The sequence below is a fragment of the Elgaria multicarinata genome, chromosome 3, assembly GCF_023053635.1.
Source record: "Elgaria multicarinata webbii isolate HBS135686 ecotype San Diego chromosome 3, rElgMul1.1.pri, whole genome shotgun sequence".
Lineage (NCBI taxonomy): Eukaryota > Metazoa > Chordata > Lepidosauria > Squamata > Anguidae > Elgaria > Elgaria multicarinata.
Window position 1 is genome coordinate 37857955 of NC_086173.1, and position 237720 is coordinate 38095674.

Consider the following 237720-nt stretch of genomic DNA (forward strand, 5'->3'; position numbering starts at 1 on the left):
ATGAACTACTTTTTTTTCCTAGTAGTTTTTAATAAAAGCTCTGAATTTGGTGCCTCTTGTTTTTGTTTCCACCTGTGTCTTGTTGCCTTATTTCTCTGCTACATGTTTTTCTGCAGACCCTCCTCCATCCTGCTCCCTTCCCCCCTGATATCTCACTTTTCTTGTTTTCATTCAGACAGCACAGCCACAGTTAAGAAGGCAACCATACATTGGGGAACTTGGAATGTAGGAAACTGCTTTACCAACTCATTCCATTGGTCCATCTAGCTCAGTCTTGTTTACAGCCGTCTGCCCCCAACCTGGGGTTCTTTGGATGTTTTGGATTACAATTCCCACCCATCCCACCAAGTATGGTCATTGGTAAAGGTCTTAAGGAGTTGTAGTACAAAACATATGGAGGGCAGCAGGTTGGGGAAGGCTGGCCTACAGCAGGGGTGGGCAGAAAGTAGCTCTCCAGATGTTTTGACTTCAGCTCCCAGCATTTTTTATCATTGGTTATGCTGGCAGGGCTTTCTGGGAGCTGAAGTCCAACATACCTGATAATCTACCATCTGATCACCCCTGATGTACAGTGACTTGGCAGTTGCTCTCTAAGGCTTTTCAGCCTTGCCTAGAGATACCGGGGATTGAGCCTTGGACCTTGAGCATGCAAAACACAGGCTCTAGCATTGATCCCCATCCTTTCCCCAAGGATGGGATCCATAGAACTTTCTTATTTAATGACAGCTATGAAGGTATTGGAGAATAAACTTTATTTCTGCAGCAGAAATGGTCTTTTGTGTTTTGTTTTGTTTTAAAACCATTATTTTTCATCTTTAAAAAACAAAATTCTTTTAATTTGAAAGACTTAATTTGAAGGACTTAATCATTCCAGGTCATCTTGCTTTCACTCTGCAATGTGTATTGATAATCACAGCTATAATTACATAATTAACATTAGCGTACTTAGAAATGGCTTGCATATTGTGTCTGTCAGTTTGCAGATTGCAGTTAACCATTATTTCATTTACAATTGCTCTTAACAATTTGTCAACCTATTTGAATGGGATCCCTTTTTCATAAGCCTCCCATCCAGCTTCTCTTTGGGCATATTAAAAATCCTAAACCATGAAAACATAAGAAGAGCTCTTCAGGATTTAGTCCAGCCACCTCTTTTCCACAGTGATCAACCAGATACCTCTACAAAGGAGAACAGGAAATCCCTTTCCTATTGTGGTCCCCTAGCAACTGCTATTGAGTGGTGTAGTAGTGATTGAAACCTGCAGATTACTTGAAATGGTTCTTTTAAATAACTTATTGGAACAGAAACTGTACAGTTTGTGGAGATGCAGCTAACTCAGGATTTGGTGGGGACATTTCAGCGTTTTACCTGGCATACACCTCATGCAGGGGCGGCATTAGGGATGGATGCACAGCTGAGGATGTGTGTGCCAAAGGCACTTCTTGCCCAAGGCGCAATTTATCTTAGGGCTGGCCCTGAGCGCAGGCTAAACTATAGAAATTGTTAATCTGATTTAGAATTGTCACTGCCCTAAATCAGGTTCTGCCAGGTTAGCAGAATTTAGCATAAGAACCATGCTGGATCAGATCAAGGTCCATCTAGCCCATCATTATGTTCATACAGTGGCCAAACAGCTGCCCATGGGAAACACACAAGTTGGACATGTGTGCAATACCACCCTCCTGGTTGTATTTCCCAGCAACCTATATATATATATTGACATACTGCCTCAGATACTGGAAGTACCATATAGCTGTTAGGACTAGCAGTCATTGAAAGCCTTCTCCTCCCAAGCAGGTGTGTTAGGCTAGCAGCACAAATCACTTTGAACCTAATATTAGCTTAATAAAGTTTCCTAGTGGGCTATTGAAGTAGATAATGGATGAGATTGCTTCCGTCCTTAATGTCTTTTGGGATGAACAAATGTTGCAGGTTAGCACCAATATATTAATCATAAAGAAAATAATAATGATTGCCTAAGTAAACGAGGGGGTGGTATGGCACAATTTGAGGACAATAGTGATTTTGTTCCCTGGCCAGCATTATTAGATGGTGTGTAGTGTTTGATGTGCATTTTGCATCTAGATCAAAGAGAATCTCGGAGCCAAAGGTAATTTGGATCATGTCAGCATTGACTCTTTGTCCTATTTACATGTGGGATAAAGGGCTTTAATTAGCTAATTCATCAGCTGTAAGCTCCGAAGAGGGCCACATTAGCACACGCAGGGTGAAAACAACCACATTTAATGTGTTCCTTAGACAATGCTGCTAGCTTCAAAGAGAATTTTAAATCAAAATAGACTGGACAGGAAATGAAAATTTAAATTCATTATTAATCCTAGCTCGATCTATCAAGTACTTTGTGCTAGTTACCTTGCCCATCTTCCCAACCACCCTGTGAATCAGTTCACTATTTATTTATTTTTACCAATGCAAGAGTCTGCCGCCTTTGTGGCTGTTTTATAAAGATTCTGTAACCAGTAGCAGATTGTGCTGGAAGATACAGCTGACCGTAAGGCTATTTGAAGTGGCAATAGATGATGATGAAACTTGCTAGTTGCTTAAGTCTCCGTGGCTTCAACGGGGTGGGATGTTGGCGAACGGAATCCACTGACTGACTATATTACAATGTCAGCCAGAAATACAGCGGGTGTTAGAAAATGCCCGACTTGCAGCCCTTCATCCAAGCTACACCAACCGATGTGGAGCAAAAGAAAGGACAGGGCCAGCTTGTATCCTCATTGCCACTGGCTGCTTGAGGTCTACTCCCTACACTGAGCTTAAGTTTTTACTTACTGAGTCTATACTCTTACGCTCACTTATTTGGAATTAAGCCCCCATTGAATCCCGTGGATTTTCCTTTCTAGTAAACATTACTAAGCTCGGTTTATAAAAAGGGTCAAATCTTTAATCGTGCTTACTAGATTGGAGGGACAATTTCCAGAGGGTTAGCCGTCTTAGTCACGGTAAAAACAACAAAGAGCTTTGTGGTACCTTAAAAACTAACAAGCAAATGTATGGCATACCCTTTCGTGGGCTAGGATACATTTCATCAGATGCGTGGAATCCCTCCTTGCGTCTTGACGAAGTGGACTCTAGCCCACGAAAGCCGTAATACAGTTGTTCGTCTTTAAGGTGGCACAAGACTCTTCAATCTTTTTACTTCGAAGTCGCACCGATGTCAATGGAATTTACGTCTGAATTAAACTGTAAGGACGAGGAGAGTGAATACAACTTACGCCGTGCAGAAACAGACTAGAACACATTGCTTGAGAAAAAAAAGACTTTTGAAGCTGCACTTCGTTGCAAACGTAACTAAAATCGGCACGAAGATCAATTCGCATTGAAGATCAGTTCGCTATTAATGCCGATTAATATGTAGCATCCTTTCGGTCCCTCTGTTGTTGTTTTTTAAAGCACAACGTATTGATGTTATATGCCATTATGCAACCGTCGTATAGAAAACACTTTTCACTTGATCAATTTGCAGATTGTTAGAATTTGGGAGTCCAGAAAATGTAGATCAAAGGGGTGTCGTTGACATATGTAATACGTGATGCATATTTCGTGGTGCGTTATTGTTTGCCAATGATAAATTGGCAGATGACTATATAATATAGTTTATGAAGGACTGGGGCGGGGTGGATGGTGGCGGGGTTTGGGGAGACCCTTCGCCATCAGTTCTCAGTCGAATATTCGGCTCCCAGACACGCCCCGTCCGCTTCCCTTTTCTGGTGGGCTGTGTCGATGCTCTCGACACTCAGCTGCACTGCCTGCTCCCTCTCCTCCTAATTCAACACGCCGATGCTGCTTAGGATAATCGATCCACTAGGCGTTCGGATCCTTCCCCCAGTTCAGGAGCCGCTGTTCTCGTGCTGCTTTCTCCCACCTCCTCCGGCCACGATTCTTTCTCCACGCGTCTCTATCGACTCGCTCGGCTCTCTCCCTGCTTCCCTCCCGGCCGTGAAGCGAGCCTCTTCGAGCGCGTTCGATGCGCTCCGTACTCGCCCTCTCCCACCCCTGACGAAACGATGCCCTGGGCGCTTTCTCTGACCACTCGAGCCTCTCGACGCTCTTCTCCCCGTGCCTGTCTCCTAGCAGAGGGACCGGAAGTGGCTCGGGGAGGGGAGGGGGGCTCGGTCCCTCCTCAGGTGAAGGCGCTGCTGATGGAGCCGCCGTTGCGGAGCAATTGAGCCCCCCTCCAGCGCCCCCCACCCCCCTCCCAGAGGCTGGGCCGGGGGGGCCCTCCCCACAGCGAGACAGCTGGGTTTGGAGCCCCCCAACTCAGGTGAGGAGGAAGAGGAACGGGTGTACGGGGGCCGGGAGGGGACAGCGAGCAAAGGGGGAGTCGGAGAGTGGGGGTCGAGGCAGCAGAGGATGGAATAGTTGGCATGGGGGCACTGGGGTCTCAGAGCGGCTTGGAGGGGAGCGGTTAGATCGGAACTGGGGTGGGGGGGTGCGAGGATGTGGATAAAGCCGAAGTGTGGTGCTCTATTGTAAGAGGTGGTAACTAAGGAACAGCTGGCTGCAGGGAGAAAGGCGCAGAGGAAACTTAGGCTCTGTCTTGGGGAAGCTATTGAGGATTTCTACAGGAGCTGTTGGCTGCCGTGCAGGGAAGCAGAGAGAGGTTGCATGTTAGGGGCCGTTCGGTTAGGGGCGGTGGTGACTGGAGAAGTTTCCCAATTATTTAGAGATGGTGTTGTCCAGGCGGATTGGTGAAATGATGGGAAACAAGGCAGCAGGGTGCTGTCACTTCAATGTACTGTTTCTTGGACATGTTAAAAACAACAAATGCTTGAAGTCCTGTAATGGCAGTCACATCAGGTTATGCCTTGTGTTAGGGCGATACACCTCCTTTAGTCTGCATACAAATTTCTGGCTATGCATTCTTTTTATTGCATTTTGCGGGGCTATCCTTTAGCTTCAGAGCAGGCTTTGCATTAAGGGAAGGAACTTCGGAAAGGTGTCTCTATGGCATAGTGTTCAGTGTACTTAGTGCTTCTTCAAAATACCTCATATTATGCACCAGTAATTAAAGGTGAAGAAAAGGTTTATAGATTTGGGAACATGCTTAGATCGTCATGTTCAGCAGCTTACATTGTTTTGTAAAGATGGTACTAAAGGTTCTAACTAAGACTTACTTATGCAGCCTGATTATCTGTGGTTACTTTTGTAAGGTGAGAAACTTCCTTCTTGGCAATAAACTTTTCTAACAGCCCAGTTACTCCAACTATTTCCGGATTCTTGCTCTTTCTACATTGAATCACCTATTGAAAAACAAGGTACTGCATCTGTACAATGAGACTAGTTAGTATGTCCCCCCCACCGTGCTTGTGTTAGAAAGAAAAGCAACCTAAGTGTCAGCATCTACAAAAATGCAGTTTAAAACTAAAACTAACACCACTCTGTAGTTCTGAAAAACGTGGAGACTTTATGGAAAAGTTCATGTTTGCTATTTTACTCCCCTATAGTTGAGTTTCTTGCATGCTAATTTGTATTTTGGAGGGGGAGTTCTTTATTCAAACTATGTAGGTGTCATAGTGGGCATTTTGCTCTAGAGCCAAAGGTTAAATATATTTGAGTTGAAATTAAGCTTATAACATCCAGGCTCAAATTCCAAATTGCCTAGCTCCCAAGTTTGGCTGCTTTGGCATCTCTTATGAATAGAGGAAGTATTTAGTTTGAAACAATGGAAAGATACTTAACAGACCTATGTCACTGTATGACACAATGGTGCAGGATTTTATGACAGGATTTCTGTGTGGTCCTAGCAAACTTATGCTTGAGAAGTGTTGCCATGATTTTCCCGGCAGGCATTTGAATGATCAGCCTTAGCTTTGTACTGTGAGCTATGAGGTATTTCTTGGGTAGCAAATTCTAACCAAATGACCAACTTGGGTTGGGAAATGCATAAATATTCAACTGGATTGTAACTTAGTGGAGTTTCAGATCCAAGCTGACTCTCAGTGTCATGAATGCAACAATATCTGCTTACAAAAAGCAGCATTCATGGGGGTAAAATGTTCTCTCCAAGTCAGTTGAGGCTCATCAGATAAAGGCAGGACTTCATTCATTGTCTAGCATATGTTTAATGCTACTAAACATATATCAGACTAGTGAATCTTAAGAAGGTTTCATGTTTCTTAGTTTAAGTCACATGAGCTGGCACTGGCTTTGTGGATAGGCTTTTTATCCCCAAACTGGCTGTTAGGTTTCAAGATGAACTTCTCTGCTGCCTTATTCAAATAATATAAAGTGCAAGAATAGCCAAGGATCTGTGCATTAGAAGCCCTGTTACTTTCTAATCCATAATAGTTCCTTTGTCTGAAGGGGAGCAGCATTCCTACTGCCAGTTTCAAGTCAGTGTTTAATAATAATTCTTAATTATCATAGTGTATTGAGTAAATTCATCTCACTGAGTTTCTTTGATTGTGAAATGAGGATAGTTCTAGTTACTGGCACAAAAATGGCACAGCTTTATCATAAACCTTGTTGGGATCCTTTCTGTCAGGTCTTATAGCTCTTGTCTTATATATGTTTAAATTGGAAGTAAATCCCACTGTGTTCAGTGAGAATTACTTCCAAGGTAAGAGCTTGTAATCATATGCTAAAAGGATGCTGCTGCTGCTTAGTGGGTATGCGCATACAGTGTGTGTGTGTGTGTGTGTGTGTGTAATATAGTGCTTAAAAGTGTTCTGAGTTATTCACAATCATTATTTTGTTATGTTTACAACAACTCTATAAAGTAGGACAGTATTATTATTTATTACTATTATATTGCAGATCCTAGGGTTGACTGAGAGAGAAAGGCTTGCCTCAGGCAACCTACAGTTCATGGCAGAGGGGAGATTTGAACCAGGAACCTTTTGATTTATAGCTCAGACACAAAGCTGCTATGCTACACCAGCTCTCCAAGGAGTACTTTGTTGCTAACAACCATGTGAAACCATAACACTACAGCTGCTATTGTATTCCAGGTCTCTCTAAGGTGAATGATACTGATTATGCTTTGACAAGTAAAAAAAAACCTGTAATCCCGATAAATGGATGTTTTGTCTTTGCTACTTAATGCTTGCCTTAAAGGTGTGGTGGCAGAGTTAGGAGAAACACGCTATCTCTTGTGTTACACCTTTCTGTTTGAAATAAGTCCTGCTCTATGTGCTTCAGCAATCATCACCTACTTGATTTCCCTTTATGATCTTGAGATCAGTCAAGAGCCCTACTGATATGGCAAGAACCTATAGACAGCTATTCTTAGTAGCTGCTTGGAACCTGTAGGGTTATGATCTCAAGATTCACGTAAACCATAAGCATTATGCAGCAACCTTTCTACTTAGTCTAGCTTTCAGTGGTCTGTGTTCCATCTGTATCAGGCCACCTTTGCCCATGACATTCAATATTTCAGTGAGATCTTATCCTTTTCAAATTTTTAAGCAATGTTACTGTATTACTTTGGATATTAGGATAGGATGGGCTTAAAAACTGGAATGACCAGCAGCTATCAAGGTTCCAACCCCCCATCTCCTCTGCAACTAAAGTTAGCTGCAGTTTCCTGAGTTTTTTTAACTAGAGGGTAGAACAGCCTAGTGATTCATTTTTCTGTTTGAATCAAACCCCTGACTGACCCATGTCCTGGAAGTTATACCTATTAGGATGGGAAGGAAGCAGCATGTATTGTGTTCTCAAAACATCTTCTATGCTGAAGCTTCCCATCGGTTTGTCTGCATCTACAACAAGGATGGGAAAACACCCCCTTCAACCTGCCAGCTTCTTCCCCAGGCCTCACCCACTTTGCTGGCAGGGAAAAGCTCTTTTCTCCAATCAGCAGCTGATCAGCGATAAGAACTTTCCCCTGATGCTCACAGAGAAAGATTAGAGAATTTGTGCCTTAGGCCCTAATGATCTGTGGCTCCTGTTGTGGAACTAAAGCACTTAGCCACAGATCTTGATATACGTCACCATACATAGCTGAAGGCAGCAGTGCCTAGCAGTTAACTATTTTTCCCAAGAGAGCTGCTAATGTCTTTGAGATTGATTTAGCCAGGGGAAGCCTCTAATGGAATTAAAGGGCCACAGGTATTTGGCCTCCCACCCTGTGAGATGGAGGTTATGTGAGGTCAAATGCAGGGAAGAAGGCATAAAATGTCAGAGTGAGCTAAATGGCAGGTGAGAGAGAAAGAAGCTGGGTTATTTCTCTGTTTTCTGTGGACCATTTCAATTTGAAATGCTTGTATGCCTGTCATTAGTAATGTCAGTCAAGTTGTGTTTCTGTACCACCTCTCAAAATATTTGTGTTGAGAAGTGGCACACACCTTTTACTTGCAAAGGTCAGCTTTGCTTTTTCTTGGGAGGTGGGTGAAAGTGGAGCTGACTTCTGTGAATCTGTCTAGGAAAATGCTGAGCAGGTAAAGTCTTTTTTGTTTTGTTTTCTTGTCTTATTGCATGGAAGAACGATGAGAGAACTGGGGTTTTAATCTTATCTCAGCAGAGTTGCTAGTTGATTGATTGTAGGACAGTGAAACCTTAAACCCCTGCACTAGGAAGCAGCCTTTCCTCTTCAGACTGAAGCATTCATTCACCCACTTGGAAGGTTCCGTAAATATGAGTCCTGCTAAATGCAATGTCATGGGTCTAGGGAGGCCTGCTGTTCTTTCCTGACACTGCAGGTAACAAGCAGCCCATGCCCCAAAGAATGCACACTGCTGAAAGAAATAGAGAAAGGTGTGAGAGTAACTTTAAAAACTACACTAGTAAAAAGTTGCCCTAACATCTTACTACAGGACATCACTGGTGGTATTTCGCTTGTTTTGTTTGTGTCCCACCTGTCGGTTCAGCTCTCTGACCTAGAAAGCATGATTCTTATATGAAGATGTCCTGCCACCATATTGATGATCCAAACACAAGCTGAAGTTGGGCATGTCACCCTGTTAATCATGGACTTTTGTCTATTTAACTTGCCTATGAGTAAAAGTGATAATTCTGGAATGAAAGGTATACTTTGTTTTTAGTCAATGTGTACCATAACAGGCATTGTTGTGTGAGGGGGAAAGGGGAATGCCTCCTTTAACGTGGTGGTTGCCATTTGCATTTTTTTTATAAGTAGTTGTATTTAAAATAATTTTGTATTTTTTAAAGTGTCTGGTTAATTGGTGCACTTGTCATCTCATTAAGGCTCCAATCCTATACCCATTTACCTGGGAGTAAACTCCTTAAACTCAGTGGGACTTGCTTTTGAATATATATATATATATATATATATATATATATATATATAGGCTTGTATGTGAAAAGTTTTTTTTAACTGTTTATCTTGCTGATTAAACATTTTAGTTCTTGTTTACCATTTGGTAATCATTGAGGAGGGTGAAAGATGAGGCCAATTTTGAGAATTCCAGTTGCTGCAGCTTTTTCTTTAAAAGCAAGCTCTTGCACTTAAGGTTATAGAGAAAACATGATGATGATGATGATGATGGATTGATTCTTGCTATAAACATAACAAACAGAGGATAGGGATTCCAGTGGCCAGATAGTTCTAATAATCAGCTTCACACTTGTCCATATTTCCTGCTCTTAGAGCAATCTTACAGATACTAGATCATTATTCCACATATAATCTATATCACTCATTTGTATGACCTTGGGGTAAAGAGGCTTAGTTGTCTTCCAATTTACAAAACACTTCCTGCCTGATCAAAGGAGTTAATTCATAGTCTCCCCAGGTGTACGTGTCCTGCCTTGGAGAGCTTGGTCCTCTGCCTCCTTGCTTCCTCACACATAGATCTGAGTACAATTTCAAATTCTGAAACATTTGTTTGAAAATACTGCAAATTGTCAGAATCAAATTAAGCAAAACTGCCTAGTTATCATAATTTACTCCAGTTGTAGATTTTCAAGCTGCTTTATCTAAGCTATCGCGCTGTTTTTCTTTACTATATCTTACACAGCCATACTTTCTCAGTGGTCTATAATAAACATACATTAATAGATGGACGTTAAAGGGCATTAGAAGTTTTTTGATCCAGTGTTTAGACTACTGAAGTGAAAATTTAGAATGACATGGTTTCCATCTTTGCCATTAAACTACTATGTGAAGTTAGACAGTCACCTCAACTCTGTCTTGTTTATTTTTGGTATAATTAATATTACATTTATATACCACTTTTTTCCTCCAAGGAACGTAAGATGGTTTACATGATCCTCCTCCTCCATTTTATCCTTGCAACTCTGTGTGGTAGGTTTGGGTGAGAGTCTGTGGGCCTCTTCAGACAACGCGCTAAGTCATGGTTAGGCTGCTAACCCTTTTTCAGCAAATAGTGAATTTGTTTAAACCGTGGTTATGTAGCTACCATGGCTAGGAATGGTTTATATGACATGCAAAGCAATAAAATTTAACTGAAAATGGTTAACCACCGTGGCTTAGCATGTCATCTGAGAAGGGTCAGTGACAGGCCCAAAGCCTCCCAGTGAACTTCATGACAGAATGGGAACTAGAACCCAGATCTCCAATTTACAATCCAACACTTTAACAACTCTACCACACTGTCTTTCTGTTTACTCTCAAAAACATTAAAGCAGTCAATTAAATCTCAAAAACATTTAAAGCACTCAATACAGGTGTACAATGCTGATCCTAGCTGTGGTAAGCTTTTCTAATCATGGAACCCAACCCAGAGATGTTGCTGAGCTGGTCTCCCCTATATCATTGGTGTAAATCACACACCAGTTCTGTGTTTCCCATGGCTGCAATTGTATCTTGATGAAAAGGCAATAGTTGCCCATCAGATAGTTAGGTCCATTGTCACACAACATTTTGCCTGCTAGATGATTGTTCCCATGGAGAGATTACCATGTAAATTTGTTGAGCAAATGGGGCAAATAGGAGAACTCCTTGCCCACATTCTTGGAAATGGAAATTATCTGAAGTGAAAGTTTCTTTCCCAGGATTGTTGGTATGTACTTCTCGTATCCATCTGGACATTTTTGCATGGGAAAATAATCCACTCTAATAATCATAAAAATAATCTACTAGTCGGTAAAATGTGGTATTTTGTAGACCTTTTGATTCCAAAGTGTAAAAAAAAAGTTTATTGTAAGTAAGTGATAATTTATTAATGCTTAGGCCATTCGCATACAGAATATATACATTATGGAGAAACAACAATATAAAAATACTACATATAATCACAAACAGATCATACACACTAAAAGAGTAAAATTCAGTACAATTAAAAACATAATTTGAATATAAAATTAAAAAAAGTTTATTGACTTTTCAATGAATTCCCATCATTACATTTACTGGGGCAAAGAACCCTTGTGTGAGAACCTTTGTTCTTAATTTGGTCTTCTGTGACACAGGATTTGGCTGACGATGGTTTCCTTGGAAGGTGAAAGTAGCATGGGAAACTGGGAAGGTGGGCCATCTCCCCTCTTTCTTTTTCTATCTTTTTGGGAATTGCTCTGTAGAGTTTCCATAAAAAGTATGAGAGCCATACTGGATCAGATCAAGGGTCCATTTAGTCCAGCACTCTGTTCACACAGTGGCCAACCAGTTGTCAACCAGGAACCCGCAAAGAGGACACGGATGCAACAGCACCCTCCCACCCATGTTCCCCAGCAACTAGTACTGATACTTCAGCCAAGTTGAAGGGGAAGTGGCGAGAAGTGGGGAAGTGCAGGGCATTGCTGCATGAATGGTCAAAGTAACGCTGGCACCTGCATCTTGGCAGTGGTCCACGAGCCAATTTAATTCTTATTGGCATCATCATCATCCATAGTCTTTAACTTCTTACAGAAGGACCAGAATCTGTTGTCATATGTGCTTAGTTCTTTAAAAAAAAAGGAAGATCCCCAGTGGTAGCTGTTTGAGAGAATTTGTATGTGAATTTCTTCCAAAGAACAAAATTAAAGTGCATTAGCTTGCAAAGATAGGCCTAAGGGAAACATGCAGAGCTCTATTGGAATGAGCATGTAAGAAGGGCTAAATGGAAATGTTAAGTACTTTCAATATTAAATGCTGGAGTATGAAAGATGTGTATTTGTAAAACAATCTGATGTTGTGCTGATGAAAGAACAAGTAGTCAGCATGGGATACAGCAGAAACAGTGGCCTGGTTCACATGTCCCAGCTGCCCAGAGTTTTAACAAACCTTGAGTAACTACGAATGAGTGGCAGTGCACTGGTTCCCAGCTGCCTGGCCACTCCCACTATGATATTTGGGTTGTTTTATTGTGGCATCTGAATCCAGAACTCCATGGTTAAACCATGGATTCAAACTATGTGTGGTTTGCCCCCAACAATGCAGAGTTCTGAGTTCTGACATCCAGATGAACAACCCTGGGCTGGTAAACAGCACACTCCCTTGCCTATGTTGCAATTTCAACAAACCACAGTTAACAACCCATGGGTCATTTATGACATAAATGTCATATGACATGCAAACCAAGCTGTAGTGAGCTAGAAGGCTATAGTTAATGTGCATGTAAAGTTTACAGTAATTAAGATGAGAAAGTTATGTATGTGCTTCACAGTGCTTAACTTTGGCTAGGATATACCCATTAGTTTGCATTAATATGGCCATAATCAGCTCATTTCTAGTAGACAAGTGTTGCCTTACCAGTTCAGTCTTCCACTCAGGTGAGTAGCCAAAATGTTCAAAAAAAATGATTCAGCTTTTTAAAATAATGAACTGGATTAAGGAAACCATTCCACAGTTTTGCCACTGTGTTTTCAAACATGAGGCCTAGAAATACCTTTTATGAAAGCTGGAGTTAAATATTCTTGGACTTCCAACCATTAACTGTGGGAACCTAAACCTTAGATGTGGGGGGATGGACCTATTTCATATTTCTAGTAGCCTATGTGTTAATCTAAGATAGATGTAGGCAACTTGGTTCCTGTGAGCAACAGTGCTGTTCTGGACGCCTTTCTTTGCACTCACCAAGGTGCCCTCCTCCTCCAACTTTTTAAAATTAACACATGTTCTTACCAGCAGCTGGGATTGCTATGAAAAGGATTTCTTTTAATAGCTGAAAGCTGTGGATTCAAAAGAGTTGCCTCTGCTTTGTACTCAGTCTTTTGGGTAGCTTACCTGTCTTTTTTGCCACACCTGCCATGGCAGCCATTTTGTGGTGGTGTCTAGGACAGTTACTCAAATTGCTAAATATGCTCACGGGCCAAAACAGCTGTCTATCCCAGTCTAAGATCTTTATAAATCAAGTCTCTTCTGTCTTAAGCACTGCTGTGATAGCAGATGCTGCACAAGGTGGGCTAAGGTGCAAGAAAGCATTTACATTAACACAAACGGAACAGTGATACAGCGCCATCCAGGCTTTCCTTTTCTGATCGCTTTCTCTCTGGTGTCTTCATTTGCGCAGACTTCTGATTTTCATAAAGTTTTTCTGTGCCACAGCCAGAAGCCATTTAGTGTCAGCACAAACTAAGCACTGGGAAAACATTTTCCTTGGTGCCTAATGGGCTGCCAGTTTGATAGCTACATTAGCTGTTTGTTTACAAATACAAATGGTTTTCTTCCAGGCTTGCTTTTGAAATGTTTCTAGCAATCCAGACTCTCCTCCCCCACCCCACTGCTCCAAATGGTGGTTCATCTGACTAACTACTCTTCGCAGCAGAAGTGGAAAACAAGAGGAAAAATAAACTGCTGTTAATGGAAACAATGGGTTGGGGGAAACAGCAGAGTTTTTCTATATCTTACTAAGTCTTCCCTTAACTCAGTAAGCTTTAAGGTGTTAATTATTGGCTGCCAGCAACTTTTAGCACAAGGCTTGCCAGCTATCCACACCCTCCTCCTCAGTGAAATCCCTGGTTGGAAACACATGCTGGCCCACTGGCTTTTAATGGGAATTGGGTACTTAAGTGCTGCTTTTGCCTCACTTGCTGCTCATTGCCTCGGCTTTGTGTCTGGCTGGCTGGCAGCCTATGATCGAAGTTGCAAAAGGGCTGCTTGTCCCTCAGTCATGTTGTGAGGAGGTGCAGCAATAGGGTAGCTTAAATAAAAGGTTTCTGTAGTGTTAAGGGGGTTCACCACGTTTCATTAGCAACAGGGAGGTGGCACAACTGTAATCTCTATGGAGCATTCATGCTTATGGGAGCTACTTATGGCCGGTGTGCACATGCACATCTCTCTATTGTGGAGGCAGAACTGTACATCGAGAATTAATTTTTTATCAGTTCTGCATTTTAATGAAAACAATATCTGAGAGCTGATTCATACACATTATTATTATTTATTCATTTGTATACCGCCCCATAGCCGAAGCTCTCTGGGCGGTTCACATAAGATAAAGACATTGGGCCTGTTTAGATGACATGCTAATAGTTTTGCAGCAAATGGTGAGTGAGCATGTTTAAACTGTGGTTATGTAGGCACTATGGTTAGGAATGGTTCACATGACACACTAAGCCATAATGTTTAGTTAAAATTGTTTAAACACAACAGGGTCTATATTTTGGGTCTAACCAACACAAATAATTGCTCTCATGAGCAGTGTAACATTGGACATGCTGATTATGAACAATTGCAGCATCTGCTAAAGTTTTGTCTATGTGGAATCATTTGTGGAATGTACTCTGATCACAATGGAAATCTTTTTCCGTGGATCTTTGTATATGCATATAAACAAATATTAGATGCTTTAATAAAAGTTGGGGAGCTCTCTGAGGTGGGGCAGGACTATGGGTGGACAAGATCTTCTTGGTATGAGAAACAACTTGCATTCAATTCTATATATTTTCTGACAGTGCAATCATAAACTTTTTTTATTCAGAAGTAAGCCACATTGGGCTGAATGGGACTTACTCCCAGGCAAGTGAATATAGGATTTCAGTATGAATGTCTGAAAGCCATGAATCTGTAATCAAGTGGGTGAAGAAGACACTGTGACTTTCCTTAGAATAGCATCATCTGCCTTCACGCTAAACCAGGGGTGCACAGCCTGTGGCCCCCATCACTGCTGAATCCCCCATGCCAATTTCTCACAAATTTCCGTCAGATTGCTCTTTCCTCGCTGCTGCTAGCAGCGAGGAAAGAGTGATCTGAATCAAGATTGCTGCAGGAGGGGGCAGAGAGAAGGAAAGAGGATTTTTGAGATGTGCCTGTATGTATATGCCCATCACATGCAGCCCTTGGTACTGAAAAGGTTGTGCACCCCTAGACTAAATAGAAGAAAACAAAAAGATCTAGTAAGCCATCTAGAAGAAATACAGTGCATAGTATACTGCATTCATAGAATACTCTATGCATAGCATACAGTGCATAGTATTTTGTTAAACCTACTCAAAAAACTGAAATTGCTGTGTAGGACAAAAAACATTTGGTCAGCCTGTGTTCAGTGTTTATAATCCATTTTCCAGTTTTGTATTTTTAAAACTTATTTTAATTGCTAATATTATTAGATATTTTAGCAATTATTTTAATTGCTAATATGACCATCTCAGGGAGTTCATAATTTTGACCATGATAAACTCCCTGGTTATTCTACACATTGTGACCTGCAATTTGGGCTGGTCTAACAACCATGATGGTGATCTGCAAGAATGCAGTACAGGGAAAGAACAAAAATTGAAAACCAATAATAAGCATTTAAAAGAGTACATATCAGCCTGTAAGATACTCTTAAAGTCTTCTAAAACTGCATAGTCAGCATTTTGAAGTCAAGCTAGGAATGTGATATTCCTTTGGCCACAAATTGCCCTTTGGGTCTTTGCTTAAATAGTTGTCAAAAGAGCGGTTTTTGCTCTGCCAATTATACAGTTGAGTTGGATTTGCACTTTAGGGCTCATGGTGGTTTGGTTTGCAAGAGGGCTTGCCCATTTTACATGAGAAGGAATCAGATTTTCATATACCAGTAAGTCCTTTTGCTTTTTACTAAGCCTTAAAAGCGTTTGACTTGCGCATAGAATTGCTGCAAACGTGGTTTGCTAGTGGCTGTTCAGTTAACAGTTGGAACTACTGACTTCCAGTCCACTTGTACAAGATAGATCAGTGGCCTTCAGTCATTTCAGATCTGGGACCCATGTTTAACTTGAACCTGAAACATTGGAACCTCTTTTTTTAAAAAAACCATTATGTGTCTGCTGTTTTCCCCCTTGATTTGCTTACTTCTCTTAACTGGAAAAAACACCCCAAACCCTACATGAGAGAGATGATGGCAGCATTGCTATTGGTGCGTTATACAGGACACAACCATCCTATGTGTCATTTCAAGACAAAGCAATAGACCACCATGGTGCAGAAAAATATTCAGCATTTTGATTTTCTTGGTCTCAGAGGAAATCTTGAAAACGTGACTGCTGTGTATATCCTAATGATGTCAGTTTTGTCCCATCTCCATTTTATTATCAGTATTTTGGGATCTTATCAGATGACATTACTTATACTGCTAGGCCTGTTGCTGTTCCTGGGTGGCTGAGATGAATTTGTCTTTGGTTCAAACTAGTTTGATGTTGTCCATGTTTTATATCTACATATATTAGAAAGTGCTGGTCACCATTTTTAAATGGTGGGCTGGGATGCCTAGGAACCTGGGATGGGGGTGGGGCAGCTTAGTGATGTGACCCCCAAATCCGAGACCTGCAGTTGCAGTTTTAATATTCATTGAAGCCTTTCTTTTGCTCAGAAACTGCCATTCCCCCCCATATATTGTGTTTGTTAGGAAAAAAGAATAGATTGTATCAAACTACCTTTGTGTAGAGCTGGTGAATCAGACCAGTATGCCGATCCTAAATATTTATGCTAGCATGTTTGCTTGGAGTGCCAATATAATACCATGTTTGGCATTTTGTTGGCATGACCCGCACTAGGCACTCTTGTATTGACATGGCAGTGCTGGATTCTACAAGTAACGGAGTAAGGAAGAGATTCTGTGAAATGCAGAAGTTCTGGCCACTGGAGACACCCTCTGAGTCACTAACATACACTGATTAAACATGTTGGAGTTTTCTCCATAAAGGCTGAGAACTTGTTCTTTAAATAAGAAAGGAAGCCAAAGTTCTTAGAATTCTGCTGTGTACATAATGTAAGGAGGAGGAGATCTCACCTAGGTTTTAAAGAGGAGCTTCAGATATGTCACCATTCTGTTTGTAATATGCACTGTTTATTGGACATTATCCTGATACCTTAGCTGAGGAATCTGAAAGGCACAGCCTGAATAGCTGCCAGGAACACAAAGGCTATGGAATGCTGCATACTTGTAGGAGGAGCCATAGAGTGCATGCAATTCCCCCCCCTTTTTTTCTTGTGAGTGTTAACAAAACAACAAAAAATAAACCATGAAACAGAAAAACTGAAACATTGCATACATAGGAATGACATCATTTTTTCATCAGATATACCATTCATTTAGAAAAGGAGAGAGTTATGCATAGGTTTCAAGAAAAGCAGACAAAATATCCATGTATTTATCCACTCGCAAGTGACATCTATGTAACACCCGTTCAAATGTTGATAACGTTAAGTCCTCAGTCCATTGCATTATGGAAGGTGAGTATTTATCCTTCCAATGTGATGGTATAAATATTTTAGTTGCATGCAACTTTGCAGGGAAACACTCCCTTTGATTTAATTAATCAGGGGGACACATGCAAATGTGTGCCTAATTGCCGTGCCACCACCTAGCTGGCTATCCCAGGGAGGGTACCTTTGAATTGGCCAATGAAGTGCCCTTATGGGAAACACAAGCCAGTTTTGAAACATCCTCACCTATGTACCAGTTCAGCAAAGTCAAGACACTAACCCAAGTAACCCTTGATATTCATCTTTTGTTCAGAATATTGGGCTAAAGTACTATGAACAGCCAACTGGAAGTAAAAGTAATAAAGAGGTGAATACAGTGGTCAATTCCCTTGTTTTGAGCCATCCTGAGTCAACCTCTGAGCAATCAAATGCTTACTAGTCTGTGTGCAAACCCTATATCTGCATGGAAATCCCAGATCCGCATTCCCAGAACCTGAGAGGTCACTCGGTGAACCCCAATGTGAGTTGCCAGCTCTAAGTTCTAGAGAGGTAGTCAAGAAGTGAATCTAAGGTATTTAGAAATCATTACTAAAAAGTTCAAGTGAACACAATCTTTTGAATTCTGTTGGAACCCCTATATCTCTTTTTCAACCAAAATTGTAGTGGCTTCAGGGTCCTTAATAATAGCTTAGCGTTCAATCACTCAGTCCTTGCTCACCAGATGCTCTGTTTTTAGAAGTCTGTGGACAATATGGTGAGCCAGTTGTCAACAAGATGGTTTAGTTCTGCTTGATACTGGCAATGTAATGCAGATAATGCCTCATTGAGGCATACGATGTGGGCATGCCTTGTGGTGGCTGCTTTCTGGTTGCATGTCATTTGTTCTTGCCAAAACTGTGATAGTTGCAGATGTCCATGCACTTTTAAATTATATTCCTATGATGTGTAAATTAAGAGGTCTCAAAGTCTACTTTTGCCTGGCCATCTGTTGCAAAAAGATTCAAGTTTGGAAGGATAAACACCCAGCACTTATCATTTCATGGTCTAAAATCTTACTGCTCTTGCTGCATTTGAATATATCTTCTACAGTCATCAATTTCATTTGGATGCTTATTTAGATATATGGACTGCTTATATTAATATGTTTATATGAAAAAAGTTTTGAGTCTTTTTTCTTTGTGTTGATATTGTTGTGAACAAACTTGTAAATGAATATGTTTTATCCTCATGTTCTTTCTTTCTCCTCCCCCCGCCCCCCCCCACGGTGTTGGCCCCCCTGCCCACCCATTCTCCTTTTTGTTTTTGCTATAATTGCAAATAAAAACGAATAATAATTTTAAAATAGTGAAATGGCTTGAGGCTTTTGCCCTATTTTTGTAATTTGGAAGTGAGCGGAAAACCCAAGCATAGTCTGCACGCACAGAACTTTATAATTTTTTGCAACCAATCCAGAAGTGAAGCCCTTCAGATTCCCCTTTCTCTGAGACAGGAAAATCAAACCACCCCTTCCTCTTCCTCCCAGTTCTATCTATTTCTGCCCCATGATCCAACTTTTTGCCAGCATCCAAACCTCTCTGGTTTTCTAGTCACCTAATCCCCTTCTTTGCCTTTTCTCTAGTGCACAAGTGCAGGACCTGAAGCCTAGGGGCCAAATTCAGCCCTCTAGAGATCCAGATCCAGCCCTCTGGGGTTCTTTAGAGGGCTGCACCTCCTCCTTCTTTCTCCCAACCACTGATTGTTTGGGGTACCCTGGCTTTTGTACAATTTCCCCCTATTCTAAAAGGTTGAAATGCCTCACCTAAGGCTTAGTTACTGGCAGCAAGAGTGTTAAACTAAAATACATTGATATTTTGGCTCCACCCTGTTTCTCTTTGGCCTTGCCCACCACTAGCACGTGGGCACCGCAAAACCTTCTCCTAAATGGAATTTGGCCCTCAGGGTGAAAGAAGTTCTGCAGCCCTGCTCTACCACTAGCATTATCTACTTATTTGGCAAATACTGATTTCGCCAAGTGTTGTGCTTTCTATCAGTTAGGTCTGTTACAACCAATTTGCCATCCCATATGGGTATGCTAACCAAGGTTTTTTTTTTCTCCCCTGGAATGAATGTGCATCCATGTGTTTTTTGAGTACAAAAATCTTGGAAAATAAAGTTTATGTGTTTGGTCTTTTTAAAGCTTTCCCCCCAACTTGGAAGTAACTGTTCATCATTCGGTTAAGAGCATAGCACGTAAACCTGTTCTGTGCGCACCACACCACTGGTTAGAGGCCCTCATAGACCTATGTCGCTTACTGTACATGTACACATGCTAGTTGCATGTGCATGTGAACAAAGATGGGCAGCCATATAGTTAAGATCTATGTACATGATTTTCTTTTAATGTTGATTGACTAGCCACTCTGGGAACCTGTCAATTTTTAGATTTTTTTTTATTTGGTTCCCCAAAATGGAATGAGAAAGAAAGCATTAGTTCATAGTATAGCAGTTTGAACTTTAGTTGAAAACAGGAATCTTTCTTCCTGGAATGTTGTAAGTAATGTTTTCCATGGTGCTGCCTCTGTAGGTGTTTTTCTATTCAGCATTAACTAGGCATCCCATGAACTCTAATTTACATGGTATTTTAATATTTATATATATATGGGGATAACTATGTGTTTATATCTATCTGCATAACTTAGTTTTCTGGAGCAATATGCAATGCTGCCACTCCACTTATGACATTAACATAGTGCCAGCCTAAGCTACCTGTAGTGCAACTCCAATAACATATGCGGGAGCAAAGCATTTCCCTTGAAAATCTGCTCCCACATACAGTATTGGTATTGCGCTAGGGGTCACTTACAATAGCGCTATGTCAATTCTGTAAGCAGAGTTGCAGCGATGGATACTTCCCCTGGATTCCAATTAAATATTGTTTAGTCCAATGTTTCTTTTTCCTGACTTCAGGACAGGACAACACCACTGTTACACTGGAGACCTCTGTGAAGTGCATATAAAACAACAGATATTAACCTTAATGACTATCAAATACCAATTTATTCTAAAGCCAGACTGATACCTTGGAGCCTATAGGTGTGGTTTCTGATGGCATTGACCCTGGAATACAGCCATAGGTGTGGTTTCTGATGGCATTGACCCTGGAATACAGCCATAGGTGTGGTTTCTGATGGCATTGACCCTGTTCAGACGACACTCTAAGCCACAGTGGCTAAGCATTTTGAGCTAAACACTATGGCTTAGTGTGTCGTATGAACCATTCTGAATCATGGTGGCTACATAACCATGGATTACACACACTCATTAACCATTTGCTGCAAAAGGGTTAGCGGCCTAACCATAGCTTAACGTGTTGTCTGAACAGGCCCATTTTAATTTAGTTTTTAAAAGCATAATGGATTCTAGTAACAGGGAGTTGCTGTTGTAGATAAATCTACAGTCAAAATGGCTCAATCATTAAACAGATGGAAATTCTCCGCCAAAGTAGCCTACCTAGAATTACTCTGGAGTAGGATTACTCAGGACACATGGTGCGCTTTAATCAGAAACATCAGAGCTGGAAATAGGTAACATTTTCTGAGATTATTACAACATGTTCCAGTGTCATCCAATGGACAGGGCTCCTTATGTTCATTTTTGGTTCTTGAGTCTCTGCAAAGCAATTTCTTTTGTAGTAATAGCCTTGATTTAATCTGGTACTATATTTTGCCATATGTTGATAGTATTTTTAAGTATTTAAAACTTTTATTTCTACCTTACTTTATAAATGTTCAAGGAAGCTCACAAACTTTAATATTTATTTGTTACATGTATATCCCTCCTTTTTTCCAAGAGCCCAAGGTGGCTTCCAGAGCACCTTCTAGTCTTATTTTGTTGGGTGACTTTCAGTTATTGATGATGTACGCAAGATGCTTGGCCATATCAACTACCTGTTTTCTTAGCTGCTTATATGTAATAGAAAATTTCTGGCTGGCCCCAGGAGGTGGTAAATGCCTCAAATATTGGCTGGTGGTCTCATCTGCCTTAAAGATGAGACACGAAGAAACCTGGCATGGGCCCAGAAGATGTGAACAAATAGTTACCAGTGGCTAATGTTTCTTTCCTGGGCAAGTTGCTGGAGAAGTTGGTTGCTGGTCCTTTCCAAGAATTCCTGGATAAAACTGTTGTTCTAGGTCTGTTTTGATCAGGTTGCAAACATGGTTTTCGCCACGAAATTGCCTTGATTGTTTTGTGGGATTATATTTGCTGGGAGAGAGATGGGGCACGGACCTCTCAGTGGCTTTCAATACCATCTACCATTATATAATTCTTGATCGCCTATCTGAGTTAGGGATTGGAGGGTTGCAACCTGTTGCATTTTGCCAAAAGGATCAGATATTTAAGATTGGGTGTGCTCCTTGATCTGTCTTTCTCACCAGACGTATCAGTTGCCAACATGGCATGGAGATAATCTCTTACCTGCTTAGCTGTTATCTTATCTGGACCAGGAGAGCTTGGCTTCAGTTATCTAAGCCCTAGAAAATGTGTGTTTGGGCTACTACAGTGTGTAGGGCTGCCTTTGAAAACAGTACAGAAATGTCAGGTAGTTCAGAAGAACCCAGCTCCAAGATTGCTAACTAGGATCAGATGGTATGAGCATATTCCACTGGTGCTTTGCAAATTTCACTGGTTCTCAGTCCATTTCTGGGGCTGAATTTAGAATGTTGGTTTTGACCTTTAAGGTCATTCACAGTTTGTGACAGGGATACCTGAAGGATCACCTGTCTCCATATACATGTATCTTAAGATCTTGAAAGGCTCTTCTCCCAGTGCCTCTACCAGCTGAGGTTCAGTGAGTGGCTACCAAGCACCTGGCTTGATATCATTTCGGCACCAGGCAAAGACTATTGTTCCCAGGCATTTTAATCTGTTACTCCTTTAAATTTATTTTATCTAGGAATTAGCCTTTATGGTGTTCTTACACTTTTTCAGGTCTTGTTTTTAATCTTTAAGTTACCCTGATAACATGGTTTTTAATAAACAAGGATCATCCAGAATGTAAGCCTATGCGGCAGGGTCTTGCTATTTACTGTTTTACTCTGTACAGCACCATGTACATTGATGGTGCTATATAAATAAATAAATAATAATAATAATAATAATCCAGTATTACAATTTTCATCATGCAGATTTATTTGCATCCAGTAAGTTAAAATTGTAATACCAGATGTAGTCCATCACCCACTGTCCAACATCAGTTGCTCACCAACAGACGTATTAGAGGTGAGTAATCTATCTTCCAGGTAATGCTGAGTAATTTGTTAGGAATGTCAGGTGGTTGTGCGCTCCAGTGATGATGATATCGAGAAATTGGAAAATGTATCTCTACTGACCTTGTCTAACTTTAGATGCAGAATGCCATCTTGAAGAGAATAAGTTTAGGCTGGCCAAACAGAGGTTGAGAGAGGCTGGTGGACTTGTAGAACTCCATCTACTTAAGAAGTGGAATGTAAGCTGCATGTTTGACATTGCCAATGAATGAGGGCTTGCAAGAACTGCCTCTGTGCCTGTTGGTGAGGGATGGTTGATATCCTGCTTGACATTCACACAACAAAGAGTATGAGAGATTGCGGGTCAGGGCAGTTTTTCAGTTAAATGTGGTGGGTTTGGGTCACACTGCAGTGCCTGTGCAGGAGGAGCATGGACCCTGTTGACGTGAATAGGATTGTCCAAAGTGTTGCCATGCAACCCTTCTGCCCAGATAGCATGTTGACTTTCTACTACTATGTGTTTCTATTTAAAACTTTAAAAAAATGTACAGTTCAGGATTGTCTTGAATTGCTGCACTGGTACAACAGTCTGAGTGCTTTGAAGTACTGATGCCTTGACTCATGACACTGCATTCCATCCCATTCTTTCTTTCTCAATACAACATAAATCTGGGCTATAAGGGGTAGATTGGAAATTTTATTGTAGGGAGCAACTGTACTCTGACTAAGCAGGAGGTCTGCATTCACTTGATAAGGCTTTCTCTCTTCTGGAATTTGACCACAGTCCAGAATAACATGGAGATATGCAAAGGTCCAGCTTGATTTCTTTTCAATGTGGCTTTTCATTTTTTGCTTTCTTCAAAAAAAAAGAAAATGCTGATCTTTCTTAAAAGATGCACATAAACAGCATCATGCCGAGGTTATGGTGTGTGTGTGCGTGCATGTGCGTTGTGTGTTAAAATAATTGGACTACTTCTAAAGGTTTTACTCCCTAATTTTGTCACTTGGGGAGGGGGGAAGCCCTTATTTCAAAAGTGAAAAGAACTTCAAGGGCTTCTGAAGCCACTGTGCTCTACTTTTAGTGTGCTAATGTTCTTAATTCTCATAGCCTGGAGGGGATTCTAGACACTGTCCCTGTTTCTCTCTTGCAGCATGTGAAATATTGGAAACATACCTATATTAGCCTTGAAACCCAAAGAAGTATGGGTTTCACTCTTTTATGCAGTGTGGAGGTAAAATATTGCCATAGTGTTTTTTTTTTCCTAGGGAGTTTCTAGTACAAAACATGCGAACACACACGGACTACAAAAAAGGGTTGATTTGATCTGGCTCCCATCTTTGTTCTCTATCGACGCTGATGATCCCCTCTCAGCCAAAAGTACCATAGCGTTGTCTACTGAAGAGGTTTGCTGCCTTACTGAGATTCAAGCAGCAATGTTGATTTTCCAACTGGGCCTTTCCACGAAAATATTTGTTTTCATTAATTTTGTTACCTTCATACTAAATTATAGGATTTGTTTGGGTTTGCAGAGGAAGCTGCAATAATGTAAAGATATTACATGCTTTTTGTTCTTCATCAAAGTCTAACAAGTAAATGTGCAAAAAAAAAAAGAGATGCTTTTTCTAATAGGATTACTTGTGTCATGGTAGCTAAGGTATTCTTTCCCTCCAAACTAAGCTCATTTCTAACCTAGACCCATTGAGAGTGGAGCTGGGAGAAGGAGCAGAATAGATGAGAGGGCTTCAGTGAGACTCAGCAGCAGTTAGAAACACTGCTATTGCTGATATAACTAACATACTTTAAGTGTTGTCAGGCATCCAGTTACTGGGCTGGTTCACATGTTACAATAATCCATCCTAAGAACAAACCACCATGGGCCGGTTATTTGATCGCTGGTTTCCTCATACTTTTTTTTCTTTTTTAGCACTATTTTGCTATAAAATAAATAAATGCAAGAGACAGTTCAAGAGGTTTTAAGAGGCTACTCCCCAGTGATCCCCCAGATGCAGTCAACAGGAAGCAGTCGATGAAAATATTTAAAGTAATAGAAGGACAGGACCTACAAACAGGAAAGTTTAATTAACATAGGGAAGGACCTTTACTGAATGGGACTTACCTCTGAGCAAATATAGAAAGATCTTGGCCATGAAGAAGGGCACAAATGCTTAATGCAGTGCTATATTCCATACAGTGCTGTATGGAACCTCCATTTTAATTCAGTTCCCAGCTAATTATGGAAACCTAAAGATTTACCATTACTAAAAGGCTAGAATCATAGAATAGTCGAGTTGGAAGGGGCCTATAAGGCCATCAAGTCCAGCCTCCTGCCCAATGCAGGAATCCACCCTAAAGCATACTGACAGATGGCTGTCCAGCTGCCTCTTGAAGGCCTCTAGGGTGGGAGAGCCCACAACATTCACTATCACCTGGGACAACTCCTTAGGAGGAGAAAAGTATTGGAGACTGGACCCTTTGTGCTCACAGGCAAGAAGGAATTTAAGCAGTAGTGGCTACTGGACTGGGACTTGGGTGATCTGGATTGTCATCCGCACTCAGCCATGATGCTTACCTAGTGACTTTGGACCAGTCATTGACTCTTAGCATAACCCACCTCACAGGGTTGGTGTAAAGATAAAACAGAGAGGAGGAGGACCATGTAAGCCACCTTGGGTTCTTTGCAAGAGGAAAAATGGTGGGGTATAAATGTAATAATAACAAGTAAAAAGCAATCTGGAAAAATATGGGGTTGTGTGTCTCACAGCACCATCCATCAGTTCAATACTGAAGAGGCACAGAGCTATATAAGTTCCATTCAACGGTGGAACATTTAAGTTAGTTGCTAATTTTCTTTCCTTACCCACACCTCCTTCAAACAAATACTGATCTTGTGAAGAATGTCGTACTATTGTTGGTAACTGCTTGTGCCTTCTTAAAGCATGCATTAACTAAACCCTCTCTTATCAACAATGGAATTGCTATCCTTGTGGCAGGACCAGTTGCATCGCTGTCCATGGTTCTCAAAACATGAGATCGGCATGGCTAGTGCATGGAGGGGTATGAGTACTTTCTTGGCTCCTCTCTTTGGTTTTTGGGTGGAGTTGCATGACCACTTTCCTTATGTGGTTAGTTTAAAACTTTCTGCATAGCATTATGATGAGCCATCTGTTGCCTGACCACATGACCAAGGGATCCTGACAACCAGAAGTGTGGGAGTGATAATGCTTGGCTTATCACCTGCCCATTGGCTCTCCTTACAGCTGGAACGTTTTTAAAGCAGTCACCTTATAGTAAGTGGTAGTTTGATTCTATTCTTAGTTTGTGTAATGTTTGAGGTGGAGATTGAATGGCCCCTGTGTTTCTCCACTTCCTAATAATGTTTGGGCTTTTTGCTTTCAAATGTACTGCCATTCATTTTACAGTATGCTGTTAATCCATGTGGATTTGCACCTTTTATTCTTGTGCTTTTAAAAAATATGCCTCTCTTCAAACCTGAGACCTTGGGTTACCACAAACACCTTCCCCCTCCCTTGAATTAGGGAGATTGGCTTCAACCAGTGATTCTCTGACTGTCCATTTGCTGTTGACAGGGAATTTATAATCTCCCTTTGTGACCTGTTACTGCCTATATACTCTTGTTCTTAGAAATTACTTCTCATTATTTAAACCTATTGTAGTTGAAAACTGTACTTCTTTGTCCAGCCTTCAATTGCCATGGAGAACAGATTGCATTGTCTTCCATATTTGGAAGCTGTTCTAACATTCATCAGTGCTCTCACCTTTCTTTAGACATGAGTACATCCTTTGACTTTTCTCCCAGAGATCTTGCATTCTACCGTCTGCTTTTTAATAATTTACATGCAAACTATTATGTTAGTCCATAGGTGTGCCATACTGTAAAGGGTTAAAAAGAAGGGGTAAATGTTAATTCTATGTTTCCCTTGTGTTCTGCAAACTTCACCTATATTTTGGCCTAAGAATCTAATATATCTCAGGAAATCATTGCTCTTAATTGTTTTTCCCAGTGAGTTCTCATTTCTCAGCTTACTGGCAGGCAATTAAAACATGAATTCAAAACGGTAAAACTTGTGGTTGTTTGCAGTCACTTTTTTAAACCTCCAGTGTAATTGGGGTGGAGGGAAGGCATTGGAATGTATAAAATGTTCATTAACTCCATGGGACGCTAAGTAGCAAGATATATACAGCATGCTCCACTGTTTTTCTGGCATGATCTTTGAAAATGGCTGTTCCTAGGCTGCTCATTGATGTGGTGTGTTAGTTTTCAGTCATTATCAAAACAACTATTCTTTTTCATTGATAAAATGAAGCTGAACTCTTGCATACGGAGCTCAGTATTACCTGCTTGTTGTACCTTCCTATACACCAGCCTCAATTTTTAGTTCAGACTCGTCGGCTCAAAGAGTGGATGACAGCAGAGAGTCAGTTTTGTTGAAAATGAATTGCATTGGACAGTTGTTACTGTACCTTGCCACTGAAGGATTCAAAATTAGCTGTGGCCTGTGGCCACATGTGTTCTAGACCAATGAAGATTGAATCCGGTCTTGCCTCATCAGATGTAAGACTGACAGCTGCTCCTTCCTTGCAACCTTTTGAAGCAGTGTTTAGCTTCTGTTTTGTGAACTAACACCATTTGACAGCCTCCCTCCTTATATAAGGGGGAGAGAAACACAGACACAATGGCTGAAAAATCAGCTGAAATTTTGCTGCATTGGTGACACTACATGAAAGTTACTTGCCAATGTGTATGTCTGGCCTTTTTATTTCCAGTAGAACAGTGTAAAGTCACTTTATTTTTTTCATGATGCCAAACTACAGCTTAGTACACTTACACTCACGGATTGCCATCTGGCATCTATTCCTTATGTGGCTCTATACTCCAGCTGGAGATATTTCTTTTCCTTCTGTTTTGTAAAACATAAAGATAAATTATTTCCCCCAGTGTTATTAAAAAATAGTTCTATGGCAGTGTCCACAACTGAATTGTGGCTCCAAAAATGTGTGTTAATACAAATGAAGTGGTTTAGTTAATTCTGATATTTTAGGATGCTGCTGTGCCCATGTGCAATGTGGGGTGGGTGGGTAGGTGAACCTTGCAAAAAAGGCTTTTGCTTTCATTTATGTCTGCTATTTTGACACACCTCCATATCTTTTTTTCTTCAGCAGAGTGTCTTAAAGATGGATATAGAGGACTGCAATGGACGCTCTTATATATCTGGTATGTTCTTATTTGCTTTTCTCAGGTCTCCAACTTATATTTTAATATATTTTGTCTTGAGTTGTAATGATTACATTTTATAAAAGAGGGTGCAGGGCTGTCCTTTGGTCACAATGAACTTCCAGTTGAGGCACCTGCACACTGGAACATTGAGCTTGGCTAAGGGCTTGAGGAGTCACATGACTTCCTCCCAAAAGCTGCCTGATGTTGTCTCTCATTTCAGAGAGCTAGTTTCTGCATCTGTTATTTGCTCCAATATCTTTGGAGTGGAAATGTAGGAGAACATCTTTCTCCCCACCTTTCTGCCTCTGGTCAGTATTGGTTTCTCCAAGGATTTACTGCTCCTGGAACTATCACCTGAAGGATTGCAACAACCAATCACTGTTCTGGTCAACTGAGCAGTGACCTGATGATTCATGGCCTCTTCCCTTCCTGCAACCTGAGGCAGGAGGCCATGTCGCACCTAGTAATTCTGCATAAGTCGTGGGACACAGTTATCTTCTCCCTAGCTCCAGTTGGCTTGAAGCAGCACTCCAAACTGAGCACAGCTAGGAATGGATGACATGCTCTATTCAGCTGCTAGTCCATGAATGGGTGACATAGCATGCTGGGAGGAGAAGGTGAGCAAAAGTATTGGAGCTTGGTATTTTCTACATTTGGTATATATTTTTGCTATTAAATATAATGACGACTTGCAACATAAGGCTGTAATTCATAGCAATTTCATTAGTTTCTGTTTGCCCTCTGAAAACTATAAATCAGAGGTACAGAATGTTGTTCTGGTAAGTGGTCGGGTCACCAGTAAGCATGGTGGGCAACTGCTCTTCCTGCTCTCCGGATCCCCACTGTTATCTCCAATCTGAGGTTGGAGAGAACAGCAGGGATTCCTCTAGGGGGCGGGGCTTGAAGGTAGGACAAGCCCCACCTCCTGAAGGAACCCTTGAAGCTCCACGGGCCAAATTGGGCAGCCTAGGGTTCTGAACCCCTACTATAAATACTTCTATGTGCTTATCTATTCTAGGATATTCCATTCTCTAAGAATTTAGAGCAGTCTTTGTGCAACAGACTAAAGAAAAAGCTACTCTTCCATTGCTTGACTGGTTCAAGTAATTTTTACTGAGCACAAGCTTTTTTCCAGGTCCCCCTGGTATCAGCATACCTTGATTCTGTGCTTCTGTGTTTGTTGCATTAGTTTGACCATAGGCTGGGAGAATATGTTGAATATGAACCCAGAAAGAATGTGGCTACTGTTACAGTCAAAATATTCTACTTTAAATGATGGATACTGTACGGTTAGGGAAGTTAAATGGAATAGTGTCTTCCATTGATGATTCTACCAATGTAGTTGGATGATTCTATCTCATTTTAAATACCTGCCTGGCTGAATTTTATCCTATCTTTGAATGCAGTATTGAAATGTATTAGCAATGTTAGTAATGCTAACTCAAACTGTAGTAACTTCAAGGCATTTTTCAAAGAAAAGTTGGTTCATGAGCAGTTAAGAACATGTTCAAGAAGATCCGTGCATATTTGTTTTTAAATAAATCCAATTTCCAGTGAATATGCATAGGATAGGAACCATAAGATAAGAAGGAATGTAGAGAAGGTAAAGTTATATTTGTTGGACCAATTGGTGGATAAGCAAAAACAGGGTGCTTTTCTGTTTGTTTGGCTCTCCTACAGGATTTAAGTAGTGAGGGTAAAAAAATGATAATCAAACCCTTAAGGCATGGATTGTGCCAGATACTAATCCCCACTAGTTTTGAAGAAAAATATGGTAACGTGCATAACTAGAAATTAAGCTATATAATCTTATGTTGTTGGCAGTTGAGCATATTGTCCTTATTGGACAGAGTAATTAAAGTAATTATGAATCAAAGAAAGATGATAAAAGCTACTTGCACATAAAAATGCATTGATGTAAATGAAAAACTATATTGACTGAGTGGGATTTGGAAGGTGCCACTAGAAAAATGAGCTGGCCCCACTAAGTTGGTGGCAGGGCTGGTCATGCATGAAGCTCAGTGACCTTGTCTCAGGTGGCAGATTGGGAGGGGCAGTGAAATGAGCACACTCCTCCTCACCACTGCCTGTCTGAGCAATTCTGCTGCCTTCTCCGGCTGCAGTATGCTCCTCCTATATGCAATGCTTGCTTTAATGATGCCATCCTGAGCATTGCATTCCAGGGATTTTAAATGGTGTCCGACTGCTGCCAAGTCCAGTGCTCTTCCTTCTCTGGAGCCAAGTGGGATCTCGAGTCCTGCTTCATGATGTTGCCACCACTGCCACTGCCAGGATTGGGTAAACTGTGGCTGTTGTGCAGGGGGAGGGTGCAAGTAACTGGTGTTGGCAGCAGAAAGCTCAGGCTCTTCAGGTGACACTGGTGTCATTACCACCAGCAGTCACTCACATGGTCCCATCCCCCAATCCCCAATGAATACAGTTTACCTGGTTCTGGCAGTGGCACCAAGAACAAGGAGCATTGCTTCTGCTTAGCTTTGGAGTAGCATAACTACAGACAAGCTGCCATTTTAAATGCCCCCAAATGCTGTGTGCAGTGTGACAATGTCATAATGGGTATCGGATTTTGGGTTTTTAGAATGATGGCTGTCTGGTGTTCCTATGGAGTCAAGCAGGAGCTTGGCTTCTATTTCTAGATACCACGGCACAACCATCAAACTCATTGAACAAGAATAGGGGGCACGTTGCTGGCAGTGGGCAAGGGCAATGTGGGGGGTGGTCCAGTTGGGGACGGGAGCCTTTCCTTACCCATCCCACGTGGTAGCAAGACTTGGACCAGCCCTAATTGAGGGAAAGGATTTTGGTTACTAGGGATGCACACCCACCCAATAAAATTCACTCCATTGTGGTGCCCACCAGACGTTTAGAACTGTGACTCCCATCATCCCCAGTCATCATGGCCTACACATCTGGAGGATACTGCATTAGGAAGGCTGCTCACAGCCAGGGCCACTGCTCTATTGACAAAACATCTCAGACTGCAAAACACCTTTTGTCCTGGGCAAGGTGTATTGATGAAGTTGTAGGGATACCAATAATTCTCAAAGATACAAAGAACATGCTGAAGTGGTGGTAGCCAGGATTATGAAATGTTGACCAGTATTTGCAAAAAATGAAAGAACAGTGAACACAAAACACACTAAGCAGCTACTTGGAATGTACACTGGTAGGGTCAAATAATTTTGGGGAGACTATGCAGTAATGTCTTGGCATATATCTGAAAAACCAGTCACTATCGAGTGAAGTGCATGTTTTAAGGCCAAAGTAAATACCTTTGTTTAGATATCTAAAGGTTATTGAGTTATGAATGTGGGATGTAGGGCCCAAATCACAGTAATCAGTAGGCTGTGGCTAACTATGGGCTGAATCAAATGCATAATTGTATGTGGCTGTTTTGCAAAATGCTGATTAACTTTTCATTCCTTAATGCTGGTAAATCATCTGGACCAGTGAAGGCCAAATTTATAATACTCCCCAGGAGGACAGATTTTGATAAACAGACCTGCTGGGGATCAGATTATGGGAACAAGTTGTAAAGTACTAATTGTTTTAGACAAATCAAGGTTTAGTCATTGATTGTTTCAAACCTAGTGGCCTGTGGGAACATCCAGACTTGTTAATAAGAAGTAAAGGAAACTCCACTGGCTTACGTGTGGTAGGTGTTTTCTTGTTGCATGGGAATTTATAAAAAGATATTGTGTATGCTTATTGAATCCTAAGGTTTGCCGTTCTATCAATGATTGGAACCCTGTGCATTCAAAGATGTTGATGAAGGATCAGTAAAGAAACAACCATTACTTGTCTGGTTCCTGGTTGGGTGGGTTAATTCAGTTTCATGTATGGAATGTTGTCCCCCTGTGGGATATATGTTTTCCACTATGTGCAGTCCAGTATGTTGCAGATGATCTGTGCCTTCTTTTTCAACTGAGCTCTATCTGTACTACATTTCTGACATTAGTGTATCATGTGATCAAGAAGAGCTTACAGGCAATTTGAGCAAAGCTATGCAAGAAATACAGCAGAGATATTTCCTGGTTTGTCTGTTGATGGGGAGATGTTCAAGAAATCCAAGTGATCACTCCTGTTCAGGGAGATTTAAGTGGTCACTCCCGGTCAGATGCTTAGCTGCCTTTAGAACCCACCCACCCCCAAAGTGAACACGTTCTTAACTTTTACCGCAAAGGCAGTCAAGTTTAGGGCTTTTCTTCAACTAAAGCCTTTCAAACAGATTTCGAAAAGTCCAGAAAAGTATTTCCCCAGCTAGGGGTCCAGAAATGTGCTTGTCAGATTTCCAGTGGCACAAGTACTCTTTTTTTTTTAATGGACTCTAAAGGAGCAAAATGCTTCATTGGTGGTGTTCAGCATGACATAAAAAATGTGATTTTGTCCTTGTCCTTTGGTGGGGTAGAGGTAAGGTTGATGGCAACCATAAAGTTTGGCTGCTACGGCCAACCAAACGTTGTGAATCCCTATTACCACTTCTTTTTAGATTGGCTTATAAAGCTAGGACTGTTCTCAGGTTTACTCAAATCATGAAATCTGCTCCTCCATCTTCTTTGACTAGTTCTCTCATCCTATCCCTAAATGTTGTTGGACTTTTCTGGGGCAGCAAAGCTGCATATGGATTTTAGTTTCTATTATCCTCTCTTCCAACCATTTGAAAACTTTTTTTAAAAAAACTGAAATTGTGTCTTTCTCCTGTTTGTGTGTATACTCATCATGGAAAATATTGTGCCATTATAAGCCCACCAAGGAAAAGAAGAAGAACATTGGGCAAGAATTGCAATTATGCCTGCTCTTTATTTTATGTAAAGAACTGCCCAGAAATGCAATTGAATGTTAGCAATAGCTTCTCCTTCACAACTAGTCTAGACAAGGTTAACACCCTGAAATTTGGCTCACAGGATTTCCATTCCAGCACATTCTTGTACCACGAATTGTTGGATGCAGGTCCATTTGCCCTCATTGGCAGTAAAGTGGTTAGACCAGAGGAAGGCACCCTGGTGCCCTCCAGATGTTTTGGACTACCAACTCCCATAATTGGCCATGTTGTTGCTGCTGTTTAAATTTCTTAAATGCCTTTCTTCAAAAAAGAAAGACAGACTCAAGGCAACTTACAACAAAAAGTAAGACATACAACGATTTAAAACAGGTTAAAAAAAAAACAATAAAATACCACAACCAGCTAAAACAACTAAATTAAGAAATGTATTTCCAGGACATTATTAAATTCTTAGGGGAAAAGACAGAAGGGGACATTATTTTGAGTTGGAACTTCAGTGTAATAATGGGATTGACTCATGATGGGTCCAGTAAAATCAGGGCAACTTTCCAGATATTTTAAAGCTTGAATAAGAAATAATTTACTGTACCTCAGAACGTATTACTACCCAAAAGAACAGAAAGATACGTTTTACTTGCTTCCACACTCCACATATTCAGTATATATCCTTTGGGGTGGGGGTGGGGACACCTCAGTTTGCAGAAGTAAATAATGTTCAGATTAAGCCATTTATTTGTGCCCATCATATACGTATAATTTTAACCTGTCTACTGCTTGTCTAGGAAAATTAGTTAAGACAAAGGCAGATGGATACTTTATTATTACAGGATGAATGAATTGTGTCAAGTGTGAAGCGATCCCGAATATTTTTCCTCCCCTATCAAACGCTGATGGGAGTTTTTCATCGTACTTAGGCAGTTTCTGTTGTCAGTTTCTGGAGTGTTAAAAGCTCTTTGATGGGAGCTCTTACCTTTCCAGAGCAACACATTCTTCCCTGTACACAGCATCCATTTCTGTTGCCAAAGGGTAGACAACAGCTGTGGCATTTTTATGTGGACGTTCTTGCCCCCCATCTAGCTAGGTCAATGTTTTCTAAAACTCACAAAAGGGATGCTACACCGTCACTGAGGGCTCTATTTTAGGAGACAGACAAGGCATAAAGCATTAGGGGAGAAGCCTGAATCTCAGCGAAAGGGGACACTGCAGCCGTATGGATTCCTGCTGTAATCGCGCTGCTTGACTGTAAAATGACGGCCGTTTCTCTCACTTCCAGGAATCTCTTCTTCCTGGAAGGTGAGTGGCTGAGTTCACCCTACTGCCGAGATGCAGCCACATACACTCACAGTCTGTATTCCAGTGCTGTTTCCAAGGAGTTGGCTGTGATAACACTCCAGGGTATCTTCAGCAAGGTAGAATAATGTAAGTTAAATGGGAATGGGTGGCTGTCTGAAATAACTCCATGCTGTTTCTGTTTTTATTTATACTTGGCGCCATTTGGGGGGTGGGTGGGGTGTTTCTGATGCCATGCAGAGCAGTGGAAGGAGACACCCAATTTAGATGCAGATAAATTGATCCCTAGGATCCCTTATCTGTGCCAGGGGGATAGTGGCTGTTCAAAATACGACTGCAAGCTGTTGGATATGGATGAACAACAAAAAGGGCAAGCTAAGAGCAGTATGTGTTTATCCAGGGAGCTGCCAAAGAACTCCCCTTTTCTCCTCTCCCCCCCCACCGCCTCTGCTGACTATTCAGTAAAAGCCTAGGGAGAGGGAGGGACCATAATTCACTCTGTGTGCTGGGGAGGATCAGAACAAATCCTAGATTCAAGTCATTGATGCTTAATTTGCTCTGGTGAGAGCTGTTTCTTGCTGCTGGCTATTTCGCTATTTTTAACCACATTATTTCTAACTTTTGATTCAAATTTAATATCCACATTGAGAGGAGCATGGTTACTTCTGGTACTCACATAGGTTTAGTGTGCCTCAGATTACCCTCCTTAGTGTTTGAGGAACAGAGGGGTTAAGGGAAAGGGCCTCAACTTCTGAACCTTTAGGGAGAGGAGGATAAAACATTTCTTTCGAAAAATATATAAATATTCAGAAGGTACCCACATTAGATGCCATGCTTGCATTAAACTTCAGCTCACCTGGTTGGAACAGTGTGTTTCCTTTCTCTTGGTAGATGCTGGAATGTGTTAAGCTATGTGAGAATGAGAACAACAGCTCATTCAAACAAAAACCACCTGTCTATACCAAACCTAACCAATGAGGCTTTCTCCAGAAATGCTTCCTGTCTTTTAGAGTTTGCATTCCAAGTAGATAAGAGTGCTTCCAGACAATGGGTGCACTTAGCAGGAACTCAAATGGTGGGGTGGGAGTACCTCATAGAAAAGATGTGCAGATGTGCACTATTCTTGCACTGCAATGGCTATGCTACCTGCACTGATCATGCTGCTCCAAAAGCATTATCAGTTATTAGCAGTAATTATGCTCTGTGAATAAATATGTATCATTGCTCCTAAAAGGCAGTGGCTGTGTTTGGACAACACAGTAGTTAACGGTGGGGTAATAATCAACTCAACAACTTGTTTATCTAGAGGGTATTCCCCACATGACATGATAATAATCAACCGTGGTATGAATTAGGATCAGTGTTGAATAGACTATTAGTCAATGCTGAGTTGACTCACTCATCCCCCACCCTCTCTCCCCACCTCAGTCTTCCCACTAGTATCCCATCAGCCATTGCTGCCAAAAATCTATCCTGTGAGCTGGACTAGAGTGGCAGCTGCCGCTTTGACTGCTCTTGCCTAGCAACTCTGTGGCTGATGAAATAACCAGCGGTGCCCTCCACATGACACAATAACCAATGGTAGTTCAAATAGCTAACTCTGTGCAGCGTTGGTTATTTGTGTTGGATATTTCCGCCAAATGACCAATTGTTGGTTAAAAAACTCCTGCCACACAACACAATAACCGACGGTGGGTTAAATAACCAACCGTTGACTATCTAAACCACTGTTAGTTATTGTGTTGTCCGAACCCAGGCTCTGTTTGGAAGCACTCTAAGTTGGAGACAGGCCCAGTGGAAGGTTTCTTATTCCCTGAGGCGAGAGCGGAAGAGCTGCCACTACCCCCCATTCCCCCATCCTGCACCCCGCTTACCTTTACCATTGCTGTGTTGGAAGTAACCGCTGCAGGGCTCTCGCAAGACCATGTGGGGCTCTTGAGAGCTCCGCAGGTGCTTCTTCCGGACACAGGTGACAAGGGAAAGAGAGGGCTGGTGGCTGTTTTAGAGAGCTCTGTTGGCTTTGTCGGTGCGCCACCCTGGTGGGAGAGTGGCAGTGCATTTCGCCTCTCCTCCTGCTTCTGATGGGGTTGCCTCACCCTGCATCCCAGCCAACGTGTCAGTTCACACAATTCATTAAAGGAAAATTTAGTTAAGGTCAGTAGAGCAGCTTCACCCTACAAAGTGCTCAGGAAGCTCCAGGTTGCCCACTTTAAATGAACACTACCCAACTTAGTATTGGTGTTAAAAGTTTATTAAGATTATAAGGGTTTGTCCATAAAACCCTTACACAGTGAATTGGGTGATGTAAGGATGGCTAACCTTTTAAATTAGGATATTTTGGCAGGTGTAGTTTTTCATGCCACAGTGCTGCAAGAACTTGATAAGCTAGCAAAATTCCATGAACTGCATAACAAAGATACTAGAGTGCTAATGCTGAAAGGTTGGCCTTTGATATGCTGTGTGTGTGTGAGAGAGAGAGAGAGGGGTGGTGGTGGCAGTGTGTAGAGCATTGTATATTTAACTTCTTTTGATCTGAATCCACTAAAATCGTTGTTAACCTGTCACTCTTGAAGGATTGATGGCCTAAGAAAACAGAACTATAACAACATCTGGAATTTACAAGGGTAGATAATAGTTCATATGTTTGGGCATGTTAAGGATCATTCCTAAACTGAAGTTTCACTGAAAGGTTTGAAAGCTGTAACAACTGAGGTATCTGCTCAGTTTGGGGAACCTTTCAGCTGAAAGACATAAGAGGAGCTCTGTGGGGTGGAGCAGACTTAAGAGAATGACAGACAAACTCCAGGAAGTCTAATAACTTGCAAGCGTTTATCAATACAAGCTGAGACTGATATTGTCAAGTAATTTAAAAAAACTTAAATAGTAAACCCCATTTAACACAGAATTTACTCCTGAATAAACTTGCATTGGATTACACTGTTAAAAGAATTAGATGCACATCCCCCTAAATGGAAGAGAATCTGATACATGGAGTTTTTGAGCCCTGACCCTCTGGTTTCACAATTGCTGGAGCCACAATATTTATTTAAGCCACAGTAAGTTATAGTGTGTTCCAGTGGCCATTGTGAATATTCAGGCTGTCAATTACTGTGACTTATCATGACATGTGAACCCGGCACAGAGTGGGTTGTTGCTGTGGTTAACAAATCACATATATCCCCAAAACAGCCCATGAGTTGTGGGTGATTTATTAACCACAGCAACAATCCACACTCACCAGGTTTGCAAATCATGATAAGCTGGGATGACTGCCCACCACAGCTTCAGTATTCACAATGGCCACAGGCACACTCTGCAGTGCACCATGGCTTATTTTTTAAAAGCGATGGTGGGCTGTTGTGCTCATGTGAATGTGGCCACATTTGCCCAACCATCCTATACACCACAGGAAGAGGAGTTGGGCTTCTGTGACCATGAGTGGGCAATTAGCCCAATTTAAGCTTTTTTGCACCAGGAAATAATAATTTATGATGGGCTATTTTGCATCAGCTCAAAGTGGGATTACATGGGCATTGAATTGCAGGCAGATAGGCTAGGGCAATTATTAAGATGTAACCTTTCAAGAACAAACACTTTTTAGTGATACAGCAATGTCAGTTTGGTGTGTGCCTGTGGCGAGATTGAGGTGTCACTAGGTTGCACTTTCTATTGAGAGCTTTTTCAGGATTAATATAATGTACAATTAATTTTTAAAAACCCAGATTAAGAAATGTAGTCAAGCCAATAGTATGTTGTAATGAACAATTCAGGCGAAGTAATACATTAAATAAGGGAGCAGTCCATGCACGTTTAGGCAGAAAAATGTCGTGCAACTCCCAGCATTCCCCAGTCAGCCATGACTGACTGGGGAATGCAGGGGTTTGTAGGACTTTTTTCTGTCTAAACATTCGTAGGATTGCACCCCAAGAACGTCCTTCCAAAATGATGAATGAACTAAGGGTGAGCCTGGGAAGGTGGGTTCTTAACATAAAAAACGGATACCACATGCTAAAAAATGAGGTCTGACTTAACTGTGTGCCTCTAGACAATCTAATCTAGCACGAGGGCTTAGTTTCTCTAAAAGGGCAAAGATGCCAGACCCTGCAAAACTAGTTTTGTAAATGCCAAGATTCTGGAAATCACTCTGTGTCGTGTGATTTCCATGTATGCCTCAACTAACAATCAGTTAAGATATTTATATGCAGCTGCTTCATGTACATCCCTGTAAATAGTTAAGAGAACCCAATGCTTTTGGTATATGCTCTCTTCCTCTTGGAGGCAACAGCAGTTCAATGGTGGGGTCTTTACGAAGAATATATTTGAAATGAATTCTCTGACAGTCACCATTTTTTCCTGAAACGCCATCATATTGGTCCTCCTTGACAGCATATACTGATTAAATGCTCTTCAGTATGGCAAGTTTTTGTAGGTTGCTTCATTCATGTTGCACATTATTTTCAATTGCAAAGCATCCAACAGCAAAGCCATGTCTACACTGGGTCTTATTTATACATTTATGGTGATTCAGATGGTACATGAAAATCTCTTTATCCGGTAATTGGCATGTAATGAAATATTTGTGCTTCGTTGAGGAATCCTAAATGCTGCTGCAAATAGTGCTTACAAGCATTCAGGTAGCTTAGAGCAGCCTTACCCAACCTGGTGCACTCCAGATGTTTTAGATGATAACTCCCAGCATTCCTCACTAATGGCCATGGTGGCTGGGTGGACGGCAGTTGATCAGTGCTCATTAAATGTTGAACCGTAATTCTAAAAAGTTTATGACTTCAGTCTCTTAAATGTGATTAGGCTGCTTGCTATATGTATATAATAGAATGCAACACCTCTTTTCTGAATGCTGGTCAGCTGCCAGCTCTGTTAACAATGAGATATGGATCTAGATGATCCTCTGATTATCTCAAAATATTCGGTGCAGATCTCTTTACTATTTGGATACGTGTGGATTCTGCTTCTTGTATTGTCATTGCCACCTACGCTAGTCTGTATATAGGCGGGATATAAATTGCATAAATAATTCTCTAGGCATACTGGTGGATTAATTTTTCCTTTAAAGTATGCAAACTGTGAGGGCTAAATCCTACACAATATATCAAGAGAACCTCCTCTTGACTCTTCTAGACTTCTGTCCTGGTCACAGGAAAAAATACATTCATTTCTTGAGATGGATTCTTGCAGCAAGACAGCCCAAGCTTACCTTTGCTCCCTGCTTTCTCCCCCTCCCCACTAAAGGTAATGGAGATTCCTCTTTGGAAAAGGAGTTCACCTCCACGATTGTGGGGCCCACGGTGAGCACACCAAACAGCCAACACTCCTCCCCGAGCCGCTCCCTTAGTGGTGAGTACACGATCTTCTGCTTTCAGTACTTTGCTCCCAAAATGTTGTGATCAGGGCAGAGAGCACCTTCCGTATGTATAAAGCAGAGGCAGGCAACCTTTTTCCCCATTCGAGGGCTGCATTCCCTCACAGGTAATCTATTGGTGGGGTGTGGGTGTGACACGTTGATGATGGGTGAGATTGAAACCAGCAATGGGCAGCACCAGAGCTCAAAGTAAGTGAGTCACCCCTTTTCTCTTTTGGCCAACCTCTTTTCCCTGTCTGCCACTCCTTTTTTCTCTTTTCCTCTCTGTTCCCACCCAGCAGGCTGCCAGTGAAGGGAAAGATCACTCTTGCCAGAGAAGACTGAACTGATTGTGTGCAAAGGGCTTTTGAAAGTAGGCTGAGGCCTAGGGTTGGAGGTTGCCCTCTTCTGGGATTCTAAAAGAATAGTTGTCCCTTGCAGTTTGACCTCATCCAAGAAGGTCTAAATAAGGGTCATCAGGTCTGTTAAGAATCTGCCTGGATTCTTTCTGGATGTAGCCCTGAGAAAGAGGCAGCTTTTGGTATAGCAAATTTCAATTATTTGGACTTCCTACATAGTCATTTAACATTTTCTCTGCCCAGTATTTTCTCCTGTTCCGTAGTTGGGCTTAGAATCATAGAATAGTAGAGTTGGAAGGGTCCTATAAGGCCTTCGAGTCCAACCCCTGCTCAATACAGGAATCCACCTTAAAGCATCCCTGACAGATAGCTGTCCAGCTGCCTCTTGAAGGCCTCTAGGATGGGAGAGCCCACAACCTCTCTAGGTAACTGGTTCCATTGTCGTACTGCTCTAACAGTCAGGAAGTTTTTCCTGATGTCCAGCTGGAATCTGTCTTCCTGTAACTTGAGCTCATTATTCCGTGTCCTGCTCTCTGGGAGGATCGAGAAGAGATCCTGGCCCTCCTCTGTGTGACAACCTTTTAAGTATTTGAAGAGTGCTATCATGTCTCCCCTCAATCTTCTCTTCTCCAGGCTTAAATCGGTGTAGCACCCTACTCGTATCTGTACATGCATATTTCTTTTATTCTGAAAGGTTGTGGCACTGTGCAATTCTTGTTACGTTAGCAGGGCAGAAGGCTGTGCAAGAGCACTTCCCCGAAGAGTGGAAGGCTGGAAACTGGGATTATTCGGGACAGCGCTAGTTATGCTATATCAAGTAGGGAAGGGGGGAGTTGGAGATGGGGGGGCTTTAGATTTGGAGGAAAAGACTTGAATGCCTTGATAGATTCTAGTTTGTGATATTCTGCAACCACAGGCGATTCCTTCAAAAATTAAAACAGGTGATTTCTGTGAAAGCTACCAAATTCTAGAGAAGTGTATGAAATCACCAAATTGAAGAATAAATATGTGTAAATGCATAAGTGTTCCCACACTTGTTTCTGACAAATGTTTTATCACCTGATGATTCTTCTTTATGTTCGGCGGGTATAATCTTCTCAAAACTTAATCCGAAGCTGGAGTGTTTATATTCCAATCCAAAACTGGGTTGTAAATATCGCAATGGAATCCCATTTTAGTCATTTGGAAAGGAACATCCTGAAGTTCATATAATGCTCCCAGTGCTTTAAGGTCTAGTTGGTCCAACAGACGGCATAATCTCATGCGTTCGATGTAGCATGAAAGGAATCCTGCATACGGATTGAACAAGCAGGAAATGAATATCTTCCCCTTTAACAGGGAGATGCTGGCTGATGGTGTTGCTTCTGATCAGTCTTGATTTCACAGCTGGTTCAGCCAGCAAGCTCATGCCCCAGTGGAGCAGGAATATTACATAACCTGTTTTGCCAGCCCGACCAGACACTGCTTTCCTTCTGTAAGGAAGGTTGCAGAACAATAGCCAGCCCTCCCTTCTCTGGCCAGGAAAAAAACAAACCCACTCATCCCGAGGGGATGGGAAAACATCAAAGTTCAGCCAGCATCAATGTATCTGAGCAGCTCCTGCCCCAGTGAGCAGCCTTTCACTTCATATTTGTGCACAGAGGTGTCAGCTTGTGCTGGATCTCCCAGATGCTGCTCATGGGAAATAGGGTTTTTTTGTTTGCTTGTTTAATACTCGAAATTCCAGTCGTCGTCCCACCCTAAGAATGACTTTTGGCCGCAAGTACTGTTCCCATCCTACACTTTGGCTTGTGGTATGGCAGGCTTGCTTAGATAGCTTTCAAAGTCAAAGACCACCACTCCACCCCCTGCCCCACCTAGGGTTTCTGTTAATGAGAAAAGGACATTAAGAGCTGAGGCTCTTGGATGCTGTGGTGCCTTGCCCTGCCTTGGCTCATAGCTCTAAACTAAGGCTAAATCTTGACTTCCTTTTAAGCTGAAATGCATTAATCATGCTATTTGCTCCTTCTTCTTCTTTGACAAAAAGCTGTCCTGAAAGAAGGAGCTTGAGCTGGGTAGTTGTTAAGGGAGGAGTGAATTCTTCTCTATCCCTCCTGGATTTTTTATGCGTGCCCTTGTAGCTGATGCTGATGGGATATGGACCTACCCAATCCTCTCTTGTGGATCTGACCATATCTCACTCAGCGTAGAACAGGCAATTCTGTTCCTCCTTGTTGTGTTGGTTGGCTGTTCTTCTGGGCCAATGGAATTGCTCCCTATATTTCTGAAGGGGTTTCTTATATACTTTTCTTGTTGAACAAGCTATTATATCAGGGGTGGGCAACTTGTGGTGCTCCAGTTGTTTTGGACTACTGCTTCCATCATCTCTCACCATTGGCTATGCTGGCTAGGGCAGAAGGGCCGCAAGTTGCCCACCCCTGAAGTATGTAAATAAATGGGAACAAGTGACTGAGGTGCAGGAAGCCTGCCAAATTCTCTTTGGCTATTCACACGAAGGCTGAAGTGGTTTTAGCCCTTTGCCTGTCTCAGGCCTTAAATGGAGGAGAAGCGGAGATGTATAAGGAAGGGTTCTTTGGGATTAGGAGCCAGATGCAAAGCCATTGGTGGCCATATCCAACTCAGTTTTATTCTTGGAGCTGGACAGCTCTCTGTGGCACTACCGATATTCATGGAGGCACAGTACACTCTGTATTGTATGTGCTTACCCTGGATAGCTCTTTATAGCTCTTTGCTCTAAATAGCCCCAGCCTGAGTTACTGTTTTCTTCCATCCACCATGCCAAATAGAAGGAATTTGCAGTAGGGTTTTTCTTTTCGAAATGTATGCTCAACATTTTGTTTGGTTTTAGAGTAAAAACTGTGCAGAACCCATGTTAAGACACAGAGGTTTGTGAAGAGTGTGTTATTAGTCTACACAGCCTGGCTCTTACTAACGCCATGCCAAGATATTCTGGGGGCACAGGTACATTCTTTACACTGGCCTCCTTGCCATGGCTGCAGGCAGTGGATGTGTGTGCCCATCACAAGGCCTCACAGTTCCCCCTTTTTCTTCAGTTCTGTAGCATGATAGGCTGCAACTGGATGGGGGGGGGGGGGGAGATGCCGGCAATGACCTACATTCTTAACTATTCTAATACTCTGTGGAATGCCACAAATCAAACAGTCTTTAGGAATGTACATGGCAATTAGATGGTAACTGGCACCTTAATTCTATGTACCATCTCATAGAGACTCTATGGGCTACATTCCCCTATCGTGTAACACCTGCGTGTAACAAAACGTGCCATGCTGTGGGCCATGCTGGATGGAGCAGCAATGTTTGCTCATGTTTCTACCTCATGCATATCTAGAGCAGGAGGTGGTGGACTTTTGTTTCAATATAAAAAGGGGTGCATGAGTGAAAGGGACGGAACCCTCTCCCTCCTTACCTTGCTCCAGACATTTTTTCTGATTCCAGAAGGGAGTTGGGCTGGAAGAAATGTACTTGGAGCAACAGAGCATGACAGGAGCAGAGTAGGGTCCAGTTCCCCTTTTCATTTTAAGAACCTCTGCTTTCTTCTTTATAAGTAAGTAGGCTAGACACATGAAGAACAAACATAGGCCATAGCTCAGTGACAGGTCCCAGGTTCAATCCACAACATCTCCAGGTAGGCTAGAGAATTGCTGCCAGTCAATGTAGACCAGGGTCCTCCAGATGATGATGGCTAGTTCTGATGGCAGTTGCAGTCTAGGAACATCTAGAGGACCACAAGTTCTCCATCACTGATGTAGACATCATTGAACTTCATGGACCTTTGGTCTAATGCAGTATAAAGCAGCTTCCTGTGTTCCTGAGCAAGGCTTCTCCGTCCCACCTCGTCTGGTCCTTACTCCAGCTGTTCTTCCATTGCAGCAGAATGCTGCTTAGAAGAGAATGCAGAGGGATTGATAGATTAGGAGGAGGTTTGAACGTGAGAGTCTTTCTTTCTAAATACACTCTGACTTAGGTAGAATGATTAAATCTGGCTATGGACCAAAGCGACAGGAGTGTTTATTCTGTAAGGCCTTTTAACAGCATTCCTTCTGCAGTGAAGGCTACTTCATGTATCAGAGGGTAGAGTCGGGAAGTCCTAATTTCTCAAGGTTACATTCCATTAGCTGCTTCCGGGGGCAGCCCTGCGCTAGATGTTCTCTCTTTCCAAGTTGTGAGTTTCCACTGGCTTGGAAAATGCTTATCTCTATTGGATATGTGAAAAGGTTTTTCCATCCCACAATCATCTACCTATCAGCCATTTGCGTACAGTCTAAACAGGGTGACCCAGGGATATTATTTAAATCCTGAGAGTCTATCCATTACTGTTGCCATTTCATTGCCCTTGTTTTCTTTAGTGAAGAGAAATGCTCTGTGGGTAACAAGTGTGAAATGCCCCACATGCATGCGGCAGCTTGGCGGTCTGATGTGAAACGGGAACTCCAAGCTCCTTTCTAGAGATGTGGTACCACCTTACTCAGTTTTCCTACTTTTAAAAATTTGAGCACATGCTTTACACTTTGAAGTGGTACAAGCATCTCCTGCAAACCATTTAATGAGACTGGATTTACTCTCCTACTGTATGTTCTCCCGGCCAGAACTCATGTTACACCACAGTAGCCCAGTTCCTTGTGCACTCCTATGCGAATCAAAAGACCAGATCCCAGGTTTAGACCTAAGATGCAGATTGTGTATGTCAAAGGTCCATATGTGAAAACAGTCACAAATTCCTCATAAAATAGTCTTATAGGGGGATGGTGGAAAGATTCATAGGTCATGTCACAGGAGGTTGCTCTTCAGATGGTTCCTCATTTTCAGAGTAAAACATCCATCAGTCCTCTCTAGCTGGCTGGGCCTCCAGTAGAGGAGCAGGCCTGCTCCCCTCATCTACCAACCCCTAAATTAATGCTGGGATAGTGTTGGACCATTTCATCTTTTGATACTCACCATATAAGAAGCGTTGGGTTGGATCATACCAAAGGTCCATCTAGCCTTAGCAGCCAGTTGCTTCCAGAAAAGCCCAGATGCAGGGCATGTAGGTAAGAGCCCTCCCCTGCTGTTGCCCTTCAGCAGTGGGTACTCATAGATACAGTGCCTCTGAATGTTGAGCAGCTTTCCCTAGTCTGGTGCCCTCCAGAGGAGATGGAAGGGAATTAATTATGAGAGCTGTAGACAAACCCATCATGTCCTCCCATGAATTTGTCTAATCCCCCTTTGTAAAGCCATCTAAACTTGTAGCCATAAGTGCATCTTGTGGCAGTGAATTCCATCAGTTCATAATGCCTTGTGAAGAAGTACTTTCTTGCTCTGTCCTAAATTTACTCCCAGTTGGTTTCATTAAAAGACTTGAATCCCAGGTTGCTTCTAGGCGGAGGGTTCCTGGCGGTACCAACAAGAAGGCATTGCAACACTGTTCAGTCTTTTTCTTTCTTAATAGGTTTTCTGTGGTAAGAAGAAAAACCCAGAAGAAACAGTGGGAAAACACAGGAAGGTTAAAAATGGATGGGGTCATCTGGACTCCCTGAAAATTCCATGAATGAAGCAGGGTGATGGCATGATATCATCTGGAAGCACCCCTAGTATTATGAGGGAGAAGGAGAAAAGGTTATTTCTCCACATTAGAAACTTCTATCATGCCCTCCCCAGCCTTAGTTATTAATAGGGAAAGGTCCTTTATTCATTCTTAATTACTCATTTTGCTTATTCTCAAACTAAAAATCTTTCATTTTTCATCTTCCTTTAAAAAAAAAAAAAGCTTAACCACTTACAAATAATATTAAGCTCTTAATATATTTTTTTCATATTTTTCCCACATAGCAAATTCTATCAAGGTGGAAATGTACAGCGATGAAGAATCAAGCCGTCTGCTATCGCATGATGTCCGGCTCATTGAAAAAGAGGAGAGTGTGATTGTGGAGGATTCCCTCTCTGAGCCCCTCGGCTACTGTGACGGGACAGGGCAGGAGCCACATTCCCCTGGCGGCATCCGGCTACCCAATGGCAAGCTGAAATGTGACATCTGTGGGATGGTGTGCATTGGCCCGAACGTACTGATGGTGCACAAACGCAGCCACACCGGTGAGCAGGGGCGTTGCTAGGCTCTTAAAAGATTCGGGGCCCAGGCCCACCTGACACAGGTCTGCATAAAATTTGTATATGCTAATTTCTATCTATGCAAATTTAGAAATGATTACTAGGAATTATTTAGATTTCACGGAAGGCAAAGCCAGCCAACTTATCATTTAAATCATCTCAAAATAAACCCTGCCCAGATCATCCCAAATCAGTAGTTCCTCTTCAATTATAATTTGCAGTGGTGGGAAAAGATGCAAAAAAAAAAAAAGAGTAGCTGGTAGGATTTTTTTTATGAGCAACACACAGACACACACACGGCAACATTTCCCACAAAATGGAGCTTCAAAGATTTTGCAGTGCTAATCCAAATGCACTCTGGGTTGAGGGTGTTGCAACATGTTGGAGGGGAGGCTAACCCTCTCCCCCCACAGCTGCAATCCCTCTTGAAAGTCACACCCTCTCATGACAATTAAGTTAGGAAGAAGAAGAAAAAACCTTTCCATTGGCACTAATGGGCACTCCGGGCTCTGGAGAATAAATCTGGGCCCCTGGAGAATTGAATCAGGGCCCGTGCCCCATGGGCCCAGGCCTAGCAACTCCCCTGCCGGTGAGCAGCCAAGGCTGCTGGTAAACAATTGCGGTAAGGGATGATACATATGCTTGGCATTTGTATAGTTCCTTAAGCTCTTAATTACCTGAGAGTCTGCTTGTCGCGCGCTAGCAAAGCCTAGTATGTGCTCCCTAAGGTCCCTGGATCTGAAGTTGCCAGGGACTGAACCTGGGACATTATGCACGCCAATCATGCACACAACAGCAGCTGGTGGCTGGTGTGACTGGTGAGACAGAGCCAACGGGTCAACAGAGGCGGAACCAACTCCATTTTGTTTGCTACACAACCTCCTCCCTTGTAACACCTACACTTAATAAATAAACTGAAGGTCATGCAGTACTGTGTTACCTGGTGCGACACAGCAGGGGCACTGCCACAAGTCTTACACTGGGGTAGTTCAAACAAATAAAAGTTGGCCACACCACGCATCTTGTTCAGGAGCTTTTTAAAGGCCTGAAAGTTTGCCAGCCAAAGCCACTGAGGCACATGCTTCCTTAAAACATTTTCCAAGCCACAGCCAATAAAATGCGATGGCCCACAGTAAGCAGAAATGGCTTAAAAACAAAGCAGACAGCCACCAAGCAGCACTAATGGCTTAGAAACAAATAAAATAGCCACCAAGGAGCACCAATGGCTTTGGGGGAGGGAAATTAAAGGCCACCAACAAGCATAAAAATTGCTGGAACGATTAACTGAAGAGCACTGCACGTAATTCTGTGATATATTAATTCATCCGAAATTGGTGCCATTGCCATATTCATCAGTGCAGCCAGAGGTGGAATCCAATCTATTCTACCCCCTACCCGCCTGGTAGACTTAGATTGCAGCCGAAGCCAGTTCATTAGTTCTCTATCAGTTCAATTCCTTTAATAAATCCCCCCCCCCACTCTCAGCTGCAGCAATTGCGAAAAAGAAAATTAAGTAAGCAGTAGCAGCCAACAAGAAGAGAGAAAAGCGCTTTAAATTTATCTTTAAAATCATGAGAAAAATAACATGCCACCTATGGAAAAGGAGGAAACTCCAATGACTACTGATCCCCCATTGAAGCAAGTTTACATACCGGGTGGGTTGTGCTTTGTGGTTTGCCTCCTCAAACGGAGAAATAGCAAGCAAACAAACTCTCAGATTCACTCTCTTGCTCCCTCCTTCTTTTCTATTTCAAATTCAAGAGGGTATATTCCAACGCGTGTCATGTTCTCAACAAAAGAGACAGACTGCTTGCCTCCCACAACCACCTACTGCAAGCGACAAGCTGAGTTGGGAGGAGGAGGACAAAGCAGGCAACCGCTCAGCCTCTGTTTATTTTTCTTTCCTTTTTACTGATTTTGGTCCAGTTGGACCGCACGGCTGCAGCGCCACCCCATTACCAGCAGAATGTGGTCTCCCCTTCTCACTCTGCAAAGCCAGAGGGAGCCAAAACTGGGTAATTTGGAGGTTTAGGGGGATCATTCCTCACCCGCAGGTGCTCAACAGGTAGTTCCCCAGTCCTAGGGGGAATGGTTTACGCCTGCATACTTGGTATACCTATGCAGTGCCTTCAGTGGATACATTGCCGGGCTGCTGCTGCTGCTGGAGGAAAGGACAAGCCACCAGCCACAGCATGGTAGCATTCAGTGGTACCGCAGCCATAGGTAAATTTAAAATCAATGTTTGATGCAGGGGGGGAATGAATGGGTGGGTGTTCGGTGCCCAGCTGCCCTAAAGGTCCAGCTGTGCCTGCAGGGCCACTGAGCTATGTTCCTTCAACTTGTCTAGTCTAAGGCCATCTAGTGAGTTCGTGGCTGAAGCGAAATTTGAATCAGGGATCTTCCTGGCTCATTCTCCTAGCAACTGAACTATACAAGTTCCCAGGAATTTTAGCCAAAGTAAAAGGAACAAAACAGGTCTTATGATTGGAAGCCTTATGGTTAGCATCCAAGAGCTGGGTGACACATTTTGGGCAAAGTACATCTCAAAATAGAGCTTGAAGATGGTAACAGGCAGAGTCTGAGGCTCAAAAGAGATCATAGAACTCGTGCAAAGAGCAAGCAACTGGCCTGTGACCTTGGACTTCTAGCTCTGCCTAGCTTACCTTGTCTCCGATTCTCTGTGTATGCAAAAGTGAAAGCAACACTTAAATGATATTGTGCTGTTAGTGTTATACCCCCAAAATGATTATTTAGAGTGTGAATGTTGATCCCATTTAGGATCCTGTCTAAATGTTTGTAACCTGGATTAAGGGATTCTGGATTAGGAAAAAATTAATTTGGCCACGGAATAAACTCCCCGCCCCCCTATGAAAAGGGAGGCATCGCAAAGGGGATAAAAGCTGGGGCAGTGCTCCGTGAAAGCAGGGCTCAAGGCGAACCTCTCTGGATACTCACTAACAAGGCTCTTCTTTCTAGGCGAGAGGCCATTCCATTGCAATCAGTGTGGTGCGTCCTTCACCCAAAAAGGCAACCTCCTGCGCCACATCAAGCTGCACTCGGGCGAGAAGCCTTTCAAATGTCCCTTCTGCAACTATGCCTGCCGGAGGAGAGATGCGCTCACGGGCCACCTCCGCACACACTCAGGTGGGTGACAGGCAGTTCTCCCACCTTGCTGTTGCAGGAGAAGGGCTTGGTGGGTTGGTAGTCTGATTTCTTGCTCTGTGGGCTTGGCCTAAACCACTGTCGCCTAATGTTAGATGCAGAGCAGGTCTCACCTGCTGTCTCCCAATCGCCCCCTTCGTTTGGTTCTGTTGCCTCTAGCCCCTCCCTCCTAATTTGGCTCCACACACTCATGGCTCCTTTGTTTCTAGCTTATGTTACTTCCTTGCTACACCTGTATCCCCCCCCTTCAAAAAGCCGACAGTAGCAGAGGTAGGGCTCTCAGGAAAGTTTCCCATCCAAACAGAGGCCATACGCAGACCTGCTTAGCGAAGAAAGCGCCACCTTCGCTTCATTCTCTACCATTTAAAAAACATTCCTATGATTAAGGCACCTCTCCCAATTTTAATTGGCCCTGGAAGTCTTTATGCCAATAACACCACATTAGACAAATGGCAGCTCTCTCCAGATTTACTTGCTGGTCCTGATACTCCCTTAAGGTGAGACTACTTTGTTGTTCCTTGCCCTCTGAATTAATCTGATGTACTCATGCTAGCCCTGAACAAACCTCATTTGTATTCACTAAATTTCCCTTTAAAGCCATGACTGATATAAAAGTAAAAACAACTAATATCTAAAGGAAGTGTCTCCTAAAAAGTGATGAACTACTTCATCTTACTCTTCTAGAATCCCTCCCCTCTCCGCTTGGTTTTTGTAAGCTACTAGGGGTGCTTCATCCTCTGGAGACAAGCGTTTGTGTAGGATGCTGATGTGGAAATGTGTGGGTGAGTTTGGCAATGGACTTTTTAACCGCAGCATTTGTGTTGTGGTCTTTCATTTAATCTAAAGTCCTGTACTGTAACAATTGGCTTGTTGTAGGTGGGGAGAGTGGAATCTACCCACTTGCTGAGCTTTTTGTTTTCTGTTGGCTCCTGATTCTGCATTGTTTGGGGCCTTTTTCAGTTCACACAGGTGTCTATGGACATCTATAGACACTTCACATTTTACACTTCTCCCACTTCACATTTTACACTTCTCCCACTTCACATTTTACACTTCTCCCACTTCACATTTTACACTTGGCCTTAAAGCTCACTGGGTGACTTTCGGCCAGTCACTGACTCTCAGCTTATCCTGCCTCACAGGTTTGTTGTGGGGATAATATGGAGAGGAGGAAGAACAAGTAAACCACTTTGCGTTCCTTGCAAGAGGAAAGAAGGGAGGATAAAAATGTAATAATAAATAAACACCTAATAGGCAGACAGTCTACAAGTGATTTGTATATTCTCATTATGATTATGGTCTCCCAAAAAGGATGTGATCCCAAACATTTCTAGTGATTTCCTAATGAGACAAATTTTGTGTTTGGTAGGATAGTGAGCTTTTGTGTTGCACAGAGCTGTTCTTTGTGCAAGAACAACAAGTTTCTCTTGTTTGAAGAACTGTGCATTTCTAGCAAAACCCTTGGTCCAATAGAATAGATCATCTAAACTATTTGCATTTCTGTCCTTTTCAAATTTTTGAGCTTTTTTCTGTCAGATTAAAGTTTAACATGGGGAAACTTCATAACCTTTGTAATCTGCTTTGTGTTTAATGGATGGCATCAAACTGTTGTCCCTTATCGTAATTTTTTAGGAGAGTTAACTGCTTCCCCTTTGCCTACTTCCTGGAACTTTTATTGGTCTATATGTGCTCACATTTGTGAATGACCTCTTGATTTTAGTGAAACTTGGAGGAATTTGAACTTTCTATGGATGGCTAGCATTAGCCAGAATTAAATATAGTTGCATTTTTTTTAGTTTTGGTAGAGACACAAAACCATTTGTCTTATGGCTAAAGGGAATTTATAGCTATTTAATTTTTAAAAGGACAGAAATGGTCATAGAGTGCAATATCTGTTATCTCCTGCCATGGTCTTCCATCTTCCTTTGAAAATTTAGGAGGACACTTAAGAATGTTTGAGAAATTTGTTTTGGTTTGGTTTCGATCAGGATTTATCTAATTTGTACCTTCTGGACCGAACATGGACTTCAACGCAATCTATGGCCGAAGTCCGTACATTTCCAAGCTTGCAACGTGATTTATGGTCCTCAAACATGAGTTCGACAGCGCATGAAAAAATGCACATAAATACTCTTTAATCAATAGGAGCGGAATATGTATATTTCAAAGATGTGCTCAATTGCTGTGTACATTTGGGAAATTGTGCACAGAAATACATGCGGATTTTCATGTGAAAAGAAAAACAACAACCCAAGTTTGCAATCTGTTATGGACTCGAGTCAGAAACAACTTCCAGATGGAATTTGGAGAACTTTGGTGAGCTCGAGTTTTGCTGATTCATACATCCTGAAGGACACTGGGTCAAGTTGAACCCCAGACAAATGTCATCATATTGAGCACAATCAAGTCATTAAAAAATTCCACCCTAAAACAGAGAAGCATCGGTTAGAAAGGCCTGATTAGCTTCCATGTGAGCAAAGGGGATCAGCATGTTTTTTTTTGCAAGCTTGCGTGGAGTTTGAGGGACGCCGTGGAACCACGACAGCTCTCTTCACAGATCACTGTGCATTGCGAGGATGCTACTGCTCTGTGCCCTGAGGCCTTTGGTCTTCCTGAAGAGTCCTTCAGTCTAGAGCAATCAAAATCAGCTGTCACTTCCCCCAACCAGCTTCCACTTGGGTTGTTCATGGCGACAGTTAGCCATGGCGACAGCTCATCCAATTCTGACCCTCCAGGGAGCGAGACCGTAGGTACCTACAGTGCTTCGTATGGACTCAGTACAAGTTTGCATGTAACATTTTGAGACCGATAAAGAACTTGCAGTTTTGGGATTTGTTCTGTAGCAAAACAGCAAGGTGTTGGCATTTGCCACCAAGTGAGACAGCTGCCTCTGCAAAGAGCATTTTCAGGGTCATTGTACTCAGGAGCATCAGAAAAGGCCCTTATGGCTAGCCAATTGCATTGTGGGAAATGACATATAGCTTTAGTTAAGTCAGTGTTCTATCTTCAAAAGAAGAAAACTGTCTCACCTGAACAATAAAGTTCAGTTTAGGTCCTAGTTAGAGCTAGAGAAACTTAAGGGTAAAGCAATAGTGGGCAAAGAGCAAAACATTTAGCAAGGGAGTTGGAATTGAACTGCAACAACCCATGCTGTTCAAAGCATATATGCCATTTAGTTATTGTGGCTGTTCTCTAAGGATTCCTAGGAACTATACTCCACTGGCTAAAACTCAGAGACAGATTGGGATCTCCATTAAACTATTGTTCTCAGGGTTGCTTGGATATGTATAGTACAATATGTATCTGCTAGGTCTTTCTGTGGTTTTGTGTGCATGTGAGAAATGGAAGCCCCAGAATATAGTTCAATTTAGGGCCCTCATGTCATTTAACCCAGCGCTAGCTAAGATGTATAACTCCATCCATTCTTTCACCAAACCAGAGATTATTAGGGCCGGTTCACATGACACAGTCAGTTATTTACTACTAATTGAGGGTTGTGCAAGGGTCCTTTAAGCCTTGAATAACCCACGATGGCCGGGTTCATGTGACATGCCGCACCCCCAGTCGTGCCAGTCAGAGGTTGAGTTTTCAAAATGGCAGCCACATACTTATTCTACACACACCCTGTGGATTAAATAATCCACAATGAGCTTGCTGTGTCATGCAAACCAGATCATTTTGTTTATAGTCCTATAGATGAAGACTTGTGCAACAAAGCCCTATCCTGAGCATTCTTATGATATGCTTTGTATAGGAGAGGCTTGTAGCTATCTACTCTTTTAATTATTGGTTAGGGTTTTTGTGTGTATTGGGGTGGGGGGATTCTCTTCCCATTTCTGAAAAGTGCATTGCTTTCTCTTGATGTTCTTGTTATCCTTATCACTGGTTCATCCTTTCCAACTCCTGCTAAGGTTTTGGTACCCCGAGGCAGTGAAATTTGCAGGAACAATTTTGCATTATGCAGTAGAGACAAGGTATAGAGACATGTACTAGTGTGTGTTGGTTTGAATTTCTACTCCCCAGCACCCTGATGGTTCAGGGCACTTAGTTATAATTAAAAACCAACACCCAAAGCATTAAAATCAAAATGAAATCTTAAACTATTAAATCCTGACTTTCCAACTTAGCTGCTCTTACTAAAAACCTGCTCAGATAAAGAGATCTTGCAGTGCTTTCAAAAGATACCTGGACTTAAGTGAGTCCCCAGGGGAAGAGAATATTATAGGTGAGAGGCAGCCTATGCTGAGAATGCTGTGTCCTTGTAAAATGAAATTGTTGCCCAGATGGTATACTAAAGTGTGTGCTCTCAGTTTTTCTTAAGAGACTGTAATGGGGTAGTGATAAGGATGTGGTCTCTTTGGTACATTGGGCTGAAGCCATTAAACCCTCACAAAGGCAATAGCTTTGTAATTACATGCACGGCTTTTGTACTGGAATCTAGAAAGGGCTCTATAATCCAGGGTGGTGTATAATCCATTTCCACAAAATCCAGAGGCTGTGCCCCCAAACCCCAGATTACGTGTACAGCATAAAAAAAAATAATGTGTCCAGACTATGGCAGCAGAAAATAATATGAACTGAATCAGGGGGCACAGAAAATACCCACCTGCCCTCCCCAAAGCCTACTCCTAGAGCCTTTTGGCTTTCAGGCATTTGAGATAGTAAATACTGTTCCCTGTTTTGTTTAGCAAAAAGAAAAGGCAGGACTTAGACCACATTGCAAATTACCTCCTCCATCTATTCCACTCTGATGATGATGATGATAATTATCATCATCATCATCATCATCATTATTTTATTTTTCATGCCACCTTTAAGGGTAAAGACATTCTCAAGGGACCAGCCAGATCCCTGTGCAAGCATAGACCTTGGCTTCCTCAGAATCTCAATGCTCATCTTTTCAAAGTTACTTTCTAACCTCCTGGCTGTGAAAATAAGCTTGGATGTGGGTAGGCAATGCCTGGTGACACCTCAAAAGCTGAGAACAAGGTGACGGAGGAAAACTTCCGTGGCCTGCATCGCTTCTTGTTTCTTGTATGACTGGCAGAAATAGAACAAATGATGTAAAATAAGCAGAGATATGTCAAGATGCTTAATTTGCATGCTTCATACAAGGCACAGAATTACTTTTTCTTGTCTTGGCATTTAAGTGACCTTGGTTCGGAATACTCTCTTAAGGACGTGCAGTATACATAGCCTTGGGCATAGCTCAAAACGTTTGTGCCCGGAACTAGCATGAGTATGTGCTGTGTATACAAACCATCTCAGCTGATGATCAGCAAGTAGGCACGTGCATTTTCCCAACAGCCTAAAGGGTAAGTGTGCCAGTACACTATGGGTTACACCAACCTATGCTTTCTGCAGTGTCAGAGGAGGAGTTCTAGCTCTCATTTTTTTTGTTTCTGGGGTTATACCAGAGTCAGACCTATTTGGCCCTAGCACTGTACTGTGAGTCCTAAAGCTTCCTCCTGTTGAAAACAGCTGTGCTTTGGACATGCTGGAGTGACCCCTTAAAATGACACTGACAAAATGCTTATTTTATTCTTAACTTGCAAATCTCTCTTAAAGCACTTCTATGCTTGGATAATGGGGGTTGAGGAACGGTTGCTTAGTTATCAGTAATATGTACCACATTTTGGAAACGGTGTTTAACAATGAAAACATAAGAGGTGTGCTGGATCAGACCAAGGGACCATCTAGTCCAGCATTCTGTTCCCACAGTGGCCTACTAGATGCCTGTGGGAAACCCACAAGCAGGACATGAGTCCAGTAGCACCCTCTTGTCCATGCTCCCCAGCAATTGGCATTCGGAGGCATGCTGCTTCTGATACTGGAAGTAATATATAGCCATCATTATTAGTAGCAGCCACTGATAGCATTATCCTCCACGAATATGTCTAATCTTTTAAAGTTGGTGGCCGTCACTATGTGTTGTGGTAGCGAATTCCATAGTTTAACTCCTCACTATGTAACAAAGGGCTTCCTTTTATCTGTCCTGAATCTCCCACCAACCAGCTTTATAAGATGACCCCAGGTTTTAGTATTAAAAGAAAGGGAGAAAATCTTCTCCCTATCCACTTCCCCAACACCATGCATAATTTTGTACACCTCTATCACGGCCCTTCTTGCTTGCCTTTTCTTTTCTTTTTTTGTAAACTAGAATGACACAAACGTCACAATCTTTCCTCATAGAGCTCCACTCCCTTCATTGTTTTGGCTTCCCTCTTTTTTGGACCTTTGTCCACCTCTACAATATTTTTTTTTAAGTGTGGTCACAGCATAGATTTGTATAAAAGAAGTTTTATCGCCCTTGCTTCCAGTCTGTGGAAATCTTTTTGGAGCTCTTTGTGACCCCTTTTTGTGTAAGCATCCAAAGTAGTTTTATCCCTAACTCCAGATTATTTATGAACAAGTTAAAAGTCACTGCTCAAAACATGATGAAGATACTGAGTTCCCCTAAACCCCTTGGCAACCTCTGGGTTTAAGTCGTTTGGCCGTGGCCCTTAAATATAACTTTCGATGAGCCATTAGTTAGCCCCTGGTTGAGCATCTCTGCTTTGATAGCAGAGCCTCCATTAGGGCATTTGTAGCGCTGCTTTGCAAAAGTTGTTGAAGAGGTGGGAGCTGTTATATCGACATAGGATCCTACATTAGACTAAGTGAGATCATCTAGTTTGGTATTGTCTACATTAGCCTTCCATACATACTCCAGATGTTTTGGACTTCAACTCTCATAGGCCCCTGTCTACATGGCCAATGGTCAGGAATGCTGTGAGTTGTACTCCAGAATATCTGAAGGGCACCAGGTTGGGGAAAGCTGATCTACATGTTCCTGCAGCAGCTCTCCAGGGTTTCAGATGGAAGTCTTTCCCAGGCTGACTTGGAGATGCTGTGGATCAAACCTGGGACCTTCTGGATGCAAAGCAGGTGCTCTGTTACTGAGCTTTTGTCCTCACCACATCTGGGCATGCACTGCAACCTCTGCCCAACAGCCCCCCATGTTGGTCAAAATACTGAGGAATGTTCTGCTCTGTTGTCTGCTCTCAGAACAGGAAACAGCATATAGCGCCTGTAACAAATATATTGGCAGAGATTTGGCAACAGTGAACCATAGTTCCTTGACCAAATGGTCAGTTTAGATGATCTTGAAGCCAAGACTTCAACCTCATCTGGAGAAGCATGCTTTCTCTTTTTTCCAAGGCCTGACCTACAGTTTGATTGGTGCATTTTCTATGCCACCAACTCTTCATGTGTCAGGGCAGAAAATGAGAAGCAGCCGATGACAGGTATATAAAATATCCCCTATTCTAACATTTGTTTATAATATCAAAGAAAATTAAGTCTGCATAACAGCAGATTATTAATATGGGGTGGAAGGGGGGAGAAATGACACTACCCTCATCAATGTTTGGATATTAGAGCTGTAAAAATAGTTTATCCCACCTGGGGAGGGTGAGCAAGGAATGTCTTTCTCCCCCTCCAGCCCCTTAACCTGACATGCATGTTTCATGCTGTTCCCCTGGGTAATGCAGTTGCTTTCATCTCTGAAGATCTGCCTCCAAAAAAAGTAAAGATTTATAACCCAGATCAAACACATCACATCAGTTAGAAATAGATCAGAAGCTGCATCTACACATGGGATCACTAGGATGACTCTCCTCCCATGTGACTACCTCTCTTCAATACGCATACCCTCTTTCTCTCCCTGTAACCCAGTAAATAAATGAATTAGGAATTTGCATTCAGCAGATTTTGCTACAGACCCACTTCTACATAAACCTCATATTTTCTCTTCCCTTCCTCACTACATTTTTTTGGGAGCAGGCTCTTCCCTATTTAGATATTACTTGAACTGGGGTTTGAAGGGTCTTCTTACCCATAGGGTAAATGGGGTTGTGAACAGCACCATTTGATGCAAACTACATTATTACTTTTATTATTACCTTATTTCTCAATTCTAAGATGCCATTGATTGTAAGATGTACACTAATTTCAGTACCACCAACAGAAAAAAAGCGTTGATTCTAAGAAATAATAAACGCACCCGCGATTCTAAGCCGCACCCCGTTTTTAGAGATGTTTATATGGGGAAAAAGTACGTCTTAGAATTGAATAAATATGGTAGGTGTGGCATTCATGCTTTCTTAAAAACAAGGTATACTGAATGCTGTGGGTAGCTCAGAAAGAGGGAGGTTAGAGACATTAAGAGCTTGGAAAGTGCAGAAAAAGGAACTAAGATAGGAAACAAGCCATGAAGGAGGAGTAGATTTGAGGGAGTTGCAAAGAGTTGGGAACACTAGTAAATTGGGGCCCTGCTGTGTAGCATAATTTCCTGAGAGCTTTTGTGTGACGAAAGATGGCCTATTCCCTCTTTGTGAGGTGCTTTAAAAATTCCCCGCAGCTTGGCTAATCTTCCTTATCACCTGATAAGCGGTGAACAGATTCCTAGTTGTGGAGAAATTTTCAAATAATGGTACACCCTACTTCTCTACATTTAAAACACGCTGACCAAATATGCTCTACGCCAGTGACGGGCAGCAAGGTTCCGGCCCAGTTCACACATAATGAGAAGCTTCCATGGGTGAATTTCTCTGCTGAGCATCTTGTTGTGGTGGCAGCCACCATTTTGAATAATCAGGGTGCAGCAACAGTGCACTGTAGCTTCTCATTATGTGTGAACCCAGCAAGGATGGCTTGTTGGGGTGGTTGACAACCCACCCAGGACTCATGGGCTGTTTTGGGGATTGCGGGTGGCGTGTCAAGCACTCCAACAACCCACCTTCTCTGGTTTAGCAAATAGCGAGAAACTGCAACGTGCCCCCACCACACCCTGAACATTCAAAATGGTGGCTGCCGCTACAACAAGAAGCCCCTCAAGGAAATTCACCAATGTTTGTTTTCCTTACGTGCAAACCACGTTTCTCCGTCTTGGTTTGGTCAAAATGCAGGCTGTTATCCCTCCCCGCAATTGCTTTTCCCTCTCAGTACAGTGTGGAGGTTTATTGCTTATCAGAGCTGCATTTGGCAGTGCACAGGTTCAGCGAGGTAGACCTTTTTTGGAGAACTTTTGCCCCTTTGGCTATTTCTCAGCCTTAAAGGGTGCTGCTGGCATTTTTTTTTAGCCATGATCACTGCTCTTCTGCCTTTTCTGCCTATGACCTGCTTGCCTTTAGGCCTGGACTGAAAGTGTGCATCCCCAGCCCATGTGTTGTAAAAAATCCTGAGCTGCTCTCTTTCCTTTTGGCTTAGGCAAGCTAAAGATGAAAAGGGCTCCTCCTTTCTGTTGTTTAAAGTCGTCTGTACCAAAAGCTCAGAGGCATAAAAGACCAAGAGAAGCAGCAATGGTGAAATTTTGTATCCTTTTTCCAAGGCAAATTCTTTCTCAAAGAGGGTGATACTAGTCAGGTATTTCCTCTTGGTGCAACTACAAATTGGCCCAAAGAGAAGAGCAAAATTAGAGCCCCAACCTACTTTCAAGAAGTTTCCTAACAACAAGAATAAATAGTTTTTAAAAAAAGAAAGCAGTGTAGAAGGAATTCAAGGAACAGTTTTACAGGTGAATCAACTATCCAGTTGAGAATAATAGTGGAGTCCCATAGTCAAGTTGCTAGTATCTAAATTGCTGGTGATTTGAGAAATTCTGATTTCTAGCATGGAGATCTGTCTCCGCTTACAGACTGCCTTATCAGAGCTTCCCCCGGGGATGGATTAAGTACTCCTACACACACACACACACCAGTTGCTGCAGTATTGATATAGTGCTATTTACAGGAGGCCTTTTTTATCTGTCACCAGCTCCTGAGACAGAAGATTTTTGATAGTGATGCGGGGAGTGCTTTGATGCTTAGAAAATACTGTTCATCCCAGCAACCAGGACATGAGGGTTTATTTGAACACCAAAGCCAAGAATAGGGATGGACAGAATGGTCTTAATCTGGTTTCTGTCCATTTTGCATGGGTTGCCCAGTGACTCTGTTCCATCCCATTTTCATGGAGATTTTTAAGGCGAAAAAATCCTTTAAAATATATTTAAAACAATATTAGAGTTTAAAATGCATTAAAATACTGCAAGGTTACCTGAAGGCTGTCTCTCTTATTTTTCTTCTTAATTTATATAGGCACTATCCCTTAAAGTAGCTAGAACACATGGTTGCTGTATGCTTTGAAATATTACTGCAGTTTCCCTAGAAGTGACAGGACCTGAAAATATGACATCTGGGAGGTTGTATGGAAAAAAACCCATGGATGCCCCTTTGGACCCATGCCATGGGGTTGCATCACTCACAGAGGGAACTGGAGCCATATTTTCACAGCTGTAGACTCACATTCTTAGCTGCTCCAGGTGGCAGTTGCCTGTACAATAATTTTTAAAACAGGCACTCCTCAAACCACCTTATCGTAGAATCCAAAGTGGGCCCATGACCAATCCCAGCCTCAGTCGAGGAGGTGTGGGTTAGGTGTGTCCACTTTGGAATTGTGTTCACTGAATTCTTCCCCATCCCTAGCCTGGAATGGAGATTGTGTCAGTGGCATGGTTTTCCACCGAGCATTTTAGTTTTTCACTTACATACATCCACTATGCTATGTTGAATTATCTGTGCCATTCCTTAAGGATGCCAAGAACCAAAGATGTCTGTCCTCATAAAAACTGCCGAAGTCAGTCAACTCTCAGATGCTTCTTGCCCAGTAATGCTGTTCACTCAATACGCTAATCCACACTCAGTGGTTGAACATGGATTGTTGTTGAACCATGGATTGTTTGTTGAACTGTGGGTTAGTGTGTTGTCTGAATCCAGACAAGATGGCTTGTTAACCATCCTGAACAACCCAACAACAAATCCTGGGTTCTCAAGCATCTGAGAAAAATAAGCCACACTGCGTGGTTAACAAGCCACCCTGTGGAAAATGTCCTGATTTCAGACAACACGCTAACCCATAACTCAACAAACAACCCATGGTTCAACAACAACCCAGACTCAACTACTGAATGTGGGTGTGTTGTGCGAACAGCACCTCTCTAGGGCTTCTTATGTTTCTTCCCATGCCCACTTCTTGTTAGCCCACTTGGTCCCATAAAAGACTTGATAAGTAAGACAAGGCTTTCCTGGACCAGGAATCTGAAAACTCAGTTTGACGCTGTGCTGGGCTTTCAGCTCCTCCCTCAGCCTCCCCGCAAGATTTTAAACTTAGGTAGGCCCCGTGCTCTCAGTCCGTTATAATCTTTGACCTCACAAGAACCCTGCAAGAGAAGTCACTATTATTCCTATTTTACAAATGGGGAACCGAGGATGGTCTCCTGAAGTAATTTGTGAGGCAAATGTGCAACATGTGAGCGTTTAGTGCCCAAGAAAGTGCCGTGTGTCACTTTGGTGAGATGATTGAATTGAAGAGTAAATTTCAGCAGGTGGCTATTGCCTGTGGCCCTAGCGTTTCTTCATCTATAAACAATTGCTGAAGGTTAAACTACAGCTCCATTCTGCCACATCGTATTGCAACTGTGCAAAATGTACCCAGCTGGTGGTTTCATGTGCCACAGCTGTTAGAGCTGTGTTGGACATGCAGCGTCAATAGTTGGTAGTTGCTATTCCTTTTGTTCTGTATCTGCACTTCCCAGAAATGGCTCATGGTTATCTGGCTAGAGCCGGGAGTATATATGAAAAGGTAACATACTTGCAAATGTGTCTGCTGATGGACTGTTTTCCATTGGCAGCAAGAAGAGAGCCCATTCTCACCCACTGTTTGCTTTGGAGATGTCTTCTAGAAAAGCAATATATAAATATTTTAAATAGGATGATGATGATGATGATGATGATTTCTTACCCATCTCACCATCCTGATCGAGGCAGAGAACAACAATAAGTATAAAATACATTAAATAAATGATTAAAAACATAGTATACATTGTTAGAAGTTCCTAAAAAACATACTAAAACATACTAAAAGCATCCTAAAATTCCACTGGATAGGCCTGCCGGAAGAGATCAGTCTTTATAGCTTTCTTAAATGCTAAAAGACTGTTAAGTTGACAAATCTCCAGCAGGCCATTCCACAGTCTGGGAGCAGCAGAAGAGAAGGTCCCCTGGGTAATACCTGTCAGCCTAAACCACAGTCCATGCCTAAAATCAACAGTTCTGTCTTGGACATTAATATGTTACAATATTCCTGAAGATATAGCACTGGAGCTTGTTCAAAGACAGGAATCAACATGTGACAAAGCTCTTCACATCTTGAATCCTGTCCTTGAAAATAAAGTTCAGCTGTCTTGAATACACTTGTTGTGGAAAGGTGGGATATACACGGCTCTAATAAAATAGATAATTGGAAGTGCCATTGGAGTATGTGCCTTTTCCCACTTCACTTCTGAGTAACTACAACCATTAGGATTAGAGGTGACCTCCAGGGCAACAGGTGTGAAAGTCTCTCATTTTTAGAAATCAAGCTGTGGTCTGACTGTAGGTTCAAACTGTACCCAGAAATAAGTACTGCTATTTAACCAGTACTTATTGCAGCAGTGCCTAGAAAACTTGGTGGCCAAACATTCTCAGCACACCATCTAGGTGCAATACGATACACGTTAGGACTTCTCATGCTCAGCAAAATCCCTCTTATTCTCCAAGAGATCATCCTCATTTTGAAGAAAGCCCTTCTTCCTTTAATGTCAAGGCAGGCACAGTTAATATGAACATTTATAGAGTGTGGCTGTGCCCTGTCTCATTAGCAGATCATGTATGAACAACTCTTCTTTTTTTTCAAATGTGTATCATTACTAGGCTCCACCCAAAACAGAACAAATTCTTTAGTGCTTGAACAACCATAATCCATCTTCAACTTTTTCATTAGTTCAACTTGAGCTATGGGGGCTCTCTTTGATACAAAGGTTGAACAGATGGTATTTACAAGAATTGAAAGTAAGCCACACTGTGACTCTGACTTTAAGTGTGTGTGTGTGTGTGGTGTGGTGGGGAGACTATAGAATAAATAGAGAGAGGCTGTGGCATAAATTATGGCAGCTTGGGTTGAATAGATGCCTTTTGATTTTGATTAAGAATCTATATTCTGATACAGCAATCCAAGTAAGTGTCGATAAAGGGGGACAACTATCAAAGGAGATTAAAACAACCAAAGGTGTAAGGCAGGGATGTCTGCTGGCTCCATTTTTGTTTAATATTTATGTAAATGTTATAATTGCACAGCTATCAAGTGACTCTAATTTCCCTGTGTCTGTTGGGGCTAGGAAATTGAATATATTGTTATTTGCTGATGACATGGTTCTCTTATCTCAGAACTTAATAGGCATGAGAAGATTGCTAAAAGCTTTTGGGGATGTTTGTAACAAGGAACAATACATAAACTATTCACAGACTAAAGTCATGGGTTTTGGTACCCGTTCCCCCAAACATAAATGGATACTGAATGAGCATCAGTTGGAACAAACTAATCAATTTAACTATTTGGGAGTCTGTTTCACTCAGAATGGATCTTGGTCTGGCCGCTTGTCAGCTACTAAGTTGAAAGCCTCAAAATCTATCCAAACAGTATTAAAATTTGCTAAAGTGAAGGGAGGTAAATTAGTTGATTCTGCTATTAGAGTCTTTGTTGCAAAGGTCATTCCACAGATTACATATGGAGCCGAGATGGGTTTTTTCAGAAACATATACGCTAGAGCCTTTACAGAATAATTTTTTAAGAATGTTATTGGGTCTCCCACCAGGTACACCTGCCAGCTATATATGGGCAGAAGTTGGAATAATGCTAATAATATACTCTATCTGGTGTGCAGTGTTCTTTTATTTTGTCAAAATGAAATGTTCAGCTAATGAATTAATAACTCATTGTGTAGCTGAGCAGAGAAACCCCTCCTTTAGAAAATAATTGGCTGATACGATGTGAAGCAAGTCTAAAGAAATTTGGGTTCGACCCAATAGTTGTACCTGCTAGTGATATACAGCATAGCTGCAAATCTATTAAAGAACAGTTGCAGGAACACTATGCTATGTTGGACGTTGAAGCAATTAAGATATCCAGATTCTCCTCTAGTTTCCCTTCCCTAAAAACACTCCAAGGGAAAGAGAAATATCTGTCTGAGATTACACTCCCCCTTCCTTTGCAAGGCCTTTAAAGCCTTGCACTTTCAGACAATGAAAACTAACTTTAGAGAAGGGAGATGATGATGATTTAGTTAATTTATATCCCATCTTTTCCCCAGTACTGGGACTCCAGGCGGTTTACAAGATTAAAACATGTACAATTAAAACATATAAATATAAACTAAAAAAGTTAAAATAGAATTAAACCTACAGTAAAATTAAAAACATGTTAATTTTTTTTTTTAAAAAAAAACAGTAACAGATGAAAAGGGGGAGGGGGATATAAGAACATTCCTAGAGAACAATGTCTATGTATTGGTGGTAGTCACGTGGTTGAGAATACTATACACTACGTGTTACATTGTAAGTTATATAAAATCCCAAGAGACAAATACTTAATGAGATGTCTAGCACTGGTAACTAACTTTAATGATATGGATAAAATTATATATTTGCTGTCAAGTACATCCAAGTTCATTATGTTAAACACAGCTAGATTTGCAGTAAAAGCAGCCCAACTCAGAATAGCCCTAGAGAACAATTGTTTTGTCTAAGAAATGTGGTCCCTGCAATTATATATTCTTGTAAGGCACTGTGTATTTGTATATAATCTATTGAATTTTAACTTTGTGATAGAATTTTTTTACTGTTAATATACTGTATTGTACTGAATGTTATTTGTTGTTGGTTGCTTTGGCTATAACCTGGACTTGGTTGCCTAATAAAGAAGAAGAAGAGGCAGAAGAAGAAGAAGAAGAAGAAGAAGACTGCTGTTTATGAGCTACATGTACCACAGCTGGTGCAGTTGAGTTGGACATGCGACGTAAATAGGTGCTCTGACCAGTGGTTGCTATTGGCCCTGTTCAGACAACACGCTAAACCATGCTAAACCATGCTGCTTAACCACAAAATGGTTAATGGAATGCCGTTAACCATTTTGTGGTTAAGCAGCATGGTTTTAGCGTGTTGTCTGAAGGGGGCCATTCCCTTTTGTTCTGTTTCTGCACTTCTCTGAAGTGCATACAGGGATAGGGCTTTGAATAATAAAATCAACGCCAGGTGATAATTTGCTGTCAGGGACTTTGCTGCCATCCTGACTTCCTTCCATCTCTCCCTGGAGAAGCAGGGTGTGGGGACGGCGCAGGGTTCTTTTCCTCACTTTCTGATAGAGAAAAATGAAAGGAGAAAAGGGACTGAGCTGTTTACAAAGGTAGGAGTGTGTGTGTGTGTGTGTGTGTGTGTGTGTGTGTGTGTGTGTGTGTGTGTGTGTGTGTTTTAATGGCTGTTCTTAGGAAAGCAGCCATTTGTCCTTGTCTCTTTCCATTCCTATGGCTGCAGGCCATGTCAACCCTTCCCAGTTTTTGCTGCAGTGGTTCAAGAACTGTATGAGTCTTCTTACGGGACTCTTTTTTTGGTTTTGTTTCTACTCTAGTCTCCTCCCCCACAGTTGGCAAGCCCTACAAATGTAACTATTGTGGCCGCAGCTACAAGCAGCAAAGCACGTTGGAAGAGCACAAGGAACGCTGTCACAACTACCTGCAGAGTCTTAACACTGAACCACAGTCGCTGGCTGGCCAGCAAGGTAAGTCTGCTGCCATGCTGGGTCAGGCAAGGCTGATGAGAGTGTCATCGTATGGGATGCTTACAGATGAGAAGTTTTGCAAATATCCAAACAGACTAAGCAGGAGCAGTGTGGGTGTCACAGTCCAAATTGGCTACTGCAACACGAAAGCCATGTCCTAGTTGGTAGGTACCTTTTCTTTGTGGTGCTTTTCCCCTGCCTTCCGATTTAATAGCAGTCACTGCAGTGAGTTTTTGTTTGTTTCAGAAGCAGTCAATAACTACCAAGTGGGGACTGGAATCCCATTTCTAGGACAGGTGAAAATTGGGGTTTAGTGACTAAAACATGTAGGAGCTGGTAGTCAGATATGAACCAGAAAAATAAAATCGAAACGGGATGATCATGGTCCCAAGGAACAGGATCTAAACGGATTGGATTACATTTAGCATTAGGAGCCAGTTATGTCCCTGCCAAATTTGGTACGGTGACTCTTTCTCCCCCAGCAAGCCATTTATGTCTTGCGGATTTCATAACATGGTCTAGGCTTTTAAAAGGGATGGGACAGAATTACTCTAGGCAGCCAAAAATAAACTCCATTTTTGTTTCCTTACCAGGTGACGAGATGCGAGACTTGGAGATGGTGCCGGACTCCATGCTTCACTCCTCAGCCGACCGGCCAACCTTCATTGACCGACTGGCAAACAGCATCACCAAACGAAAACGCTCCACACCTCAGAAATTTGTGGGTAAGGAGTTTTCCCTCCATTCCTAGAAGGGAGGGCTAAAGATAGTGACAGGATGGTAGGGCTCTTGATGCTAATAGCTGCTGTATTATAGCAGGCATGGGCAACTTATGTCCCACACACACACACACACACACACACACACACGTTTTGGCCTCCCATGATACCTCACCATTGGCTATGTTGGCTAAGGTTGATGAGAGTTGTAGTCCAAAACCCCTATGTCATAGGCTTTCTTGGATGTTCTTCTGTGTTCAGTCAGGCCCTGGGTTCTCAATCCCACCAGCTTTTAGCACACCTCTCCCTGCCAGATCCCAGAAATATGATTACTTAGGGAATCCCTCTCCTAGCAGCAAGATGGTAACTACCTCTAGAGTGGAATTTGACACCTATTTGATGTTTATGGAGTAGTTCCCATTAGAGGGATTTGTCTTCATGTCATGCCCAGAACTATGCTAGAACGTGACATCAACAAGAAAATACTGATAGGTGCAAACTGGAATCGCAACTCAAGAAGTGTGAAATTCGAGTGTAGAGTCTCAAGCATGGAATTGAGTATGAAACAACTCTCTATTACATTATTTGTGTGTTGAATGTGCTTTGTGGGGGCGGGGGGTTAAAGCTTTTCAGGAAGGAGGCTTTTTACATCCAGTCCAGGGCAGACTCAGAGTTGAGTCCTATTCGCTGATTGCATCCGGGTGTTTCTTTGCAGGGCTCTTGTCCAAGTGCTCTGCTGCCACCTATTCTGCTTGTCTTGCCATCTTGATATGCTCATTATGTGACTGTAGAAGGACTGTGTATATTGATACTGTTTATCCATTGCCTTAGGAGAGAAGCAGATGCGGTTTGGCCTCTCCGACATGGCATTTGATGTCAACTCCAGCTTTGAGAAGGATGTGGAGATGGTGGCTGCCCACCATCCCATGGACACTAGCTTTGGCAGTTCACTGTCATTCGTGGGGGCAGAACACTTGCGGCCCCTCAGACTCCCGCCCACGAACTGCATCTCTGAGATCACCCCTGTTATCAGTTCTGTCTACACTCAAATCCAGCCCCTCCCAGGGAGGCTGGAAATAGCAGGAAACCGGGAAGCTGCTGAAGTCCACGAGGAACTCCCTGATGGGACGCAGATTGTGTACCGGGCATCGCGGGAGCCGAGTATGGTATCGCCTAGCAATGGTTGCCAGGATTCCACAGACACTGAGAGCATCCACGAGGAGAGGGGCTCACAGCAGCCGCTGCTGCCCAGCATTGGGAACTGCATCAGCAGCCGGCAGAGTCCGGCCTACGCCAAAGAGGACCCAAAACTGCAAGAGGGCATCATCCCCACCACTACTCGGTCAACTCCCAGCTCAGCCAAAGAAGCCCTGCGAGTGGTGAATGATGACGGGGAACAGGTAAAAGCCTTCAAATGCGAGCACTGCCGGATCTTATTCTTGGACCACGTCATGTTCACCATCCATATGGGCTGCCACGGCTTCAGAGACCCTTTTGAATGCAACATCTGCGGCTATCATAGCCAAGATCGGTACGAGTTCTCCTCCCACATAGTGCGAGGGGAGCATAAAGTAGGCTAACCCTAAACCCTGCCTCCCCTCTAGTCTCTCCCTCCCCGTCTCTAGCACTCTCCATCCTTGTTAGGCATGGAACTGTCCATTTCTTTTGTACTCCTTTGCACTGACTTTGGCTAAAAAAGAGAAATATTTAAAAAAAAACACAAAAAAACCCTAACTTTAAAAAAAAATATATCCAACAAACTTGAGACGGGGAGGAGCTCATAACATTTTGCCTTTTCTATGCTGTGTTATTTAAATACTGTTAATTGATTTAAAAATTATTTTGCGCTTTTCTCTCCCACATAGTTATTTATTAACCTTTTTCTCTCTCTTTATTTTATTGATAAGTCCTTTCTTTCAGTCATTTCACAGGGACTGTCTCCATCAAGGGATATGTAAGCCGCTGGTGTATATCAGCAATGTAATTGTGTCTTTAAGGTTTAAGTCTCTTCCTCCTCCTCCTCCTCCATTTAAAGTTTCTTTGGGCTTCTTCTTGTTTCAGTTCAGGTATCTCTGTGAAGCCACCATGTTAGACATAAAGAACCTCAGATCAGGTGCTAAAATATTGTAGAACTTCCCCCGTTCAAGGGGCTAGGAAAGCCACGACTTGAGTTACACTGAGTTGGTAGATGACAGAAAGAACTGCATATGCCCTTTTTTATGGGCATCTGTGAAATGGAGCATAGAAAGGTATCCTAGTAGGAACTCTGTGGTCCCAAGAACTCAATACCTCTGTGCTTCTGCTTACAACTGCTTTCAATGGAAATGTGCTGCCTCCTCTATTGAGGCCCAGGCGGGGCGGCAAATTTTGCATCTGGTGAAGATGAAGGGGCTGCAGTGCCACCTGTTTGAAGGAAGGTGGTGAGCACTTCGTAGATGCAGTTTGCCAGTGTGCTGCCTTTCAGATTCAACTGAGGATCAACATTAGGAAAGCAAATGCTGTGTCCAAGATGCAGTGAATGAACCGTAGCATTCTATGGTTAAGGCTGTGTTCTGCTTCTTAGCTGTTAAGAATCTGGGGTGTCTCCTTCTGCAAGGACTTGTTTGATGTCCCTGTCAGTCAGCCTGGCCTTCTCTCCAGAAAGGCTGTCTGAGCTGACATCCTCTGAGCTTTCTTTTCTTAGCTCTTACAGAGCCATTCCTGCTGGAGGCTTTGAAGATGTAAGCCTCAACCCTTAGGTGAGTGTATGTCCATGACTCCTCTCTCCAAAAGCGTGTTCCTTCATCCTAGAGGAAGTTGCAAATAGAACATTGTTGGCCAGAAAGCAATTCCCTAGGAGACATTATCAAGGGACTTTCAATAGGAGGCAAGAAAGATGCTAGTGACAACCTCTATGTAGTTGGCTTAACAACCTTTCTTGTAGCTACTAGGGATAGGAAGGGTGCAAGTGAGATCCTTATGTGGAGTCAGCATAGCAACCTTTTGCAACTACTAGAGTCAAGAGGTTCTAGCCCTGTCACTTCCTCTTGTTGTTCCAGTGCCTAATGCCCAGAATTGGTTACCACTGAGCAACTTAGGATATGGCTGCTTAGATTCCCAGTGGATATGGCTGTGTTTTGTTGACACAGATCAGTCATGAGCCTTAGAGATCTGTGCTCAGAAAGCATGCACTCTTTGGACCCATTAGCAAGATCTGACAGCAGCAGTCATGTGGTAGAAGGCCTGTGTCTTATTTATCTATGGAAAAGCACACACTGCTCATCCAAAACCAAGGGGATGCATGTTTTGCAGTGTTTCTCTTTAAGAGGAATCTCTGACCAGGGCAGAGAAGGAAATAATTTATAGGCTGATTTGCAGTAATAGCATAGGAAAAAAGGTGTAGAGCAGCCTTCCCCAACATGGTGCCCTTCAGAGTGTTGGACTGGAACTCCCATCATTCCCAGCCATCATGGCAGCATGCTGGGAATAATGGGCATTGCATTCCAACACATCTGGAGGGCACAAGATTGGGAAAGCTGGTATAGAGCAACTGCTAGCAAAATCCATCTGCTAGTAGGTCAACTGAGTGACATTAGTCCCCAGTTTTACCAAGGTCGGGGTGCCAGAGAGGGCCATTGGTTTTCTCTAAGGTGGATCTTGCAAGAACACCTTGCTTTGTGTACTTTAGTGTCTTAAAGCCTTTACTACCGCGAAGGGCTGAAACCTCCATTCTGTCACGTGGCTGAAGATTGCTGCTGGTAGTGGACCATAAGCAAAGGTGGTAACTCCACTTGTTAAGATTATGCAGTCATTCCTACCAAACAAAGTAGAAAACTTGTTAATACTTGTTCTTAAGAGCATAATCACCAAATGAGAAGGCTCATATGCTGAGGTTGCCGTTCTCCAAGTCCCTCATCTCAGCATCTCAGCCTTGCTAGAAAAAAAAAACTCCTGACAGAAAGGGATGGTTCAAACTGTCTTTCTAGTCTAAGATTGGCAATGGATGTAGCAAGGAGGAGAGCGCTCATGGTTTTAAGTGAATGCCCGTAATGCATAAAATAACTTGCTCAACAGCAGCCAGCAAACTGCTTCCTTGTGGGATAAACCAAAGGCTGTTCTTTTTCTACTTTAAAACAAAAAAAAACCTCAAGTTGCATCATTGTGTTTGTTTCCGCCTCTTTATTCCTTTCTGAGATGTGAAATACATTTTTTCTTTAAGGCCAGACAGACTTGCTTATCTGGAAAGGCCTTGCTGAATGGGATATTTCGGGAAATTATTTAAGGTGGTGGGCAGTGGGGGGACGACACACACACCTCCCTTTAAATAGTCGTATCCCTCTGCCCTGCCCCACTTCTTAAAAGCTCTTAGTTTTTCTGGTACAAAGTCACTTTGCCCCTTCTTCTCTCTCACTTGGGTTCAGCATACGAATGGTATCTTCTAGGCTCAGAAGGCATTTTGAGCTGGCCCCAGTAATGTATATTATAGCTTCAGCAGATGAGAGGTGAATGGGCTATTAAAATCCTTGTCATTCTGATTACCATTGTGCAATACAAATGAAACATGTTGGGAGATTTTGCCAAATTGTTGAGGGGACTCAAGAGTCCAGTTCTTGTGTTTTTTTTAATGAGGATTGTACTTCCTGAAATTTCATACGCCGTATGGTAAAAGATTTTGATTTTTTTTAAAAGCACTCATATCTCCTATTGATGTACATTTAAAGTATTCAGCACATTTTGTGATTGTTGCTCCGAAGGGTCCATTCACCTGACATAGTTTTCCCCACAATAATTTCCAAAACGTGGATACTTCTTAAAGTTTGTTGTGTGAATGAAACTGCTCACTGGTGGCTCTACAGGTGGCAGCTCTGTCCTGGTAGTTGTCATGGAGAGGGGACATCTCCTGTGATTGGGAAAGGTCATGTGAACCAGACCTCAGACATTGTACCTTTGAATGTTTTAACTTCATACTGCTCTAAAGGTTAGGATTTTTTCTACCACAGATCTTACAAACATGAAGGTTTAGGTCAGGTTAACAACAGTAGCTTGGTAAGATGATAACCACGTTGAATGAATGAACTCAAGGTGTTAACACAAGTGTTTTGTTTGCGCCCCCAGAAATCTGAGAGAGCATATCTGGAAGCTCCTTCTCAGTTACTTTTAAAACACACAGGTAGGCACTCGGGAAAGCTTGTCTGTAAATCTGTGAAAGCAGGATGTTGGACATCGAATGTACACTTACTGCATGTAATAAAGTAACTGAAAGTTGATTTCCAAAGTAAAAAAAATGCTGCTCACTCAGTGACTGTTTCAGCCCATTGTGCAAGTGAGTATAAGTTGTTTTAAGAGAAAGCTACTTCAAAACTAATTATCAATATATTTTTCCAGGGACAGCCTAATGGGCCAGTATTTCTGATTTTTCTTCTATCCTACTTATATGATTCTCCCTAGAAAAGTTAAATGATTAGTTCTGGTAATGTAGCCTGCTCATATGAGTGCATTTGGAGAAAGTCTTCAAACATTTGTCACCTGAGCATCCAGTGTTACAGTGGTATTACATCTCTGAGAGAAGATGTTTACACATCTTCATATACAGACAGGGTTGTGTTTATAAAGAGGATAGCAATTCCTAAACTCAACTGTGTGCATGTTTCTTTTCAGTGTGGATCTAGGCCTAGATATGCAGTAGTCACTTCCCAGTTTTATTGGTAGAATTTATCCCTGTAGGATCTGACAAACAGCACCTGCCCTGTAGGTACATGAAACTTCCTTGACCTCTTTCTAGACCTTTTAAGACCTCTACTCCAGTGTATTTTGGGTAAAACCCATGTATCTTAATTGGAAAGCATTATTTTGTCCATAATACCAAAGCATAACAAAAATGGGTAGTTATGAAGCTCTTCAGCCAAGCCCCCAATTTTGCATGGAAAGTGTGCAATTTCCCCCCAGACTTTGGCTACATAAGCACTGATTTAATTATTTTGCCTGTCTTTTAAGCAGAACTGGAAATAATACATAGAACAACATTTACATCTACTTTCTTTCCACTTAGTAAATTAGCTGCATAGGGACTTTTAAAAAACTGAGCTTGTGAGAAAGACACCATGACTTGCTTCACACATAATGCTAGCCCATTGTTTATTTAACCTATAGTTAACCCATGGTCTCTTGTCCTACCCAGGGTTTATCTGGCAGGTGAGTGAACAAACCGTGGTGGGTTTTTTTTAATCCCTGGGTTACTGTTTCCCTCCTCCACCCACTCCCTCCCTGTATCCCAGATGCTTTTGTTGTACCCTAATACTGGCATGCAGACCTACTGGGTTTTTCAACTGCTCTTTTACCACCTCTGTAGCCTGGCAAAACAACCCATGGTTCTGTGTTCTCATGTAATGGCAACCCATAGCTTAAACAACCAAGAATATGAAGTCGAGCTCAACAACAAACCATGGGTTCTCTTTCTGGGTTGTTCATGGTTAACAACCATGGCTTGTTAGCATGTCTGGGTTTGACATCACGACAACCCAGAATTCACAACCCATACCATGGTTTAAGCATTATGTGGGAACCCAGCCCAAGAGTATGGAGTTGAGTTTTGCTAAGAATCTATCCTTTTGAATCCTGAATTCTAGAAGGGATTCTTAATGTCCTTTTTTTTCCATGTGAGATGAGAATTCTTTCCAGGTCCAACAGACAAAATTCTGGGGAAATGCATCATTTTTTTCCCATTGCAGAGACTTAGATTGCTCTCAAACTAGTGTAAATGTAACGTGAATGGCTGACTGGATAAACTTTCATCTTGATTCATTTTTCAAGAAATGGAGGCATTCCTGGCATACAACATTGGGAAGAAAATACACTTGTGAATCTTTCCTTGTTGCATTTTTACACATTTTTTTCTGATACACGTATGAATCTTTGACACACACACAACATTAATAGGAGAATCAGCTTTCATTGTTGGATACTGACACCTTGAAAGCCAAAGATGGCCCTTGAGTGTTTGGCTTCAGTTGACAGAAACACTGATAAATTAAAGCACCTAAAGTGTCATTTTTACTGTTGGTTGTTCTTTTTTAAAAAAACTATCCCTTTGTGCCTCCATATGAGCCCACGTTCAGATTTTTTATTTTTTATTTTGCTTCTTGGGGGAATAGATCTGTTCTCTGCAGAAACGTTTTTTTAAATTGGACATATTAGGGAGTTTTAGCGCTAAATTAAGATGTCTAGAACATCACTATTGAACTATATTTACTGCACTGTGGAATGGTACTAAACTCTCTTAACCTTGCTTCTATGATGAATCAGGGAGCAAGAATCCTGTTTTGGACTTCACGTCTTACCTCCTGCTCTCCCCTTTTGTGAAAATGAAAACAGGTTAGTTTTTAGAGAAGCAAAGCTCTGAAATTTCTAAGAAACCAGTGTTCCTTTTTATTTTTGCTTTCACCTGAATGAAGAGCCTAAAAAACAAATGTAGGAATTTTGTAAAACTCCAGGTCTCTTTAACTTGTGTAAATATATATATTTTTTAACCAGATGTATGAAGAACAAAACGATGTGCAATATCCCCAACCTGCTACAATATCCTTCTCTTCTTTCTAACAAGCTTTCATTTGTATATTGTTACTGGGTTTGCTGGTGTCGCGCTCTTTTCCCCCTCTTCTTTTTTTGGGGTGGGTGGGGTTAAACTTGCTTTTAAATAAAAGAAAAACCTCTTACTGCAAAAGCTTTTTTGTATCTGTAATATATTGTAAGTACATATTTGTGTAATGGAGATTATACTACTGTTAAGTTTTGTACTGTACTGGCTGAAGGTCTGTTATAAATAAACATGAGTAATTTAACAGTCTGGGCTCTGGCTGTCCTTAACTATATTATTGTCTGTCTTTATGCTGACTTGGATTCTTAGATCAACACCCCGATACTGCCATGCTGATGCCCTCACACAGGTACAGGCTACCTCATTCACATACCAGAGTGAGTAGATGGGCACACATGTGAAGGGAACATGCATGCTGTTCTGCTGCCTCCAAAGAAATAAACAGTGCAACCCCAAAGAGAGACGTCTTATCCTAAACATACCAAACTACCAAGTGCCTAAAGCTGTAACACTTCAGGCAAGGACTCGATGCCTGCCTGGGTGTGTCTGATTAACAATTTGAACTGTAAGGGTAGGCAGAAACGTATTTGGCTGAATGGCGGGATAAAAATGCTTAAATAAATAAATATATGTGTATTATTAGAAAATGGCCAATTTGGTATCTCAAGAAAATAAACAAGTTCTCCGGATGCAAGAAATGCATTCTTGAATTCTGAGAACTTGCTTCTCTTCTTGGTGTGCCTACTTTGGATACTCACCTCCCTCAGCATTTTTCCATCTTGGTATCTCCACATCCTAAGTCTTATTACCTAACCAATTTTACCAGGTGGAAAGTACTATCACCTGTATAAGAGAAGGCCACATCTTAGGAAGTAATGTGTGAGTTCTTTCCTGTGACATCCTTATATAGTTGAGTAATTTCTCTAGGACAACCCACCCTCTTGTGGGCACGTACTTGGTAGGGCCACAGCACAAACACCAAACTTCTCTGAATCAAGCAAACTACATTTTACCAACCAACCAAAGGAACAAACTAGTTAAACTATAATACTAAAAGTCAGATTTAGTTGAAACCAATAGTAACCCCCCAAAAAGTGTCCATGCTTCCAGTAGCTATGCTCTCCCTTCTGTTCTAATACTACACTGACCCCACCCAATCATCTGTTATTACTTGATCAAGAATCAACATAGGGGTTTCTGCTTCGTTAAATAATTGTTAACTTTTAAAAAATTGTATGTGGCAGGAGCTTCCAAACTCTCTCACCAACAGGAGGATATCAGACACAGAATTATGGCCTTTTAAGGATTCAATAGTGCTGGTATTTCCACAACTTTCTGGCAAGACCCTTTGCTATAGGTTTCCTCTTGCCACAAAAGAAGCTAGAAACCCCAAACCCTAGCCCTCCCTAACCTGGTGCCTTTCAGATGTTTTGGGATACAACTCCCATCATTCCTGGTCATTGGCTATATTGGCTGGGGCTGATGGGATTTGGAATCCAAACCATCTGGAGAGCATTGTGTTAGGGAAGGCTTCCCGATAACTTTTAGTGTGTGCTTTCCAGCCAACTAGAGCAGCCTACCCCAACCTGGTGCCCTCTAGATGTTTTAGACTTCAACTCCCATCAGCCGCAGCCAGGATGGCCAATAGTTAGGAGTTGTCATCCAAAACATCCAGAGGCAACCAGTTGGAGAAGGCTGAACTAGAGTCACTTCCATTCCCCTGCTTCATGTATATTTGGCCCATAGAAGTATTTTCTGCAATCGTTATGGTATTGAAATAAGATTGGAGATCAGGGCTGTGCATACTTTGAGGCTGAGTAAAATATGCAAATGAAACAAATATGTATATGCTGTACTTTACACAGCTCCTCCTCTTAGGCCTTAGCTAGACCTAAAGTTTATCCTGGGGTTGTCCCCGCCTGCTCCCGGGATATCCTGTGTGTCATTTACATGAACAGGGATGCAGGGCCAGTGCCAGACTATTTTGCGCTCTAGGCAAGTGGGCGGCTTCTAGCCGGGCGCGCCATTCCGAAGCCGCCCCCCACCCCAGCGTCCTGGCTTCAAAGCCAGCACCCGGCCGGAAGCCGCTCCTGGCTTCAAAGCCAGGATGCTGGGGTTGGGGGGCAGGGCGGCAGCTTCGGAACAGCGTGCCCAGAAGACGCTCTAGGAGAGTGTCTTCCGTGCGCACCGTTCAGCGCCCTCCTTTGCTTGGCACTTTAGGCCGCCACCTGAGCTGCCTCCATGGAAGCGCTGGCCCTGCAGGGATGACCCCGGGACGATCCCGGGATAAACCTTAGGTCTAGCTAAGGCCTTAGTCACTGGTATGGCCAAGATTCCATACAGAACACTGGAGTCCCCCATCCCTGCAGCTTCTGAGATTTCAGCAGACCATGCACATGTTTTCAAGCTTCCCTCCACATCCATTAAAACTTGGTACTTAAACTTTTAAAATGAAAGCTAAGATTTTCAGGATGCTCAATTTACCTCTATATACCAAATTTGTAGACATTCTGATTATACACATATATGGTAGCACCCACTCCTTGGGTTTTCTGGGCTGATTGTATTTTAGTGGAGAATTATTTTAGCTATTTTAAGTGTTGCATGTTTTGATTCTGTTGTTAGTCACCTCGAGTCTTTTTTTTTTTTAGAAAGGCATCTAAGAAATCATCATCATCATCATCATGCTGGTTTCTTCTTGCCCTTCCTACCCCATGGTCAAGTTGCTCTGTCTGGGACAGTTTGCACTGGTCAGCCCCATCTTTAACCACACCTGTCCTTGTCGTCTGTATCCTCCCCAAGACAATAGCCTGGCATCCCACCCAATAGCTGCAGCGATCACCACCTATGAATTACTATGCTATACTGCTGAGGCAGAAGACCCCCGGAAATAAGGAGTGTCTAGACCGCTAACACTGAACCCTTTTTGGTGAAAAGAACTTAAAAGTTGGCGTGGCACTGGCTAATACTTAATGAAAAAAGAAGCTATAAAAACACACTGGATGGTTGAAACAGTTGCATGTGTTTTTTAAATGAAACTGATTCTGTACATGTATCTACATTTTCATGTAGCTGCTTTGAAAACACTTGTGCAAGATTGCCTGTTTCTTTATCCCAGGATTCTAAAATAAGGAGCAGAGATTGACAAGATGTTGGAGGACACAGTGAAACTGGTGATGTGAGATGCATTAACAATTGCCACACATACTTCCAAACTCAGTTCGAAAAATAAATAAAGGATGGGTCAAACGGATAATTTATAGGAGCATGATTCTGTTTATTAAAAAACATCTCAGGTTGATAGGATTTTATTTCTTAAATCAAAAGTTCTCTAAATCAAAAGTTCTCTAAAAGTAGGGCTGTGTGAACCCTGTGTTGAACCCTGTCAAATTCTACATCTAGAAAAGATAAATTCTATCACTTGTGTGAATTTGCGTAGTCATTCGACTTGTGTTCATTGCGGGAAGATGAAAGATTTTAGGGCACCAAAGTTCTGTCCCCTGATGACTGAGCATCTGACTCAACTCACCCACCCACCCCAGACAAATGCGCACCTTGCTTCTAGAACTCTACCAGGCATTGCCCACATATTAACTTATTTTCACAACTATGAATGCCAACAGCTATTTTAATATAACTTTTAAATTTAAAGATGAGCTCTTCAACGTTAATTTCTGTGCTTCTGCAGAATCATAAAGTACACACAGCCCTGCCTAAAATTATTACTTTTTTTGTCTGTTCCATACTAAGGTTTTGGATTAATTCATTCTAAAAAATACCTTGCCACTTTGGAACAAATACCACTCTAACTTACCCGACCCTCAAGAGCATCCATTCTCCCCTTACCTACCTAATGTTACCAACTTTCCATATTTTGCATCCAAATATTTCTATTCAAATGGTGATACTAACTAGAAAAGAGTGAAGAGATCAGCCACTTAATAAACTAGGTTGCCTTTTTTCCCCTTTCTCTCCTGGCAGGGCTCCAAGGTCTTGAGCAGAAGCAATTCAGCAGGTCAAGCTTTTCCCATCACTGAACCTCCATCTTTAAAGCCACAGGACTCCTGACCAAAACAAACATTAGTGATCAGAAGCCAAGCAAGAGTGACTCCTTGCTCCAGGATCCAACTGTGCACAAGTCAAGTTCAATTATTGCTGCTCCGCCTCCAGCGTACAACTCCATTCTTTCTCCTTCATTAACACTGAGATGTTGAGGCATATATTTCTCAGATCAGATTGGCCAATCCCCTCATTAGTTGGCTGGCAGTTTTGAGCTGGGACTGTCTCCTTGCCACAGTTCATAAAAATTAAGTCTCAGGCCTAAACTCTAGCCAGCAAAGTTCAGCAGCTATAATGCAGTGGTAAAGCCCACTGTTTGCCATGTGGCCCAGGCCCAGGCCCTGCCATCTGCCATTACAGGATTTCAGGTAGCACCCCTGGACAAGACCCCTGCCTGAGGGACTGGAGAACTGCAGCCAGTCAGAGAGAACCACACCAATGGCTCAATTCAGGAAATGGCAACTTTGTGTCATTAAACAGCCCGAGTTCAAACTGTCCTGGATGTGACCGGGGCTAAAACAGGATGTCTGATGGTCCTGTCTTGAGTGACAGCCTGTTGGGTTCTATACACATGTAGAAAAGTGGAAGGCGATGGAGCCATCGTTGCCACCAACAGAATGATGCAAGGAAGTTCACCGGTCCTTGCCATTATCACTGCAGTGCAGCCCTGTGCATTGCCCTAGTCCCGTTGGTCTATGGTGATGTGCCTCCTTTCCCAAGTCCCAGGCTGAGTTTTCCCCAGCAGAGAAGACCTACATTCCCTCCCACCCCGCCCAGAAACAGTGTAGCGCTCATTGTTCCAGCCATGCCCTAGATACCCGCACAACAGACGGAAGCATTCAGCTTCTCTTTCTCTCTCTCTGCAACAGGGAGCCATCCTTTCAGGAAAAGGGATCCTGCTCCTATTTCATCCAGCCAACAAAGACAACCTTGGAAGAGGTTTATCCCAACCGCTGCATGCAGAGCAAATGGCATCGTCTCCGCTTCTTCCAAAGGTCATTGTGACAGCAGGTAGGCCAGCACTGTGAAGGAGGAAAGGACAAAATCATTCCTCCTGTCCTTTCTCTCTAGAACTTACAACTCCAGTGACAAAGTGCTCCTGCCCCCAGCCCTGCAACGTTCGTAACAGCCCAGGCAGGAGATGGCAAAGGACAGGTGCTCCCATGACCAGTTTTAGTCAACACCAGAGGAAGAGGGGAAAGAAGCATGTACCCTACAAGATCTTTGCTCTCTCTCTGTGCTGCAGCGTGTGAGTGATGGGCATCAGGAGCTGGGAGAGTGAATCAAACCGGACTCTGCCAGATTCTCCAGTTCTTCTTTCTCCTGCTTTATCCCATGAACCCGGAACTCACTGTTTGCTTGCAGCTCGCTTTGCCTGGACTCGCTTCCTTTGGGATTCTCTTTCGAATGGCACTTCTGATGTTTCACCAGCACTCCCCTCTGCCTGAACCGTCTCCCGCACTCAAGGCAGCGATAGGGTTTTTCCCCAGTGTGGATTCGCTGGTGTGTAATAAGGTCAGAGAGCCGGGTGAACCTCCTCTCGCACTCCTCGCAGGGGTAGGGCTTCTCTCCTGTGTGGATTTTTTGGTGCCTCGTAAGGTCAGAAGGGTAGGCGAACCTCCTGCCACACACCTTGCAGGAGAACGGCTTCTCCCCTGAGTGGGTTCGCTGGTGCGAGACTAGATTGGAATGCTGGATGAACCTTTTCCCGCACACGCCGCAGGCATGAGGCTTTTCTCCCGTGTGGATTCTCCTGTGGGTCGTGAGAGAGGAAGAGGAAACAAACCGCTTCCCGCAGTCAGTGCAGGCGTAGGGTTTCTGGCCCATGTGGTTGCGCTCGTGTATCTTCAGGGCTGACTGGTGGCTGAAGCATTTCTGGCAGTATGAGCAGCGGTAGGGCTGCTCCCCTGAATGGCTCCTTTGATGGCTGACCAAATAGGCCCGCTGGCTGAACGTGTCTCCGCACTCGGAGCAGATGTGGGGTTTCTCCCCTGAGTGGATTTTCTGATGTCTTGTAAGGTGAGAGAGCTGACTAAAGCTTTTCCCACACTCAATGCACAGGTAGGGTTTTTCTCCTGTGTGGACGTTCAGGTGCTTCGCCAGGTCTGAGGGCCGGGTGAAGCTTTTGCCACATTCGATGCACAGGTGAGATTTCTCTTTTCTTTGGGTTGCCTCAGATGCTGGGGGTACTTCCTCCTCCCTGGATTCCTGGTAGTCATGCTGTTCCTCAGCTCTGTCCGTGAGATTGGCACCTACAGGATGAGGAACAAGCCACAATGTTATTCTATGGGCCAATGCTCAGAGGTAGAGTAGGAATAGGAACTCTTCACTCCTCTAGCCTGAATCACCGCTACAAGAGAGCCTTTCGGTTCCCACATAACGAGTGTGGTGATCCATGGGACATCCCCTGGCCATGAAGCTAGGATTCTGTGCTAAAACTACCAAGAATCTGGAAATAGAAGGACCAAATTTCTCAATTTTAAGAATGATATAAGTTCATCCCCAAAAATAATTTGCATGTCTTTTGTGAATTGTTTTGTTTTTAATTTGATTTAGAGGTTGTTTGGGGGGCATTGGTCCTCAAAGTGGCCTACGATAATGTAATGCCATGCAGCAATTAGTATAAAAAATACTATACAATTAAAAATAAAAAGTAAAACCAATACACAAATTTAAAGTAAGAGAGCAGCCAGACAAAGATACAATCCAACTCTGGTCTCAAAACACTTGTTGGAGCAGATGAGTTTTTACCATCTGCTTATCTTCGACTCTAAACCAGTGGAGCTCTGCAAAGAATGGCATTACAGGAGCCCTGTGGCCAGCTCACAGGCTGAAGCTGTAGTACCATGTTCCTGTGAAAGTTTCCAAACAGTTTCCAAATGGCCCCATGGACAAAGCTTCATAGTAGCGAAGTTGAATTACTTCATGCAGTGAGTTCATGCAGAAATTGAAAATCTTAGAAAACAAGATAAAATTCTGGGGGAACTGCATTGGATAATTCCCAGTCTTTCAGCATCGCTTCCTGTAACCACCTTGAGAGGCAAAGGTTGAACTATTACAGCACTCCCAATGGTCAACCCACACAACTTGTCCGGAAGGATACTGTGGCATGGCGTCTCAACATTAAGGGGGGGGAATTGCACCAGGCTTTTTTTCTTGGGTCTGTCCACGTTCATGGGCTGCTTTAGATGACGATCAACGGCAGCCACATGATTTGTAATTGATAACTTTGCCTTTGGGCAATGCAACATAAAGTTCAATGAAACTGCGTATCTAGTGGCCATGTAACAGCACAATGCCAACTTCACACATTGGGGATATCCCATGAGAATTTTAAATAGTGCATTATCTCTGATCTTTTTAAAAGCAGGATTATCGGGAGAAGGTGCAGGAGATGTCCTGGAGGTTGAAAGGGCCTGCAAACCTCCGTCAGTGGCCAAGCATGAGCGTGCAATAAATCGCTCTTGTACGGAAGCTCTATATGCAGGGCCGGTGCCAGACTATTTTGCGCCCTAGGCAATGTGAGCTACTTTCACCCCCACCCCACCCCCCAAAGCACCAACTTTGATTTTTAAGAACATATGTTACCTGGAAAAAATAAACACAAAACTTGAAACTGCTAAATTTATTTTAAAGTGCAAGAAATACGCCATGCCAATTATAGCAAACAAATTGGAAAGGAATGTCGATGGGTCTAAAATGCATTATTTAATAGGAATATCACCTCCAGATCATCCCTCTCCCCAACTCACACACGTGCGCGCACACACACTCAGCATCACTCACGCCAAACAAACACACGCATGAACACATGCATTCACTCAAAGACCCCACGATGCACCCCATTCACCCATACATTCTTTCTCTCTCTCTCTCTCTCTCTCTCTTCCAGGCGCATTCCAGAAGTCCGAACGTGGAGCCGCCCCACCCCCACCCCAGTGTCCCTGGCTTTGCTTTGACTGGGCAGGCGCGGGGCGCCTTCTCGCCCGCTCAGGCCCAGCTGAATCCTCGGGCCGGACCGGCTCACAGCCAATGCGCATGAGTGCTGCACTGTGCCCGGCGCCCCTCTGAGCTTGGCACTCTAGGCGGCTGCCTGAGTGGCCTCTATGGTAGCACCGGCCCTGTCTATATGGTGGCTGTAGGGACCAGCCCATAGCTGCTCATCAGGAATGGTGGAGGGTAATAGCTCAGGCAAAACGCACCCTTACCCAATGAGCAAGCGTTACCATTATCTTGCTTCCTGGTCTCCCTGCCAAGCTGCCTCTGCCCAGAATCCAGTGGAACTCTCTGTGCTTCAGAAAAATCCACAGCCACCTCTTGGAATGGCTCAGGCTGCTGAAACAATAAAAGTACAGTTCACAAAGAGGATCAACAGTAAAGGGTGTACTTGATGGATATACAGTATACAAAAGGCATATACAAAAGGCTTAATCTCTAACATGCCAATTCAATGGACCTCAGGTATACATCTGCCTGTGTATGATCCTGAAGAACTCGGTAGGAACGCTCCTGCCAGTCAAGATTTGACTGCACTGGGTTAGATGAGCACCATGGTCTGATTCAGAGTGGCTTTGGATATTCTCAGCAGGGCAAGAGGAGGCTCAAAGGATGGGACACCGTTCCCCAACCTGGCACCCTCCAGATGTGTTGCAGTACAAGTCTCATCAGCCCCAGCCAGTCTGAGGATGATGAGAGGTAGTGGGAGGAGGCGTAGCTCAGGGGTGGAGCACCTGCTTTGCACGCAGAATGTCCCAGGTTCAATCCCTGATGTGTCTCCAGGAAGGGCTGGAAAATTCTTGCCTGAAACCCTGGAGAGCCATTGCTGCCAGTCAGTGTTGACACTACTGGGTTAAATGGACCAAGGGTCTGACTCAGTATAAGGCAGCTTCCTATGTCCCCTATAGCGAGTGGCCCTATGCTGGCTGGGATGATGGGAGACAGAACATGAAATGCACAGTCTCTGCTCCAGATGTTCTAAACAAGTGTGGGAAGGTGAAGCGCAAGTGTTTTTGTATTTGTGTTTTTAGACTGTTGGTTGTTTTATTACGCTTTTCATGGTTTTAATTTTTGTGAACTGCCCAGAGAGCTTCGGCTATTGGGCGGTATAAAAATGTAATAAATAAAATAAAATAAATAAATAATAAAGTGAATTGTGCCTCCTCTTCCTCAGCTAGTTTCAAACACCCACAGGCACTCTCAGTCTCCTTCTAAGTTTTAGGAGGAACAACAAGATTGGTGGAGATACATGAAGCCATATTTCCCACCACCTCTCAATACTCATGCCAAGCATCTCCAGACTGCAAGTGTGGTATTTTTCACTACATATTGAATTTCTATCTATTATGGAAGTGAATCCATTTTTCTGGCATGGTGTTGTTTATCTTTCTTGGAAACTGCACCTCCCAGCTTTGCAAGGATGTATTGCATTTGTATTTTTGGAGTGGTATGCATAGAGTGTTACAATTGTAACCAGTTTTTAAATACCAACATGTGATTTCTCCAGGCTGCAAGGGAATGAACAGTTTGAGATAAGCGCTGAGACGTGACTTTGATGGATCTTGCCATTAAACCTATGCACAATGATTTGACTACCATAGGCAGTATGTACATGTGAGCATGCCCCAATCTTCAAAAAGATTCCATGACCAGCAAGAAGGACCTCTTTGAGAGTGTAGTGTGGCTGGTGGGACATGACCAGTTTCCAAGCAGGGAGGGGGAAATGGAGCAAAACCCCTCCTCCCTTTGTGAAGGTCACCAATAACCAAAGACTGGGTTTGCACAACACACTAACCCATACACAGTGGTTGAGTGTATGGTTCTTGAACCATGGATTGTTTGTTGAACTGTGGGTTAGCGTGTTGTCTTAACCCAAGACATTTCTGCATGGAAGCTTGTTAACTATGCAGTGTGGCTTATTTTTCACCAACAAGCCACCTTGCAAACCCATGGTTTATTGTTCAGCTGTTCAGGGTGGTTAACAAGACACACTTCATGGTTAACAAGCCACCCTGCAGAAAATGTCTTGGGTTCAGACAACATGGTAATGCACAGCTCGACAAACAACTCACGGTTTAACAACAACCCACACTCAACTGAGTGTGGGTTAGCATGTTGTGTGAACATCCCCAAAGGCTCTGAATGGCTAATACAGCCAATGAATAAGAAATTACAATGGCAGTGCTTTTGTTTTTTCTCACTTGATACACTGCTAAAACTTCCTCCTGAGTCACCTCCTTCACATTGCTGCCTTGGACAGCGGAGGCTACAGGGTACAGTCAGGGAGGAGAGAAACGGGTGATTTTTGACTGATGGAGGACATCAGGCAGGCCAAAGACATTTTGCTGCCTAAGGCAAAGGAAGGCAACCCCTTCCTATGCCATGTACAGAAGCTGATGAGACTGGCAGCTGAATCTTACGTCAACATGCTGACAGGGCAGCGTTTTCCCATTGTACCTGAGAGCAACTGGCTAGCTTAAGGGATGCTGGGCAGGCACATGGGACACACAGACCTGTCCTCCTCCAAGAAGTTGCTGCTGCTGTCCCACCCCAGCATCTGCTGCCTGAGGCAGCTGCTTTACTCTGCCTAATGACTGATGCTGCTATATAAATAAATAAATAATAATAATAATAATAATAATAATAATAGGGCCAGCTCTGAGGGACGTTTTCCTTTCTCCTCTGCATCCCCATTGAGAAATCAAAGAAAGTTAATGGGCCTGCTCACTACCATACAACAAAACACTGGTTGATATAATGCACCCTTCCCCAACCTGGTGTCCTCCAGATGTGTTGGACTACGACTCCCATCATTCCCAGCCAGTATGGCCAATGCTTTTCAGGTTACTACATTTATTTTCATGGCCCAGCTATGTATATTTTCCCCATATTATTTCTGTTCTTTCTGAATTCGAAACCTAGCTGGATTATCTAAAAGTTCAAGTTTCACTTCAAGAGATCACTAGTAGTCCTGGAAAATAATTGTTGAATATGCTCCATAGTTTTCTGTGGGCCTTAGCACTTTTTAAAATCCATATTTTTCCTCCAATGCAATATTATTATAGTTATCCCCAAACCATACATAAATACATCCTGGGAGTTGCAGTCTCAACACATCTGAAGGATATCAGGTTGGGGAAGGCTGATGTAATGTGTAGCAAGCACCCCTATTTTCTTTTTCAAAATGTTGAAAGTTACCCCAACAAGTTACCCTGCGGTACCCCAACAGTGGCGTTCTGTACGCCGCCCTGAGATCTTAATGATATAGGGCAGGATACAAATGTTTTAAATAAATAAATAAATATTCTGTTTCATGCAGACAGAGAGAGAGAGAGAGAGAGTCCATATTCTGTGCTCAGCAGCTGTCTTTACCCCAAATTCATCCCACTCACCTGTTCTTCCTGCTGCTCGCTTTCCTGCTGCCTCAAAATGAAGCCTTCAGCCAGGGCAACAGCTTGGGCACAGGTCTCCGGGCTACGCTCCCTGACCTGACTTTGGATTTCCTGTGGCAGGATGGTCAGGAACTGCTCTAAGATCAGCAGCTCGATGATCTGCTCTTTCGTACGACTCTCTGGCTCCAGCCAGCAATGGCAGAGTTCCCGCAGGTGGCCACAAACCTCCCGAGGCCCCTCAGCCTCCTGGTAGCAGAACTGCCTGAAGCGCTGGCGGTGTATCTCCGTGCTGGTGGAATTTCCTTGCAGGAAGACGGCTTTCACCTTCCCATAGTCTATTTTGTCCCTGACATTCAGGCCGCTAAACACTTGCTGGGCTTCTGCGCTGAAGGCTGGCATGAGCCGGGAGACACCATCTCCTCTCGGCCACTGGCAGGCACCAAACACACGCTCAAAAGTGACCAGGTCATCCCAGGACGTCAGTTCTGGCAGCTGTGGGCTTCCCCATCCTGAGGCAGGGGACTGCACAGTCTTCAGGAAATCCTGCCACTGGGATTCCAAGCGGTGTGGTATGCCCTCCTGTTGCGGTACTGCCCAGCGAGGTAGCTCCCGGATGATCCCAGACGGCATGGCAAAACTCTCTCTTCCTGTTCCCTCCATTCCCTCTGCTGGCCTGGGCCCTGCTGCGACCTGCTTTTCCATTTTTACTACTGGACACCGCCTCTTGTAAAATGTTTCCTGCACCTGGAGACCCAGGGCTGCTGCCTCCGACAACTATTCAGCCATTTTGTCTCTCTGGAGACAGACGTATACCCACTCAAGTTCCACCACCTACCCCCCACTTCTACTGTTTCCTCACTTAGAAGCTTTCCCTATACTACGTTCTGTTCTGCTGCTGTTAGCATGCAATATGCCCCTCTTGTCAGCTCACAGACAGCATAGGTTCAAATGGTGGGGCCAAGGCATATCAGTGACTGGGCCAGAGTTCCTGTTCAGTTACCCAGTGCTTGTTCCTAAGAAGAGAAAGAAATTAAATGTCATTTATGACAGTTATGTTCTACCTTTTCTCCAAGGAGCTCAGGACAGTGTATATAAGGTTATCAATTTCCCCCTCAAAATATCCCTGTGAGAAAGGTAAGGCTGAGAAGGAGTAATTGGTCACCCAGTGAGTTTTGTGGCTTCTCTTGACAAAGTGGCAGATAAGTAGGGTATTTTGTTTTCTCTAGGCCACATTAGCATCAGGTATATGACACAGCACTACACATTTATGTATACACACTGTGTACTACAGAACAAAGTTAAAATACATGGGACAATAGAAAAAGTGTGAAAATTGCAGCTAGTTTTGCTATAGCAACAGAAAAATAAAGCCACTATATGAATCATAAGAGCAACAGAAAGATACTGTCATTGTTATATAAAGATGTTACACTTGAACTTTAGAAAATATACAAAAGTGAGAGGGGGAGTTAGAGAAGAAACAATTATATTTAAGCCCTAAATCAGTAGGATATGATGAGTGATGATTTATGCCTAAGCTAGCATTGCTCATTTTGACTGATTAGCTCTTCTCTGCCTAAGGCTCTTGCTTTTGGGCTAAGAGTGAGGTACACTTCTGGATTTAATTAATTTTATTTATCATTGCATATCTAGTGTAAGAGTTGGGAGTCTGAGTTTATTACTCATTTATTTATTTATTTCGATCTGTATCCCATCCTTCCTCTGTAGTTCTCAAAGTCAAATGCATGGTATTCTCAAAGCAGCCTCCCACCAAAGGTTCACCAGACCCACATTTCCTCAGCTGTAGAGATGGAACAGCACAAGGCATGCGTGTCTGGACAACTGTCTGGTTTCAGAATCATCTCTGATCAGAGTTATGTAGGGCTTTGGACCAGGCCTGTTATTAGGCATAGCCAGGAAGCCACCTCGGGGAGCTGATTTTGAGTGTCATTAAAGGGCAGCAACATTGGTAGTAATTTTTAAAAGGATTTTGACTCCCAGGGAGAGGCACTTGTGGGATTTTCTGTCTCGAGTACCAAAATAACATGGCACCCTTGAACACTATGAACTTAATTTGAAAGGGTGGAGTGTCATTTGCTGTTCCGCCTCAGGCACCAAAAGTATCTTGCATGGTGGATTGTTCCCAAACACACTTGTTTAGAGGCGGATAGTGCTAAAATGATATTCCTGAATGGGTTTCATAAAATAAGATCCTAACCCCTGGAAGGAGGCAAGTGGAGTCTGGTGCAGAGTTTGAAGGAAATTGAAGTTGTTTGGCTCAGTTAAGTGAGTGGGCAGAGGCCTGGTTCAGATAACATGCTAAACCATGCTGCTTAACCACAAAATGGTTAAGGGAGTGATGCATTCCCTTAACTATTTTGTGGTTAAGCAGCATGGTTTAGCATGTTGTCTGAACCAGGCCAGGGTGCTCATGGGTATGTTGGTTAATTTCCATGAGGGGATATTCAGTGCATTTTTTAAAAGGTGGTCCTGAGGAAGGGGAGGGCAACCACTTCCTAAAAACCGTAACCCATCAGCTGGAGGTTCCGTTTTCCCAGTTCCAGACATGGGAGTGCAGGCTTTGACTACAGAATGAGGAAGAATATGAACTTGCGCTTATGGGAAGAGACCACAGCACAGCAGCAAAGCACTTTTTGTATGCAGAGGGTCACACAACAGTAGGGTGACCATATGAAAAGGAGGACAGGGCTCCTGTATCTTTAACAGTTGCATAGAAAAGGGAATTTCAGCTGGTGTCATTTGTATATATGGAGAACCTGGTGAAATTTCCTCTTCATCACAACAGTTAAAGCTGCAGGTGCCCTGCCCTCTTTTAAATCTGGTCACTCTGGTATAGCTCCTGCATTTTAACTGTTGTGATGAAGAAGGAATTTCATCAGGTTCTCCATATATACAAATGACACCAGCTGAAATTCCCTTTTCTATGCAACTGTTAAAGATATAGGAGCCCTGTCCTCCTTTTCATATGGTCACCCTACACAACAATGCCTGTTTATTTGGTGCGATGCAAGCTGTTGTGACTTTGTTGCTAGTTTTCCTTTCTGTGATTGAGTGCCCCCTATTGTTGTTTTGTACGCAGAAGGCCCCAGGTTCAGACCTTGGCTTCTCCAGTTAAAAGGATTAGAGAGAGAGCAGGTGATAGCAAAGGCTCTTAACTGCCTGAGGCCCTGGAGAACTCTGCTGCTGCTCAGAGTAGACCAGAAATGTTGAACCTCTTTCAGCCTGAGAGCTCATTCCAGTAGTGGGCAGGGGAAAAGGGGGAGGGCCAACCCCACCCCCCACCCCAAAAACCCCAATACCCATATGTTTTACCTTAAAGCTCTTATTGCCTCCTAAATCCTAGGAGAAGCATTTCAACCTTTTAGGCTGGAATGGGTAAATGCACAAAAGCCTAGAAAGCACTAAATGATTGACATTGGTGGGAAAGGGGGTGGGGCCAGGGAAAAGGGGCGTGGCCGTGTAGGAAACCTCGGAGAGGTTTATTCTGTTATGATCCAGGCAATATGTCCGGTTATTATTTTTAATTATTATTATTATTATTGCCATTCTCTAGGAACAACACATGGCAGAAGGTGTCTGCCAAATGAACGCACAGATGGGCATTTTCCCCTCTCCACTTCATTACAACTGCACACATGTTGAGGTGGGTGCGGGGAGGAAATAATTATCAACGTTGTTATTCAGCCTTTGATAGTGGCACTAGCGATAAAATTTCCTGGACGGCTACGCTGGGGCAGTTTATCACTCCCAGACATCGACTGAGCACCAGGCGTGTTGCCTGAATATTTCTGTAGCAGGGTGATTTCTTCTTTAGGGATTATTTTTTTAAAAAAAAGCTATAGCAGCTCCCAAAGAGTAGGACCGGAGCAGAAGGAAAACAGAGGTGTTATTGTCCGAGAGACCAAGAGCAGACTAAGCATGTAGATGCCTTAATCGGCTCAGGAGTTAAATACGTTTCTGCAGAGCAGCAGCAGCAGCACGAGCTGGGAGCTTGCTCGCCCTTCTCCTCCCGCCTCGGCCCTCCCCCATAAAGCAGTGGGACCCACCGGGGCTCCCCTAACAGCCCCCACTCGCCACCTCGAGCCCCACGGACAACGTTAGGAAGCCAGTCGCTTGCCAAGTTAGAAGTTTGTGTATACGTGTGTATCATGGAGCCTAGCTATTTCCCCACTTTCACTCCCCACCCCTAAACTAACAAGGTCTGATGGACTCTTCCCCCCTCCCCCAATTTGCAGTGACTGGCTGGATGCGGAGATCATAGAGAAATTGGGGGGGGGGGGCAGAGGGGGGAGGAAAACTCTCAGAGACTAAACGAGGCGGGGTGTCTGATGGAAGAAACCTGCAGTTCCAGCTGGAAGGAGTTTTCATTCAGGGTTATTCAGGCAGAGAGAAGGTCCCTCCTTTCTCCCCACTCTACAAATAAACAAAAACTCTGGAATGTTCTTCTCTTTTTGGTCGCGTGAGGGAAGAAGTGAAGCCCACAAGGTCCCCTTTCCTTTTCTTGTTTAATTTAATGCATCCGCGAAGCTTGGGTCGGGCTTGCTTTGCTGCTGCAACCGGGTGGGGGCGGAGGGCTTGCGACGAACTAGCGACGCTGGACAAAGGAAGCGAAGCGGTTCCACAGCACAGGCCCCATAGAAGCGCCACCCCACCGCTCGCATAGAGCAAAGCCGTCGTTTTTCCAACTCCGTAAAGAAGAGGCGACCCCCACACACCTCCACGTTTCCCCCCACCCCCGCACCTACACAGATCCGTGTGGAACAGGGAGCGAGAGAGCGACTCCCCCAGTCACCGCGCACCACTTCTCTCCTCTCCCAGCCCTCTCCTCTCCCCCCCCACCCGGATTTTGGTCTCCGACTCCGCCTGATTTCCCCCTCTCCCTCCCTTGTAGCTACATCAGCTTCCCTTTGCCCAGATGCCCCTTAAACTCACCGCTCCCCACAGTTCCTGCCTCCGCGCAGACCCCTGAGGATCTCGAGCCCTGCAGGCAATCCCCCCACCCCTTAATAAAATTCAAATCCCGAGGTTTTTAATCCAGGGCGGAGCAGGATGGAGCCCTGGCTATTGCATCGCCCCTCTCGGCTTCCTGGGCCTCTCCAGGGCTTAGCTCTCACTCAATAGGACTAAGCCGGCTTAAATCCAAGGGCTCCTGTTTAACTGGTTTGAGGATCGGGCTGCCAGTCAATTTAACTCTTGACGCGTTTCAGCATTGGGGGGGGGGGAGGAATAGTTGAGGATGACTTTATCTCTTGGCAAGGCGAAGTATCCTGGCACTGCACAAGCGCCAGGCTCTGGCTTGCAAAGCTAGACTCCTTTGATGCCCATTGCATAAAAAATAAAATTCTCTTTCTGGTGCCACCTTAACCAAAAGAGCCAAAGCTCACACTGCTAAGCATTTCAAAAACAATAAATCACAATGCCGTCCACTCCTAGATTGTGTCATGCCTAATCGCATAACCAAGCCAGACCAGAGATACAAGTTGCTGAGATGGGTCTTGAGAAATGGGAAATGTCTGTCCCACCTTCTGGCGTGCATGCTCTTATTGCTCAGCTGGCATCTCTTATACCAGCAGTTCCCTATGTGTAAAATAGTACAGAATACAGGGGTGAGAAAAGGGTATATGAAGCTTTTACGCAGTGATCAAACTTATCAGTCTCTATGCAAAATAATAAATGCACACAAATCTGACATCAGGAACCAGAGAGGGGAGGACATTTCAACCCCACCACCCCAAGACATTCAGTCAATGACCTTAAGGTGGCCATTCTTGAACAAAGGAATTTCAAAGAGAGATGTCAATATAAAATTTCTGAATTACAATTCATCAAGAAATTCAACTCTATTTCCTACGGTTTTAAAATTGCACTATATATGTCAATCTGCTCACCATTGCAAACAACATTTTGTGATCGGCACAAAATGACTTTGTAATTAAGGTAATTATCACTGTCTGTACTTTTTGCATTTCATTTTCCTCTGACAACATAGTTTACATCTCCTCTCCCACCCATTCCAGAATGCATACATAAATCTGCCAGTTTGAGGTAAACCCTTCATGCATCTGATGTAGTGGGCAGTGTTCACGAAAACTTATGCCAAAATAAAATTGTTAGTCTTTAAGGTGGCTCAAGACTTGTTCTTGTTTTTGCTACAAGAGACTAATATAGCGAAAGAAATGTTAGCCACTGGGGATTTAAATCAAACAATTTAGGGACATAGCTGCACTGGGTTTCTGTTACTTTAAAAGTGTAATGAAAGATTCTGATTTTGACCAGTGAAATTTCAAAATGGCCTGAAGCACTGGCGTAGCTTAGTAAAGAAAGAAAATGTCCAGCATGTAAACCATAATACAATTTTCTGAATTAAAACTATCTCATATTTAAAGACAACTCAAGGAAAGTCTTTCAACTCCTCCTCAAAACATGTCAGTTCAGATTTTGGTGAATTGCTAAGGAGCAGCTACACAGGAGAAAAACACCTCCCTGCTTATGCTGGATGTGGTTATTTGGCACATGAAATGATATTGTTAAAATGACATTCTCAGTTGCTTTTAGACAGGAATGGGCAACCTACAGCCTAATTTTAAAAGCCCTCTGCAAGTGATCAGCTCAGACCTCTGGCAAGAACAATCCACCCCACCCACTTTGGGCTCTGGCCTTGTTCGCTGCTGACATGCAGTCCCCAACAGATTACCCTCAAGGAAAAAAAAAGGATTTGAGAAACTATTTATTTATTTATTTGTTACATTTCTATACCGCCCAATAGCCGGAGCTCTCTAGGCAGTTCACAAAAATTAAAAACATTCAAAGTATAAAACAACAGTATAAAACCATAATATAAAATACAATATAAATGCTCAACCAGATAAAAACAGCAGCAATGCAAAATTACAAATTTAAAACACCAAGTTAAAATTTATTTATAGACTGTTAAAATGCTGACAGAATAAAAAGGTCTTCACCTGGCATCTAAAAGCATATAATGTAGGTGCCAAGCGAACCTCCTTAGGGAGCTCATTCCACAGCCGGGGTGCCACAGCAGAGAAGGCCCTCCTCCTGGTAGCCACCTGCCTCACTTCCTTTGGCAGGGACTCGTGGAGAAGGACCCCTGAGGATGACCTTAGGATCCGGGCAGGTACATACGGGAGGAGGCGTGGACTGGCAGCCAATGAAGCTGGAAAAGGACTGGCATGATGTGGTCTGTTGTGGGCACCACCACAAAATGGCTCCCATGGAGGATGTGACTAGTCACATAATGGCTGCCATGAGGGCCTTGTTTATCAAAAGAGGTGTGAGGAGGAGAGAAATAGCGAGGCTAGGAGTGGAAACAGCAAGGCAAAAGGGTAGAGGGGAAAAGAAAGAATGAGGCTAGAAAGGGAGAGAAAGAAAAAGGCTAGGGGTGAAGAAGGGAAAGAAATAGCAAGGAAAGAGGTTGCGGGGGGGATAACAAAACTATGGAGTCTAGGAGTGGGGAGAAAGTGAGCAAAGGGGAAAGGTCTGTGTGGGCAGAAGATTGTGTGGAGTGAGAAAGCAACTCTTTGCTTCTCTACCTGCCTACCAACAGCTGATCTGCACTAGGTTCAGGAATAAGAAGAAGTACCTGGTGCTCTAACGTTTTTCAAGGTTTTATTTTTATAAAATTGGTGGGGTGGTGGCGGCACGGAATGAAAAACTTTGTGGGCACCATTGGAGGTCTCCATGGGTGCTATGGCGCCTGTGAGTGCTGCATTGGGGAGTGCTGCAAAAGGAACCCCATCCAGCGTGACAGCTTCCTCCCCACACACTTCCCCCCTCAAGTCCCATCCCTTCTCCCAAGTCCCCAGATCCTATCCTGTTCCCCAGAACTGAAAATCTTTTATCTCTGATCAGCAGCTGAAATAAGGGGTTTCCTCTGAATCCCCACCCCTGTGCTGCATTTATTTATTTATTTATTTATTACATTTCTATACCGCCCAATAGCCGAAGCTCTCTGGGCGGTTCACAAAAATTAAAATCATAGTAAAACAATCAACAGGTTAAAAGCACAAATACACAATACAATATAAAAAGCACAACCAGAATAAAAACCCTGCAGCAAAATTGATATAAAGTTAAAAAACAGAGTTAAAACAGTAAAATTTAAATTTAAAATTAAGTGTTAAAATACTGGGAGAATAAAAAGGTCTCATTTAAGCTTTTTAAAAGAGTCCATTGGTGATGTTAGTATTTTGGGAATAAATCTTGGTGGGGGGGTGGTGCAGTGTGATATTGACATGTGAAAATGAAACAAAATTGTGTCTTTACACACACGTAAACTGTATCTTCAAAAAGACACCCCTTTTATTCCAGAAAACGCACACATCTACTCTTCATATTATCTGCTTGTGTGTACGACACAAAACCAGTATAACTATTCTCTTCTGCTGAACTACTGGGAATATAACTGTGACTTGCGTACAGCATGGGTTATGTTTATACATCTGCAGTGTTATCCTAAATCATGAAGGCTCATCCCATGCTGTTAAGAACATAAGAAGTGTCATGCTGGATCAGACCAAGGATCCATCTAGTCCAGCACTCTGTTCACACAGTGGCCAACCAGTTACCTATGTGAAGTCTTATGTTATTTTACTGAAATATTTACAGCAATATAGGTGGCTCTTGGCTAATGCCTATACCCATACCAACATAGTCCTACTCACACTACAACCCACTCTCAGCAAACACATAAGCTAGGGGTGCAGAACTCAAGCCCTGAGGCCAAATCCGGCCCTCTGGGGGCCTCCACAATGTCCCACCCTTTCCCGCAAACTAATTATTATTTAGAGGTTTCCCTGCTTTTATGTAGTTTTTTTCCCATTCCAAGAAACTGAAATGCCTCTCCTTAGGCGTAGTTAGCGGCAGTAAGAGCTTTAAGCTAAAAATATACTGGTATTCCTGGTCATACCCCTTTTGCCTTTGGCCCTCCTCGCAGCTTTTCCAAAATGGAATTTGGCTCGTTGGCTGAAAGAGGTTCTGCCCTCGTGACATAAGGCAGGATCACGTTTGTCAGAGGGGGCTATCGTTACTGTAGTATCATTCACGCTTATATGGTTGTACCAGTGCATACCCTGGGTGCCCAGCATCAAAACAAATGCTTTGTAGGCTTATGTCACTGCTACAATTCTTGTATCCTTATGCACTAATCCAGCAGAAACTGTTTTCCTAGAAACCTATGATTGTTCCTCCAGAAGGCACAGCTGCATGGCAGAGTTAAGTATATTGCTAGGGAGACCTACACCCAACAGGCCTAGCTAGTGTTCTATGCCCATAGCACATGCTCCAGAATCTTGTGCAATATGAAAGGGGTCCACATTAGATCTCTGCAGACAAAACTAATGTAATTTTTAATGGTGTTTTTTATTCTAGTATTCTATTTGTTCACCACTCCAAAATCTTTGAATAGGGAGTGGCATATAAATATTATAAATAAATAAAAATAAATCAAATTATTTTAAAATGGTTTTTAATCGTTTTTATCAAGTGTTATTGACACTTGAGTGACATTTCGGTAGAAAGGCAGTGTACAAGTCAAATAAATATTTAATAGGGTTCCTGAGGGCAGGAAGTTCAAGTCTGAAGCCATAGGCTATAGGAAGGATGAGTCCCCATGTCCATCTCTGGACCTGTGCAAAATAACTCAGTAAACTAAACTGCTGGGTAGCCACATACCTACATGAACTGGCTTTTAATAAACCCATTTTTAAAATGAATGACCTGCTTTTTCTATGCCTCCTGGGTGGATGCTCTACTTTCCTCTTCATTGTTATGGACAACTACAGCAGGCCTGAATCACAAGTGAAGCGTTTGGCTAAAAGTCAGCTCCAATAGATTTCAAAAGATTTTGTGGTTCCAAATAGAAATTAATATTGTTGCTGCAACGCTTGAATATTAATATATTCTCATAAAACTCATAGAACAACTAAAAGCTAAAACCTAAACGAGAGATGAAAGAGGGGAACAAAACTACACTGGTCCTGCCGGAAGCTCTACTAGGCATTACGACCATGTGCTTCAAGGAGAAAATGACTGCTGCCTCTCCCTGCATGCATCACCTAGTAAGATGTGGGGGGGAAAAACTACATCTCCCTGCATGCACCTCTGCATCAGACGCAAGAAAGTTCATCCTTCCCTCCCCCGATGCATTCTGGTAGACATCTGAGCGTTTAATTTAATAACTTCTTCGTGGAAAATAATCCTTCCGCAAAGAAGGAATATAGTTCCACTTATAAACGCCCGGAAACCGGAGTTGGTGGCCGAAATTGGACTCAGACCTTTTTTTCTTTCCCCTAGGAACAACCATACTGAGATGGATACCTCCCCATTAAGACTCTTCCTTTAGCAAATGTTTTTAACCGTTGGCGGAAATGTGGTAAAGCACTTCCGCTTGGCGGAAGGAAATTATATAAGGCTCGCAGGGAGGGAACCGGATCCTCTTTCGCCTCCTCAGCGTCGAAATGGTGGGTACTGCACGCGCCAGTTAGCGGGCCGCAGATCATAAGGGGACATAAAATTAGCGCCCTGAAGTACGGGACCGGGCTTGGTGGGGTGTCGGTGTCTCGTGGGAATAATATAGAAGGCGGGGGCAGTTATTCCTAGGTCAGGATATTCGCATCCTCTTTAACTGGGCTTGGGGGTGCTCGTATTCTTCTCCTTCGCAGTATCCTGGGTCTCTTGCGACAAATGCCCCCCTCTCGAATTGGTATAACCCTCCCAACCCCCCGTGGAGTTTGCTAAATGGGTCGCTCGCTCTGACCCCCCCCCCCATCGGCGTGTTGGGCCCGTCCTGAGTGTGGCGCGACGCCGCCCGCACGAGACGAGAACCCGCTGAAGAGGGCTTAAATGGCGCTAGAGGATTTGAGGCCTGCTCCGGGTCCGTAAAGATGCGGTATTCCAGGAGAAGAAAAATCTGAACAGCGCAGTATCTTACGTGATGGTTTAAAACAATTCCATTGTCTCATGTCGGCCCTCATCACGGGCCTCCAAGGCGGCTTATAAGATTAAACAAATTTAATGTGAAACCCACGATGGAGCATTTCAAATGGATAGCTCCCGAAAGTGCTGTTGCTGCTACTTGGAGAAGCCAAGGAGTGGTCTGAAGGCACATGACGAAGACACTTCTGTGAATTTTAAGCAAGGCTGGGTCTGGTTAGTGCCTGTGAACATTGCCTATGGAAGAAAGATAGGGCAGAGAAGTATAAAATAAATACAATCATAACAAAAACAAACTGCATGTTGCCCATTTCTTCATTGTATGGATGAAGATTGGTATTCTCTTTCTATATTGAAACAGTCCTGTTCCTAAAAGGCACCTCTGTTATCTTTCCAAAATGCCATATATTAAAATAGAGGCACTATGAGCATTTGGTGGTGTTAGGACAAATTATAAGAGTATAGGAACACACCTCATGGGTCACACCAAATGTCTATCTAAATCAGTATGTGAATTTGCATTTTATGTATACATATTTGTGTATTTTGACTCTTCTAGTCCCATTTTCCTTTTTAAGAAGAAAAAAACAAAGGGGGAGAAAGTGATAATGATGCTACTGCTGCAACTTAATTTAGAATGGAATGTGTAGAGCTTGTGGATTCTGATTCATAAGAAAGAGCACGGCTTAGTCAAGCCAGGGTCCATGTAGTCAAGCAATCCCAAGTAAGACATAAAAGCCTTTTCTCATTATTTGTTCCCACCATCTTATCATCAGAGATAAATTTCCTTTATAACATTGAGGTTCTATTTAACCCTCACCATGTCATGTAGTAATGAATTGGAAGACCAGTGCTCTAGAAGCTCACAAACAGTGCGATGATGGAAGTTGGAAGAAACAGCTCTTACTGTTCTTTTGTCTCCATCATCTGATTATTGGAGGTGTACTGAACATGCAGGCTTAATTTTTAGGGTAGCATTAGGGATCTATGCTAATGCTGTTGATAAGCAGCTACCTTTGTTACTATTTAAGGTTTTTCTTACTATCCTCCTTTCCTCTCATGGCTAAGTTAATGTGGCCACATAAGAAGAAAGATACATTTGATGACATTTCCTTGCCTTTATGCCTAGAGGTGATAGTAATGCTTGTGTTGGTTCTCCAGTACCTTGACATTCCTTTGTAAATTTTTGTCTCTAGACGAAGAAGAGAAGGAATAACGGCCGTGCCAAGAAGGGCCGTGGACATGTCCAGCCTATCCGCTGTACCAACTGTGCCCGATGTGTCCCCAAGGACAAGGCTATTAAGAAGTTTGTCATCCGAAACATTGTAGAAGCAGCTGCAGTCAGAGATATCTCTGAGGCAAGTGTCTTTGACTGTAAGTATCTTTTACCACTACTTTTAATTTGGCATTCTACAATCCTAGAGGGGCTGGGACAGAAAATTAATGATGAAAGGTATGATGTTTAATGTTTGAGATAGGTGGAATGAATACTGATTTCACCTTTTGATCTTGCGTTCTTCTCAGAACGGAGAATTTAGAATTGCAAGTGATCTATATTGTGCAGCTGGATCAAAAGGAATGTTTTGAATAAATGCCATCATATTGTGTGATATCCCATCAGCCAAATCCAGCGGTGTTTATGGGTGTCTTAATCTCCACTGATTCACTATCCAAAAAAAGCAGAAGGGGAGAGGGTAGCACCAGAAGTGGAAGCCGAATGAGAGGCAAGCCTAGAGTTTGAAAAGCTTGAAAAGTTTAGTTTGGCAGTATTAAAAAAAATGTGTACCCGATTAATTTTGAAATTAGAAATAAATTATGATTAGAAATCTTTAGGGATTGTGTGATCTGAGATCCTTTTCTTGCAAAGACAATTCTTTGGGGCACCTTACCCTGGAAGATGCTAAAGGAAATGAACTTGAGGTAAAGGATATTAGAGCCCATTTTTTTAATATATATTTTATATCCTCATCTTCCTTGGAAAGCCCAGCAGATTATGAGTTTACCAGGTAGTCTTCCACCCATTAAGAAACTTGGGAACATTGCCTTTGGTGCAACAGAACTGAGTTTTGACTTTCTATTGTGCAAAAAATAACATGTCTGAGTACTTCTCACACTATTGTCCCTACCTTTCTCCCCAGCGTATGTGTTGCCCAAGCTCTATGTGAAGCTTCACTATTGTGTTAGCTGTGCCATCCACAGCAAGGTTGTGAGGAACCGCTCCCGTGAGGCCCGGAAGGATCGAACCCCTCCACCCAGGTTCAGGCCTGCAGTAAGTATATTGTCAACTTGTTTGTGCTGAACATAGATTGCTACCATTAACCAGAAAACCCCTCTTAGCGTGGCTGGTGGAGCACCATCTGCATTGGAACGCCTTCTTTCTACTTTTATATGCAATCATGTATTTTTATTGCATGATTATCTAAGCAAATTTCCTGAGCACAGAAAAGGAGGACTTGCCTTTCTGAGATATTCTATCCTAGAAAGGCAAGGAATTGAGTTGCTGCATATGTGCTTTTGTTGGTTCATGTTCTTGATCCCCCGTGCGCCATGCCGTTTATTTTAGATAGCGTATAAAGTCCTGTGGGTGGGTACTATATAGGGATTCACAGATTCTCAATACTAAGCACTTAAAATCAGACTAGATGCCATATATTGATAATCATTCAGGTTCACAATCTAAGAAGAAACAAGACACACAAGAGGAGGGGTTGGAGATAGAGTGGAACCCAAGCACCAAAGTGTTGTATGATTAGTCCTGTCAATGAGTTGTTGAACCACAGAGCACCTTATTGAACCTGATAGAGGCTGCACTCATTCTTTGTCCCACGAGGCTGCTGGATTGTTATGTAGCCCAGTCCATGCGCATAATGCTTTATAGAGTGACTAAACCTGGCGCTCACTAAGTGCCTGACCTTAGTTCAAGAAGAACTATGCGGCAGGGTCTTGCTATTTACTGTTTTACTCTGTACAGCACCATGTACATTGATGGTGCTATATAAATAAATAATAATAATAATAATAATAATAATAATGACTCCATAGGGGCATGGCCAGCTCTCCAGACTGCCTCACTGCAAGCCTATATTGAATGTGTCCTGAAAAGTAAATTGGGTACTTGAGAGCTGTTGCCTTTCTATAGATATCAGTGACAAAAAAAGATTATTATTCTCTAACACAGCTTTCCTTTTTTTCCAGGGTGCTGCACCAAGACCACCCCCTAAGCCTATGTAAGGAGATGGTTTGAATGATGTCAGTTTCTACTGTTGACTCAATAAATACATTTACAGATGGTCTGTTTATGTGATTGGGCTGTCGTCTTGTTGTTTTTTAAAAGTGGTGGGCTTTAAAAGTGGTGGGATTGGGATACATGTTATTTGGTGTGCTGTGGGGGAGAAATGAGATCAGCAGTAAGTACTACACTGTTCTTTCTGCTTCCTTGTCCTGTGTGAAGAGGCCTCTCCATATTTACAGCAGTAGTAAGTAGCTTTTGAAAAATAATAATACAAAAAACTTGAGGATTGTGAAAATAAAGGTGTGCATCAGCAGCATGCAGTTCGGCCCCTTCCCACGGCCAGACCGTCACTCTGTTCTTTTCCTCTGTACTTCTTGCAGTTGCTTGAAGGAGAGTCAGACTGGGCCATTCCAGTCTCTTTCTCTTCCAGATAAATCAAATCGGGGAATCTCCTCTTCCTGGCACACATGGTGTTTTTTGTTTTGTTTTGGTGTTCACTCTGCCACTTGAATTGGTATGAAGGAGTAGGGTGGATGGAAGGGCTTTCCCCTTCAGCCCCATGTTCAGAGTGGCTACTGTTAAAGGCAGTTGCTAGCCAGTGTTGTAAAGGAACCAGAATACATGGCTCAAACAAAAGGGCACCATGATTCCTTTGTGGCCTTCTAGCAGGACATTCATACCTCTTTTAAAGTTTTGGTACTAGTGTACAAAGCCCTAAACAACTCAGGATACCTGAGAGAGTGCCTTCTCCCTTACCAACCTGCCTGATCACTGAGATCATTGGAGGGCATGCTCCTGGTGGTTCCACATGAACCTATGGCCTGATGGGAATCCACCAGGAGAGGAGCCTTTAGTGTAGTGGCCCCTTCTCTGTGGAACTCACTGCCCCTGCAGGTCAGGCAGGTGCCAGCACTGGGCTGCTTCCGGTGCCTCCTGAAAAAAACTCTTTCAAGAAGCCTTCCTCAACTGACTAGCCACTGTTTTTTCTGGTTCCTTTGTTTTTAAATTGAACAAGTTTAATTTGTTTTTTAAATCTTTTACTGTTTATACTTATGTTCACTGCTCTGGAATCTGTTAGATAATTGAGCAGTATATAATTATAAATTATTATTATTTGGGTTAGCCCCACCTGACATAATTATGTGCTCAGTTCTAAGAGGCCATACATGCAAGAAGGATATGTTTTCAGAAGCAGAAGTGTAATACAGCATGCCTTTCCAAATACAACCCTCCCTTGGAATCAACAACCTTTGCAATGGACTATAAACAAGAAGCAATCCTGTCAAGCTAATTGTGGTATGTTAAACTAATACTTCAGAAACCTGTGTAATTTGGTATAGTCCACGATTTCAGTTGCTAGTACTCTGGTTTGTGGAGAAGACTGAAGCAATGGCCAATGTGCTACATGTTCAGAAGTGAGAGAGGGCATGTGTTTCCCTTGATTAGAGACAAGAGGATTGTTTGGCCTTTTTAAAAAATTCCCTTCCGCCTGTGCGATGCTGTTCCTGTGGTGGATGGGCATGGATGGATTTCACCTCTAGATTTTGCTTATGGGATATATTAGTTGCACAACTGCAGAATGTGTGCTTTGATGGCAGAATATGGTTTAATACAGAGGTATGCACCAGTTCTTCAAATTGGAATATTAACTCCTCTGCTTTGATGTGTGTTCCGTGACGTGTGCACACTCACCTGGGAGCAACTTAGGGACATAGGTGACATCAGGAAGGAGCACAGGCAACCTGTTCCACTTCTTGATGGTAACAAACTAGTAATATAAAGAGAAACCAGTTCTGTTTAATCTTTTACACATTTATTTGATGTACTGGAACAGTAGCTATAATTCTTACAAAGAAGAGCAAGTACTACTGCTAAAAGCATGTTTGTCAAACTAATGTCTAGGGCAGATGTGTCTGAATCATGCCTGCCCATGGTGTCAGGAGCCTGATAACGTTTGACATATTTGAGGAGTCATTCTTGTCATTCCTAACACAAGCAGCTGCTTTGGGGCATTCTAAAATACAACAAAAAGATGAACATGCTCAGCATTCTGAGGACCTAGCAAAACTTTGCTTTTATCCATGGCCGTTAGCAATTCAGACAACACATTTCTCTACTGGGGAAAAAACTACTCAGTTGAATTTTTAGGAAGTACTCTCCAAACTACATTGTGTGACTGGGTTCCCGTGGAGTTGAGTAAAACGCAACGTGATATTTGATTGACAGTTCTTCCACCCTCTTTCCTCACCCAGTTTTCCAGGTGGTATCCCATCAGCCATTGCTGTAAAAAAAAAAACATTCCTGGCAGCTCTCCTGGAGCGACAATGTTGCTCTTGCTAGGGAACTCTAGCCAGTGGGAAAAGTCCATGGAGCCCTCCACACAATACAATGGTTGTGCAGGAACTCTTCTCTGCATAGTGTGGATATTTTCTAAAAACAACACTCCACCATGGGGTGGAGTTTTCCTTCCAGACAACACGTTTCTCAACGGTGCTGTAAAAACACGAGTTCTAAAGCCACCGTTGAGAAATGTGTTGTCTGAACTGAGCCATTGAATCTATAGGTAAGAATTCCCACTAGTACTGATGATATTTACTCCGTGTTCAAGATGCTTTACAATCAATTGTCCTCCCAACCAATGGGTTTACTTAACATTTTAAACACAGAATAGCTACTGCAGTGAAATATTCACGAGCTGATAGTTTATCACTAGACAATGATTATCTTCCACCTTAAGACAGTATTTCCATAGTGGAATTAAACATCTTTGGAGAAGGCTTCTATATTTTAAACTTTTTTATTTATCTTTTGAGCTGATAATCACTAATGATGTAGTTGGAATCCTTAAGATGTAGTTAATAAATTTAAAAACAAGCAGCAGAATTGAGCATAAATTAACAAGGAAGTCAAAGAAATGACAAAATAGACTTGATAATTAGATGCATTTTAAGACTGTAAAAGGTAGTGCTTAATTGAATTTAATGTCTTACAGGTCTCATCTAATACGAGTTTTTTTTTATAAGGTTTAATTGTATTTTGTTTTCACACAAATTTTTTATTCCTCTGCATACTACTTTTTTAAAATTAAAACTAGGGGAAGAAGGGGGGAAATCAAGAATCAACTGCAAATCCACATAGATAAAATGTGGATAGCATTTAATGCATCTAAGGAATAGGTTTGTAGCCCATGAAAGGTGTTTTTTTTTTGCAACAATAAATGTGTTAAGTCTTTAATGTGCCACAAACATTTTTTGTTGGTTTTGCTCAGAGGAAAGGTAATAACAGCCACAAAACCCTTTTGAAAAGCAATCACCTTTATCAGGTGCCTAAAAGCTGGCAAAGATGGAGCACAAGGAAGGGAATTCTATTATTTCATTGCCCTGTCTGGGTAACAATCATACTTCAGATGGAGGGATGTGAGTTGGCTTGGAATATGTCCTTAATTTAATCTGTTCATAAGAGAAGTCCTTTGAGCTTTGCTAGCTATAAGTGATTAAATCCCTAAAAGATTAAATCAGCCCTTTGAATTGGGTCCAGGTGTAGAAACCAATAATGAAGTTGTCTTAAAATGGGTACTGTATATTCCCTGCAGTCTGCTCCAGTTGTCATTCTGGGAGCCAAGTTCTGGACCAGTCAGAGTTTTTGAAAACTGTCCTATACGTCTAAACCCTTGATGGGGTTTATGGGTGTTTTTCCCCACAGTAGTTCATGCTAGTAGCCACAAGGAGGCACCAGAAGCCTTTCTAAAGCCCTCTACCTTTCTAATTCACAATTCTATTCAAATTCCTCTACAATGAAATAGGAAAGAGTTATTTTTAAAAAATTATTAATAAGATGATGTTCCCTTTGTTTTCTAGCTGCTATGTAGTAGAGCAAAGGGTCACAGCAAATGGGAAGGAAGAATGAGGAGAAAGGGGGCAGTCGTAGAACCGGCTAGAAGCTGTTTCAGGGACGTAGGATCAAATTGGAGTTATCATAAAACTTATGAGGTCCAGGCCCTAGAAATAAGGAAATAATGTGGGAGGAATTAGATGCTCTCTTGGGGCAAAATAGTCAGATCTTTCAAACAGAACCCTTGTCTGCACGTAATCTGCTGTGAGGCTTGCATGAGGCTTGTTTTGGTTGGATTCCACACTGAGAAACAGCCAGAGAATAAGAATAAGTATTTCCTTTCTGCCCTTATTGCAAGCACCTTTATCGGGCCAACTCAAAGGTCACAAAATGCTTTTCCTTGTTTGCTGTCACGTATTTCCTGGGTGATTCATATTCTGGGTGGGGTGGAGAGAAATCAGCCATGCCTACAAGTAGAGGAAGAACAGGGTAGAATGAGCAGAGTGGGTTTTTCATCTTGGGTTCAGGCTTATAGGGGAAAGTTTTCAAAACCTACAACTGGCCCAGAATGTGGCTGCCAGAATGATAACTGGAGCAGACTGCAGGGAATATAGAATTCCCATTTTAAGACAACTTCATTTTTGGTTTCTAGACCCAGAACCAATTCAAATGGTTTTAGGGATTTAACCACATATAGCTAGCCGCGGTTAAGAGGCCTCCGTGAACTCCTCTTTCCTTCTGACGCGCTCTCTGATCTCATTTCCTCCCACTCTTCTGACCGCTGCCCACTCCTGAACCTCTGCCATTGTTTCTCTCCATGTCATGTGCTGTGACAGAACAACCTTGACCGTGGTGGTACTTCCCATGCACTAATCTCCCGTGATACAGGCAGCTCCATCCCTCTTCCAGGATACCGTGGCTGCCAATGAGAAGAGGGAGAGGAGGTCGCCATGTTTGCTTTTCACAGCCTCTTTCGTAGGCTCTTTCCAGAAGGCTAGGGTGGACACAGAAGTGGGATAAAAACATCTTCAAAAGTGGTAAGGTGGAAGGTCTGCTGAACAGGAGACCTTCCATCCTGCCACTGAATGCAAGAGAGAAACGGAGGTGCTGCTGTCTCTTGCTGAGAACATCTGTTGCCAAACAATTCTCTTGAAATATGTTTTTCCTGTTCTGTGACAGTCCAATCTACTGGGTTGCCTGTAGCAGGTTGGTGTTTGTTTATTTATTGCTTTTCTGTACCAACTCTAAAGGCTATCAAGGCGGTTTACAAAAACTTCCAAAACTAAAAACTAACTAAAACACACACATTAAAAACAACCTTAAAATCCATAACAGTTTAAAAAGCCAAGTTTAAAAGATGTGGCTTGACCTCCTTCCTGAATGCATAGACAGTAGGGACTAGTGGCAACTCCAAGGGAGTGTGTTCTGGAGTTTGGGAGCAACACAAGAGAAAGCCCTTTCCTGGCTTCTGCAACTGAGGCTCTTTTCAGAAGCATGTGTCTTGTTGATCTCATTAACCAAGATCCGTGGTCCCCCAAATAGCCAGGTCCTAAATCATTTAAACCTTTAATTTAACACCTTGAATTGAGCTTGGAAAACAATTGGTAACCAATGCAGATCTTTCAGATATGATCATGATACTGTGCCAGTGACCAGTTAGGAGCTTGGCTGCCACATTTTGTATCAATTGAAGCGTCTGGATGCTTTTCAAGGGTAGCCCCACTGTTGCCAGGTCAGACTGATGCAGGAAGTATCACAGCTGGTGGACTAGATGTAGTTGTGCAAGTGTGCTTCTCACCACTGCTGCAACCTGAAGATCCAGGGACAGCGTAGGATCCAAGAGCACTACTAAGCTACGAACCGGATCTTTCAGTGGGAGCAGAATCCCATCCAGAACACACTGAATCCCAGTCCTGGTGTTCTACTGATTCATGCTGCCACGACACAGGCTCTGAACACCAGACCCGGCCGAGGCTACTCCCTGCTCAAGCCAAGCACTACCGCTTGATACACCTGAGGCAAGGGATAAAAACCATCTTCCTCCAAACTATGTGGAGAAAGGGGTTAAAATGGAGAAGGATTTTAATATATATAATAATGCGCTGTGAGTTATATCTGCTTAGGTGAATGATTGTCAGAGTGGGTGTTATATGTGTAAACTTAAGATGATAAATGCCAAACAGACACGTGGGATTTTTGTGGTAGTTTAAAAACAAAACAATCAAAATTTATTTTTAAAAGTTCACAAGCTTTGTTTCAACTAACAACATTTAAAAACCTTTTTGAAACCTTTCATACAATCCCGTCACTCAATCACATACGCGCTTTCCTTTTTCTCACACAATCACTCTTGAACTTTCATTATTCTCAGTATTGATTAATATACATCCAATACGTGCACACCACACTCTAAAGACACCACTCACTACACTGACCCTCAAATTTCCCAGAACGTAAGTACCATAAACAAAGAGAGCACTACAGATTCTAAGAGTACCTAACAAGTCCCCCTGAAAAGATCTTTCAATCCCCTCAGTCCTTCCCTTATATATCACTCCTCCCCCTCCCAAGACATTCTAACTCCGCCCACTCAGGCCAACATTCTACAAACCACAGACTTACAAACTGCAGACATACATTTGGAATTGACTTGTGGGGTGTAATGCCACACATGCCACCTCTGTCTTTTCTGGGTTTTATAGCAGCTTGTTTGCGCTCATCCTGCCTATTACCAAACTTAGGCAGCATTCAAGGGTGTCAACAGCTTCCTTGGAGTTAGATAGCAGAGAGCGATAGAGCTGGATGTCATCAGCATCTCATTCCAGAGCTCTGGATGGCCTCTTCCAGTGGTTCCATGAAGATGTTAAGTAACACAGGGGATGGAACAAAATTTTGTGAGACACCCTAGTCCAACAGCTGCAGTGCCAAACAGTACCCCCCCCCAACATCCCCTTGTGGATACCAGTTGACAGGAAAGATGGAAAACACTGCAAAACAGCACCCCCAAAGATCGGCCCTGCCCCACCAGGTGGTCTAGAAGGATACCATAGTCAATGGTATCAAAAGCTGCCAAGAGGTCCAGGAGAACTAGCAGGGCTGCATTTCGCCCATCCAGTTCCTGGAATAGATCTACCAAGGTGACCAAAGCAGTCTCAGTCCTGTGTCTCAACCAAAAGCTCAATTGAAATGGGTCCAGATAAATATCCCTTAAATGTGACTGGTTAAAGGTTAGTTTTACTAGTTAGACAAGATTGAAAACTACTGAGCTAAAATCTTTTAGTCTAAAAGATTCTTTTGCTTCAGAGGCTTCTTAGGCCTTGGTTCTGCTTCCACAAAGTCTTGGATAGGGAACATCTTAGCAGCCTTTTCTATGAGCATGTGGTGGCCACAGTTCTTCTGGTAGACAGATGAGACATAGGCCTGGTCCTTCTTGGCACAGAAATGATTCCTTCTCCTCTTGGTTGGTTTAAAGCAGCCTTCCCCATCCAGATTTGTTGGACTACAACTCCCATTATCCCCATCCAGCATGGCCATTGAGGATGATGAATGTTCTGACCCGGCACATCTGGAAGGCACCAGATTATGTCAGGCTGCTTTAAAGGGACAAGTTTGAAAAGGAATGCCTAGGCCTTGCGGGACAAAGAGAGGCATTGTAGAGCCTTCGCAAGAAATCCCAGGAATAAATGATTGACCTCCTCCATTGTATGCCGCCTGACCATCTTCACAGCAATAGAATCAAAATAGGGCTGTTCTCGGGGAAACTCCTGAAAGACGGCTTTATGCCTGAAGCTGTGGTACTGCAGCGCTTGCCTTCAGCTCATTCAAAAGTGTGAGGACGTGCACACAGTTGGGCTTGCAAACGTACTGTGCCCGTTTCCTTCTTTCTCACGGTGGGTTCTGTTCTGAAATTAGGCTGTCATCAAAACCTGCATGCATGGTGAGGACCAGGGAACCATTCGATTTGCCTGTTTATCTTAAAAGCGACAACGACTAGTCCTAAAAGCTGTTCAAAGGAGCGTATCTGGGAGGGCCCCACAGGAAGACTTTTTAAAGATGAGAGATCAACAAAGACATTGGTAAAAGAAAAACGCATGAAGTCATGTGCTCAGGAACGAAAAAGGAGAGTCCCATTTAAAACTGGAGAATGTGTCATCAATACCAGTTGCCTTGTTGTTCGTGAAAAGAGCTCCAGGACAACAGAGAGTGAAAGGAAAATGGCTTTTCTTCCTTTGAGGCTACACATGACTAGGATAGACATGTGACTACCCTGATTGTCTTCGGATACGTCCTACATGGCAGCAGTTCGTGGCCATTTCAGCTCTGCTGTTTGAAGAATTATGCACTCAGCACCCAAGTCTGAATAATACCCTCCTCTCTCAAAAGGAATTGTCCATGTCATCCATCAATAACTGGATGCCTCCCAGATGTTTTGGACTATAATGCCTATCATCCCTGACCACTGGCCATGCTGGCTGGGGCTGGCTGGAGTTGCAGTCCAGAAGGGCCTGTTACCTGCAAGAAGGACAATGTGGCAAATGTTTAGAAGCAGAAAGGGCAAGTGTTGGTGGCTTCATTGTTCAGAGACCACTCATTCCTTGGCCACAGCTAAATATTCTTATGGAGAAACCCAGACTTTTGCCAGTGGGGAATATGGCTTTGATTTCATGATATGGTGCAATACAGACCTGCGCGCCCATACTTTCTGTTGTATAGGTGTTGAGAATAACATCAACTCTCCTGCATTGAGAACACTGTGCTGTGCTCACTCTTTTGCATGCTCATAAACTGAGCATTTACACTGATCCTTACTCATTATGACCTCCCAGAAGCAGGTGGCACCAGGGTGGAGCGCACACATCCTGTTCCACTTCTTGATGCTAACAAACTTGTAATAGGAAGAAAAACCAGTTCTGTTTCATCTTTTAAGCAGTTATTCAATGTTCTGGAACAGTGGTCAAAATTCTTACGTGGAAGGGCAAGTACGACTGCTAAACAGATGTTTGTCAAACTAATGTCTGGGGCAGATGCATCTGAATCATGTCTGCCCATTGGCAGTCTGGAGCCAGGACTCCGTCTCAGCATCACTTGTTCACACCATGAATCTAATGGAGGATTTCCTCTGCAAGTCCAATTTGCCTTGCAAAACCTAAGGGCAGGCATTGTCTACGTTGCATTCTTTTGCTTGTAATGCAGCTTGTACATGCCTGACAACATTTGACATGTTGTTTGAGGAAGAGTCATTCTTGTCCCTCCTTAAGCAAACATCTACTCTTGGGTATTCTATTAATACGGTGAAAAGATTATTATTATTATTATTATTATTATTATTATTATTATTATTATTATTATTTATATAGCACCATCAATGTACATGGTGCTGTACAGAGTAAAACAGTAAATAGCAAGGCCCTGCCGCATACAATCTAATAGATGAACATGCTAGGCATTCAGAGGATGTAGCAGAACTTTGGTTTTATCTGTGACCAACAACAGAGTTCTGAAATCCATATTAGCACCGTATAATAACCTTATTAGGCCAAGGTTCACCAAAAGTGACCAAGATCAATGGGGATTCCTACTAAACACACTGGTGATAATTACTGCATAGTATGTCAGTGATCACAATGCTTTATGATCCATTGTCCTCTGAAACAAATGGACCAGCTGTAGTTTTTGAGAACTCTTCAAAGGCAGCCAACACAGAGGATGTTACATCCAAGTTGGTGGCCTCCAAATGTCTTCCGAGACAAGTCCCAGAATTCCTAGGCCATGTTGGCTGGAGCTGATGGGAGTTTAAGTCCAAAGCATCTGGAGGGCGCCAAGTTGGGGAGGGCTGCAGTCATCTACTGGAGGTCCCTATAGGGTTGGGTTACCTTGACGAGGTTTATATGTTGTTGCTGTTTTTCCCCACAGTAGTTCCTGCTAGTAGCCGCAGGAGGGTGCCAGAGGACAGCAACAGCAGGTGCTTTCCTCTTCTAGGCGTTTCTAATTCACAATCCTGTTGAAACGCATCTACACTTGAATAGATAAGGGTGACTGAAAGAACTGGGCATGTTTAGCCTGGAGAAGAGAAGATTGAGGGGAGACATGAGAGCACTCTTCAAATACTTAAAAGGTTGTCACCCAGAGGAGGGCCAGGATCTCTTCTCGATCCTCCCAGAGTGCAGGACACGGAATAACGGGCTCAAGTTAAAGGAAGCCAGATTCCGGCTGGACATCAGGAAAAACTTCCTGACTGTTAGAGCAGTGCGACGGTGGAATCAGTTACCTAGGGAGGTTGTGGGCTCTCCCACACTAGAGGCCTTCAAGAGGCAGCTGGACAACCACCTGTCAGGGATGCTTTAGGGTGGATTCCTGCATTGAGCAGGGGGTTGGACTAGATGGCCTTGTAGGCCCCTTCCAACTCTGCTGTTCTATGATACTATGATTTTTTTTTTATTAATACGATAATGTTCCCCTTGTTTTCTAGATTCTATGTAGTGGAGCAAAGGGCCACTGCTAATGGGAAAGAAGAATGGGGAGAAAAGGAGGCAATAGTAGAACTGACTGGAAGCTGTTTCAGGAACATGGGATCAAAGTAGAAGTACCATAAATCTTATGAGGTCCAGGCCCTAGAAATTAGGAAATAATGTGGGAGCAATTAGGTGCTCTCTTGGGGCAAAACAGTCAGACCTTTCAACGGGAACCCTGGTCTCCATGTAACCTGTTGAGAGGTTTGCATGAGGCTTGTTTTGATTGGAAACAGCCAGAGGTCCTAATTAGGTCAAGAATAACCTTCTCCTCTTTGGTCTCACCTATTTCCTGTGTGATTCACCCACTGGGTGAGGTAGAGGGAAATATTGGGTTAAAAGTCAGCAATGACTGAAACAAGAGGTTGAGCAGGTGTAGTAAGTAGAGCATAATTTCTTGTCTTTGGTTCAGCTGGGCATGACATTGATCTGACCTGAATTAGAATTTCAGTTCCACCCGAAAGTTTCTCTAATCTTGGTGGCGATCCTGAGCATCTTGGTGGAATCGTGGCTGTTTGTTTTCTCTCCCTGACTAATAATAGATTGGGGTGGGGGAACTTTGGACATGGGTTATGTTGCAAGATTCGGCCTTGCAGTTCATTTCTCCAACAATGAACCAAACTGAGGCCGATTTTAAGCAACTGGGCGGTGGGGGGTAGTTGGGAGATCAAATTATAGATCTCCTGTGTGGTGTGAGATTTTGCCCTTCTACCTGGGGGCGGAAAAACATGTCCTCCAGATGTTATTGGACAGCAACTCCCACCATCCCTCATTATTGGCTATGATGGCTAGGGCTGTTGGGAATTGCAGTCCAACAACATCTGGAGGGCCACATGTTCTCCACCCGAGTCCCACCCTTTTTTTTTTGCCTAGATGGTGCCCATTTTAAGTACCCAGCTTTCTTGGACAGGGTTTAAACACACACCCTCCACATGTGCACACCAATTTCTCCTGTTTTTTTAGGAGCTGTTGGAAACTAGTTTCAGTCTTGGGCTTCAGGCTTGGTTACAGAGGAGCAGATTCCTGGAAGCCAGTGGGAAATTTCTTTCTAAATTGCCAGGCTTTTGCAAGCATTGAAGGAATGTTTCAGATAATTGGATATGATGCTTAAGAACTCTAAAGGGTATGTGTGTTTTCTGGATTGCATGTTTTAAACATTCAGTTTTGAAATTCCCACTGGTGTGACCTTTAAGCATGACAACAGTGCAGCCAGCAAAAGAGCAGTGTGGAGAGCTGGGGGGGCTTGCTGTCTGGCGCACCTTTCATGCTGTGCATCCTGGGTCTCTGATCCTTCCAAATAAACAGATCTGTCCTGAAAGCATCAGTCCAGTGTCTGCTACTTGCTGCCGCGGCTAAGAGGCAGCGGCCAGTGAGCCTCTGTGAACTCCGCTTTCCTTCTGACGCGCGTTCTGATCTCATTTCCTCCCACTCTTCTCCTGACTGCTGCCATTGTTCGCGGCGCCCACTCCTGAATCTCTGCCATCGTCTCCCTCCATATCATGTGCTGTGACAGAACGACCTTGACCGTGGTGGTACTTCTCATGCACTGCTCTCCCGCTGAAGATCCCGTGACATGTGCAGCTCCATCCTTCTTCCAGGATGCCGTGCCTGCCAGGGAGAGGAGGTCGCCATGTTTGTCTTTTGCAGGCTCTTTCCAGAAGGCTGGGGGGACGGGACACACAAAAGTGGGATAAAAACGTCTTCAAAAGTGGCAGGGCGGAAAGTCTGTTGAAAGGGAGACTTTCCACCCTGCCACTAACTCCAAGAGAGAAGCAGAGGTGCTGCAGTCTGCTGTTGACGTCTGTTGTCAACCAACTCCCTTGAAAGATGTTTTCCCTGTCTAATTCTACATGCTATGATGAGGAAATAAAAGCACGGTGTTGTAGCGAAGGGGCTGGCATTTGGGTTCCTGAATCCGACTGTGCATCTTGAGAAGAAACTGTGATCCAATATGAATTGGGGGACTTTATACCAAAGGTCCTTGAGCTCATGACTGCTTGGAGTCTACACTCTGTTACCCTGGAAGCTCTTAGTCCAAAGCTTAGATGTATGTGAGGGGCTTCTAATGCTTAATCAAGTGATTAATCCTCTGCCTATGCTCCAAAAGGCACTCACCACATGCTCAAGGGCAAAGTCCTGGCACAGCAAACAGACCAGGAGCTGCTGAGCCCTTTCTCAGATCAAGTTCTTTGCTAGAGCATGTAAGGGTTGACCCTTAAGGGTGCAATCCTAGGCATGTTTAGACAGAAAAAAGTCCTACAACTCCCAGCATTCCCCAGCCAGCTTCCTATATTCATCCTCAGTCAGACAGAGGTGGTCTGGAGGGCCAAAAACCTGTCATTGGTTCAATCATTTTTATTTGTTCTTACTTTGTAAACTGCTCTCGTGTCTCCTGGTAACTGTGGGGAAATACCCTCAAATGGCTGTGTCTTCTTAAACCCAAATATTATTCTTTCTAGGATCCCTTTTAATGTACAAAAAGAAAAAAGTACAAGTGGTATCTCATTCCTGCTTCCAGTAACCTTGCGAAGAAGGCCAAACTAAGCCTGATAATGAATTGCCTGAGACCACCTGGTGAGCCTTATGCCAAAATAGAGGTTTAAGTATGGGCCTCCCACAGCTGGCCACTACAACTGGCTGATTTGTGAAAAGGAAGGGAAAGAAAAAACACTTTGCTGACTAATAGAGTTAGGAATTTCAGCTCCCGGTGAAGGTGCAGAGGAAAGTCGTCCCAACTCCTAATCAGTAAAAACCTCAGTTATCTCTTGGTGTGATTAAGTTGCCTTTATGTGTTTCAGTTCTGCACAATGAGGACTAGAATTGTAGCTTTGTTATTTTTTAAAAACCTGTTGTGGACTTCCTACTGACCGCTGCAGCAAGAAGCAGCTTTGGGCATCTGACAGTGAAATCCTATTAATATATACTCAAGTAAGTTCAACAGAACTCACTCCCAGACCGGTAAATGTGCATAACAGGTTGTAACCGGAGAGTACCATGAGGGTACAGCCTTTCTTCTCTGGTACAGACACTGTAATAATGCCCACAGTGCTCACTAGATAACATTGGCCTCAATAGGGTACAGAAAACTCCCTCCCCCCTCAAAAAAGTGTGCTGTTCAGCCCTGATTGCAATCCTCCTATCTCGTCTCCTCTGATTTCAGTACGTGCACAGTCACATTACAATGAAAGCAATTGCAAAATACAGATGCACATATCCAAAGGCAGACCTGTTTATAAGTTGGCTCCACTTTATCTTGGACATTAAAAAAAAAGTATTGAAACCAATACTTTTAAAAAACTTCTCTTTGGTTTCTGCAATATCCGTTAAAAACGAATTAACTTTAAAAGATCAGCCCAGCAGCCGTCCTTCCTTGAAGAACAGGATGGACACGGGGGAGTCGGGTCTGTCGTAGAGAGAGGGGGCGCGTCTCAGAATTTCGTTTTTAAACTGGAGATGAAGAGACCCACCTGTTGCTAGGGTCGCGCATAGGTGTTGGGCCACGTTGTGATGGGAGAAAATTCACCGTTAGCAAAATCAGGGCAGGGCATCGAATCTGTCCGTGGGCTGTGTGGGTCGGTGGGACTTTTGGGGACCAGAGCTGTTGGGCTGCTAGCAACAGCTGCTGGAACAGCAGAATGGATTGCGTAAACACAGGGGTGGGGTGTTCTGTCGGTTGGTAACTCTGTAAAGATGTTCCGGTCTGATCTACTGATTACACAGGTGCACCGTATGTCCGTAAAAGGGGCGGGGACGGGGGACGTCCTTCCCCGCTCGAGAAGACAGAGAGACCTCGAAGCAATCGCTGCCCTCGCACCCTCCGCCCTCCTTTTGAAGAAACAAATCTCCGCTTTTCATTCCTCCGTCCCGGAGCTACTTCGGTCTTCTCTGATTGGTCCGAGTGGGGCGCAGCCCCGACCAATGAGGAGCGGCTTCAGCTTCCCCTTGAATGAAGTGTGTGTAATTTGTGAGTTGTTGTGCGTAAGTGATCAAAGCGCCACGGCTGGCGTTCTTGGCTCCGAGGGGGAACTTGCCACATTCGGGGCGAAAGGGGCGGCGGCGATCTATTTCAGACCCATCGAGCCAAAGCAAAAGGGACTGGTGGTGGGCCAGGAAAACTCTTTCGCCGGGAGGAGGGTCAGGTGGCTTCTCTCTATCACCCTCCTCTCCATCCCAAAGCAGAATGCGCTAGCCTGAAACACGCCGCATGCCAGAGGAAGAGGAGAAGGCGGCAGAGGGGCGAACATAGCATTAAAAAAACCCGAGACTTTTCCGCAATGAAGAGTAACCAGATCCGGAGTGTTTTGTCTTGGCTGTTTTTCCTCCTGTGGAGCCTCCAGTCTGCAGCCTCTCAAGCAGGTAACTGATCCGACCTGAAGTCGAAAGGGCTTTTTTTTTTTTTTTAATCCGTCTTCTTGTTGGGAGCGGACTCGCGAGGAGAAACTGCCCTTTGCAATAACACAATCGAGTGTCTATTTAGCGCTAAACAGGACCTTAAACGGCGAGTGTGTTTATCGTGACGATATTATGGGCTGTTGTCTCTCTCTCTCTCTCTCTATCTTTCTTTGCCTTGAAATCGGAGCCACGGCGGTGCCGGACGATCTTTCTTCTTTTGTCCGCCCTGGGGAGGGGAATCGTGTAAGAGTTTCGCACCGTGGAGCGACGCCTTTGAACCTGCGCTGCCGCTGAGCGGCAGAACCTGTTTGTCTCCCCGGATCTCTCTCTCTCCCCCCCCCCAAAACCCAACGCGCGCCCTTCTCCCCCGCTTTAAAGGGAGAGCACCTAATATTACGAAGATGGGTTGTTTTCGCAATTTGCGCGGGTTGGAGGCGCGCGATCCTGGCTCGCGGGTTGTGGGCTTGGAAGGGAAGGCGCGCGCTTGTGCGCGTTCCAAACCCCGCAAGGGGAGGGCAGAAACTTCAAGGCAAACTTTATGGCATCTGTAAAATGCTGTTCCGCCTGCTTTGTCGCTTGGACGATTCTCCGCCTGAAAAGGGGTTGGGGAGCAGTTGTGCAGGGAGCGTTTGGGTATTTTCCGGGTCCCTGACCTGTCGAAGCTATCTAGAACCAGGGATTGGGCTAGGGGGCAGCACACGAAGTTTTGAGTTAATCCTCTAGGACTTGTTTCCAAATGCCTGGCGCATGTGAATGAATGGTTATAAAGGCATGCTTTTGGGCATGTGCAGAAAGCATTTCTCTGTTCACTGAGCAGCCATAGCCTACCCTCGCATACCTGCGTTTTGGGGCTTAGGGGATGGATAGGTCAGAGGATGTGGTCCTCGGTAGACTTGTTGAGTTCTTGCTTGTGGCTTTGAGTTGAAGTGCTGTCCAGAAAATATTATTGCATTACACAATAGAGTTTTGTAAAACAAGTTAGTCTGCCACTTCACACACTCCTTCCCCAAAACTTTTTTCATAGCCACAAGTGTTCTTCTCTTCCCTGAAGACCACTCCACATACAACATTTTTGAAGAGTAAGCCTACGACTTATAATATGAATGCCAAACACTGAACTTTGCAGCAAAAAACATGTGTTTTCAACACTGTGTGTGATAAGTTATATTTATATCTCACAAGGAACCCAAAGAGGCATATGTGGTACTCCTCCTCCTCTCCATTTTATCCTCACAACAACCTTGTGAGTCATAGAATGGCCCAAAGTCACTCAGTGAGCTTTATGTCCAAGTGAGGACTAGAACCTGGGTCTCCCCAGTCCCAGTCCAACAACACTCTAACCATTACACCACACTGGCTCTGTATGTAGCAGTGTGTATTCTGTATAGGGTACACAAGCCAGGACTGCAAAACAGACATAAATTCAACCGAGGGAGCTTTCCCCCTTAGCAAATCTCCATGTAAAACAACAACAGGCCCCCTACACCTGTAGGTTTTCTGCCTGTCATACAGCCATTGCTTGCACAGAAGTTCTACTGGGAGAAAAGAGGGGGGCACTAGGATCTACCCTTGGAAAATTAGGGTATGTACACGGGATTGTATTGTTTTTATTTTGGATTACTTGAGTCAGCATAACCACCTCCTCAATGGTTCTCTATCCAGGGCACATATCCAGGATGACTTAATGCTGTTCAGTTGCCTCCTAATGCCCTTTAATAACCCCGTCCTCTTGGTGGTTTAAAAAGTAGGAAAAGGATGGATTTATCCTACTCCTTCACTATGGGCCTATGGGTCACTGTAGTCATTGTGATGAACTGGGCACCCAACATTCTTGGGAAGCTGCAAGAGATCACCTCTGACGTCTCCCATGTACCTATATTTCTTTCTTCATTTCTTTTGCCCAGAGTGCTCTGAGCAGCACTAACCACCCCTTTCCGTTTCTCACAATGCCCCTGGCACAATGTCACTCCAGGGCATTGTGGGAAATTAAAACAGCTGGGAGGCCCACTCCCTGACCTGGTTCACATGTAGCACTTAATTGGCGGCGGTGCATGGCAGCGAGTGAGCCTGCAGCTTGCCACTTCTGTTTTCAGTTAACAACCCAGGAATTGTGGGGATGGGTGAAGCACATTTGAGCTGTACACTCATCATTTCCAACTTTAATCAACCCAGGAACAATCGCCCATGGATTGTTGTTGGGTTAGCTCTGAATTGTTTAACTCTGTTTAACCTATAAGCTAGCGTGATGGGCATGTGGTTTACGTGCTTCGCTCATCCCCGCAATTCCTGGGTTAATCAATCCAGGAATTGCAAGTGTTACAGCCAAACCGGGCCAGTGTTCACCACTGCGACCGATCAAACTAGGGGAGGGGATACCAGATGGCTCTTTGCTCAGGGCTCCCTCAAACCTGGAGCAGGAGCTGGTGACTAAATTAGGGAGTGGTAGCTACTTCAGACTAGTTAATAGAGCAGGAAGGTGTGTGCTTGCGAACGTGACATTCCAGTCACTAACATACATTCGTATTCTTATTCCACCCATGTTGAATGAATGATGAAAATGACAACCTCCTCTTAACCACTCTAACTAAATGTGTCATTAAGGTTGCAATCCTATACATGTTGAAACAGAAAGAAATCCTACAACTCCCAGTGGTGACTGGAGAATGCTGGGTGTTGTAGGACTTATTTCTGTCTAATCGTGCATAGGATTGCACCCTAAATGTAACTGTGGCCATTTCTGCACCTGCCTTTTTTCCTGGGATCATCCCTGTGCATCCAAATGACACACGGGAGATCCCAGGAGCAGGCAGGGACGATCCCTCCATTTTCCTGGGCTACTCCTTAGGTGTAGAAAGGGCCTGTGATGGTGAATAGAAAACCCAACAAGATAATGTTGAGCATGCACTGCTTATGCAAATTCCTAAGGAGTAAGCAATTGCCAAAATAATGTGGATTACCTTTGATCGGAAATGTTCAGCTTTCCTTTTCTGATACATGAAAAGTTTCTCTGGGATGGGGTGGGCATGTGGCGACGGTGATGTAAAGAGTCTAACTGGAGAAGCGTTTTCCATTTTGTGATGCCTCGTTGTCCAGTACACAGAGAAAGGGGTTACACTGCTGCTGCTTAGTACATGAATGCATACAGAGGAGGCTCCTACTCTAGTGAAATTCTTCTGGAGGGGGTTTGGGGGGCAGGCACAACTTCTCATAGTTGTTCCTGCCTTCCACTGCTGAATTGTACCGGGGGGGGGGGGGAGGGAGGGGAGGCCCACTTTCTACAGGTGACTGCTTTGATGGGAGAGAATTGCTGTTTATCTTCAAGGGGGAAATCTTTGGATCACAGAGGTATATGATATGAAGTTGCCCTAAGCTTATGTGGGGTGCAAAAGCATTTAAACATTAGGTTTTTATTTGTTTTACTGACTGAGCTGTCTTTCGAAGTTTTGCACAAATAAACTGGAATTAATAACTAGTAACCAATGTTGTTTGGGCAGGAAGGTTCCAAGTGCAAAGCTTGAACACCACAAAGGGAGAGAAGGATTTTCTTTGCAAAGGGCTAAGTCCACCGCCCTATCTTGTTTTGTGGCTTCTTAAGCCAACAGACTTGGAAAAATAGAGCGTTTTCTTCAAATCGATGCTGTTCAAAAGGTTAGCCTCTCCCATTAGGCATTGTGGTACTCAGGAATTTTGTACGGAGCATATTTCCCCCCTGGCCACCTGTTGTAAAACAAACACAATTCTTTTCTTTTGCAGCATGGTGGTGTATGTGGTGAGGGGCAGAAAGAGTCATAGGTATCCTCCCTTCTTAGACCCCAGACATAAAGGCAAAAGGAGGGAAGTCTTCATTCCCCTCTTTTCCCCCTGTTGTTTGAGTCCTACTTATAAAACTGCATCTTCTCTTTATCTAACGTATTTGAGTCCTAAGCTCTTTGCTAGGCTAGCTTTCCTCATCAGGTCCTCTTTACCCCAAGTTGCCTGGAAAACAAGTTTCCTTGGTGTATTCTAGAAAATGTTTAAGGCAGGGGTGGGGGAACTAAAATTGGGTGGGGTGCCAAATGAGCTCCCACCCAGCCCTCCGTGGGGTTGACTCATGTCAGGGGGCATCCCAAGAGCATGTGTGGGTAGGCTGCAGCAGGGCCGGCCCTACCAAGAGCCAACCTGTTGTGGGTGCATCAGGCAGCGGAATGGGGACAGTGGCGAATCGTGTTACTGTCCTCACCCAAAGGGCTTGTCATTTCTTGCCGCTGCCACCACTGGCTACTTGCCTAGCCATCCAGCTGGCTGCTCACTTCCACCTGCCTGGCCACCGCTCCTGCTTTGTGCGCCAGCCGTGGGACTCATGGGAAGGGTCCTAGCCACTCCCATGAGAGTTCCCGAACCTCTTGTGATAGTTCAGGACCTCTTAATGGCCAAGCAAGTAGGGAGGTTGGGGAGTGGGCGGCAGAGGCAGTGGCTGGAAGAAGGGGAGAGGCAGGTGTGGCACTGCCGCCTTGCTTGAGGCAGCCACATGCCTTGGGCCAGTCCACGTAACATAACACTGGTTTTATGTGAGCAGAGCTAGGTGTCCCCATGAGTCTTGGAGTCCCTGCTTGGATTGTCCAAGGCGCTCTTTCTCATTCTAATTTCTGCTGCAGATTTAGCATGGGTGTTTCCCATCCTCTGGACGGAGAGGGCAAGGGTTGGTGAGGAGAGCAGAGGGGGTTGTGGTCTTCCCTCTTGCAGTGGGTCTTGGTCTGCAAAGTCCAGTCTCTTCCAAAGATATCTGACAGTTGTAACCATTCCACCTGAAGCTGCTCAAGGTTGTAATGTGAATTCATGCTAATTAATACGAGAACAGTGTGTTGTTGTTGTAAGTCACTGTGAGAGCTTATTTGGCTGAAAAGCAATGTGTTAAATCATAATCAGCAAATCTGGCACATTGGCTGCAGTAGGGGCCATTCAGCGCCAAGCTTTTGTTCGTGCCCCTTGGCCAGCGTCATGTGTTCTCGCAGAAAAGAGGAATTGTGAAGCAGACTGCAAAACAAGGGATCAATCATTGCCGTCATTGCATCAATTTCTTTCCTTGTTTGTGGACTTGCAGGAGTTGTTTGCCTTGTTTATCTCTTCACCTCCTTCATCTGTTTTGCTCTCTGCAGGTGTTTCTGCAAGACACTTGGGTGGATGGGAGGCCTTGGGCAGGGTCAATCGGCACACCCAGCACATGTGTCAATCACAGAACACCTGGGCGTAGCCAGAATAACCCACTTTTGCCAAAGTGTCCTTTCAGTGGCCAATTTCTCTCATCTGTCAAGGCTGTTTAGACTTGCACTGTCACAACTGACACACCATTTGGTTTTCACGTTGCATTTCTGTTGATTTGCGGTCCGCCACGTTGCACTTTGCACTGTGTTGAAAGGCAATTGTACAGCAGCTTTTCACCAATGAATAACTAGAGGAGCAAGAAAAGTAGGATTGCAGCCAGTCCTAGTCATACTTCGAGCAGACCCAATGAAAACAACTTAGTCATGACTACCTTGTCCCATCGATTTCAGTGGGTCTGTTGTAAGTATGACTAAGTCCGGATCCACACCAGTAGTTGTAATCACCTGCTGTTCATCCTCCTATGTGGTGTTGTAAGTTTAGGGAGATGGTTGGATTTTGCAACCTACTCTTCTGGCTGCAGTAGACGGTTGTACCACTTTTCTAACCTGCAGTAGTTAATGAAAAGTGGTGGTGGTGGATAATGAAAAAGGCACCATGAGACTGATCGGAAAGCACCTCTTCAATTCCTTCCCAACTGGTCTTTTCTGTGATTAATTTCCCCTTCCTGGAGGACGCGATTATATTCTCTCTGTGTTAGGGAGTTGGCGTTTGATTCTGCCACCCCCTCCTGCTCTTCAGTGTTGCATAGCAGCACAAGGACCAAGTGTTGTGAACCTTGTTTATGTTTTCACCAAGACTATTTGCTAATGAGCCCTCTTGCTCTCCACCCTGGGTTATAATAGAGGCCAGGTTTTCCCGGTTGCTTGAAACCAGTTTTGTGTCAACATTCTTGACCTCTGCTAATTGCTTTCCCCTTGTATGCTGTAGCCATTGTAGATGGAAAGAAAAACAAACAGTGTCTATCAGATCAACAGGAACAGAAACCATCTTCCTCCTCTGTCGAGATCCCAGTCAAAAACTCACCTGCTTAAGCAATGCTGAGCTTGGGAAGAAATTGCCGCCTTCGTTTGGTCACGGTTCTGAGCTCATGGATAAGCTGCTGACCTAAAGCCAACATAAAGCCTTCCATGTTCTGCATTTTTTAAGAGGGGAAAATGCAAGCGGCTGTGTCTGAATGCACCTGTACGGACTTTCCTTGGCACTTTCCCTGTGCTAAAAGGCATGGAAAGCAGCCCTAATTTTTTCAGGACCAGATCCCTAATCGTGTTCATTTCATTCTGGTGTCTGGATACTTCCAAGGGATGGGGATGTAACACAGACCATGACTTGTCACCAACGCGAATCCTGAGGAGACGATAATAAAGAAGATGATGATATTTTGAGCATGGATGATGCCTTGTCCCCTGTCCATCAGAAACATTTGGAATGATGGGAAAGGTATTCCAGGCAGGTCTCATTTTCAGACATTCTATACCAGACCATCCTTCTCTATGTTGTTGTGGCTTTTAGACAGACTTTTAGCACTCCACAGCTGCACCGCTTTTCTAACCTGCAGAGTTGGGAAAGGTATTCCGGACAGGCATAAGTTTCAGTATCTCTCATTTATAGACATGAAATATCAAAGGGGATCCAATGTCCAAATATGACATTCGGCCATACCTTGGATGCATTGCTTATAGAATCATAGAATAGCAGAGTTGGAAGGAGCCTACAAGGCCATCGAGTCCAACCCCCTGCTCAATGCAGGAATCCACCCTAAAGTGGATTAGAGACACTTGGATTAAGACTAGAGACACCGATGCAATCACTTCGTTTAGCCTTGGTCCAAGAATTCCCTGCAGCTGACATTGGGAGCAACCCATTGTACAAATTAGGTTAAAATATAGCTTCTACAAGGGCACCCTGTTTAGATCTGAAGGCTACGAGTGATAAGAGGAAGTCCGTCTTGCTCATCCTGATCACTGTCACGCCATCTCTCCAACACCTCAGCTCTTTTTTTCATATCAGCATCTCTGCACACAGTCACAGTGCTGCCACCACACACTTTCCCCAGAGCGGCTCCCTTCCGGAAGTATAGGATGACTTTTACGGTTGAAGACTGTATAGATTTCCAGGTTCCTGGCCAATACTCTGTTAATGGGCTCTCTCTCTCTCTCTCTCTCTCTCTCTCTCTCTCTCTCTCTCTCTCTCTCTCACACACACACACACACACACAAACACACACACACACACACACACACACACACCAACTATATAGATTTTTCTATGCTACAGACAAAATAATTGTATCTTAGACTTGGGAGAGACTGGAAATTCATTGGCTCCCAGCAGATTAACCTGCAATGAAATTCAGAAAAGCAGACAAATGAGATGCACCATGATGCCAAAGTTCCTTCAGGACGCCCAGCTCCAGCTGACGTGATGAGCAAGGGGGTCAGGGAGGGAAGGGAAGGCCAAACTCTGAGCACCACACCGAGGCCATTATTTATTTGTCGCATTTGTGTCATCCAAGATTGCTGGGTGACCTCCATGGAGCTATTTGATTTTACATTTGCAACAGCCCAGAGGCTAGTGATGTGTGCAGTCAACATCCTGGCCAAGGAGGGAATGGAGTCCCAGTTTCCCAGCCTCTAAAGCCAACATTCTACCCACTTTCATTAGCTACACCATCGGTGGTTGGGATTTGCCACAGACAAATCTGGGCATTAGGGTGGAAGAGGTACGATAAGTGTGTAGGGGGATGTGTGTTTGGGGGCTGATTCCAGGGTGCCATGCATGTTGGCGTAAGGCTGGGAGAAGGGACGGCTGCATTGTCAGGGGGGTGGGTAAGCATCTGTGGGACTGAGATGGGCGTGATAAAGAGGCCATGGCCTAACAATGGAGCTTATTTCTCCGACATATTTATTTCTGACTGGAATATGTCCAGTTTCCAGCCATCGGGGCAGACTCTGCCTCCTCCCGCTCTGAGATTAAAGAGCTCTTTGTTGCTGGGGACTTCTCTTCTTGTTTGATAAGTTTTAAAGGACCAACCATCTTAAGAGCTCCATCACACCAGCAATTTATCACACTCTCGCCATGCCTGGTATGTGTTTTTGCAGCACGGTACCCACATGATGACGTCCCTGTCCTGTGCTCATCTTGCCTCTCCCCCTAACTTTTCCATCTTATTTTGAAGCAGGGAAAAGTCTGTTTCCCCCCCTCCGTGGGCAATAAAGCCACTCCTCCATCCTGTGTATTGCTGTCCTTGTGCTTTATCGGACCATCCTGTTTTTTGTTGGCATGTGTGTCGAAGGGCGGTCTCACTGACAAAAGAAGCGGGGGGGGGGGGCGGTTCTCCGTTCAACTGCTCAACCATGAAGGGGGAGGGCGGGCACCAAAACACCCTGTGGAGAAGGCGAGCAAGGCTGCCGCTGCCCATGCCCCAACTCAGTCCCATTCATCTCTATGGTTTTTACACCTGAGTAGGCATGTCTAGGTTTCCTGATCAGAACAATGTTAGCTTCCTGTTGCTATGCCAACATTGACCACAAACTTATCAAGAAACTAATTGTAATAATTTCTCTTCATTTATATTGTTTAATATGATCTTGGGGGAAAGCATAGTGTGTTATTTTACTGTAATTGCACAGTTTCAGGTTGCCGTACTATGTGCGCATTTGTGCATATATAAAATTAACTGCAGGGGCAAGGAGAACGTAGGGGATGGGGGCGAGAGATTTCACCAGTGCAATAGCGATACAGGTGAAAAGATACATGAGATGAAATTGCACAACAATGCACAGACATGAAAGTGCCCAGCACTAGACTCACTAAGGAAATGGAGGTGGAAACCGCGGACTCAAAGCAGGGAGGTGGGAAGTAGGTGTGATGGAGCTCTTAAGTGTCTTGCTCAATGTTTAACTTGGAATATGAGAAGTCTCAGTTGACAAGTGGAGTGAATTCACAACCTGAGTGTTTATCCTTTTTTGAGTTAGATAATGGCCCCGTTCAGAAGACACCTTAAACCACGACTTTAACCACAGTGGTTAAGCCAGAAAGTTGTACCATGTTCAGAGGACACCATAAACCATGGTTTTAACCACAGTGACTAAGGCTTTTTGCCTTAGTCACCGTGGTTAAAGCCGTGGTTTAAGGTGTCTTCTGAACACAGCCCGGCTTTCTGGCTTAACCACCATGGCTAAAGTTGTGGTTTAAGGTGTCTTCTGAACTGGGCCAATGAATTCTGGGGAATTTGTCACCATTGAATTTTAATCTGGGGTCACTTCCCCCTCCTCCTGAACCAATTTTCATTGCTAGATGTGAGGAAGTGATGACCACCAATTTGGATGGCTTTAAAAGAGGGTTGGATAAATTCCAAGAGGAGAAGGCTATCAATGGGTACTAGCCCTGATGGCTATGTGCTACCTCCACTGTCCGAGGCAATAAACCTGTATGCACCAGTTGCTGGGGAACATGGTGGAAGGGTGCTGTTGCACCATGTCCTGCTTTGCTGGTCCCTGGCCGACAGCTGATTGGCCACTGTGTGAACAGAGAGCTGGGCTAGGTGGACCCTTGGGCTGATCCAACATGGCTCTTCTTATGTTCTTATGGAGCTGGTTGTGGCAACTCTGCAAACAGAGAAATGCACTTTGCACATGCTGAGAAACTTTGTGCAAGCTTTCCAGCCAAATGGTTCCTGCCAAAACGTTCTGTTGAATGGGGTTGGGCAGAAGGTGGCTTGTGGAGCATTGGCAATTTCTGGCAGACCATCTAGTTCAGGGATATAGAACTTCTGGCCCACAGGACTAATCCATCCTGCAGAGGCTCTGCATCAGGCCCCCTGAACCTCCTTGGGTTTCTCCAGGGGTGGGCTTGACCTCCAAGCCCACCCCATGGAGGAATTCCATCCCCCAGAGGAATCCTCACTTTTTTCTCCAATCTCAGATCAGAGATAACACGGGATGTGGGTGATCACTGCTGGCAAGAATGGCTGCTTTTCCAGCACCCGTGGAGTCCTTTCATGTGGTGCGCACTGCCACAAGACAAGGACTGAGCGGGTGCTTGGATGAGCAGCGTCTGCATTCCCCAGCCTGATTGAGTCTCTCTCCTCCCAACACGGAGAAAAGTAAAGGTGTGTGTGTGTGTGTGTGTGTGTGTGTGTGTGTGTGTGTGTGTGAGTGTGTGTGAGAGAGAGAGAGAGAGAGAGAGAGAGAGAGAGAGAGAGAGAGGGAGAGAGAGAGAGAGAGAGAGAGAATCCAACCTATGGAGGGTGTGCTGGAGGGCAATTTGGCCCTCCACCCATTTTTGCTTCTCCACTCCAGTCCTTGCTGATCACTAGGATTCTTGCAAATAGTGCTGAACCTTGCTCTGATTCAGAAAGGCAACTCTGTATGTTCACAAGCATCCTCAGGACCACTCAACACAGATTAGTTATTCCCTAATTGTTCAGGAAAACTGAGTCTGCTCTCTCGCTTTGTTGTTAAAGCAAATCACTGAAGACAGGAATCAAGGGACCCCAGATAAAGAAGACTCTGGTTCCTGGATGGATATTAGGTGGTTCAACAGCCGCAACTTGATATGAGAGAACTCTAGCTGATATTGAAAACAATATGTATTACCTTTATATCCCACCTGTCCTCCAAGGAGCTCAAGGCAGCATAGAGGGTTCTGCTCCTTTTTTATCCTCACAACAGCCCAGTGAGGTAGGGTAGGCTGAGTGATAAGTCACGGGCCCAAGTTCATCCAGTGAGCTTCATGGCCAAAAGAGGATTTGAACCTGGGTCTCCACAGACTGAGCCCAATACTCTGACCACTATGTGACAATAGTTCTTTTGACCTTGACCAGTTCTATTAAGCTTAGCCGGGGAATATATTACTGTATTTCTTCAATTCTAAGACACCATCGATTTTAAGACGCACACTAATTTCAGTATCACCAACAGAAAAAAAAGCTTTGATTCTAAGAAATAATAAACACACCCGCGATTCTAAGACGCACCCCGCTTTTAGAGATGTTTATATAGGAAAAAAGTGTGTCTTAGAATTGAAGAAATACGGTATATTCTCCAGTATGGGAAACAACCTATAGGGCTGATGGGTCCTATTCTATATTCTGAACGTTATTAGAATAGAGGAAGTAGAGTGTTTTATTTGGAGTAGAACTAAAGTGAATTTTGCAGGAGGGTAACCAAAGCAAATCCTCCTCCTTTGAACACGTCTATGTGTATGTTTAAAGAAAACAATCCTGAATTCACTTTCTCCTGATACACTTATTTTTGAAATATTTCCAGCAATGGATGGTGTTGGATCTAAGGATTAATAACAAAAAATACTGAATTATTTCACAAATTCGAACTTAATCAGCCATCTTTACACATAACGCAAAGCCAATGTGGGCTAATTTTTCCCTGCAGGGATTAGTGGGGAGTGCCAGCCGCCATTTTGAATATGCAAGCAGTGGTGGCATGCTCATAGTTTGTCATGCCATGAAAACCTGGTGTTGTGGGTTGTTTGAAGGGGTAGACAACCCTCAAACAACCCATAGCTTGTCAAACAACCCACAATGCTATGTTCACACGACATGGCAAAAGGGGGGTGTCCACAGGTGCCATGCAAAAATGCCACCTACAGTTACTAGGCATATGGCAGCTCCTACAGCTAAATTAAGCCCTTGTGGACTGTCATGTTATGCAAACCAGGTCACAGTGTCTTATAATCCATCAACAAGACATGCAGTAAAAAAGATAGTGACCCTCAAAGTTTTAAAGTCCCTCTCAGAAGTTAAATTTGAAAAGGTTCGAAATTTCAAATGGGTCCAACATTTCATCTCAGTTCACCTGATACATGAGGCCTAGAAAGGAATTTGATCAGCACTCTCCCAAGACATACTGCCCAGAGTCACTTGCAATGGCCTGGACTAGAGCAAGGGAGTGGGAACCTTTGGCATGCCTCCAACAGAAAGTGTGTGATAAATGCTCTCTGTGGCTCAACTGCTTCCTTTGGGGATAGGCAAATCAATCCTGCAGGGCCTGGTTGAAAAACCCTCTCTGTTAAAGGTGAGTTTCGTTTCTTCTCCGTTTCGGGAGAGTCGGCTAATGCAAATCCATTGAGGTTCTCTTTCCAGTGTTGGTGGGGGGGCTGTGGCTGGACCTGGAAATTCCATTTTGGGGCCCACATTTTCCTTCTGTCCAGCAGTGTTTCCTTCTTGGGGTTCTTCCCCGCACTCTGCCCTGTTTTTCAGCACACTCTGATGCAGGCAGCCCGTGTGGTGCAAGCTCTAGCATAGGCCAAGGGCCCATGCCCTAGTTTCCCTATCTACGCACAGTTCGTGCTGTCAGTGCTTTGCATGGCCAAGGCCGGGCAGGATGGTTCCTCCCGCCTGAATCCCGTCTACGGGAACCTTTCGCAACAACAGGTAGTGCTTGCGTGCTGAGTGAATCGCTACAAGCGAAAGCCAGGTGGAGGGAAGGGAGACTGCCCGCTCATGAAGCAACTCTGAGCAGCAGCAAAAACAAAGGAGGAGGCGAGCGGAGGGGTGATCAGCTCAAGGGATCGTCTCCCAATGAGGTGTTGAAAAGCAGTACGGCTGCTGCCTCCCTCCACCCACAACTGGGGTGTGCCGCCCTCTCCTGCTTGACTGGCACAGGGCTCCTTGACAAACAGAGGACTGAGTCACCCAGAGAGAAACAAGATGTCCCAATGGTTAGAGTGGGAGCAATGGACAGACATTAGGAAGGCCTTGGGGTATCTGTCGCTAAGCTGCTCTGGGACAGGATGTGGAGGGAGGTTGTCTGTGGAAGGGAGGTTTCCGTGTCTTTCTTAAACTGTTGCTCTGATCCAGACATCTCTCCACTACCTTTAACCAAGGTGCTCTGTCATTATTATTATTATTATTTATTTATATAGCACCATCAATGTACATGGTGCTGTACAGAGTAAAACAATAAATAGCAGGACCCTGCCGCATAGGCTTACATTCTAATAAAGTCATAATAAAACAATAAGGAGGGGAAGAGAATGCACCAAACAGGCTGTATAAAAGTCAGAACAAAATCAAGTTTTAAAAGCTTTAGGAAAAAGAAAAGTTTTTAGCTGAGCTTTAAAAGCTGCGATTGAACTTGTAGTTCTGTGGTCTTTTATTAAATGAAAGTGCATTATATCCAAAGTGATTAAGATTGCCATCCTGTACCCATTTACCTGGGTGTAAATTATATTCAAATCATTGGGAGTGATTTCTGAGTAGACACGAGGCTATACATCTTCTGCATATATTTGTGTGTGTTTATATGCAGGTATATGCAGTAGGAGAGTTGGACTGGGACGCCGGAGGCTCAGGTTCTAGTTCCCACTTGGCCATGGAGGCTCACTGAGTGATTTTAGGCCAGTCACTGATTCTCAGGCTAACCTACCTCACAGGGTTGTTCTGAGGATAAAACAGAGGAGGAGGATCAAGTCCACCACCTTGGATTTGTTGCAAGAGGAAAAAGGGGCAAGGTATACATTTAATATCTTCTTTCCCTCACTCTGTTCCAATGAACAAGGCTCCCGGCGGCAGGGAAACCCCGGCGGAGCAAAAAGCTTGCTACATTCCCTCTTGCCTTGCTAAGATGGGAGAGGAGGAAGTGGGTGGAGAGCTGACGCCACGCAGCACAGGGACACCTGTGGCCTCCAGTGCAGCTGCCTGTGCTAATTTTAGGCTCTTCAACTTTGACATTGCCCCCTGTAAAAATGCCTTTCCGAGCCTGCCTTCTTCCACATTCTTCCGCCTCCTCCCGACAGGGGATACTGTCCTCTGGAGCTCAGACACGGCAGGGAAGGTGCAATCCAGGCCCTGACAGAGGCAGTTTTCTAGTGAACGTTTTCCCTTTGGAGTATTGTGGAAGGTTTAGTACATGAGAGACTCTACCAAACATCTGTCCCAGGGACTGTTAATCTATTCTGAACTAGGCATGTAGCTGGGGTGAGGTGGAGCCAAGAAAGCTTAGTCCCCCTAATTTTTTTTCTGTCCCCCTTCTCTCTCTCTCTCTCTCTCTCTCTCTCTCTCTCTCTCTCTATATATATATATAGAAAGAATTTTGTCTTTAAAAGGACTGCCACCTACCTTTTCATCCCCCTGAACTTTTCGGCTGGCTACAGGCATGGGCAGAATCCCCCCTTTTTTCATCCTCACAACAGGCTGGAGAGGTAAATGTAGATTGTGAGAGTCCCGCTGACCCAAGGTCACCTAATGAGCTTCATAGCTGAGTGGGGATTTGAAACCAGGTCTCTGTCCCCTATCAAACTCAATACTACTATGGTTATCATACTTTGAAGGCATTTGGGGGAACTTTGTTTTGGGTGTAAAAAGGTCTGTTTTGAGCCGTCAGCTTGGCCTGATTAAAGCGTCTCGCTTTCTCTGGTCTAGGGTGGAATTAGCACCACATCTGTGCCACAAGCACTTTATTCCCAAAATAGCCTTGTCAAAGCCCCTCTGAAATCTAAGGGTCTACTGCCTCTAGAGCAGGTGTGGAGGGAGACAAAAGGATAGTGGGGAGACAGGGGAGAAGCCCCCAGCTGAGGGAAATGTCTCACATGTATACATGTATACATGTGGCACATTTAAAGGTACAGGAGGAAATTCCAGGCTGCTACCTGGCAATGTTTTGTTACTCCTTGCTTCATCTTGTCTTTATGCAGTAAAATCTAGACTGGCCATTCTTGTTCCTTCACAGGCCACAATTCATCCAATCGGGGACTGGTTTGTGATAACCAATAAATGTCAAGTGCTTTATGACTGTACACATGGCATGGATTGGCTTTTTATTTTTATTTTATTGGGCGAGTGCCTTCCTCTTTAAAAGCGGCTTGACACAGAAATGTATGTAAGCCATAGTTTATGAAGCTGGCTTGTTTCAACTAAGCGTAATTGAGATTAACCACACTTTAGGGTTTGGATGGCATATTAAGCCACTGTTATTTGAGAATGGAAGTGGGAGCTTCCAACCTCCTCATGGCCATGCCAGAGGGAAGGGGAGAGTGCACAAACCTGAGGCTTGCCAAGACTTCTTCTTGTAACTCTAAACCATGGTTTAGTATAATGTTCATTATTTCGCATTCTGCCACAACATAGTCATTGTGAGCTTTGAATTCTGGCTGGAAGACCACAGGGCTGACTTCCCCAACCTGGTACAATCCAGATGTTGTGGACTTCAACTTCCATCATTCCCAGCCAAGATGGTCAGTGGTCAGGAATCCTGGGAGTTGTAGTCCAAAACAACTGGAGGGCACCAGGTTGGGGAGGGTTGCCATAGGAGGTCATGGCAGATACCACCACCACCACCACCACCACCACCACTACTACATATAATACAGTGCTTTTTTTATCTATATTCAGCGTTCTTGATCTATATTATCCCAACTATCTGTACAACAACCCTGTAATGTAGTTCAGAATGTTTATCCCCATATGGGGATGGGTTGAGACTGAGGCATGGAGAAGCCATTAAAGGCACTAGAGAGCTTTAAAGCAAAATCTGAGTTCGCAGATTTTGGGCTTCAATCCAATAGTCAAAGGATCGAAGCCCTCTTGATTGCACATATGAAATTAAAAATTATTTTTGTCACTGAAAACCCATCACATACCTGGCTGGTGCCCTTGTTCTCCCTGCCCCCATAAATTCTGCACACACAGGAACAGAACCAAGCATAGTATCCATACAGATAAGGATGGTGATTGTCTTCCTTCTCTCTGATGTCATGATGGCAAAGCCCCAGTTGGCATCAGGAACAGAAAGGGTGGATGCAACTGACAAGGTTCTGTGGCAGTTGGAAATGGCCAAGTGCCAGGTATGAGAACACAATTGGCAGCCGATGATTTATAGAAACCTGAGCTTTAGCTTTTGGGATTGGAAGTAGCTGAGACTTAGTAAATCGAGGACTGTGTTCTACATCTTTTTTTGTAAAAGCCAACTTCCTCCTAAGATTGGTTTTAAACTCTTGATTGTTCTCAAGCTGTGAATTCAGCCCACACAAATGACAGTCATGTAGTGTGTACGAAGGACAATTATTGTTTGTTATCATGATAATTACGTTGATCATTTGGAAAGTACTTAAAATTTACTAAGCACTGTACAAAGATTTTTAAAAAGGAAAAAGACAGTTCCTTCTCACAGCCATGCAGTCTAATAGACACAACACAAGAAGAAAAAGGGGATGAAGAGGGCAGAGGAAAATACCCCTGGATTGTTGCGTGCTAAATGCAAGTTTAAGGGAGCTAGATTTCTTTGCCATCTTTCTAGAGTGAAAATACACAGGCCAGGTTCAAACTTGTTTCGGGCTCTGTATTGTAATTCCAGAAGAGCATTAGTAAGGAGAAGAATATTTATAAATAGAAGAATGTAGAGAAGATCAGAGATCTGCTCATTGTGGGGATGCATTAACTCTGCTATCATATCTACCACCGCTCCCATCCACTACAGAACCATCAAGCTCTATGGTTCCTTTGAGCGCCACATTCAGACTGTTCCACTCTTTGTCAAAATCGCCCACGTCCTGCCTAGGCTGATGGCAGCAACTTTTAAAAGAAGAGAACTTTGCAGAACTGAATCTGAGAGTCACTCCATCTTCACTCAGCATGGGAAAATGATTTCATCTTCTTCTAGTGCTGCCTGTAGCCAGGGGTGCTATTTCTGGCTTCGGTAGTGGGGCCTGTGAGGGCAGAAGGAGGGGGAAAGGGGTTTTAATGAGCGAGGCAAGGTCCAAAGGCTCTTGGAGAGAGTCAAAATCCAATTGCAAAAAAAGCACTGCATTTTCAGAAAAGCCTTTGTTGCAGTTACGGGGTGGGTTTTGTGGGGGGGGGGGTTTACCTCGTAATAACTAGAGAGCAAAGATGCTCCTGAGTGATTAACTGGCAGCCATGATCTTGGAGGTTCTACACCTTCACGGTCAGACAGTTCCTTTTGCCACGTTGTTCTTTGCAGTAGAAAATAGCACAAAACAAACGAAAAAGCTAAGTTTGCTCATTTTCATGAAGCCAGCGTCTCCACTTCTTCCACCTCCTCACAACTATCTTTTCCCCCACCCTGCCTCTCTGCTTACTTTTTAGTCATGGCTTAAGCCAAGCTTGACCACCTCCTTTTGCTCTCTCTGAGTCATTTTCTGTCTCACCTTTTGGTTTTACAATAAGGGAGAGGGAGAAAGGATGAAGGGTGGTCAGGGTGGGCTGGGGGACAAAGGCAAGGACATTTCCCAGAAGGGGAGAGATAAAACGCTGGACGGCAAACCCAAAAATGGAAACGTTGTTGCAGCGGCAGCATAGCCAGAGGCAAGCATTGTGTATGTGTGTTGCTGGGCGTGTAGGAATGTTGATGGTGTAGTCCTGGGTTTCACGTGGCAAATACCAGCTCTGCAAAGGAATGCATATAGATTGATTCTGATGCGGACTTTGCATTGGTGGGGGTGTTTTTCCTCCAGAAATTGCCCAGGGCCACTTGGAATGTAGGTAGTATTTAACAGAGCTGCAGGTGCAATTAAAAAAAAAGTATTACAGATGCAGACAAAATCTTTTTAAAATGTAAAGCATGTGATTTCATATAAACCTGTGCCAATGCTTTTTTTTGCGCTCCTAGCAGGGTTGTGTGCACTGTGTACCAAATTAATCCAACTTCTGGGCCACCAAAAGCTGAATTCTGTCATCTGAATAAATCATTGTCAATTTGCATATTATACTGTTTCTGCTACTCATGGGAAAGGGGTATGCAGGTTGCTGAAAACCTGCTCAGATCCACCACCTCCACCACCCGTCTTCTGAGATTTAACCGGACATTTTTTATGTCAGAGGTGTTCAGTTGGTCCAGACCCGAGGCCTACCTCAGACTCCCAACCTGCAAGGTGGGATCCGCTTCCACAATTGCCTAACATTGTGGCAACAGCTTTGCCGTGACCTGTCTGGAGTGATCTCGTGACCCACTTTTGGATCGCGACCCACCGTTTGTAGACTACTGCTCTAGTCTGCCTTTGCAGGCTGTGAGTGCACACGCATGTGGAGCTAGAATCTTGTGGTTGTTAACGAAAGCTGAAGCTCTCAAGGTGCTGAATTCTGACCCAGTAACAAGTTCTGCTTCCGCGGAGTGCAGTTGCAGGATCACAGCATCTGCACGGACATGGCTGTACCTGCGCTTTCTCATGTTTGTTTAGCATTTGCTTCTGCAACGTCTCCATCATGTAAGTCGGAGGGAACTGCCTTCCTTGCTGAGAACATGAATTTCTCTCTCTCCTTTTTAATCTGGGGACATGGCGCGTTCCGTCTCTGTAGCTCTTTTGTTTCAAGCTAGTAGCTGCTCTGACAAGCAAGCTTTATAGAAAGGCCCCTAATGGGCTGCAGCAGGGGAAGGAAAGCCAGCCCAACGCCTTTTCCATGCAAGGGCATAAAGGCGCCCCATTGTGTAGCCATGACAGCCATTTAATTGGAGGGAGCTCTGGGTCGGGACCCCAGGGCAGCCTGTGCCTCAGAAACCCCTTCCCCTTTTGCCACCCACCCACCACCAGCCCTCTATAGCAACCCAGGCTGAGGCTGTGGGAACGGAGGGACGTTCGCTCCAACCTCTCTACCCATGGAAATAAGAAAGGGTGGGCAGCCGCTTCTTTCCACAGGAGGGAAGGCGGAGAAGGGGGCAGAGACAGGATCAGAAGATGTCGCGCCTCAGAAGGCCATTTTCTTCTGTGTCTGCCAAGAAGGGGCAGAATCCCTGTGCCTTCCCGATCCTGTTTATCCCCCCTTTTCTTCTCCCCCATCTTTTAAATCTTCACCACCCTTGCATTTTATTTATATAATTACACTTACAGGCTGCCTTTTCTCAAAAAAGCTCAAGGTGGCATGCATGTTTACCCCCATGTTTTAACCTCACAACAACCCTGTGAAGTAGCTTAGACTGAGAGAGTTTGAGCTTTGTTGCTGAATAGGGTTTTGAACTTGGGTCACCCAGATCCAAGTCCAGCACTCTAACCCGTGCCCTAGCCTTACTGGTTCTCATGCATTCTGTCTTCCCAGCTTTAAGGACTAGAAACTTGAGGGTTTAAAAACAAAACAAAATCAAAGCTGGGATCCTCAGGACATCAAGTCCTGCTCTGTACACCAATTTCTGCGTTTGCATGAGGCAGTTGTGTAGGACATACAGCCCTGACTGCGTTTTGCCTGATTCCTTCCCCACCCCTCTCCCAGAAGCAGCAAGAATATTTTGTTTGTTTATTGAAATGGATGGCCTGTCAAATGTGTGTTTTCTTTGGGCCCTCCTAAGAGATGAGCGTCTGCTGTACTCCCTTGGAGGATTTCGTCCTCGAAGTCAGCCCTGCCCCATGTGAATCTCTTTCCCCACGCTCTGTTGTCTCTGGATGGAAAAGCCCTCCACAGTGTTTTATCTACACTAAGGGTTTCTGTTCAGTGGCTTTGCACTGCTGCCTTTCATGTGTGGTGCTCTCAGGGTCGGCGTCAAAGGTAGGCATCGTTGAGCCCCTGCCAAGGGGCCCCACTCGAGCAGGCTTCTCCAGATGACTGAGGCAAGCGAGCCACATTGCGCACACTACAGCCATTTCCCCCAACCAGGGGCCCTGCAGATGTCTTGGACTACAATTCCCATCATCATTGGCCACACTGGCTGGAGCTGATGGGAGTTGAAATTCAAAACTTTTTGAGGGCACCAATGTTGTTGGAAGGCTGCACACCACAGGAATGGGTAGGGTTGCCAGCCAGCCAGGGTTTTGCTGGACCTGTAAGTACAAACGTGATCTGCCAGGGCCCCAGTATTTGGGTCGTGACTTGCGAGGTTATGCCTGGCTTGGGACTTGCTCTACCAAATCCCTCTAGGCGCTCCCCTGGCCCACGGGCCTGGGCTGCTTCCTGAAAGAGAGCTTCCAGCACCACCAATCAGTGGGCCGCCTTGGCCATCCATTCCTCATTTCCCTCCTTAAGGGATTTTCCGTGGTAAGAAAAAAGGTGGAAAAAGCAATGGGAAAATTGTGAGAGGGTTACAAATCGAAGGCAACAACATCTGGAAACCCCCACCCCATAGAATTCATGAATGAGGCAGAACAATTGCACAGTAAAAGCCTCGTCCGGAAGCATCCTTAGATGTAGAGGAGCAGCGGGACTGGTTGAAATCTCGGGGGAAATGATACACCTTTCTCCCTTCCTAATAACTCCTGTCTCTTTACTTGGAATATAGTGTAAGACAACGTTGGTTAGTAGGGGGCAGGTATAAATCTGCAAACTATATAAATACAGCACAACTTGCAGTCACTGTCTGACCTGGGGAGCAGAGAGAGAGAGAGAGAGAGACTTCCCAGTGCCAAACAAGGCAATTGGTCAGATGCTGAGCATTAGAAAAACCCAGGCATCAAGTTTTCCCAAAGGAAAACTAGGATATTGAGGGGGGGGGGGGGAAAGCAACAGTATGCAATTCCATGCCACTGATCTAATTGGAATTACAGCTGAAACTTCTGAGCACAGACGTCTTATACGTTTCCTGTCGCTTTTGCCCTTCCCTCTCTCTCCCCCATCTATGGACCTGTAAAAAGCACAAACCTTCCATAGCAGCTGCCTTCTCCCTCTCTCTCCCCTCTGCCTCTCTTCCCAGGGGAAATAAATCCCTCTTCTTCCCCTGCCCAGGCAGGCCTATCAGTGCAGCATGCCATAGATATCAGCCATATTCCATCCATGCCTTTGCTCCCCATGGCAAAAGGACTGCAGAGCTTCCATCTGATAGTATATGACAGCTTGAGCTACTGTTCATCACTGGGCACCAAAGCCTTTCAACAAACGTCTCTCAGCTCCTAGCGAAGTACTGGGGAATAAACATGGCCAGTCTGTGGGCTTCTAGTGGGGAGCAGTGATGTGCCAAAGCACTGTAGGCTAAGGGTGTCATTGTTGCTAGAATGAGACAGTGCAATGATACATTTATAATGGGCAGGGAACGTATGGTCCTCCAGTTGTTGTTAGACCAGCAACTCTCCCAGCCCCTGCCAGTGATGGGATTTGTAGTCTAGCAACATCTGGAGGACAAAACATTATTTCCCTCTGGTTTATAAAATCAACTTGTTGAAAATATATGAAGTGCATTGATTTTCACACGAACATGTGAATCAGGTTCTTTATTTTTTTTTAAATTATTTATTTTAAGAATGCATATGCTGCCCTTCAATAAGAGTTTTTCCCCCTGGACATTTTACAAATAGATCAAATGTAAAGTTAAAATACATAATCTGACAATGAAATCAAAAGATCTCACAAGACAGCAGAGATAAAAGAAAGAGTTTAAAAAGCCTGGGAAAATAAAAAGTTTTTTGCCTAGTTCCAAGTAGAGATCCATGTTGGTGGCAAACCAAGCCATCCTAGAGGGACACAGGGTGCCACCACCAATAAGCCCCTTCCTCCTGTGACCACACACTTTACCTCCAATGGCAGGGACACCTGGAGGAGGGTTTCCGCAAGTTGTTGTGCTCGGAAAAGTTGGATTCTGAAAGCTGAATACATTATGCAAATAAAGCAAGGGTTTGTCATTTCTCCTTTGTTTATTGTGCATAATTTATAGCCATGATGATTGATAAGGAGTTATGGAAATCATTGGAACATTTCTTCCTAGACCCTGGAAGTCCTGACCAGTCCTTTGTAGTTCCTGAGATTTTGTTAAGCAATATAATTTTCCACAGGGATCAAAACTTGCTTTTTTGTTTGTTTTTGAGCCAACGCTGAGAGTCCAGGATTTTGAATTTCATACTTGATGCCAAGTTTCCTGCTTGTACAAAGTGCTCATGAAAGAACACAAAACACGCATCCCTGCTTATTCTCATTTTGCAGATCAGGGGTAGTATCCAATGTTAGTCCTACTTAGAGTAGACCCACTGAAATGAATGGAGCTTAAATTAGTCACTTAAATACCATTCATTTTAATGGGTCTACTCTAAGTAGGACTAACATTGGATATTAACCCAGGAGTTGAATTGAGTGTCAATGAGTGGTCCAAGACTGGGTGTCTCTACAATCCTTTTTTTTATATATATATACTCTCCAGGACTGGCAACATTGTCTCATGCATTTATTTCTGAGAATCCAGGTGGCATTAATTCTAAAAACTGTTCATTCCAAAATTGTTGCATTTGCCTGTTTCCCTGTTCTGTCTTTTTAAATGGCTGAATTAATGACTAACCTTTAAACTTCTACTGCAGTACAAGTGCTTCTAACTATAGCACTGTGGTCTCACCTGGTGTAGAGATACGGTTTTTGTAGTGAGTGGTGATGCTGTGTAGCACCACCTTTCCTGCTTTACCTACAGCCTTTCCATCCCTAGCAGTGCAAAGTTTTATTCCTGCCAATTCCATTCTAGCCTGCTTTTCATTCTTGGAATGTTCACTTACAGAGCACCTTGTCAGTTTCTGGGTGAGATAGCAATGATGGGTCCAAAGGAAGAAGCACAGAGCTCTTTCAAAAAGGTTAAATTCTAAACTTTGGGGAAAAGCTCCAGCTGTATAGTCCCCACTGCTGAAGTGGGTGGCTGGGAAGTGGAGGCAGGTGGTGGTGGTGGTGATGTGAAGGTTATTGGGGAGGAAATGTGTGCACTTTGTACACTTGATCAGGAACGTGTACGCAGTGACCAGTACATTTCACCACAAATATGTACAAAGTGACCAGTACACTTGACCAGTTCATTTGATCAGGAATGTGTACGAAGTACCAAGAATTGTGCAATTAACCCTGAGCAGGGCTGGCATTAGCAGCATTAATAGCTGGTCATTAGAAGAATTTTGTAACTAAGAACTAACACCTGACTTTCCCATTTTCTTCCCCTCTCCCAATTCCTTTTCGCTTTGTGCCCTGTGTGTTAGATGGTAAACCTGAGGGTGAAGAGGACTGCCTTATTATTGATTTTCATAAGCCTGTCTTCCTGGGATGAAGAGCAGGGTAAAAATGCTATAAATAAAGATTTTCCTCACCTCAATTCTTAAGGGGGGCTATTGAGTAGGAATATGAATGACCCTATTCAGATAACACATTAAGCCACGGTGGTAAATCATTTTTAGCTAAACATTACAGCTTAACGTGTCATATGAACCATTCCTAACCATGGTGGCTACATAACCATGTTTTAAACACGCTCACTAACCTGCAAAAGGGTTTGCTGAAAAAGGGTTAGCAGCCTAACCATAGCTTAGTATGTTGTCTGAATAGGCCCAGTGTCAGTTTACCCTGTCCAATGACAAAATGTTAACAAGTAGACCGAATAAACTGTTTATTCAAGTCAACAGAGCTAATTGTTAAAAGTTATAGAGCAAACAGCACACTAACGAGTTCTGGATCAAGCAAAAATTTACCATGACTGAGTCATGAGTTAGTACAATTAACTTAAAATCATCACTAAACTTTAGCAGGATTGGAGCCTGAAACTGCCTTATTTCATGGGCATTCCTTCTAGAACAGGCAGCCAAATTAGTTTGATGCTGCAAAAATGCCAAAGAGCCTTATGGCATCTAAAAGACTAACAGATTTATTGTATCATATGGATAAACATTCCTATAGCACTGTGACTGGATATTTTTTTATTCTTATTTTATGATAATTGTCATCTATCCTGAGCCTTCTGGGTGGTACAGCTGGAAATGTATTGATGTAGGGATTGAATCAGTGTACATCTACTTAGAGGGGGTTTGGGGAAAGGATTTAGAAGGGATAGGTTGATAGGTTTCGACCAAGTATAGGTTGATTAAATTTTGGGTGTGTGTGTTTAATACATGTTTATTTGTTTTATTATAAATATATAATACCACATGTCAGTTTGTTTTATTATGCTACCAGGTAGAAAAGCCTATGTTCCTGTCACTACTCTTGTATTGATTAAGAGAAAACAGTTAATCATATTGGGTGTCTAAGTGATACAGAGTAAAAGGGCTGAAGCTTTGTGAGTTAGTGAAGTCAACTGACCAAAGGTGGGGAGGCAGATGTCCTGAGGTGTTTTTTCTCCCAGTTTCAACAGGTGGAAACTAGAAAACATATAACCCGGAAACAGGACTGTTACAAGGAGCAATAGCAGCAATCTATATATACCACTTCATAAAAGTTTTCTCTAAACTAAAGGCATTTACTCAGAAACCAATTCATGCAGTTTAGTCACCCCATAACATCTCTTTCAGGACAATTCCATGCACTTTTACTCAAGAGGAAGTCCCATTGTGTCTCATGGGGCTTACTCTCAAGTAAATAGGCAGCCTTTGATAAAGTGTAGCCAAAAGGTGAGTTTATCTCACCTTGTTTTGAATCAGGCTTCTGGCTGGTGTGGATTATAAATTGCATTTCTGACCCTAGGAGGTGATTTTGGATTAATTGCAGGGATCAGCATCTCAGATTCATTTTTCTACTGATACCTGAAGAGGGCTAGTGTTAATGTTAGTCACACCTCTTCCTGACTCCATTTTCATATTAGTGGCAGTCTTTAGAAATGATAAGAAATTGGCTGTTTTTTGCAACCATCCACCTCCAGGAAATTGTTAGGAACAAATGGTTGAGTCATTTAGAGGCTGGTGACCAGTAAGCATTTTACTATAGTGATGACTTAATCCTGTGAACTTCCTGCCCTCAGCTGGATCTTCACCTCACTATAAGAAACTAGTGTGTTTGCATTCTTAGGCCAAATTACATTTGTTCTTTACACCTTTTGAAACCCTTGAATTGGAACATGATGGGGGCCATTGAACTGAAAAAATGGAAAAGAAGATGTCATAAGTAGAAATCAATCCCATTGAAAATGATTTTTCCATAAAATGCTGGGGAAAATTAAAAATGAAAGTCTGCACTTCTTTCCTAAGAAGTAAAATGAAATGAAACAGGAGATGAGTTTTCAAAAATGATTTCAACGTTTAGAGATGGCAGCTTCCATAGTCCAATATTTTCGCAATTATAAAACATTTCTATGTTGTAACTCCTTCCAGGTGCTTCTGATATTATCAGAGCTTTCATGAGTCATCAAATGTTGTGTGATTTCTATATGCAATAAGGCCTAGGGGCCTAGCCACTAGAACCCAGGGACCTTCTTGCAGCGAAATATGCAAAAGTTTATCAGAATCTAGCCAAAAGGCAGTTTAAGTGTTGGCAAAATGGGACCCAGTTTGCCAAGGCAATTCTTCCCCAAACCCTGTGAAGCCTTTTATACAGATTCTTTGACACATAGCGTACAAGCATTTACCACTTAAGATGTCCATGATATTGGAGTAAATCCCATTGAATGCAGTGGGCCTCCCTTCTAAACAAACATGCATATGATTGTGTTGTTAGCATGTGTAACTGAAATCAGTGCATGTTTGTCCCCTGTTCATTCTTGCTTCAGTCCCTCACCTTCTCCTCTTCTCTCCCTTGTGTTGAATTTTATATTGTAAGCTCCTTGGGGCAAAGCTCTGCACTCTCATACGATAATTAGATTCCTCCTGCATGTTCCTGTTTACAGATTGGATACCCCTAGTGCAAATGTGGATTTTGAACTCTAGTGCAATGTTTTCAAAGGTATTCTCAGATTTAAATTGCAATAGGATCCGAATCCAAATAAGTGTTGAAGCTAGAGATTAAGCACACTCAGGCTGCAATCCTATACACACTTACCTGTGCGTAAGTCCTGTTGAATTCAATGGGATGTACTTCTGAGTTGCTATGTGTAGGATTGCGCTTTCAGGATGTAATCCTAAACACTCTTATGAGGGAGTAAGTCCCACTAAAGAAAGTCAGTCTTACTTTTGATTAAACATACTCAAAAATATGCAAAACTGTGAGATGCAGTGTACTGTGAAATACCAGCCATTGGGAGTATCTCTGATCAAGTCTTGTGCTATAGGATGGCGTCTAATTTGGCCTCCAGAATGTAACAGGCTTGAATGTAGCTTGACCCTCTTGAGACTGCTGGGATTGTAAGTAGGGAAATTGATTTCACAGTCCAAGATGGACCATGAAAGTGACACGGAGCTCTGTGGGCTCCACAACAAGCCCTTTTGTGAGATGACAGGTCCTCGAAGATTTGGCACACTCCCCAGAAGTTTCCTGGCCTGTCTTTGATGAATTTGCTGAAAACCTCATTTCACTCCCCAGAAGATTGGTCAGGGACAGAAGCTGCAATTCAAGTTTTAGAAAATGTTTCTGTGGCAGGTTAAAAATAACTTCTTGGGGTTTCTAAGGAGCCTTAAGGTGATTAAAATGGAAAGGAGTCAAATACGACATTTATTCCTTATCTTTGTTATGCTCTCAGTTTGACCTTTCTAAAAGAATTATTTACAAGCCAAGACCTGTATGCAGTGTTTGTGGCTTTTATCTTTGTACAAGGCTGCTGTGTTGGAACTAAGCATTCAGGGTCACCAAACACATGCATACGTATCTGGGAATTTAGCATTGTGAATTCTCACATATATCTGGGAATTCACCTTTGTGAACTCAAATTTGGAACTTGCATTTCGCTTTGCAAATATTACAAACCAGTTTACATAATGGTTTCCAGTTCACATAGTGTCAGCAGTTTATTTACTGTCAAAGTTCTGTAAAATATGCTAATCAGGTATTCATTTATTTGATAATACTGAAATTTGTGATTAGTAATGGTTGACCAGGCTCACAGATAATGCTAAACCATGGTTTATTTAACACATGACTTGTTGCCCTACTCTGGGTTTATCTGGCAGATGATCAGAGAAACAAAAAATTGTTTTCTCAATCCTTGGTTTATTGTTTCCCTCCTTCTTTGCCCACTCCCTCCCTCTATGCCAAATGCCTTTTTGGCACTATAATATTGACATGTAGAGCAGCTGGATATTTTTCCCCTCACTGTTGCCTCCCAATTCTATAATCTGGCAAAACAACTCATGGACAATCATGTAATGACAACCCAGAGTCCACAACCCAACAGCAAAACATGGGTTCTCTTTCTTGGTTGTTTGTGGTTTGTTAGCACGTCTGGATTTGCACATCATGTCAACCCAGAATTCAACAACCGAGGGTTAAATAAACCCTTGGTTATATGCAAATCTGCTCTATGTGTTGTTTGTGTCTGTAAAGCTTTCTCATCATTTTTTTTATGGGTTTCCGTAGCTGATAAGACCCCACAAACCTTGTATTAAAAGTTATTTGCATAAATTTCTGTAGTTTTCTGTCTGGGTAGATAAAGTTCAGGCACCAAACCAAATTTGGTACGCTACCAAGGGATGTGCTTGGGGCTATAATTTCTGTAATTTTTCCTGATTTGGATCCAAGATGGCTCAAAAAGGCCAAAATAGATCTACAATGTTGTTGAATGATTCATGGAAAAATCATATAGATAACACAGGGCAGTTTATGCAAAGTGCATACAACATTAACAAAAGACTCCTTGCTTTTCATCAGCAGATTATTGGGCACTCCCGGTCCACTTATACTATTCATGTACCGCTAGTGTAAGCATTTTTCACGTACTGCATGCTAACATTTTAACCCATTTATCCTGCCTTCAGCTATTGTGGAATGATCTATTGAACTATGAGCAAAAATGTATGTGGCAAAACTTTACCTCACCCCCTCTCAGTTGTAATACACATGGTTCCCGGAAATCATAGCCTTCAATCTGCAGTCATAGTGTATAAACGTATGTGCACACGTGTGTTAAGGGGGAATCAGGATTGCCCTACCAACCCTAACTCTGACTGTCATCCATTTGCACATAGGCCTGTGTGCGTACATATCCAACATGCCAAGTCTTCAAAGATGTGAGCCATATGGGGCAGGCCCCATAATTAGGCAAGGTGAAACATTTGTCTCAGGCGGCATATGATGGGGGCGGCAGCAGAACAGGCTGCCATACTCTGGAACAATGCAGGGTACAGGTTGTACATTTGGAACCCAACCATATTGTGGAGTAGGCCCCTTGAAGATAGGAGTTTAAATGCTGGAGGTCAGGTGGGGCCAGCAGGTGCAGTTCTGACTCCTCTCCCCTAGACATACATGCTACACATTTTGACTGCCTTCTTGAGGCTTATGTTTATTCCATTTTAACTCCATGCCACTTGTTAGGTAGCAGATGTGTACATAGGACTCGCCTGTTTTTATGGGGAAATAACATATTCTGGCATGCATCCAAGGGAACCTACAATGCGCTCTGTGATTCCAAAGGACTTTAGAACTTGGTGTTTCCAAAGCTTCCCGTGCCACTTGACAAACATCTTTTGAAAGTAGGGAGAGTTTGAAGTAGTTTGTGATATGGCAGAGCCAGGGTGTGGGGCCGTCTGCTAGTAAAAGTAAAGATGTCAGAATTCCTATTATGCATGCCCCAAACTTTGGGCGTGCCAGAAGTAGCACTTTGGAGCCCAGCCTCTGCTTAGTAGCGACATGATAAAGAAGCAGTGTACACAATGCTTGTACGTGCAAAAACAGAACGGGCAACAGATTTGCAGGGTATTTTTTATGTCCCAAATTAATTTTATTTAAATTTCCAAGTAAACCACAATAGGCAGAAGATTGTCCATAGACTAGGACTACAATACTTAATATTATAGACACATGTTAATGATACTGTAAATCTCAGGGTTATCAAATTACATTTTTGAGACAGCAAATGTATTTTTAACTTTCAGATGGGCAGCAGCTGTCCAAGTTCTACCTATAGCGGCAGGAAATACAGTCTTTAATGCGCAACTAATCTTTTGGAAAGATAGTTATTATACACAGTGGTTAATAGCACCTCTTAATTTTACTTCTTTATTAGGAGGACTTGTGTCCTACCCTTCCAGTGCATCTGCTTCATTCAGGATGGGCTACATCAGATTAAAAATGAATACATTAACACCTCTATGAATTCCATCTCTGCATATGCATGTGATCTTTTGGTATACCTGGAAAATGTTTTTCCCCCCCAGGACAGGGGGATGCTGGACTTCCAAGCTAGCCTGTTTCCTTAGATAAGAGTTGTCTTATACCAGGACAGACTATATTTGTCCACCCAGCTGTGTTGTCTACTCTGAGTTTTAAACAGAGACTTGGTTTGCATGACCTGATAAGCCTCCATGAGTTAATTCACCCGTGGAGACTCTGTGCTGCTATTTTGCATATGAGATACATAACAAATTACCCACAAATTACCCAGCATTGTGGGCAGTTGGTTAACAATGCCAGCAACGACAAGCTACGGCTTGCACATGCAAAATGGTGGCTGGCACACGTCATGACGCTCCACTGGTAAATCAAACCACAGTGGCTTGTGATGTGATAATGTACGAACAGGCTCAGAGACTCTTACCCTGGCTTTACTCACTGATGTTTTCAAGTGCAGACTGAACCCAGGAGCTTCTGTATGCGAAGCACGGTCCCTCCCTGGTGATCTGTGGTCCCTGCTGTTGAGACCAGTGGGACTTAATTCTGAGTAAACATATTTAGGAGTGTACTGCAAACTGAGTAACACTATGGTAGAAAGTCAATATAGGGCAGTCTCACTTCAGCCAAAGAAGTTAAAAGGCCATGAACAGTTTGCACCATGCTAAGCAAATCTGCTAATTCTCCCCTGTTGTTAAGAAGGTGGCTGTAAGGACAGAATTCTCAAAGCGAGTTGCGGGCAAAGGCCTGAGGGGACACACCGAAGGAAGTTACTGCAAGGTCAGTCTGGCTTATGGTCTGCCTACTGAGTATTGAGGCCCTTATGTGGGCAATGTCTTCACAAGTCTTTGGCATAACCCAGCTGGCTAGGGATGATGGGGATTGTAGTCCAACACACCTGGAAGGCATGGGGTTGGGCAAGGCTGGCATAACCCCTTTAGGCCCTTTACCCTACTGTCTTTTTTGCTAAGTGTAAGCTGCTCCGAGAGCCTTTTTTGGCTGAGGAGCGGGGTATAAGTATGATAAATAAATAAATAAATAAATAAAATACTGTACCCAGGACTGGCCCACAACATTTGGTGCTTGAGGTGAAGAACAAGATGGCACCCTCTTTCCATTCCATGTACAAAAGCTGACTGGCCTGGCCATAATCTTTCTTCAACAACATTGACAATGGGACACTGTCCTCCCAGGAGCTGGAAGCAGTAAACTAGTTTGGGGAGTACAGGGCTGGCCACACAGCAGACAGCTCTCTCACTGCCATCTCCCATCACCTGTTGCCTGAGGCGAAGAGCTCGCTTTGCCTAATAATGGTAGGGCCAGCTTATGCCTGCCTAAGTATATGTAACTGTAATACTCTTCCTCTGTTCACTCCTGCTTATATTCCCCCCTCTTCTGCCTGTGTTGAATGTTAGATTGTAAGCGTCTTAGGGCAGGGACCCTTCTGCTTATACTGTGATGCACAGGGATGATTATATAATGTCCATCAGTGTAAAGAATGATTCATTCTTCTGGGAGACTTGCAGGCGGCGATAATAAGAGCTAATAATAGCAGCTTAACATGTATATAGCATTTTTCTTAATTGTTGGCTATGCTTCACATACAGTATCACAGTCATCTTCACAACAATCCTGTGAATATTATTATCCCTTATTATATCCTGATGGGGTTGGGTGGAGAGACGGAAACTAAGACAAAGTAGCTTACCTAAGGCCACTTAGTGAATTCTTAGCTGAAGTAAAATTTCCGCCAAGGACTTCCAGGTTCATGGGTCATTCTCTTTACTGCTATGCTAACTCTGGTCATTAAAAAGCATTTTGAAGAGTTAGCTGGGAGTTGAAATAAAATCCCAGCTGGGCTAACAAGTTATAAGCAGTTGGAATAGAGAGGCCTTAGCATGAACAAATTATGGGGTTATGTAAATATCAGTGTTCTGTTTCAGGTCAACCGAGGCCAGGGCCATGTCAATATGTGTGTTAATCTGTAGAGGAACACAGTGGGTAGCTAGTTATTTGCTCTACAGAGGCACAAACTGCAATGATGACACTGGCTGGGCTGAAATAAAACTCTGAAGTCCTGCCCAAGTAACTCTTCCTGTTCTTCCCACCCTAGTCTGGGGTTTGGGATGCAGGGACCCCAGCTTTTCAAAGGTCTTCCACAGCTCTTTCATGGGAGGGAGTCTGGGTATTGCAGGGATGGGCTGTAGAATTCCAGCTGTTTTGGATTTTGGCTCCCAGCATTCCTGACCACTGCCCATGCTGGCAGGGGTTTCTGGGAGTTGAAGTCCAAAACACCTGGCGATCTCCCTTCTGCCCTTCCATACTGTTGGATAGTATGTTTTTCTTAGATTTGGGTTCAAACTCCTATTCAATCATTACAAGTCGTATCTCTCAACTTAACCTACCTCTCAAGGTGGTTGTGAGGATAAAACACAAAAATTCTCATGTCAGCTATCTAGAGCATCTTGGAGGAAAGATGGCATACAAATGTAATAACAATGCACTAGACTCAGCTGTTTTCACTAGTAAAGAGGAGAGCCCAGGACGAGTGTCCAGGTTTTCATACCCCAACTCTCTGCTGCTTTTCTGTTGTTGATGTCTACATGCATCGAGAGGCTGGAGTTGTCCCTCTTCCATCCCTATTCGATGTTTATGACTGGTAGTTACCCTTTAAATTTTCTGGCAGTCTGGTAGAGTCCAGATCCCTCTAATCACTTTCAATGATTCAGCCGCTGTGTGTCACCCCTGAAACAGGGAGTGGGCAGCTGGCCATACAATGAGTGGTGTGTCTATGCATATATAGTGTCTGCATTAAAACACGTAGCCTTTGCCAGCAACAGAAGATGTGCTAGGGCAGAGGCTTTTGTAGAGCAGACAGGGCTGCCAGCTTGAAGAGGTGGCATTTTAAAGAGCCTGCTAGACAAGCATCTTCTTGGTTTGGCTGTGTTGTTGTTGTTTGCAGAGGGTGAGGAGGGGAAAGAAGGTTTATCTAGGACCTCAGGCCCAGGGGAACTCTGGCCAGCCTGGCTTACCACTCTGTTTCCTCAGAAGGTCACACCCCTTTCCCTCAACAACAGATTATTTGGTGGCTTTCTAGTTTTTCCCTAATTCGAAAAGGTTGAAATGCCTTTCCCAAGGCTTCGCTACTGGTAGGAAGAGTTTTAAACTAAAATATGCAGGTATTTTTAAAATACATTTTGCCCCTGCCCCTTTTGTCTTCAGCCCTACTCACCCCTGACATGTGCCCCTCCCAAGACCTTCCAAAAATGGAATTCAGCCCTCCAGCTGAAAGATTTGGAATCTGGAAAAGTGAAATAGAGGAGTTGAGGTTCAGGAGTTTGTTAGATTCCACCCTTATTTGATCCTGTAGCAAGACGGAGTTTCCATTTCCATTTTTGGTTACCTGTTAAGAAGACTCCTGATGATTATTGGAGCTGTGTGTGTCTCTACAGTGGAGTTTTGAGTCATCTGTTGGGTAAATTGAGGATGATCCATCTACTGAATTTGGCTGGATGCTTGTTTGTAGCTTAGGGTTTCTTGTGAAGACTTGTATGCTGCCCCCCATCCTTAAGCCTTCCAGTATCTCAACCCTCAGCTCTTACCTAAATCTCTGTGATTTCATCCAGCTAGTGAATGTTGACTTCAAAATAAGACTGGTTTCTTCTTCTTACCTTTGATGACCTCATTCTGATTGCTCTTGGTCCCTGAAAACTACAGAGTGACCGCAACACTAAACATATGGATCAAGGGTAGAACTACAGTCATTGTTTTGGTTCTGGGCAGTCACTAGATGACAAGCTGTTTCCTTTCCCTTTCTTTTTAGCTATCAATGTTTGTATGAATTAAGTATTGATACCGATTTGTATATTTTACATTGTAAGTACATTGATGGTGCTATATAAATAAATAATAATAAATAAATAATAATAATAATAATAATAGTCTTGAAAGGCAGCTAAGAAATGTATAGAACAATCAAACAAACTGGAGTAGGTTCCTGTTTGGAGTAGTAGTGGTGGTGGTAAACATCATTGCTTTGAATATTTATTCGTGGAGGATAAGGTTATCAGTGGCTACTAGTCCAGTATCAGAGGCAGTATGCCCCTGTATGCTAGTTGCTAGAAAACATGAGCAGTAGGGTGCTTTTGCACTCATGACCTATGTATGGGCTTCCCACAGCAGCTGGTTGGCCACTGTGGGAACAGAAGCCTGGACTGGATAGGCCTTTGATCTAGTCCAGCAGAACTCTTCGTAAACCAAATCATCCCAGACTTGAAAAGTAGAATTTCAGTCTTTCCAGAGCAATGGAAGGGGGAAGGCAAAGACTCATCTAAGAAAACTTAGGATCATTGAAATATGTGCTACGTATTTAATGTTTTCCAGTGATGATGCACCAACGGCCTTTTCTCGCAATTACTTCAGTCGAAGACTGGTGACTGCAACGTGGCACACTAATGCAGCAATGGTTGTGATTATCTGTCAAAATGTGGGTGGATGAGGGTGGCATGCAAAGTTAAGGTAAGGGTTGGTTATGTAAGAAAAGTCAGTAAGGGCTCAAATATTACTTTAGTGGGGTTCAGATGTCATTGAAGGATTGTGCAGCTTGACAAGGAGTTCTACATACTTACTCCAATAAGAATTCTCTCCTCATGCAGAAAATCTCTATGCACATACATCAGTACACATGTAGAGCCCCTTCTCACATGTGCCAGATAGATGGGGATGGGGATTGCCCTACAACTTACCCACACCGTCCTTCAATACATTGGGGCGTGGTGTGTCATCTGAACGTACCTCCGTGGAGCTATGTAACTGATGGGGGACAAGCAAGGATTGTGCAATTGGCATGGCTGGCAATGTTTTCTGACCACCTGGGAGTGTCCTGGGTTACCGAACATCTGCAGTGTGTGCTGTATTTTTGGTCATGTCCAATAGAGCCATATGGGGAGTGCAAGAAGAACCTTCCATGTTGACAAAAGGGATGCACTGTGAAAGCCGGGACCTATGAGAGGGCAAAGCATGACTCCTTCTCACTCCTTTTCTCTAGCAAGTGTCCGGATAAGTATGGAGTTGTGATTGCCCTCGAGTATGGGAGCTACCAACTTTTATGTTGTCCCCTCCAAGTGAATTTGCCACTACCGGGAGCAGGTTTTACATTGCACGCATACCATGAGCCAAATAATTTTCCCTGTAAAAAGCAAACCTCAGGTGTCCTAAGGAGCGAGGAGAGACTGTGCTTATGGCAGTGGGGGTGGTTGGGGGAATGGTTCTTATCTCAGCCCAGGCAGAGACAAAACTGCTCTCCCCCCCCCCCCCAGCTGCACAGCTCTGAGTCACGTCTGGGTCTTGAATAGAATAGCAGCCCTGCAAAGGGCTTGTCACTATGACAGGGGGACAAAACCCAGTGGTCCTGGCTCATAGCCTTCTCCAGCTTCAAATCCACTCATTGCCATTTCTCCCTCCTAGCGCCCCCCAGCAGTGTACAGACCTCAGAATTCACAATCCAAATACTTCACTGTCCACTCTCAAATCCATATTCATAGTTATTACACTGCAATCCTAATTCAGAAATAGGTTCCATTGGGTTTGGTGAGGTTTACTCTCAGGTAAATAGTTGGAAGATTGCAGTCTTCATCTCTTATAGTTGCCTATAGAAATCGGAAGTCCTGGCTCCGAACCTCCACGAGGGATGTGTGTGCTTTGACAGGGGAGATGATTGAGGGGAGGTAAACACTTCCTCCTTCTCTCCCTCCCACCCTTTCATGTCTCCCCTCTCCTTTTGCCTTGTTATCTTTTCAGGAAGGGCCTTGATATGTCTGGCTGCTGCCTGCCTCCCAGGCTGGAGCCACTGTCTGGATAGGGGAGAAGGGGGCGTGGGTGGGGGTGTAGCTGCCACTGCCATCTCACTCTCTGCTTTTTTGCTCATTGAGAAAAGAAGCTGCCAGCAGGATAGAGAACAGACGGACTGAAACGGATGCATGTTCATGTCTGGGGTGGGTGGGTAACAAATGGATCTAGATTCTCATAGGCAGTTCCTCCCCCAACCCCTCCATGGTCATCTTGTAGCCCACAGTATAAGGCACAGTAACAGCACAAAGAGAGAGGCGGGAGGAATCTAATAGTTTGCTTAGGGAAGGTGGCTGGTAGCTGGGATTGCAATTCTAATCTCAGCTCAAAGCAGGGCAGATTCTAGAGCAGAGCTGGGAAACCTCAGCTCTACTCTAGAATCTGAATGCAGCCTGCCTTGGTTCCCAGTCTGGCTTCTCAGATGGACACGCCCCCTTTCTCCCATGGAATATCCAGTCTTTTGTGCAGTCATCCCCCCCCCCATTCTAAAATTTTGAAATGCGCCTCTGAAGGCTAAGTTACTTGCAGTAAGAGCTTTAAACTACAATGTGCTGGCATTTGAAATTTTTTTTGGTCTTTTTGCCTTTGGCTCCGCCCATCACTATAAAGCCACACCCCAGAGAGCTTCTCCAAGTGTTGTGTTGGTCTCCATTCCTGCCGGGTGACAATGGGGACCATTTAGGTCTGGTCAGCGCTCTTATTAGAAAGGGGCACTAGAACGCCCCCCTAGAATTCTCTGTAACAGTCCCAGTGTACGGGCTTTCTCATCAGAAAAGTAAATGTAGAAAGGATTCCCTGAAGATAGCAAATTAACGAAGCCTTGCCTTAGAGGACATATGGCTGAAAACCAGGATTTCTGGGTTTTACTGGCTGGTGGTAAAGAGGGAATATCCCAACAGAGGGAAACAAGGAGTGGGAAGAGATTATCTCAGAGCGACTGGGGCTGGAGGCAAAGACCCATCTCTCCAGAAGATGTGGTGCTGGGAGCTATACTTAACTTGACAGCTCTGTTCCCCTCCCTTCAAGACATCTTGTGGTAGGATACTTTTATGTCAGTGCTAGGGTGGAGTGGTCAATGAGACCCACAATTCCTTCCCGCGCACCACCCCACAGATAATCAACCCATTGTTGTCCAGCCAGGACATTGCTTGGGGCTGTCCCTTCACAAAGGGGCCCAGGGAGCAGAGCTGCCCCATCCCGGCACAATGAATTCCCTGTGTCCACTCATCCCTCCCCTTTCAGAGTTGGCAGGGGCTTCAGTCCCCATACCCGAAAGCCTTGACTCTTCTGGGATTGCTGGGACACTTGGATTGACTGATGGGGTGAAAGGAATTTTACAGGAGTTGCCGGGAGAATTATTTAACGGATTTTTAATTGCTGAATGGGTTTTTTTAACAATCTTTTGAGTTAAAGTATGCTCTCCTCATCCTGCTGGAAATGCGTGGCCGACATCACAATAAAACCTTTGGCGACCAGGGATCCTGTGGCCACCTTGGGCACAAGTGCATCTCTTTGCCCTTGCTCTTTGCCCCCTACCTGAGCTGGGCATGCTTTGGCAGCATGTATTTGTTTGGGATGGCCAAAGTCCTGCTGTGTTCCGGTACAACACCCCCCTACACGTAAACCACTTCAGGTTGTTGATCGGCTGGAACTGTTGGTTGATCAGATTGTTTGTTTGTGCCACACTTGGCAGAAGAAGCTGCCCATCCAGTTTGGTGATGTGTCAGTTTTGAAGCAATTGCAAAAGCCCTGTGGGCTTAGGAAGGTTCGCGTTTAACCCCTATGAACTTTGCAGATACGAAGCAACTGCACACCCAAGCAGGGGCTCTGAAATGGCAGAAAAGACCAGCAGTTTATTTTTATTTTATTTTATTTTTGTTACATTTATAACCTGGCATTTTTCCTCCTTAAGGAACCCGAGGTAAAATGCATAATCCTCCTCCTCTCCATTTTTATTCTCACAACAACAAACTTGTGATGTAGGTTGGGCTGAGAGTCTGTGATTGGCCCAAAGTCACCCAGTGAGCTTCCATGGCTGAGTGGGGACTAGAACCCAGATCTCCTGACTCCCAGTCCAAGACCCTAGCCACTACACCACACAGCAGTTTAACAGCTTGAAACCCAGAATTCCTACACACATTCAACTTCACCTGTCCAGGGGTGCCTCCCTGCCCCAGTTGTGTACACATAGGTTCTGTATGTACAATCAGGGAGCTGTGGATAAGCAAAGTCTCGGATCACATGTACAGTTTGTGTGCACATCGGCTCTTCACAGATTATGACATAGGTGGCATTGTCCTACTTCCCCTTCTATACACATTCCGCATAATGTATGATCAGTCCGAGGGCTCACTAAAAACACAAGTGTGCTAACAGCGTGGAAACTAATTAATTAGCATGAATATCTGTGTGGCGATTCTTTATTTCAGCACTATGACTGAGTTGCATATTAAACAGCAAGTCAATGAAACTACTAGGGTTTACTCCACCTCAAAGGGAATACAGAAGAGTGAACAGACCCATAATCCTGATCTAAGCTGTCAGAGGCCTATCACTCAACCTGTTTCCCTGTGATTTCAGTCCTATTACTCCCTTCCTCTTACAATGAAGGTATTATGGTCACTTCAGCTGTGGGGGAAGAAGCTGATTGCTTATTTACCTTCCATGGGGGCGCTGGGCTGGGTGTGCAGGTGCTCACGGTTGTCAATCATTTGCCTGGCAGAATAACATCTAGGTCTGGGTGAGATTAGTCAGTGGCAAACAGCCAGAGTACCATGGCCAATGGTGTTTTTCATGCTCATTTCCTCAAGAAGCAAAACCAGTCAGTAGTGTCCATCTGTCTTCCGCTTTGTAGCTTTCCAGTCTATGAATTTTATTGTTTACAAGCATCCTTTTTTATTTAATGTTTTAAAATTAAATATATAATTGGTTTGATTTTCAGACAGTTCAGATGTTGAAATTCTGAACAGTTTATTATAATACTGACATGAAATATGTGTTCCACAAACACTGGTGACAAAGTTCCACCTTTTTTGATGTTTAGCTATGTATCCACATATAAGTCTTGAACAAGAAAGCTGTGTGACAATTTCTGTGTGCTTAAAAACGTAGGGGGATAATGGGAGCTTGACATTCCTCATGGTCAACTTGTTTTGAAACTAGTGGGAGGATAAGGCTCAAAAATAGTTGGCCGTGAGGCACTGGGGTCAGCTTGTTCAGAAGAAAAAAGTCAAAAAATCCACTGAGATTTGTTTAAGATTTCTATATTTACTAAGTGCTTATTGGAGGTATGAACACCCATGCTTTTTATAGTGGTGCTATGGGAACATTTGTATTGTTGTTGAGTGTTTTCTTTTACTCTTTGTGTTTATTGTATTTGTCCTTACTTGAAAATCAATAAAAATAATATTTTAAAAAATTCACTTGACGGGACACAGCTAAAGTAGCTCTTTGGATACTGGTCATATTTTCCATTGTTTTGAGGAACTACAAGGTATCTTACTGGTTCACACCTGATATTTGCCTTTGGCATGGCCTGGTGGGCATTGTGGTTCAATCTGTGAGGCCTTGATATGTGAATGATCCTGCTCATGGTGGGGATACAGACCGGCCATCAAGCTGTAGCCATAGTGTTTTGTTGATGACTTACACGCCTCCTGTCTTTCTCTTGTTGCAGTCTGTGCAGGCACCCTAAATGGACTCAGCGTGACAGGGGATGCCCAGCAACAATATGAAACACTACAGAAAAGGTACAACAACTGCGAGATCGTCATGGGCAACCTTGAGATTGTGCTCATTGAACAAAACCAGGACCTCTCCTTCTTGCAGGTAACAGGGGGGATAGAAATGAGATTAGTTGATGTGTGTGCTGGGGTAGAGAGCTGGGGGTGGGCTGGTATGAAGGGGTCAAGCTTGTACAGAAAATCTTGTATATTCTATGTCTGTACACAAGAGTAAAAGAAAAGAAAAGAAAAAGCTAAGAGCACCAGGGTGCTTCAACACCAAGAAAGACAAGGGAAAACATACAGATCCTTCATTCCACCATCAGAAGGATACCAGTCTTCAGCCCCCACCTGTCTTCTAAATCTGCTCCAGAGGGATTTGGATCCCTCTAACTAGCTTCTATGTCATACTATAACTTAGCGTGTAACTAAACTTAAGCTTGTGTAAGTAAAACTGCATATTGCTTCCTTGTTTACCTCGGCCTCCCCTTCTTTTGTTGTTTCCCCTTTATCAAACTGTAGATTGTAAATGCCTTGGGGCAGGGCCTTGCTTCTTTTGACTAAAGTTCATCTAGTCTAGGGCCTTAGCTAGACCTAGCAGGACGGAGGGGTGAAGATCTTGCACTTTTTTAATCGTGAAATCTCCCCCTCTGTTTACACGCGGCGAATGACAACCTCAGAGGGAGAGGTGTTGTGCCCGCCATTTTTTTTATTTTTAAAGAGACCAGAGCACACGAGCACTGGTGCGCAGAAGGTATTTTTTTTAAAAAAAAAATATTTCCCCCACTCCCCCCAACCAACCCCCAATGGGCACAGAGCTTCGCAGGAGCTCTGTGCCCCATGTGCAAGTCTGAGCTCCTCGCAAGGAACCGCGAGGAGCCAGATCAAACAGCGGCACCCGGCCACACGTTCCGCGGTCTCGGGCTCAGCCGAAGACTGCAGAAAAACAGGGCCTAAAGGGTAGGGCGAGATCCCGGGGCAAGGGAGGGATCATCCCTCCCTGATCCTGGGATCCCCTGTGCATCATGTGGATGCACAGGGACAATCCTGGGGATCACCTAGGCCTAGCATTCTGTTTCCATCAGTGACCAGCCAAATGCCTCTGGAAATTCATAAACAGCCATGATAGGGATAGCCAATCCCTTTTGTTTATTCCCAGCTTGGCTCCCTATTGCAGCTAATAGTTGTTGACAGTCGTATTCTCCATGAAGATTCTAGCTCTCATTGTTATATAGAATAAAACTTGAAAATCTTACATACCTTTCCTCCTGTCACCCCTGGTCTATTTTTACCCCCTCCCCTTTTTTAAAAAATACCTGAATCATGAGACAAATAGTTTTGCTTAATGTAAATAACTTACATTAAAAATATATCAACGATATATTTTAAAGATATATGAGGCAGCGCTATCTTAAGCATGTTTACCCAGACATAATTTTCATTGTACTCAATGAGGCTTACTCCCTAGTAAATATGTTTTGGATTACAGCCTTAATTTACATAATTTAATCCAGTCTAGACATCTGAGTTTCCTGGTTGCAATATTTGGGGTGGTAGTGCAAAAATATACAGTTTTGAATATAGGAGTGGCCATAGGCGGAGCACAGGAGCGAAGACCAACCAAGCCCCAAAGTGCAGAATGGAAAGTGGATTTTTTGTTATTGTGGCTTGAAGGCTGTGATGCAAGCAACATGGCGGAACTGGCAAGGCACCCTCCTCTGTCTTCCTTCCTTGGATCTTGCCCCATCTCAGTAGTGTGGAGAACTCTCTTAGTAGCTTTTTCTTTTCTTCACCTGTTTCCAGATTTCTTGTCAGACAGGGCCCTGCCCTGACTTGCTTTCTGTGGGCACCAGGTGGATAGATAGACGGCACATGTGACACCTCATTTCTGCCTTGTCAAAAAGCCAAAGTGGAGGGCTTTGCAGTTTTGGGCTCTTAAGGTGGGGAGCAGTAGGTTAGTGCCAAGACTGAGGGAGGTATGGAACAGTGCTGCTAATTGTATTGTTGGGATCAGTGGGGTTTGCATTTGGGGATAAGTAAAGGCTAGGCTATCTCTGAGTGGTGCTGATTTATAATATATCTGGCTCAAGTTTTCTGTGCTGGGGTAATTTTCTTCAGTTCACACTCGAAACAATGGAAGTTTGGGTTGTGCACCCCACCCCTGCTACTGCTCAAAGGAGAAACTGGAAGGCTGAGTAGGCCCTATGATACAATAATCTAGACTGAGCCTGCCTATGGTATGTGGGATCCATGCCATCACGAGTGGGAAGGATCCTTTATAATGCGATTGTGCAAATGGGGCCTACCCATCGGAGCCAGAATTAACTTTATTCCTTCCTGTGACAGGGCGAAGTGGCAACAACTAGCTCACTGGGTGCTTCAAGACAGAGGGCTTCTAGCACTACCAATCAAAAGCCGTTGTGTTGCTAAAAATCCTTCATAACAGATTTTTTTTGGGGGGGGGAAGGTGAAAGAAGGGGGTGGGAAAGCATGGGAAGGCTACAAATTGAAGAGGTATTGTCTGGAAGCACCAAGTGTGTTTTCCGAAGTAAATTGGCCCTTTGCCTGCTCAATCACTCTCTTACAGCAGGAGGCTTTTTTCTAAGTGTAACTTCCCTTTGAGAGGGAGGAAGAGAAGATGATTCTGTGTGGCAGGTAAAAATCAAATGGAGGCATTCACACAAACAAGAGTTCCCTATTTGGAATTATATCATAGCCTTGGGAAGATCACATGCTTTACATGTTTTTGCATCCTGATGATAGGAAAATTAGAAGCATCTCGTTGGAAAGGTCATATTCTATGGTAGTCCATTTAAATACTGGCTCATAATTAACCCATAGAACTCATGATACTGAGATCCCCACAGGAAGTCATTATGGCTGTAGCTTCAGATTCATTTAAATAGGAAACCCCATATTAAGAGAGTTTACATATCTGACTATCAGACGTTTATTTTATTTATTCATTTATTTATTTTATTACATTTTTATAATGTAATGTTGGGCATTAACACATGTTAGCTAATTACAATCATTCCATGTTAGTGAAATTCTCTGAGGCATTTGGCTGGTCATTGTTGGTAGGCAAAATGTCAGATCATTGTTAGTGAGTCCCAGTATGGGAATTCTCATACACTTTGGGAAAACAGACCTGCTTAACTTAGGGCAGGGGTGGGCAACTCTAGATGTTTGGCCTACAACTCCCATGAGCCCTAGCCAGCACAGTCAATGGTGAGGGCTAATGGAAGTTGTAGGCCCAAAAAATCTGAAGAGCCACAAATTGTGCACCCCTGACTTTGGGTCAATAGATGGTTTTCCTAAACCGTGCTTGACCATTTACCTATAGAGTGGGTAGGTTCTTATATTGAAGTGAGACCCTCCTGCACCTTAGCTTGTTGCGTTACTATGCTTTAAGCCTTCCCTCCTCCCAGCGGAGTTCTTGGGGAATGGGCTTTTAAAGCATCCTAACACAGAAAGGTAAGGCACAGGAGAGGGGCGGGCTTTGTTCTCTCTTTCCATTGCATTCATTTTGATATCAAAAGTACACCCTCTACTCTATATGTAAATGCGCAAGCATGCGTTTAATACACATGCACTCATATAATTTGGCCCTTAAGCTAGGTCTTGTGAATATTCAAAATCTCTGCTTTGACCTTTCTAATGCAAAGTAGCAGTAATGTGGCGAGCTGTAGAAAACTTCCTGGAAGAATTTTACCTCAGTGACATAAGATTATTTAGGGAGATGCACATAATTAAGGCTCAACTGTTTAAACGAGTATTAATTTGTTGAGTGTGAACTGGAATTTAATAACTTTTTTTCTCAGGCCAGAGGGGAGCAAATTTAACTAGTGGCAATGAAAGAGAAAGAGAGAAGGAGAACATGCTGGAACTTAAAATTTATTTCTGATCTAATGCTTTAAATGTAGAGACATGGAAGATGTATATTCTTATCAAAGATTCTAACAGATATTGCATTGCAAAGCAACAAGGACAATCAGAGTCTGATCCAATAAAAGAGACAGAGATAATGAAATCAGTAATGGTTGCTACTGTAAACTTTATAAATAATGCAAATAAGAAACCGGGAATGTGTGACAAAGGAATTCTGCTTGATTTGTGCAACTTTTAGGGCAGGCATGCACCTGATGGAGGCAGACTTATGTCTTCAAGTGTGGATTGCCTCCAAACAGCCTTAAAGCAGGAAGGGGGCAGAGAGGGCAAATTATAGCAGGTAGAATGTGGGCAAAACCCTTCCCCTGACCCCTAATTGGCCATTTCTCTGAGCTGCGTTCGTTTCTAGACAGAGCTGGCTGAGAAAAAAGTGGCTGCTGGTGGTAGTGAAGTTCTGCACCTCCCTCTTGCCTATCAAGACGGAGCTAGAAATCATATCACTAACCCTGCCACTTTACTACCATTTGGTAGTGACTCATATTTGAAGCAGGGGTCTGCAACAATCTCATTGAGTTTCGCTCTTAAATCAGTATAAAATGGCCACTCTCATCTAGGTTCCTGTTCCTTGCTGGTGTTTCCAAGAATGGCTTCCCTCATACCAATACTTGTGGTCGTACTGCTTGTGGTTGAACTCCTTCCCTCATACACCCACTTTGGTTCCTACTTTGAATCAATGTTATTACAAATGCAGCTTATTTTTTCATTTGCCATCAAACAAGAAAGAGATAGGAGAAAACCAATGACAAGAGAAGGAACCTGGATTCTCCTCTCCCACCCAGCCTTGGAACCCTAAGATGTAGGCTGTTCTGAGTGGTGCCATGAGCCTTTAGCAAAATTAGTAGCTGTGCAATTTGATAATGACCGGGGTCAATATTATAGTATCTCTTTTGGTTTCCCCTCGGACTCTTCCTAGACTATCCGAGAAGTGACTGGCTACGTTTTGATCGCCATGAATTACTTCACGTACTTGCCACTTCAGAACCTGCGCATAGTGCGAGGGACCCAGCACTATGAAGACAAGTATGCCCTCTTCATCATGCTCAACTATGAACCAAACGTCACGCATGCCCTACGCCGGATAGGCTTCAACCAGCTCACAGGTGAGTTGATGGTGGGCCTTATGCTAACCAGCCAGTATTCCTGTAGTACAGTGGTGTTGAACCTCAGGCCTGTGGACTGAATCTGAACCAAATGGGGGACACAATCCAGCCCTACAGGTTTCCCCAGTTGGCTGCACCCCTTCCTCTGGCCCAATCCCCTCCACCCCGACTGCTGATAGTTTGGTGGTTTCCTGGCTTTTGCAGTAATTTTCCCATTCTAAAAGGTTGAAATGCCTGTCCTAAGGCTTTGTCACTGGCAGCAAGACCTGTAAGCTAAAATAGGCTGGTATTTTGCCCCCCCCCCCAACCCTTTTGTCCCACTGCCTGTTACCTTCAGCCACACCCACCACTGGAATGAGGCCCCTGAGAGCTGCTCAGAAATTGAATTCAGCTCTTGGGCTGAAAGAGGTACAGCTCTCTTGCTACAGTGTCATGTATGGCTTCCTTTTCAATGTGAAACAGTTGTAGTAGAGAGCAGTTAGCAGCTTATAGCATTAAATGAGCCTTATTAAAAATGGTCCTTGGATTGGAAAGAATGAATACACTGAAGGTGCTTTGCTCCCTGCTATACCAAACACAGCCAGGGCATGCCTTAAGCATCAGGGCATCGAATTGTGTTTCTCCATTTATTCCTGCAAGCAACCGGGACCTAGCTATGCCGCAACTTCCTCCTTCCTCCTGCTGTTGGTGACTTGGTCATGCCACCCATCTCTTTCCCCTCCCCACCACCCGGTAGTTTCACAGATGTCTCCTTCATGCTCAACTTTAGCAGCTGTTTTCAATGCTAGGCTTCAGCCTTGGACAACCAAAATAATGTTAAAAATACATTTCCTGAGCTTGTGCTGGATGCCTTGTTTCACTGACTAACAACAACTAGCCACCGAATACTTCTGGGATTTGAAGAGAAAGATTTTCAGAGTATAGAGTATGACTTTGAGGCAGGATTGAGCATCCTGGAGATTTTGTTGTGGTGATGTTTGAGAAGCAAAAATCGGTTTTGACTTGCTGGGGTACACAAACCGCATGTATATACAGTGGAAAAAAGCCCATGTGGGCATCTATACTCTGGATATTTTCCTCAGCCCTAGATCATTTTTAAAGTAATAATTAAAAAAGAGTATGTGGCAAGTGTCTTTCCCTAACTGCTTAGTAGCCACAGTCTGGCTGTCTTGTTTTTAGATTGGAGGCAGGGGGCATCCACCCCACTGTTGAATTAAGTAATGATTTAAGTTGTCCTTCATATTTTACATTTCTGAAGCTGAGTATGGATGACAGGAAATGGAATGCTTTCTTCCCATGACAATTATAAACTTCCTTAGGCAGCCAACTCTACCCATAATCAGAAATAGTATATGGTGCTGGATAGACCATTGCGTTCTTCTTGCACATCTATTCACCTAAACTGCTCTATGTGAGCAAGACTGGGATATGTGAGCAGAGAACTGGTGTTTGTGGGATACTGGGGCTGTTACTGGGTGGAGCATGATTGCTCACTGAATAAATAAGATGACTTCAGCAAATAACACCTTGAGAAAGAAAACACATTCCACTGCTGAAATCTCACACAATCAGCGCTAGCAATCATCACAAGATATTTAGCTTTTGGGGACCTTGTTCTTCTGCATAACACAATCCCAATTAATTCCTGGTGTAAATTTTCTCCATTGTGCTTTGTTTCAAAAAATATACATGGGGAACTCCGTAGCAGCTGATTCTGAAATGTTAATTAATGTCTACTTAAAAAATAATAAGTCAACATGCCTTTTTGTGATTCAGATTTATCTAGTTCTTACTTCAGATTCTGAAGCTCCCATATAGCCACCAAGACTAGTAGCCAGTGATAGCCTTATAGTCCATGGATTTTTCTACCCCCTTTTAAAGACACCCAAGTTGGAATAGAATGATTTTTGATCCTCACGTGTTAAAATTTGAAACCATCAGTAGGTAGGTGGTTGCTAGGCTGGTCTTAGTAGATGTGGCATAAGGATCTTAGTATATGTGGCAATATGATTTATTTCAGCCTCCCCAAACCCAATGCCTTCCAGGTGTATTGGACTACAATTCCCATTATCCCAAACCAGCATTACCATGATGGGTGGGGATGGTGGCCATTGTGATCAACACATCTGGAAGCAGAGATTTACTGGTAGAGATTCAAGCCCTTATTTTTTAGTAAAAGACCTGTGTTGTAGGGGATTGAGTGTTAGTCCAGTGCAGAGTAGTGGTTAGTGTTGAACATGGATCAGTAGAACCTGGTTCAGATTCCTGCTCAACCATGAAGTTCACTGGGTGACTTTGGGCTGATCAATATTTCTCAAGTCACTCCTACTTAACCCGATTGATTGTTGTGAGGACAAATGGGATAATCGCATGACCGCTGCTCTGAAGGTTGGAATATTTTCAAGACAAAGTTATTATGATGAAAAAAAGTTTAAGAAACAAAGCTTTGCAAATTGTAATCTGTGCAGTTGACTTCTGAACTTTATTCAGAACAAACTAGCAGCTTCAGTTCCTCAAAATTAAGGAAGAACCTCTTTCCCATTAACCTAGTAGTATGTAAGGGCATATCTACACGATATGCTTACAACATTTAAATATTATGGGTTGCTCCTCCCCAGGGAACTCTGTGCATTTTATTTATTTATTTATTTATTTATGTATTTATTTATTTATACCATTTTTATACCACCCAATAGCCGAAGCTCCCTGGGTGGTTTTGTAATGAGCATGGTTCTGTACTGGAGAATACTTCGCCCCTTCACCTACAGTTCATAGGATTCATTGATGGAAGCTGTAACAATTACAGTATGCAGACGTGCTCTCACTTGTGACTTTTGGGTAGTTGCCTTGGCACCTGTTATATTTTGTAGGGAAGGGGAACAGAAGGATGAAAGGAAGCATAATTAGACCCGTAGGGTTTTGTATCAAGGGTATAACGTGCTGGAGGGATTTTGAACTGTCTATTTTTAAAGCAAATATTAAATGTATTAGTCTTTCAGCTATATTGAATGAGTCTAGGGGTTTGAAATGGTGGCCACAGAGTCCCAGTCTTGATCTAAGGCTCTTTCATACTTCAGTAGCAACATTCAGCCATTGGCTACAGATCAAAACAGATCTTGAATGGTTCATCTCTACATTGAACAACAACCTGATTTTATGGAGCTGCCTGACAGGATGAACTCTTTAGGCAGAGCATCTGGGTGACTACTTGGCTGTGATCTCTTGGATCTTGGAATTCATCTTCTAACTGTAGCTCCGGCACATTCCTGAGCCTAAGGTTCCTAAATGGCCAGGATTTCATCCTTCTGATCAGTTACCAGACTAGGATGATGTAATGTCAAAAGTTGAGTTTCGAAAGAAAGAAAGAAAGAAAGAAAGAAAGAAAGAAAGAAAGAAAGGAAGGAAGCTGCCCTTCAGAGGTGGCATTTACATACTTTTATATTAATCATTCTCAAGCTGATTCTAATCAGAAGAGAAAGGTGGTCTGCACATGCTCAAGCGCTATTCAGGCACTCTATATGTGGATAAAACAAGCAGCCCCTCTCCCTTGTCACGTTTGTCACCCTCAACGCATGGAGGGCGACACTGAAGAGGGACCCTCTTCTATCTGCGGAGGCTCTCCATGAGAGCCAGAATGTGAGTTTTTCAGCATTCTGGCTTGCATGGAAAACCTCCATGGATACAAGAGGCTCCCCTCTTCAGACTGTTGCCCTCAACGACCACATACAGACTGACAAGAGAGAGGGGCAGGACCTGAGTGCTCCTTTTCCTCACGCATTTGCTTTATCCAAACATGGAACGCCTGAACACAGATTAAGATGACAGGACTTTTGAGAACACACATGGCGGCCCTATGAGAATCTCAACTGTCATGGTTAACCCTTAAAACTGAAAAGGCCTAAATCTACAAGGGAGCTCCGAAGGATTTTGCGTAGTCGGGGGCTGAGGCTTCAGTGCCCTGTTCTCGGAACATCAGCGCCTTTTTATTCTAGCCCCAGTATAAAATTCCATTTCCCTCTCTCTGCTTGTACAGAACTGTAGATTACATAGAACCCTGGGAAAAATAAGCTTTCACTGTTTCAAGAGTAGAATGTGACAAGCTGTCTTTATATACCATTATCCAGCTAGCACAATTCACAGTGTCTCAGAGAGAGTTTGGTGCGTCCAGTCCGTGGTGGCAACCCTAATAAAATGACAGCTTCACAACGAGAACAGAAAACATCTTTGTTTATCTCCCATCAGCCACTGGGCCAAAGATTCTAACTGGCAACCTGTCCCTCTACTCTTCCTATTGCTAAGCCTCTGAACTTCTGATTGTATCAGAGTGAACATCTTTGCCCTCTGATCTGGAGATTTGTGGGTGAAAGTCCAATCAACTGAAAGAATTTATGGAACCACTTAGCCAATTAGCTCTCAGGATTAACATAACTGCCACTTTATCAGTTCCAAGAAGTAGGTTTATAGACCAGTCATACCACTCTGTCCTGTAACTGGCCAGGCCTGAAGTTATACAACAGGTTAGACTCATAAACACTTGGGGTGGAACCCCTGTTCAAGGTCAACTCCAATTAGAGTGGAGATAATGGAAGTAGCTGAGGAAATGGCATACCTGGCCCAGGGCGGGCGGGTACAGTTTAGGACCACAGGAAGCAGGTCTGTCAGGGAAACCTGCACCAACTGAATTGGCTGTGAGATACAATTGCCAGAGCTCATCCCACGTCTCACTTATGACAACAATTTTTTTTTAAAAAAAATTCTATTATGAAAGACTGCTGGGATTATCTCCCAAGGGAAGGGATGTTGGCAACTGTTTTGCAGCCTGGGCTGATGACACCTGGCTAAGCAAATGCTGGGTTCTGAAATTCACACCTTCCACACTGCTGCAATTATGCATGTGAACTTTTCTTAATTCCCGTCCACAGTTACTATTACGTACCTGTGTTCTACCTGAGAAGCAGTTGCATTTGGGGATAGGCTGAAAAGGAAGGAAAATTTGCAGTGGTGAATGTTTGCCTTGCTTGGGGCTTGGAATAGCAGACTTGAGGGTGCTCTATTGTCATGCTTACAGTTTGAAAGTCAGCAGTTATGCCAGGTCTGTTAATGGCTGCCCAGGGGGGCAGTCCTGCAGTGCAGTTGCCTGCAGTTTTGGTTTGTCTGCATTGTGCAATTTGGAATGGCAGGAATTCTTCCAGAAAAGGCATATAGCTTTGCACCCAGGATGTCTTAATAATGACGTTGGGAACCTGGTTGTGTAGATTATGCAGTCCAGGCTGGTCTATCAATGCTGTAGACAACCAGGTAGACGAGCAGAGCAGAGCAGAGCAGAGCAGGCCAAGGGATTCAATGAGTATTTCCAATGCCCCGAATAAACCACATGCCTCTGACACAGCAAGGGCCCTTTTGTGTTCTTCATTGACTAGTCAGACAGACCAAAAAACCACAAGCCCTGTTTCAGACATTGTAAAGCACGTCTCTGAAAGGCATTTCTGGAAGATTCCTTCAGCCTAAATCTCACTTACTTTCCAGAACCCATTGTCACAATATAGTGCCTGTGCTTTGACCCATTTTCTCATCAACTAGACTTGACTTCCTCTTCAGTTTTGGGACCAAATCCAAAGAAGACTCCGATTTAGTCAGTTGTACTGCTGGATTAATTATGATGCTGATTTTATTTATTTAAAAAAATAATCAGGGCAGAGCCCTCCCAAGGTGGTTTACACAATAAAATCCCATGCAGTGTGGGGGGGGGGAACCCATCCAGTGATAAAACAACAAAAAATTCATTAAGTTAAGAAACACCAGCAATAAAACATTTGGCCTAGACAGTACTAAAATCTAAAATACAATTGTAGCTAAAGACCCAGAACAGTCCAATAAAACATAATCCGGAAAAGGCCAGAGAAAAAAAGTCTTCAGGGAATTCCTAAAAGCTTGCAGTGATGGAGTCTGATGGACCCCAATGATAACCCACTCCAGAGATGTGGGGCCACTGTAGAAAAGGCTCTCTCTCGTGTACTTGTCCACTTAACTGCTCTTAATGGTGGGCAAGCAAAAAGGGCTTGTGCTTCTGATTTTAAAGTGTGGACAGGCAGACTTCACCAGGGTGGTTCATAATTTACATAGTAGACAAACTTACTGCTTATCTCCTGAGAGTCTCCTAGTGAACACTTCAATGTTGAAAAGGAAAATGTGTGTCTCCAAAGTGTCTCCATGAGTTTAGGCAAATGGCTCAGTATAGCAAGAGTGATTTATATACAGAGAGAAACTTCTGCTCATGGTTCTTCACACTGGATCAACTCCTACTAGGACTGCACCGGATACAAATCTGCACACAGCACCAAGGGCTGCACACAAGAGGATCTATGCTGGATTGGGTCTGTACATGCATACCACAGCCCAGGGATGGGCAGAAGGTAGATCTCTAGATAGTTTGTATTTCACCTCCAAGGAAGCCCTGCCACGGTGGCTGGTGGTCAGCACTGCTGGGAATTGAAGTCCAAAACATCTGGAGATCTACCCACTCCCTGCCCTAGCCGATGTTCAGTGTGATCAGCCTCGGTGCTGATCAACCCTTTGCAAAAGAATCCAGTCCCATCCTGTTTACCCCTGAACAGGTGGATCAGCACTATCAAAGCTGACTGTTCATCAGTGGATTGGTGGATAGGCGCACACACGCCATTGTTTAGCTCAAGGTTCTTTGGGGGCCATTGGGTTTGTGGCTAGAACAGGGATTTGAACCCAAGGTCCAAACTGAACTCTCTTCACTGGATCACAACAGGTAGGTGCTACCTCTGTGTTGGTCTGTATTGTCTGAATCCAGACAGAGGATATATGTGAGGATATGGGTTAGAGAAGAGGTGGGTGGGCCAAGTCTGATTTTGCACAGGGCCCCTATATGTTTCAGCTTAGTACTGCTGGTTGGCTGAGTTTGAAACCTTCCTGAATGACTAGAGGGGGCAACCCTGAAAGCTGTGTGAGAAATGAGAGTCCCTGGGGCTCATGTCAGCAGAGTTAAAGAGGAAGGCAGACAACCAAGAACAGGTCTCTGCATGTTGTAGGTTCCTGCCCCAACCAACCTGTTTGGTTGATATTGATGTTGTTGTTAAGCTACTGTGGCACCAAGAGACAACACCTGTCTATCAGCTTTCCCATCGCTTGATCTTTCTGTTGGCTGACAGAACAACACTTGGCTGGGGAGACGTGATGGGTTTTCAGAATTACCTGGGCAACATTCCCTGTTGTAGGAAAGTGCCCCTGGCATGCCGTGGCTGCTATTAGTACTGAGAATGTATTTTCAAGCCGCTAACAGTATACCTAGACCTATATTAGAATGCAGAAGTGCTGTGTTCCTTCCATAAAAGAAGTTGTTGTATCAAGGTTGTGTAGAATGTAAGTGTTGTTGTGGGAAGAATTGTGGAATTGGCAAGGAATAGGAAGGCAGGGCCAAGTGGTGGTGGAGCAGCAAGGATAGTGATGCTATGGAAATTTGGGAAATGCTTTGTCAGCTGTAAGCCCCATGACAATCTTTGCAGGATTAGAGCTCCATCTGGGTAATCAAGGCAAATAAACCAGAGGATCTGGAGAGTTAATGGATTAGAGCAAGCAAAGGTAAACAGAAACATGGTCAACAGACACCAGAGTCAGGAACATATGAAAGCATCAATCTGATCAAACCAACAAACACAAAGGTAAAAAAAAAGTAAACAAAGAATTAAATTTAAACCAGGCCTACTCATTCTAGAAACTTCCTACTGCCAGCTACTTGTAGGAGTTTGATATTATCTATATTCCTTTCTACGCCTGCAGAGGCCTCTGAGCCCTGAAGCATGCACAGAGAGATCTTGGCCTCAAGCCATGAGTACGTGAGAACAAGCCCTGTGTTGGTGAAGATTCACAAGTCTGGCGGAAACTCAGTCTGTTAAGCAGCTGGCTCTAAGAGCCAAAGATGTTGGTTCAGTGCATGTGTGCTTCCCCTAGCATTTCACATCATAACCAGGGCTGGGAGGATCAGCCTCTCCTCCAAGTGCTGGCCAAGTCCTTGGCTTTGCGCAATGAGCATCGTCCCCATGATGCCTGCAATGCGAAGCCACAGCAAGCGCTGGGAAGAGCACCCACTCATCCTAGAGCTAGTCAAGTCCCCTGCCCACGTACCCACTGTTCTCTCGGATGTGAGAATGAACATAGCAGCGGGGATTCCTCCAGGAGACAGGACTTGGAGACCAGGCTGGATGCAGAGCTTCGGGGGGGGGGGGCAGTTTACACCCGTGGGCTCAAGTTTCAGCATCCCTGACACACACACAGAGTCCTATAGACAGCTGTATCCACAGGGGCTTTTTGAGACCTTCCAATCAATACATGCAGGTTGGATGTGCCCACTCCATTTCCCCTTCTCCCTGTGAGTTCATATAATGTCTGAAAAGGGCTTGAGTGTCAGTGGGAATGCTCCTAACAGCCTTGCCCTCTGGAAATTTCCACAAGAAAACATGAGAATGGGATTCAGAATTCCTGAGATGATCTCAAGGCTCAGCATGATGGTTGTTGCTCGCCACAAATCTTTGGACTTCTCTCATCTTAAGGAGGGAAGGTGGTCACAGCTGTCTCTTTTGCTTTTCAGAAATCCTGTCTGGAGGCGTCTACATTTCGAGGAACGTGCGGCTCTGTCACGTGAACACTATTGACTGGGGAGACATCATCCGAGACTCACGATTCCAAGCAGTGGTCCACGACAATGGGATGAAATGTGAGTATCAGCTAATAGTAAGGTGTGAGTGTGCCTGTGCTTGCATTCCTCTAGGACTGGCCTTTTGGTGCTGTACATTTGCACTTTTTCTTAAGATGTCTTCTCCTATCGGAGGTTAGCTATAATTACAGCCATTTTGTTTTTGATGTCACTGCTCTACATAATTGTATAGAAGTACAGCTATACCAAACCCTCAAGTTCTTTAACCATGATGTTTGTCTTCTTCCCACTGATCTTTTTCCTTCAATTTCCCCTCATATAATAAGTTGGAGAATGGTGTATTTTTCTCTTCGGATAGTATGACCAAGATATTGTAACTTTCTTCTTTGGGTGGTAGTTATTGATTCTGTTTGTTTGCTTACCCTATGTATTATTATGTCTTCATTTGTTACTCGGTCAGTCCATGATATCTTCAACATGCGTCGGCATATCCACATTTTTAAAAAATTGATTTTTCTCAAATTGTTTTACTTAGGTGTCCAAGCCTCCACTCCATAAAATAATACTGAAAACACATAACGTCTTATGTTCTTATCTTACTATCCGAATCCTTAATGCAAGATTAAGGTTCTCATTACCTAGCAATTTCACAGGAAGCTTTAAAGGCCATGATCTCCCCTAAAGGTGTAGGTTTCTAAGGTTGGAGCATGGGGTTTGTTTGGGTACTAGGTGCTGCCTCTCTCTGCATATGGAAAATGGCATCTATGCTATACATGCCTGTGTCCCATTCTCTCCTTCCAAATTCTTTCCTTCTTTTTATTATGCCCCATCAGCTTGGAAGAGTCTCCATTTTGGGGCTCTTCAGAGGCAGCTGCCAGATTCATGGAACCATTTCTTCAATTTTCTTTTCCCTGGTACATTTATATTTATTTATTTATTTAAGGATTTTTATGCCAAAAAAGGCTCTCACGGCGGCTTACAAAAGCATTTCTTGACAGTCCCTGCCCACAGGCTTACAATCTAAAAGACATGACACAAAAGGAAAGGGGATTGGGAGGGAGGAAGAGGAGGGGGGAAAGGAAAGCAAATTCAGGCACTACAATCTTAGTTGCAAAGTTCAGCAGTTACAGTTGACAGCAGGAGGGAGGGGGCTCTGAGCTGGAGCTGGACCCAGGCACGGTGGAGAGGTGCCTGGCTGCTGCTTCCTCCCTCACTGGTGGCCTCTGCAGAGACAGTTGGTAGCAGGAGGGAGGGGGCTCTCAGCTGGAGCTGGACTCAGGCACGATGGAGAGGGGTCTGGCTGCTGCTTCCTCCCTCACTGGTGGCCTCTGCAGAGACAGTTGGTAGCAGGAGGGAGGGGGCTCTCAGCTGGAGCTGGACTCAGGCATGATGGAGAGGTGCCTGGCTGCTGCTTCCTCCCTCACTGGTGGCCTCTGCAGAGACAGTTGGTAGCAGGAGGGAGGGGGCTCTCAGCTGGAGCTGGACTCAGGCACGATGGAGAGGGGCCTGGCTGCTGCTTCCTCCCTCACTGGTGGCCTCTGCAGTGACAGTTGGTAGCAGGAAGGAGGGGCCCCTCAGCTGGAGCTGGACCCAGGCACGGTGGAGAGGTGCCCGGCTGCTGCTTCCTCCCTCTCTGGAGTTCAGGGCGTTGTATATGGGGTTCCCAGGGTGACTTCAATCCAGGCATTGACTAGGCCTAGACCTGCTTAGCTTCAGCAAGATGACTGTAACATGTGCCTTCAAACTATGCCCTCAGTCTTCATGGCAATGTACATGAAGCTGATGACTGAAGTTGGGGTTTTGTACCGAAATGTTTCACAAAAAAATTTAGAACTGTAACATTTTAAATTTTAGAATTAAAAAAATATATATTTATAACTGGAAAGCGCTACTTGTGGTTCTTTGTTTCATTTTTGGAGTGCTACATCATGCGTATCACATTGCCTGCCTATTGGTTGATTCAGTGAACATGAGGCTATTCTATTTTACTTCACAACAATCCTGGGAAGGAGGATTGTCTGATAGGCAATGAATTACTCCAGGGCCGCATCTACACTAGTCTTATAACGTTGCTAGTGTCCCTTTCTAACGTGGTTCTCTGTATCGGTTCTCTGTATCATGGGACACACTAGCGTGACTTACGTTTCGCTGCAACGGAACTTCAGGGCACATTGTTCCATCCTTCCGTTGTTCTCCCTCTTCTGTGAGAGCTGCTGGGTTTGCTCTGCCCACTGCCTGCCTCATTCCTAGCCAGCAGAGCAGAGCAGGACAGGGCAATAGTCATAAGCACACACAAATCTCCTCCCAAAACATCTTAACACAAGTCCCAGGGAATTGCCTGAATGTGTAGGAGCCAGCCACTTTGCTGAAGTTAAGCAGGGCTGGGTCTGGCCAGGATTTGGATGGGAGACCAAATTGAAAAGTTTTAGCAGCAGCCCCATTTAAGCCCCTCTGGTCATGAGTTTTGGACTTTGGACCCTTGTTAATTTTCCTGCACGGAGCTACAGCAATCCTTTGAGCGCTCCTCAGCTCCTTTGCAAAGAGGGGGGAAATGTTAAAAAAAATCATAAAAAATCAACCAATGACCCAATTTGATTCAAATTTGGTATTTGAATTACTGTGCCAATTTTGGTGTCTATCTATAAAGCTTATGCAGATGTAAGCATTTGTTTAAAATCCTGCTCCTGCGCCCACAGCAGCGGCTCGGGCGAATCTTTTGCAAAAGGAGCACAATTCAGGCTGGATGCATGGGACTACTTCACAATCAAAGCAGATTCTAAGGTGGAAAACTTCTGAGTCCTTTGCATGCAATTGTCAGTGATTGCACAGTATAACGCTGGTGTGATTTATCTGCTGTAGCAGATAAGATAGCAAACGGGGGAAGGAAGGAGAACAGGAAGTGGGCGGAGCAAACCCAGCAGCTCTGAGAAAGGGAGAGGAGAATTACCGGTAGAACGAGGCACATGAATCTGTAGCCACACTGGAACTAAGAAATAGAACTTGTAAGTACAACTCATTTGCAACGTTGGAGACCCAGGGTCACGTGATGCTATGCGTCACAGTAACCCAATCAAAACGTTAGAATAACATCAGTGTAGATTCCCACCAGGCTACTGCAAGAGATTCATGGCAGAGGCAGGATTACTGCACAATACTGGTTTCCTTGGTCAAAGTTCAACTGTATCAACAATTGATGATTGGTGTGTGAGAGTTTGATATATGGCCTCTGTGATTAAATTAACTAATATGATTAGAAGCAGAGAATAATGTTTAGTAAATAGATCTTTTATGGAAAAAATGGGTCCTTTTAATTTGTATTGGAACAGGAATGTTCAGGATTCAGTGCCTCCTTATTTTCTATTAGGGGCTATTTGACTGGATGTTGATAGGTCTTCGTTAATATTTTATTTATGAATGGATGTAATATGGAAGTTTAGTGACAGATTTATTTGGAATGATGTAGTGAAAGAATAACTTGAACTCCGCTAGATCAGATGGGATCAGATTGCCCCCATATGACCATTCTAAAGTGGTTAAAGAGATCCAAAGATATTTGCCTTCATATTCCAAGAAAATCCCATGGGAAGTAGTCCCACATGCCTCATGTATTAATAAACTTACGTTGACCCACCACATCATGATCTCTGGTTTAGATGGCTGATACTGTACTTTCCCCCCTCCCTGTGTAGGTTCTCCGTGCCATGAGAACTGCCATGGGCGCTGCTGGGGTCCCGGTCCCAAAGACTGTCAAAAATGTAAGTATTACAGTGTCTCTAGCCCTAATTCAGGTAGAGTGCTTTGTAGTGGTGAATTTTGAAGTGCAGGGCCTCATCATGACAGTCCCCACAGCCTCGCCGCCAAGGAGAGTCCAAACATTCAGGCACCCCCTTGATCCATATCAACAAACCAGTTCTAGTGGATTTATTTATTTATCTCCACCAAGAATAGGTCTTTTGTAAAGCTGATGAGTCTTAATTGCCCTTTCAGAGCCAAGCCACTGCAAAATCCTTTGCATTACAACATTGTGGCATGAGGAAATTGCTTTTCCTCCACCTGGTGTGAGGATTGCAGCTAAACTCAGAGGAGACAGGGAAGTTTAAGGGGGTGGCAGATGATACCAGCATCCCTGCTGATAAAAAAAAAAGTGCCAGCATTGTATCCCTGCAAGCCTTGGCTTCACTGCACCACTGGTCCTTGGGTGAGAAGCTGGGACTCAGCTCTTCTTAGGGCCTTTTAAGAACAAGAACAGAGACTGGGCATGTAAACCACCCAGGGAGCTTCAGCTATGGGGCGGTGTACAAATGTAATAGATGATGATGATGATGATGATGATGATGATGATGATGATGATGATGATGATGGATGACTCTGATTCCATGTTCAAAAAGGAAAGATGCGATAGCTATTTTGATGGATCTCTCTGTATGCTTAGAGCAGGTGATATGTAACTGTGTAGTGTAACAGTTAGAGTGTTGGACTGGGAGTTGGGAGATCCAGGTTCTAGTCCCCACTCAGCCATGGAAGCTCACTGGGTGATTTTGGGCCAGTCACAGACACTCCGTTCAATCTACCTCACAGTGTTGTTGTTGTGAGGATAAAATGGAGAGGAGGAGGATAATGTACTCCACCTTGGGTTCCTTAAGGAGGAAAAAAGGAAGGATATAAATGCAATATATAAATAATATAACTGTTCCTCTAACAACCAAACCGGTAATGTAGAGGTTAGAGAGCAGAAAATGCTACAGTGAAGGGGGAAATGGAGAAAAGACTTTGGATGAGTTCGCATGATCATTTTCAATCATGTTGGCTTAAATAAGCCATTGCTGTTTGAGGCCCTTGCCAGACACTCATGGGCTCCTGTTCTATAACTCAATCCCTGCTCATAGGTTGTTGTGTTGTTCAAACCCATTGAGGGTTGGTTGTTGGCATGATCAACAAATCACCAGAACCCATGGACTGTATTAGGGTTGTATGTGATTTGTTGGCTTATTTAAGCCACTGTGCCTGAAAATGATCGGGCAAAGCACATCTCTGTTTGTATGATCTGGCTACAAGCCCATGCAGTCTTGATTAGTAAAAGTCAAAAGATGTTCCCAAAACCGGGGAGCTCCATATACTAGAGGCCAGTCTTTTAGTCCACATGAATTTATTTATTGTAATGCTGTTGTATTTATATCAATTGATGTAAACTGCCCAGAGCTTCTGCTATCGGGAGATATAGATATGAAATTTATTTATTACATTTCTATACTGCCCAATAGCTGAAGCTCTCTGGGAGGTTCACAACAATTAAACCACAAAATATAACTTAAAATACATTGTGGAAAAATTAAAAGTTTAAAACTACAGTATAAAATAAAAACCAAAATAAAACTTCGCAGCCATGCAGAGAATTAAAATACATTAACAGATTTAAAACAACGGAACTAAAAGACTAAAATGCCTGGGGAAATAAGGAGGTCTTCACCTGGCACTAGAAAGAGAACAACACAGGCATCAGGTGAACCTCTGTGGGAAGCTCATTTCTCAACCAGGGTGCCACAGCAGAAAAGCCCCTCTTCTTGGTAGCCATCCGCCTCACTTCCTTTGGCAAGGGCTCCCGCAGAAGGACCACTAAAAATGATCTTAGGGTGCAGGCAAGTGCATATTGAATGACTCAGAATCACTTGTGTGGATTATCCCGCTTGCTCTGCTCATTTCACATGCATTGAAAGTGATGTGCGAAGGGCAGGAGGAGAATCCATGCTTTTCCAGCTCTTTTACTTTTCTAATTCTGTGTATACAAATAGGCCTCTAAACTGTGCAGCTTTTAGCACACTGACAGTATGATCCTATACACGTCTGCGCGGAAGTATGCCTCCTTGTGTTCAATGGGCTTGACCCCCGGATAGGATTGCAGCCACAACTGGTGGCCAACACTACATCTTGTGGTAGTGAATTCCATGATTTAGCTGTGCACTGTATGAAGAAGGACTTCCTTTTGTCTCTCCAGAATCTCCCACCAATCAGATTCATGGGTTGACCCCATTGGGTTCTAATATTATGGGAGAGGGAGCATCAAGCTAAGAATGAAATGCACTTGGTTTACACTCTTCATGATCATGTGGAAAGGTCCTGCGTTTAGGGATAATAATCCACATTAAATAAGTTTGTGCTACGTGTCCAAGGTTCTGAGAGCAGATCTAGAGAAGGAAGGAAGGAACTGAGGTTTAGAGTGGCGGAAGACACTGACGGCTTCTCCCCAATCCTTTTTCTCCCTCTGCCACAGTGAGCAAGTCCATCTGTGCTCCCCAGTGCAACGGACGCTGCTTTGGCCCCAACCCCAACGAATGCTGCCATGACGAATGCGCAGGGGGCTGCACTGGCTCTCTCAAGACGGAGTGCTTTGTACGTAAACAGGCCTCAGTTTCCTGCTTTCCTGGGGTAGAATTTGGATGGCTGGGCTGTGTCAAGGAGGAAGCGGTGGAAATGTGGCTGGTGGTGGGGATGGAGGAAGAATTCTGTTTTATGTATTAGTTGCGATTATTTATATGCCACCTCTCAGGTTACAAATCTTACCAAGGGAGCTTATAAGTAGCATAAAAATAATAAAAGCACAATAAACGATACAAACAAATTATGAAAGCAATCGTCCGGATCCTTCCCACTGGGCAATTGGTGGAAGATGTCCCTGGGGGCAGGTAGAGTCTAGCTGGGACAGGAGGAAGAGTCTGGTATCACCCTCATCTACCTCCGTCCTTCTCATGGAATCCATCCCACAGAACGGATGATGGTAGATGGGCCTGTGGGGTGTGTGGTTTGGAAGTCCGAGTAGAGCAGGCTCTGAGTTCTTCCTTGCCTGCCTTTCTCTCCTGGAAAGGGTGGGGCAGGTCCAGCTGAGGGAGACTCTGAAGCTTTCTTCACCCGCCTCTCTCCTTCCCAAGGGGCAGTTGACGGTAGATGGCCCTGGGGGTAGGGGTGTGGGAGTGCTATGAATGTCTGGACCTGTATGTTTGTGTGTCGGGGATCTGGCCGCCTGGGAAGGACCCATGTTGGGCCTCATAGTCTCTGGCACCTCAGTTCTTACAGAAGTCTCTCAATATTACTACAATAGTTATGCCGGGATCCTCAATACTCCCCTCCATCAGGAAAGCTTGTATTTACGAGGCGCGCCATGCTGGCTCTGCCTCAGTGCTCTGTCCTGCATATCTGCCCTCTCTTCTATTGTCCCCACAACCTGCCAGCCAAGCACCATCATACTATTGACTTATCTTTGTAAGGTCATGCCACACACACCCAGCCCCTGACCTTTAGGTTTTCCAGAGTGTAAATCCCTTTTTTCACTGCCCTTCTGCTTCAGCATCTTCCTGCAGTCCCACTTTTCAGTGGGATACCAGGGACGATGTGAGTGCTGCTGAGGGAGCCCATTGTTTCCCACTGGGCTCCCTCAGGCTGGGTCTCCGTGAGATTTGCATGTGCTGTCGGGATTGGGGGACACTTTGATTAGGACGTAGTGTTTGGGCTCTTGGCCTGGAGCAATGGGGGCCAAAGTCTCATCCATCTTTGTACGACACCCTTTCTTCAATCCTAGGCCTGCCTGCACTTCAATGACAGCGGGGCCTGTGAAACACGCTGCCCCCGGCCTTTGATCTACAACACCAATAGCTTCCAGCTGGAGCCCAATCCTGACGTCAAATACCAGTATGGTGGCTTCTGCGTCAAAAACTGCCCACGTAAGTCCTTGGGAGTGGTTATAGTGATCAGGAAGTAGCTGTCTTTCACCCACCGAAGTGGGGGCTATTGTGTCACCCTTTCTAAGGGCCAATGCAACCATTATGATCCACTTTTATGGAAGCTACTCCAGGTTGCCTCTTCTGCAGAACTCCATGAAGAGGTCCGTAATGTTGGTAATCCTCTTAACCATTTGCGCTGGCCCAATTGTACGGAGTATCCTCACAGCAACACCTGCCTGGAATGTGCATGTTGGCACGGAGACACCACAAGATTTGGCTGGTGCACATGGTTAAGAGCCACCATACAGAATTAGTTTTCATAAGTCAACATGTGTAGGGTGTATAATTTTTGAATTGGCTCTCAGGCAGGTATAGGGAGATAACTCAGCAGCTGAGATCCCATATATCCCAATATGAGGTGAGTCATCTTAGGGGAGTCTCAGAAGTTTGATAAGGGATGGATATGCAGCTTCCTAACCCCTTTCATCTCTGTGTGTGCACATGTGTGTGTGCGTGCTCATGTGCATGCTATATGTTCCTCCTGTTGATGATACTGAGTATCTAATTGGATATTCCCCTAATTTTGACAGACTATTTTTTTTTCTTTATTGTTTTGATCTTGGGCCCAAACATTTTTTTAAAAAATATTCTGACTGTTCCCAGGATGAGTGAGAGTCACAATAGCTGAAATCCCTGATTTGTATATGAAAGAAAATCATGCCATATTTTATAAGAATCAGATATTAGCTAATTTCACTCGGTACATCAATTTTTCTGCAGTGGCTCTCTGCCACAGCTCCTTGTACCAAAATTTCATTGTTAAGTCCTGCAGTTTTCCAATGTTTAGTTGTTAACCAGCCCTCTCTTTGAATGCTAAACCCAAGCATCCTCGTCACTTCTCACATACCTAGAGGCAGACCAAGTGTTTCCGGCTACTAGTTACTTTTATTTTAATTCTTCCTCCGTTATCTCACCCCTTCTGCAGATAATTTTGTGGTGGATCGAAGCTCGTGTGTCCGGACCTGCCCTAATAACAAAATGGAGGTAGAAAAAAATGGCCAGAAGATATGCGAACAGTGTGAGGGACTCTGCCCAAAAGGTAAGAATGGGATGAACAGCCACATTGGCTGGGGTGCCTGAATATATCCTGGAGGCTGAGTGCCTTGATATGAAGTGATAGCCGTGGTCTCTCCTGGCTTCTGGAATCGAAAGTCAAATAGGAAGGGGGTATTGAGACGTCCAGCTTCCCTGCTCTGTGGGCCATTCAGGGCTGTACACAGCTGTCAGGTGGGAAAGACATAGGCACCATGTCCAATTCGCTGCATATCTCTTTTTTAAGAACTTGGAAGAGTTGACTGGGAAAGTATTGGGCTGCCGCTTCTGAGTTCTTTTAAGAGACATAAGAACATAGAAAGCTGCCTTATACAGAGTCAAACCATTGGTCCATCTACCCCAGTATTTTCAACACTGGCTGGCAGCAATGATTCCCCAGGGGTTTTTCCCACGCCTACCTGAAGTTACTGCGGATTGAATGTGCTCAGTGCTCTGCCACTGAGCTATGGTGTAATTTTACACCTTTGTACCCTTTGCGCCTTATGGCACATGTGCATTTGTTCCTTGAGAATGCAGACTTTGAGAATGCAGACCTTTTTTAAAAAATATATTTTATTATTTTAGGTAGAAACAATACAGATAAACAACTTCCTCTCCCTCCCCCTCCGATGGGAGTACCACTGAAGAATATGGATAGTTCAGACAAAAGAAATTTTACAGTGACATAAGAACTCTCCTGCCAGTTAAATAAAAGTAGTGTTTCAGAGTTCTCCATGCGTGGCTGGAGGCTGATATCCATGTTCCTTTGTAACCACATAAGAAATAAAAGTAAACCAAGGTTTTTAAAAAAAGTGTTGGTGGTTGTGTTGTTTCTATAGTTCCGGATTTCATTTGTTAATTTGTCCATAAGAACTAAGTCCCAGAGCTGTGCAAGCCAGATCTCGAATAAATATCCATCCAGGGATCTCCAGCGTTTGGCTATAATGAGTCTTGCCACTGTCATCAGGTGTATTATGAGGTCTTTCTGGATAAGATCTAGTGCCACCTCATCATAGATTGATAGGATAGAGTATAACGGTTTGGTTAGTGATGAGTCCAGCCTCATGGAAGATTCCCCCCAACCCCAGAATACAGAGACTAATGGGCAATCCCACCACATATGGAAATAAGTAGTGTTACTACCACAATTCCTCCAACAAGATGCTGAAATGGTGTTATTAATGTTACTAAGAAGTTGTGGATACATATACCATTGGTGAATAACCTTAAGAGCATTCTCTTGGACTTGTGCAGAAATTATTTTAAGGGGTATTTTGTCCCAGATTTTATTCCACTGAATTTCATCAATTGCCTCACCTAGATCTTCCACCCATCAGGTTTTTAGTGAGTCTAAAGGTGTTAATGAGGCAGAAATTATGGCTTTGTAAATCTGGGGAATTAGCCCCTTACCCAGCAGATTACAAGTGTACATTATAGTTTTGAAGGTGGTTAAAAGTACAAGTGGCTTGTTCACATATAGTTGGTTGCTCTATGTGATGAATAACCAGATGAATGGTAACCCAACTATAATCTAAACTCTCTAATTGGAGTTCTGGACCAATGATTGATTTTTGGGGCTTCATAAAAGTGTCGGATCCAGTATAACCCCTTCCTTTCCCAAAGGCACACAATCTTTACTATAAAAGGATGGGTGGAAAAGTAGGGGTGTTATTGGTGAAACTGGGGAGGGGGGCATAGCTTGCTAGCCCATTGTTTCAATACTATGAGATCCGAGGCTAAAAAAAGGATGTAGGGTTGTTGGGTCTTGGCCCCTTCTTAAGTATTGGAAGGGTAGGCCACATAAAGCCACACGGTTCTTTCCATATTCCATATATAGCTGTGTCACTTTTTCCAGTGCAGACCTTGATTCCAAAAAGTAAAGTGGTAGTTAGCCCCCTGACTTGTAGCCATTCCAAAGCGTGAGGCTGATCCCAGTTGCCAAGACATCCTTGCCTCTTCCATCAGCTCCAGGAAAGGGTCTGGGGTAGGAGGTTAAACTGGTCCCATTCACTTCCCTGAACACTTATCACTGACTTGTCTCCAGCTTGTGAAGGGACAGGAGCTGAAAGCAAATACCAGACAGTGGATGCCAGCAATATTCACCACTTCATCAACTGCACCAAAATCTTGGGCAATTTGGACTTCCTTATCACTGGTCTGAAAGGGTAGGTATACAAGAATTGTGGGCTGAACACTGAAACACTACTACTAGTGAGGTGGGATAGAATGGCTATGTGGCAGCCACATTGCATCAGTTCTACTCAGGGAATCATCTCTGGGGAGGAGCATGACTATTGACTAACAGCTGTGCTACAGAGAGGACCACTATCATAGATAAATCCCCAATGGGCCCAGAATTCCTTTGGACTGCAGGTGATGGGATTTTTTTTCTCATCTGAAGCAAAATGGAACTTGAACCCTACTGAGAATAGATCTTGAAAGTTAATCTCCAAAGACAGGGATTTGCTCTATGGTAGCCTCTCCTAACCTGGTGCCCTCCAGCTGTATTGGGCTGCAGTGTGATGCGTTTGATAGCCAAGGGCTCAATGAGCTTTTATTCTGATTCACAAGCTCATTGCAGCCTTGGATGTACACTTAGGCCTGGTTCAGACAACACGCTAAACCATGCTGCTTAACCACAAAATGGTTAAGGGAATTCCTTAACTATTTTGTGGTTAAGCAGCATGGTTTAGTGTGTTCTGAACCAGGCCATAGTCATGTAAATTACATAAAATAAAGTAGTCATGATCATCCTGTAATTCAGTGGTCGACAAGCTTTTCAGGCTGATGGATACATTTGGAATTTTGAGACTGCTGTAGGCACTCTCACAACATGGCTGCCAAGGGGCGTGGCCAGTCAAGAAACACTCCTTTCCCAAAGGCAAAATGGTAAGGCTAAAAGGAAAGTAACCCAAGAACCTAAGTTCAAGCATTATATATTAGTTTGTTTTCCTTTTCTTCTTGCTTTATTTAGAAAATAGAACAGTCCCCTAACAACTGGGGCTTAATGGGCTGTTACAGAAAGCATGTATAAGATAATAAGTAATCTTGTAGAGTCACTCTTGAAGAAGGATGTTGCCAGACTCCCTTTCAAAGTGGTCCAGTCTGAGGACAGCCATTGGTTCTGACCATCTCTGCTCTTTTCTGACAGTGACCCATATCACAACATAAGTGCCCTGGACCCAGAAAAACTCAACGTCTTCCAGACTGTGCGAGAGATCACAGGTGAGCTCTGGTGCAAATAACTCTTTATTAAGAGCAAGGACAGATATGGGAGGCTTTGCACGTTCCTTGTCTAATGTACATTGTGCCCCTTGAGTATTCAGTGCGGTGTCCAGTGTGCTGTCGGTACAATAGAAACAGGCAGGGTAGATAGAAAGTTAGAGAGGGGGATGTGGGTTTAGAGGGCATAATATTTGGGAACAGTATTATGGAAAGCTGGTGAAAGACTGGACTCTAGGTCCTTGTTCATCTGGGGAAACCTGTGGGGCTCCATATCTCTCCTGTGACTAGCTGGAACTGGGCTGAGATTGGTTTTATACAGGCTGAGGCAGGAGCAGCCAAGACATTCTCAGACCACAGGACACCAGAAGACGAGCACAGGTGTGCTGTTAAAAAGGGGAGCTTGCAGAGCGCAACACTGTTGCCCTGTTGGGGAGTGTGGAGTTAGCAGGAGAGTTTTACCCCATGCCCCTAAAATGGCCAGTGTCATACTGCCTTTATACAAATCTGTGGTGCAACCACACTTAGAATACTGTGTACAGTTCTGGACACCTCACCTAAAAAAGGATATTATTGAGCTGGAAAAAGAGCAGCTGAAATGATTAAGGGGCTGGAGCATCTCCCCTATGAGGGAAGGTTACAACAGCTGGGATTGTTTAGCTTGGAAAAAAGGAGGCTAAGGGAAGACATGATAGAGGTGTACAGAATTACGCATGGTGTGGAGAACATGGATAGGGAGACATTGTTCTCCCTCTCTCAAAGTACTAGAACCGGGGGTCATCCCATGAAACTGATTGGTGGGAGATTCAGGACAGATAAAAGGAAGTACTTCCTCACACAGCGCATAGTTAAATTATGGAATTCACTACCACATGGTGTAGTGATGGCCACCAATTTGGATGGCTTTAAAAGGGGGTTGGATAAATTCCGGAGAAGGCTATCAATGGCTACTAGCCCTGATGGCTATGTGCTACCTGCAGTATTCGAGGCAGTAAGCTTGTGTGCATAAGTTGCTGGGGAACTTGGGTGGGAGGGTGCTGTTGCACCACGTCCTGCTTTGTTGGTCCCTGATCAACAGCTAGCTGGCCACTGTGTGAACAGAGTGCTGGACTAGATGGACCCTCAGGCTCTTCTTATGTTCTTATGTTATGTTCTTAGAAGTCGGGGAAAGAGTGAAATTTGTATACAGGATTCTCACAGAGGTTGCTTCCAGCTGGAGGGCTCCTAGTATTGTGAAACAGAAGTCATTGTGCAGCTGTTCCATCTTTTCCTCCTTAACGATTTTTTGTGGAAAGAAAAGAGATGGAAGAAGTAGTGGGGAAGCACAGGAGAGTTACAAATGAAAGATGACATTGTTTACCCCTTGCCTACCCATTCCATGAAAGAGGCGGCGGCAGCGGTGGTGGTGGGAGAGATGTATCAGGAATCACTGACCTTCTGTTCTTGCTCCCAGGTTACTTGAACATCCAATCATGGCCTCAACACATGCACAACTTCAGTGTCTTCTCAAATCTGGTCACCATTGGTGGACGCAGCCTGTATAAGTAAGTATTGCTCCCTTGACCAGCCTTCTTTGTCTTGTTGTTGAGTTGTAGAAGGCCTTAGGGCTACTTTGTCCTCCTGGTGATGCCAACAGAACATTTGCTGTGGAGCCATGGGCAAGCAATTCTGAAACATCACAGTGGCAATGGTGGCTGAGTCTGGAACCTGATTGGCTTCCCATACACAAGAACACTTCCTGTGTATCTGCACCCTCAGGAGTATCTGCACCCTTATCTGCCACTTGCCCATGTTGTACGGTCAAAGAGGCCCACACCTCCCAATGCTTGTAAGCTAAAGGAATAATATGTATCTTCCCAGCCGGTGCCCCATTCCTCTTCCTGAAGCTACTAGTCTTGAGGGCTATATGTTACTCCAGTATTAGAGGCCGCTGAATATCAGTTGCTGGGGAACATGGGTGGGAGGGTGCTATGGTGCTCATATTCTGCTTGTGGGTCCACTCAAGGCACTGTGAAAGAGAAGGCTGGTTTAGCTAGGCCTTTGATCCAGCACGGCTCTACTTACCTTCTGTTTGTGCTTTTCCTAGTGGTGGTTTTTCTTTGCTGATCATGAAGAACTCAAATGTGACCTCTTTGCACTTCCGCTCGCTTCGAGAGATCAGTGCTGGAAAGGTCTATATCACTGAGAACCAGCAACTTTGCTATTACAACACTATCAAATGGGAACGTCTCTCTCGCCGACGCGCGGACCTTGACATCAAGAAGAACAGAGTCCCCAGGAAATGCAGTGAGTGTGCCAGCAGCAGAGAAGGGATGAGGGACCCTGAGGAGTGGAAGACGTGGCGTTTTGGTGCTAGTTGTATCAGGCAATTGGGCGCTGAGCGTGTTTATTTGTAATGACAGAGATATGCAATAGGTATGATGATGGGCAGACACCTAGGAAATTGGACCATTGCTATTGACATTGGGTTTAAAACATTGACTCTAGGGCTTTCCCTTTTATCAATTTGTCAGGTGGGGTCGGGTAGATGAGAATGGGGCTTGAGGGATTTCCCCTCTAGGGAGCACCTGCCCTCCAATGTAAGATCGTCCCCTGTCCCAGTTGTGATCCAGGCACTCTCTTTCTCTACCAGCCCAAGAGGGAAAAGTCTGTGACCCCCTTTGCTCTGAGGACGGCTGTTGGGGGCCTGGCCCGGACCAATGTGTCTCCTGCCATAACTACAGCCGTGAAAGAACCTGTGTTGACTCCTGCAGCTTCTATGAGGGGTAAGAATAGCCCACTGCAGGCACTTTCTTCCTCCCCCCATCCCCAGGTTTGTAACATCTTGTCTCTCTCCACTTTGCTGTGTGTAGGGAGGTTCGAGAATTTGTGCAAGATGGTGCGTGCTTCTCATGTCATCCACAGTGCCAGAGGATCGAGGGAGGCCTAACCTGCAATGGATCGGTATGCCTATATCCCCATAACTATATCCTGCCTTTTCAATTGCATGCGGCAGCTCACAACATCTAAAATAATGTCAAAGACCTGCCCTTTGGCTAAAGGCTTTTCCTGACTAGAGGCAGCTTTTCCTGAAAGCCCAGAAAGAAGCTCCTTTGAGAAGTTGTTTCATAGCCCTGGGGACACAGCAGCAAAGACCCTGCTCCTTGCAGGCAATTTCACCTCATGTAGCGATAGATCTAACCAGGTGCTAGGGCTCAGATGGAGAGGGGTGGTTTCTGAGGTGTCAGTCCCAAGCGATGGGTGCAGGCCAGGCCAACTCCAATGCCCCACCAGCTGGCCCAGAGTCGTGCCGTTCTCCTTAAGCACTGTCCAAATGCTTAAGAAATCGATTGGGGTGGCCTGTTTTTAGTATGGCGCTCCCCCTGCAGTGTAAACCATATTATTTTATTTTAGATATACTGCAATATATATATTCGGTATTTTCCAAAGCTCAGAGCAGTGAACAGATCATTAAAATACACAGATAGAGCAAAATGAAACAAGGATACATAAAAAACGCACAGAAAAAGACAAAAGCTAGCCGCACAATGAAACAAAGCTAGCCAAATGTTGGCTGGAGAAGAGAAGCTTTGCATCCTCTTCTAAAGCCCAACAGAAATGTGAATTTTCGTGCCTCTTTGGGAAGAAGATGTAAAGTTTAAGAACATAAGAAGAGTCCTGCTGGATCAGACCCCCAAGGGTCTATCTAGTCCAGCATTCTGTTTACACAGTGGCCAACCAGCTGTCGACCACAGGACACAAATGCAATGGCTCCCCCCGACCCTTGTGCTCAGCAACTGGTGTACATACTGCCTCTGATAAAGTTTAGGAGCCACTGCCCTAAAGCCCCTGCTTGTGGCAGCTGCCATCCTTTGTTGTCGCGAGGGTGGAGCAGCAAGCAGTGCCAGTTGACCAGACCCCAACGGGATGAATTGCAGAGAGGAACCCCCCACCCCTTGTGACCTTGCAGGGTGACGTAGGGGCTCCAGTTTCCGATTGGAAACTGCAGATGCTGAGGTGGCAAAATGTCCCTAGTTGCCCTTCCCCTGAGTTAGGGAAAGTTTAGAAGTCAGGCCATGCAGGGCAGAGCTCGGCAACTTATGTGTTTTGACCTACAACTCCCAGATGTTTTGGCCTACAACTCCCACCATCCTTTTCCATTAGTTATTCTGGCTAGGGCTGATGGGAGCTGCAGGCTGAAACGTCTGGAGGGCTGCAAGTTGCTTTCCCCACAACACCCCATGGAGGGCCAGGCACCATTTTGTGGAGGGAGTACTGGAGACTTAGGGATACAGTAGTGAAAACCTGATTTGTTTACAGTTTACATCTTGAGAAGGAACGGGAGGGACTCGGCAACTGCCACAAGAATTGCCAAATCCCAAGTCACCCCCAGGGACCCACACCACAGTCCTATAAACTCAAGGCACTCTGGGCAGCTTTCCTCAAGTCTTTCTTTCCAGTTTCTGATACGACAAAGGAACCTACTAGGGAATATGACAGCGAGGCTTTTCTATTCTGGGAACCCACTGCCTGCTCTGATCCGAGTTGAGCAGCCCTGGGAGTCGTACCTGGGACTTTCCCCCTCCATGGGCGTCTGAGCTGAGGCGTGCAATGGTCCCCCAATGACTTTCATCTCTCTTTTCTTTTTTGCTCCTCAGGGTGCAGACGCCTGCACAACCTGTGCAAACTATAAGGACGGGCCACACTGTGTAGAGAGATGTCCCGAGGGTATCGTAGGGGAGAAGGCGCTCATCTTCAAATTCCCTGATGCCAATAAGGAATGCTGGCCATGCCATGAGAACTGCACGCAGGGGTAAGAGTTGAAACGGGGTTTCAGCAGGAACAACTGTTTGGGTTGTATAGTTCCTTCCCCTGCCAGTTGTCACTCAGTTGCTCTGCAAGCCAATATTCTAATAAAGGGCATCCAGTTGACTCATATTTAGATGGTTGAGGAAGGGAGAAAGATATGTGAAGGAGAACCAATTGCCTTCCCTATAAAAGCAGGGCCGGCCAACTTGCGGCCCTTCCGATTTTTTGGCCTACAACTCCCATCAGGCCTAGCCAGCATAGCCAAAGGTGAAGGATCAGGGGAGTTGTAGGCCAAGACTTTGAAGGGCCACCAGTTATCTACCCCTGTATAAAAACACTTCGAGAATCAGCAGGTGCCTTTCAAAGATGAGCAGGTGAAACAGAGGTGCATCTAGGTAATTTTAGATCCTGGATTTAAGCGTTTTATGGGGTCTCCTTTTGGTGGCCACATGTATTATTTCCTTTGTGAAGCACATGACTAACACTTCTCTTTTCTCCCTCTCTCTCACACACACACACCTGCCATTTCATGCTTTACATCTGCTTCTGCTTTCCTTATATGTTAGAATGTTTGCCAACTCTGATTAAATAATGATGATGGTGATAATTCTCTGAGCATGTGCAGTTGTGCATTTTTAAGCTCATAAATAATCGGACCATCATGACCACAAGACTAAAAAGGAGTTTGTGTCTGCTGCCATGATACCCACATCTGCTGCTGCTCTCTGGCTGGTCATTTGCACACACCCTCCAGCCTGTGGATTTCCGCCCCAAGATCCAGACTTAGCTGCACCACTGCGTAGAGAGGGACAGAGCCAAAGATGCCAAGGGCTCCTGTTCCCACATTGAAGGGTCCACCAGAGCTGAGCCATCCACCTGTTGACTTAAGTAAAGGTATAATGGTAGGGTCCCTAGGTAGCCGTTGGAGCATGTTCACAGATAGTCATATGGTCAAGATTCATGGATGTAGCCAGCATTGCTTGGTTCAGAGCCACAACTGGTGTGTTCTTCAAAAGTCAAGAGCACTGGGGGTGGGAGGGGAGAGAAACAATAGAACCCAGCTTTGGGGAAGAAACGGGATAGACTTTGTGACCTGGGCAGCTTCAGCTGCAGTGGCTTTTGGAGCCAATCCCCAGCACTTAGAATTATGCCTAGCAGCCTGGATTTTGATCCGCTCCCGCTGAGGGAGCCACATTTTGCAGTGTTCTATTTGCCTCTGCAGGAGGTGAGCCTACACTGGGTTTCCACAACAGGAGGGTGGTTAATAAGCCATGGTCACTGGGTTTGGATGTCATGACAACCTGCACCTGGCAAAATATTTAGGGAAATGAGCTGGCACGTGCAAGGGGGGTTGAACAAGGCACAGTGGCTTATTAACTTCCCTTGCATTGTGCAAACCTGCTCTATGACTCCTATCTCCCAGGCTAATCATTTGGTTCTGTTTTTTGTAGGTGTGATGGCCCACTGATTGAAGATTGCTTTGTTGAGGAACTCCCTATTGCCAGGTAGCTATTAAAATCTGACCAGGTGTGGTGGCAGTGGGGAGCTTGTACAAAGTAAAAATTGCAAAAATGAAGAGACACTTAAAATAGTAAATAGAAAGCAATAAATCAATAAAAAATTGAGATTTTTTTTTTTAAATGTGCAAAATATAAAATTGAAGATTGTTAATTAGATTAAGGAAGAAAAAGGTATCATCTTTACCTTCACCAAAATAAATGAGCAGACACAATGAATAAGGTGTCTGGCTGAAATGGTAAATATGTACACTGGTGCAAATTCTCCTTGAGATGTGGTGTGGACTGCATTGTCTCTTTGTATGATAATCAGTATTAGTTAGCATACTAATGCCTGGATCTGTCCTGCAAAAACTTTAGCAAAGCCCTTTCTAGACTTAATGAGCTATAACTCAGTGGAAGACACCTGCTTTGTGTGTAATGTATGCAAGAATGGCTAAAAGTGTGAGCTGGTCAGCCCATAATTTGAATCTCTGCTCTGCTGGGCCTTAGGCATTACACTTCGGTCCTCCTCTCCATCTGCAATTTAGGGATGATAATACTAACCTACCTTACAAGGTAGTTCTAAGGATTATTGAGTTAATGGTTTGGATCCAGATTTACTCGTACTTAGAGTGTATTAGTAACGTGTCCCATTGATTGCACTGGGGCTAGTCTGAATAAATCAGGATCCAACCCCAATGACCTTGTTCATACGATCACAGATGGGAAATGAGTCAAGGGGGTTTGTGTTCCTGCCCCATGTGTGCCTGTCGCATGCCGGGGGCGGGGGAAGATCAGCATCACTATCCCCAGCAGCACAGCATGCCGTTTTGTGTGAACCTGGCCAAAGGTGGCTTGTTGCCATGGGTAACAAGCCACCCAGAACCTGACAACAGGCCATGAGTTCTGGAGGGCTTGTTACCCACAGCACAAGCTACCCTGGCTGGGTTTGCATGACATGACAAGTTGGGCTGCCACGGATAATTATGCAAATACCCCTGGCACGTGCTGGGGTATTGTGCGAACCTGGTCACTGTATGTGGAACACTCAAAGGCTGTTATATAAATGTTAACCAATATTATTTATTTGTTTATTGATTTCATTTCTATATTGCCCAGGCTCTCTGGGCGGTTCACAACAATTCACAAAAATAAATAGAAAAATGACAACATTATAATACAACCTTATAATCAAGCGCAGTCTAAAAAAAAAATTAAGATACAAAATCTGAAACAATTAAATAGCTGAAAACAATTACAATAACACTGTTGAATATTACTATTCTGATAATGCTGGCTAAAGTGGAAACCAGATATATTCTTTCTCTTCTGGAATCTGTACAGGGTGCGGGGGGGAGGGGCTTTCCCTTGAGGACCTGCCTCAAATACCTGGAGGAGAACCCAACAGGTTCTGTGTACCATTTTAATATCCTCTGGCCCCATAGCCCCCAATGGCTGGTTAGTTTACCCCTGGAAGCTAAGTAGTTGCAGGATTCTTTTAAAGGTGAAGCCTTTCCCCCCACTTCACCCTTTAAGATCTAGTTAAGACAAATTGAGGGATTTCATCAAATTATGCCCCACCCCACCCTTTGCTTTCTTCTGATATTTTCTTCTAAGATGCACTTGTTTCTAGTTGCTTTTCCCAAATCCTCTCCAAATTTACCCCATTTGGGATCCTGGGGATTTATGAAGCTGCCTTTCAAGCCAGGAAAACTGGCCAAGCTCTCAACCTCTTCTCCGTGCCCTCCCCCACCCCCCACCCACCCCCGGCTTGTTTCAGCTTGTTTCAGCTTTTATTGCCCTTCTAGCTAAGAAGACCGGCCCTCCTGTAAACAGAGGGTCTGACATTTGGGCTGGCAGCCTCATCATAGCAGTAAGACTCAGGCTGGTCAGAAAGAAAACTAAGCAACTCTTAGAATATAGATTTGGGGCCAAAAACAAAAGAAAAGAAAAAACCACCCCAAGAGAGCTCTGCTTTATCCAGTGCAGGCTGGAAAGGGGCATTCCTTTCACCCCATTCTCACTTCTCATTTCCATCCCGTTTACAATCACACCCCACGCTCTCCCACCAATGCCAGTTTACCCGGAGGCCCTTTGTGGGCGGCATGAAAGGAGGGCATGAAAGGAGGGCAGGGCCGGAGCAGGCCCCTGCCTGTCGCCCGAGGGCGTGGATCATCGCCCTTTGATCTCCTTCCCGTGCCTGTTTTCTCCCTTAAAAGGTAGGAGGAAGTTCCCACCTCCGTGTGAAAGATCCTCTTCTAATGCCATTGGTGCAAATGAGACTGAGGGAGATGCAGAACCCTCCGCAAGTCCTTTGACAGGGATGTTAAGGACACTGGGAAATGCTGGAAGCGATTCACCTCTGGGGGCCTGCATGTCTGCTTCGTTCGCCAAATACAGGGCTCTTTTGCTGTTGCATCGTGCTAATGTCAAGGCTTAGTGTACCGTGCACTAAAAATGATTGTGAGAAAAATGACTTGTAATAGTGTGTATATCCCACCTTAGAATGTTCCATGTGTTCCATGTATCGTATTCTCAACAATGTTTAGAACAACCATGTAAAGTAGGTCAGTTTTCTTATTTCCAAATGCAAATTAAGCCCATTTTCTTACATTGCCCATTTTTTCTACCTCTGATAATCATGGGAAGGGTGGGGAACTATGGAAGTCACTGATGCTTTTTCTTTTGATCTGTGAAAATTGTATTCAGCCTCCAATCTCTCTCCCCTCCCTCCCCCATTCACGTTCAAGATTTTCCAAGCGTTACCACCACACGTTCAAACTACTGTTTGCAGCCATGAGGACCAGAAACTTAATTTAAAAAAAAAAATGAAAGCTGGGATTCTCAGGTTGCTTAAAACCTTCAGTACCTCTTTCAGTACTTTTGCTGCATTTGTGTGGAATTGTGGCCCTAACGCTCAGTGTTTGCATCCCAGGACAGCCCCGACCGTGATCGCCGTGATGGTGGTGGGCTGCCTCTTCGTCTTCTGCTCCTGCGTCTTGCTCTCTTTCTTATATTGCCGTGGCAAGAAAATTCAGAAGAAGCGAGCCATGCGGAGATACCTGGAAAGAGGGGAGGTGAGACTGTACGCTTGTGCTGCCCCATGGATCACAGAGCACTGGGCTCGTTGGGCCATTACTGTGATGCCCCCCCCATTAAAGTTTTAACATATGGAGGCAAGTGGGGGGGGGTAGCTTACACTTGTTATGCAGAAGTTGGACCATAGTCTCTTTCCAGTGAGGGACAAAAGCCTACAAAGGCTGTAATCCTATACTCACTAACCTGGGAATAAGTCCCACTGAAGTTACTCTCTTTGGAGGCTCTTCTCTGGATGCCACCACCAACAATGAAGTGGCTACCAGAGAAAGAGTCTTCTCTGTAATGCCCCCCCCCCAATCTATGGAATGCTTTTCACAGGGAGATCTGCCTGGTATCATCACTGCATATGTTTAGAGCCCAGGTTAAGACATTCCAAGCATTAATCTTTAATCTGTTGCTCTGATTATTAACTTTACGGTCTTTCATAGTTTTAATGTTTTAATATTTTGATATTGTTTTTGTTGTTGTTACATTGTTTGGGGGTTATAAGAAACCACCCTGAGGCCATCTGCCATTTGGGCGGTATATATATTTAATTAAATTTAACCCAGTGGGGTTTAATTTAAAGTAGGCATATATATGCTTGCATTGAATCTATGATAAAATATACCTTGAAATGGGGGACATCTTATTATAAGAAAAAGAACCTTTACTCGTGGGTTAGCGTCTTTGGAAGTTTATAGGCGTTACAGTACCAGTTCAATGGGGCTTTTTGGAATTAGAAATGCCTCTTCTATAAGAAATATGGAAAATAGCGGCGGGCTATGAATTCTGTTAAAAAGTGGGGGCGACCATTTGTATCTGAAAGAATTTCACAATTGGTTTGTTTGGCGCCACAATGGTATCTAGCAGCTGCGCTAGACAGTTGCAGACATAATCCAAAAGACCAGGAACACATGTTAACAAACCAGAATGCTGCTGCAAGGTCAATGAGGAGCAAAGGGGATTGTGAATTGTGATGCCCCCTGTCAGATTGGGATACTGGAGATGAATGGGTTAAATTCTCTCCTCCCCCCCCGCCTCTCTCTCTCCCCCCCCCCCCCCCTCTGTCATGTGTTCCTGTAGAGTTTGGAGCCCCTGGATCCCAGTGAAAAAGCCAATAAGGTCCTGGCCCGAATCTTCAAGGAGACGGAATTAAAAAAACTGAAAGTTCTAGGATCAGGCGTGTTTGGAACAGTGCACAAAGTAAGTCTGGGCCTGAAAGAAACAGCTTCTGCCTCTTGTCTAGTTAAGCCAGGGAGGGAGGAACAGGTGGCCCTCCAGATGTCATTGAACTGCTGCTCCATCTGCCCTAGACAGCATAGCCAGCGGCAAGAGATGATGGGAGATGTAGTCCAACAACATTTGTAGGGCCGCACGTCCCCCATCCCTGGGTTAAGCTGTTCTCAGGCTTTCTCAAGCAGCAGGGAAGAGAGAGGCAGCGAGTAGTGTGCTGCCTTTGGAAAGGAGCTCAGAGCTAGAAGACTGTGGCCTCATCTACACCAAGCAGGATATTGCACTATGAAAGCGGTATATAAAAGGCAGGAGCCACACTACTGCTTTATAGTGGTATTGAAGTGCACTGACAACTGTTGGGGGCCATTGACACATACCATCTACCGCTTTCATACCACTACATCCATGGTGTGGCTCCTGCCTTTTATATACTGCTTTCATACTGCTTTCATTGTGCAATATCCTGCTTGGTGTAGATGAGGCCAGAATCTCTGATGGACGAATTAGAAGCAGAGGAGCTGGTGAAAGGGATTATTTGTAGTCCGCTCAAGGCCTATTGGTTCTATACAGCAAGGATGGCCAATTTGTTCAGACTGAGGAGGCAAATCCTTTCCAGCTAACCTGTTTGGTGGCAGGCATTGGCATGGGGCCCTTGGGTATGTAGTGCAAATTCTACACCCAGCAGACATGGTGCCTTGTGCACTGCTAAGTGCTGCTCCTGAGTCAGCAGCTGCTCCAGGCCTTTGTGATAACACAGAGGCCTCTGGCATATCCTTTTCATTTTATGTATGTATGTATGTATGTATTTATTATTGCATTTATATACCACCTATTTTCCTCCAAAGAACCCAATGCGGCATACATAATCCTCCTCCTCCTCCTCTCCATTTTATCCTCACAACAACCCTGTGAGGTGGATTGGGCTGAGAGTCTGTGACTGGCCCAAAGTCACCCAGTGAGCTTCCATGGCTGAGTGGGGACTAGAACCCAGATCTCCCAACTCCCATTCCAACACTTTAGCCACTCCATCAGCACATTTTGTGCTGGGAGGACTGCTGGCTTGGTTGGAAGTGTTGCCTTGGCCAGTGCAGTGACGTTGCTCAAGAAGCAGAGCTAGCTAGGTCTGCCCCTTCTTGCTTAGGGTATGATGGGGCTACAAGTAATCAGGGTGGTGGCCAGATATGGCCAACAGATCTCCCATTAGCTACAACTACTCTATGTCTGGAAGTAAAGGCAAATGTGAACCTTCTTTTGTCTTTTGTGGGATGGGAGAAGAGCTCCCTTTCCCAGTTGTAAGGAGAAGTCATTGGGAGAAATCCCCACCCACCCCAGAGCAAGGTGGGTGGGTTCCTAATACAGTTTGCTCCCATCTTGCAGGTGCAAAATAGCCTCACTAGAGTTTGTTCCCATCTTGGGTGAGAGAGAGGTGTCTTGGAAGAGTAGGATTCCCACTGGTTCCTCGACACTTCCTGACTTATTTATCCATCTCCCCTGGCTGTCTTTTCCATCAGGGTTTCTGGATTCCGGAAGGAGATTCTCTCAAGATCCCCGTGAGCATCAAGGTTATCCAGGACCTAAGTGGCCGCCAGACCTTCCATGCTGTCACTGATGTAAGTACCCAGCAGGGTGATTGGTGGGGGAGTTAGGACTGTTCTCTCCAGGTCCCACCTCCTTCCAGACCATTTATGGAACACGGATGTCACTGTTTCAGGCTTTTCACTGTAACCCTAATGAGAAGCCCATCTTTTCTGATATGAAAGGTGGGGACCAAAGAAGACGTGATAAAGTAGATCCCATAATTGGATCTCCCAACACCCTTTTCTTGCTTAAAAGTGGCTCTGGGGTCAAGGTCATGGTGGGGCGTGTGTATGAGTTATTTACCTTTTACCCCTTCCACCATTTTTCGAGTTTAAATGCATCCCCCGCAAGTTACTATTACCTCTCAAGGAGAAAAAAGACAAGTACAAGACCGGTCCTTGACTTTCCCTCCCTCTGTGGTTAATAGCAGCCTGAAGGGAGGTGTAGGAGAGTGATTTAAATTGGGGCAGATGGGGAAGTTTGACCCCATTCCACCAGCATTGATTTCAGGAGGAGATCCAGTCATCGATCTCCCATGACATGTCTAGTTTGTCCCTGGGGTTCTTTGAAATCTGATAGGAGCTGAATTCCACATCTCAGAGTACAGGTCTGGGTGATGCAGTAAACCAGGGCGGGGGAACCACCAGCCTACGGCCCAATTTGGGCCACCAGCCCAGCCCATGGGGCCAAGCCCCCCCCCCCCCGGTCCCCTCTCCCCTAGAAGCTAGTGGGGAGAGGAATTCCCGCTGTTATCTCTGATCTGGCAGGGAAAGTGTGAAGGCGAGTGGCATGCTAAGGGGAATCTCCACTTGCTATCTCCAATCACTGATCTGGGAAAGCCCAAGCGCAAAGGAGCTGGCTGGAGGAGTGCTTTGGTCAAGGACTGACTGACATAAGGGGTTGTGGCCACTCTCCTGATGACATCTGGCCCAAGGAGAGCTGGATGGGGGTGGGTGGGGGTTTATTCACACACACACACACATCCTTATAGTTCCCCACCCTTTAAGTAAACTAAGGTACTTGGCGCCAACGCTGACTTTATTCCGACGCCAAGCAAAGACATGGCTTTTTAACAAAGCCTTTGATGGCTAAATTCACCAAGCTTGCACATTGTTTTAACTGTTTTAATTGGTTTTACTGCCTTTAAATTCTATACAGGTTTTAGCTTGATTAATGGTTTGATTTGTTTTTAGCTGTCTGTATATATTGTTTTATATTGTTTGTATAATTTTATCTGTACGCCGCCCTGAGATCCTAGTAATATAGGGCAGGATACAAATGTTTTAATAAATAAATAAATATGGTCATAATGGTCATGGAGTCTTTGTTTATCCCGATTGCAAGGCCAGGCCAACCTTGAGGTGGGCATAAGTCCTTGCCTTGGGCGGCAGATGTGGGTCACTGTTCGGGCATGGCAATTTTTTTCTAGTTGTGTCCAGAATATGTTGTCCATGAACATTAAAGACAGCAGCTCCCCAATAGCGAAAAAGAAAGCGCCTTGAAGGAGTTGTCGACCATGTGCTCTGCAAGCAGTCTTCCTAGAGGGTTCCTCTTGGACAGTGCCATCAATCTGGCACTGGCCAAGACCATCTGACCTCGGAAGCCGGCATGTAAGGCACATGTCGGGTACCCTCTTGAAAGCCCTTCTCTGCCACTGCTAGAGGAAGAGGCTGACCAGCTGTGCATGCACAGGCAGGCTGGCTCATTCATCCTGGGCAGTGTGAAGTCTGAGGCAAGCCCTGTCTAATTGGTATCACTGCTGTCTCTGCCGATACTCAGCACTGCGCTATTTCTCTTGGAACTCTACCAGTTCCTTCCTTTGCTTCGGGGCATAACTCAGCACTTTGTCTTCACCTTTCCCCTGATTCTGTGTTCTTTGCTTCTGTTTCTGTACAGCACATGCTGGCGATAGGCAGCCTGGACCATGCTTATATTGTCCGTCTCCTGGGCATCTGTACTGGCACCCAGCTGCAACTTGTGACGCAGCTCGTACCGTTGGGCTCACTGCTGGAGTACGTCCGCAAAAACAAGGATGCTATTGGCCCACAGCTGATGCTCAACTGGTGTGTGCAGATCGCCAAGGTGAGTGGGGTTTTGCAGAGGAACATTAGGGGTTTATTAAAGGTCTTTCCCAGAGCAATTAAGGCTGGAGATCATTTATCCCAGCTTTTTTTTTTTTTTTTGAAAAGAGGAATGCCTTATACCTGCCTTACTTTTATTCCTCTCTTTTGAGAACCACATCTATAGCATTCAGAGAACATCCCAAGCATAAGCGAAGACAAAAATCTATGGGTTGGATCCAGAAAAGTGCGAGTGGAACTTAGAATGAAAATTATCACTCGCTGGGTTGAATCCAAGAAATGCCAACACAACAGGGCTTTCCTGGCTCCCCCTCCTCCCCATTACACCCCCACCCCCCTGTGCCTGCCCCAAAGGTTGCTTCTGGAGGTTAAGGGACCCCCTGTAATAGTATGGGATGGGCACCAAGCATGTCAGCAGGGTTGCTAGGATTTGGGGGGGACAGGGAGCTGAAGTGCCTTTCCACTGGCACGAGTTACCTTTAGATCCAATCCTGTTTGGTTTGGTTGCCCAAAATGGTTTGCTTTTGTCCCCTCTTCCAGAAAGAACTTTCACACAAATATGTACTGTACCTTATAGCATTGACTGTTTTCAACCAATAGAAATTGACCAAGTCAGCCAATAGAAAGTAAGCATACCCTTCAGGCAGGCCACATTGCTGAGGTATGAGGGGTGGGAGGTGGGGGGGAAGAGGTGAAGCAGTATCCAGAAGCTCTGTAGTCACTGAGAATAGCGAGCAGCTGGCTGGGGGCACTTGATTGGCAGCTATGACTGGAGCCAGCAGCCAAGTTGAGTTATTAAGATAAACAATTTACTAGAGGTTAATATAAATAGTATAATTACAATTAATTTAGTTATGTAGTGTGTGTGTATGTGATTGCTGCTTGTTTCAGAAGCCAACTTCTTTGTGTGGGTGGGTGTTTTTGGCATGGCATCGTCTTATTAACATACACATATATTTCGCTGAGATAGAAAGGTAAACGTCAACAAGCATCGAATGCCCCAGTAGAAGCGTGTGGAGCACCATCCAAAAGAATCGCAATTAAAACTTAAATTTAGAGCAGTGGTTTTTCAATGGTGTTCCAGGGAACATTGGAGTTTCTTGAGTTTATCAGAGAGTTCCTCAGTGAGAAGATCAGCTGAGCAAACTTCAGCTGAAAGGCAATGCTGGACGACCTACCCCGTGTGTCTTCTATTATTAAACATCCCTTGCAATATGCAGGTACACGTGGGTGTTGTTCTAGATTGTTCTCTCAGTTCATGCAAAGCACCAATGTGCTTCAACAGGCCTAGTCTGGCATGAACTAAGCATGTACCCTGGAACATGTTCCAGAAAGTTTTTGGGGTTCCTTGGCAAATGAGTTCCATGGAAATGTAGAAAGTCTTCCATATTGTGGAAAGGGTCACTATTGAGCCAAAACCCAGAAAATATCCCATCTTCTTCAGTCCCATCCCTTCCCTACATAGCCTTTAGGAATGCAGGATATTCGGGGCTGCCTAACTCTTGGAAGGTGTGTAACACTTGATTTTCATTATAATGGGACTGGCCTACATGTGTGAAGAAGATGCTCAAGAGCAAAACACATTCAGTGGCTTGCACCTTGCACCACATTCTCATTCATTTGTTCCTCCTTCTTTTATGTTCAGGGCATGTACTACCTGGAGGAACACCGCATGGTCCATCGCAACCTTGCTGCCCGCAATGTTTTGGTAAAATCCCCTAGCCAGGTACAGGTGGCGGATTTTGGCATTGCTGACTTGCTCTATCCAGATGACAAGAAATACTTTTACAATGAGATTAAGGTTAGTGCCTACTTGTATAAGAGACAGTACAGGTAGGAGGATGCTTGGGGAGGGAGGGATGTCGCTCCTTCATTCCTCCTTGTGCAGTCTCAGATTGTTCAAAATGGCAGCCACAAGAATGTGGGGAGGGGAAACTATGATCCATGTGGGCAGGAAAATGGGAAAATCTAAGAGGAAGGGAGATGCTTCTGGAAGAATACATTTGGGTACTTGAAGGTTTTAGAAGAGGAGAGAGAATCAGATGAAGTTTGAGTCTCCAGGGGGATAATGACCACCATTTTTAACCAAAAAAAACTCTTCTCTGTACCATCAGGAATAAATTTGTAGTTCAAGAATCCCAGGAGAAATTAATCAGATTCAGAGTTGCTCTTCACCTTAGACTCAGACTGAGAAGCAGCCCTTGTAAATTTTCTACTTGGCCCTCCTTCTCTGTGTGTCTACGCCCGTGTTTGTCTAGCTTCATCCTTAAAATTTACCTTTCTGTCTTGTGTTTTTCAGACACCAATAAAATGGATGGCTTTGGAGAGCATACATTTTGGAAAATATACACACCAAAGTGATGTGTGGAGTTATGGTAGGTGTCCTAGACAAGCCAACTCCTATGGGTCAGCTCCTGAAAATTTCACTAAGGCTCCTCAATCTTTGTCACCATAAGAAGTCTCCAGAAGTCAAGAAACATCTGCTCAGGCTTCCCCCAAGTGTACCTAAGTTAAGGGTCAGATAGTTTGCCTTCTAGTTCTCTGTCTTGTCCCCAGCTCCCAAAACAAGCAAGTTTCCTAAGTGCAGCCAGGAACTCTCACCACAACTCCTGCCACGTTTCCTTCATCTGGGCCACACATGCCAATATCCCTGCTCTGAGATCTCCTGCCCTGAGATTTTGCCCATGGGACTCCTGTTCTGTATAGCCATCTGTGCCTCTTATAGGGCTTTCCATTCACTTGCATTTTCTGTCACTTCATCCACTGCAGGAGTGACATTATGGGAGATGATGACCTTTGGGAGTGAACCTTATGCTGGAATCCACCTTTCAGAAGTGCCTGACCTTCTAGAGAAAGGGGAGCGTCTCTCACAGCCCCAAATCTGCACCATTGATGTCTACATGGTGATGGTAAAATGTACGTGACTGGAGTAACTTTCCCATTCCTGAGGAAGATACTTTTCTGATATGTCCTTCAGTACATTTGGGCTAGTAGAGTATCATTGCACTGAATGAACTGGAGTCCTCAGGCAGGTGGTCTTTCCTGGGGACCATAGGACATGTCACGGCTGGTCCCTGGCTGAAAGATTTTCACCTTCTCTATTCCCACAGGCTGGATGATTGATGAGAACATTCGGCCCACCTTCAAAGAGCTAGCCAATGAGTTCACACGGATGGCCCGTGACCCCCCTCGCTACCTGGTGATTAAGGTCAGTGCTGGTGTGACCCAGATCCCCTTCCGCAGCCTAAACTCCCAACTGAAACCTATAGGGACCTTGCCAGTGCTAAGCCAGGGATGGGGGACCTTGCTCATTTTGGGCGCCGAGTTCAGTTTTGGAGAAGCTCTCAGGTTGCATTTCAGTGGTGGGCAGCACCAAAGGCAAAAGTCCCCCCCCCCAAATACAAAACAACATCCCACCCCCACCGTATATTTTAGCTTAAAGCTCTTATTGCCAGTAACTAAGCCTTAGGAGAAGCATTTTGACCCTTTAGAATAGGCCTGTTCAGACAACATGCTAAGCCATGGTTAAGCCACTAACCCTTTTGCAGCAAAAGGTTAGTGAACGTTTTAAACTGCAGTTATGTAGCCACCATGGTTAGGAATGGTTCACACAACACACTAAGCCATAATATTTAGCTCAAAATCCTTAACCACTGTGGCTTAGTGTGTGATTTAAACAAGGTGAAGGCGGGGGGGAGGGGAATGACCGGTGGTTGGGAGAAAGAGGGGGAAGGGGGAAGGGAAAGAGTCTGACCATCTGGGGATCACGATTGGGATCCCAGGAGGGCAGGATTTGGCCCTTGGGCCTGAGGTTCCCCACCCCTTAGTGTTTGGGCCATTTTTTAAAATGACCCACCAAGGCCACAAGCCCTAGCTTTGCTGTTCTGCCTCAATCCTATGTGGTTAAGTTGCATCTAGATCTGTCTTATGTTTGAATTGTGTTTCTGTTTCAGAACGTCAGATATTTCCTTAACAGGTTGATTGTAAACTTAAATTTCCCACGTTGTTGCTGAGGTCCCTACTTTGCCAGGGAACTGACTATGTCTCTCTTTAATGAAAGTGTGCCATTGTTTGAAAATGTAAATGCCACCTACGTACCATGCTGGAGAACTAAACATCTTTCTTTAAGATGCAAAGGCCAAAACAAGGCCTCAGCCCAAAACCTGTTTCCACTCCTGAGATGTGGTTTGGCATATTACGTATTATGTGAAATATGCCCACTGGGATTGTTTTCCTCTGTGTGTGTGTGTGTTTGTGTGTGTGTGTGTGTATATATAATATGTACACACTCACATACACAGTTTGGGTGAAGGGGAAAATGCCTCTGAACTACGCTACGAGGCTTGCAGGAAGACTGGAGGCCTGGTGTCTCTCCCTTTATAACCTCAGGCACGGCCCAAAGGCCTCTCTTACCTTGATAGGCCCTGCTCTCATTTAGGCCTGCCTGGTGGAACTGTCCTTTAGGCTCTCCCAGTGGAGCTCGGTGTTAAAAGATGATCATTACAAGAAGTACAGTGAGGGTCATTCTTGTTCTTCCCTGCAGAGAGAGAGCGGGACACTCTCCCCAGTTGAGCCACCCACACTCAGCGAAAAGGAGCTGGATGAGATGGAGACTCTGGAAATGGAGACAGAGTTGGAGGAGGAGGAGGAAATTAATAACCTCTTTGCCTCCAGGCAGTGGATTGACTCAATACGGGTAAGAAACTCCCCACCCCACCCCCCCACACACATTGCTGCTGCTTCTCGAACAACTGAATATGGAAATCCTGGCTCTCACCTATTTTGAACTATTCTCCCCGTGACCTTGCCGATTGTCCTTACCCTTCATTTTTTAAAATTAATGTTTTTATTAGATTTTTCTCTTTTGTCCCTTCATAGAAAAAGATAGGGAAATTTTGCCTGATGCTGAAGAATGATTCACTAGATTAAGACTTGACTGCAAATAAACAAATCCCCGCTGTTTTGAACTGCCAACCAAGCTGCTGGATCTCTGAATATGGGGGATGAATTGGACCAGTTCTCAGAAGGGATTTTTTTTCCTCTCAGGACAACTATTGAATTACAGTGGCTCCTAAGGCCACAGGCTAGTAAAGAGTCCAGTATAATTTTAGGATATTTTAGTATTTTTTTAGGATGCTTTTAGGTTGTTTTTAAACAGTGTATACCATGTTTTTAATCAGTATTTTATGTATTTTATGCTTGTTGTTCCCCGCCTCAATCCAATCGGAGAGGCGGGTAAGAAATATTTTTTTTTATTATTATTATTATTATTATTATTATTATTATTATTATTATTATTATTATTATGAGACTTTGCAGTGCTTCCTTGTTCAGGGCTGGACCAAGACACTTTGCTGCCTGAGACGGAGTAGCAAATACCCACACACACTCACGCCCTACTAAGCCAGGGTGTGTAGTACCCAAAGTTGGTCAAATCATTTTTGCAAATAAGGCAGAAAATCCCACAAATGCTTTTTAGATTGTAAGCCTGTGGGCAGGGACTGTCTTAAGAAATACTTTTGTAAGCCGCCTTGAGAGCCTTTTTGGCTAAAGGGCAAGGTAAAAATGCTAAAATCAATCAATAAATAGCCAAAGTTGTCTGGGTGGTTCACAAAAACTAAAACCCTAAAATGCAACATTATAAAACATAATGTAAAACCTTGAAAAGTTTAAAGACTTACTTTTCCATACTTCAGATTTAGTCCTCTCTGCTGTTTACTATACTATAAAAATCAAATCATGTAGTGATTTGCTGCCTTTTCATGGCACCCCGTCTGGATGTGTTAAACTGCAACTTCCATCATATGCAGCTGGCTGGGCTGGGAATGGTGGGAGTTGCAGTCCAACATGTCTGGAGGACACCAGGCCAGGTAAGGCTGATATAAACAAACTATATTTTTAAAAATGTCTAAAACGGGCCCTGCCTCAGCTCACCACTCTGTACTCTTTTCTTATTCCCCCCTTCCCCCCCGCCCCCAGAATCCAACTCTTCTGAATCCTTCTGCTGGATACATCCCCATGAATCAGAGCAGCCTCAGTGGAAGTCGCCAGGTATGGAATTCCTCAAAAACTGTCTGGAGATCAAAGCTGGTGTAGAATGAGGGATTGTATGCCCATGATTGTATGCCATCATCATGAGGACTGGGGCCATGTGTGTGTGTGTGGTGGGAACGGTCTGATGTGGGTTAGTTCAGAGGCTACTCTTGGCTGGCATGGAGAAGAAGGGCTGAGTGCTAGAACACGTGCTTTGCATGTTCAATCCCTTGCATTGGTTGTTAAAGGAGCTCAGCCAACGGGGCTGAAGCAGACCTCTGCTGAAGATCTTGCAGAACTAATGCCAGTTAGCCATAGAAACCGGCCTGCATACCTTGTGGCCCAACAAGTCAAATACAGCCTGCTCTTGGCAGGCTGCCAAACACGGCCAGAGGGCTGCGTTCCAGAGGGCTGGTCACAAGTTGTGTAGTCCTGGCACGGAATGACCATTGGCCTGGCTCCTTACGTCTAAACCCTCAGAGGAGTCTAGTGGCCATTTTGTAGGATGCCAAGGGTCAACACTTGGTGGGGCTCCTTGCAGTTCTTATCGAACCTTTATCATTTGCTAAACTCAGTCTCCTTGTAATCCAGAGCACTGGGCTGGGCTCCCGGCAGACGTTGCGCGTACGGCAGGAGTCGATGGGCCGCACGGTATCGGAGTCGTCGGAGGGACGGGGCACCGCCTCGGAGTATGACCTCACTGAGGACCTGTCGTTGTCGGGGAGCCTGTGCCGCAGCCTGCGGTCCCGGGGAGACAGTGCCTACCTGTCTCAGCGAGAGAGCCTGATGCTTCCCATTGGCAGTGCTGATGGAGAGGAAGATGCCAATGGCTACGTCATGCCAGATCGAAATAGCAGAGGTAGGAGGAGCAGCAGCGGAGAGGGGATGAGAGGTGGCTCATGCTGCTCTCAGTGTGTCGGGGTGGAGCATGCCAGCACCAAGGAGGCAATGGCAGGGTGGCAATGGATCCAGCCTGCAGGGCCGGCAGATTGGGCCTGACTCCCCCTGGGCCACAACCTGCTCCAGTTGCTGAACATGTTGATATGCAGCAGCACGTCCTTTGCCAGTTATGTGAGGTAGCTGCAAACTGGGAATAGAAAGCAGGAATAAAGAGAAGTTATGAACTAGGAAATGCACTCTTGGTTGGAGGTCAGGTCTATGGTAATCCCAGGGAAAGAGCTCTTTGTAGAGCTGGCTAGATGGCGCCAGCCAAAAGCTCTCTAGGGTGGGGTAGGTAGATCAAAGGGGCGAGGGTGAGGCGATTCCCCTCTGGGCTGGCAGGACAGATTCAGCTGGACAGGGCCCAGAAATTCTCACAAGACATGCAGAGCAAAACAACAACAAGAACAACAACAGCAGCAACACACTTTTAAAATGTTACACATCCAGTCTGTCATACTTTGAACAAAGAAGCAGAAAAGTCGGGAGTTAGCTAGATTGCAAACATGTGAACGCAACGTGGGACCACGCTCTTTCTTTGCCCATATGTTCAGTCTTTTTCTCCTCAATCTTGAGAGCTGGAAACACACTTTAGAACAAAAAGCAAGCTGAAATTCCCTTTGATTTAACCGGCATTGGAATCTAACAAGCATTGCAGAAATGGTTTGAGAATCCAAGGGCCGAGGCTCCCCCACTTTTGAAAAAGAGAAATGACTATATTTCATAATATAGAAGAGGATTGATGACTATAGCAGTAAAACCTTAGCCTTGCAAGCAGTTACTCTGAGGTTGTAACTTAGCCTTTTGCTCCCACTCCCTATTGCTGCTGCTGCCCTTTATCCGTCCTCCTCTCCATGCCATAACAGGGTTATCCCAGGTGCCTGGGACTGGGAATGGCAGTGTAGCACAGCCACAGCCTCCATGGTGTTGCCCTGAGTTAAACAAAGCAGTGCTGTGGAGGCTGCATACAGGGCTGCCTTTGCCTGCCTGCCTGGCCTTAGATCAAATGGGTTTTAAGCTAGAATGGAGAATGAGTCGGCTGTATGTACAGCTTTCCTAACGCTGCCTTCTTTCACAGGGGGCAGCACTATGGAAGCTGCAGGTGCTGTTCAATCTCCCTTTGAGAGGACCACTTGCTGTAACAATGAGAGAGACCCGTGTACGGCCTCCATATCCCGCCCCATTGTAAATACGGTGGCAGACAAATGCAGGGCTCGGTCCAAACTTCAGTGGTCACTTGGAAATTCCTGTTGCTTGCTGCAGTTGATTGCGGAACTCAGAGCCTCTTGTTTTCCTCTCCTGTACAGAGCGTGCTGCTGCTGGCGTCGCCGCCTCCCTGGTCTGCGGCTCACTTCCTGTGCATGAAGTGGAGGAAGAGTATGAGTACATGAATCGGCGTGCTCCACAGCCTCGGCAGCCCCGGCCGGCCTCTCTGGAGGAGCTTGGCTACGAGTACATGGACCTGGGCTCAGAGCTGAGCGCGTCTTTGGGCAGCGTGCCGAGTTCCCAACTAACCACACCCTGTCGGGAGGAGGAGGAGGAGGAGGAGGACTATGAGTACATGAACAAACAGCCCAAGCTCAGCAAGTCCCTGAGTAGCATTCGCAGCTCTCGGGGGGACTATACCGACATGGACTCCGGCATCACACAGGGCTCCCCAGATGAGCAGGGCTATGAGGAAATGGATGCCGTCCTGCCCCCAGTCCAGTGTCTCGGCTGCCAGAGTCCGCCCTGTCCCCAGAATGGGTTCATGAAGCCCCTGCGCACCCTGGAGGCCTCGGACTGCGCTTTTGACAACCCGGATTACTGGCACAGCCGGCTGTTCAGCAAGGCCGATGGTCAGAGGACATAGCTGGGGGCTGGCAGCTTCATCTGCCCCTTGGTGGGGGGGAGCGCCAACCAAGCCCTTGGTCTTCAGCTGCAAACGTCCTTGTTGTGCTCATGGGCTGAAAGGGGGAATTTCCTTATGGCTCCTAAGTAAGCCTCCGTGACATTGATCATAATGAGCAAGCATGTCGAGTCCATCCAATGATGGGCTCCTCCGGGGTTGCATCACAGCTCCCCTGCCTTGCGCTGTTGTTTGACCAATTATGCCTCAGGCCCCTTCCATGCAAAGGCTTTGGACCTGGGGTGGGGGGCCAAACAGAACCGTTTTAGGAAATCACAGCCTAAACTGCGGGGTCTATTCCTGCGCAATCACAGAGTGAGGTGCAGCTCTGGTTTAGAAAGCCAGGAGGAATCCTCTGGTCTGACCTCCCGAAGCGTTGAGCCCCACCCGGCGCTACTGTGCTGTGCGCAGAGCCAAGGCCTTGAGGTGCTCGTCTTTGCGCAGCCTGTATGGAGACAACCCTCTGCCCATCGACGGCAGGGGGGCCTTAAGCATGAGCCAAGCGTGCTGAGCCTTGGAGGTGGCTGTGAGACTGAAGGGAAGGCTTTCTTGACCAAGGAGGTGATGCCCTTGCTTGTTACGTCCTATCCCGACAATATATGCAATAGAGGAGGAGAGGATTAGTTATCAGGGTGGATATGAAGGATAATGGTGCTTTTTCCGAGAGCCTGATTGACGCAACCTCATATTGGGGGGACAGTGTGCCCAAGGGTGGGCCTGGGATAAGACTTGTGCATTTTGATCCTACCTCTCAGTAGACTTGTGGTTCAGAAAAGATGCTTTAGAACCCCTTGGTTTTGCCTTCATCTCTGTCACTGCTGTTTCAGTGTGCTGTTAGCAATTCCTGTGTCTTACAAGTTTCCATATGTGGATGGAGACGCTTGAGAAGAGGGGAGTGGACAGGAACAAAGCCAGAACATGCTAGAGGCCTAGACTTCCATCTCTGGACATTTAGATGCTCCCTGCCACAGGCAACTTAAATTCTCTCTCTTTCTCTTGCCCGTGGAAGATCCAGCAGTATTCTCAAGTGTCCCAGAACAAAGAGCACTAGAGAGACAGCAAGGACTGATCTGAAGAAGAGAGAAACTGATTCTGTCCCCCAGGTGGGCAGAAAGTCCTCCTGAAAGGCAGCATTCTCCATATTCCCTCCCTCAATGAGATGGATTAGGCTTCTCGGGATGGGGGCCAATTAGAGTAATTGAGTCCCTACTGTAATCAGTGAACACTAGAGGGGAGATGTGCTTACTGCTGAAGTTAACTACTACTGTTCGAAAGGTTGCAAAGTTGCACTGTGGTCCTTAATAGTGTTACCCCTGATTCTTTTAAATCAGGTTCATTTACACAAGAGTATGATTTGGGAACAAATTTCTTCCTTCCATCACCATCACCCCACCCTACCCTGAAGACCAGTCGTATTGTACGTAACCTTGACTTTGTTCCAGCATGTTTGGGATTGCATCATATAAAGGGATATTTACGAAAGGGGGGAAAAAATCAAGCCTGATCAGAAAGTGATGAAGGTTGTGAGGGAAGCCCTGCATTTGATCTTAGTATCTTGTCGGAGTCCTGTAAATGCTGTCTGAACAGCATGTTCCTCCTTTATGTTCCTTCGTCTGCATTATTGATTGGCTCATAACTTCCATTGCGGAGCACTGTTATACTGGGAGGGAAAAATAATATCCAGATTGTTTTGAGGTCACCTGTGTTGGTCTTCAAGCTTTCCTTTGAATATGTGACTGAAATTTAAGTGGTGATTTTTTTAAAAAAAAATGTAATACATTTTTGTACTGTTTATGTAATCAGAGGCTGATGAATTGCCCAGCAAACCCCCCCCCTCAAGTCTTGTATGAAATATGGCTGCATTTCCATCCTTCCCTCAACCTCCCCAGTTCAAACTATGGCCTGGTTCAGACAGCATGCTAAACCATGCTGCTTAACCACAAAATGCATTCCCTTAACCATTTTGTGGTTAAGCAGCATGGTTTAGCGTGCTGTCTGAACCAGGCCAATAGGGGGTGGAAAGAAGGAGTAAGAGGAGTGTGCGATGTATGAGAGGAAGTCTGTTTTCTGCATACTAACAACCATATCAGATCATTTCCACACATTTTCTGGTTTTCCTCCTTGAAATAAGTCAACTAGAAGCATAGTTTGTATTCAGACTGAACCTGAGGTTGACTGGATTCTATGGGAGTGATTTGATTTCAGCTTGGAAGTTCTTAGACTCTGTGCTTATGATATACTCATTGAATGTTCCTTCTCTCCTGCCCACTGTGAGAAACACAAAGAGTTGATCAAACAAATTAACTCCCGGCTTGGATCAGAGTTCTACAGGGTGTGGTGAAATCTCAAGAGTTGAAAAGCAGCCAAATTTACCTGGGTCCTGCCAACAACATTGGCACCTGAATTGAATGAAATCCCAACCCGAGATCTGCTGGCTAATGTAAGAGAAAGGAACTAGAGATGCTACCAGACTGCCCCCTACAGATTTTCTTTTACAATTGAATCTTGCCGCTGTTTAACTTGGCTACTGGAGAGACAGATTTACTGAAAAACATTTTCGGGGAGAAGGACAGCCACCTGTCAGGGATGCTTTGAGGTGGATTCCTGCATTTAGCAGGGGGCTGGACTCGATGGCCTTATAAGCCCCTTCCAACTCTACTATTCTATGATTCTATGAAATAGAAAGTTGTTCTCTTTCAACATAAAAGGAGGGCACCCTCTCCCTATCCTGTTGCCATATTACAGGATAAATGTAGCTACAGAACTGGAGCATTTAAAAGAAAAGAAAACCCATTGTGGATGAGACCAAAGGCCTCTCCAGTGCAGATGTCTATGGGAAGCCCATGAGTAGGACATGAGTGCAATAGCACCCTCTTGCTTGTGCTTCCCAGCAACTGGTATCAAGAGGCATAGTTTCCGATAATGGAGGTGTAGATGCCCAGCATGACTAGTAACCATGTAAATAAACCTTGAGTAGGCTAAACGCTCTCAGGCTGCAATCGTATGCACACATACCTGAGAGTAGGACTTTCGATGTGACTTTTTTTTTTAGAGCCTGACAGCACAATCATATGCATATTTACATTTTCTGTGTAAACATGCATACAATTGTGCTATCAGGTTCTAAAAAAACCGAACAATCCCCAGTCACATCAGAACTGTGTGAGATTGTGGAACAATTCTTAGTTTAATTCAGGAAATTTCCTCCAACCCACCTTTCAAGGCTTCCTTTCCTTTTTTCAGAACATCACAGCTCCACAGACTAGGACCCTGCTGCTCAGTAGAATCCTTTATGGTTGTGGTAGTTACTGCTTAATTTTGGTTGGACAACCACCCCAGCTTCCTGCAATCCCCCACGCCCCGGCCGAGTATTTATTAATGACCAGCACCATAGAACAAAACTGAACATAGCTTGGCAGCAGTTCTGCACAGAACTTGACCATTATTAGGTTCTAGATTGAATTTGAGCCAGGATTATATGTATTTGGATTCAGAAAGTACCAAGAAGACAAGTTCAGTGTTGTCTTGATGCTTATGCCATAACAGTACTTGTGCAAGGTGCGTATAAAATACTGCTGAAGCCTATAGGCAATCTCCAGAGAAATTTGTGTGTGCTGGAACTCAACAGTTGGGCTTAAATAACCTTAGTATTATTGGGGTATGCATAGAGTCTTTTGCTCCAGAATAGTCCTAGTTAGGATTGCCGAGTGGCCAGAAAAAAAATACCCTAGCTATTTGCAGTGCTTTAACAGAGATTTGATATGCTGTTGAAGAGGCAAGGGCCAGTTTAGAAGCTGGCAATTCTATGCCAAGTTTAATTCTGTACCTGTAAGAGTTGCATGGAAAACGAAAATTCGCCAGCTGCTGTTTCTCCCTTCATCACAGTTCTGTTCTGGGAATGGTCTGTTTTGTGTAACTCTTCTAGCTTCTTATCTTCTGCAGGATTATTTGAAAGAATGGGCTTAACTTGCTGGTGAATGTAAATAAGATTGCAGACTTACAGTTGCAAGAGCCTCTTGAGGACTGGGCTTAGCCTCATGTAAGTCTAATAGCTGGTATAATATGAAACAATGAGAATGAAAAGGATCACCTTCCCTTCCAGCTCCATATTTTGATTATAGAAGAGAGAACTCTATCAGAGTTTGAGCCAGAGTGTAAATGAGGAAGCAGAAAGATGGGGGAAAATCAGAGTTAAAATAGAACAAGCAGACCTGAGTGACAGGATCATGAGATTGAGGTGTTCTAACTCCTTTATTTACCCATCAGACATCTGTGGTATGAATGGTTTGAGAGAAGTAGCCCAACTAAGGAACATCAGGATTGGGACAATTAAACTGGGAAACAACTAACAAATGCCAATTGTTATATGCAGTGATGAACAAGAAGCATGAAAGTAACCTCATTGGATTGGTTTAGCTTTGGTGTTTTCTGTTTGTGTTTTTGTAAATGTAGGGCAATAGTGCCATATTTAATAATGTGTTTCCCAAAGTTGAATGTGTATTGTCTGTTATAAAAGTCATGTTGGATTGTTTTGTCTTTTTGATATGCTTTGACAATGGTGAAATGAAGGTTATTGTCTTTTTTAAAAAAATTGAACTGGAAGGAATCCTAATGTTTACATACTTTTAACTGCTTTGTACAATGCCCTCACTTAAATGTCACAAGGAAGAATAATGGTGTTTAAAAAACAAACAAAAATGGGACACCTCTATTGTCATTAGCTAGAACAACAGAGTACTCCTGTGGTAAGACATAAGCAAATTGGAAGAATGGTGATTGGCCTTGATGACGCACAGAGATAAACTCAGATGGGTTCACTTCATACTATTTTTTCCTGCCTAATTGAATAAATGCTGGTTAAGAAAACTAAATCTATTAGACAAAAACACTCATGGAAGGGGCATAAGATTTCCACCTTTTTTCCTGGCCTGGTTCCTGTGCCATTTACAGCAGAGGGCTTCAGCCAAAGTTGTGGACAAGATTTACCTGTTTAATGTGTGCATGCAGGCTGTTGTTAAAGGCACAGGAGCAAGGCCAGTAAAAACAAAAAACAAAATTGATAAGCCTAACTGTCTATTAGAGAGAAAACCCCATGATAAAATATTCTGGTATAAATTGTAGCTATGTAAATATGCGTGTTTTATTGGAGATTTTTTCTGGTGTTAAAGAAGAATGCAAGCTTTCAAATGACACGGCATCCTTCTCCAGGACATTTTTTTTAAAAGAAGATTGCTACTAGTGTGCTATACAGAGATCAAATTACTTTAAATTTAAATTATTTAGAGACTCTGCTCTCTGAGAAACACCTTTTAGCAGGGGTGGGCAACTTATGGCTGTCCAGATATTTTGACGTACAACTCTAATTATCCCTCAATTGGCTATGCTGGTTTGGACTGACAGGAGTTGTAGGCCAAAACATCTGGAGGGGCGCAATTTGCACACACCCGCCTAATGTGACTACCTGACATGATGGACAGGGAATTGTTGCACATTGTCTCTTCACCTGTGGAAAGAAAACCTTGCCCTCTTGGCCCATAGAGTTTTTGAAGGCCCTAGCTTCTCTACACATGCTCATATCGGTTATATTCCCTCAGAGAATCCTGAGAATTGTAGTTTGGTGAGGTATAGAATTGTTCTCCCCAACTCTTGCAGAACTACAATTCCCATGGTTCCCCGAGAAGGCAATGACTCTTAAACCAGCCTTGATGTGTAGTGTGGATATGCTATTCATCATCTCATCAATCAGTGAGAGTCTTTATGAGAGCATAGACATGAATCATCTTTGAAGATGACCCAGTTCTTCCTGACAGAGGCACTTCCTGTTACAGAAGGCCTCACAAGTGTGTATGTGTGTGTGTGTGTGTCAACATTTTAAATAAAAAAAAAATGATATTGATAAAATGCAGCATTTTTATTCATGTCTGTTTGACTACTGGAGTGGGTGGGAAACAGAATACTACTTAACATCCAGCATTTATAATATGTTTAATATTTTCAGTGTACATTATCTCAGCAATAATGAGCTGCAAAGGTGGGTGAAAACTATCATCTTACAGCATTTAGGTGTTGGGAGACTGGATCTAAATAGGGTTTAGGGTGGTTGGTGCTGTTGTTTTGACAAACTGCTATTAGTCCAGTCACTGACCATAAGACCCGCTGGAATTTTGAGGTGGACAAGTTTTCTCTTCAAATGCTGTTATATTTGTACATCAAAATATAAATATCTTTTGTCAGGAAATAACTAGGTTATTTTTTTTAATGGTTTTAATACTAGCAAAACAGAGTCAAAATAGTCAAAATATTCACATTCAAATGTCCTAGAGGAGTAAAAATAGTCTTATCTAATAGGAAATTGTATAAGGAATCCAAAAAAAATGTCTTATTTAGTATAGGTATACTGACAAGAACAGAATATTATGAAATTCAGTATTCGCTACTGTGCATATATGCCCAAAACAAAATGGCGTCCTACAAAATTTATGCCCCGGTTGCCAGATGTCTACCCAAGATTTTACCCTTCCTTCAGACATGCCCTAACAGCATTTGAAGAGAAAACTTGTCCACCTCAAAATTCCTACGGGTCTTATAGTCAGTGACTGTATTATATTCCTATCACTTCGGTTTCATTAACATTCACTTCGTTTTCATATTAGGGAAAACTGCATTGCTGAATTTCTGCCTGTCATGCCATTGTTTAAGGAACAGGAACCTTGGCAGAGAGGAGGTGGAAACTAGTTCCATTGGTCAATGGATGGATCCATGTTTTCCTATACTATTGCTGGCAGGACAGTGCATTCTCCCCTGCCCCCCCAATATAGCAAGAAATGCAACAAAAGATTCAGGGGACTGTAGGATGTGGGGCAGCACTCTAACCCCAGCAGAAAGTATGGACTGTCTCTTACATTTCTGCAGCAAATGTGGATCCTACCACTATGCTCCAGCTTCAAGTTATGGAGCTCCCAGGGGACAATGATGGATTGGTACAAAGCTTGTGGCAGAATGGATCCTCACAGAAGTGGTTGCATAAGCACGCTTTACACAGCAGTACTTCCTTTTATTGAGCTAACATCTGCTGGCATTTAACATTTATTCAAAAATGGCAATATACTAGGATTTAAATATATAGAATATAATAGAGCTTTTCTAGACAGTAAACGCACTTCATATATAGTCTCTCCAATATCCATACAACAAAGCTGTGAAGTAGGAAAATTATTAACACCACGATACGAAACACTGGATGGCGGGGGCTTATATGTAACTACTGAGTAACGGCTAGTGTCTTGCATAAGGCTGCATGGTGACTTCATGGCCAAGATTAGATTTGGAACAGGGACTTGCATATTTACAGCTCATGCTCATAGCATGTTTTCTTGGAAGTAAGTCCCACTGTGCTCAATAAACGGTACCTTGAGATAAGAGTGCATATTATTGCAGCTTTAACTGCCCTATTACACTAGTGTTAGTGGTGAGCCAATAAAGACAGAATACATTACTGATTAGTCTTAAGTAGACAACTTTGTATAATACAGGACTGGGCAACTTGTAACCTCCTGATGTTTTGCCCTACAACTCCCATGAGCTCTTGCCAGCATAGCCAATGGTGAAGGATAATGGGAGTTATAGGCCAAAATGTTTGGATGGCCACAAATTGCCCATCTCTGGAATAACACTGGGCAAATGAAGTGACGTGGTTTATTGTTCAGAATGTAGAAGGTGATCTTTCAAGCTACAGAGAACTCTTCTTCAGGCAGAAGTTGTTCTCTCAGTTGCCCATCTACAGTCATGTGAAAAATAAAGTACACCCTCTTGGAATTGTATGATTTTACATATCAGGACATAATAACAATCATCTGTTCCTTAGCAGGTTTAAAAATTAGGTAAATACAACCTCAGATGAAGAACAACACATGACATATTACACCGTGTCATTATTTATTTAACATAAATAAAGCCAAAATGGAGAAGCCATGTGTGAAAAAGTAGGTATACCTTATGATTCAATAGCTTGTAAAACCACCTTTAGCACCAATAACTTGAAGTAATCGTTTTCTGTATGACTTTATCAGTCTCTCACATCCGTTGTGGAGGAATTTTGGCCCACTCGTCTTTACAACGTTGCTTCAGTTCATTGAGGTTTGAGGGCATTTGTTTATGCACAGCTCTCTTAAGGTCCTGCCACAGCATTTCAATTGGGTTGAGGTCTGGACTTTGACTGGGCCATTGCAACACCTTGATTCTTTTCCTTTTCAGCCATTCTGTTGTAGATTTGCCGGTGTGCTTGGGATCATTGTCCTGTTGCATGACCCAACAGCCAAGTTTTAGCTGTCAGACAGATGGCCTCACATTTGACTCTAGAATACTTTGGTATACAGAGGAGTTCATGGTCGACTCAATGACTGCAAGGTTCCCAGGTCCTGTGGCTGCAAAACAAGCCCAAATCATCGTCCCTCCACCACCGTGCTTGACAGTTGGTATGAGGTGTTTGTGCTGATATGCTGTGTTTGGTTTTCGCCAAACATGGCGCTGTGCATTATGGCCAAACATCTCCACTTTGGTCTCGTCTGTCCAAAGGACATTGTTCCAGAAGTCTTGTGGTTTGTTCAGATGCAACTTTGCAAACCTAAGCCGTGCTGCCACGTTCTTTTTAGAGAGAAGAGGCTTTCTCCTGGCAACCCTTCCAAACAAACCATACTTGTTCAGTCTTTTTCTAATTGTACTGTCATGAACTTTAACATTTAACATGCTCACTGAGGCCTGTAGAGTCTGAGATGTAACTCTTGGGTTTTTTGCAATTTCTCTGAGCATTGCACGGTCTGACCTTGGGGTGATTTTGCTGGAATATCCTCTCCTGGGAAGATTGGCAACAGTCTTGAATGTTTTCCACTTTTGAATCATCTTTCTCACTGTAGAATGATGGACTTTAAATTGTTTGGAAATGGCCTTATAACCTTTCCCAGATTGATGGGCAGCAGCAATTGCTTCTCTAAGATCATTGCTGATGTCTTTCCTCCTTGGCATTGTGTTAACACACACCCAGATGCTCCAGACCAGCAAATGTGAAAAAACTTTGTCTTTTATAGAGGTGGTCATACTTGCTGATGATCAATTAATCATGGACATTTGATTAGCAGCACCTGTCTGCTACTTAGCATCTTAATTCCTATGGAAGCAGTAAGAGTATACTTACTTTTTCACACGTGGCTTCTCCATTTTGGATTTATTTCTGTTAAATAAATCATGACACGGTGTAATATGTCATGTGTTGTTGTTCATCTGAGGTTGTATTTACCTAATTTTTAGACCTGCTAAGGAACAGATGATTGTTATTACGTCCTGATGTGTAAAATCATACAATTCCAAGAGGGTTATTTTCTTTTTCACACGACTGTATATAGTATGAGCTGCTAGGGCTGTTGTGAGAATTAATACGTTACCTATTGTAAATCACTATGCACATTTAAAAGTACAATATAAAGTCACTTTAATTTGCTCAATAAAAGAATTAATTTAAATCAGCTGGCCCTGGGGACATTCAACCAAGGCTTGTAAAGGAGTAAGAGGGGCAGATTTCAGAACCACCAGCTATTGTAATGTTTTAGTACTTGTGGGAAACTCATGATCCTAAAAAACTAGAGTTGAGGACATGCTCTCTTAAAAAGGGAAAGATAAGCAAGGCTATTAAAACCACATGAACATGGCAAGGTAATCCAAAATATAGAGATCTGCTAGGATCCAGCTCTGCCCCAGTTATTCCAGAATAAAATCTACTCTAATGCCGCAGCCCTTGAGGGAAGGACCAGCTACTGGGAAAATAAAAACAATGCCGGGAGACGGGAGAAGAAATAGTCATGCCTGTGCCACCCTTAATAATTACACTGCCAACAATCAATCCGAAGCAATCATGCATTCCATATCCAGAGCCAGCAAATAGGTTCCCATACTAACTAATGTTATCTCACATGCACACCATCCTACAAGGAAACAGCCCCTAGATACATGGAAGCAGTCCCCAACATTGAGCAGGGGGTTGGACTCAATGGCCTTCTAGGCCCCTTCCAACTCTACTATTTTATGATTCTATGAAATACACACACACACACAGCTATGAAGTCAAATAGCACAATTTAGAACAGTGCAAAGTCCTCATATTTATTGCAAAAGAGAACCCCACCTCCTGGAAGCACAAAAATAGCAAGGGTAGACAACCGAATCATTCCTCCCAATAAACACACTACCCAAGCTGTTGCTGAGGATGGCCAGCTGCTGAAAGAAGTGGATGCAGATAAGATAGTACAGCAAGGAGGCGAACGAGGGCTGCTGAGGGGTGGGTGAAGGGGGGATGCAAGTATGTGAGCGAGGCCAGGAGCAGACAGGGCACACAAAATGGCAAGGGGTGAAAGAGCAAGCTGATGCCAATGAGGCTGGGCACAAGCCAAGCACCTGTATGCTAATGTGGCTGTTGTTCCCCTTTGCCAAGGGTTGTGGAAGGAGGGTGGGGATGAGCCCTGGCAAACTCCTTCCCCAGTGGGACCAGCTATCTCCACAGAGGAGTCAGTGGGATCTAATGGCATCACAGACCTGTACACCTGGACTTGCCTGTAGGGGCAAGGTGGGCACCCTCTGAACTTCTTCCCAGATCCTTCAACGTTGTGGATGGCTTCCACAGGAGCCCCCCCCCCCCGCCCCAGTAGGCAAGCCAGAAATATACAACAAATCATGGAGAAGGGGGGCAGCTAAGCCAGCAGAGTGTTGAGGCCACCCACCCCATCACTCACCATGCCCAGCACAGGCAGGAGTGAATCAGTCAGCCAATGGGAGGTCTGCATGAGTGCAATCTCTCCAGAACAGTGGAGATGGCATACACCTGCTCCATCAGTGTCCCCACCATATCCTCTGTCGTGGCTGCGCAGTTGTGCCCTGTTGTTTACATGACGCAGCCAACTTGCAGCCACATTGTGCTATTCCGTTGCTCCAACATCACCATAGTTGTTTATTCATGTATCAGTGATAGCTCAGTTCAGAGTAAGAGGGCGTAGTTATGGAGTGGATCCCAGGGCAGGGTGGGCATGAGAATACAGGACAGGGGGGTAGACTCGACAAGCCCCAGCCAGGTGAGTGTTTCATAACGGCCACCATGGCAATATTAAAGTCTGGGAAACAAAAGTATGGACAGTTATTATGTACAACACATAAATTCAATGAACTGTTGTGCAGTTGCTAGAAAACAACAGCAACAAAAAAGTTTTCCATGTTTTTCGGTCCCTTGTTATTTGCTGCCCATTACCGCCGTCTGACAACAGCACTGCGAATTTTCCTGGCTGGATAGCCTGTAACCCTACCAGTGCTTCTTTGCAGCAGCAAAGCTGCGGAGTTTTGGGAGAATCAGTAGGTAAATCGGCACCATATAGATGCCCCCCTGGATTATGTATGCTGACCCTTTGTTAATTACCATGATAATTTAAAAGAGTGTGTACCTATTAAAGACTGTTCCAGTACAACACCTCCTAGTTGCAGTTCCAGAAAAGGTGAACCCTCCATCTCTCACAGACCTCCTTACCTCCCCAGGATCGAGAAGCAATCATGTGAAGATGGAGCTCTTAAAGGTTACCCAGGCTGCTCCATGCTGTGTCAGACAGCGCCCCCTGCTGGTGAACAGCTGGGGCTGGTGGCTCACATGGAGAAAAAGCAAACCCCGCCAACAAAATCCTCAGCAGCCCCATCCCTCACAGCACAGTGTTTTCCGTCTCATTGACCTTGTGAGGATACTGACATACAGCCACATGGGCTGGCAGGCCAGACTGGGAGCCCTCGGCACCAGCAGTGGAGACTGGAGGGGCTGGAAAGAGAAGGAAGGCCCATGGGGAAGGCACAGAGGGCCAAAATCTCTGCCCTCCAATGCCCAGCAGCAGTGCTCACCACTGCTCTGGGAGTCCACTCTGGGCCCTGAAGTGCCACAGGGGGGCACAATTGGGCCTAGAACCTCCCCCTCTTCAGAGAGCAGCACCTTGCGTAGTGCCACCTCAAAGATCAGGCTAGTATCATATCGTTCCACCAGTTTCAGGTGGCTAGCAGCTGGTGATACCGGAGGGTACTGATCTCACCTGTGGCTTCCTTGAACTGCTGTGTGTTGTGCTCCTCGGTGGGCAAAGGACCATCTTGTGTTCCCTAACCACTATCTGGTAAATGAATGCCTTTTCCTCTGCTTGCCCATTTGGCTCACGTCTATTGCAGGGCTCCGGCTGCTTGGCAGGTGCCTGTCCAGAGCCTTGGCTTCCAGAGGGCCTTTGACCTAGCTGTCCAATGAGACCTTGGCAGGGCAAGCAGAGACACAGAGGAAGCTGAGTACGGGCATCAGAGTAGGTGCCAAATGCCCACCCCTACAAGGGCACCCATGAGAAAGCACAGGGTGGCCACCCCAGAATGGCCTCCCATCAACATGGAACTCTGTGCCCCAGGATTTGTTTTCTTGCTGAGGCTGCTTCGGGAACAGAGGACCAGTCCACCCAGAGAATGTTTATTACTGGGAAGATTAAAAATATAATCAACCAACCAAATGACCTTAGCAGTTTAACACTACCACCTTGGGGAAAGGGTGGCTGTTTCAGCAGTTAGCCATGATGGCATGTGCTCCCCTCCCACCACTTACAGGAGGGTGGGGGTGGGAAGAGGTCTCCTGTGTTATGTGGATGCTGCAAGGTTTACCTGTGCTTGTGCATTCAGCCTGCTGGTGGGAGGAAAATATGTTACAGCAGTACACTTGGGGCCACATACTTCAGGCAATACTCAGTATTAACATGTCAGGTGGGTGGGGAGGAAGAGAAAGGAGGCAGTTTGAATAAGGAGAGCATCTGTGTGTCTCCCCACTTTCAGTGTCTAACTTCGTATGGCATTGTGGGCAAGCAGCCCCAATTTCTGGAGTGGATGTTTTGTGTTTGCGGCTGCAGTCCTGGGGATGTCAACCTGTAGGCGTTCTAGACAAAGAGATGTTAGCAGAATGAATCAGCTCCCACTTGTGTGATAAGGGTTTTTCTTTTGCAATTCCCCGAGTATGAGTGTGACGTGTTCCCTTGTGTTGTGTGAAATGTGCAATTAACATTGTTTCCCATCATGAGAGCTCAACATATACATGACATAATGAGGCCCAGAAAGATATTGTTCCATGCCATGCAACTTGTCCTCTGAGTTTCGGTCTGCTTGTGTGGGGTGTACTTACTTGTGGTTGTGTGCTGAGTTACACGCTGCATGTGCTCCAGCTACTGCCCTATTATTTGCTGATCTCTCCCCCTGTGTGTCCCTATGTGCTGCTCAGGTCACTGTCCCAAAGAAACAATGTCCAGGCCACATCCCATTCTGACAGGCCAAGGCAATATGGCAAAGATGCTCCTGGCTGTTCCTGCTTGGTGTTGTTAACTTACTTGCTCCAGACAGGTTCCTGCTTCCTTGAATGCTCCCTGACAGACACTTACGCAACAGGTGATGCTGTTCATTTATTTATTTATTTATTACATTTCTATACTGCCCAATAGCTGAAGTTCTCTGGGTGGTACACAAAAATTAAAACCATAAAATACAATTCAAGGTATAAAACAACCACAATCTAAAAGTACAATATAAAAACACAACCAGGATAAAACCGAACAGCAATGCAGAGATTTATACAGATTTTAAACAGCAAAGTTTAAACACTAAGAAGGTAAACTGTTAAAATACTGAGAAAATAAAAAGGTCTTCACCTGATGCTGAAAGGAGTATAACGTAGGTGCCAGGTGAACCTCTATAAAGAGCTCATTCCACAGCTGGGGTGCCACAGCGGAGAAAGCTCTCCTGTTCCCGAATTGCAGCTGGTTCCATGAGGAACATTGCACCTGCTACCCTGCAGTCTGTCAGGACACTATCTAAGACACAGGAGCCCTTTTGGAGTGAGCGATTGGCAAACCCTTTGAAGATTACCTCTGTCCCAGATGCTGTTCAACGACAGCTATGTCTTTACCATGTATTGTTGGTGTATGTGTGTGTTGGTTCTAGGATTTTCTGTTTTACTCTGTACAGCACCATGTACTTTGATGGTGCTATATAAATAAATAAATAAATAAATTAATAATAATAATAATAATAATAATAGAGATTCTTGTACCCCAACCTAGTTTGATGTGGCTTCAGGAGTGGGATGACAAGAGGGAGGCTGTATCCTACTGGAATGCTACTTGGCAGGGCCGGCCTATCAAGCATTGCCCTGGGGAGAGGGGGTAGGCCAAAAGGGCTGGTTGGGCCATGCAGTAGCCAGGTTATTGAGCCATGCAACAGATCTTCTGATTGGCTCAGGTGTGTCTGGATGTAACTCCCCTTCCCTTATTTAGGGTTGTCCCTGAGATTCATTCTAGGGATCCCTAGTGTAGTGGTGGTGTATCTGTTTCCTGGGTTAGGATTGCAGTTCACCAATGCAATAAATTGTCTCGGAAGCTTATACAGCTAGCATTATCATTCAGCTGCGTTGTCACCTGAAACTTGAATATTGCATTCAGGCTTCACACAGGTGTAAGTAGGCCAACAGCTTTATTTAAAAAGTTATATACAGGTCCCTGGCAGTGCTCTAAACTACAGGCCTGCAGTAGGGTTTCTTTTGGTCTAGAGCAGTGGTTCCCAAACTTTTTCAGGTCACTGCCCCCTTGGTTCCACAAACTCATGCCCAGCGCCCCCCTACTCTACACTATAAAAATCATTATTCAGAATAGTGGTTTTCAACGACCCACCAAGGAGGATAATAACAATAAAATTCAAAACAGTAACAATTAATTGAATACTTTATTCAAAATCCAATTGGTGTGCCCTGCCATGCTGGCTGCAAACAGGCATTCGCTCTCTTTTCCCTCCCTCCCTTGCTCCCTCCCTCCCTCCCTCGGCAAGCCTGGGGCAGGTGCTTCCCATTTAGAGGGGATTCTAGGAGTTGAAGGACTTCTTTCTGTCTAAACATGCATAAAAATGTGCCGTTAACTTATCATGTCACACTAGCATGAATACAGGAATCAAATAGGATTTCCTTCTTCAGTGGAACACACTTACTTAGGAGTAAGCACCATTTTGTTATAGGAAAGGATAATGTATTTTAATTAAAATTTTAAAATAAGTATCTGCCACCTGGTACAGAGTTTTCCTATGGAAAATGTGGCTGGGACTGAAGTAGAGGGGCACTAATTTTACTGTACTTATTGTCTTTAAATATGGTTAAATATCCCACAGTTACCTTGCTATTCTATTTCTACAATTCATTTTCTCCTGTCTTTTCTTCACCCTCTCTTCGTTTTCAGGCTGAATCCTATGCACATTTACTTCAGAGTAAGTTCTATTGATCTCAGTGGGGCTTACTTCTGAGTAGACATACTTAGGATTGTGTTGCAGCTCTGTTTTTATGGTGGCACAAGATACACACATACCATGTTTACCAAAAGAACGCTTGAAAAAAGGGGGTTGGACACCCTGAAATAAGCAAGGGCAGATAGGAATTGTTTCAGCAAGCATTCTGGAAAAAGCTGCTGCTGAATCTTCTTTAGCCAGGAAGGACCTGGGGAATTGCAATTCTCTCTCCCTCCCCCTTTTCTTTTCTCTCCCAATCCTGTTGTAGTCCAGATTTTTTGGGGGGTGGGAGCACACACACAGACACACAGCATCTCTCTCTCTCTCTCCAACCCCCCATCCCCCCAAGCCTCACAATAGCTGCCGGGCTGATTACGACAGGAGGGCAGCAGCTCAGAGGGGAGATGGCCCCAATCTGCAACTCCTGACAAGGGAAGGGAGCCTGGTGATACCTTGCAGCAGCACAAGCAGTCCTGCTACCCACCCAGCCTGCTGGCTGACTGCTGTTCTTGGCAGCTGCTCTGCCACCCGCCGTCTTCCACATGCTCCTTCCTCTCCGCCACAAGGCTGCTGCTCCCTCCTTGTGCAGCAACTATCGCGAGAGGTCTGCCGGGGCAGCTTGTAGGAGGGAGCAGCTCTGGCCGAGGGAGCAAGCGAGTGAGCAGGCGGTGGTGGCTCCAGCAGGAAAGAAGCCCTGGGCCCTCCTAGGCAGGAGAAGAGTGGGCAGAGCAGCTGAATTCACCGCTGTTTCCTGCTCTTCTGCCTCCTGTGGGCGCTTCCCCCACCCCCTAATTCTGGTGGGGCCGCTATGGGCTTGAGATAGGAGGAGAGAGCGGCTGCGTGAATGAGAAAGTCCTTCCTGAGCAGGAGTGCTGTGGGGAGAGCACCTGAATTTGCCGGTCTTTCCTGCTCGGTCCCTGGGTTTTAGGACCTTCTGGAGAGACCACCTCGAGGGCCCCCCTGCTGCCCCTTTGCCTGCCAGCGCCCCCTGCCTCTTAACGCCCCCCTATGCAATCCCACCGCCCCCAAGGGGGCAATACCGCCCACTTTGGGAACCACTGGTCTAGAGAAATTGTGAATCTGGCTGGTCCTTAAAAGAACAGTGCTTGAATACAATGTGAAGGATTATCATTTTATCATAGCAATATATATTACCAACTAGCACTTTGTAGTACACTGTGTAAGTTCTGAATTTGGTAATGGCCACAGAATGCTGAGGATCATGTATTTTATTTCATATTTTAAGAGGTTTCTAGCCTGAATATGCTTGTAAATGTGTAAGTAGTCTTATGCCTGATGAATTCGCAGAATCCTGAGGGAAGCTAGAAGAATTTCCTATGGTGATCAGAGCCTTTGGACAGGGAGTAAATCCCATTGAATTCACTGGAGCTCACTTCTGAGTAGGTGTGATTAGGCATATGCTGTTTGCATCTTGCGTAAATCTTTACTCCCATCTATGACTAGGCAAAACATAATATATTATGAAGAAAAATGCAAATTATTTTATATAGGAGGCAGAATTTAGCTTTTTGCTGCTGTTTTCGAACATTTTGTCTGCCGTACAGGGGGTTCATTAAGGTGCCTCAAGAACATTACCTGGATTAGATGCCTTTTAACATTAATTCTCCATCCTATTACTCACAACCCACATAGCTAAAGAGTGTAAGTAAGAGGATGGATGTTTCAGACCCTTTCAAGGCATACTTGGGTGACCTGAGAATTTTTTAGCAGCTTTTCTGTTTGTTGCTATGGAACCAGGAAGTGCCAGTTATCCTGGATTAATTCCGTGAAACTACAACTTCTAGCCTGCGCCTGTTGCAGAACATAACAGGTCAGACAAGCACAACAAGAGTCGCAGGAGGAGTGCGTGAGAGAGGCTGGATAATATGCCTGTAATTCCAACCACGGCCATTAGGTGACGCCAGTTAAGGGCGCGGAACTTTGTTTTCCCATCGTACCTCACCCTGCGTCGAGGCCCGACTAGGCCCGGCCCCGGTTCCTGATGGGAGTTGTAGTTCTCTGCGGCTGAAGGAGGAGGCGGCGGACTCGCTTCCCAGCGTGCCGCGCGCAAAGCCCGCGCGCTCGCTCGCCTCCAGCCTGTCTCGCAGTCGGTCTTAGTGAGGCGGCGGCGCGGTGGTGGCACCAGGCGGAGCAGCGGCGACAACGACGACGACCCGGTCGCGCGGTGGGAAGAGGGCTTGAGGCGAGGCAGCGGCGAAGACGCGGCTCAGTCCGACCATGTCGGGCGAGGAGGAGGCGGCCGAGCTGACGATCGCGGAAGACGTGGTCGTGAACAAGTACAAGATGGGGGGAGAAATCGCCAACCGTGAGTGTGGCCCGCTGCTGTGGGAGCCGGGACCGGGGCCTGTGTGCGCAAGGCGTCCGCGGAGCCTCCGGGGCGCGCCGAGGCGCGTTGTCACGCAGGGCAGGAGCCCGCTGAGGGCAGGTTGCTCGGGGGTGGGGGGAGGCCGGGGTGGGGGGAGAGTATACTCCGACCGCTTGAACGAGGTGGGGAGGTCGCTCGTGTCGTCTCTTGACTTCCAAAAGCGGGGCGGGAGGGGGAGTTGACTGGTCGGTCGTCAAGGCATGGCTGAGATAGGACTGGCGGGGAGCGAGAGGAACCGGCTCAAGACCTTCCAGTTCCTGCCGTGGGTTGAAGTTGAGCAGCTGTTAATTGGGGAGGGGGGAACCATAGTTTTGAGTCTCTTTCGCCCCCTCCCAATCCTTGGGGACGTGGGAGTCTTCCCCCAGAGTCCTTGGTAGGAAGAGAGGATAGTCGCCCCCGCACGTGGTGCACTCTTTTATTTTCTTTCTCCCTCCCTTTTCCACAGCACCCCAATAAACTAAGAATCTTTAGGACAAATTTAGTACTCCTTATGAGCCTTATAAGTACATTACTAGACATTGGAGTTGGCGGTGGAAGAAATTCATTCGCGACTTCAACACCCTTTCTTAAAGAAAAAAAAAGATATATTCGTCCTCTGAAGTGTTTGGATTATTTGGTTGGGGGGGGGGAGAGTTGGTTTTCCACGACCCCCCTAGGGAATGGAGACGCCGTCCTCCAGGAACTGTACGGCACATGGTCTGCGACTTGCCATGTGCTGCTGGCGCTCTCTCTCGTTCACTAGTTTCCGACGTCCTGGCTTCCTCCCAGGTTTCCCCTTTTGTTTAAGGAAGAAATTCTGCTTCGGATCAGATCACCTTTTTTAAAAAAAAGACACGGTACTCTAGGAAGTTGATGATTAGGTATGCAAGGAACTAGGGAAACGGAATCCTCTTTTGCAGCTCAGCCATAACTGGCCTGTGTTTGGGGATGTGGGGGAGGAGGCTTTCGTTTAGCAAACCATATATATAGCACAGTTGACTTGTAGCAAACACACACACACACACACACACAGGTTGGGTAATCAAATAACTTGGCCTGCTGCATTAGATTTTAAAATGCTGCATCAAGCTTACAGGTTTTTTCCCCCTATTTATTTTTGCTCTATCAAGGATGATGGCTGGTAGCGCCACCAGAAAGATTCTTGTTAAAAATGCTGGCCACATTGACTGCTTAATTAGGGGTGGGGGTACGTGCTGTAATATGTGGCTTCATAATTGAGAAATCCTAGTTCTCAGTGTTTGGAATTTATATTGGGTAATTTATCCCAATATAACCTACAGTCTTGTGCAAATTCTTTTTCTGTTAAATTTGAAGGTTAAAGAGGCAGGAGACTTAACAGATCCTGGCTTCATGTGGACTTGTAGATTGAACATGGGACAAAACTATAGATCTTCTCAGCTATCCCTATACATGGGGTTAACAATCTACTCCTTTTCTTCAGCAGACCTATTAGGATAACATGAAGGGGATCATGAAACTGCTATAAACGATAAAGGCTAAATATTTATAATTTTGATCATCTAACTAAATATACAAAAGCGTACCAGTTATGTGTTAACTTATTTCCACAGATTTTGCAAGTTGGATACAAAATGTGTTCTAGACAGAATAATTTGAATGATGTAGTTATCACAGGAGAAAATTAAAAATTGGCATTTAAGTACTCACTAAATAGAAATTATTATATTAAATTATAATTACCTTATACCTGTTTAACCCTTGTCCATCAGAAGCCATTCCAGTCAAAAAGGTGCTTCTTCAGGAAAGTTCTTGAACTTGGATGAATCTCCAGAGAAGATAATCCCATAGTTGATAGGAAAGCAACTTAATTAGATGAAATACACTCCTCAGCAAATGTTTGTTTGGCTCTCATAGTCTACATAAATTAAACAGTGTGCTTTTAATCTTAGATGTGGTGACTTTGTAGGAGTAATTAAATATCTAATAATAGGGCTACAACTAGAGAAGCCTTGTAAATAAGCACACAAAAATTACTAGCCTGCTAGGGGCTGGCAGAGGGAGGATGGAGAGCGGCATTTCTATGCTGGGAGTGGAGGAAGTGACTTCCCTCCTGGATCATCCTGCTTTGTTGCTATGCTGAGGACAGAGGAGGGACAGAATGCTCTGTCTCTCCTCTACTAGCCCACTCACATGCTTGCATGGAATTCTTGGTCGCCTATAGCTACCAGGCTAGTGGTTAAATACAAGGCTGTAACATTGGAAAATACTATGGTAACCTATTCTGAGCCCATGGGATAGAGTGGACTTAAATTTTCACTGCCCGATGCACTTTCACTTTGGAGATCTAAAAATATTATCAGATATTTCACAGATGACGTAGGTAAGAGTATTCTAATTCAGCAGTCACCAGTTTGCACAAAGATGGGATTTAATATACATTGAGCATGCTGTTGATGTGGGAATAGAAGAGTATCTAGTATGGATTGTTGGTCACTGATCTTATCTGCTTATCTTTCTCACTTGAGTAGTTTTGTGGATGTATTACTTCACCCACTAGAAAAAAATTGTTCACAAATATGCAGACTGGGAGGTTATTTCAACCTTTTAACAGCTTATAGAACAACAAATATATTTTATATTTTGTGATACCTTGTGTGCCCTGAGTCCAGTAACTGATGACTGATGGAATTACAATGCATTTCAAAATAGGGTTGTATCACGTTTTAGTAAATACGTTATCCCCTAAAAACTCTAGAATGCCACAATTACATATTGTTACTAGTGTAAGACAATGCTCAAAGCTAGCAAATCACTTTTCCTTTAAGTTGAAGGAAGCAGAGGAATAGTTCTGAAGGTCAGATTGAAGTCAGCTCTAACTCAAAGTTAACACTGAGTTATTCATAACAATTTTCAAAGTCCATCATGTTGGCCCTTTGTCCTTTTCAGTTCATTCCTAACTAGGTTTAGTCAGAAGGCAGTCCCACTGATTTCAGTGGTATTTTCTTCCAAGTATGTATGTGTAAAATTGCATCTTTTGTTAATTCTGCAGCTTATTGTATATCTGCCATCTGTAAACTTTTGAGTAGAAAGAATGATGGGAAGGAAGTGTCAGTTCCACTAGACTTCTTTTTTTAAATAGCCTCTTTACTGTGGGCATGTAAAAACCGGTAGGTGTTTGATAGTGTAAGAGCCCCTTGGTTCAACACTTTTTGTGTCTGTGTGCCTGTCATAAAGACTGACTTAATAAAATAAATATCTCAAAGTTTAAAATTAATTTTGTGCTGCTAATGCTTACCTCAAGGTGTTTTTCTCTAATGGCATTCTTTCTGTGCTACATTGAATGACATAGCTTTTTGCAACTATAAAGTGTATTAAAATATTCAATTTGAATTTTTGTATTGAACTGTAGGAGTCTTGCGTACTGTGGTAGAAGCAGCTAAATCCGGAGTTTCTGTTCTCAGCTTATGCGAGAAAGGGGATGTCATGATCATGGAAGAGACCGGCAAAATCTTTAAGAAAGAGAAAGATATGAAGAAAGGTATCATGCAGCTTTGTAACTTTATTTTTTAATACAAATGTTTGTATTTCACCATTTAAATTGCTTCCGTTATTGAATGTGCTTAAATGTACAGAGATGTAGTTGGAGAGATTGGAGGGATGCAGCAAAAGAAAAGAAAAAGGTGTTAGCTGTCACCGACGAACTCAATTCAGATCTTACACTGTGAATTGCTGCAGATGGCTCTTAGCTGCTTACAAGCCTATACTAGTTGGTTTGTGTTTTAGAGTTGAATTTACCATTCTTATTCATACTGATAAGTTATATTTCTGAACACCAGACATTCTGCCAACCTTGAACTTCATTTTAAATCTTGCCTGTAACACAAAGGAAAGCATCACACAAACCCTGCTCACATTTCTGGGAGCTCATGGTATCTTATTTACTGGAAGGGTAAGGATTAAAGTTATTTTTGTTCTGTAAATAATGGGGCTGTTTTGATACTGAGGCACCCAACATACCATTTTCTTTCCTCTTTTCTTCTTGGGACTCAAGTACCTTGAAGCATTTTTTTTTAAAAAAAGTTGATATAAAAACCAACCTGCATTGATTTGCCTTAGGGCTTTGAGTGGAATAAAATAGCTGTTATCAGTCTTGGAGGCATATGATAATTGCTGTTTAAATGCTTGTAGCTTTATCTGAATGCTGTTTACTCTGAAGAAATGGAAATGAGGTTAATGATTTCTTGATTGTAGCCAGAACCTTGAATGAGTTTGCCTCTTGTCATATGTGATCATTGGCCCAACAGGGACCACATCAGTATCATCACAAGAAGACTACATCTTAAATTTTCATAGCAACTTAACTGTTAAGAACTATAGTTCCGCCCCCGCCCCACCCCACCCCATATTTCAGGATTAGAGTCAAGTGGGCAGTAGAATAAACGTTTTTTAAAAAAATCTAAAACTAGATACTGATTTACAGCTGTAATTACATTCTCACCTTTTTATTCTTCACAGTCCTTTTGGATTGTATGGAACTGATATTAGGATTTCTAAACTATTTCTTTAGAAGTTATATTTTGTTGCTATGCACTGCCATGCATTATAGTTGAAGGTTGATAGTGAACTATAGTTTGTATTTAGCACTGCAAGAAGAGTTCCAATGATGTACTGGAATCTTTAGTCACTTAGAACGCAATCCTATGCATATTTATACAGAAAAATCATAGCTGGCTGGAGAATGTTGGGAGCTATTTAGTTGTTATAGTACTTTTATCTCGCCCTTTAGCCAAAGAGGCTCTCAAGGCGGCTTACAAAATATTTCTTAAGAGAGTCCCTGCCCACAGGCTTACAATCTAAAAAACATGACACAAAAGGAAAGGGAATTGCGGGGGGGAGCAAATTCAGGCACTTGATTCTTAGTTGCTATAGGACTTCTTTCTGTCTAAACATGTATAGGATTGTGCCCTTAGGCTGCAATCCTATACCCACTTCCCTGGGAGTAAACCCCATTGAATACAGTGGAAGTTCCTTCTGAGTAAACATGCATAGCATTGCGCTGTCAAAGTGATTTGAGTTTGTTTTGCCTCTTGACTGAGAGGTGGTTCTATCTGCAGCATTGTAATCTTTGGGAAATGATAATAGTGAAATGTAGCTATGTTACTCCATGGAAAAGTGGTCCATCAGCTGTTCCAGGTCATACCTTAGATGTCTCCCTCTAACCATTAACCAAGCCCAACACATTTTAAATTGAGGAAGCTGCTAAAGTTACAGGACAGGTTGGTGCAGCTGTAGCAGTAATTGTACGCTTACAGCCCATGTGTTATTTGAGGATTGTTTCCTCCTCCAATAAGTCATGCCCGGGTTCAAATGATGTGACAAGCCACGCTCAGGTGGGTGAACAAGCAAATGGTGCCCAGAGCACGAAATGGCTTAAGCAAGTCACCATGGCTTGTTTAACTCATGGTGATTATGCAAACCAGGTCACAGTGTCCACTGAAAAAGCATAGCAATTCAAACTGGCAATTTGGGGACTGATAGTCTTTGAATTATAAAGGGTGAGTGGTACTGTAAATCCAAAGTGCTGCCTTTGTGACTTGAGATAATGGCCTTCCTGCCTAGAGACTCATATTATTCATTTATTTCTCTCCTACTTTTGTTTTATTTTGTTTTATATATAACAGCAATATATAATATGAAATCTAGTCCTATTAAAACGATAAAATACACAGTAAAATTGAACTGGGGTGGATAACTGTTATAGGGCCTGTATGATCTCACCACTGCTCCCTTTTTTGTGTAGGTATTGCCTTCCCCACAAGTATATCGGTAAATAACTGTGTCTGTCACTTCTCCCCCTTGAAGAGTGACCAGGATTACATCCTCAAAGATGGTGATTTGGTCAAAATGTAAGCATCTGGGTTCATTTTCTTGGGTTAGCTATGGTGTTGCTAAGTATCACTCTCAGATGCATATCTTCAACTAGTTTACTCTGGAGTGTACTGAGCTGTATATGGTGCAGCCTCTGAGCTACTTCTGTGGGTCCAAAGTTATATTGGTGCAGGGTATGTATCTGCTTTTTTGTGCAGTATGGGGATTTTTTAGGCAGCAAGACAAAGGTAGATGGTTCTGCCCGGCTTGCCAGGTAGAGACTGTTACTTTAGTTGCTGCATTGCAAACTGTTGCTTTTACAGTAGTGGTTTTTTAGGGTTGGGTCTAGTAAACAGATTATTCAAAGCCTTGGAAGTTGCAAAGCTTTCCTTGCTGCTATCTATGCATTAAACCTGTTTTCCCTTTTTGTGTTGCAGTGACCTAGGAGTCCATGTTGATGGCTTCATAGCAAATGTAGCACACAGTTTTGTCACTGATGCATCGAAGGTAAATCTCTTGCATGTGGCTTTGAAAAATCATGTCCACATGCTTCTTTCAAGGTAGGACTGGTCCAATAGAGGGAGTTTATGTAAGCAGCTTCCTTAAGTAGAACAGCTTGCAAAAAAGTCTTTGCAACAACAGGTACTGAGAAGGGACTTATAAAAAAAATGAATAAAGTTTCTGAAACAATGTAATGCAAAAAATAATACTTGAATATCTTATTTCTTATGAATATTCATTGGAAGTTAGATGCTTGAGATATTGGGTCTTAGCATCTGAATCCCTTGGGTACTTTGGAAATATAACACAACAATGGCAAGTCTGAGCAAATGACATCTCAAACCAGTCCAATTGCTATGCCTGAATTAACACTGTTCTGGGTACATAAAATAATGGCTTTCATATTGGGGTTTGCTATACTTCCATATTGCTTTAAGGACCCTTTTTCTCAGCAATATTTTTGTTTGACACTTAGTGCTGAGGATGTTTGCCCTAGGTAAACTTCTCATCTGCAAATTGACTGGATTTATTGACAGGAACAGTTAGATTTGTTGTATTGTGGTGATCCGTATCATTGCCAAGAATGGTAGACAGCCGTATTGATTTAGTTGCATTGGGTGCTGTACTTTAACGTATAGCTTTTAAGAAGCATATCCTTTTCAGTTTGGCCAACATTGTTATCTAAGCAAAATGCCAAATTATTAAAACCATGGCTCTTCAAAATGAGCAAGGCAAAATATGTTAGTGAATAATGGAAGGCTAAATTCTAAGTAATGTTCTGTTTTTAAAAACACATCTTTTGAGTCTCCACTCAATGCAACTATATGTGTATGTTGCTCTGGTATCTCTCCAAACAATCTGATGGCAATAACTGCAGTTGTGCAGATCCAATAGAACATAACCCACGTTAATGTTCTATTGATTTCAGTGGGAAAGACGTAGGAATGGCCTAAGCATTGAAATCAATGGGACAAAAATGCTGAATTTCAGCCATATTATACTCTCAATGTTTTGTGCAGTTGTACTCTGCCTTCGGTATTTGTCAGTGAGAAAGCTCTTTGCATAATTCTCTTTCCCCCCCCCCCTTGGGAGCGAATGTTTATATATAAATAAATAATTGGTATTTTTTTCTTCCACCCTTTTAGGATACTCCAGTGACAGGTCGCAAAGCTGATGTCATCAAAGCTGCTCACCTCTGTGCTGAAGCTGCCCTGCGCTTGGTCAAGCCTGGAAACCAGGTGATAATAGAGGTTTACTTTTCATATGGATTTATTGCATTAGATTACAGGAGGTGACCAAGGATCTTACTCCAGATGTATATGTGAACAGTTTTTAGCTTATTCTGGGAGGAGTTGTTAGCTGTGTGGGGAATCTGCAGGCAGCTGACTTTAGAAATTAGAACTGCTTTCAGGCTGTAGGGTTTGAGGTGCCCAGAATACATTTGAACCTGTGCTTGTGAAAATACAGTAGCTACTGAGAGTTTTGTGTTGCCAATTAGTCTTTCTTTAAATGGCCGAAGGTTCTTGATGAATTTTTCAAAACCTGGTACAAATATTTGGCAGCCAAGCAAATGTTTATATACTCTCCCTTGAAATTGTTGGACTGAAGTTTTGCTTCTCCCATTTAATAAATCCATCTTGTCTCCTAATTTATGCTAATCTCAGGTGGTGGGCCGGTTTGCACAATCAGCGCAGTGCACTGTGGCTTATTTGAGCCATGGTGGTTGCAGAATATTCACTGCAGGATATTTCTATTATTTCATTTCATCAATTTATATACTTCTTACCATATCCAAAGTCATTTTTGGGCTGTTTAAAGAAACAGATTAAAATACATCATAATAAATACAAAGACACATAGGTTAAAATGTTAAAAATATTTAAAATCAAAGGTAAAAGCACAATAATGAGCAAACTAATTGGGTAACACAATCACTTAGGGAGGGCTTGGAAGAAGAGATGGGTCTTTAAAACATGCTACAGTTGATGCCTCTCAAATATTGGTGGTGGTGGTAGAGATTCTATAAATTGGGTGGCACCACAGAGAAGACCTCCTTTCAAATTGCCACCAGATGGCAATTTGTGGGTTGCATTACAACCCGCAAGGCTTTCTCTGATTACCTTAACAGTCATACAGGTCTTGTGTGAAGAGCGAATGACAATTAAATGCCGATATTTACTCCATTCCAACAGAATTCACAAGTGACAGATGCCTGGAACAAGATTGCTCACTCATTTAACTGCACACCAATTGAAGGTAAGCAGTGGCTGATTGAAGAATGAATTAACCCAGAGCAGGAATAGAAGAGCATTTATCAAAAGCAGCGATCCTTGACCTGTACAACTTGAATTATTGGAAGTGCTAATAGTTATTGTTAGAGAGAGCATGTCAGCTTTAGATGTCTTAATTGCATTGATACAACATGCTTGCAAAAAATTATTCCCTTTTTGAGCTCTTAGAATACCTTTTCAGTCAACTACACAAATAATGTCTGTGCTTCATTCCTGCTCATTTGGATAGTAGGGCTGTCTGCTCAATTTGGGGAACACAGATCAGAGTTGGGAGTGCTTTGAAAAGCTTTCTTAGAAACTACAATATCTAGGCATGGTGTTAAGTTGAATCCCTTCAAGCTTCTAACTATTTTTCTCTGTGGCACTGGTGTTAGCTGAATACTAGAGTCACTTTAGGTAGCAATTCAGTAAAATAGGCACAAGATGCTTTAAGGTGGCTTCCTGCATTGAGCAGGGGATTGGACTTGATGGCCTTAGAGACCCCTTTCAACTCTACTGTTCTATGGTTCTGTGGTTAAGAAAAAAGTATGATATGAATGAGAGAGATATGTTTGGAAACAAGCCCATCACACCGATGGACGTAATCTGAGTGCAAAGACTTGTACATTCAGTTGCAAAATGGTATTGTTGTTAAATGTGTAGAAAGGCCCTTAGCATGAGAACTGCTGGTGGTGTGAGTGCCTTATGTACTTCTAGGTGGGACAAGAAGCGCTAGAGACAAGAAGGTGGCAGGTGCACAAAAACAGCATTAAAAAGGCTAATTAGAGGCTTTTATGCATTAGATATAGTGATGTGGCCACTTTATTAATGACAATATAAAAGTGGCATTCAGTCATTTGTGTTGTGCACACCTGCTCTAGGCCAATCAAGTCTTAAGATGTCCCTTGAAGGATTCACCAGGACTTAGGTTGCTAGTTGTAAGCAGTAGTAGTATCACACTTTCCATCATCAAATGTAATCTTGAAGCTTTACTTTCTTAATGAAGACACTCTGAACTTTGGACAAAGGACGAGATGTGTCTTTGATCTTAATTTTTGCTTTAAAAAAATGCAATGCCTTGAAATATCAGTAGCTAGTCACTCTGGTTAACCTGCCACACCAGTGCTAATAGATACCCTTATCTTGACAGGGATGTTATCACACCAGCTAAAGCAGCATGTGATAGATGGAGAGAAGACTATCATCCAGAACCCGACAGACCAGCAAAGGTATGTGTGTGTGTCTGGAATTGATGCCAAGCTGAGCTCGATAAGAGAGGGTGACATGCAGATTTGTGTTCTTGGCATTGTGCACTGGGAGTGCAGATCTGTTGTAAGATGAAATGGAACCCAAGACTTTGAATTATTAGGTTTTTTTCCACATGAACTCCAAAGCAGTGTCCAGATGGAGGTGTCCTTCTGTTTCATGTTTCTGTATTTGTATCAATGCAGAAAGGACCATGAAAAAGCAGAGTTTGAGGTCCATGAAGTTTACGCCATTGATGTTCTCGTCAGCACTGGAGAAGGAAAAGTAAGTGTGCTTGCGTCATACCTGTACTGTAAGTGGGTGCCCTACAAGATTGTTAACCTGATCTAAACCGTTGATGGGGATATCTTCCAAATTAGGTAATTTAGTGTGAGGTCTCAAAAAAGCAACTTAGGTTGGGGAAGTCTCTGTATAACCACATCTTATTCCAGAAACTTTTCTACCCCCTCTTATTTCTAAACCTCCCTGTCACATGACTTTTCATCATGTGAGTAAAACTTGATATTATGCTGCTAATTGTCTTAAATAACTTGCATGTCTTTAGGCCAAGGATGCTGGGCAGAGAACTACAATTTATAAAAGGGACCCTTCCAAGCAGTATGGTTTGAAAATGAAAACTTCCCGTGCCTTTTTCAGTGAGGTGGAAAGACGCTTTGATGCTATGCCGTTCACTCTCAGGTACTCCATGTTTTCTGATGCACTCATCTAGGCATTTCACATCAGGGATACTGCTTGAGTACTCAACTGTTGAATGGTTCTTAATAATGTAATAGTGTCTGGTGTATGTATTGGAAAGGGAATGTTCTGGATTATCTTGCTCTTTCATGTTTCAACTGTATGCAGCTTGCTGGGTCTTGGACTGTAGCTGATAACCAGGACAGTGTCTACACTGTTCCAAAGAGGTCTGAATCTTATGCAAAGAGAATCTGAAACCTAGATAAATCATGCAAGCTAAGCGCACTGATGTGTTGTGAGTTATTTTGTATAATCCTAGTTCTGCTAACTGGAGAGGAACGGGAGCAATGCAGGACACTGGATGTATTATTTAGCTCCTCGTTTGGCTTGTGAGATGCATCCAGCATCACCCATGCATTCTTCAAACTAAATTTTGCCGTCATAAATGTTAGAAAAGCTAAGATTCCTAGGAAGCTGAGTTCTGTATCTACTGTAGTACCGTTTTCTATACTTCATTTATATTTTGCACAGGTTCAAGCATACTCTGGTAATAAGACCCTGCTGCTCTTATGAGAATTGTAATACACTATTTAGTAACTAACGGAATGCTAAAAGGCCTGCTCTTGGGTTCTTAATCTATTTCTCTGTTCCATACAGGGCATTTGAGGATGAAAAGAAGGCCAGGATGGGGGTAGTGGAATGTGCCAAACATGAGCTGCTCCAGCCTTTTAATGTCCTCTATGAGAAGGAAGGTGAGCACTTGTGGTTGAATATCAGAGCATTTTTGTCTTGCTTTGGGACAAGGCAATTGGCTTCTATCCAACATAAACTTCTCCTGTTAACCTTCAAAGCTTTTCACGGTCTAGCTCCTTCCTATCTCTCCTCTCTCATCTCACACTATTGCCCCGCTCGTGCTCTTCGCTCCTCTGATGCCATGTTTCTCGCCTTCCCAAGGGCCTCTACTTCCCTTGCTCGGCTCCGTCCATTTTCTTCTGCTGCCCCTTACACCTGGAACGCTCTTCCAGAACATTTGAGAACTACAAGTTCAATCGCAGCTTTTAAAGCTCAACTAAAAACTTTTCTTTTTCCTAAAGCTTTTAAAACTTGATGTTGTGCAGACTTTATACTGTTAGTTTTACCCTACCCTGTGCCTGCTTGCATTCTCTTCCCCTCCTTATTGTTTTACTATGATTTTATTAGATTGTAAGCCTATGCGGCAGAGTCTTGCTATTTACTGTTTTACTCTGTACAGCACCATGTACATTGATGGTGCTATATAAATAAATAAATAAATAAATAATAATAATAATAATAATAATAATGCACTATTCTGCTTTCAGAACAAGGGTGGGAAACCTTTGGCTCTCCAGATGTTGAACTGCAACTCCCATCAGCCCCATGCTTACAGGGGCTGTTGGGAGTTGGAGATGCAATAAAATCTGGAGGGCCACAGGTTCACCACCCCTGCTTTAGAAAGATGCATTGATACATTTTCTGCTGCCCTGATATATTCTTTGTAGAAAGAACTCATCCTAGCAGCTGGATTTATTTTAGAAGGAATTATTACTTCAAATTCAGCAGACATGTGCATCTTAACAGTGACTGCAGCACCTGGGGCTACTGGTTGGGCTATATTTCTGAAAAATTTGTGGGCTGGTGGTTGGAGAGTTGGATTAGCATTTGGGTCACTGGCATGGGCCCAGAAAAGTGCTTGCTAGTGGCAAACATAGCTCCTACCTTGAGAAATGCCTTTGTGATGAGGGCAACCTGAAAGTTGGGCAGTGGCTCACCTCTGACCTCATGCTGGGCTTTTGAGGCAGGAGCAATGAGGCTGCTTTCTGCTTTGCAGGACCTCTGGAATCCAGTGTAACTTGCAGATGTGAATCTTGCAAGCCAGGGAGAAGGGCAGGGGGAGTCATTTCTGCAGTTGTGCTAGATCTTGGAGGAATTTCAAAGCAGCAAGATTTCTTGCTGCTCCTGAACCACTCTGAAGCTCAGTGCAACATTGGAGGAGTGTGTGGCTGTGTGAAGGGAAGGGGCAAGATTGACAGTGACCACAGGATTGATTTGGTTACAAGTCCAGCTAAATCTTTGAACTCCTGATTACTTTCAGTGAGATCTCAGTCCATCAAGAGTCTTGCTGCTCCTTGGCTGGGAATCTGCATAGTAATGCTGTCTCAAAATGTTCAGACAGTGGGTGACGTAAGCTGAAGAGGGAAGGAAGTCTCTCTGTTTGGATCATGGAAATAGTACTTCGTTTCCCTTCTTGTAACATGTGTCTGAAACAAAGCAGTCTTGCTTCTTGGTGCACATTCTTTGCCTAATAATTTGGAGTATTAAAAATCTTTCTTTTTCTCCTCCAGGAGAGTTTGTTGCCCAGTTTAAGTTCACGGTGCTTTTAATGCCTAATGGTCCCATGAGGATAACCAGCGGGCCCTTTGAGCCTGAACTCTACAAATCAGAATTTGAAGTGCAAGATGCAGAACTGAAGGTCAGTACTGTGACTGTGTTTTTCATATAAGTATCAAAATCACAGGAACAATTTTAGTTGAGAGTATTGTTTGAGCTTCCTATCCCCAATTTGAAAAGTAATAGTTACTCCCAGTATCTGTTTGTCTAAACCAGGGATGAGCAACTTGTGGCCCCCAGATGTTGTTGGACTGCAGCTCCCATCAGTCCTTGTTCATATAGCCAGTGGTGAGGGAAGATGAGAGTTGCAGTGCAACAACATCTGAAGGGCCACAAGTTGACTACCCTTCGTCTGAACTAATGGAGCAGATCTAAGAGAGCAGGGCCATGTTTTGGGTCTGAGCTACATTTTGAGGATGGCTTGGAAGGAAGCACAAAAGCCTATTAAAATGATATTTCTAGGAATATAAACAGAATCCAGCAATTACATTTGTATTGCACTGGAATTAGTGTAGGTTTAATAGTTTTCCTTGACCCAGTCGAGAGAGGTGATGCGAAATAGCCTTGTCACACCAGGCAAATTCTTGTCTATCTCATACTTTTGCATTTGTGTGCGTGTGTGTTCGTGTGAATGCTTGAGGCATGTAGTCAGGTGGGACGACATGCTCAAGCTGTTTGCTTCTTCCTGTAGTATCAGCCTCTCCTACAGAGCTAGTAAAGCTGTTTTGAATTAAAAACAGGTGATTTTGAAGGCCATTACTTAATAGTATTAGTATTTGCTTGTGAAATCAGCCCTTTTGTTTCTCAGGCTATAAGCTATTTTATAAGTAATAATAGGCTGTGTTTTATATAGAGACACTGTGAGTCTCCCAGACTTGCCTGGTCCTGGCTGCTGTTGAGTAATTCTTGAAAACAGGTGAAAATTGAAATAGTTGGCTCCAAAGGATGCACAGCTCAGCTGTTTGTCAGCCCAAGTGTCAATCCCAGTATGTGCCAAGAATTCTAGGGCTGGCAATGATTTTCTCTTTTTTGTCTTGGAGCAGAGTGAATCACATTCTAGGTATCATTTTTCTTGCTTTTCAGGCACTTCTGCAGAGCTCAGCAAGTCGCAAGGCCCAGAAAAAGAAGAAAAAGAAGGTAACTTGTTTGTGGGTGTGGCCATCTCATGTGTGTTGGTCTCCTGGAGGCATTGAGATCCCAAATCATTATATTTATGCCTTAGATTTTCCTAAACAGGATATAATTCTTCAACCTGGGCCTATATGCATTGTAATTGCAGTATATAATATAGTATAATACCGTAGTACTTAATTTATCAAAATGACCTGGAGAATGTCAGGAGCTGGATAACTGAGGTATAGTTCTATATAGGTGAAGTTTTAAGTGACTTTGATCTGCAGAATTTCAGTGCTAGCCATACAAGGAAAAATCCCAAGTTCATTGACGTTCAGGCTCTCCTTAAAGAATGAATTGCCATTCCAAACTTGACTCAGAAAACTTTTAGTGCTAGATCTAAACACAGGCATGTTTTTTGCAAACATATTTTTCCTATGTGCTAAAGTATTTAACTGCAGTTTCAAACACCTTGGTAATGTCACTGACTCCCTTTGTTCCTGTAGGCCTCCAAGAATGCTGAGAATGCCACAACAGGGGAAACAGCAGAAGAGAATGAGACTGTCGACTGAATGGCTCTGACTTCCTCTGCATAGCACCTGATTCTTTCTCTCACATGTCCCTACTCAAAGCAAGAGAAACAAATATCCCTTAATGGCTGTTTGTCTCATAGGACCAAAAGACGAATAGCCTGGACTTCCCACAGAGTGCAACCAGCTGTGACTGACTTTGCCACTGAGGGAGGAGTCTCTTGGCCACTTCAGAATACTCTTAAAAGTGTGAAATAATAAAATCAGGAGTAAAAACTAGTCTACATCCCATCTTTCTAGCCTTTGATACTACTCATGCTCATTAAAGGTGAGCAAATACAGTTCTGAGCAAGAGAGGGAGCTTTGCTCTAGCTTCCCGTCCCCACTTTCCCTTTTACAGGTACTCTGATTTCTCTGAAAAATCCTTTGGCATATTTTCACAACTAACTGTATCAACATGCAAAAAAACCCATCTTGGGTTTAGAATTGCATTACATGCAGTTAGTGTAACTTGCATGCCTCCTTGCTGTTCTGATTTTCAGTCGTTTTCTGCCCTGCTTAAAACCTTAGGATTTTTAGGTTTATTTTTTTGTGTTTGTCTTTTTTCAAACCCTCAACATTGTGTTTTTAAAGTTGGCAGGAAGCTGGTTTAAACATCATTCTTTGTGTAGAAGATATTGTTTTGCATCTACGGACTTTCCATTTCTTTCAATCCGTTTATGTGTGACTTTTTTTTTTAAAAAAAATATCATCTCAGTGCAAAGAGATGTTTATCATCTTGTGAAATTCTTCCCAAAACCCAGAGGCAATAAAACTCATTTACAGGAGTCCACCAGGTCTCAGTTGAGGCTTTACAGCATTTTATTCATTTGCATTTATTTGCATGCACTTGCTTTTTCCATGGACTAAACTTACCACTGCCCTGGTTGATACTCTGTGCAAAGCAGGATTTTTCAGAAGAATACCCTCCATACATCTTTTTTTACACGGATGAATGAAATGCTACAAAAGTGGTTGGACCTGGAATAAACTCCATTTGTGGGAATCTCTTTTCTATAGTATGTCTTTTTAAATTGTCCAATCGAATTGTATATGATTGTGTGGGATTTTTTTTCTATTGTATTCTAAACCAGGCCCCGTCCAGGCACTTGCTGTAGCTGAATTGATGCCTGTAAAACTGCCTTGTAAGGAGGGAGAGCACTTGCGCTCTCTGTTAGGCAAAGTCTTTCTGACCAATATATCTGGAGTTTAATATTTAAAAAAAATCTTACAGTTATTACCAAAGTTTAAGTCTGTAAAAGGAAATAAATGAGTGTCATTTTTTTCTGAAAAATATTTTCCATCACTCTTTGTAAACTTTCTACTTTAATTTCTAGTCTGCTCTCTTGCTCTTTTGTAAAGGCTGCTTTCAGCATTGAGTTTGGGAAGTAAATGGGGAACATGTTGAGTGGAGGCTGAATCATATGGAAGTAATGAGCTTGGAGGATCATGCACAAGACTTGCAATTAACTGCCGGTTTAGTTTTAAACTGCTCCCAATTGTTAACCATGAACTTAAGGGAAAAGGGGGAAAACAACTTGTTCCTAACAAGGAACATTTTAGCATTTATAAGTAATATGTTTTCTTATTGTCCTTCCGTAAAGGAAAGGCTATGTTCAGCCACATTACCAGTTTATAAACCACTAAGACTTGCTGGCGGTTTATTTAATTTTCTATCTTTATTTTGGAACTTTAAAGCAATTGTATCTCTTGATTTGAAGAAAATGCAGTTGGAAATTTTGGAAGAAAATTCCCACAAACTGTTCTGTAACTTGAATTTTTTCCAAATAAAATTGATTAGTGACACCTATGGATAGATGAATGGGTCTGCTATGTTGAAGGTGTGGGTGAATCTGAAATCATGAACAGTTTTGACACTATATAGTATGAATGAGGAAATGTATACCTTTTTTATGCATTGAATAGTAATAGCGAATGATTATTTTTTTTATAAAAGATTGAATACTCTTGACTATTTCAGCTACTGGATGCTTACGAATTCTGAATATCCAGTACTAGAGAAAAGTCTCTAGGATTGATGACCTTAGCAATAAGACACTGGGGGGGGGGGAATCTTGCCCTAATGAAATGTGCACTCTTCATACAGGACGAGGCGGTACTATTGGCTTGCATTCCATCAAAACACAGTGTAGATTTCTTCACCTTTTTAGAAGGGTGAAATTATAAAATGGTTTCTCTTGGCATTTGCCTTACGAGATGGTATGTTGTCTCTTCTGATATTCAGAATTGTCTTTTAAGCAGGAGAGACAGTTCCTTGAATTCTGGCATTAATGGGTTATAGTCAGCAGTGTGGACCCATGTGAGAATGTGTTCAGTGGAATTCAGCTTTCCCCAGTTTCGTTACTAAATGTTTCTGTATCTTGAGCCTGTGATCTGCCATACAGCAACAGTAAAATTTAAAGACAGGTGCTATATTTCCAGCACAAATCGGAGTTGTATACTGCTACACTGGCTCAACAGTAACTGGACTAGGTGAGGGAATGCCATGTAACCATTTGTAAAATCTATTATCTTACAACATTTTGCTAGGTGATAAGATGAAACTTATTTTACTACTCATCTGTTTCTCTGGACGTCTGATCAAAATAGCATGTTTCTTTGTCAGAGCTGCATTAATACTAACTCTTACCTGTGCAACAGTCTGTTTCTCAAATCTAGTCCTTTTCCTACCCACACTTGCCATTACTTTGTCCTTAACATACAGTTGAGTTCTGCAGTGCACTGTAGAGCTGTTCAATTAGCTCTTAATGCACATTGAATAAAACATAGGCTACTCAGTTAGCTAGATATTTGTAGATCTGAGAATCGCCATTAAGGTGCCTTTATGAATCTTGAGTACATTGCTGTTTAGTGAATGACTGCAAATTGGGAAGGATATGCTGTCGAAAGCTTCCAAAATGAGTTCTGTTCTGGAGTCTCATCAACCTTATTATGTCATTGATATAATACTAGTATTATGACTAGTAATCATATTTTCAAGTGCTTTTTAATTGGTGTGGGCTACAAATGCACATTCTACATTTGTTTCACACACTATTTTTATTAGGTCTCAACCAATGATATTACTGATAAAGGATGCAAGAGGGTCGTGTAATGTTATTTCTTGGCTAATAGATGCTATAACTTCATTATGAACGTTTTCAAGTGACCCAACATTTGTAAAATTATCCACCCTTGGCAATTCTTTTATTAGGAGACCCACTAAGATCAGAACTCTAAAGTTTACATACTTGATGTATGCTGATTCTACCTTGGACTGGTTTGCATTGCCTTTGAGGGTCTTGATTGTGTACCAGTGGGTTTACAGAGATGTTCGGTAAATAAAGCCTCAATTTTTGTCTTTTTTAAAGAGGTATTTTGGGAAGGTGGTCATTTGAATACTAGTAAGTTTACACATGCTGAATGAAATGAAGATCCACAATTTTTTAATTATGTGGATCATCAGATTCTGTTTTGCTTGGATAGACCAAATCATTTCAAACCCTTGTTTTCCATTTGGGGCTAGGTTTGACCTAAAAAGCACACATTAAAATATGAACCTGAGACATTTTGAGAAGCCTAAATTAAAATGTGAAATACAGTCCTGATACGTTTCCTGAAAGGAATGCGTTCTTCCCTCCTCAGTTTCCTCTTCAGAAAAATAGAATTCTAGGTGTGTAATGATTCCTACTTTGGTTCTTGAAAAAAACTATTCTTGCCCTTACACAGAGTCGACAGTTACCCAGGAAATCAATTTTCAACTCCTTTGGCCTTCTTGCATATATAAAATAAAACCACAACCTATTGTTTTAAATATATATTGGACCAATAGTCCATGTGGAATCTTGATCAACCAGATTTGTTCAAAATGGCATTGACTTTTGTCCCTCCTACTTTTGCTAGCTATCATGTAAATCATCCTCACAATCATTTCTATCCATTGCTCACATTGCACTTTTGGAACAGCAAATAATACTTAAGAACCTGGGGTCATCCCATGGAGCTGATTGGTGGGAGATTCAGGACAGATAAAAGAAGTACTTCTTCACACAGTGTATACTTAAAACTATGGAATTCACTACCACAAGATGTAGTGATGGCCACAAATTTGGATGGCTTTAAAAGGGGGTTGGATAAATTCCTGAAGGAGAAGGCTATCAATGGCTACTAGCCCTGATGGTTATGTGCTACCTCCAGTAACAGGTATTAAGCCTGTGCGCACCAGTTTCTGAGGAACATGGGTGGGAGGGTGCTGTTGCAATATGTCCTGCTTGTGGGTTCTTGGTTGACAGCTGGTTGGCCACTATGTGAACAGAGTGCTGGACTAGATGGACCCTTGGTTGATCCAGCATGGCTCTTACATAATGTACTAGGTACAGTGAGCCCAGGTAACTGCTGGCAATGTATTCTGCTGCCTCTGAAGGTCAAACTAAACTCTGTGTTGTACCTTCTTTGTATTGTCTGGATAAGTGCTCACATGAGAAAGTTTATATAAAGCATCTTTAGATCACTAACACTAGAGCTGATGAGACACATGGCACCAGGACATACTTTCCCCAGGACAGCTGCACATGT

The 237720-nt window shown here is 43.8% G+C and overlaps 5 protein-coding genes across 8 annotated transcripts; 4 read left to right on the forward strand and 1 right to left on the reverse strand.

Moving 5' to 3' along the window:
• Positions 1 to 4221: 4221 nt before the first annotated feature.
• Positions 4222 to 73237, forward strand: IKZF4 (IKAROS family zinc finger 4). 2 transcript variants are annotated; one of them, XM_063119977.1, is made up of 8 exons: positions 4222 to 4289; positions 27900 to 27954; positions 39299 to 39403; positions 45593 to 45853; positions 48845 to 49012; positions 64550 to 64699; positions 65293 to 65424; positions 66250 to 73237. In XM_063119977.1, exons 2-8 carry the CDS (start codon positions 27915 to 27917, stop codon positions 66996 to 66998), a joined length of 1605 nt encoding a protein of 534 aa, XP_062976047.1. In that variant the 5' UTR covers positions 4222 to 4289; positions 27900 to 27914; the 3' UTR covers positions 66999 to 73237. The 2 variants fall into 2 exon arrangements, with proteins under 2 accessions (XP_062976047.1, XP_062976048.1); XM_063119978.1 differs by lacking the exon at positions 4222 to 4289 and adding an exon at positions 6948 to 7017.
• A 4728-nt stretch (positions 73238 to 77965) lies between these two features.
• Positions 77966 to 85312, reverse strand: LOC134394479 (zinc finger and SCAN domain-containing protein 31-like). 3 transcript variants are annotated; one of them, XM_063119980.1, is made up of 3 exons: positions 84439 to 85312; positions 81259 to 81382; positions 77966 to 79302 (listed from the first exon to the last, which is right to left on the reverse strand). In XM_063119980.1, the coding sequence occupies exons 1-3, from the start codon at positions 85138 to 85140 to the stop codon at positions 78314 to 78316; spliced, it is 1815 nt and encodes a 604-aa protein (XP_062976050.1). In that variant the 5' UTR covers positions 85141 to 85312; the 3' UTR covers positions 77966 to 78313. The 3 variants fall into 3 exon arrangements, with proteins under 3 accessions (XP_062976050.1, XP_062976051.1, XP_062976049.1); XM_063119981.1 differs by having other exon boundaries at positions 81277 to 81385; XM_063119979.1 differs by having other exon boundaries at positions 81259 to 81385.
• A 9521-nt stretch (positions 85313 to 94833) lies between these two features.
• Positions 94834 to 98713, forward strand: RPS26 (ribosomal protein S26). Its single transcript, XM_063119982.1, has 4 exons — positions 94834 to 94937; positions 96606 to 96783; positions 97548 to 97678; positions 98605 to 98713. Exons 1-4 carry the CDS (start codon positions 94935 to 94937, stop codon positions 98638 to 98640), a joined length of 348 nt encoding a protein of 115 aa, XP_062976052.1. The 5' UTR covers positions 94834 to 94934; the 3' UTR covers positions 98641 to 98713.
• Positions 98714 to 112893: 14180 nt separating this feature from the next.
• On the forward strand, positions 112894 to 202530 carry ERBB3 (erb-b2 receptor tyrosine kinase 3). Its single transcript, XM_063119983.1, has 28 exons — positions 112894 to 113337; positions 151851 to 152002; positions 156761 to 156947; positions 165562 to 165687; positions 169317 to 169382; positions 171896 to 172014; positions 173198 to 173339; positions 174325 to 174438; positions 176476 to 176596; positions 177583 to 177656; positions 179107 to 179197; positions 179740 to 179939; positions 180286 to 180418; positions 180506 to 180596; positions 182291 to 182445; positions 183893 to 183946; positions 186876 to 187017; positions 188105 to 188224; positions 189766 to 189864; positions 191729 to 191914; positions 193559 to 193714; positions 194213 to 194288; positions 194683 to 194829; positions 195024 to 195121; positions 196457 to 196609; positions 197893 to 197964; positions 198538 to 198805; positions 200193 to 202530. The coding sequence occupies exons 1-28, from the start codon at positions 113256 to 113258 to the stop codon at positions 200735 to 200737; spliced, it is 3969 nt and encodes a 1322-aa protein (XP_062976053.1). The 5' UTR covers positions 112894 to 113255; the 3' UTR covers positions 200738 to 202530.
• Positions 202531 to 218221: 15691 nt separating this feature from the next.
• On the forward strand, positions 218222 to 233839 carry PA2G4 (proliferation-associated 2G4). The gene is made up of 13 exons (XM_063119989.1): positions 218222 to 218453; positions 221884 to 222012; positions 224275 to 224380; positions 224780 to 224849; positions 225989 to 226081; positions 227036 to 227099; positions 228264 to 228342; positions 228565 to 228643; positions 228924 to 229057; positions 229712 to 229806; positions 231418 to 231545; positions 232547 to 232600; positions 233083 to 233839. The coding sequence occupies exons 1-13, from the start codon at positions 218366 to 218368 to the stop codon at positions 233146 to 233148; spliced, it is 1185 nt and encodes a 394-aa protein (XP_062976059.1). The 5' UTR covers positions 218222 to 218365; the 3' UTR covers positions 233149 to 233839.
• Positions 233840 to 237720: the final 3881 nt, after the last annotated feature.

Bases quoted from the DNA above. Each gene is read 5' to 3' on its own strand.
- IKZF4 (XM_063119977.1), top strand. From the start codon at position 27,915: ATGGATATAGAGGACTGCAATGGACGCTCTTATATATCTG. The intron at 45,854-48,844 runs GTGAGCAGGGGC...TCTTCTTTCTAG, and splicing joins GCACAAACGCAGCCACACCG to GCGAGAGGCCATTCCATTGC. The intron at 64,700-65,292 runs GTAAGTCTGCTG...TTTCCTTACCAG, and splicing joins GTCGCTGGCTGGCCAGCAAG to GTGACGAGATGCGAGACTTG.
- LOC134394479 (XM_063119979.1), bottom strand. From the start codon at position 85,140: ATGGAAAAGCAGGTCGCAGCAGGGCCCAGGCCAGCAGAGGGAATGGAG. The intron at 81,386-84,438 runs GTGAGTGGGATG...TTATTGTTTCAG, and splicing joins GCGAGCAGCAGGAAGAACAG to CAGCCTGAGCCATTCCAAGA. The intron at 79,303-81,258 runs GTAAGGGTGCGT...CTCATCCTGTAG, and splicing joins TGGTAACGCTTGCTCATTGG to GTGCCAATCTCACGGACAGA.
- RPS26 (XM_063119982.1), top strand. The intron at 96,784-97,547 runs GTAAGTATCTTT...CTTTCTCCCCAG, and splicing joins TGAGGCAAGTGTCTTTGACT to CGTATGTGTTGCCCAAGCTC. The intron at 97,679-98,604 runs GTAAGTATATTG...CTTTTTTTCCAG, and splicing joins CACCCAGGTTCAGGCCTGCA to GGTGCTGCACCAAGACCACC.
- ERBB3 (XM_063119983.1), top strand. From the start codon at position 113,256: ATGAAGAGTAACCAGATCCGGAGTGTTTTGTCTTGGCTGTTTTTCCTC. The intron at 180,597-182,290 runs GTATGCCTATAT...TTTGCTCCTCAG, and splicing joins GCCTAACCTGCAATGGATCG to GGTGCAGACGCCTGCACAAC. The intron at 194,830-195,023 runs GTACGTGACTGG...CTATTCCCACAG, and splicing joins CTACATGGTGATGGTAAAAT to GCTGGATGATTGATGAGAAC.
- PA2G4 (XM_063119989.1), top strand. From the start codon at position 218,366: ATGTCGGGCGAGGAGGAGGCGGCCGAGCTGACGATCGCGGAAGACGTG. The intron at 228,644-228,923 runs GTAAGTGTGCTT...GCATGTCTTTAG, and splicing joins TCAGCACTGGAGAAGGAAAA to GCCAAGGATGCTGGGCAGAG. The intron at 232,601-233,082 runs GTAACTTGTTTG...TTGTTCCTGTAG, and splicing joins AGAAAAAGAAGAAAAAGAAG to GCCTCCAAGAATGCTGAGAA.